Here is a 288358-nt window from a genome sequence, read left to right as displayed (position 1 = left end):
CTTCTTTGTATACCAGTTAGTCAGATCAAGCATATTTTGAGTTTATCCAAAAGCCAGGCTCTTTAAAAAACTGGGCTTAGAGGGCAAGAACTAATTCGACCCATCACAACAGAAGACGACAGAAAAAGAAGACAGGTCGCAGTGACGTCCGAAACTTAAATAGCAAAGACTCATTTTAAAGAATAAAAATGTCTAAATATTTGTAGATAATGCTGGATATGAATTCCTAGGGAGTTACTGAGATTGCAATTTGAAAATGTAATAGCTTAAACATAAATTTTATTCATATATTATTATAAAAACTATAAATTTTATTTTATTAGATTATTATTTTTTTATTATGTATAATTTATAAAGCGCAATTTTTGGTATATTATACCTCAAGGGCACTTTACAAAGTGTTTATCTAAAGAAATAAGTTTAATTTTACATTTTTTAATTTGTAATTTAGGCAAAACAATTTACTTTGTTATCACATGCTACGGATTTATTCAAATGATTTAGAGAACAAGTGGGTTTTAAGTTTTTTTCAAAACATCACTTCACTCACACAGTTTCGCACCTCTGCTGGGAGAGCATTTCGTGCCGTAGAGCCTGCGACCGCAAATGCGCGTTCGCCGAATTTAGTTGGCTATTTGCGTAGAGGTATAATAACCTTTCCTCTCGACGTAGATGTAGCTGATCTAAGCGTAAGACGTCTGTCAGCTAAAACATCTGGAAAAAAAAGTTCCCTTAGATATTTCAGAGCAGAATGGTGCAGTGATTTATACATAAGCCAAAAGAGTTTGGATTCCACTCTCTGTTGAAAACGTAGCCATTGTAATTCCCGAAGTAGTGGAGTGATATGACTGAACTTAGAAATTCTAAAAATAAATCTCGCTGCGGCATTCAATACAGACTGTAGGCGAGTCGTTTTATTCATTGGTAGACCTGCGTAGATACCATTACAATAATCGAATCTAGACACTACAAACTCATTTATTAATTGACGGGCGGCACCAACTGGCTAATTTTTGCGTATATATTTAATCTGTCTCAGTTGGTAAAAGCATGAACTTATCGTTCTACTAATTTAAGCGTCAAGAGAAAGGTCAGAATTAAGGAAGACTTCCGGTAGTTTAAAATTCAATACATTATGTAATATTTCATAAATGCTAAGATGTTTCCAGCTTTCTTAAGACTTTCTGAGCACTCGTCAAATATTTTAAAAGTTTAGGTAAACACTAATTAAATTTACCAAAAAATATATTAACGATATAAAATATTAAAATTAAAATTATATTATTTTAAAAATTAATTCATTTAATGTATACACATGTAAAAATTAATAAAATAAAATACAAATAAAATTGAGAATGAAATAATTAAAAATAAATCTTTGTAATAAATTCATTTGTTAATATAAAACTAATAAAAACAATAAATAAAATACCAATAAAATAAGCATCGAAATAAAACTAGCAATGTAAGTTATCAAAATTAAATAATTAAAAAAATATTTGCAATGCGTAAAACAGCTAATTAAACCAGCTAATGACCGGTCCATAGCCAGTAAATGCCTTTACATTCATATTCCCTTTCCAAAAATGTTTTCCTTCTCCGTTGTAAGAAATTAAAATTTTTTGAAGTATTTTATTTTTCTTTCTGTTTGTAAAATATCAAACTAAGGCCAGCCCCGAATAGGAAAAAGTAAACTGAAACACACATTTAGTTTTTTTCATAAAAAAAATAACTTAGACACGCTTTCAGTTATTTATATAATACACATTAATGATACACACTACAAGACATTTATATAATTAAAATATTTCAAACACACTTTGAATTATTTATTAAATAAAAAATTATAATTACACGTCCATTGATAAGTACAAGTACTTAGCATTACGTACGCTTATGCACTTTTAACGATAGATCAATATATTGAGTCTATTCCACTCAGATATAAAATTTATCGCCTTCATTTTGTATTGACTATGCAACTCCTTTTTCCCTCTCTTTTACTCTCAATAATAATTTCATCTGCAATATATGCTACCCACTCGCTCATTCCATTTCCCCCGTAAAGTGATGTTAGATCTGTTAATTAATCGATACATTCAATTTATTCGAAAATCGACTAATATTTTTTTTTTAGTGGCAATCAATCTGTCTGCGTCCGAGTGGATGAAGAATACAGTTGTGTGTGTGAAACAAAACCAGAATCCTGGACGAGTGTTTTCGAATCGATGACTACTTTCAGGTAAAAAATCTGAAAAAGGAAATAATAAGTTCACCTCGTGGTATAGTGGTTAGGGTCGGCCTACAGTGATTGAGATCTCGGGTTCGATTTCTAGCTAGGTAAGCACTAAATATATTTTTAAAGTGGTTAGGTATGTTTCACTTTCTAATTCAAGATTTTTTTAAATAATTAAATGGTTTATAATATCGGGACAAAATATATCTAAATACTTTGTTTTCTTTATAATGTATTAATATTGTAATAATATGTATATTTTATTGAATAAAGACTCCATAAAAAAAATTAAAAAAAATTAAAAAATAATAATAATAATTTATGGCGTTCCCTAAATCGAATTGAAGCATAATATTATTTAAGATCCATTAATTTCAGCTTATTAGGAATGCAATATGAAAAATAAAGATATTAGAAAACTGTTGTAGAAACCATATTTGTTCAGGAAAAGTTGTCAGAGAATAATCGATTATTTACTGCGTCGAATAAATATGCACTACCGTTTATGAAAATTGCTTGGTTGTCCATTTATTCGCATCACTACTTTCAGGAATACTTATTACATCTCTTAAGAAGTGTGGTCTTGATTTTGAATAATGTTAGCAAATGGTAATTAATTTCGGAATTGAATTTCAATGGTATTCTGCTTGAGCATTACGCATTGCTAACATTAATTGAGCATCCTTTATCGATGCATCCAGATTTATTGAGCGCATTATTATACAAATACTCTCATTGTCATTATTTTTCTATCCGCGTGCCTCTGTGGGTAGCTCCACATAAGAACCAAAATATGCATCTAATGCACTGGAACTCACAGAGGAACACCAAATCTAAGCGCAAATCTTGCAGTGTTATTTCTTTAGGTTGTACAATTTGTACAACTCATTGTACAATTTAAAGCCATTATTCAATGAGTTATGAGACTATTTTCCTCTTCACGTAGGGTGGGCTGATATATTTTTTTTCCGAATTTTGAAATGAAAAAGATCTAAAAAGTTGCCTTTTGGATTACTTGGAATGCTAAAAATACCAAAAAAAAATATTCGATACTACTTTTGGACCTCAACCAGAGCTTGAAGTTTTTGAAAAAGTCGATTTTTGCGGTAAACCGGCTGTCATTTCGTATTTAAGTAAGAAAATCATTCCAATTAAATTTAATAATGTGCATTAAGCCTTAATAAATAAGCACCAAAGGGTGTGAATGGCATTTTGTTTTGTAATAAATGGGTAGCATTGCTTAAACGAGGCATTGTTTTCGTCAATATTTTCCAGGCGCTCAACGGAATCAGTTCCGTGAAGTGTAAACTTTTTCCATTTCGGTAGTTTTAAAACGTGTTCGAATTTGTAATGTGATTAAGTTATATCTTTACTAACAAAAAATAATTTTATTAATATAGATAATTAACAAAACGTTCAGAAAGTGATAAACTTCAAACCTCGGTTGTCGGACAAAAGTAGTATGGAATATTGTTTTAAATAATTTTTACGATCATGATATGATCCAAAAGTCAACTTTTTAGACCCCTTTCACGTTGATGTCTAAAAAAATAAAAAAACTTCATACATCATCGGCCTACTCTAATAGGCAGTCCTATGTTTGGTGTTATAAATATTATTTATGGCATTGTTGGTAATTTTATTCATTTGATTTAACCCGTGAATTATTTTACAAATAAAAATTGCAACATAACATAATCAAGCTCCCATATAGTAAAAAAGCGAGTCACAAAATTAAATTTTATGTTGGGCAGTAAAAAAATATTATGATTTGGGAAAAAAAAATAAAAAACAAAAAAAAAACAGAGGGTTAAGAAGTATGTGTTTAACAACTTATAAATGAAACATGTGTACATTGTTGTTATTAGATTATACATATGCGTATATTTATATATGCCATATTTCAAGATTCAATATAAATAAAATAAGTTTAAAAAAAATTAAATTGTTTGTTGTTTTTCTGTGAAATATTCAGTTCATTAAGGCACTATGATCAGTCTTACACTTTAAGTCCAGGTAAATAAGTTTTAAGGTTTAATGAACGATTAATTACAATATTTTGACTGTGTCCAAATGTTTGTAGACACAATACTAGATCTCACTACAGAGAATTGTTAAGATTTACAAATTATAACAAAGATGGAGAACATTTTAGAGATGGAAATTCTACTCTATTATTTTACTAAAATCAACCAGATGGAAGAATTGAAGAAATATGGATATTCAAACATAAGCAAAATGGTGAATGTTACATGATGTGTTAAGTGGCCACTTAAACCAGCCAATGACAGGTCAAACTCCCTGTAAATGCCTAGACTTCCACATTTCCTTCTCTAAAGTGTTATTTATCTCTGTTGTAATTTGTAAATATTAATAACTCCCTAGACGGTGTAATCCAGTATTTTGTGTACTTCCATTAAAATGCACTGAAAATGTATTTAAATCAACTGCTGCAAGAAATTGTTTTCAGGTGTTGCCTAGTATGTGAAATAATTCAGTCGAGTTGAAATACGGAATTTTACCTGTCCCAGTAATGATGGTACATCGATTATACCATTTAGCATGCCGAACATATATATGGAGTCAATATTAGTTTTATGTTTTTGTAGACTAGAAATATTTAACATTGACTCTATATCAGCATAAGAATAATTCCCTCTCTCTAGTCCAAGCATCCACGCTACGTTTCAAAGCAAGCGATGTTGGACTGATTCAATGAGATTTATGCGATTTAGAAAGAGTGGAGACCAGACCACGGAGGCATATTCTAGAAGAGGGCGAACAGTTAAGCAATTAATAGTTTTGATAGTTCGGACATTAGTAAAATCAGAGGACATTCTGTTAACGAAGCCAAGTAACTTCAGTGATTTATTTGCTTTATTATCTATATGCTCGTTGTGTGTCAGTTTACAGTCCAAAACAACACCTAAATCTCTGATGGACTTAACTACATCAATTTTGGAGTTTTCCATTAGGTGCTCGAAGGAAATCGGTACATGAAAGTAAGATATAGTATTCTAGTGTGAAAACACTCTTTTAAGTAAATATTTCATATCAACCATATCGGGAATCAATCGTGAGACCTCTCGCATGATAGGCAAACGCGTTGACCACTACACCACGGGGCCGACGGTTTTAATATTCTGTCTGAGAACTTTTCAGTCAATCCAAATTATGTAGACTTATTATTTATGTAAATTGTAAAGATTTTGTATAAAATTTCAAATATTTGGCTATAGAAAAAAAACTGACAAACACGTGTTTCGTGATGAAATCATTTAAAAAATATTTTGTAACTATTTGAATCCATTAGTCTAATTTGTAAGTAGGGATAACTTCTATATCGATATTATACACAGGATGATCCTAAATTTAAATCAATGACATTTCGATTGAGTTTTTTATTTCATTATTCTCTTTCGGCACATATCGGTATAGGGCACTGCATTGTTACACAAACCGCAGCGTATTTTGATTATTTTCGTCACATGAGCGTAAGATGATCAGTCTTACGCTTCAGGTGCCAGTTCTGGGACTATGAAATAGCATAATGTAAAAACATATTTTTAAATAAATATTTATGTCAATCATGCCGGGAATGGAACTCGAAACCTCTTGCATGGTAGGGAAACGTGCTGATCATTAGATCACAACGTGAATCAAATTTTAAAAAAGGTGTAAATGACCAGACTTGGAATGACGCAGACAGAAATTTGGAAGCTGTTCGCGGACACCACACGCCATAAGCTCCAATTAGTGATCAGTGTGATAACGTGTAATGATGATGACGATTATAGGAAATGAATATTTTATGTTACTCAAATAAGATTAAAAACAGTGTTTGATCGACATTATTTTTTAATTATTGGTAATAATTATTTTTTCTTTTGCTTTAATTTTACCTGCTCCCAACGTAAAGGAAAAATGAATGTAGTTATGCAGGAAGCAGCCAGCCATAAAAAAAGTCAAACAGAGATAATAGCACCTTTGTGAAAAAAGTGAATAAGTTGTTGGATAAGAAGTTGGAATGCTTTTGACTTTAACAAATGATAAACAAGGAATATATTAGTTTTTTCTTTTCTTTACAAACAAGAATTTAATTATGTATTTGACCAGTTTTAATGGTTTTTAAATACCTTAAGATTTTCTAGTGATGTGGGTGTTTTCTGCAAATTGAGGAATACCGCTTTTGTGATGGATACCATTTTGGATACCATTTGTATGAAAGCGGTCTGGCTGTTTAGCAGAACAGAATTGACCTTACTGCGCCCGATAACATCAATATCTCATTTTTTCAAAACTTTTGACTGGCTGCTTTCTGCATAACTACGTTCAAATTAGACTTTCGCTTCAGATCTGGGACTAAGAAATATTGTAATTGAAAGAAACTCGATGTTTTGACGATCGTCAAGTTGAGACTATTGTCGATCGTCAATTGTCGCATGTAATTTTATCGTTTATTAATGTTTGTAAAGAATTTACAAATTGTCTAGTATCGTACATCCCTATACATTATAAAAATATATGTCTTCATGTAAATATTTGCGTTCTTATGATTTATGTCATGTAACACACATATAAAAACATTTTAAATTTCTCTACGCCAAAGTGGACAAATTTGAGTAACGCGATGATGGATTGCCGTCGACATAAGTAAACCCTGTTTTAAGACATAAAAATTATACTTTTTTCATCATCATCATTATCATTCCTTTTCTGCACCTAATGGCGCATAGAGCACTGCATTGCTACACCAATCGCAGCGTATCTTGATTTATTGTTACATGAAGGTGAAATGATCAGTCTGATATTCTGTATATTTCATATCAACCATGTCGCGAATCGAACCCAAAACCTCCCGCATGGTAGTCAAACGCGCTGACCATTACGCCACGAGACCGACAAATATTAGACTTTCACTTTGGATCTGGGACTAAGTTATATTGCAATTGAATAAAACTTGACGTTTTTACTATTTAACTAGCCAAAAACACAATACACGATAAAAAAAAAATGTTTTGGAAAAAAAGTGGTTACGTACTACAATTAAAAAGAACTTAATTTTTTTATTTTATTTAAAGAAATATTAGTGTTTTTATAATTTAACGAAATATTTCAATTTTGGTGGCCATTTTCAACGAGTTGTAATTGTAAAAAATCACTATAAGAATATGGAAATCAAGTTGGGGTAGAGTGGGGTTTGAACCTCGAACCTCTGGCCCATGAGTCTGCAACACTAGCCATGGGACCAGTATCAATCAACCTCTAAGACTCTTCGCGATCACAAAGTAAAGCAATCAGTATCCACTCAGGTTGAGGCTCTTATAACATTTCCACTGTTCTGCTGTTATATGATATATTTTTGTTCTATGAAAAAATATAGAAAATAATATATCCTAAAATTGGTTAATCTATTGTTTTCTAAGTATATTAAGTTAAAATACGAGCGTTTTCAAACACCCTTAACAAGGAATCGGTTGTTAGCCAAACAGTAGTCATTATTGACGTTAAGCCCCACTAGATCCCGCCTTTGTAAAGGTTTTGTATCGACACGACCCCACAGTACCGGAATCAATCGAACAATGGCATTATCAATGTATAATTAGACCGTCCAGACTATGCAAAACTGGCCCGAGGGTTTTATGTCTGTTGTTTTATCTACTGGGCCTAATGCCACACTGCAGAATGCCAAGGGAGCCAAAATATATACTGCGATATCCGATTCATTTGGTTTTAAGATTTAATTGAATGGCTGTTGGACTCACCCATAGATGCAGCATCTAGCTTTCGTAGAAGGAACTTATGAAACATAATATTATTTTTACATAAAAGGATGAAATTATTTCTCATAAAAATAAAACAATATAGGTAGTAGAATTTGAGAAAACTAACAAACATTATGGAAGCAAACTGTGTTTTTAAAACTTTTTAAAGTAATAGTTTACGTTCAGGTTGATTTGTTATTTCTAAATGGGCAAAAAATTCAGTGGTAATGGTATTAATATTTTTTTCGTGCGACGCCGACGTCGGATTTTTTTTTTACAAAGGTATGCATATTTTGAATTACCCGAAAACGAGACGTCTCGCATCCTGTGGGACAAACGGCACGTATGACGTTTTGGCGCCAAACTTGTACGCAATGTTTATTAGAAGCGCAGTTGACAGTCCATACCGCGTGACGTCAAAATGACGTGATGCTAACTGCGAACCGCATGTGCTCATTTTTAAATTCGAAAATTCTAAATGAAAACCTGTTTTGATTACATTGATAGTTATATCATTAGAATTGTAAAAATATGCTCTAAATAAACATTTTGTATTTAACGTTTTTGCCGAATTGAAAAAAACCCTATAACAGATTACCAGTAACACTTACATAGACATGCAAACCAAAATATAACTTGACTTGTCATCTTTTATTACTGTACAAGTTGACCATTTGCTCCCCGAAGGTACAAATTTGCACTGATGTAAAATAACTCGTATTTCACTTATATGATATAACTAATTAATACATAATCGTTTGCAAGCTTTAAATAACATTATTAAAAAAGAAATAGTTCAAAAACTCTACTCAATATTTGTTCGGGGTTCAAAGGATTAAAATAATTGTAAAAAATACGACTCATGAACAGGGTTGTCATATTTTGCTAGATTCTTATCGGAATGTTCTGGGGTTGGGAGGTGTAATAACAAAAATGCAGACTCATAATGAATAAAACAAAATATTATAGGAGCATATTTCTACATTTTATGTGTACTATGAAGTAGGTACTTACTGAGCACATTTTTCTGATGATTTTCCTTTTTTCAAAAGTTATTTTTGTTCTTTTACATATTTGTAGAACTCCATGCAAGTCATGTAAAAACTTACATTATAATGCAACACTGATTTTACGTACTTGGCAAGAGAGGATTTCCATCATCGGTCCACTGGGCTGACGTCAATTTTATTACTATTTTTACCGTGGCGTTTTGGGGAGTAATTCAAAATTGATAAAAACGTAAAGAATTAAACAGAAAAAAAAGAATTTAAAGAATTGCAAAAATAAATCTACCTTTCGTCCACAGAATCTGTTGACAATTAATCTATCGGGGCAGTTCAGCCTTTATGATTTTTGTAAGATACATACATTGCTGAAAGCATTTGCCACCCAATCTATCTTGCTCGTAGTCAGTAAAGCCTCCGCGGCGGCGTGCTGTATTGTGTAAGGTTTGTTTGGACACAGTGCTTAATAACGGTCACAGTGGTCACAGTATCGAGAGGGATGACAACCCTACTCATGAAATAAAAAGTAAATATAACATAAATAAAAAATAAAGCAAAATAACGAAATACGTTTCAAAAATATTTACACATCACTCTTAAATTTAAATGTCCTTCTGAATTGTAAGCATACAGCTCATGAGCAAGTTCTTATATGTTTATATATATGTATATATTGCTTCAATTGTAATATGCTTAACCTACATTAATAATAATTTTATTAAAAAAACATTTGAATAAATTGCATTAAATTAAAAATTGAGACGATAATTAAAATAAAAAACTTTTTTCCATTAGCCATAATTTGAGCATACGCCTAACTCCTGTATTTAACTAAATATTTTTGATATTGTTTGGTAACATGTTACGTATATTTTAGGTAAACTGTATTGCAGTGTCCTTTTGCCATATTAATTACAATATTTATCGCAGTTTTGTTTATAATTTATTATTTTTTTACGAACTGACAAATAAGATATTTTTTTATTTTTTCGTATGTTCTTTAGCGTTGCAGAAGCAAGTGCGAATAATCTGCATAAAGTGCTAATAGTACACCATACCTACTCAGAAGGATACAATCAGAAATTTGATAAGTATCTAAGATGTAAGTATTTCATCAAAAGAATTTAAAATATATTCCATGTGGTATTGCGACCAACACACATTTTCTTGATCGAGAGTGGGTCTTCCAGAATCACCACAATTATATGATTTTTGTAGACGTGAAATTTCTATCAATTTTTATATTTTGAAACTGAACAAAAAGAACATAAAACTTTGTAGCAAGATAAACAAGGGACGTAAAATAATGGTATACAATATATATATTCATAGACACGATAAACATATAAGATTTCAAGCTCAACCATGCCAATCTATCTCCATCCCACACTGCTTAAGTGGCGAAGAGATCTACGAAAAGCCGGAAGATCTATCCCAAAGAATTGACCAATCTACATACACGTTCTGGACATTGGGGCATAAAAACGAAAGTTTCTCTTAGAAGATTCAATTAATAGAAAATATTGATTTCTGGTGATATAAGAACGTGAAAAGAAATTGATTGAAACAGATATGGTTATAATGTAAGAACCTTAGAGTAAATACATCTGTAAGAACATTACTTATGTAATCAATTTGTTTCTTTTTTGGGTGATGCCGTGTGTGGGTTGGATTTGTTCTGACGTTTCGGCTACCATTGCAGGAGCGTAATGAATATTGACAGCATTATTATTGGAAGCAGCGAATTGACAATATTATTGAATTGGAGGCTACAAAGAAGAACAAGGAAGAATATATTACAAGAGGAACTGCATACCTACCATATGTACAAAATGTTACCGAGAGAATAGTCAAAGTGCTGAAAAAACATAACATTGGAACAACGTTTGGGACTGTGGGAAAAATAAAGAACCATTTATTAAACCCAAAAGATAAGAATCCCCTGGAAACGGAAGCTGTTTATAAACTCAATTGCCAAGGATGAGATAAAGTGTACATAGAACAAACAGGGCGCACAGTAAATAAAAGGATTGACGAACACAAAAGAGCACGTAAACTTGGGCATCTTGACAAATCTGCAATAGCGAAACACTTTAAAGACATCGGAAATTTTCAACACTCAATTTACTCTGAAGATGGCTCCTGCAATGATAGCCAAAACGTCGGAACAAATCCAACACACACGGAATCACCCAAAAAAGAAACAAATTGGTTACAGTGACCGTGAAAACCTTCGTACCTATTTTATTTATGTATTTTGTTAAAATTACCTTTTTAACAATATACATAAGAACTTTTATAGAACACATTTTTTTCCTAATCATTTAATTTGTAAAAAATAGGTACTATTAAGTAACATTCATGGCTAAGGTAGTCATTTCATCAGTTTTGTCTTTTTCTCATATTTTTCCTGGGAGTTGTATAACTTTCATTCTCTCCTTATATTTTTCTAAGGTATATCACGTTTATCTGTTTTTCATATTTATAATACGTACATCACCGTCTTCAAGATTGTTTTTTTTGTGTTTGCCATTTAATTTGGCATCGCATATTAAGACGCATTCCTCAGTGGTAGGTCCAAGGATCTTTAATTGGCTAGATCAGGCGACACGGCGGTCCAAATCATTTTAAAATTACACATCTAGTTTGAATAATTGGTTTTCATTAGGAACTGATCGCTAGGAGGATGAGGAATTACTGGTGAAAGTAATTTATTTATTTATTTATTAACGGACATTGTCCATGTATACAATTTATAAGGTTTAAATATTGCAATAAAAGAATAGTTTAAAACATTGTAAAAAAAAAAGAAAGAAGCATTGACAAACATAAGGGACATCGAGACAAGATCTGGACTATTTATTTAGTGCTCGTTTAAATTGTTGTAAACTTAAACCAAAAAAGTCCAGATCTTGTCTTGAGTTAACAATACGACAAAGGCGGGTCATTGGAGAATTTAGGCCATAGTTTGTTTTATGCTGATCGATGAACAGTACTTCATTGTTTCTCAATCTACGAGTCGGAATATTGAATTTTACTTGTCCCAGTAATGATGAAACATCGATTATACCATTTAGTATGCCGAACATATATATGGAGTCAATATTAGTTCTACGTTTTTGTAGACTAGAAATATTTAACATTTACTCTATTTCAGCATAAGAATATTTATCTCTCTCTAGTCCAAGCATCCACGCTATTTTTCGAAACAAGCGATGTTGGACTGATTCAATGTGATTTATGCGATTGACATAGAATGGAGACCAGACCACTGAGGCATTTTCAAGAAGAGGGCGAACAGTTGAGCAATAAAGAGTTTTGATTGTACGGACATTAGTAAAATCAGAGGATATTCTGTTAATGAAGCCAAGTAATTTCAGTGATTTATTTACTGTATTATCTATATGCTTGTTGTATGTCAGTTTATAGTCCAAAACAACTCCTAAATCTCTGATGGACTTGACTACATCAATTTTGGAGTTTTCTAATAGGTACTCGAAGAAAATTGGTTGTTTTGTTTTATGAAATGACATTATTTTGCATTTTTTAAGATTTAGTTCTAATTTATTGACTTTACACCATTGGTTAAAAGAGTTAATGTCTGATTGAAGAAGAAAGCAGTCTTGTAAAGTTATAAAGAGATGCCCAATTATATTTATAAATATGTATACTACGAAAATATGTTTATGTATGTATGAATTACAAATATAAATGTATATGTACGTAGATGTATATGTACAAGTATAAATGCATTACAGACGCCTTGACTCGGCGGATTTTCTAGTGAGTAGCGGCAAGTTCACAGATATGGTTCGTGTTCCTTTAAGCTGTGCCCTGTTCTTAAATCTATATACAGTAATTTCATTCATAATAAATATGAATACTCGTAAAATCATCAATGATTTGTATTTACGTTGTTATTCTGTTGTGGTTAATATCTCGCAGTAAACATGAATACTCATATGAATAAAAAGCGTTATTTTCATGCATAAACTGATGTAGGTACTAACCAAGATCATAGCTTTAGGCACAAAGGGTCATACATCGTTTTACATCTCAGTCATGTTCTCTTTAGCCAAAGGGATTCTCAACTTTTATTTTACATTTTAAATGTAAGTATTTTAACAACGCTGTTATATTGTTGTGAATGAAATACAAAATACGTGAAAATCAATTCATTATCAAAAAATAATTATGTCAAATATTTATTTTTAGAAAATTAATGGACATATTACCCAACATTACAAACATTGAATGAGGAATATTCAATGAAATCTTTTTATTTTGTCGTAAAATTCCATTAATCGTCAAAAAAAAATTATGCCAAAAGATATTTATAGAAAATTTCAATAAAATCCATGATACGGAAAATAAGATAAAAAAAATATTTTCTAACACGCGGTAAAACTTAGAGCATTTAATTGTGTGGCGAAGATTCTGAAGAAAATGAACGGAAAAATAAATGATTTTATTAAGAATTAACTACTTTGAACCACATCACAAGTTCTTGCGATTCAACCAATCAACTACAGTGTTGGATAGATTTTCGGTTTCCAGGAAACCAACTCCGCAGTCAAAATTACAAAACTTTAAACGATGATGAAAAGTAATAAAGGTCTATGAAATACTGTCCAGTAAAAAAAAATTTTTTGCTAAATATTGGTACCGTAAAAAATATTTTTAAATTTGTAATTTTGAATTACCGCGAAAACGGTCATTCCATTGGCCACGCCTCTAATACGTCACGATTCAAGTTTATTTGTTCCTGACCATTCAAATTTGTTAAGAACATTATCACAAATCTTGACGTCATAATAACCAAGGCCAAACACGGCGCGTTTTTCTAGCATCGTATTTTTATTATTTTTTAAATATCTTTATATGTGAAAACATTTGTCCACAATATCCATATTGATTTTGAAAATACATTTGATTTTTCTTGATACATTTCAAATATTTTTATTGGTATTTGTAATAATGTGACATTTCCTTATTTAGAAAAATCTTTCATTTAATAATGAACGCTTCAGCGTTTTTACTTTACAAAAAACAACAATCATCAATATAATTATTTGAGAAATATGCATGTTCAAACTGGCAGAATAGTAAATTCTTCATGGAATATAAATTTGTTAATTAGTGAGACGTTATAACTTCTGTAAATGCCTTGACTTCCACATTCTCTTCTCAAAAAAGTCTTGCATCTATGTTGAAATATGTCGATATCAAAACCGGTGGCTAAAAAAGAATTTTACTCGAAATTCTCGACATCAAAAAATGGTAATTCGAAGAGAATGATCACCCGAAGCCTTTGTTTTTTCAGTTTAGGCATTGTTTCTGTAAATAATATATTCTAGGCGGTCCCAGGACATATATGGAGAGGACTAGCTTCAAGTCATGACCCAAACATCCAAAAACAATCTACCCGCCTATTATCGATATTACACAGGCGGCCGCGTCCTTTGGGAACATCACAAGAATTTGAAATTTAAATTCAGAACGACCGCGACTTGCAAGGCTCAAAACTACTGACCGTTGAAAATCAAGGTAAGCATTTTGGCCTCACATCGAAAGGGAAACACGACAATGTTCTAATAAACGAATAAATTCGTTAAGACTTAAAAAAATAATATTAAGAGGATGTTGGTCGGTCTGACCTTTCTTCTTCTTCGCAGTCTCAATCCTGGGGATTGGTTTGCAGCAAAGTCCTGCATCTCGTCCTCCATTGGTCTCTATTTTCTGCAGCCCTCTTCAGCTCGACATATGAGGCGCAGTTTAAATCTTCGCACACTTGGATGTGTGGAAATGTCAATGTTCAAACATGGGCAGAATAGTAAATGTTACACAGTGTGTAAAGTAGCCACTTAAACCAGCCAATGACTGGTCATAAGCCTTGTAGTTGCCTAGACTTCTATATTACCTTCTCTTAAATGATCTTCATCTCTGTTGTAATATGTTAGTTTAATTTTTTTTCCAAAAAAATCTTTGTTGACTCGAATCTTTTCATTCGCGTATTTTTATTTTTGTGAATTTAAATTAACGGCTTTCAATGCCCCTATCGACGTTAGAGGAACCTTAGTACGTACAGTCAATTTGTCTGTCAACAGATAAAAGAGTTAGGGAAATGTGGATGTTTAAACCTTGGCAGAATGGTGAATGTTACTCAGTGTGTAAAGTGGCCCCTTAAACCAGTTAATGACAGGTCATGCTTAGATTTCCAAGTCCCTACTCAAAATTGTTTTTCCTCTCTTCTGCAACAAATTTAAATCTAAATAACTCCCTAGAGAGGAAATCCAGCCTGTCTACAAACATTTGGATGCACTCAAAACATTATTGAATACATTTTCATTTAAATTACTTATCTGGTCCATAGACACGTTTCGGAGGATCAAATGTATTACAATTTGATATTTGTGTAATCAATTAAAATAACAATTGGAGCCGGGTCGCGGACTCACAAATCAGAGGTCCGTAGTTCGAACTCTGCTCTGCCTCAACCTGATTCCTATTTTCTAATAGCGAGTTATATCCAACTCGTTAAAAATGACAGAAATTGGTTTTAGTGATAATAGCAATGGTTGATATCATACGTTTTAATGAAACATCATTATGATTTTTCTGCCTTGTGTTATAATGGTCAGTTTGTTTGCTTACCATACAAAAGGTTTAAGGTTTAATTACCCACCGGGTTGACATGAAACAAATATTTGTTTAAAAATGTGTTTTCACATCAGAATATTCCCTGGACTGGCACCTGAAACGAAAGACTAATCATCTTACCTTCAAGTAAAATAAAAAACAAGTGTAGTGCCCTATGCACCATTAGGAGAGAAATAGGAATAGCAAAAATAATAAATAAATGATTAAATTTATTTTTACTGACTAACAAACTAATGTATAAATTAAAGACGTGAGTAGATAAAGACGTTATGTTATTTTCTTGTTGCGTTCGATTTCACATAAATAAAGGTTGTATGTAAAAAAATTTATATATACACTAGTGTCTTCAATTCTTATAACATCACTTTAACTTTCAAAACTCTTTTATATTCCAATTCTATATGTTTTGATTGATGGGTAAAGGATCTTTTTTTGCATATTTTAGAATGAATTTATCTTTCAACATAATTTCATATTTTACTGCATCAATAGGGAAGCATTATGAATATTAATTTATTCCCACCGGTATATTTAGTTAGCCCCTTTGGTGAGTGGTTCATATTTTAGCTGTTGTTTTTCCAGTGCATGTTTCAGCGGAGTTCGCGATAAATGCACGCCGTTCAGTTTAAAATTGGAATACTGGAACATAGTCCCCGGGCGTATAAAAAGCTGAGTAGCTGATGCCAAGTCCAGTAGCTCGGCGCTTGTCGTCTGGCAGACACCCTTAGGGGGTGGTGCGGCTGGCACGCTATCCAGGAGTGCGTAAATACTCCTGCTAAGTCTTCTCATTTATCCGCAATAAAATATTCCAGAGAAAATAAAAGAGAAACGAAATGTTAATTACATTTAATACGGGCACCTTAAATAAAAAAAGACTCATATAATGCATACGAAAAATGACAATTTACTTAAATACAAGTAATTACGAGAATTAACTGCCATTTAAAGGAGACAAAAAAACTTTTTTAGAACATAATACGGATAAATAATATATGCAACATTAATGATTATTTAATTTTTTGTTTATTATTTCATGAGTATTTCATTAAAAATACATTCTTAAAAAAACCATGCAATTTGTAGATATCCGTCGATGCAAATCCAAATGCAAATACAAATATTTTTAGTAAAAAGTTATGTTTGTCGATCTTGCTATTTTGTAGTATATGTTATATTCCCGACACGTGCGGGCCAAATGTAAACGGTATGCAGCGTTGCTAACCCTACCAATTTTTTTATAAATCTACTAATTTTATGCGAAATCTACCAAATTTAATTAAAATTCTACCGAATTCATAGTTTTCATTTTTTGCATGGAAAAATTTATGCTACTTATTCGTCTCCAATAATGGTAAAATAAAAATTTAGGTTCCGTATGTTTGCGGCTGCAAATTTCGGAAAGTGATCAATGGATTGATTTTTTTTTTTACAAAACATTGCATTTTATTCGGAAGTTCCAACGGAAACGGAAAGTTTTATACGGTTTAAATTGACTCATAATTTGTGATAGTTAACAAGTACCTACTGAATGACAGTTCTACACAGTGCTGCTATTTTATCAATTTTAGCCAATGTGACAATACTTTATTTTTCCTACAATCTATATTTATATACATATGTATATAAATTAAAATTCCGTATGCTTGTGGCCGCAAATCTCGGAAAGTAATCGATGGATTGACTGAATTTTTTTATAGAAAATTGCATTTTCTTATATTCTACTAATTCAATTCTAGTCACAGCAAATTAAGATATTATTTAAGCAATCTGTTTTTATTTATTTATTAATTTTACATTTATGGCATAAATTGCCTTTAACAGATATTGAACATAAATGTGAAAAAAAAAACATATATAAAAACATAACCAAAAATTATAAAATTGCATAACTATAACTAACTTTTCTCAGTAAATGCATAGTTGCTAGACTATTTTTATTAACTTCACTAATAATTATTATCAGACAAAGCCACAGCGAAGCGTGGCCGGGTTTAACTAACAATCCCTTATAAATGAATAAACCAAAAAGTCACTTTTTTATGTTTGCTCGGAAAGCAAAGGTTTCTGCCTTCTGTTTAATTTTATAAATACTACTTAGCCTTCAGTCGTACATAATACAAACGTTGATTGGTTAGTATGGACAAATGGTTATTCCCGGACTTTAAAGTTGATTAATAAAATTTATGTAATTTCTCTTCATAATTTCAAAGTAAGGTGGAAATGGAAAGTCGGGGGATCAGTAGGTTTAATAGTATTGAAACGTTTTTGTTACATGTAACTATTTTCTGCTCAAATTCAGTTACATATTTCAGCAATTAGTAGTTATTATTTCACCATTGCATAAACTAACATAAGCTTAAACTTACGTTAAACGTAAAAATGTTCGTAAATTATTTTGACCTCACTGGAAATCAAATTCAGAACTCTCCAGTGTGTCAGGCAAGCGACAGCCATTTGGTGTTTATTAAAAAAAATCCACTTGCATGTCTAGCGAAATTTCGTACGCCGCTAGGACCATTCATCTACCGATTAATTTTCTGTATTTAACGATTTTCGCATGATGGATGTTGACAACACTGATGATGTGTAGCTCCTTGAAAATGAAGTCAGTTTGAATATATACCGATGGCTGAGTGTTCTCAATCAGCATTTTTTTAAAAAAAAAGAAATATTTGCGTTCTTATGATTTACCCAAATATTTAATTTTGAGGACCATTTTCAACGAGTTGTAAATAACTCACTATTAGAAAATGGGAATCAAGTTGGGGTAGAGTGGAATTCGAACCACAGACCTTTGGTCCGTGAGTCCGAGACACTAGCCACAGGACCACAACCCGATTAGTTCACATGTATTTTATTTATGATGTAGATAACGTTATTATTAGAGCATAAATAGGAATATATTAGTGTGTGCGCTATTTTAGGAATTAAAAAAATGAAAAATATGTACGTATTCTTGATAAACTGATATTGCTTACTGACAAATACAAAAAGAACATTCAGAGTTTTTTTTAAATATACTTTTTTTGTTAATTGACCATTAAACTTAAAATAAAAAATGGACATCGTATTATCAGCGCTGAGATTTTTTAAAGTTTTGTATTTCTAAAATTACTTCGCGTGTGAAGACTCAAGTTCTCTTCCGCTTCATCTCGGTCAGTTCTGCCGATTGGTCCGTTGTCTTATCGTAAAACGGAAATCTTTCACGACTCTCTTATCATCGGTTGATTCATATAAACGAGTGACGTCGTTTAAAGCAGATTTTAACTCATTTGTTTTTTTTCGAACATCTTCAAGAAACTTTGTCGCACAATTCAATGCTTTAATTTTTACCGCGTAATTTAAAATATTTTTTTAATCCAATTTACCGTAGAGCAGAAGTATGTTTTTGAATTTGGTTTTTTGAAAAGGAACACTTAGGTAAATGATGTTTTTATTGCAGTTTTCTTCATGTTATACGATAAAATAATTTTTAAAGACTAAGTCCAAATCTTTGAAGACGTTGATTTTCCTAAATATTACCAATAACGCACTAATTTATTCAATATATTTAACAATTTCTTTGATTCTGTTGCGATATTCTCAATAAGATTACGTACCTTGTATTGATAAATGTGGGTAAGTGTAACTTATATAATATTAGATTAAATAAAAAGCAAACTAGAAACGTGCTTTATCACATCTTAAATGCAAATACGTATATATGCATATTCCAACCTTGAAACATTTATGTTTTTTTTTTTAATCTTGCGTTTTTGATACTATCATCAAATGTTTCTCTGCGATTCTTCTCGATTGAATAGAAGCTTTTTTTTTGTATATCTAAGCTATATATTATATACTAGGTAGATAAATCCATAGATTGTATCGCGTTTAAAATGATGGAGAGTTTAGTTTTTTTTTTACTGAAATCATAAATACATAAGTCCAGGAACTATGCAATATTGACATGTCGGGAATCTAGTTCGAGATCTTTAGCTTGGTTAGCAAACATGCTTAACACCAATTCTGAAAAAATCAAACGTAGCGCAAAAAATGCAAAATATATATAATGGATTGTATTATTATTGCTCAGATTTTTTGAGGTTTTGTTATTTTGAAACTACTCCATCCGTGACGTCACGAGTTGTCGTCATTTGAGTTTTTTTTCGTCATGAGTTGTGCGGACATTTAAAAATAGCTGTCAAAATACTATAAACGTTAAAAAAAATAGCTTCCCGGAAAACTGAAATCTATCGTAACACAACAAAGCCATGATCGATTGATCTGTGATGGTTAATTTTTTTAATACATTAAAAAAAAATTCAAAGTAAAATGAAATGCTCTAAATTTTACCGCGTGTAAGAAAAAAAATTTGATAAGTTCCGTAAAAATGAACTTTCAAATTGAGTTTTTGTGACTGAATTGAATAAAACCAATGAAACTTTTACATGCAATCAAATCTGCTAAAATATTTCATGTCAACCATGTCGGAAATCGAACCCAAGACCTCTTGCGTGGCACGTAAACGCAGTGACCATTTCACCATGAAGCGGACCAAACCACTTTTTTTTTTTGTTTTGTTTTTATTTATTGGGGATATCAACAGTAATACATGTAACAAAAATACAACAAATAAAACATACAGAGAATAAAACCAATGACAGATATCCACAGAAATACATTAAATACACGTACAATACATACTAGTGTGTTTGTGTGAGTGTAAGTGAGTGAGAGGGTGGGTGAGTGGGTATTATATTGGAATGAGGGTGGAAATGTGTGTAAATATTGCACAAGTGTCAAGTGTCGAAAATAAAAATATACATAACATATTAAGAATTAAATTTACATAATAATTACCAATATTATTCATAATTTAGCCAGTACAAGCAGTAACATATCCTGCAAAAACTCAAGGTTTGTAACTACTTGCCAATACAGCCTTAAGTTCGATATAAACTTGATATTAAATTTGGAGCATTCCTTTCATGTACATTCTGATATTTCAGAATGGATATTGTACCGGCAGCCTTAGACGGTAACAAAAAACCAGTGGCAGTGATAAACAAGGTTCCCACACTTTTATAAACCCAAGCGTTACAAAATCGGAAAATATTAAACCTACTAATCGTTTTATCTAAATTAGTTGCAACATAGAGGGATAACATTTTGGAGAAGGAAATATCGAAATCTAGGCATTTACTTGTGACATGTCATTGGCTGGTTTTTTTTTTTATTCGATACATATTACAAAAATAATAACGCATCTCTAACTCTATGAGCCGTGTCTTGAGTTGGGATACAACATAATGGAAAGTGGAAACACGCATATTATTAAAGAATACTAAAAATAACAATTATTACATAATCAAAAATTTCAATAAACATCTGGAAAACACGCTTAATAGTATAAAAATCTATGCAATATATCGCTGCAGTCTCCTATAATGGTCTCTTCCCTTAGACACAATCCAAACTTCTACACTTTTCTTCAAATGGCTTTGGTTTTGAAAAACTTAACACGTTCATTCAGGACATTGATCACTTTTGGGGCCAAATTTTTTCAAGCGAAATTTTAAACGGCCATTTGTACAATGTGAAATATTTACTATTCTGCCAATGTTTAAACATCTATATTTCCTTAATTATTGTATCTGTTGACTTTTATGTAGTAAAAGAGATGAAACCATTATTGATGAGGGTGAGATTCATCTTGCTCAGTGTTTCTCACGGTGGGGCGCACTCCCCTCCGGTGGGGCATAACGCCTCAGAGGTGGGACACCACGCTTTAGAGATGAGACACGTCGGTATTCCACATATAAAGGAGAATACTCATCGGTCATATAAAAAATGCCTGAGATGTTCAACATTGAAATATAGGCCAAATTGTATTTAAAATAGAATGAAACTCGTTACAATTTCAATAATTATTTTAAAACACTGAAACTGCGCAGGATGTAGGAAAAATGGCATGGATTTGCAAAGAAACTTACACAAAATATCCGAATATTACTTTGCATGCCAGAAAATTATTATTACCCTTTCCCTCATCTTATTTGGTGGAATGTGGTTTTAGCGTCATAATCGATTTACTCATTAAAAAACTAAATCGATTGGATATAACTAATAGAGGCATAGAGGGGACCTAAAACTTAAATGAACTAAGCTAGATCCGGACATCAAATTTCTATGTTGCAAGCGTAGCTGAATTTAATGATAAATTAAGCGTCAAGATATGTGTTTGTTCTCAATTTCAATTGTCACTTTTGTTTTATTATTGTTTTCATTTTTATTTTATTCTACTTAATTACATTTTAAATTTGTGTTTTGTAATAATTTCTGTTATAATATATGTATTAAAATTGGTTTTATTTAATTCCATTAGGGGTTCATGTTTACAAACATATTACAATATGATTTGAAAATTTACCGGCTGTTTAATCAAAAAAGTTGCCGGTGGGGCATCTGACTTTTGAAAAGACTGCGGTGGGGCATCGTGTAAAGAAGGCTGGGAAATTATTTTACTTGCTAGGTAACGCCTGAAAACACATTTTTCAATTATAAAGTAAACTTTTTATACCAGTTAGTTAAATCGACAATATTTTGAGTATGTCCAAATGTTTGCTGACAGGCTGGATTTCTTCCCTATAGATTAATTCATTTTGGATGCGTATACACTTCAAATTGTTGTGCCATTCAATAAAGTAATCTCGTAAATTTTTTTGTTCTGTAAACATGGTTTTGTAAAAAAAGACACAGTTTGGAAAATCAGTTGCTTACTTTTATTAATTTTATTTTATTTTATTATGGAACATTTACTAGCAGCTGAACAAACATCAAAAGATTATTAATGTTATTGAATATTTGTATAAAGCCACTTACCGACTTTTCTGTATCTACCAGTTTCGAGACGTACCCGTACTTAATAATAAAGATGATAATAGTTTATAAAATAATTTAGGTGTTCGCCAATTAAAATAAAATTCTCGTCCTTCAGTTTACGTTGGAAGAACATTAAGAAATTTTGATATTCGTGTTAAAGAACACACGAGGAATCTTTACAATACCGATTTCTCTAAATTCGCAAATCATCAAATTAATTTTAATCATGACTTTAATAAAAACACAGGAGTTAAATTCTTGCATGCAACTGGGCGTTCGCAGCATTTTATAAAATTACATCCTCCAGCAAGATGTGACTCACTGCGACCCTACTGACAGTTCAAACCCCCACATTCGAGAAAAAAACATTTTTTTATTTAAAATTTCAGTGATAAACCCTTACGGGTTACATACATTTAACAAAATATTTTTACTTTTAAAATTCACACTCTGCTGTTTATAATAATATTTTTAACACCTTTTGTAAAAGTTGTCTGAGTCTTTTGTTTAGTTTTGTCTGGTAGTTTATTGTACAATTCAGTCTACGGTTTATTAGTCTCAATTGTCCCTTTTTCGTTTCAAAAGGTTGTATATGATATTTTTCTGATATTCTCGTATTGTGTTTATGTTTACTACAGTTTTTTTCAAGTTTTAATTCTTCGTCTACAATTACATCAGTGGCTTATTAATAAATAAACCTTAAGGATTTTAGTTTAAAGAGTTCAGTTACATTTAATTGTTTAGTTTGTTCTTTAGTTGCTGTTAGATAGGGAAGGTCATTTACCAACTTTAATATTTTATTTTGCTGTCTTTGTAGTCTGTTTATGTTATTTTGATTTCCTGTTCCCCATAGTAGTTGCATATAACATATTTTAGTTTTTACATAGGCTTCATACGTAAGGTCTTCGTTTCAGTCATTGTTTGTTAATACGTCTGTTTGATTTTTATAGAATAGTCCAATGTCGTCTCAACTTCATGAGCTGTCATTAAAGTATTGATATTATCTACAATAATGATATTGGTGTAGAAATAAATAAACGTGAAAGCGCTTACTTTAACCAGAGAAAAACGGTAAGTCCGAAACCAGCGTGAGGTGTCAACCCTGGCGGGCGATGCGGTGGTAGATCATCCGATGGCACCGGTACCGAGTGGCCGAGTTGAGGTCTGCGGTGGCGGTGACTGACAGCGGAGAGCGGAGTATCCCGGCTCGATGCCTATCTTCGCCTATATATCGAGTTACAGTGAAATAACACGAGTAACGTATATCGCGCATTGGACATTACCATTTTATTATGTGCCCGACAACGTTTACCATTCGCCGACGGACGAGATAAAGATTCTTCCAAGTCGCTCCGAATGCGGCTTATCGAGGCATCCGTTTCATGTTGATGGATTTTATGAGTCTTGTGATAATTAGTGAAGATGGTCTTATTAATTTCCGTCTATTGGAATCTGCTACTTCTTCCTGGACCATTTGTTTTCATTAAAAACCCTATCATTATCATATCTTATTTATGCAATTGACATAATTTATGTTTTAGTTTTTTTTAAACATCTGTGACTCGCGCCACTTAAAGCGGTCGTGCAGTATTTGTTTAAATAGGAATAAATACACGCTTTCTTATGTAGACAGTAATTTTTCATTGGTGAATTTGATATATATATATACGGGTGTAAAAAACACAAAAATACTAAGGAAAAGCTTGCAATCTCTTTAGGGAGTTTATCAAGATTGGTAAATCCACTGGTAGTGTAATCTAATTTAAAGCATGCAAGAGGTCTCAGGTTTAATTCCGGACATGGTTGATATGAAATATTTATTTTAAAGTTTTTTTTTAGAGTACAATATTTCAAAGTCCCTGGTCTGGCACCTGAAACGAAAGACTGATCATCTTACCTTCATGTAGCGAAAATGATCAAGATACGCTGCGGTTAGTATACCAATGCAATACTCTATGCACCATTAGTTTCGGAATGGGAATGAAGATGACGACAGCAAAATCAAAAAGGGTGAAATAATAAGTATACAGAGTGTTCATTAAACCCTGTCACATCCGAAACCACGATGATCAGTATGAGCAAGAAGACATATTGGCACATTAAAATAATATTTTAGAACGAATAAAATTTAAAAAAATAAAGTTTCAAAAAAGCAAATGGTTGCTTACTTCTGCCGGGGAGAAACGAGGAGGAGAGAGGGGGGAGTCTGATACTGCGCCGCGCTCCCCTCACTTCTCCCCTGCAGAAATAAACAACCATTTGTTTTTTTAAATATTTTATTTCAAAATTTTTCTTTGTTCTAATTTTTTTTCAAATATGCTAATATGTCTTCTTGCCCATACTGATCATCGTGGTTTCGGATGTGACAGGGTTTAAAGAGCACCGGTATATTGATATTATCTATGATCAACAAAAATACTACACAAACATCAACAGATAAAGGAATTTAAGAAATATAAATATATACATGCTCGTGCGAGATTTTCCTGAGTTAGGTTTTCCATAATGTTTGTCAAAATTCAATACCAAAAACACGTACGACTTTCAATCAGATTTTTGTTCAACAATTTAGTTCTGCAAAACGAAAGCCATTTTCAGGAGAAGTGAACAAGTTTGGGTTTTGTCTAAGGAAAGAGACCGTTGCAAGAGATTGCTGCGAGATCTCGCATAGATTTATATATAGTACTGCTAAGCGAGTTGTCCAGATGTTTATGTAATAATATTTTTTTTTTAGTATTATTTAATAATATGCATGCTTCTACTTTATATAATGTTGTATCCCAACTCAAGACAGGGCTCTTGGCCCCATGGAGAAAGAGATTTGTTATTATTTATTTTCTTATATGTATCTTTATATGAATAAATAAAATAAAAATAAATAACGCACGTAGGCATGCTCCTTAGCAAGTAATGCAAGGTTCGTACCTTCAGTCCAATCTAAAATAAAAATGGAATTTTGCTTCTGCATACAAACTCATTTCGTGATATTTGTTTTAACTGAATAGTTAATATTATACAGTATCATTTAAGCAAACCACTGACAGATCATATGCCCTCTAAATATTTAGACGTCCTGGTTCATATTCCCTAATAAAATATGTTCTTCATCTCTGTTTTTAAATGAAACATTTCGTATTAGATCGTTATAGATTACGATTTCGATGCATTTTTTTATATTTGAAAATCAACGGACTTCTTAGTACGAGTATATTCTCGTTATTTTTTATTGACGAAGAAGTTTGACAGTGAAAGGGGTATTGATATTGAATATCACGTCATTAGTATTTGATATAAACAATGCCAACTGAAAAACGAACGAGATAAATTAACATAGTTTTAGCTGCGTGCCTGAACTAACCGCATTGTTCAACCGCACATCCTATAGCTAACACCTGTATACTTCAGATTGATATAAAGATGAAATGATATGATTTTCTATTAAAATATCACGTGACCAATGGCCTGATGTTTTGTAGACGTCTTGTCGATGTGCTACCGGTTCATAGAGTTCGATTATCGCTTTCTGGATCAGTGATTAGGCGACCATTAGCTCAGATAAAAACCATCGGGAACCGATAACAAGATGACTGTTTTTTCGAAGAGGAGCAGAGATCCAATGGGACAAATCTTACTCTTTGTAAAAACAATTCACCCAAAGCAAAAATTTTATTAATGCAACCTTTTGACTTTCAAATGAAATAAATTTATCATTTATGTTCAAAACATCTTTCAAAGCTTTGTGGTCATACATTTTAATTGATGTTCTCGTAATTTTCGAAGTTTGGTAATTTTTTCATATACTTTGTATATTACGGTGATGGTAAATGTAAAAATGTATTTCAGTATTTTCATATTGGTGTAGTAAGTATCTTAACGAAAAGAGAAGTACGTCTCGAAACCGGTAGACATAAAAAGTCAGTAAATGGTTGTATATTTTATTTATTTATTTATTTACATACATAAGGTTATTGTACATTTTTTGAGACAATAAGTCCCAACTCCATGGGACTCAAAGTCCTGTGTTGAGATGGGACGAGCAATTATATGACACATACACATGAGTAATACATGTTTTGAGGTAGACAGCATTTCCTTTTTTTAATATTTAAAATACAGCATAATTTTTTTTTAAATATAGTTAATACCAAAATGAATAATACATAAAAATATGAAAGTCTTACAAAATTCATGGAATTAAAAAAATGTAGCTTGACGAGTTATGGACTTTTTTGGGTAGTGAACTGTGGTTTTAATACCAACTACACTAGTGTAATTGGTATAAACAGTAAAAGATACAGCGGAGTTATTTGTTTTAGCAAATACCTGGTCAATACAAGTGTCTACTTCCTGTGTAATTCTTGTTGGTACATTAATTAACGATACAAATCAATAGTGCATTAGAAGATAAGTGTATTCAATTACATCAGATATTCAAATAAGAATATTTATGTTGATATCTTCAGCTAAGACAATTTGTTTTGAATGTTTGTTTTCTTTCTAGGATCTGCTCGATAGATTGTAAAAGGAAACAGAGTTGTTTAAATGATCACCTGCTTCCCCTTCGCGAGATCTCCGAATGAAATAATAGGGCACGTCAGGAGTCAGATATGCTGAAGCATCTGAGCAACTGTCCATCACGAATTCTGTGGGTTTGTCGAACTAGATGATATTCGATACAGGCATTCGATTACGACCATTTTCGAAGCTTACGTCACTTGGGCTTTAGCTCGATCACCACTCAGATACCAAGTCAATTCCAACTGATATGAGTTTTACATTCCAAACATAACCGATAATTACAGGCTTGCTCAAATAAAATGAAAGATGCCAGCTTAGTTAAAGTATTTATATTAAAATTAATGTTGTGTATAATTTCAAACCCCCCTATAAACAAAAATGGAAAAGATGGTATGTTTTAATGTTATTTGAGAGCGAAAAAATAACTATGTTTATCTGAGAGAGCTCATCTAACTTCTTTCACAACACGGACTATCTCTTCGTTTTAGTAACGAGAGAACCCTTTTAATACCCTGTCATCGCTCTAATTTTCTTGCCTCCTCTTTCACAGTAGTAGCCGCTTGACTGTGGAATAATCCACCCACTAATGTTAAAGACAACCCCTTCTTTATTTACATTTAAGTCAAGATTGAAATGTCACTATCTAAATATTTAAATTGTTCCTTTATCCTTCTTATTTCCTTCCCATCTCCTCTCCTCTCTTCATAGTATAGGGATTTTTTAAATATATTTTTATTTCGTTAATCTTTGTTTTAAATTTTTGTATAAAATTGTAAGATTAAATATGTCCATTTATTTGTAATTTTTTCAAACTGAACGGTTTGGGTAGGTAAGAAGAAATTGCCTTAAGGCAATATGCCCGCCCTTATATGTTTATATATTGTTTATGTATATATTCTTTATGTACTTTTGTTTAATTTAATTTACTACGTACTCGTACTATTATTTGGCATATGATTTATTGCTCTTATTTCTTATATTTCTTACTATAGTATTGAGTGAGTTTCTAGAATACATATCTCAATTATCATTTCAATTGTTTTTTTACATATATATTCTTTTTCTGTTGATTTAAATGATACTTTTATTTGTTTCTTTTTTTAATACTAGTATATTTTACTATTATTTTATTGATTTTCATGATACCACTATTTTGTATATTTGATTATGTGTGATTCTTAATTTATATTTTAAAAACTATTTCTGATTATCTTTTTTTGCATTGTATTTTTTGGGATTTGATTATTTATTACATTTACCTTTTTTTCTAGATTGTTATTCTATGCCATAATAATTTGAAATATTTAATTTTACTATGTATTTTTATTGTTATTTATTGTGGCTTGACACGGGCATAGCCTAAAAAGCCTTAATAAATTCATAAATATTCAATTTTGTAATTTTGAATGAATAAATAAATAAAAAATAATAATTTCAATTTGTCTCGGTTATTTGTTTCAAACTTCACTATAAATTATAGATTAATATCAGCCATTCGTCGACCAATATGAAAATTAAAATGTTTCTAAAAACATACTTCTTCTTATCTTTCTTCTAACCCATCATGACCTACGGGATGAAAGCGAAAGCCACACCAACATCAGCAGCACAAAAAGCCTTCTCAGACTAGCGAAAGTGAGAACCCTACGCTCCATCGCAGGCAGAACTCTTTGAGATCGGATCAGAAATGAGACAATAAGGTTTGTCTGTGGTGATGAAGACATAGTAAGGGGTTAAGAAGCAGAAGGCGTTTTGGAAGAGACCATGTGAACCACATTGAAAATACCGAGGTTTTTGACAGCTACTAAGTCTGGAAACCTTAGCAGCAGAAGACTAACAGTGGTGCTATTCTGGATCTCCTCTACCCCCTAGGTCTGAAAAGTGATTGATTTGTGTATTTTTAATTTTGCATGCGCCTACACTTTTTGTCATTTTTCTTTGTTTATGGCCACGCTGATGGTTAAACGTCAAATGAATATAAACACGTGAAATCAAACATGATGATTTTAATTTAAAACATTATTGCAACCATAAGCATAAATCAGATTGAATTAATAAACAAAATAAATAAAATAAAAATTCTTAGAATGATAATGATATTATATCATATGATAAAAAATCTATAGTTAAAAAACATGTTTTAATATTTACGATATGAATGCAAATAAATTTGCAAACATGTAAAACACTAAATTTATCATAATCGTGTAAGAATCATTTAATAAATTATCCTGACGAAAGAATCTTCGCAATCCAACACGCGATTGTAAAGGATATCATTTTAAGGGTCCTTTTTACATTCGAAAGAAAAATCCTTTTGCCTCCAGGATTCGGTGTAAGTATAGATTAATGATCGCGTGCGTAATCGGGAAGCCGTCTCGGCTATTGTCAGGAAGCGTATAGAATTTTAAATTGCAATCGAATATTTTTTATTGAAAATAAAAATAAATAGCAATTTTCTGCAAAAACAACTTCCTGCAAGAAGGTGCGATTTATGTTTTTCTAAGAAAATGTTGTCAAACCTTATATTGGGTGTTTTTTTGTCAATTGAGGAAGACCTTACGTTAAAAAGTTTTTAAAAAAAGTTTATTTTAAATGTGTCATTTATATTTGTATTTTTATATATAAAAAAAGGAACATGTATTTGAGTTCTTATTATTTACTCAAATTTTTAAATTTCTGACCGTTTCTTGGGAGTTAAAGTGGGATTTAAACCTCAGTCTTTGTAAATATATTTTTTAATTTAACTGTTTGTGCATAATTTTAATGGTACATTGGCGGAATTATTGCCAATTGGAAAATTCTTCTAACCAACCAATTAAATACAGATCATTTGATTTCAAAGCGTTTGCTAAACATTTGTATGTGAATAACCTTAAATCACTACAATTACTTGATGGGAAAAAGGAATAAAAAGTGAAGAGGAAAGGAGGATAGATTAAGGAAGAGAAAAGAGATATTTCTTTAGACGTGGTTTGAATAAAGATATTTATCCGCGTGTCCACAAAACTATCACGGAACCACAATCCGGTCTTTAAATAGGATAATATTATTGTAATAGCATACAATTATATTTTTAACAATTCACATAAAAAACAATTATTACATCGTACACCGTAGTTTGAGTTAAGAATTAATAACATAGAAATGCATATACCTAACGGGTTTTCACTGTAAACAATATATACATTTAAAAAATTAAATTGGCAAATAAACTGTTTTGAAAAACAATTTTTTTTTTTTTAACATTATAGTATAATTTTAAGAAGTATTATAGCTTATTTTTAACATTTAAATATGTGAAACTTTTAGAACTCTATGCCCCCATTTTGCACCAAACTTTACAAATTTTACTACCGTTTTAAGGATTACCTACAAGCGTAGATAATAAAACACGCAAATATAAATGATTTTTATTTTGAAAAAACATATTATTATGTTCACTGTAATACACATAATTTTTTGCAAAAAGGGGGTGGCTCTAAATTTGCTTCCATATTGCACCATACATGCGGGGGCTTAGGATCCTAGAAAATTAACTATTAACATTGTGATTTAAGCAAACAAAAAAAGAACAAGGAGTGCGGATAAGAGTAGCAGGCACCACGTTCAACAGTATGAAGGCTGTCTGGAGGTTGGATATTTACTCAGTGAAAACCAAATGTCACCTATTTAACGCCAGCATAACACCTATTCTCCTCTGCGGATGCGAATTGTGGCACCTCACTAGGGCCTAAAACAGGCAAATTCTGAGTTTTGAAAAAAGAAAAATCTTAGGTGTGCGGTGGTGTTACTTTGTGGAAATGTAGTAATAAGATAACGGATGCAGCAAACTCGCGGAGACGATACTGTTGGCTAGGCCATATACTGCGGATGCCTCCTGTGAGTCTTGACCGCGCTTTCCTACTTTACAAGGCATCAGGTTCTCGACGTCCTGGACGTCCAATGTTGACTGTTCGTCGGCGGTTTATTTAAGAACTTCGGGACGAAAACCTGACTTGGGAGAACGCAAAGGAGTTGGCAGCCGATAGAGATGTATGGAAGCTCTTTGTGGATACCATATGCTCCAACTAGGGAGCGGCCATAATATAATAATGATGAGTTAAGCTTAGTTTCAGTTCGGCCATAATCATAATGAATTTTGAGTTTCGTCGGATCAAAATTCATATTTGCGTTTATCACAAAGCCATATTTGTAATACTAAACCCCAAAATATAAATATGGCATCACTGAAACTAAACTTAAATCACAGTTTGTATTTTTTGAGCTACCCCTCTGTGATCCTAAATCACAGCGTAATGACATATACAAATTTGGCAATATCTTGCTTGTTTTTTAATGGAATTGACTCTCTTGTAATTAAACGAAAGCATTTTTTCAAAACAAATATTAGATTAAAAAAAGTGTAATGGTGGAAAATTCGATCTGCATCCCTCTTTATGAAAGGTCTTCAAATGTATATCCAACGATTCATCAACTTATTTTTACTGGTTGGTAGAAATCAAATTTTTAAATCGTTTTTATAATGTGTTATTTGAAAACTGTGCCTTACTCCATTAATTCAGAACGTCATACCAACTAAAAGCACGAAACATGGGGGCGATCACATGTACTGTTGCGCCTCGAGGCTACAAAACCGAAGCGGTGGAATAAAAATTCGGTGGCTGCGTGATGGTACATCTCGTGTCAGCCAATTTGCATATCTCCAAAAGCTTCTGTGATTTTTTGCCCCGCATCCTCGGTTATTTTCCGTTTAAACATTCACACAGATAGATCCATAGTCGTGATGATAGAAAAATGATAATCTGCTGAGAGAATCGACGATTTCGCCGTCAGTGGTGTTAAAAAATCGTGGTGCACGAATCCACAAACTTCATCACTTCCAATAAATATCCTATTGCGAAATCATCGTCTGTTATTTTTTTTGCTTATAGTACGTGATAACAAGAAACATTATTGCAACCTTCTGATTGCTACTAACGTTCATATTCAAAACTAAATTACTTATGTTTCACGATGCTACCGTATTACCATATATAATAATACTGTTTGGACATTAATGCATTTACGTCAACCATGATGAAATAAGGCGATTGGCCATGATGTTTTACGATACTTATTAAATATATTATTTACTATCATTTCTATTCTCAGGGTAAACTGGAATAAAATCGAATTCTTAAACATGGCTCCGATTTCACTCCTATGGTATAATATGCAAGTGTTGAAAATAGGTAAAGGTTATTATTAACTCTCAAAAGACTGTGGTAATTAATCCCTTTGCGCGCGGTGATGTAACATCGCGTTACCACTAGAAAAAGACGGAATATTCGAAAGTTAAAACATTTGAAAAAAAAACATGGAGACATGGAGAGATGCTGTTTAATAATTCTTTTTCCATAATTTATGCAAATGAACATATAATTTAGTCTTGTTATAGCAAAATAAATTTGAAATCACAAATACGCCGTTCATGTTACGCGCGTGCGCCCCCCATTTCTTTACGATTAATGGCATATTTTGTAATTTGTTTTTATTATTCCATTTTTATTATTACCTGCATGTTTTCTAATTTAGATTTATATTGATTTTTACTAATGTTTTTTTATTATTCTTTTAATTTATTAAGCATCATTTAATGAAATAAAAAAAAAAACACGTGTAAAAGATAAAGTCCTTTCTAAACACAGGAATTTCCCAGCTAGTCGGGACCTGAAACAAAGAAACTCTGTACATTTTAAAACTGTGAAATATATAAATAAATAAATAAATAAATCACCGTCATCAACCAACTGCAGACAAAATCTGTTTTAGACAACAACCGCCCGAATAGCGTCTCTGTCTTCTTTGTTCTGACTTCTATCTTCGTGCTCTCTCTTGTATTAGGTATCTGTATGATGTGTTGCTGAATTAGTGGACATTTATTCTTTGCGTAGCAAGGATAAATATTTTTTTATTATTTATTATTATTATTTCCAAATCGGGTGTGTAAATGTCCATTTGAAGATTACAAAAAATACAAATTCATAATTTTAAAAAATAAAACAGAAATATTAAGGCTATAATACTTATGTCGACTAGTGTGACATCACAGCCACACAAGAGTTAAATTAAAAAGATGTAAATATATCAGTTTAGGCATCTACAGGGCTTATGACTTCTTATTGGCTGATTTAAGTGGCCACTTTACATATTGTGTAACATTCACCATTCTACCTATATTTGAACATCTGAATTTATTCAATTCATCCATCTGTTATTTTTTGTGAAGTTAAAGAGCTGAAACTTTTGTTGATGTGGGTGAGATTCATCTGATTATTTCACTCATTTACTGGCAACGCCGTCCTGGAAGGCCGTCGATGACGATCTTTCTGCTTTTTTCGGCGGAACTAAGGGGCGCTGGATTGACGTGGGAAGAGGCGAAAATGCTGGCTGGCGATATGGTCTCCTGGAGGCAACTGGTGATGTCCACATGCTCCACTGAGGAGCGGATGTGAAAAAGAAGAAGAAGAAAGACTAGGCAACACATGTAAATATTTTTTAATTTTTATACTCCTTAGACCACGTGGATTTATCAAAAATGTTTCAAGTTTCAACTCTGTTGTAGTATGTTAATATTAACAGCTCCCTAGGGGGTTGAATCCAGTTCATGTCTACATAAATTTGGACAAACTCGAGACATTGGTTAATAAATTTAAATTGAGTCAGTTCGTTCAAATGCTTGCTTACTGGCTGGATTTTCGTAATTTTTGCATTTGTTTTTACGTCACAATTTTTTGAAATTTTTATTACAAGCCTTCAAAATGGAATGTCAAATAAACGATGATGAGTAGTAGATTTTAGACAGCTTCTGTTTGCTTTTCACCAACGGAATAAAATAGAAAACAAATAAGGAGAATCTATTCTTGATTATTTTTTGTCTAAATTGTCCTTTTGTTCTCTTCATTTGGAAAAAACGGACAAAACTTATGTTACCAACCACACTTAAGATAAAAGTTTTGTCAACAATGTTTTGAGTATGTCCAAATGTTTGCGGACCGGCTGGATTTCCTCCCCAGGGAGTTATTCAGATTTAAATTTGCTTCAACAGAGAGGGAAAACCTTTAAAAAAAAGTAATATGGGAGTCTAGGCATTTACAGGGCTTGTGACCTGTAATTGGATGGTTTATGTGGCCACTTTACACACTGTTTAACATTCACCATTCTGCCTATGTTTGAACATCCACATTTCCTCAACTCGTTCATCTGTTGACTTTTGTAAAGTAAAAGAGCTGAAACCTTTATCATGTGGGTGAGATTCATTCGGCTGAACCAATTCACCTACTAGGCAACGCCTGAAAACAATTTTCCAATTTTTTATACTTCTTCTTTTACCAGGTAGTTAAAGTTTTGAGTATGTCCAAATGCTTACACACTGGCTGGATTTTCTCCCAAGGGAGTTGTTCATATTTAAATTTGTTGCAACAGAGGGAAAACATTTTTAAAAATGTTACACAGTGTGTAATGTGGCCACTTAAACCAGCCAATGACAGGTCATAAGCCATGTAAATACCTAGACTCGCATATTTCCTTCTCAAAAATGTTTTCCCTCTCTGTTTTTCATACTTAGTTTTTCGATATAAATAGAGTTGCTTAATTGTTATTGTATCTTAAGTTATTCATCATCATCATAATCCTTCTTTCCGCTCGGAGTGGAGCATAGAGCACTTAATTAGTAAACCAAATGCAGTGTGGTCCGATTATCTATCTCATGAAGGTAAAGTGATCAGTCTAACGCTTCAGGAGAAAAACGAAATACTGCAGTTTAAAAAACATTCTAAATCAAAATTTCAAGCACACGAGAATGTAAATCTGAATCAAGTATTATTGATAAGATTAAGAAAGGATCTCTGAGATGGTTTGGTCATGCAGAACGAATGGACGACAAAATAATGGTAAAACAAGTATGTATGGCGAAAATAAACGGCAACGTGAGACGAGGACGACCAAGGAAGACGTGGCATGATCAGATAAACCAAAATCTTATGTCTGGTCATGTCAAAAGCAGACAGAATCGAAGGGCATGTATGACAAGATGTATGAATGTGGAATAAGCTAGGAATGGATAGACGTGTGTGGCGGTCCATTCTCTATGCCTACCCCTACGGTAAATGGTGTGATGGTAGTAGTAGTAGTAATTTATATATATATATATATATATCAACGTTTCCTAACATTTGAAGTAAAAAATATGTGGAGTGACGACTCATATTTCTTTCTATTTTCGCTAAATAAAAGAATTATTTCTAAAATGACAAAAAACTGTATTGTTTTCAACGAGTCCGATGTTAAAAATAATAATAAATATACTCGTATTATTTTAACAGATTTATGAAATATTTTGTATTTCCGAAAGTACTTTTTGTGTACTTTACTCATTTCGTTAAATACAAATATCTCTCTGTAAGTATAATGATATTGTCCTGATGTTTTTAATTTTGGAATTCAGATATTTTCATTTCTTTTTTCTATTATGTAAGACATTTCGCGTCGCAGGAAACCGGGTTGTGGTCCCGTGGCTGGTGTTACGGATTCACGAATGGTCCAAAATTAATACCCACTCTATTACAACTTGATTTCATTTTCTTATAGTAAGTTATTAACAACAACAATTAATGGTCGCAAAAATTGAAATATTTGATAAAAAAACAGTATTGAATATGTGATCCCCTGGATTTTAATCCTTTCTGAATAAAGCAATAATTGTTGTAAACTGAGTATTATGGAGGGTTATAATATTTTAGTGTGATTATTTTCAGTGGGTTTTGAATTTTCCAATTAATCTTTTCCACGCAATATTCAAATAGCACACGTTATTAGGACCTGAAGAATAGCTTAGGGCTAAACTCATATCGTTTCTTGAACGTTTCATTTAATATTCATTTCTTTGGTGGAATTAACATAATTCCTGAACAAGGCGCGCCTTGAATAGCTCCCCATGTTACGCATATCGTATTTATATTTAATATTACTTGTTTGATTGATAGCAGCAATCGCCAATGGTTTTTATAATCGATTTGAAAATGATTGATAGATTTACGGAATAAAACAATCACTATCAAAACTTGGATTAATTAACATATTTTACCAAGGCATGGCAATTTATGTAAATAAGCATATACATTAGATACTATTCACTTCATAAAAAATGTATGAAAAACTCGAGAAAGCCAACAAAAATCACTGGAGCAAATTTTCAGAAACATATTTTTAGAGCAGTCCAATGTCACAAGGTCGCGTTTGTTCATTTAAAAGTAATATGAAATTGTTTTATTAACATTTCATTAGCCATATCGTGGGCATACAAGAGAAATTGACCAAGTGACAAAATCAATAATGTTAAGGGGAGGGATTTTAGTGTTTTTCTAGAGTTCAATTGCTTCTCAAAGATCAGATTTTTCAAGTAGGTGGTTGGTAATTTCACATTATATGTACGGTATTTTTATCTTTAATCTAAAGTAAAAAAGTATTAAAAAACCTTATTGTTTTTATATAAAATTAAAAATAAAAAAACTAACTCAATTTAACCTGTAAAATTTGTCATCAAATTTTGCAGATAATCATTTTTGTTTCGTTCATTGAGGGAGGTAGTTTAAACTATTAATGATGTTTTTGGGATTTTTTATTTCAATTATCCATTTTCAATTTTTATAAAGGTTAAATAAACACAGATATACAATAGAAACGAAAAAGAACAAATAATAAGAAGTGTTACGAAATAATCTAAATAATAAATTTGATTAATCAACTTTTTATTAAAAAAAACACATCTGTCAAATACAAAACGTATACCAACTTACTAAATACTAACTATTAACTCTAACTCTTTACTGCTAACATCAACCTACACGTTAAATTGATTAATTGTTACTTGGTCAATTCTTTGGATATTAAATTTTACAGTTTTAATTGTCAAAAATCTGTAAGCTTCAATCAAATGGTCACATATTTTAAAAACTAATTTTTTTTGGAGTTTCGGATCGACTTGGCATTTTTACCAGTCAAACATTATGCTAATACGATGTCAATAATCTAAATTTTGTCATTTTTGCAAATGGTCACTTTTACTTGTATAACCACGATATTATACATATTATAATATCACTTGGTATCAGATCATAAATACCATAGGCGTGTGGTGACAATTTCAAAAAAGGGAAGCAGACATTTGTTACTAGGTTTATAATGCGTAAAATATGTACCTTCAATTAACTCAGAAATTCGAGCCTAGTGCTTTGAAATAGACTGAAAATCAATTTTACGTCATAATTTCATCATAAAAAAAGTTTTTATCGTCTCAACAGATTTGACCGCTAAATTGGTTAAAAAAACAGCCATACTACGTGAAAAATAATATGGATTGATTTGTTCAAACTGCTTCCACAGAGCTTCTGAAGATCCCAGTTTGCGCATGCGTGGACTTTTGAATTCAGAACTTAATGACCGTCTTACTGAATTCAATAGACTTAAGTAGTTCCTTATTACAGAATTAGATGGAACACATTGAATTTGACTTTAGTTTGCACATAATTGCGAAGGCAAAAGGTTTTGTGTGGGCTTGTCGCAATTTTTTAGAAGTTATTGATGAATGAAAAACGATCGCATTTCAAATCGCTACATTTATAACAAACTAGTAAAAAATATCTGTTGTACTTACTAAAAATATAAGTGAACTTATTGCTTATTTTAAAACAATATATAAAAAATATTACAGATTGTTTAAGAGTTAAATTTTTAGGGATTTTCAATCTATGGACAAACCGCGTCATGATGTTTATCTACGTATATTTACAATTACAGAATTGAATAAATAAACGTATTATATACAAGCTACCTACAATAAAACATTTAGTGAAAATACAACAATTTGATAAGGTATATTAAAGACATTCTAATATTTTACATAACTTTTACCCTTTTAATTACACATAATGAATTGTTTAGAATTTTTAGTTATAAATTTAAATGTATATGGAAATAGATAGACAGGAGAGGAGTGTAGTTAGATTCATCATTTTTTATATCAACTAAGTGGCCCAGACCAGATAAAAACGACATCAAAACGGTTGCAGGTCCAAGGTGGCAAAAAATGGCTGACAGGGAATTGTGGAGGTCTAAACGGAAGGCCTTTGTCCAACACTGTACTGAAAAAGTAGCCTGAGTAAGTAATCGCCTCTATACCATGTTTTTTCCAATTCATTGTCTTTCTCTCTTCTCTGTATCCATAATAAACATAAACAATGTAAATTGTGTAGTTTGTCTATTTTTTAAAGTTGTAATATAAAAGTATTGGAATGTTAAAAAAATGATTTTTATCATGCATTAGGTTATGATACATCCAAGAATACTATAAATATATTTTATATAGGTACGTCTCGAAACCAGTAGACAAAGAACAGTGTTTAACCAACATTCAATTAAATGTTTGACCACAAAACAAATGCTTGAAATCTCAAAAATGTGTTATTTATTTAAATACTTTATAAACATGTTCAGTTTACATACATATGCATAAGGGCGGGCTTATTGCTTTAAGGTGATTTCTTCATACCTACTTAAACCGTTCAATTTGAGAAAATCAGTGCCATATGAAAATGTTGTTGTTTTTTTAATAATTTTATTATAGAACAAAATAATACGTTCATATTTTTTTTAAAGTAAAAATCGACTAAATATCTACACTACACTATAAAGAGAGGGGGGATAAAGATGGAAGGAAAGAGGGAGGAAAAAAAACTTAAATATTCAGGAAGTGACATTTCAAACGTGATTTGAATGTAAATAAAGAAGGGAGTGTCTCTGACATTAATGTGTTCGATTTGATAGCTGCTCGAGAAATATTTAAAAAAAAAGAACTGTTTGTTTATCGTGCAGCGAAGTAATTGGTGCTTTGCCTCCCAAGTTTCTAAGTAAACAAAAGTCATTTTTTGTATTCTCAGCTTTAACAAACTAAACAAAGATGTAACGTATGATTTTGCTCCCTAAATATGACACCATAGTTTTATTGAAATATTTTAGATCTTTCGCTTAATTTGTTTAGAATTCTTTTACCTCAGCACTAATACGAATTGCTGTCAGCTCAGCTTAACTTTACTCCTAAAGTCTACCTTTTTATCAGATGTTTCAAATCTTGTAATGTATCTAACCTAACTCAAACTAATAATTAAATTATTTTTATTTATATTTATATATTTTTACTCATATTATTTTATTTGAAATAAAACAACAAATATTTTATAATTAAAAATATAATTGAATTTATTTGCCATTTACAGTTTTCTTTGTATTAATAACAACTTCAACGTAAACAAATAAAATTAGTCTATTATTATAAATTTAAGATTGATTATTATAAATTTAATATTAATTATCACTAATGTATAAGTACCCAATGGCAAAGCATTGATAGTTTATAGGGACAAATTAGTATTGTTTGATATTATGTTTATCTGTATATGTACATGTTTTTAAAGACTCTTTATTCAAAAAAATACTGTTCAACGATTTCTTTAAATAGAAAATAAATTAATAGCATTTATTTTATATTTGGCTGATAAATGCGATGGCCTCTTGGTGTTGTGGTCAGTGTGTTGTTATTTTGCCTTCCACGAAAGAGGTCATGGGTTCGATTCCCGACATGGTTGATGTAAAATATTTATTTTAAAGGGTGTTTTCACACTAGAATATTTCATAGTCCCTGGACTGGTACCTGAAGCGCAAGACTGATCATCTTACCTTCAAGTAACAAATATGATCAAGATACGCTGTGATTGGTGTACAAATGCAGTACCCTATGCACCATTCGTTGCGGAAAGGGAATGATTATGATGATGATGACAAATGTGTACCGACGTATTCCACGAATGAGTTATGTGCATTGAAACTGTTTTTATTCCAATGTAGGTAGGGGAGACCGAGGTGAGTTGTAACAGAGGAGAGTTGAAACAATGGTGATTTCGAAAAATCTATGATTGATGGCGAACTGGCAACATCGCGCATTTATTTTTTTTGACATGCCACTTGATGGAGTGGAAGAGAGAAAAAAATACCAAAAGTAAGTTTTGGACCTGTATTTTGATGGCTTGTTACTCGGTAGGTATTACGTGAACGCTGACGTGATATTATTTCCAATATGCACTGACTATTCAAGTTTCAAAGCGTGATATTGTAAACAGCTTGTTTCAACTCTCCTCTTTTATTTATTTTATTACTATAATATTTTGTAGTGTGAATTTGGACACCGAATTTTTTATTGTTCTTGTTTCAGAATGCCCAATCAATATGTACGAAAGACTCTATTGCTAAAATTTATGATTGCTGCAAGATAAAGCCTAACTAATATATTTTCATTGATGAACATACCAACGGTTGATTACAGCAGTTAAATTTATTTTACGCATATCATAGTATCAAAAATAGTATTATTTTTTGTATTTCAAAATAAAATAATAATCTCCAAATACCGAACTGTTACAACTTACATTGCCCTCTGTTTCAACTTACCTCGGTACTAGGAGAGTTGTAACGCAGGGAGTTTTTTAAGTTTTAGCCGATTTTCTCATTGACCCCTATTATTTTTTCCTATTATTTTGTTAATTATATATATTGTATAAAATTGGCTACGTTAAAGTATACAGTTCATTGAGGTAGGTCTATTTTAGGCTTAGATATACTAGACAATGTAAAAACTGTTTCAACCTTCCTCGGTCTCCCCTACATATGTATCGAAGTACTACGACCTATATGTAATATCAACTTTTAACCTCTACATAATTTTTAATGCTTTATACTTTTTACGTGTATTGTAAACAATAAATTAATTAATAATAGCGGCAGGTAAAATAAACCATATTAAAATCGTATCATCATATTATTGTCACCTTTCTCAAACCAACTTTCTTTATCACTCACCTATACCGCGTATACACAGACTAGGAAATGAATGTACCTCTCTTTTCGACATTTTTAACTCGAGTCTTCGTGAATTCAAATCAACTCTTTATAAATATTTTATGATGTTCCATAGTAACGATTAATTTAAAAAGTTACTTATGCTAATGATCTGCTATTAACTCATTTTACGTTTGTGAAATATACTGATTTTTTAAATATCTTTTGTATGCTGACATACAATACATATATTTGATTTAATTATGTATATGCTTCCACTTTCCACTATTTTCTATCCCAACTCAACACAGGGCCCTTAGCCTCATAAAGTTTGGGATATGTTGTTATTTCATTTTTTTGTAATATGTATGTACTTAAATGAAATAATTAAAATTAAAAAATAAATAAATACAAATATGTAAAAATATTTTTTTATTGTTATTTTTCTTTTTATAAATCCATGTTTTATGACTGTTTTTTATTTTTGTGTTACTAAAATTATTATAATGTAATATTTTATATTGCAAAAGGCCGTATAATAAATAAATAAATAACGTTCGATATAGTTTCTACCCTTTCATTCGATACTAATGAATTATATAAACGTAGCCTTATGCGTCGATTAGGATTGCTAATAATCTTATGAACTTTCAAACATAATCGTTCTGATAAATGTTATAACAGTAAATCTTTGTACATGAGTATAATCATTTACTGACTTTTCCATGTCTACCGGTTTCGAGACGTACCGCCTATTCGTCAGGACACTAATTTTACATGGTGAAGTTCACTATGGTGAAGATGTATAGTGGGATTTGCACTATAGACCTTCACTTTACACTTACATACATATGTTTACTCACATTCATTGAAATGTTTGGCCGCATACTGAATTCTTTACATAATAATGATTCAGCTTTTACGTTTCTTTTTAGTAAGGAAGAGTTTATATTCCCAATATATTTTCTAAAACAAATAATACTTTGGTTATAAATATTTGGTTGAAGTATATTTTTATTTATTTTTAATGTTTACAAACTTTTTGCATTTAAAAATAAAAATTACACACACTTTAAAATATTTTATTAACGCCCTCCGTGGTACAATGCGAACTCAAGCTCGGAAGAGAGAGAGAGAATGAGGTTAGATTAATAATAATAATTATTATTCTTATGGATAACTTATACAGCGCCATTTTCGTAATATAATACCTCAAGGGCGCTTTACAAAGTGATTATATAAAGATATAAATTAAATTTAACTTTTTAGTTTAAGAAAAATAATGTACTTTTTCATATTACTTTTCCACCTCATGCTAAGAATTTATTCAAATAATTTAGAGAACAAGTGGGTTTTAAGTTTCTTCCGAAATGTCACTTCACTCTCACAGTTTCGGATTTCTGCTGGGAGAGCATTCCATGCCGTAGGGCCTGCGACCGCAAATGCACGTTCGCCGAATTTAGTGCGCTGTTTGCATAGAGGTATAATAACTTTTCCTTTCGACGTAGATGTAGCTGATCTAAGCGTAAGACCTCTGTCAGCTAGTTCATCTGGAATGCAGAGTTCCCTTAGATATTCTGGAGCAGAGTTGTGCAGTGACTTATACATAAGCCAGCAGAGTTTGTATTCCACCCTCTGTGGAAAACGTAGCCAGTGCAATTCCCGAAGTAGTAGAGTAGAGTATTTAGAGATTCCAAAAATAAGTCTCGCTGCGGCATTTAGTACAGCCTGTAGGCGAGTCATTTTATTCATTGGTAGACCTGCGTAGATACCATTACAATAATCGACTCTAGACACTACAAACGCATTTATTAATTGACGGGCGGCATCAACTAGCAAATTTTTGCGTATGCATTTAATCTGTCTCAGCTGGTAAAAGCATGAACTTATCGTTCTACTAATTTGAGCGTCAAGAGAAAGGTCAGAATTAAGGATGACTCCCAGTAGTTTAACGGTGGTTAAAGCGGTACTTCTTAGGTAGTGCCGTGTCCTGGATCAAATTCTGTCGTCTGGCTGAAGCAATCCATAGAAAATTAAATCTTATATTTCTCAAGCCTTGGTGTACTGCGCTGTAATGCACCACTGTAATTAGGCCTACTGGCCCATTTTGGTGCAAAAAAAGTTAATATAATGGTACCTACATTAGTTTTTTATAATTTATCCAAAAAATAAAGTACATTAAATATTTTACTGCATATTTTTCAGTATACAAATAACAAATACCTAGATAAGCAAAGAAAAAAAAAACGAATTTAAAAAATCCTTTGTATGAACACTAACAATTTATTTTATAGTAAAAATAAATAATAAATGTCCCTCTGTCTAAACAAAGTAATCATATTTTCATTTGATATTCGCTGAAATGATTACAAAACTTTTTAAAAGCTGAATGGCAATAATCATTTGAAATCTTCCCTTACCGGCTATATATATTATTTTTTCTCCTTTTCCAGAAGACGGTATATTAAATTCCATTTCAAGCATGCCGTCAAAGCAAGATCTATAAGATTTATAGATCTTGCTTTTGACGACCCGCTGCGTTTGCTTCCAGCATGCACTTGATTTCTTGATAATTATAATAATTAAAGTATATTGACTACTATTGAAAAAGAAAATTAAAAACGTCATCGTTGTCATATTAGAAGACGAATAAAATTAAAGTTCTGGGATGTCGCAAGACTATTTTAACTCGTAAAGGTGTCGCGCACTCAAAAAAGTTGAAAAATACCGCTATAGACCGTACTTGTAAGAAAAAAAATGCTGAGATGCTTTCATGTAAAAAGTGAGTCGCAAAGCAACGCTTTATTTGTGAATTGCTTGTATTAAAAATAAGAAACTATCTTCCCAAATTTAATCTAATAACTGTACAATTGAGTGGATAAAAATGATATGAGAGGAACAGAGTAAATTCTTGGCATTTAGATAAATTTGACCTGGTATGACCGATTGAAATAGTCATTTGGCAAATTATGTACCGTTAATAAAAACAATTTTTATAAAAACAATAAAGTAGGCAACGATTTTTTGAATGCATTTATGTGAGCTTGCATTTATTTTAAATAATAAATTATTTAAAAAAAATCCCTTCCTGTATTGCCTAACCCTGGTAATTTCCACTTGATTGAACTTGCTTTGCAGAACTGCTGACCGAATTCTAAGAAAATCTTTTCTGTCATCGAAAAAAGTTGCAGATATTTATAGTTGAAATTGGTATTTAATGTACTAATGCATTTAATGGGCACAAAATAATTATGAAAAATAGCAATAATTATGATTTTTGTAATACATTTACTATGACGCGGCACTAGAAAAAAACGTATTGCTACGAACCGTTGGGGTCTTAGTTATCTCTGTTAATTTTGTAATATTTTTTACATGAGAAAAAAAGTTATTTGAAATGCATTAGTTTATTCATAGGAAGAGGCATAAATTATTTCCACATTAATACGAAACATTGCTAAAAAATATCACTCTAAACAAATATTTTACGTAAACCTCATGTACGGTAACCAAACGTATTAACTATTATACCACAAGTTGGACATAAAATACCTTTTAACTCTTGTGTTACTGTGATGTCACACTAGTCAACAATGTCAACATAGGACAAAAGACTTGATATATCTCTCTATTTTTTTAAAATGATGAACTCGTATTTTTTGTAATCTTGAAATGGACATTTTACACCGGATTTGGAAAGTTAAATTTGTACAACTATGCTGGATGTTAATACAAAAAATATTTATCCTTACCACGCGAAGAATCAATGTCCGGTAATTCAACAACACATCTGTATAAGAGAGAGCACGAAAATAGAACTCATAACAAGGAAGACTGATACGCTGTTTTGTGGCGGGTGTTAGGTAAAACAGATTCAGTCTTCAGCCGGTTGATGACAGTGATGGGGGACGCATGCGCGTAATATGAGCGGCGTATTTATGATTTTAAATTTATTTAGCTACAACAGAGCTAAATTATATATTTATTTTCATAAATTATGGAAAAAGAATTATTAAACAGTATGTCTCCATTTTTTTTCAAATGTTTGAACTTTACAATATTCCGTCTTTTACTTTTACCGTATTTTACATAACACGATGTTACATCACCGCGCGCAAAGGAATTATTTACCACTTTCTTTAAAAAGTTAATGAAAATGAAATATTAACAAACATCTGTGTGTGTTTTGTGATGGCCTCAACTTAGGTTGCGTTACCTACACCTTTCTGCCTTTGTTTCAACACATTTGGGTTTCAAAAGAATAAAATTTAACACTAACATTGTGTTAAAACAAAGTTATTTTACTGTTATATATTATTTATATGTGTTCATGGTAATGGTGTCTTAAATAATGAAATATTTTTTTAATATAAAGGTTTTGTTGGCGCAGTGTCCAGTAAATTATTTTTAATAAATTCTCACATTTAAAACACGGTCACACAAATCCTATCAAAAACGACCATTGACTTAAATCACGAGAATGATATTAAGACCTGTCAGATTATATACGCCAGTTTTATTTCAACGCGTGGTATTACACTTTATACTTTGTGATATATTTTATATTTTGCTATATCCCCTTTTCCATTCGTAACTTATGGTAAAGAAATCAAAAAGGATTACGATGTGACGTAGATCTCCATGTTAAAGGATTTATTATTTTGGGTGGCATAATGGCCTCATTTGGCTTTTATTTTAATAACGTATTGAAAAATTCCTTTGAAGATTATTGAGAAAAGTAAAGCAACTTAAATGAAGCGTTATTTTTTTTTTGTTTTAAGAATTATTCAACTTCAACCTTAGTATATTTTTTTTACGATACATTACCACGGTTATTTTTTATAAACATCTTTTTCTCTCTCTTTTATTTTGTGTTCAAACGGATGAAAAATATAAGTTTGTGAGTAATATTTTTATTGAACCGAAACTCCGTGCAAAAATTTCAACGCTTATCAGTTTATGGTTCACCTCTTCCCAAAATGCAATACATAATTCTCCCTGGACTGGAACCTAAAGTATAAGACTGATCACTTTACATTCAATTAACAGGTAATCGAGGTACTCTGCATTTGGTGTTCCTTACCGAGTCTCATGTCCAGGTGGGGATAGAGGATGATGAATGTCAATCTTACCACTTTTCTTTGTACTTATATTGATTTGAAAATACATAATTACGTTTGGCTTTTAATGTCAATTCATGACTTTTTAATACTATCGTTAATAATGATTATTTTTGTTTTTTTTTTTAATTACGTTCTCGTGATTTAAATTAAAATTTTAATGTTTCTGGTCATTTTGAACGAATTGTAAATAAATAACTGTCACAAATTGGGAATCAAGTTGGTGGGATTTGAACCTCAGACCTCTGATCCGTGAGTTCGCATCACTATCCACGGGACCACAACCTGATTATAATTTAATTACTTATCCTATCTGGATATAACTATTTCAGTAACGTAAAATTTATGCACTAATGAAATACGGGTATTTTCTTTTCACTTAAATTTTTTTCAAAACATAAAATTAGAAATTAGATTTTGGTCAACTATTTTAAGTTATTCTGTAATTATTTTAAGTAAAAAGTAAGCCCAAAAGGTAAACCTAAGTACGTTGTAGTTAAAAATAAAGGTAATTTAATTAATAAAAATATATAAAAGCATATTTTGGCCAATGATAACGATATCACGATTAAAATATTTTCAAAAACTATTCAAAATATTAAATGTGATTCGCCAACAGATTCACGTAACGTCGCGTCGAGACATTTTTATAGCGTCTGCATTTTTTGTGGCCCTCCCGCCTAATTGAAGGGCTTTATTCAGGTTAAGTACTGCTTAGTCCTAGGTCCTAGGAACGACGGCGACATAAGACGATCTTCCCACAATCATAAAGCGCTCAAGGATTCCTCAAACGACCAGGTAAACCTTAAGTCGTAAATGACGACTTTCTGGAAATAACGAAATGATTGCAGGATAAAACCACATCTAAAAGGTTGTTAATTAAACGCCTGTAGTTGAATTATACCTTACAAAACTTTTTTTATGGGATAAGTGTTAGTATTAATGTGAAAATGATAGATCAAATACATAAGTATGTTACCTACCTGTTGACAATTCTCACACAAATAATTTAGTCTGGTTTTAGTTTAGCATTGCACAAACTAAACAATTTTTTTTTACCTGTTGCGTAGTTTTACCACGCTAACAAAAAAAATAATTCATACACCTTTTTTTTAACGATTTAATGCAAAAGACACTTTTTCGGAACTCTGGTATATTAGTTATTGTTTGCATTTTTTTGTAATCATAGCTTTATTCAGACCTGTAGCTCAATCACAAATAACTATCGACGTGCTAATAAGCGACATGATAATAATTTCTCACCATGGTTGTTCAATTTATTCGCGATCACAGTGGAACGTCTGTAAACACCTTATATTAAATGTCAAAATAATATTAGTTGTTCACGGTTTCGCGACGTATAATCCTGCTGCGCAATCAAATATTTGACTTTCACCGGTGTAAATATGGAAAGTATTCCAATACTGCTATTTTTATTTAATTATTTACTATTTATCATGCTATTTATTGTCGGCGGTTGGCAAGCCAAATGTTAAGAAAAGCAGTCGCCATAGTAATTGTAATTTAATTTTCACATTTTTGTGTTAGATACTCCTTGTTATTTTGCAAATGCAATAGATTGTATTATTATTTATAGTAAACGGTAATTTTTCGCAAATGAACTATATTTATTTATGAGAAAAACAAAAAACAAACCAACACGAGCGTTGACTTAGAGATTACACTCGCGTTGATTTATAACTGCGATAGCTTCAGCATGTTCATTTTTGTTCATTGTGATCGCTCAAATGCTTAGCATGTTTTTAAGCACGTCAATAGTTATTTGTGATTGAGCTACTGGCGGTGCATTATAGCTACGGCCGCCGTGGTGTAGTTGTCAAGACGCTTGACTCACGCACGGAAGGTTCCGGGTTCGATTCCCGGTGAGAACACAAAAATTAAAATGTGATTTTTCTCAAGCCTGGGTGCTCTGTGATGTAATTCACCACTGTAATTAGGCCTCCTGGCCTGTTGTGGTGCAAAAAAAAAAAAAAAAAAAAGTAAAAAAGTAATCTCAATCATCCTTAAGGGTGTGGTGCCTACACTGCCTACAGACAGTCTAATGTTTCGCAAATGCAAATAAAGCAAACGCGCTAACCAGTACTAAGCGATGTCGCATCTTTATTTCAATCAATCTCTTTTTATTATATTTGCTATTTATCAAATCTTCCAAGAGCAACTTTTGATTTTATTATTATGTTTGCTATCAAAAATGCTAATTCTTTTGAAAAACATCTAAACTCATTACATACTATGAATTAGCTTAGTTATTTCTTACAATTTCACATGCTTTAATTTAACAAAATGTAAAATAACCTAAACGTAAAATATTCGTATTTTAATGAGAATTTTTCATTCAAACGATGTTTGCACAAGTCAGTTGTACTATTACTACTACTACTACCATCACGCCATTTTCTCGTAGGGGTAGGCAGAGAGAATAGACCGCCACACACGTCTATCCTGGCATATATTCCTAGTTTCTTCCACATTCATACATCTTGTCATACATGTCCTCGGTTCTGTCTGCTTTTGACATGACCAGACTTAAGATTTTGGTTTATCTGATCATGCCACGTCTTCCTTGGTCGTCCGCGTCTCACGTTACCGTAATTTTCGCCATATATTCAGTTGTACATACACATATAATATGATATAATAATTTTGGACATTTATAATATAATCATTTGAATATTTTTTACGAATCTAAGGAAGATTATCGATACAAGGTAAGAAGATAATATGTACGCATGTGTTATTCTTACATATACTTATCTAATTTTATTGAATATTTTTATTTTATATTTGAATCATCATCATCATCATTCCCTTTTCCGCACCCAGTGATGCATAGGGCGCTGCATCAGTAAACCAAATGGAGCGTATTACATGAAGGTAAGATAATCAGTTCAACACTTTCCAGTCCATGAACAATGAAATAATGCAGTTAAAATAAACTTTAAAATCACTACTTCACGTCCAACTTGCCAAGAATCGAACCAAGGACCTTAAACATGGTAGACAAACGCGCCAGCTAATATACAACGAGACAGACTTATCTCCTCTCGATTTCCTTATTTTATGCAGGTTTATTTATTTATGCTTAATTAAGTTAGTTCATAACCTCTTAAGAACTAATATAAATTTTTAATAATATTATTATTTTTTTATCAAAGTTTCTCAACAACCTATTTTTTCTAATTAATTTTTTAAAATTATATTTTTTCTATTTTCTTTATTTCTTCAGGTAACTCATTGTACAACTTCAATCCCTTGTAAAATGGGTTTTGAGTTTCTGTTTTTCTCCTTATTGGCAATCTAATCTTTTTTTTACCCCTTGTTTCATATGATGACATTGTTGGTTAAATTTTATTATTGTTTTTATTTTATTCATCCCCTGAAATATTCTATTTTTACAAATTGCTAGATTTGTTGCTTTACTGTGAGCAAGCCCATTTCTTTGTGCATTCTTTCTACATTAGAATAGATATTTTTTTAGTATAATCCTCATCGCCTTATTTTGAAGAATTTGTATATTTTTAATTTCTCCTTCATTATATAAAAAAGGAATGGAAGAACAGTAATTAACGTGTGGTTGTTTACCTGAGATCTGCTGATCTTTCGAAATTCTTATTCTATTTTACACACAGAACTGTATTCTCCATCCGCTGGGTCACAAAGAAAAAAAAATAAATCCAAATTAAAAAAAATTCCAAGTGATGGCGGGAAATTTTCTGTCACTAATTTAGAATTTCTACACACCTGTCTAGCAGATTTGGTTAGGGGCGTAAATATAATTATACCACGTTAGCGAAATTAAAATACCTAATGCTCCATTAATTCGGATAGTAATGAGTTATGTTTTCTTATGCACACATATTGCTACTTAATGACACCTCGAGATATATTCTAAGCGTTTCGATTCCGAGTGAAATTGCCACCGCGTAAAACGTTCTGCATGAATCGCCTCAGGATTCGAAGACCAAGCCTCTTGTTCAAAATGAATCGTTTTTGCAGCTAGGTCGCTCGTAAAAAAAGAGCGAGCCATGCAAGTCAATAAAATAACAGTGGCAGTTTCAGTTTTGCCTTGTCTTCGATGAATCTTTGATTTAGGTGATATTTTCTGTTTTGTGGAGATGACGTCAAAACCCAACACAAAATTGAGGTTATTTTCGTCACGCAAGGCAAAATTTCGGTTTGGGTAAATTTGCCCCAAGGTGCGGTAGGTATGTAATAATGTCACGATCAAAAGTCTCGTGTTTCTTTTTGTCGTTGGTGTCTTTAAATGGAAATGAGACTGAATTCCTGCGGTTTCAGATTTTGGACCCTTACTGTACCGTAATTATATTATCATAAATGTAGCAACGTTATCCCCGGAGCGTGGATTTTGTTGTTTTACGGAATTTTCGGTATATGAAATAAACAATTATTATTTCATTCCACTAATTTATCGTGTAATTTAAAAAAGGAATATTCGTTTTTATAAAATCAATAATAAAATACATTACAAAGACGTTTAACCTTTCCGAGCCTGAAGGTAAAAAAATCCGCGAGTTCCTGGGGGCGGTACCAGAAATACCCCAGCAAAAATGCTATAAATACGACTTTAATAAAAAGTCAAGGTAGGGTTTATAAAACTGTTTCATAATATTTCGAGTTTTGTGCAAAATTTATACATTTCATGATGAAATAATTTTGCGAGAGGATGCTATATGACATCGCTCAGCTCTCACTGTGACATGTTAAACAGCACTGATCTAAATTTTTGCTACGCGTTGGTGAGGCGGTACAGCGAAGAGTTGGAAGGGAGAATGCATGTAAAATACGAAATCCGGTTTTGTTTGTTTATGGCTGAAAAAAAGCCACCAAATAGCAAAAAGCACACGTGGAAACTGACCAATATTTTAAATCTTGTTCAACTGTAGAGCGAAGAATTGTCATGTTTAATGTTTGAAAGAGTTTGGCAGAAAAATATTTAAAAATAATTTCGATACGTTCCTAATATTATAAGGTAAGATTATGGAAAAAATTAAATCAATATGATGTTAAACAAAAAATGTATTAAAATATTTTACCTAGGGGATCTTAGATAGGACCTTAGGCCCGGAAGGGTTAAAAATAAATATTTACAAAAATAATCTTCAAATTGAAAATACTACTTAATGAGGAAGTTCAGTGGTTTTTTTAAATTTTTTTATTTGTTAATAGACTGTTAAAATAAGTCAAATTTATTTTTTTTAAATTTTTATATATCGTATTATCGGCGCTACGATTTTTCAAAGTTTTGTATTTCTGAAATAACTCCGCGTGTAACGTCAGAGGTTCATTTCCGCTTATTCTCATTCAGTTCTTCCCATTGGTCCAGAAGCGACAAGCAGACCGGAAATCTTCCATAGCTCTTAGATTATAGGTTGATTCACATGAACCAGTGACGTCATTTAAAGTAGTGCGTTTTTATCAAAATATTTATTATTATTTTTTCTGTACATTTACAAGAAACTTTGCTGTACAATTTAATGCTCTAATTTTTACCCCGCGTAAGAAAAAAATTTTTGTATCCAATTCCCCGTAGGGCTGAAGTTCCTCATTGCAACCATGCAATTCGTCAGCTGACCCTTATGTATTTTTTTTTTGATATTACGTATATTAATAATTTTACTTGAGAACATAATATATATATGTTTTCAAGTAAAATACGTCAAGTTGTTCGAGGAATTCGATATATTAGATTTTTTATATCTAGAATAATTATTAACATATTACAACAGAGATGAAGAACATTTAAGCTAAGGTGGTATAGAAGTCTAGGCATCTACATGGCTTATGACCTGTCAATGGCTGGTTTGAGTGGCCACTTTATACACTCTGTAACATTCACCATTCTGCCCATATTTGAACATCAATATTCCTTCAATTCTTTCATCTGTTGATGTTTGTGAAGTTAAAGAGCAGAAACCTTTATTTATGCGGGTGATGAATCTCTCATCTAATTGAATTATTTCACCTACATACTAATGTAGATGTTCAAATATGGGCAGAATGGTGAATGTTACATAGTGTATAAAGTGGCCACTTAAACAAGCCATTGACAGGTCATAAGCCCTGTAGATGCCTAGACTTCTATATTACCTTCTCTTAAATGTTCTTCATCTCTGTTGTAACATGTTAATATAAACAGCTCCCCAGGGAGTTGAATCCAGTCCTTGTCTTCAAAAATTTGGGCAAACTCAAAATATTGTTGATAGAATAATTATGTTTGTGAAAGCAAATTATTCTACCAAATCCCAAAAGGAACACTCCTACACTACCAGAAGTCAAACCAAAGGATGGGTCATGGGGTCTACAAAAACAGACGCAACTTATATTAACACCCAATATTTTAAATACCTTGAGTTTTATGCCCAAATACGGATATATTTTTATAATTATAATTACTGGGTTTAGGTAGAGAAAAATTGGAAAATTTACTCAAAAACATTATTTAATAATAAATGGTATAAATTTATATTGTATAAATGTATAATAAATTAATAAGTTGGAAGTAATGTAGTAAAGTATGTAGTAGATAAAGTAATTGTTATTTTTGGTAATGAACTTTGATTATTCTTATTATTATTATTATTAATGTTATTGTTTATTTAACATAAAAATGTCTGCCTAAAAACAGGTTGTACCTAGTTAGGCAGACTAGACATAATCCAGAGAAATCTATTACATAAGTGTGTAAGTAGTATATAATTTTTTTTTTTTTTTGTTAATAAAACATTATTATTAATATTATTAAATATACCACCCATACTTTAATTATAATTATCATTAATACAAAAAAACTAACCGGTTACTTATTTACATATTTATGCATTAATGATAGGCGCTGAAATGTTGTCTCTCTGACGATATTAATCTTTATGAAGTATCAATTCGATCATTGAATTTTGTAAAGTTTTAATGAAATTAAGACTCTTTTTGCATTATACCCCCTGAAAGATATAATTTATCGTATAATTTATTCAAATGTTTTCAAAACATGCGTAAACGTTTTATATCGCATACAGGATTTTAACTTTAATCCAGAAAAATAATCGGGTTTGGTAAACTGAATAGGTCTGATAGAGAAAATATTATTACTTTTTTATGATATTTAAAACAGTTGTAATTATGTAATTATATAACAAGTGTGTTAAATAAACTTTGGAGCTGGCAGCCGATAGAGATGCATGGAGGCTCTTTGTGGTCATATGCTCCAACTAGGGAGCGGAGATGGAATGATGATGTTAAATAATCTAGGCTGAAATGATAACTGTTAACCAAGTTAAATGTTAACTCTGAACTATTGTTGAGAAATAATGTAAGAAAATATATACAAGAAGAGACCATTTTTTTTAATACACTAACATGCAAGTATTAGGATAGTTCAAATTGGAAATAAGTAAGTCATAAATACTGAATTAAAATATGCATCAATTGCTACAAAAACTCACTAGCTTGAGCATATAGAAAGCCAAAATATGTGTCCAAATTATTGTAATTTTTTAAAATAAAACAGAATATCTACGCTTCAAGCCTGATCCTTTTTTTCTCACCCTGTAACCATTATTTTATGGCTTAAATGTGGATATGGCGTGACGTTATGTGTTCTTGCTTAACGAGTTAATTTCTTGTCCTTCAAAAAGAAGAAATGATACATCCTGCTTTAAAACAATGGTAACAATTTTGATAAAGCTGACGAAAATGGTAAGATCTTCTGATATAACATCATTATAAAGATGACTAGAACATCATGTTAATATTTTAGAAACTTTAAGTTTCATTTGAAAATATAACCATTTTCATGACAACATTTTGCAGTTATGTTGAGTTAATTGAATCCGTGTATCGTAAATTTCTAAGACCAATAACCCATTGAAACAATTCAATCAATATTTCAGATAATTACTTCAATAGACTGGAATATTTTTATATTTTTAGCCTGGAACTCAGAAGAAAATTAGCTTCAATTATATTACATAAAATTATATCTCGTAAGACAGATGCTCAAGATATTATATCTACATCTACTCTTTATCTAAAATTAACATCAATATTCCAAATCATCGAAAAAGGAAGACGAGAAGAGGAAGAGAAGAAGAAACTTGTCATAAAATACATCTCAACTGAGATTGGTTACCCCTTTCAAAATGAAATATGGAATTCCAAGATTTGTTTGTCACTTTCAAAGGGTTCAATCTATTATATAAAGTGCTCAGTGCAGTTTTTTTTTAAATTCTCATTGAACAATGTCTTTCATTTTTGAAAAAAGATATTTTAAAAATAAGAAGAGTAACGGTGTCAGGTTTTTTTTTGTTGGTTGGTTGTTTTTTTCCGTATAGCACGTATTACGTTACCACACCATACTAGTTCGCTATGTTTGTTATAAGCGTGACGTGTGACGTCAAAATTATTTGATACTAATGTGGAAGTTCAGTGGTTTTTTTATATATTTTTTATATGTTTAGACTTTAGACTATTAAACAAAGCCAAAAAAAAATAAATTTAGGTATCGTATTATCAGAGCAATGATTTTAAAGTATTGTATTTCTGAAATTACTCCGCGTCTGACGTCTCAACTTCCCTTCCGCATTTTCTCGGTCAGTTATGCCGATTGGTTCGTTGACGGTAAGTAAACCGGAAATCTTCCCCAACTTTCTTATTTGATTCATACAAACTAGTGACGTAGTTCAAAGTAGTTCATTTTAATTAAAAAAAAAAAAAAAATAACAATTTTTTGTACGTAGAAATTATTGCTCTAATTTTTTCCGCACGTAAGAAAACAAAGTTGTATCCTTTTTACCGTAGGGCTGAAGTCTCTTGATGCAAGCCGTTTAGTGCGAACTTGTTTTTCAACCCAAAAATTATAAATGAAAGTTTGTTTCTTATACGTTGATACAAACTTCAGCTTCACAAAATTATGACAAGAATAGTTGACTATGCAGAACTACTTAGTTAAATAACAATACATGTGCCGGCCAGGATTTGTAGACGATACCACCTGTTTTATGTACCAATAAGTAAAACATCGTAAGTTAAAAATGCTTTCTTTCGTAGAACTTTTTCAGTGTACAATACAAAATTTAAAGGCATGGACTAACAAACATCACTCAGATTTAAAATTTACACTGGAAATGCATTATGTAACTTAGTAGACATTATAATTATAAATATGTACATATCCCTTCCCCTCCTTATCCTCTCTTCAGGTATCTTTGTCGTAATCCCGCCTTACAGCAATTTACTATCAAAATAATATTTTTATATTTAATAAACTTATATATATTTATAAAATATGTAATATATTTTCTTTACTAACCTTGTATACTTTGTGGAAATCTGTTATTGGTTCTGAGTTTATACACTATATCTGTTTGTTTACCATAAACATGTATGTAGAACTAGTGGTTTTTCAAATAAAATAAAGTAAAATAAAATAGTTTTACTATATCATTTGAATCATAAAAATCCGCTTTAAATTACAATACATTTTTAATCTATTTTCGATTTGTGAAAATACCCCATTGTTCTTTTATCTTTCGTTTAGTTTTATAGTTATTTCCCTTCAATAAATTCTCATTGCTATACCCTTTTTTGGAGTAAAAACACTTCCCCCACATACACGTAAACTGTTTAAAAAACAGAAGATCTTCTTGGTGGTTTCACTTATACTAAAAAACCTTGTTTTTTAATGTCAGTTTAGTAAACCACGATTTTAATTGAACTTAACTCTACTGCTTTTATTTCCCTTATACAATGAGGTTGGCAAATTGTAAAGAAGGGTTACTTCGGATATTGTCATTCTTCCTCCTGTATAGTAATGCATGCTGAATAATATATAAGCACCTGCATATTCGAAATAACTAATGTTTTTTTGTCTTTATCTATGATCGCCAACTTCCTCTGCACAGATGGGTACATTATTATTTGACGTATATTAAGATTAATGTAAAGATGTAACTGGTTCATTGACACGACTTGATGATGTTTCCAATTGGAGACGATAGAAACTCCATTCAGGTAGCATTTACTCATCTCATTCAGTCATTTTTTATGCCTCATTTGATGCCACTCATTAAACGGATGGAGGATAGCCATTTTACTCCGAAGTTAAACGATTTTACAATGTAATGCTCATTTGCATATTTATGGTGTCGGGTGAACCAAAAATATAAAAGCAAAAGATAATAATACAACAGCTATGGTAAAATGTTTTTTTTTTCCAACAACTCATCACGGCGTTTCCCCTTAGGAGTAGACAGGCAGAATGGAACGCCATATTACTCGGTCTTTGCATTCACACCTCGTTTCATCTACATTCATACATTATATCTTATGCTGTAAATATTAATAATATTATATTTTATATTTTTTTCCAAGACGTGTAGATATGAGTTTATTACAAGCTGGGTTGTAGTTCAGTGGTAGTATTGTAGACACACTAATCAGAGGTCTAAGGTTCAAACCTCTCTCTATCACAAATCAATTCCCATTTTTTATTACTCCCAGGTAGGTAATAACGACTACATGGTTGAAAGAAATCCTGATTTGAAATGGGAAATTTATCCCATCATCAAGTTTTGATGTAAGTACATTGATTTGTACTGACGGGTCTAGTACCCCTCGATACGCATATCTAAACATTAAAAATGTCAAAAATGACGAAAAAAGAAGAAGAAGAAAAACAAGTTACAACAGGGATGGAGAATACCCTAAAGAAGATAATTTGGAAGTCTAGGCATTTACAAGACTCCTGACCTGACATTGGCTGGTTTGAGTGGCCACTTTACACACTGTGAAACATTCACCACATTGCCTATGTTTGAACATCAATATTTCTTCAATTCTTCCATTTGTTGATTTTAGTGATGTTAAAGAGTTGAAACCTTTATTGTTGTGAAGACATTCATCTGACTGAATTATTTCACATACCTTCTAGGCAACGCCTAAAAACAATTTTCTAATTTTTCAACTTTTAAGACTAAAGAAGAAGAAGAAAAAATCACAAGGACTCCAATAGTTATTATTTTTAAAATATAGGGTAATTCATTTAGTTGGATAACGCAAACGGTGGTTGTTGAAAATATTGATTTTTAACTCATTTTTTGTCCATATATTATGCGAGTAGTAGACTTATTATAAGTATTATTTTCTTAATATTAAAAAAAAAACAAAAATGTACTGCCCATCGCTATGTCTTATCAGCAAACATTTGATTTCTGATATATTTCAACCGTATCTCTTCTACTGAATCGCGCAAAATAATTATTAAGAACACGTTTTTGCCACACCCAGTTGATATATTTTTTGATTTTAGGTAAGCATTCTGATGTCTTGTTATTTATTTTTTTATTTTTTATTTTACTAACAGAAACGGCAAATCTGCCTTTTACAAAAATTTATAATACTAACATATTTGGCTTAATATTTTTTTTCTCATAAATTTTCCTTTACCCAAGATTTATAAAAAAAATTCAACCTAAAAATTATACAACAAATTCTGTAGAAAGTTTAAGCAATTCAAGAATAAGTGTAAAAAACAAATTAAATAATAAAATATTCAAAAGTTATATGAATATTATATTGGGTAAATAAATGCTTTCATCATTTATATACACAGCACATTTTTTTATAAAACTGTACACTCAAAATAGTAAAGCAAGAAAAACAATTACGGAAACATGAAAACCAAAGTAAAAAAAGCGATTAACAGAATTTGTTCAAAAGAATAAACTTTTATTCTTCTTAACCGATTCTATTTTATTTATTTATTTTATTAACATAAACGGCAAATATGCCTTTTACAAACATTTATAATTCTAACATATTTGGCTTGATATATAAATATATTTTTTTTAAAACATAAATTTCCTTATACCTAAGATTTATTGAAAAAAAATAAACCTAAAAATTATACAGCATATTTAGTAGAAAGTTTAAATAATAAAACATTCTATAGTAATACAACTAGAAAATCATAAGTACTGTTTCATACAGCTGGGCAAAGTGAACAAAAATAGTATATATTATGAAATGCATAAATAAATCAATATAATTACCATTAACCATCTTTGAAAAAGTTCAAAAGGTTTGTTCTATAGGAACAATACCCAACACTAAATATATCGGATACGTAGGAATAACTTTTGCCGAGTTCAAGTCTATTTAATACGGCATTACAAGTATACACTGTCCGTGAATTGTTGCTACAAAACGGTGGCACCTATTTAGTCATTCTTTCAGGCACCCTGAAGAACTAAAAGACAGAATATTCATTATCTCTTGAAGAAAACGTGTGTTATGCTATGCGCATGTATACATTACATGACTGAGATAACGAGGGGGATGTTAAAAAAAAAACGTCAAAAGTCAGTATATTAACTAACACCAAATTCGAAATGTCACTTTTGCGGTATAAAAACATTATTTCATCAACGAATACAAACTCTATTTTAGAAGTACTATATTTTTGTGACAGAGAGGCAAAACATTTTTGAGAAGGGATATGGAAGTCTAGGCATTTATTGGGCTTATGACCTGTTGGCTCATTTAAGTGGCCACACTCAAAATCATAAGTACATGAAAATATTTACAAAAAATCGTTTTTCTTATTAGGAAAAATATTCTACATATAACTTTGTTGTAAAATATGTATTATCAAGGTGTTGGGTGTTTTTCTTAATAATGCATATTATTATTGCGATTTTCGTTTTATTTCTAAGTATTGTAATTTTAATTTTAAGATCTATTATGTTCTATGTATTTAAAAAATATTTAAATCTTGTCTGTAATATTGTTTTGCTCCCATTTAACATTTGTAAACAGTTTGTTTCTGGCTAGTATTAGGTACCAAGAATGGTAAAGGCCATAATAAAGGGAAAAAAATATTTAATACGGTAATTTTTTTTTATTCTTGCACTTTAAGATTCACTTGTATATTCGTTTTTAAAATCATTGGTCAATTAATAAGTTCTTTTTTTTTACGTGATATAAAACATGAAACATTGAAAATAATGTGACTTCACTTAAATAACCCCTGCCGAGAGCTTTTACCATAACCTTAACAAAACCTAACCTTACTTAACCTGACATCTCGATAGAAATTTGGGAACGATTGCAGAATAAATGTGTTCTGTGTCAGTTTACAGTTTGGCAATACGCTGCCGGATGACAAGTTTCGTGAATATCTGGATTTCTGAGAATCATGGCGAATTTAATAAATATCGTCGGATGGAAAACTTAATAAATATGGTTGTTAACAAAAATATTTTTTCTCGACGTAATGAGAAAAGTTAATATAAATATACAGTATCAAATTTACCAAAAAATTTGTACTTCGCTGTAATATAATAATGACAACAATGGTAAAAAAATATACATTGTGTGAAGTGATTACTAAAACCATCCCATGGCAGATCATAAACCCTGTAAATGACAATATTTATTTATTTATTTGACGGACTTATGAAGTCCATTCTAACGACGGTAAAAAAAATTTCTTTTAATAAATATAGGCACTTATAAAATAAATACGACTTAATAAAATTAAAGCTAAGACAAAAAAAATAATTACTACCCCAAGACAAGATCCGGTCTATCTTAGTGATTTTTTAAATCTATATTGACTTACACCAAAAAAGTCCAGATCTTGTCTCGAGTTTACAATACGACACAATCGGGACATTGGTGCATGCAAGCCATAGTTTGCGCTGTGTTGATCGAGGAACAGCACATTATTATTTCGAAACCGGCGGATTGGAACATTGAATGCCATTTGTTCCAGTAACGATGGTACATCAATTAAGCCATTCAGTAAATTAAACATAAATATGGATTAAAATTAAAATTAAAATTCTCAAAGAGACTCTACATCTCTCTTGAAATATTTATCAGTCTTGATTTTCTTGGAGATTAAATCCAGATTTGTTTATTAAAATTTAAACGTACACACAGAAAATAACTATTTTATAATTTTTTTTAATATATAGGTAGTAGATACTTTCTTTACTAAACATTTAGATACCGAGTTATTTTTATATTTAAAACTTATTTTTACACGTAACAAAAATTTTATCTTTCAGTAAATTCACTATCAAATTAAATAAACAATTCTGAATCATGTAAAAGTGCAAAAAAAATTCGTTTCAATTTGGAAGAATCATATTTCGTATCTTAAACTCCTAAAATAATATTGTTTGTAAAAAATAAACATGATACATCATTTTGCATTTTGCCGCTCAGATCAATATTGTCATGCGTTTAAAAAATGTTTGAAATTGGAACTTTTCCATAAGTTTCCACGAAGCGGCGCGGTGATTGGTTACGGAAGCTTTCGTGGGAGGTTTCGTGAGCTCTTATTGGCCGTCGGATCGAGACCACGCCCAGCGGCAGGTGTTGATAATGTGGAAGTGGCAGACTACTTTGCCGCGAAACTTTGACGTTTGTTGGAAGCTATGTTCTATATGAACGCGACTGTTTATATTCGTCGCGGGCAACCTTGAAGTGACGTCAAGTAAACGTTCCAAAAAAATGTAAACAAAAACATTTTTTCGTCCTTTTATATGTAAACATAATATGAAATATTTTTTATGTTGGTAAATTATTTTTAATAATATTTTTTATAAAAAAATTGTATTTGGTACGAAATACTGATTGATTTATTTGTTAACTCCATGCTGTTTAAACAATACAAATATAAAAGCAAGTTCTTTAAAGTTCTAAAAATAACCGGATTGTAGTCCGGTACTTTGTGATTCAGACGCGGACTCGCAGATCAGAGGTCTGTGGTTCAAACCCCACTTTACCACAACTTGATTCCCATTTTCTGATGATGAATTTAAAATGAAATTGGATAAATAATAATAATTAAAGGAATACATTTTATTCCAGAAAAATAGCTAAATAGTGCAGAGCCAAGATAAAATATATGATAAGAAACGATATAGGATAATATATAATAATAGATATTATATAGGTTAGGTATAATAAATCATAATATTATCTCAAATATTTATTTTAAAAATATGTATTCAGAAAAAGTTTATCATCATCATCATTCCCTTTCCGCACCTAATGGTGCATAGGGCACTGCATTGATACACCAATTGCAGCGTATCTCGATCATTTTTGTTACATGAAGGTAAGATGATCAGTCTTACGCTTCGGGTACCGGTTCAGGGACTATGAAATATTCCAGCGTGGAAACACCCCTTTTCAATAAATATTTCGTATCAACCATGTCAGGAATCGAACCCGAGACCTCTTGCGTGGTAGGCAAACGCGCTGACCATTACAACACGAGGCCGACAAAAAAGTTTAAAATAAATGTGAACTGTTAATTAATAAATATATTTTATATGTACATATTGCCTTCAACCTAATGTGAGAGTGGTTAGTTTTGTTTTTTGACGCTTTATCTCACAATTTGATAATTACAAAAGAGAGAGGAAGATTGCCGGGAGAAACTTGTTCCCAATTTGATCCAGCAAGTGCAACAGGTACGTCGTTTGTGACAGCTCTCAGAAATGCGAGATGTGGAGACGAGTGGAGGACTGCAGTCTCGAAAGTACGACTCGGTGATCACGATCCTTAGTCGCGAGGGACAGACTAGGAAGAATACAAAATACAGATTTAATTTAATCCAGGTCCCGACTAGCTAAGCATTTCTTGTATTTAGGCAGAATCCTTTTCGTAAGGGACGTGTTTTATCATTGGATGGTACCAAATAATTTGAAATCAATAAAAATTCAAATTAAAACATTAATATAAATTACATAATAAAAAAAAATTATGATTTATAATTCAAATTACAATTTAAACAGACAAAGTATTTTGTTAAAGAAACAATTTAAGAATATTAAAAGGTCTACATTTATCCATTAAAACCTGGGGCCCAATACCGTGAAATTTCTCTGAAAAATGTCAGTTCTACTTGCAGATACCCTGAACTCATTGTTTGTTGTACATCGTGTTTTAATATTTTGTTGGGTTCTATATGAACGCAAATTTTCCTATTACTTATGTTGAAAGCATTAATTTTGTGGTAAAACATTTAAATTGATAGTAGTAAATATAAGTGTTTAACCACTTACCGACTTTTTATGTCTACCGATTTCGAGACGTACCCTTCTCTCTGTCAGGACACTCACTACACCAACATGCAAACACTAAATTACACTTGAGATAGTTAGATAGATAGATTAGCAATATGTTGCAGAAGATGTGTGGGTGGGAGGTTCGGAAGGGGAGGCGCTAAGAGGTTGAACCCTACAAGATTTTTCATTCGGGGAATAGTATTTATTTAAGCATTTTAAATATGGAACACTTCCATGTTGTTTAATTCAAGTTCTTTTCTATGTTTTGAATGTAACATTTTAAATTCTGTATTCTTATAAAATTGCAATTTGAATGTATGAGATAATTGCTAAATATTATTAACCAAATTTGAGCGCATTTCTGAACATGATGGTGTTCGCATCTCCTTTAACTTTGCATGTAATGGATGTATTTTTTCGTAAATATTATGTTCTACGGTCACGGTAAATATGAGAGTGTATTTCAGTATTTTTTTGTTGGTGTAGTGAGTGTCCTGACGAAAAAAAGGGTACGTTTCGAAAACGGTAGACATAAAAAGTCGGTAAGTGTCCAAATCTAAATATTTCTTTTTATATAAAAAAAAATACATATGTATTTTTCAAGTAATAGTAAATAATTTGTCAAACAAAAAACAGTCTGAAAATGCATTGAAATCATCCCAAAGCAAACAAAATTGCATCGCTTAGGCCCTGGGATATTTGGGTTAGTTACTTGGCCTACCGGTTGCATGTTGCCTTGCATGCAAATTGGCGTTATATTCTGCATTTGTGATTTTATCATTTCACGTTAAACATGCACATACTGTATTTACCATAATTGAATTGTTCGATTATCTTCTATAAAATGGTATTAAAAAAGCTGGAAAATAAAATAAATAAGTCATACAAGCGTAAAATACATTAATCAAGTATCTAATGAAATACTTGCGTCTTATAAAATGAATAATTACGGCAAATTCCAATTGTTTTCCACGCATTTGCATTTCACATTAACATTATAAAAATCACAGCTCAGTGAAGCAAATTGCAATCAGGAAAAACGTTTTTCATACCTAACGTGTAGAAACTATTATTTCCTTGTTAATCAGGAGGATTCAGAAGCAATTAATATGCACAGATCGAGTGGTTTATTAAATATTGCAAAATACGGTCACGGAATATTGTATTTTATAAAATAATCCTTTGTTCGCGTTACAGTTGGCAATCGATCATGCATTTGTACAATTTTTTACACGCCTTTTTAACAATGGATGGCTATTTGCAAGATAATGTGACGCATGTTGAAGGTTGTGAGTACTTGACATTGAAAGTTGAAGAATTACAGTCAATATTGCGTGCGAGATAGATAAGCACGTGGTTGCGGCAGGAAATAATCGAGACAGTCTGTTATATTCTTCATCGACATCATGATTATGATCATGATCATGTGTGGGATGTAGGGGGTTTGACATGGCTGAACTCGAAGTCTTATGAAAAACATATTTAGTAGAGTTGGAGAACATTTTAGAGAAGAAATACAAACGCTTAGATACAGGAGCACACATTAAACTTTGTTCGTTTGCAATATGATCATGAGGATAAATGACAATATCCGACAAAGGTCGACTATATAATTCGCTAAAGTCACAGAAAAAGGGGCAGTGAACTATCAGTAGGAGAGTTAAATTTATTTAAAATCGCAATGATTGAAACTGATAGGAAGAACTACGGTCATTAAAATAGTTTTCGAGTATGTGGAGGAAGTACTTTCCATTAAGCAGTGTGTAAAGTGGCAATTTAAACCAACCAACGACAGGTCATAGTAAATGCCTAGAATTCCGTATTCACATCTCTAAAATGTTCTCCATTTCTATTGTAACAAATTAAGTTTAAAACCCTAGAAGATGAAAGCAAGTGCTTGTCTGCCAATATTTGAACAAATTCAAAATATCTTTGATGATCATATGATCAGTCTTACGCTTCAGGTGCCGGTCCAGAAATTATGAAATATGATATTGTAAAAAAGCATTTTTAAATAAAAATTCATTTCAACCATATCGGGAATCGAACTCGAGACCTCTTGCATATTACGCAAATTCTCTGAACATTGGACCGCAAGACAGACATTTTTTTTGTTTTTATTAGGATTTTGTAAATATGGATACAGTTTTATATCTAATAAATCATTTAGCCATTTTGAGAAAAGCACAATTATTTTTGTTATTTTATTTATGTCATTCCATTTCCATTCCGTTTATATTTTTTATATAGAATTTCATTTTGGAGTTTGAACTCTATGAATTTTTTAAAATGTAAAAACCCAGTAGAGCGTTCAAAAAGAAAAAAATAATATTTAAAAAATTTGAAAAAGATTAATGTTTTGAGTAAATTTTATTTATTTTTCAGAAACAAACAGTCAACAATGATGTAATAACATAAAATAAGATACGATTTAAAGACAGGCCAGGAAGTTTCTAAATAAAAATCATACATAATTGAGGACCGTTCTCACAAAATTGTAGTACAACAAAAGAGTGTGTTTGTGTGTGGGAGCAAGTGTTCAGGTTTGTGCAAGCGTGAGCATAATTCAAGTGGGAGCGTATCGCAGCCAGAAAGAATAAGTCTTAATTTATTTTTAAATAAATAAAGGGGCATGTTAAATATATAAATAGATGACAAAAACGATATTTTGAGCAAGAACGATAAAGGAAAGAGTTATGTACATAGTTAGTGCTACAGACTGGCAGATGGAATAAATACTTATTTCTTGTCACGCGATATAATAGTTTTGATATTTGGCATTAATACACAATCAATTGTGTGTATCCTCGGCATGGGTTACATCAGTAAAGGCACATTAAAAAAAAAGTATTTTATTAAAAAATAATAAATAGTCCATTCAAATTTAAATATCCCTTGCTAATATGTGGTAACAGAAAGTTTTGGTATAAAACATTCAAATGTGCGTATCTACACAAAAATATTAATTGTCTGTTTATGTACTGATAGACACTAGTTCACCTACATAGACTATTGATAATTTCCATAATTTTGTTATACTTCTTTTGTTTTTGGCAAATATATTTTTAATCTCTTTGTATAGTGTACATTTGTATTCATTTTAATTCAAGAACCTACTTCATTGTTCGTATTGGCTATGGCAGGAATGATTTGTAAATTAAATTACCGTTTTACGCTTTATTTATTATTTTTTGAATAAAGGCAAGGTGATCAATTTCACGCTTCGGGTGGAAATAATGCAGTATGTTGAATTCGTGAAGGCACAATATTTCTGTTGAAACTTATTGCAATGAAAAGGAAAAATATTTTTGAAGAGGTAATATGGAAGTGTAGGCATTTACAAGGGTCGTGAATAGCTGGTTAAAGCGTCCACTTTATACACCGTGTAATATTAACCATTTTGCCTACGTTTGAAAATCCACATTTCTCTACTCTTTCGTCTGTTGAATTTTGAAAAGTAAAACAGCTTAAATCTTTATTGATGCGGCTTATAATTTTAACTGGCTGAATTATTTCACCTACAAGGCAACACCCGAAAAAACAGAACAAAAAAAATCCAAACTACAAAAACTTACGCAAAATACAACAATGCTATTGAAAAAATACACATTACATAAAATACAGCTTAAAACTACAGCCAGAAAAACACAATTTGTAAAAAAAGCTCTCAAAAAATTCAAGGTATTATGAACGGAGGCTATGCTTTTTTTTATTACTTTTGTGAAATTATAGCAAAAACATACCACGTTGACACAAACCTACAGAGGGGTGAATTTATAAAGGGATATATGAGTTATTTTAGCTGATGAGCCAAATAAAAAGAATACAGAATAAATAGAAAACAAGAAAAACGAGAAAAAAAATCATACTCATCCTTACGACTCATAAATATACAAAAATACTTCTTTGTTGATTGCGATTTTCATTGAAATTGAAATATTAATAATTTCCTAGGGAGTAAATCGCATCCACGTCTACAAACATCTTGACATATTCAAAATATTGTTGGCAATCTACCACGTGTTTTTCAGGATTTTTATTTTACTTTGAAGAGTTGGATTCACCTCCTCTGTACGGAATAAAGTTTTTTTCCCACAATAAATTTAAAAAAATAATTCACTCGATAAGGTGATGAGCCTTACGCTTTAGATGTCTGCCTACTTTTTACGGTTTTTTGATAACCCATTGTTAACATGGTAGCATTTTATGGTTCATATGCAGCGGGTATTTTTTTGGCTCCGCAAAGGCTTTCCAGCGTGGCCCGCGCACCTGTTGTGAGCACTGCGCGGTAACAGGTAGCAAGCAGTGCGGGGCGCGCGCCAACAGGTGGAGAGGGGGGCGGAGCCACGCTGCCCCCGGAGTGGTGGGGCGAGGGCCGGAGGGAGGGGGGCGGGGATGGAAGGTCAATGTTAAGTCGCCGGCAGAGCCTCTATCAGTACCCGTACTGTAGCCGGTGGCGCCGCCGCAGCACCGACGCGAAACATGCTAACCGGAAAAGACTTTTGACAGTTGGCGCGACTTCAACGCTAGGTCAAGGAGAAAACCCGAAAAGTTAAATTAAAAACATTGATTAAATGACCGTTTGAACTGTGTTCGATATTATAATTGTGTTACTCACATTAAAGTGTAAACGTTGTGTGATTTACTGTTTTAAAAATACATTATTATAACGTTAAAGTATTTTCTGATAAGAACAATAGATATTATAATAATTTATTCTAGATTGTCGTAATTAATCATCGAGTTTGATCGTGCAGTAATTTCGTTATTATTCTTATGAAGTGCTAATAGACTCAAACTGTATCTCCTATTGTTAATGATAATCATACGTAAAATCGATTTTGAAATCGTAATTGATTGATTGGAACAATAACAGAAATATTAAACCGAGACTTGTTGTATAGAGGATAAATCCTTTGATAATACCGACAGAATGAATTAATTTGTTAAATGAGAACTTGTAATGCAGATTTATTATTCATATCTGATAAAACTGTCACGTGAAACAATCGAGACAAGACTTTCAAATAAGTTAAAATAATAATTAATAATATAATAATACAAACATCGAATGCTGATAAAAAGGTTTTATTTATTTTTCAATTCCCACGCATCAGTGATCGGTCGTAGGTGTTAATACGATATGACAATTTTTGCCTTTATAATTGGTCATTGATATTTCGTCCGACCGAGTAAAAAAAAGGAACCTGATTTATCTCACAACCCATAAGCGAGTGAATCGAGAACTGGATTGAACGGTTGTGTCATTTAATCCGACAGTGTTCCAGTTATAAACTTCGATATTTTTAATTGATACCCGAAGTGGTATGGCTTTATCTTACGAACTTGACACATCTAAGGGTTCATACAGCACGGCCGAGCTAGCCTCGTCCTTGGAGACACTTCTGATATGATATCAATTTATTAACGATGACATTCGACTCCGACGTACAACAAAACTAGTCTGGAATATCGAGACAAGATAAATTAACGAGTCGATGGGAGATAATGCAGGGCACAGCGACAAGCAATGATACAAGATTGACTCTAGAATTGTTAATGATAGACTTATGAATAAACAACAAAAGCCATTTGCGAACATTATAATATCTTCAAGGTTGATTGAAGTGTTATTAAACTCGTAAAAACTACATTTGAATTTGATTATTCAACATAAAAAGTAACGCTTTTTATAAAAAAGGTGATTCAATTAGGTTTTTTTAAGTGTACAAACTGATAAAATTGAACAATGGAAACTCTTGTATTGATTCCGCAAGAATTTGGGTTGGTGGTGTCACCTTCCCCGAGGCGTCCTGCTCATCTCCGCCACCCGAGATCCCCCCCAGAGTTGCCAGCATCTGTTTGGACTACTGCTTCTGTATCCAGAGGTGCTCTTTGCTACCCGTTTCAAGGAACCATCAGGATTGACAAATTGGAGGTCTATTCCTACGTGGGAGAAGACGATGTAAGTAAATTCGCAATACTTTTCTTGCATGTTATAAAATCATAAAAAATATGCAGGGATGAAGTCAACCTCGTAGTTCATTATTGTTTGCTTACACTTTTTGGCAATTGTACAGCTTTTATCTGAAAACGCATTATATTTTAAATTCATGGAGCTTTTGTCCTATTATGGGTATTAGCAATCAACACATTAAATTCACATGATAAAGTACTGGCATTTATGTATAATAATAACACATTTAAGGAATAACAATAATTTATAAACGAAGACAATGATATTTGAAATAGAAATAAATAAGAAAGTGATTTTGTACACTAAAATTATCATAAAAATTACGGTATGTTTTTACAAATTCTTTGAAAAAAAAGACTTGTATGTCAATTTCAACAAAAACGTTATTTTTTTCCAGTGACGATTTTGCATCTCTGTTGAGATATGAGTTTGTATGGTTAATCTCTTAATAGTTTTTTTTTTAAAAGAAATATTAACGTTCTTATAATCTACCCAAATATTTCAATTTTGGTGGCCATTTTCAACGAGTTGTAAATAATTCACCATTAGAAAATGGAAATCGAGTTGAGGTAGAGTGGGGTTCGAACCTTGGACCTCTGATTCGTGAGTCCGCAACACTAGCCGTGGCACCACAACCCGATTCGCCCTTGTACTATTGTATAAAATTAAGACGTAACATGAAAACTTTTAATTTTGTCCAATGCATTTTTTGCGTTCCTACCGAATGGAATATGCATTACCTAAAAGTATTTATGATAAATAATATACTAAGACTTATATCTCCAGGTGTTTTACAAACTTGATTTAGTATGAACTAATTTACATCACCTGTTTTTATTATTTTAATGGAACGTGTTCTTCAATCAAAATGCGGGATTTAAAAAAAAAGCCGAATCAATAAACCTTAGCGTATAAATAACAAATACACGTGACTATTTTAAAATTATTTGCCGTTGAATTTTTTAGTAGTGATCTCATTATGTAAAAAAATTATTACTATGATATAAATACATAATAAAAACTCCATGTAATATAAATCGATCTTGTTATTTAGCGAACTTAATTTGAGGTTACCTTTTGTACGTATCTTCGCAATAATATTGTAAACATATCAATTTTTTTTTTAAAAACACCAATGGAAACCTTTATCACTGTATGAAAAATCTAATTACAGAAATAATAAGACTCCTAGTAATCTGTTTTTAATCCGACGATTAAATTTTGTTACCGACGCAAACACTTTTATGATATCTGTATCATAAACTACTAGTAGGTAATACGGATAGAATGTGAAAAGGAAACAAGTTTTTTAAGCAATTGAATCATTAAAAAAACGCTGGTTCAAAAAGGTAAGAAACTTAATAATCACTGGTAAAAAAAAACTAGATTCTATGAAACCTAATAGAAAATAATAACTTTTTCTGTGACAAGTAAAAGTCTGGGGATTTCCAAGGCTTATGTTGACTTTAACTTGCTGGTTTAAGTGATGACTTTACCCAATGTGTAACATTCACCCTCTGATCACGCCATATTTATTTATCTGTTGCTTTTTATAAAGTAAAAGAGCAGAAACTTAAATGTCGCAGAAAGATTATTAAAACACATAATAATCAAAATTATTTCTGTACCTTAAAGAATAAACTATAGGAGTCACATTGAACGTCCAGGAAACAAGATATTTTGATTGTGCAATATCCAAATTGTGCAACTTTTAAAGCAAATTAGCTAACTTTAACCAATGAAAGAATTTAAATAAGAATAATTATTATTTTGATTATAGTAGTACATATTAATGCTTTTTGCATTAAAAATGATATCAGATTTTTATTTCCTCTTACTAAAAATTATTTTAAGGACGAAAATAGACTTCGGTGGTTTATTCACATATTAAAAAAGCGTATTGCGATAATTTCTGCGTTTTTAATTTTCAAAACGGCAAAAACTGGACTCCCGTGTTTTATCCCCAAAGGTACATATTTTATACACGAAATTAAAAATTAAAATTTAAGCTTAACATAAAAACTATTTTGCATTTAGAATCGCCCGATCTGTCTTCTTCCAAATAAAATGTCTGCCAATTTCTATTTAATCTCTGAGGTGTAAATTAAGTAAACTCATACGAAAAGATTTGTTTTTTCCCTAAATATTGTTTAAATATATCGAGTATTTTTTTAACCTTTTATACGAACCTAATTAGAGCCTCGGTATGTGCTCCTCACGTTTTTATATAATAGTATAAGAATACCTGCTTTAGTAAAATAGCACCTGTTGGATGGTGACCGTTACACTTAAATATTGAGGCGAATATCACCTGCACCTTAGAATAAGCCCTTTGTGGATGAAATTTGTAACCGCCATCAAATTACGTAAGGGAGACTTAAAGAAAATAAGCCAAGCGTAAAACGTAAACAAAGCAGCTCCCCTTTACTGGAAATTTGATCGAGAATTGATAAAAGTTAAACCACGATAAAATTGGGTTTTACCGTAATCCTGAAATTTTTAAGACTGAGTTGACTCATTTAAAATTCGGTCCTTACATAATATAATATAATCAGCGTTATCAAGCCATATTAATTTAAAAATGGTAAAGGTTCTCAATTGCTTAAAAATTTGTAACATCTTGAAGTAGTAATCATTCAAATATTTAAAAAATTTTCGACAGAGAGGGAAAACATTTTTAAGAAGGGAAAATGGAAGTTTTTTCCCTCTCTATTAAAATAAATTAAAATATAAATAACTCCCCAGGGAGGAAATCCAGCCAGTTTGCAAGCATTTGGACATACTCAAACATTGTTGAATTACTACCTGGTAAAAGAAGAAGTATAAAAATTGGAAAATTGTTTTCAGGCGTTGCCTAGTTAGTGATTTGCTTCAGCCGAATAAATCTCACCCACGTGATAAAGGTTTCAGCTGTTTTACTTCAAAGTCAACTGATGGAATAGTTGAGGAAATGTGGATGTTCAAACATGGGCAGAATGGTGAATGTTACACAGTGTGTAAAGTGGCCACTTAAACCAGCCAATGACTGTATTAAATTCCGCAGGGAGACTTGTTTTCGGAATCTCTAAGTTCAGTCATATCACTCCACTACTTCGGGAACTACACTGGCTACGTTTTCCACAGAGGGTCAAATACAAACTCTGTTGGCTTATATATAAGTCACTGCACAACTCTGTTCCAGAATATCTAAGTGAACTATGCATTCCAGATGAACTAGCTGACAGGCGTCTTACGCTTAGATCAGCTACGTTTACGGCGAGAGGAAAAGTTATTATACCGCTACGCAAACAGCGCACTAAGTTTAGTGAACGCGCATTTGCGGTCGCAGGCCCTATGGCTTGGAATACTCTCCCAGCAGAGGTGCGAGGCTGTAAAAGTGAAGTGATGTTTTAGAAAAAACTTAAAACCTACTTGTTCCCTAAATCATTTGAATAAATCCGTAGCATGTGACAACAAAATAAATTGTTTTAATTAAATTACAAATTTAAAAGCTTCAATTAAATTAATTTAACAATATCACTATGTAAAGCGCCCTTGAGGTATTTTATTACGAAACTGGCGCTCTATAAGTTATCCATAATACTAATAATAATAATAATGACAGTTCATAAGCCCTGTAAATGCCTAGACTTCCATATTTTCTTCTCAAAAATGTTTTCCCTCTCTGTTGAAATAAATTTAAATGTGAATAACTCCCTAGGGAGGAAATCCAGTCTGCAACCATTTGGACATACTCAAACATTATAACATTAAAATATTTTAATAAGAAAACTCGCTGTTTTATGCCTATCAGCTTACAAAAATTGAACAAAAGTAACCGTTCAGTAGAAGGTATCGTTTTAGGATTTTATAAAAATATACATTTAAAGCTCAAATTTTTAGATTTTAAATATACAATAATTTACCCACGTAACTTTTCTACTTAAAAAAAAATTCTATCACCGTTTTGCATCTCACTCAGTACCGAATTTAAAGGCATTGTTATTTTAAAAATAAAAAATGTAATCAACAGGATAAGCGAAAATGTGGGAAATGATAGTAAACATTAATTCTTAATATAATGCCAAATTTAATTTTCCGCACTCTCCGGATTCCGCGATAACCCGTGATTTCGTTTTCATTAGATGTAATTATAATTACCTTTGTTTTGAAAAGAGCACAATTAAAAGCGAAGTGACTGCTAAGTAATGCGCGTCTACACAATTCAATGATCTTAGAGCAAGTTTTTGCTATTGCTATTCACCCGCCTTTTACTTCGCACACTCTCTACTTTATGAGAAATACTTATATATTTTACCAAAACAAAACAGAGATAGCATAAGTTTATAAAAAAGTAATAGAATTAGCGCCTCAATAATTTACCAAGAGGGACAAAAAAGACCGGAAGTGGATCAATGCATTATCTAATCGCATTAGTTATTTTTTACGATCAAAATCGAGTCTATCATTTGCGTAGAGATAAAAGGTTTTTTAAGGTATTGATTTCTCTGAAAATTATTGCTGATAATTTTTGATCAAACGTATACCATCCGCTTAAAAATAGACTGAAATAATAAAATGGTCAAAAATTAATACCTTTACTCATTGTTAAATTGTTAATAAATTTATAGCCAGTGTAGTATTATAATTATCTCATAATATTAATATTTTTAAAACTAAAATGCGTTTTTATGTTACGTAAGGAAATACAGCGTTCGAGGTTTTTTGATCGGATTAATTCTACTTTTTTCAGATGTGACTTTGCTAAAAATGCCCATATAGGTACGAGGGTAATTATTTTTTTAATATATTTATCATGGTTTTTTTTTTATTCAACAAATCAATCAGTATTCAGTTTTTCATTGATAAAGTCTAATTTTCATGATACTAGTCATTCCAGTATTTACACATAACGGGAATCAAAAAAATGAAGATGAAAGTAGGTTGGATGCTGTCCAAATGCGATCCCTCAGGCGAATGTGTGGTAAAACGATGTATGATAGGTGCACAAATGTCGAGATCCGTGAAGTGTGTAAGGCTGAGACATGCATTATTGACAGAATCAAGAAAGGGGTGCTGCGTTGGTTTGGACATGTAGAACGAATGGACAGCGAAAGAACGGCTAAAAGGATCTACGATGCAAATGTTGATGGATGCAGAAAACGAGGAAGACCGAGAAAGACATGGCACGATCAAGTCTATCAAACACTTGAAGATGGACATGTCAAAAGTAGGAATAATCGGCGTGCATGCATGTGAAGATGTATGAATGTAGAGGAAGCGAGGTTTGTATGCCAAGATAGAGTGTTATGGCGTTCTATCCTCTCTGCCTACCCCTACAGGGAAAAGGCGTGATGGTTTGTTCGTTTGGGAATCAGAAAATTAAATATGTTCACCAATTGCAGTGTATTTATTTTTTTTTTTTATATTTTTATTTAAATTTTAAAGTAGGGCACACATATCATACATATTGTTATGTGTGTTCTAATAATAACATTGCAAATATATTTAATTTATAAATTGTTTATCACATATGTCTTGACCATTATTTTAAATTTTGATATGTTTTTTTTTTCATAAATATATTTTTTTTTTTTTTCCATTTCGTAATACTTTTTAATTGCTTTAAATAAAATCGAATTTTGTGACTTTGCCTTTTTCCTAAATGGAAGTCTAATTTTGTTCTTTTCTCTAGTATTGTGATCGTGTATTGTGATTTTTGATATCTTTATTTCGTGAAAGTAGAATTCGGGGATAGTAAATAAAACATTGTTATTGGCATTGATGATTTAATTTAAAAACAATGTTGCCGATAAGGTAAAGAAACCGAGTCGATACAGTTATAAGCCTAAGATTTCCCGGCATCTTATTAGCGAGATTATGGAGACCGATTACGTACTGGAAATGAGAGTGGCGAAGGAATTTAGCGGCGAGCCTTCATCTGGCTCTTGACATTGCGAAGCCGATATAATGAAATAGAAACTTGTACTATGAGTGTCGATGACTTTTTCCCAGTTGTCCGCATGCCTTCCATGGTTACGGCAAAACCTTGGGAGATTACAAGAACAATTGGTATAATACCATTTCTTCACGTGGTTACATTCTATATTACATCGACGATTGTGTTTTTGCTTCAGGTAAGCAACTGATGAACCAGACGCGCTTTCGCTCACATCGAAAATTCCCTCGTATAAACCATTATCACTTTTTACTGTTGGGTAATAGTAGATGCATTGTCCTCGTGCGATTTATCTTGTCGATTTCAATCAACACTGCTTTCCAATTTAAAATATGGATGAAACATGTATTATGAACTAGTGCTGCGATCTAACTTTTGATTTTAGAATCCAAAATATCAAATGATCTCAAAAACGTATGATTTACAAGTTTTAAAAAGTAAATTTACAGTAGGTACTTTGAAATTTTTCACTAAAGATCAGAAGATTAAAAAAAATCCAGAACGATCTTTTTGTTGAGTAAAAGAATACCAAGAAATGTTTTTGTTGTTTATTTCTTATTTTTTAGTGTTTAATTTAGTAAAATATATTTTTTATCTCAATCAAAATAAAATATGAATAAAACGGGCTTTTATTATGTGTTACCAGCTGCACAAAATAAAAATGCATTTAGTTTTATAAGGACACAAACTGTATCTTAATATTGTATTATATAAGTGTGTGGAATCATATAAATACGACATTTTCAGAAAAGATAAATGAAATGTTTATTGAAGGTTATGTTAATATAAAAAAATTCACTTTTAATTTCGTTGTATCCTAACTCATCACAACATTTTTGGCCTCATATAGTAAGGAATATTTTTTTTGTAAATGTGTCTTTACATGAATAAATAAATTTAAAAACATATTTTAAAAAACGATGATCGCAAATACCGACTGCTAATGTGCAAAAATGGGTGTGTTAAATTGTTTTTTTTATTTCCTGTGATTATGAACATTATTGGCTTACAATACTAAAAACGTGATTCAAGATTCTGGCATTCATTAGATTCAAGTAGATATTTATATGTTGGTACTACAAGCCTTCACTTTCAAATTTGCATTCATCCAAAAACAATTCAAGCTCTTAACAAATCACTGCTAATTATAATGATTAAGCGTGAGTAAAATGTATGAAGATAATAGTTCAGATTCAGTTTCATTGGTTCATTAAGAAGAGCAGTGAACTTGTACTAGGCATACATTACTATTGTGTAAAGAAAATTCTTACGAAGAGAAACTTATGCGTATACGTGAAGTGTAGTGCGTTGTACCTTGTCTTGCCATTATTGTTTATATGTAGGTGCGTAATGTTGACATGACTGATGAACGATGAAATCAGTCTAATTAAAAAAGTATAAATTTAATTATAAGAAACATCATAATCCTATTGTAAAAATTATAACAATGTAATAGTAGTATAATAGAAGCTTTACGAACAAACAAAAACTATGACTGATAAATGGCACCTTTATAAGTATAGTGACAGTTTATGTGTTGTTTTGAGTATTTTAGTTTATTTTATTTTATTCAGAAAACATAGTCATACATAATAAGTATTAAAAATAACAATAAAAAAACACCAATTAAGTTTTCATAAATTATGCAAAAGATATTAACATTAAATGTGGCAAAAAATAAATAAATAAGAATTTCAAGTGAAAAAATAATAATTGTTAACATTTGCGTTTTCCATGGAGGTAATAAATTAAAATAAATAAAAATACCAAATGCGCACTCCGAGACATCCACGCACACACACATGAACGCACATACAAAACATACACAAACGTATACATTACATGAGTAGTGTCACTTGTACTATTTTTTTTAATATAGGTACTTGTATTTCAAAATTCTCATTGACAGTCAATGATCCTTATTCAAAAACAAACTAGATAAAAAAATATTTTATGTGTGTTTTGATAATAACAATGTACAAATATTTCATTTATGAGTTATTTAACATATATTCCTTAACCGTTTGTTTCAATTATGTTTTTTTTTCTCTATTAATGTTTTTTTCTCATTTAATGAGCGTTTTATCACAAAAAATAATAATGCACAATTACCTTTTAATTTTTTTTCGCAAAATCGTACATTTTCTCTCTTTGCAGTAGCTAATGGTGCATAGCTACTGCATTTGTACAACAAGTGTAGCTTCAGATAAACATTTTTTTATGGTTATGAAATAAATATGGTCAGTTGAAATTACACACATAGATTTGGGTAAGATTCATCATCAGTGGCGCTACAGCCCGTTGTTGGCCCTGGCCTCCTCCAGAATTTGTCTCCATTCGTCCCTGCACCCCGCGGCTCTTCTCCAGCTCGTCGGGCCAATCGCTCTAATGTCACTTTCCACATTATCCAGCTATCTTAATTTTGGTCTGCCTCTGCTTCGTCTGCCTTCCGGAGTGGTATACATAATATTTTTTGGGGTGCGGTTATCATTCATTCTGTGCACATGGCAAAAGCATTGTAATCTTCTTATTTTGATGAATTGTGCAATGATGGGTTCGCCATACAGTGCCTCTAATTCATGATTAAACCGTCTCCACCACACTCTGTTTTGGTTGACAGCACCAGATATCTTCCTTCCTTTTCTTTCGAATACTAATACCATATTTTCATCTCTTTTGGTCATAACCCAGCATTCGGCACCACATGTAATGACCTATCTGAGGAGACTTTTGTAAATAATAGTCTGAGTTTTTCTTGTAAGCAATTTGAATCCTAGATGTTTAAACAAGCCATAATAACATCTGTTTGCTGCCAATAGCCGTGTTCTAATCTCGGTACTATAATTGTTATCATTAGTCGTTCCAGTACCTAAATATTTTAAGGTTGGGTGAGCTTAATCCATAAAAAAAAATAACAAAAAAAGAAAAATACGAAAAATATAGTATCTAATAATAAAAACGATGAATCTTAAATATCTTCATTTAGGAAAATAGATTTATATTCAAAGAGAAATTGATTTTAGAAAATAAAATGAAAGTGTTTAGATTTACAGGGTTTGTTTCCTTGACTGATTTAAATGATTGTTTGACACATTATATAAAATTCAATATTTATTAAATACTCCCGTGGTTTGTAATTGATTTGAGGTTTTATAACAAAGGTAGGTACTAAGTTAAATAAATTTAGAGACTTTTTCGTCAGGAATTTCAACGCTCTAACCACTTCATAATATATGCTAGACAGTAGAAATATAGGAGCCACTTTTTTATGTATCCACATGTAAGCATTAGATAGGTAGTCATAATATTATTAAAGATATGTACAACTTACGGACATGTATACTTATGTTGGCACAAGAAGTCATTAATCTTTCCTGGCAATTAGAGATATGTTTTTTAGAAGAATGCCAAGTAAATGTAAATATTTGTTTATACGTACTGTAGTTGCATATACGAACATCAGCCATGATGGAAATGAGTGACCCTAAAGGCTAATTTTGTTTGCGGAATGGAAGTCTACTTAAGTCGACAGGAGCATAGAACCTATTATATAAATTACATACCAGATCTCGTATGATTTCAAGCCATTTAGAAACGTATATTGTTTGATATAAGTATGCGGTAGGTATAACGTGTAAAATATTATACGTTCCAACGTTACTTTTACGGAAAATCTGATGTTTTTAAACATATATTTAAAAAAAAAAAAATTTAATGAGGGCTTATCATTATCATTAAACTCTCGTCTGTCATGATGGTACATAGGGCCCAGTACCGTCAAAGTAAATGTAGCATATCTTTGTATTTGGTAAAACGTACAAAACTTTATTTGACTTAAATTTTGGTTTATTTTTAAAGGTTGTATTTTTGTTGCAATAGCTGAAGTTTTTATGAAATAAATTGAAAGTAATAGACAGATATCTCGATTACCAAATGAGTTTTTTTTATAACTCCTGGGAATATAATATCTACTTTATGTATTATATGTTGAATTAAGAAAAATAAAAATTAACGTAGCGATTGTAATACGAGTAACAATTTATTTATTTTTTGGTATAGTTTGATAGTTCGTAAATATATTTTTTTTAAAACACTGAACTTCCTCATTGTATTATTTTGACATACTCAGTGGACGCCTTGATAGTCCGGCTCTTTTGTCAGAGTTATCATTAAATGTCCCCGGCTACCGCACCCGTCACACGTCGAGCTCTCTATTTCATGTGCCAGCAGTTCGTACGAACTATGCCCAGAACTCTCCACTCATACGTTTTGCTAGTGAATATAATTTGAACTTTCCCCTTATTGATCCATTTGATTGTAAAAAAATAACATTTAAAATGCGCATCTTAAAATATTCTTTTTTGTCTTATACTTAGTTTCAATAATAAAGTTTTATTTTATTTTATTAAATTTTATCTCTATTTCTTAATATTTTATATATATTTATATTTTCGATACCTGACACCCTCTTTCCAATATAACACCCACACACCCACCCTCTCACTCACTTACACTCACACAAACACACTAGTATGTATTGTACGTGTATTTAATGTATTTCTGTGGATATCTGTCATTGGTTTTATTCTCTGTATATGTTATTTGTTATATTTGTATTACATGTATTACTGTTGATATCCCCAATAAATAAAATAATAATAAAAAAAAAACATTGTATTATATTACATATAAAAGCCTCTCGGGCGTTATTATTGTTGAAAAAAAAATTATGTGGTAAAAAATCAAATTGATTGATTTACAAAAAAATATTCAAGTTATATTTATGCTTAAACGATTGGAATTGATCAGCGAGCAATAGGTTCTTACAATTCCATACGCAAATTTATTGATCACAGCGCAAGCTATTGACATAGTATTCCGTATTACAGGTGCATTGAGCCATTCAACAAACCAAAGGCCATAAAGATTATAAAACCATTGAGCATGTCGCTACAGAGACATGTATTCAACTTTTGAAAAAACCATCAAAGCTCCCATCATTTATCCTTGAAAATAAACAAGAGTTCGTGATTAACAAGCCAGATTCTATGTGGCTGAAGTCGGAATAATCATAAATAAGTTATGTAATGCGGGGGCATAAATATTTTTAGATTATTCGCCATATAAATAATGCATCCTGCGGGGAGTACGTGACTATGGGCTTTATTGAATCTTTTAACCCTTTTATTCCTATTCTCTTTTAACTCTTGTGTGGCTACGCTAATAGACAAATTTACATTGCATTTCAAGGGTTAATAAAATCTCTTATACAATATAACAAACCCTGATAAATATATTTTTTTCTTTATTTAATTCACATAAAAGCCCAGAGGGCTTTTACAAGTATGGTACAAAGATAAAATATATAAAGTAAGAAATAAAATACCGAATTTGGTACATTCAAATACGTATAACTAGTAAGAATGTACAGACGACACGATATACAAAAATATTGTATTAAATAAATCAATATTTAAATATTATAATTTAAGTAGAATTTGAATTAAGTCCATTTTAAACAAATGTAACAGAAAAAATATTATAGACATAAAACTGGAAACGAAACAATAAAAAGAAAAATCAAAAACCAAAAAACATTTATTTATAAATAAATGTAAAAAGAACTCTCTCTTTAAACACGAATTTTCATTCAATTAAAGAGTTAGAAACGTTATTATTAATAATGTTTGTCCCAATCATTTCACAATTTTACACTTATTTTGGCAAGAATTTTTTTCACTAAAAAAATATATAAATATATATTTCATTTATTTTTATTAGTTTATTGCTATACAAATACACATTACAAAAATGAATAAAGTATTCTTAACTCCATGAGGCTAAGAGCTCTGTGTTGAGTTAGGATACAATAGAAAGTGGAAGCATCCATATTATTATATTATTTATTATCAATGCAATGTCTCGCAGCAGTCTCCTGCAATAGTCTCTTCTCTTAGACGAAACCCAAACTTAAAAAAAAATTACGTTATAAGTTTAAAAAATAATATTTTTGTTTTCTTTTTAGTAAAAAAAATACAAGAAAATTTCTTATACTCCAATGAAAATACGTTTCTGGCTAGATATGCCCTTTTTATTTAGTGATTAAGTAAATGTCTTTCTTTCTTAGTGTTAGTATGCCAATAGATTCTACTCAACTAAATAAAAAAGACGTTACTGGCCATTTACTGATTTTCAAACTAGTAACGCCGACCTAATAATCATTCATTTCAGATGTTTTTAAAAACGAAATAGAAAAAAAAAAAGTATTTTATTAAGCTTTTTATAAATATATAAGTCAGAACCGCCTTTTATATTTAGTAATTTTCAAAACTTTTTGCAGTGAAGTCTAATTTATTAGTGAAAATAATAGTGTTGTGGTTATTTGAGGAAGATAATTCAAGTACCAGTAGATGCGTATTTTTTTCCTGATTCCGAATATGTATTTAACTTATTTTCAAAAAACATGTTAGATGCGTCCTTCTTTCTTATGACGGCAGAATAGTTGGGACATCATATAAACAACTGAATATTTTAACCATGAAAATTTAAACATTGGGATACTTTTTTTTTTCGACCGCTACGAAAATGAATACACGACGGCGTTTATTACGAGTGAGCTCAAGAAATTTTTAATTTATTTTAATATAGGAATTTTAAAAGAACGAACAAAATAACAAAAACGATTTTTTCTGTCTCCTTTTTCGGCAGAAAAAATGTGCGGCAGCGACACATTCACGTCGACAAATCTGTAATGCCACAAGGTCCCGTCCGTGCATGTTCACAAGAGAACAATGTCACTGGCGCCGCGCGCGGTTGTGAGGTAATCATTGTTCCGCGGAGATAGCCTGCCCGTCCATCTCAGTGGCGATGTCTCGGGACAATTTTTTATTCTACGAATCGCTGTTTACACGTGAACAATGGTCGAGTCAAGGATAACACAATACTGTATTGTCCACGTGTAAACGGCTTTTAATACACTATACAATTTACTTTACCTGACCGCTACAATGCAACTGTTAAAAAAATACACCAGTTTGACAGAAAACACTTGATGAAAATCCAGACGTTAAAAATTGTAGACAAAATTGCATTGAAGAACATATAATACGGTAACATAACATTAACTAGAAATCCTGACATAAATATAATACAAGGCAACAACAGCACTACCACATAAAAAAAGAAAGATAAGTGCAGGACAGTCGAAATACTATACAATGGACTTAAACTCTACAATAATTTATCTAAGGTAGGTAGGTACTACTTTAAAAAAATCGAGAATTTTTATGGAAAGATTTAAAAAAAAACATAGACGGTTATAAAGTACCTATTTGATATTTAAAATAAATAGTAAAAACGAAATGTCAAAAGTAAGTTTTTAGATAATGATTTTGTTTTGACAGAAAAGATCATTTAAAGTTATTTTACTTAAAGGGTTGAGTTAGCGTCTGATTCGTATTTCGTTTTTCAAGTATAGCGTAATTGTCATAATAACTCTTTAAAATGGTTATTGGACGTACACGATTGTTGTGCTAAAGTACCCAGAAGCGTGTCCGAAAACATCCAGTAATTGTACAAAATAACTCACACTATTTATTACCTAAGGCATTTAATTAAGCCAGTAGGCAAAACGAATATAGATAGAACGAATGGACAATCAAAGAATGGCTAAAATATGGCTACAGTAAATGGTAAAATTGGATTAGGATAAACTTTAAATCAGGTCATGTAACAAGACAACTCGAAAGAAGGCCATAGTAAGGGGATTATTGGACACAGTCCGATGTGTTCAAATATGATTCTACGCCTTTTCTGGACTATTTTTTATTATATGTGTAAGGCTTTTAAATAAATATTCGATGTCCTTGTTGAAAGGAGTCCAAGGAGACTTATGTCCTCAGATGCGGTATGTCGTGGGTAAGCTGTCCTTGTTGGAATCCAGAATCGAACCCAAGACCTTCTTTAATATAGGTAAACACGCTTTACACTAGACCACGAGACGGATAAAAATAAATACCGACATAAATAAACAGTTACTGGTAACTGGTCGCGGTAAATAAGTTCTCGCACTACAAGCCCAGATCTTTGAAAAGCCTAGCTACTGAGTGGTGGGCTAGTGTGCTAACAATGCCAAATCTCCCCTTTCAAGCCAGAATATTACAGACTCGGTATATTTCAAAATAAGTTTGTTGTAACTCCTGGGAGTACAAAAAAAAGTATGATTAAAAAAAAAATGTATTACAATATTTTTTTCTTTCCAATAATAAATTAATTTATAAACCTCTAAAGCCTTTCACATTTGGCGGTTATTGTGAGGTGTTTGGAAAAAAATAACAACATGAATGGGACTCAAATCTCACGCCGCCTAATCAGCTTTGGAAAGTTGGGACAGGACAGAACAGGTAAACATAAAAGGAAGAACAGGTGAATCTAGATCTATTCACCGTTCCTTATTAAAAATTGCGATCTAATTCGAGTGAAAAAGGTGTGGTTTTAGTACCCCTAAAATATTTCAAAAGGAAGCGCCTGAGTGCAACCTGAATACCTTATTCGATTATTAATAATAAAAAAACCTTCTTTTCATTAAAATTTTTGTTCAAATATTGATGTATTTAACATGTCTTTCTTGCTTACCGTAACACTTTATTTATTGTTTGCTTTACATAATTTATTTCATAAGCTTATATCTTTGCATTTTTAGTTTATATGCTTACTGTTTTTTCTTGCATACCTTTGTTATTATTGTTTTTTTTTTTACTTTGTAAAACTTTTTATCATATCCTTTTTAACTAATTTCACAATTTTTTTCTGTATATTCTGTTTATTATTTAGTATGTTAGCATGTATTTCATTTTTATTTTTTGTAAATGTTTTTTGGGCGTTAATGAACAAAATAAATAAATAAATAAATAACCCTCGATTTATTTAAAAATACATTAAGACTCGATCCATCCGGCTGCGATACACTCCTACTTGCTTTTTAATGATGCACACGCTTACATACAACTGAACACTTTCTCTCACATAAATACACAAAAAACACACCTGTACACTTACTCTCTTACAAATACACACCCTTTTACTTATATATAAACGTATATCGGATACGCACGCACACATTTTAAAATGTACCATAATTTAATATGCATGATTTTTATTTAGAAATTTCACTGGTTTGTCTTTCAACCTTATCTTTAATTTAATTATTTTTATTGTATTTTTTATTTCATTATTGCACCACAACAGGCCAGGAGGCCTAATAACAGTGGTGAATTACACCACAGAACACCCAGGCTTGAGAAAAATCACATTGTAATTTTTGTATTCTCACCGGGAATCGAACCCGGAACCTTCCGTGCGTAAGTCAAGCGTCTTGACCACTACACCACGGAGGCCGCCATTATTATTGTTGACTTTATCTTTTTTATAAAATAAATGAAAATGTTTTTTAAATTTTGTACAAAGTTATAAGATCGGTTGACATTCTACATTCGTGAGTGTTAAACTTTGTGTTTTAATTTATTGGATCTCTATTATCTAATTGACCCAGAGATGTGTACAGATATTTAATTGTGTTATTAAAATCATTTCCGGTTAATTTACATTTGTTAAATCACCTATCTGTTTGGTTGACTGTTCGTATCTGTCAGATTATTATCTGTTAATGATTTTTTAACCGACGTTTTCATTTCGGGGTGCTTTTTTTGACCACCATTCACAAAAAAAGAAGGGATGTGGCCCATTGAACCACGATCGGGAACAGTCCGAGAAAAAGGACCAATACTGGATATGAAAAAATCTTCCTAATGGGCACGCCATTAAAATAATACACTACAAAATACACACGGTAGTATTTATTGTATCCGGTATAATCTTTAAATTTATTTCAACAGAGAGGGAAAAATTTTCTGAGAAGGGAATATGGACGTCTAGGCATTTACAGGGCTCATGATCTGTCATTGGCTGGTTTAAGTGGCCACTTTACACACTGTGTAACATTCACCATTCTGCCCATGTTTGAACATCCACATTTCCTAAACTCTTCCATCTGTTGACTTTTGTGAATTGTTGAGTCTAGGCATTTACAGGGCTTGTCGTTGGCTGGTTTAAGTGGCCAATTTACACAGTGTGTAACATTTACCGTTCTGCCTATGTTTGAACATCCACATTTCCTCAACTCTTCCATCTGTTGACTTTTGTGAAGTAAAAGAGCTGAAACCTTTATCACGTGGGTAAGATTCATCCGGCTGAACCAAATCACCTACTAGGCAACGCCTGAAAACAATTTAAACCAGCCAATGACAGGTCATAAGCCCTGTAAATGCCTAGACTTCCATATTCCTTTCTCAGAAAATTTTTCCCCCTCTGTTGAAATAAATTTAATTATGAACAACTCCCTAGGGAGGAAATCCAGCCAGTCTGCAAGCATTTGGACATAATCAAACATTGTCGGTATAATCTTATTCCGTTTTATTTGAAATAAATATGAAGGAGGATAAAATAAAAATTGGAGAAGAAAGCGTAGTATTTTTCTGTTTTTTTGTGGTAAAGTGGCTTTAAATAATAATAATGATAATTTTTTTTTTTTTTTAAATCACGTGCTTTTTTATGCCTACCGACTTTTCTATGTCTACCGGTTCCAAGGCGTACTTATCTCTTCGTCAGGACACTAATCAACAATAAAAATGCAAATCCCACTTAACACCTTTACCACCGTAGTTTCACAAAAAAAATTAACGGATGTGCTGATAGGATACATGTTATAAGAAATTAACACTAATCAGTACTTATTTTTTTTAAAAAGTTTTACAAGGTAGGAGCAATATTTTTTTAAAAGAGAGGAAGGTAGGAGTGTGACCATTAGTATAACTATGTAACATCGCATCATTTCAGAATAGCCCATTGTTTGAAGTTCATAATAATGTATTATTTGTTACTTTGTGGTCAAATAGTTAGCGCATTTGCCTACCATGCGAAAGGTCAAGGTTTCGATTCCCGACTTAAAATATTAATATAAAAAAATAAATTTAACAAATCATTAATGAATTAATAATTAATTTCGAAATTTATTTTACTTATTCATATTTTTCTCTTACAAACTTAAATTAATAAAAAAAAATGTGCCCTCGCTGGGGGGTTATCCGTGCCAAAGACACTAAATAACATACTTTTTTGAAATGTTTCTACATTAGAGAATAAACAAAGAAGACTAACTTAATAAACACAGATAATTAACAAAATATTCACAGTTTTAAAAACAAGGTATACATGTACATCTTTATTATTTATATTACAAAACGCACAACGAAAATAACAAAAATCTAACATAAGCTATACACTTGTGAAGCGGTTGATTAAATTAATTAATTCATCGTTCCCCTTTCCGCACCTATTGGTGGATAAGGCACTGCATAAGTACACCAATCGCAGCGTATCTTGATCTCTTTTTTGTTACATAAAAGTAAGATGATGCCAGTCCGGGGAGTATAAAATATTTTAGTGTAAAAACACATATTTAAAAAAAATATTCCATGTCAAACATGTCAGGAATCGAACCCGAGTCCTCTTTTATGGTAGGCAAACGCGCTGACCACTATACTACGAGGCGTTTAATCAATAGATATTTGTAATTTTTGTCTCAAATTAACCGGGTATTTATTTTACGGGTGTAATCTGCTCCGTATATGGGCGCTGTAGTCTTGACAGTTGCACATTGCACGTGTCACGATGTTCACACACAACAGAGGTCACATTGAGGTCATGCAAGACGGAAAATGTTGAGGTTGTCACTGGAATGAGTTGGTACGATACGGTTCTTAAGCAGACTTGATTCCTTCGCTCTCCGAATCCATGCATGCAAAATTTTAAGTCAGGCTCGTAAGATAAGCAATGATAATATAAATAATCAATTTAACAGGTCTGGGCAAACTGCGGCCCGCGAGCTACGATCGTATATTAAGTGTATTTTTCCTGCCTTTTAAATATATTATAAATATATATATATACATTCAACACCCCATAGGGGATCTAGGAATCTCCTTGGCGATGCCCCCATTTACATGAAAAAAAATATCGTTGCCGAACGAGAAAAGCTGCCCGAAAGAGCTCTCTGTAACCTGGTAACCTTTTTTTTGCACAACAACAGGCCAAGAGGTCCAATTACTGTGGTGATTTACAGCAAAGAACACCCGTACTTAAGAAAAATCACGGACCCGGAACCTACCGTACGTGACTCAAGCATCTTGACAACTACACGACAGAAGCCACCATAGCCTTAGCATCTTTGTGCTGAAAGAAGGTTATCCAGAAGTACGTAGTATGCAATTCAATAGATTGTGGAAGAGGGAAGTGAATTCTTCAGTGACTTGGGTTAAATTGATTATAAAACCAAGAAAAACTTGGAATTATTTTTTTTAGCCACCAGATCTCTTTATCCGAGAAGACCTATAACAGATCTACCGATAGTAGTAATTTGATACAGCTTGCCTAACACATACCGCACACCGCATCTGAGGACATAAATTTCCTTGGCGGTGACCACATACACGGAATATTTGCTCATTGTCAACGAGAAAAGCTGCCCGAAGGAGCTCTCTGAAATCTGGTAGACTGGGATAAAATTGATTGGACATGATCAATTCCCCGAAATGATTAAAAACTTTTTAAAAGCCTTGAAATTCTTTTTGAAAAGCACCAGATCTGTATATCCGACAGGACCTAGGAGTAGCGAGAAGTTCCATTCGGTAATCATAGAGAAGGGGAAAGGGACAAGACCACAGGATGCATTTAGAAGATTAATTTGATACTGCAGAATTTATCGACTTTCAAACATAGAATCTATATCGAAAGCAGTAACAGGGAGGGAAGAATTTAGACTACGTAAAAAGATACACCACAGAGACAAATAAACAAGTTCCATTATTCTCATTAAATTATTGGTTATTAAAGAATGACTTCTTTTTAATGTTAAAATTCCTTTTTACGACGTCGGCGTCGTATAATGGTATTATACGAGCCGACTGCCTTTCATTTTTTATTCTTAATACAACCCTTCATTCGAAAAGTTTGGCCGGGCCTGAATTAAGACATAATTTCCTAAGGTTTATTCCTCATTTTTTTATATGTTATTTGCTTTGTTTTTGTTCTATGTAGTATATATGGTCATATTGATTTGTAAAAGTGTTATACATATATTCGTTCCAACTCAACACGGGACTTTGGTTCCATGGCGTTGGGACTTGTGTCTCAATAATTGTTAAATAAATATTTTGTGATAAACATAGATGTATAGTTTATTAAAATAGGCAAAATATAATTATCGCCAGTTATTACCTAAGAAAAAAAGAGAGATAAATAAACTCTTCTATCTATGTAAGACGTATGTGACATCATAGATAGCCACACAGTTAAAACAAAATTTCGTTTTTTATCCACAAATTAATCTAAATAATACAACAATATTCATTAAGCAATCTTTGGGAACCATTGAATGATATTATATCATACGATTATTAAATAAAACAGACGTCTTTTATTTGGCACCAGTTATCACTATAAATTCTTTATTTATACTTGAGTATGTGATATATAATATATAATGAGTCCACATACCTCAGTATATGATCATCGTAAAACGGGATGTAGGTATAAGAAATTTAGATCTGAGTTTAAGGATAATATAAACTTTATTGCAGCTTATGCACGTGAATTTACGAGTGATTATCGGTACCCAGACCACTATGTAGTCGGTTTAATAGACTTTGATAAAATTAATTTAATAAGTTTTTATTTGAATAAAAAATGATCCATAAGTTTTAATTATAAATAATTCTTAATAATACAATATTTGAGTTTGTCCAAATGTTCGTAGACAAAAGACTGGATTTCACCCCCTCGGGAGTCATTAAGATTAACAAATTACATCAGGGATGGAGAATACCTTAAGTAAGGGAATATGGAAATCAAGGCATATACAGGACTTATGACCTGTCATTGGCTGGTTTAAGTGGCCACTTTACACATTGTGTAACATTCACCATTTTGCCAATGTTTGAACATCCATATTTCTCCCTGTTGTAACTTCTGAACTAAAGAAATATCATATACCATGTCTCACAACCGTAAATCAATATGCTCCATACATATGTCTTGGCAAATTGCTTGCGGAGTTTTATATTGATATTATTCGACTCAAAAATCTTAGATTTTTTTGTCAAACGCAAGCCTCGCTCGGTGTATGGAACAATAAAACAACAAACAAACAAACAGGCGTTGCCTAGTAGGTGTATTGGTTCAACCGGATGAATCTTACCCGCATGATAAATTGGCGGCCTCCGTGGTGTAGTGGTCAAGACGCTTGACTCACGCACGGAAGGTTCCGGGTTCGATTCCCGGTGAGAACACAAAAATTAAAATGTGATTTTTCTCAAGCCTGGTTGTTCTGTAATGTAATTCACCACTGTAATTAGGCCTCCTGTCCTGTTGTGGTGCAAAAAAAAAGAAATGAAAAAAAGAAATAAAGGTTTCAGCTCTTTTACTACACAAAAGTCAACAGATGGAAGAGTTGAGGAAAAGTGGATATTAAAACATAGGCAGAATGGTGAATGTCACACAGTGTGTAAAGTGGCCACTTGAACCAGCCAATGACAGGTTATAAGCTTTGTAAATGCTTAGACTCCCACATTCCCTTCTTAAAATTGTTTTCTCTCTCTGTTGCAACAAATTTGAATTGATTTATATAAACTGAAGTTTTTATATGTGATGGTATTGCCGAGTGCATGGAGTCGTTTCTGTTTCTATTGGACCGATAGCAAAATAGCGAAATGAGTTGAGACTTAGTGTATATTTAGTGTATACTCTAAGATTGAAACATTTTTTTTCCTTCTGGATCCCACGGCCTTTGAGGTCAGCCAGGGAAAGAATGGCCGAAATTTCCCATACATCACTGCGAGTTCCCGGTCCAGTGATGACACTGACTTATGTTGGCTCAGCAATTCTAATAACCGGTTAATCGCTGTCAAACCCTGGAAATGTAACCGAGATATTTACTGCAAGAATGTAAACTCACAGCGCTACAAAATCCTACATGAATATCGAGTTTCTACTCATTCGTTATAGCATGGCGTGAAATAGTCTACGGCTACATATTTAACACAAGCTTAGATTGATCGATTCAGAAAGAAAAATAATGATTTTAAAATATTGCGAAATCATCTATTTCATCATCACACCCCTATCCACATTCAAGGGTGCATAGGGCACTGCAGCTGGACACCTAATGCAGCGTATCTCGTTCATCTTAAATATTTTTTATTTTGTTGATTTATTTTCAGTTCACAAATAGTAAAAGGTATCACAATATATTTACAATTCATAATATAAAAACATTTAACATAATTCACCAATAATCGCAGAACAATTATTAAAATTGTTAAATAAAGAAAAATGTAATAAATATTTTTTTTTTTATGTAATTCATTAAAATTTAGATTAATTAAAAAAAAAATCATTCGAAATAGATTTCATTTACACAATTTTATAAAATTTAACTGAAATATTGATAATTTTTACAACTATTTTGTATTAATAATAATCACAAGTTTTTTTTTATTACAATAATCACAAAAAAAGAAGTCACTATACAATTCAAAACAAATTTGTAAAATATTATTGTATAGGTGTATTTGTATGTGTGCACATGGTGTTAAGACGAACATTCATCATGGTAAACCTTTTAAAATTCTTAATCAATTATTTACAAATACTTTTTTTATGTTTTTTTTTGTAATTTGAAAATGAAGTAAATCTTGAACTTCCTACTAGCATCCCTTCTACAAGCCCTTGTCCTTCTCCAACCCAGCCGCGTCCCCTTGTCCGCGTCCGGTGCGTATCGTTTCGGTAATCAAATACGTTTTTTTTGTAAGGGAGGTGTATGGGTTTGTGGAAGGAAATTCAAAGGAATCCCGAGAAATTAAAGATTTACGCCACTTTTAAATTATATAAAAAAAAATCACCTTACCTTCACGTAACGTGATACGCTGAATTTGTTTTTCTTACGTAGAGCCCTATGGACCAGTGACTGCAGAATATGAAATGACGGTAGTAAATTTGTATTTAATTTTTATTTTTGATAAAGTTATTTTTTTTATATTTGCGTTCTTATGATTTACCCCAATATTCAACTTTGAGGGCCACTTTCAACGAGTCACTTTTAGAAAATAGGAATCAAGTTGGAGTAGAGTGGGATTCGAATCATGATCCCTTGAGCCGTGAGTCCAAGACACTAGCCACGGGACCCAATTTTAAATCTGTTTTATTGACCCCTTTTTTTTAAACCCTTCGTGTATCTATTGGTTTTCAAAATGTATTCTTACTTTCCTATCTAATACATGCTTATATCCTTAATCGATATGATCTAAATATTTCCTTTTAAAAAATGTTCTTCATCTCTGTTTAAATATTTGTTATTTTATTGCATTTAGATTTGAGTGTCTACAATAGCCGATTCTCCCTATTACTTGATTGTCATAACACAGTTGGTGGTCTGATACTCAAGATGAAACAGAAAATCAGAAATGTGTTAGTAGACTTGTACGATTTATAGGTTAGATTAGTATCCATTTTCCGCTAGTCAAGTTCGTGCTTCATATCGAAAACAAATAAACAACACAAAACAACAATAGCAAATATAATATAACAAAGCGGAGAAGATTCGTTTTGACACCGAACAAAGAAATATCAAATAGATAATAACGATAATGCAATATGCTTTCAACATGGTTAAATTTTGTGAAATAAGACGTACCAATAGGAAGATTTTACATAGTAAGAGCTGACATTTCTTTCAGTAGGAACAAAACTGCAAAACCTTAAAGTTACTGAGTGATCACCAATTTTATATTTCGTAAATCTATGCACACATGTTACCCGAAAACAAATTCAACAATATTTAGGGTCATAATGAAATTTTTTGGTATCCTACAAGGGGAGGTGAATGTTTAAGACTCACAAAAACAAGAATCAAGGCAACGCAGAACAATCTGAACTAAAAACGAGCGAAAATGTTTAATTCGCTCGTTTGTGTGACGTAACCGGCGTGGGGTTACAAATTGCACTTGACTAAAATTAATGACTCGGCAACCACTCTCATTATTACTGGGCATTTTCTTGTAATCTTCAGGTGAACCTTAACACATGAGAAATAAAATATATAACAAATAAAGGTATATTAATTAATTTTAAATGAAGTATTTTGTCCATCGCGATCTCCGAAAATGACAAAACATCGAGTACCCTGAGACAAATGTATAAAATAATAATTTGAGAAAAAGAAATATAATCTAAAGAGATATGACACGAATATAATTTTAATAAGACAAAAAGAGAGAGTGATTATCAGGTGATCATTTCCTAACCTCAAGTTGCCTAAGGTTAACCTAAAGTAACCTCAGGTTGATGAGTTGCAAATAGGGATTAGAGATGCTTGGTCTACCGCATCTTATTGTGGAATGGCGATGGTTTTTGTTAAAAAGTTAAAAACAAACATTCGTATAGATGTATAGTCATCAGAGAATGTCTGAATTAGTAAAAAAATTAATTAAGTTGGATATAAGGAAACGTATATAGTTAAGAAATAAATACTTGTTGTTTTTTTGTACAACTATCTGAATAAATACATTTAATTTTTATATTTTATAAATATTTACATTAACTTCTGTTTTTATATTTTTTTATATGCGAAATCGTTTAATTGAATTTGTTTAATATATTTAAATTTATAAAAACAGAGGGAAAACATTTTTGAGAAGGGAATATGGAAGTCTAGGCATTTACAAAGCTTATGACCTGTCATTGGCTGGTTTAAGTGGCCACTTTACACACTGTGCATCATTCACCATTCTGCTCATGTTTCAACATCCATATTTCCTCAACTCTTCCATCTGTTGACTTTTGTGAAGTAAAAGAGCTGAAACCTTTATCACGTGGGTGAGATTCGTCCGGCTGAACCAAATCACCTACTAGGCAACGCCCGAAAAGAATTTTCCAATTTTTATACTTCTTCGTCTACCAGGTAGTAATTCAACAATGTTTGAGTATGTCCAAATGCTTGCAGACTGGCTGGTCTTTTACTGTTTCAGTAAATACTAATACCAATAAAAAAATGTTTGATTTTTTCATGAACTAGACCAAAAATCAGTTTCATTAAAATAGATTAAGTTTAAAAACGATCAAAATATTTTTTTGTCCAAATTAGAAAAATAAGTTGGATGAAAAAATACCATGAAACCACTTTTTTTCACATTTTGTCAAACACGCAAATGCTACCTGTTAAAAATAATACGTTTTTATTTTAGGTTCACGTTATGCACTAATAAAATAGTTCAAACAATCCAACTTTTTTGCTCATCATCATTACCATTTACTCCTCAACTCTCCCTGATGGTGATAAATTTTTTTTTCAAATTGTATTACTTATTTTCATACACTACTTAACTAGTAATTCTTTTTTAAAATATTTTTAGCCCTTTACTAAGCAAGAAGTATATTTTATGTTATATTAATAATCAATTTCCAAATTGCCAGGGCAAATAACATGTTTAAATGAACAAGTGTACCAACTACAGCCTTGTTTAGGAATAATCCAGTTTGGTACTGAGAAGGATCGATTTGGGATTAATCTTAAATTTTGATATGTCTTAAAGCTACTCGGCCGTGTGTGAGAAAGAAGTATCGAATAACAGACTTGTTAGGTAGAACAGGTTAAATTAAAAACAAGATATACGTAATAAACACGACATATCTTAAATTCACCTTTACATACGCAATCATAATTTATAAGATATTAATTATCAAAAAAACTAATGCAGCGTTAGCCTACTTAATTGAGAGAAAATTGTAATTAGTGTCTCATTAATAAATTCGTCTTCTTAAAGCTCTCCATCAGAATTCGGTTAGTAAGTGGTGTTCATTATTTTAAATAGTTTTTAATAAATAAATCAAGTATCATTAACAAATAAATTATGTGGACGAGTACCTAAGTATCATGTTATTAAAACTAGTTATTGTTAATGAGTGTAAATTAGTTTCAGATGTGATTTTAGGAGAAATTCGTATTAAATTGACAGGATTTTACAGATGCTAATTAATTACACTCTTTGATGCGCCTAAACTACTGAGCTCAATAAAATTAAATATCCCAACTAGAAACCTCAGACAAAACTTACTCTTTCATACCGATAACCATAGAACTAACTATGGTTTTCATTCCCATATGCCCAGAATTCTTAGGCCTGCCAACAAACATACCAGTCTTGATTTCTTTGATAACAAGTTGTCTTCTTTCAAACGATCACTAAATCAATTTCAATTATAAACACCACTCTCTCGCTTCCACTCCCACAAAGTCTACTTTAAACCATTGAGTCTTTCTAATTTTTTTATAACAATTTTCTATGTATAAATGTGTCCATAAAAATGCCCACTAGGCGTATATATAAATAAATTACAGTCAGAATTGTTTAATTTGGGTGTAAAAAAGTGTGTTATAAATAAAGAAAGCTATTTTAATAATATTTTGATTTAGATTTATTTTCAAACCATCATCAATAAATAACATAAGTAACTAGCGGACCCGACAGACGTTGTCCTGCCCAAACGTTGGCTTGCCTGCTATTGGCTTGGAAAAATACTTTTCATTGATTAGTAGGTACCTAGGTACTTGTTTATAGTTGAATTCCAAGATATAAAATAATCATTTTTTAAAACATGGCATTCTTTTTACAAACGTCAAACTCCGGTCGTCTCACCAACAAAGGAGTGTTCTTATGTAGGAATACGATTTTAAAAAATGTAATGAATTTAATATTATTTAAGTGTTGAAAAATCCAATAAAAATAAATAAATGGGTTGAAATTATAAGGAATTTAGGGAAAAAATCTGATTGAGATCCACAAAAAAGAAATGCTATTTGTAATCATTCAAAAACAAACTTTTTTATACACATAAAAACAACATCTTTCCATTTTTTTGCAAATGCATTCTCCTCAAATGTAACCCTGGTAGAACGATGAATAAAACCTTAATGCTCCTAACTTCTTTTTTACATATTCGATTGTCGATTTTAATATTTACGAACACGCACAGCGCAAAGATCTATATTTCTCTGAAAACCGCACGTAAATCGGTTAAACCCTTTAGGAGGAGTACGGTGACATCACACGTACAGTGGAATTATATATATAAAGATAAAAACAGTTCATGTTTCTATATATGCAAAAGAAAATTTTAAAATATTTTTTCCGCCAACCCAACGTGAATTGAAACCATAAAATGCATTATTTATTCCAATAAATACTTTTTCTTTTAAATGATTTAATTGGGTAAAAAAATAGCATGTTGAAATTAAATTGTTATTTTTTCTTTGTGTAGGACACTACTGCACATAAATATAAGTGGATGTCAATCAATTTCGTTTTTGATATTGTATTTAAAAATCAAAACATTTACAATAAATAGAGAAAAGAAAGCGGATATATAAATTTAAATAATTTCAAAGATCAAAATACCCACATAGACAACTAACTATTATAATTGTTCAAATCAAATACGATTTTATTTAAATGGTCTGAACTGAGTAACTTTTATTGCAGTCTTTATAAGTTTCTTTGGTATTTTTGTTGGGTTATGATAAACTCAATCGTTTTAGCCCGAAGGCTGTTATTATGATCGCGGTATTAATTTTATTGAACCCTATATAGACCATAAATAGCCATAAGTCACTAGAAACTATATTCTAAGCGAGCTAAAGGCATATCGGATTATTGAAAGGCATAATTAGCTAAGACTTCATGTGAACACAATAATATGATTCAGAGTAGTCATAAAAAATATTGGAGAATTCCGTTGATTAGTATAATGTAGATTTAACGATTTATAAAGCTGTTTAAACAATAAACTGAAGTATGATTAAATAAGATCGTAGAAATAATCACGATTTAATATTGTTTTTTTAAGTACCTAACAGTTATACTTGTCGATCAAACTTATCATAGTATTTAATATATCAGAATTTCGACAACATCTATGAAATACTTGAAATAAAATACATACTCATTGCCTTCTGCATTAGTTAAAAAAAACAATAAACATTAATTAGTTAAACAATGACTCAAAACGTTTTCTTGTTTACCCTACCTACATTACAGAACCTACCAAAGTTCTGAACTTTAAATACTGAATAATGAGTGTTTTGAAGGTGCGCCGGTAGATTTGGAGTAAACACGTGCTGTGGATACCTTAGGAGAGCCTGAATTTAAGTTTCCTTTTTTTCTTCGGGCTCCCGCTATCCTCGAAGGCTGTTGATAACAATTTTTCAGTTGTATTCGAATAGAACTTGCGACGCGGTGTTGTCACGGGAGGAGGCGAGAGCGCTAGAAGACTTAGTTCTTAAACATATTTACTGAAAAAAAAGAGTTGATGGAAATTTGTATTCCAATGAACTCTTACTTTGCCTATCTTTAAGTAACATATCGTAACCAAGTACGACTTGAAAAAAGCTTCATCGTATTAGTCACATTACACACAAATAAATAAATAAAGAATGCATATTATTTATTAAAAACTCAAAACATTTTTTCATAAAAAAACATCATATTAAAAAAATTTAAGTCGATTAAATCAAGTACTAAATTGAAACGTTTTTTCGATGATATGATACTTCCTTAAAAATAATCGAATCATTCCATCTTCGTTAAATTTTACGTGTTCAAGATAACTTCAAAACCTTGTGTTGTAAATGTGAACCTATTCAAAATAATTTTACTTTTCTCAAATCTCTGTAAATGAAGACATCACCATTTTTGTTGAGATACCTATCATTCAATTGAATCTGTCTATGCATTTTTATACAATTCATGAAAAAATCTGAACGCCTTAAATTAATCTAGATTTAAAAAAATGGTCTGGCTAATGTTCGTACTTAGCTTAATACGTTCTTTGCTGGAATTGACACTTAGTTAATTCATGGCTTTAGGTTTATAGATCTGCCTCTTTAATGCATGTAGCACTTTTAGTTTTCCGTAAAGTAAATCGCTTTACAGCCTCCCGCAGCACGCTTGCGCAGTAAGGGCTAGAACAGTGCGGTTTATTGCTCAGGCTTGCAATTAAATGCAAATTACACTCGGCCTCGGTACAAAGTTCGTGCAGAATATCCTTGGCAGTAAAGCCAAGTTCACGTAAAGAATTCTATTGCAATCAAGGCGCACTTCGGTCAATTAAAACGCATCCGCGTTTCAATTATTAATGTTCTCGAATATTGCTTTACTTGACTATTATAACTATCGTGAAATATAATATACTCGATACATTCGTTGCAAAACTGTAGTTTACTCAGTAATTAATAACATTGTTTTTGCCGTAGAAATATAGAGACGAGAATAAAAATCCACGTAGCGCGTTGGTTAAAATAACTAGAAGGTTGAAAGAAAAATCAAGTATCAATTTTTTGGCCAAACATTTCAGCAAATAAATTATTGTTATTGATTAGTTATAGAACCCTATTTTTGTAACATGATATCTCAAAGGCACCGTATAAAGTTACTTTATGAATATTGACTTTCATCCTACTTAAAGTTTATACTTTAAGTAAAACAATATATTTTGTCATCACATGCTACAGATTTACCAAAATTATTTAGGAAACAGGTTATATATGTGTAAATACCGACTAAATTAAAATGAAATACATACCGGCTACTTGGCATTTTAATTATATTTTTTTCTCCATAATTTAGTTTTTATTATTTATTTTGATTTTTGAAATAGGGCACACAACAATATATTTTTATGTGTGCTCTAATAATAACAATGTACATACTATATTTTATTTATAAGGTTTTTAATACATATTTCTAAACCATCTGTTTGAATTTTGTTTTTTTTTCTTCGCAAACGTTTTTTCCCCATTTATTAATACTTTTTTACTGCCTTATTTAAAATTGAGTTTTGTGACTTTGCCTTTTTTTAAAATGGAAGTCTGATTTTTATCTGTTCTCTAGTATTGTGATCGTGTTCGTGTTGTTTTTTTTATTTTTTAAATAATATTATACCCAAAAATCATCGTATTGTAAAATATTTTTTGCTTATATGTTAGTACTTTCAATTCATTTAACATCAAATTTACCTTGTGTATGGCTTTTTTTTCAAAATGATTCTAAAAGCTTTGTTTTGAAGTATAGTTGGCTTCTTTGAAATGGCAAACTATCATTATAAATATGGTAAAGTTCATTATTTACATATTTAAGATTGACTGATTATTTTAACTATTTTGACTGATACAACAGAAAGGAGAAAAACTTCGTTTGAATTCTGAATACACAGAAAAATGATGAAGATTATTTGGAGAGACAATGTTCGAATTGAGATTATTCTACAACGCGTGAAAAAGGATCTAGAGTTACTTGGAAATGTAAAGAGTAGGAAGTTGCAATACTTTGGCCATGTAATGAGAGGAGAAATATATTAGCTTTTCAAATTATAAGTCAAGGAAGAATAAAAAGTGGAAGCCGGCTGTCGAAGGGTTTCATGGCTTCAAATTTTGAGACAATGGTGCGGAGAGAGTATCATGTAACTGTTTGGGACTGCAGTTAACAAAGTGGTGATGACTATGATGATCGCCAACCTCCGCAGAGGAGACGGCACTTGAAAAAGAAGTAGAATATATTAAATCTGTAATTAAACGTTAGTTGTATTCACTTTGAAGGTTATATGAAGGTATAACAACCATAAATTGTGTGAATCAGATGTTACCCTGTCAATATGATTTTAAAACGAACTGTTTTCGTCATTACGTGGATATACTTTAATGCCACCATTGGATCTACTGAAAAACAAGTCGAAATCCATTTTGTAGTCAGTGGAATACGTCTTAGATTCTGTATTACCTAACCACCGTTGTGCGATCAACGCTCAAACCGCAACATACTTTGTCGTAATATATGGTTTCAATCTAGTCAGTGCCATGGTTGAGTTCCGTAACACGAGGTTAATACAAACAGATTACAATTTCAAGCATTTTAAACTGTTTTAACGAAGGTGGAAGAAAATTATATGCTTACGGATGTAACAGTTTAGATTAAAGGTATTAACTCTTGATGACTTTTTTTCTAATCATTAATTATTCAATAATAATAAACAATCAGCTTTGTTTTTAACCAATTTTTTTCCAACGGCCGGTTTCAAAGCTAAACAAGCTTTTCTATGAAGGTACAATCTTACTCTATTTTATTTTAACAGTGTCTACTAATTATTAAATCAAGATAACTAAGATCGTCTCTACCTAACGACTTTATCTTTCCTGTTTACGCATGTGCTATTCGTCACCGCACATATATTGAAAAATACGATATGTGAAACCGAGGCTTGAGCGAGATAGAATGTGCTTTATATCGGAAAATCGTGCATTAGAGGGAGAATTCGCTTGTAACCTCATTTTGAATATGCCTAATGTCAGAATTTTGGTAAAACTGACAGGCATCGTGGCGCAGTTGGTTAGACGGTTGACTGTGAAACTGGCGTCTCGGGTTCGATTCCAGCCAGTTGCAAGAAACAAATCCATGAAATATTTATTCCCAATTGGTCTGGGTGTTGTGGTGTATTTTTCATTATCTTCTTCCATATCCCCTCTATCCCACCCGCTGACAAGCCTCTAAAATAGAGGCTTAGCGAGTTATTCCAAAACATTTGGATCTAATAAGTTAAGTCTTTTTGTCATATTGTTTTTGTGAAGTTAGAAGGTTTGGAGTGAGGGGGATTCTATCTTTAAAACTAGACTAGAGTGGATTAGAATTTCTACTCCACACACGAGTTGATTATAAATAAGACCACAGCACCTTTCCTTACCCTCCACCCACTTTTACTCCATATTCTTATTCTATCAGTATCCGAGTACAATTTTATATTAATTATTTTGGTCCATATACATCTGATGATAGGTATTATGAATAATCTAAACTTGCTGTGTTCTTTTTGATAATAAACTCGTGTATGGCATAAAAGAAAAACGTTTTTTTTGTACCACAACAAGTCAGGAGGCCAAATTACAGCGAAGAATTATATCGCAGAACTCCTAGGCTTGAGAAAAATCACTTTTTTTTTGTTAACACCGGGAATCGAACCCAGAACATTCCATGTGTATTTAACATTTTTTTTCAGCTATAAATGAACCCACAGGTAAAAAATTGCTTCGCTTTATTATATTTTCTAATCGATTTGTTTTAATATATTAAAATACTTTTATGAAAATGTTTTTATTTTTTCATAAAAACTTTCGCTATGTGCTGAAATACTATTTTTATATTATTATTGATCTTTTTCCAACCGCTTCTAAATAATTAAATTGAAAATAATAACTAATATGTGCAACATCGGAAGAAATCTCTGGAGGATCTAAACAAACGTTGATTATTTAAAGAATACGATCAATGTACTCATATAAAAAAAGTGCTAGTATTAGAACGCAAATGTTTGTAAATAACAAAATAAAAATTTTAGGTTTATTATAGTTATAATAAAAAAAATGCGTATGTAGTTTTATTCCACTTTTATGTATGTTTTTCACCAATGAACGGGTTTCGTCACGACTGTCATTGTCAGAAAATGCAGTTTGATCAAGAAATGTCAGTAGAAAAACTGAATCTATTAATGGGTAGGGATAAAGTGTTTATTAAAAAAAATAAGCAATTGAAATTTTAAATTTATATTCATAATTTCAACAATCTTCTAAAACGAAACAAATTCGAATGATTAATTTCTATCATATAATCCTAATAAAATGCATAGAACAGTTTCGGACCTTCGAAAAATGATTGTCTTTGGGAGAGTCTGAATTTACAATAAAGAATTTTAACAATACTATTTAATCTTTGGCTAGATTCATGAAATAATTAAGGAAATAAATGTTAGCGCATAAAAATTTCATAAATCATAATTCATTTCCTAGTTTTTATTCACCCCGTTCTACTGTACCTAATATCCTTTCAGTAGCGTCCATTCCACCGGCATTTCCAACAACTAGTAGCTGATATGGCATTAAAACCTCAGTATTCGGTTACAAATAATATAGCCAATGTTAGTCTTGACCATAAGATGCCGCCATTTTCAATCCGAGGCAGACCCGCGGTTTCAGACGCGAGTACTGCTCAGTGTCACCTTATAAATACGCACATTATAATTTTTCCCTACCTCGGTATATTTCTAGTTTGGCAGGCATGCTACAGAATTGCACGCTTGTCAGATGATTCGCTGTCCGGGTTGCGTGTCGGCTTGTGAAATTTTGGAAACCAGTATGTTTTACTTACATGCCAAGATTAAGTAATACATCCATCTTATTCACGTTTTATTTCGTGGTTGATATTGTTTTTCATATAACATGATACCCAATCTTGTAAGATCAGAGACGAAAAAATCGTTTCATTTTTGATTATAAAATATACAACCGACGTATTTGAAGCGTAGTTTAATTAAAACTTAAGTTTCGACATTATTCATCGGGGAGATTAAATTAAATCAAATCGTTTTGATTTTACAATGATACCAAGCTTCACAGTATTGTCGTAAGAACGTACGGCTACAATTTTCGTCCTGTGTGCAAATGATTAAAAAATTACCATACATTTTGTTTAATTTCATCGAAAACATTTATTTATTTATTAACGGACATTGTCCATGTATACAATTTATAAGGTTTAAATATTACAATAAAAGAGTAGTTTAAAACATTTAAAGAAAAAAGAAAGAAGCATTGACAAACATAAGGGACATCGAGACAAGATCTGGACTATTTATTTAGTGCTCGTTTAAATCGTTGTAAACTTAAACCAAAAAAGTCCAGATCCTGTCTTGAGTTAACAATACGACAAAGGCGGGTCATTGGAGAATTTAGGCCATAGTTTGTTCTATGCTGATCGATGAACAGTACTTCATTTATAAAATTGACTCGTTGTTTTTAAGACAAAAATTTGATTGTTTTAATTGAAAAAATCGGGGTTTGGTCCCGTGGCTGGTTTTGCGAAATTCCCGTGGTAAGGTCCAAAGTTTGAACACCCACTCTAGCCAACATGACTCAATTCCCATTTTCAAATAGTAAATTATTTTTAACTAGTTGAAAATGGCCCCAAAACTAAAATATTCTTGGTAATAAGAACGCAATTATTTATTTATAAAAAAATAAGTAACAAATATAAACTATATTACTTCATCAGTAAAAAATATAAAATATTACAAATCTATTATTAAGAATTTAAATTGATTTTTTAATCTTTTTTTATACTTTTTAAATTGTAATGAAATATAAATATATGCATGTGTAGTAATATTTCATTTTTATTTTTGCTATTATTTAATTATGTACGTGCTTCCACTTTCCATTATGTTGTATCCAGACTCAACACGGGCCCTTGGCCTCATAGAGTTTAGGATACGTTATTATTATATATTTTTTGTAATAATAAAAAATTTGTATGAATAAAAAAAAATAACAATCTGGTATTTACTCGAAACTGATACCCATTTGTTATTTTGTTCTACGTGCATTATATTCGTAAAATACATTTTTTACTTGATTTAATGCAACTAAATACTCAAAAAATTGAAACAACTTGTATTCTTTTTATTTGGTTTTATTTTATAAAGTGTGTTAAAAGAAGCTTCTAATAAAAACGATGGTTGCACTTTTCTTATTCGTGTATTATTTTTAATCGACTGTAGTTTTATTAAAAAAAAACATTATTAGGCTTGTAGCATGCAATTGCTTGACTTACCCGTACAAGTAAAATTATGTACATTATTTATAAGACCGTTCGTTGGCGGAGTTTTCTTTTTGGTCCATTCACAGATAAGTCATATGTGTGTAGAAACGGATGTTGTGTTACCTGGGGCGGATGTAGGCGTTTGTTAATTGATATGCAGTGCTTTATTAAGGAAAGGCTTCTTGAACATACCTCAGATGCCAATAGTTAATTGCTAAAGTTGTTTTAACATGTTTTAATCGCCATATTTAGAGCATGTAATCAGAATTTTGTTACATAACCATTTTAGCAATACCAAAATAGTTAAATCGAAAGCTAAATGCTATGAGCGATGGTTTTAGCATTTTGAATAAAAATTCTGGTTCACTGAAAAATGCCATTAGAAACATTGCAATATTTTAAAGTAAATGGAATTTTTCTCTTAAAATCCACTAAATAGTCAATAAACAGCACAATTTGCAATAAAAAATAAAAAAAATATTTGTCATTGACTACTTATTTTTTGTTAATAACCGGTTTCGAAGCTACCCAAGCTCCGCAATCAATGATTTGAAAATAAATATTTTCTTATTTTTTTATTATTTTAACAGTGTCTATTAAATACTTAATCAAATACATACGAAGGTCAAAAGCCAAGTCTTTATATCAAGTAGTATTTAGTGTTTGTGGAGAGAGGTATGGAGTAAGGGGCGTTAAAATTCCATAATTTGCACTTGCTCTAAAATTAAACAGGAGTACTTTTTGTGCTTAAATAATTTAAAAATTAATTTTATGACACTTCATGATCAATAAGTTTAAAATAGTACAAGTTTATTTTGTTAGCTGAATTTGTTATTCAAAAAAAATTACTACGATTGGAGGAGTACTCTTTCTATATCATAGTTGTGTTCTTTAATTAGAAATAAATACATTGGTTCAACAAACGTTTTTGGTCAAGCGATTGCGTTTTATTTCCTTTAAATTAAAAAATAAAATGTTATTTAATTGAATAAAAAAATAAATTCGATAGCACACTGAGAGCTTTCAACTCGACGTATTTATCTGACTGAAGTTTGTTTAAGAATGTGCACTTTATCAAGGGACTACAGTGTTGTTGCATATCAGGAAATTTGCTGTGTGAATTGGTTCCTGATTTACCTTTATCAAAATACTTAATGCACAATAAAGTTTCGAACAATCCGCTCATTGTTATCAAATTGGGGTTTCCACTTGAAAGATATTCTGCAAAACCAAAATGACGGACATGATAAATCACTTCAGAAAACGACGAATTTATTAACAAGGTTCGAGTTAAAGTCTGTTCATTATTTTTACTACAATATTTTAAGTTTGTCCAAATATTAATTAAAATACTGTATTTTCCCCCTAAGAAGTTATTAAAATGAACAAATCACAACAGAGATGGAGAACATTCTTAGAGATGGGAATATCGAAGTATATGCATTTTCAGTGCCGATGACCTGTCATTGGCTTTTTTTTTGTATTGAAAATACAGTATTATTTACCTCGCTCATGATGTCCGAGGTTTATACACCAAATTTTTTTTTTCTGGCTTTGTATATCTGAATAGTGTGAAGGAAAGGAGGGAATTTTGGCTGTGGACCTTTATAGGAACTTCTCTTGAAATAACTATTGCAAACTACCTTGGAATAAGTAACTATATTTTTGTACCCCAGCGGTCTTCAGTCGTCCTGGAAAGCCGTCGATGACGATCTTTCGGTTTTAATGGCGGAACTAAAGGACGCGGAATTGACGGAGGAGACGAGAGTGCTGGCTGGCGATTGGGGAGGCGTCTGGTGATGGCCACATGCTCCACTCAGAAGCGGATGTCAAAAAAGAATAGACCAAGGATTTTTTTTTTGATAAATAAAATATATTTTTGAGAAGGAAATACGAAACATCACTTTATTCACTATGTAACATTCTTAAATATGTATAAAACGTTTAAATCTAAATAAAAAAAAACATGTGACTCGTCTTTTCCTGGACTCTATGCTGTAGAAAATTATGTTTTTTTAACAATAAAATATATCTTATTCTAAGGAATCCGTTTCAGATGATTAAAATGAATGTAAAACGAACTCCCTCTTCAAACACGAGTTTTTTTCTCTATTAACGTACGTAGAAAACAATTGCAATTTTAAACGTATTCTGTGAATTTTTTTTTTCAATAAATCATAATTTTTTTTTCTTCAATCAAAAAAGTTTAAAAAAATCTAACGTTAGTTATCACTTTAAAAAAACCCGTACAGGGTGAAATCTATACACATTTAAGTGCACTAAAAATTTTGTAATTAGGAAAATTTTCATGAAATTTTAAGTTCAATATGATTGGAATTACATTTACGTAACGCAGTTAGAAATCACACTTAATATCTAATACATAATTGCGCCATTTGTTATCTACAAAACAGAAAAAAATAAAATTTATGTTCCATTATATTTTCTTAATTCAATAAGCTATTAATTTAGTTAAATCGCGTTCTTGGGGGCATTAACAGATTCCCTGGCAAATCTGACGTTTTCATCTGTGGGATTGTTCTAGTAATATTTAATAACGCGATAAAGAACAAGCCCATACATGGACTTTGACAGAATAGAAATTCTGCATACAATGGTAGCATCTTCACATTGAAAACATTTGCCTTAGTAAAGGAGGACTACTAAGGTATGAAAGGAAAATATTGTTTAATGTAGAAGTTTAGTTGTTTTTTTTTTATATTTGTGAACATCATATCAAACTAGTGTGTATTTATCGCATTATCAGCGCTACCATTTTTTTAAATGTTGAAATTACTCCGCCCGTGACGTTACAAGTTCTTGTCGGTGAGTTCTGCTGATTGGTGAGTTAGCTTCCTGGAAACCAGAATCTATCATAACATTCTATCAATGCTAAACTTCCTCATTCATCAGCAAAATAAAGTTTAAAATTAACCAGTAAAAAAAATATGAAATGATGACTTTATGTTTGAAAAGAAATTAATGATAGGCACACAACTTACGTTTATTGCCGTTTAACGTTGCAAAAGCTATATTGGGAGTAAATATTTAAAAAACAACAAAACCATACACGATTTAAATAATGGGTTGGGGTGTTTTTGTGTGTTCTTCGTAAATTTTTATTACAAAATAGGAAGAAACTTCGTCTTTTAAGTGATATAAATATCAACAATGTTTGAGTATGTCCAAATGCTTGCAGACTGGCTGGACTTCCTCCCTAGGGAGTTGTCAATATCCAAATTTATTTCAACAGAGAGAGAAAACGCTATTGAGAAGGGAATATGGACGTCTAGGCATTTACAGGGCTCATGATCTGTCATTGGCTGGTTTAAGTGGCCACTTTACACATTGTGTAACATTCACCATTCTGCCCATGTTTCAACATCCACATCTCCTCAACTCTTCCGTCTGTTGATTTTTGTGATTTAAATATCAATATTGTACCGATTAATTTGAAGATCATTTTTTTTCCTTGACCATAACGACAGGGATATTGTTTTCATAAAATATTACAAGTTATATCGTATATGCATATATGTAAATGTATTCTTTAGGTACCTAATATTTTTTTTATTCAAAGTAAATAATAATTAACACAAATAAAATGATATCCTAAATAAACACAATATGTAATATATCAAATAAAAAAAAATCCGTTGATCAAAAATGAAAACACCTAGAGATACATATTTCATGCAATTTTTTTAATAGTTTTTTTAATGTGGTAAAATAGTCCTAGTTATCATCATTTGACGATAGAAGTTTAGAGAGGCAATTTTTCAATTTTTGAGAGCCATTTCCAACGAGATCTAAAAAAAACTCATTTTTATGTATTGTAGGGAAGTTCCGACTTACTACGGACTTTTTCTAGCAAATCGGGAGATGAATATGAAAACAAAATAGTGTATTCATTTTAAATAACCGTAATTAAAAAATGTGTTTGGAGTGTGAGGTTCGTACGAAAAATAATTAAAAGTAAATAATGCACATCTTGAGTAGTCTTCTCTCTCGGTTATTTGATAGTTCCAACAGCCAACAGGTAGTAATGGACGCGCTTGGTAACTCGCCCCGTGAGATATTACCTGATATAGAGGAGCAATATGAGAAGCCTCAATGATACCTGACTTCATTCATGAACCACTGTTAACGCATACCAGCCATAATATTAAATTTAAATATCGGAATAACGCAGGTATATATCAGGCGCCTCCCGCGCGTACATACTGTGGATGCGGCGAATCCCCAGAATATTTGAAAACAATATTTACAGATATATTATATTACAGATATGAAAATAAAAATATTCCTAAAATGGTCGCAAAAAAAGTTCGAGCGCACGTGATTGACAAATTCAAACAATATTTTCAGCAAAAATTTCTACCTATGCATGCGTATTTCCAATATCTACGTACTGAATATCAAGGTACTTTGGCCTTTGAATCAGGATACTACTCTTTATTTTGAGTCCAGTCCTATTACAACTGTTTGAACGTCCGCGCACGCGTATTAAGATTCATAACGTTGTTGTATTGTTCTACGCAACTCGTAGAGATATGAGCATCTAACTAATGTAATGCCAAGAAAAAACGACTCTAACAACCAAAGATTCGCTGCAACGAACAAAATCACCTCTATGTGCACCACTGGGAGCGTAAGAAAATGATGATGATGATATTTTTGCGCGTTACCGGACACTTACGCCACGTGACAACTTTTTTAAAATTCAAAATTCTGATCTTGTTTTATGAAATAATGCCTTATCAAAGTAGTGTCAATCACTGTCAGTTTAGCGGGTTAGAGGAGATTATAATATTGGTACAAGATTCCAAACTAGCTGACGCTGACGCGCGACCACAAACTCCGTTAGCCCGATTAATAATAATATATAAATAATATATTGTAAGTCAATTATGCTAATATTTGTACCTTTGAATAAAACGATTTGAGAGCAGCTGATTAAGCGTCTAAAAACGTATATTCAAATATGTTCTAGGTACTTTACAAATAGATTATTATGTGCTAAGAAGTGAAGGTAGCTGAGCCCATTGATAAGACTAAAAGTGGTTGCTATTAAAAAGTAGCACAATTTTATGACTTTTTAATACTGGTATTCGTATTAGGTGTTATCGTTTTTAATGTTACCTTAATTACTCGCCTAATGATAGAAGTGCCATTGAATAATTTAATAAGGAACCAATTGTTAATTGAAACACTGGAGTATGATGAAACTATAGCCGCCAAACAGAGACTGAATAAGAAGAAAAATAATTACCCACAAATATCGATCAGAAAATGAACAATGCTTAGATACTAACCGCTCAGAATCAGTAATGTTGTGAGTGAACCTTTTCAGTCCTTGTGTTTATTCAAATATACACAAAATTTTAAAAAATTCTTACCTCCCGAAATGAACAATCGGCGAGTTTTTTAAAATAGTATCTGTACCCAATTTACCAGTAAGGAACTTAGACCCTAAGGAAAGTTAGATGCAAAAAATGTTTTCTTGCGCGCGGTTAACATTAGAGCATTAAATTGTACAACAAAGATTCTTAAAAATGTACGAAAAAAAAGCAAACAGTATTTTGTTGAATACGCACTACTTTGAACGACATCACTGGTTCATATGAACCAACCAATGAAATGAGAGCTATGAAGGATATCCGGTTAGCCTACCGTAAATGAACCGATCGGAAGAACTGACAGAAAACCTCTGACGTCACACGTGGAGTTATTTCAGAAATATAAAACTTGAAAAACTCATAGCGTTGATTATACGACATATAAAAGTAATAAAAAAAAAATTGGCTTAATTTAATAGTCTATCAACAAATAATAAAATATAAAAAAACACAACTTCCTCGTTTTATATGAACACCAATAATAACAATAAAAAATTGAAGTTTTATCATCATCATCATTCCCTTTCCGCAACTAATAATGCATAGGGCACTGCATTAGTACACCAATTGCAGCGTATCTCGATATTTTTTTTGGTACTGAAGGTAAGATGATCACATGGTCAGTCCGCTTCAGGTACCAATCCAGGAACGATGAAATATTCTACTGTAAATATATTTTTTTTAACAGATCAAAATTTTATTTATAATACGTGTAAATAAAATAATTTATTGAAATTTTAATAAAATTATATTTATAATATACGTAGTTTATACAATTTAACTCAAATATTCGTAATATATAAACTATCTTGTAATAATACCGATTTGAGTCAGGTTGTGCTCCCGTGGTAGTATTGTGGATTTACGGACCCAAGGTCCCAGGTTCAAATCTCACTCTACAAGAAATCGATTTCCGTTTTTACAGCACAAATTATACTCGATTTTTAGGAAATGGTCTAAATATTTAAATATTTAAGTAAATAATAAGAATTCAAGTGTTTCTCTTTAAAAAAAAAAACATTTAATCGGTATGTGTAAAAAAAGATTTTTTCGCTATATTTAGTTATAAAGGTGCTAAACTTGCTTTGTTTCTTTGTTGTTCTCGATATGTGTTATTTTTTTAATGTTAATATTATTAATGTCCCGAATTGAGTTGTAATAACTCCCGGGAATGTAATTCAACGTATTATACTTGTTAAATACTTTGTGTTATATAATTTATAAACACAAATATATATTTATATATATATATATTATTTTTTTATTAAAAGTTCTTTGCATATTGAAATTATTTCGCTTGGTTCAAAAGTTATGATGTTTTGGAAGACGCATAATCAAAACATCTTATTTCCTGAATATTTCGTGTAGTGTGATTCCGTTTTTTAATATTTAGACTAATAAAATGTTTTAAATTTTTCTTGCAATTAATTTCAATCTGTTTTGGCCTGAAAGGGTTTACAGCAGCGAATGAATAAATACCTGAACCGATTATAATTCTCTCCATACTGGGAAAACATATCGACTGTATTTTTGTTCTAACAACCGAGTTAATTGAAATAATCACCTAAGAAGTAAGCGGTAACGATTAAGCACTTTTTTGATTAGTTAACTCTGGGCTGATCATTTTTCACCCGAGCAAGTGATTGCTCATAACGTGAAACGTATAGTTTTTTGTGTCGAAGTGTTTATTTTTGTACCTCACAAATTACGTTGGATTTGAGTTGTATCAAGAAATAATTGCAGAGATAATCATTGAAATAAAAAATATATGATACCTTAGGTAGTAATTATAAATAGGAGAATTTCCTCATCAATATTGACCGTGAAAAATCGTTTGTCAAGTAATACAACGGTTAAACAAATTTTCTTCGACGGTAATAATACGTCATTATGATTAACAGAAATCTGATTAAAAACATTGAAATAACCTTATTTTTAAATGTCAAGTCGTTATACTCGAACGTTAAAACGCAAATAAAAATAAAAAAACACTCTGATTTAATTTGCTCTAGAAAACTCATCAAAATCGGTCTATTGTGTCTTTTGTATTAATTTGATTTTTTTTACACACAGTTTGGTTCAATTAAACGACCAAAAGGAAACGAAAAACTGTTTTAAATTCACTGCCGATTTTTTTAATTATTTCCATTCGTATATGTGAAAAATACAGCGCAGTTACTTGCGCGTGTATGGATTTTGGTCGGTCATTATTGTCGCATATTCATAAAAAATTATAACCCCCCTACTTGCCCTCCTATTCCACATCAGTCCTTGAACAATCGCCGCTGAATCTAGACCTGTATTTGTCGCTATAAGTGAGGATCCGATTCATAAGAAAGAGCTGAGGGAAGGAAAAAGAAACCAGTAACAAGTTAGTGGCCATCCCATCCTAGTCCATTTTCCCCAGTTAGATTTGTGAACGACAATTTACTCCGGTGTGGTTGATGTCACGATCTCTGCCACCGCAAATCACATCGAATTAATGAATTAAAGTCTTAAAAAACACAGTCTACTTGCAATTATCACATGAGCCGCTAGGCTCCCGGGAAATAATCGTATCCCCGTCAACAGTGTAATTAAATTTTACACTTTCTAGTAACATGACATGTTTGTGTAATTTATTTGTACAAACATGGTTCTTAAAATGATACAAAAATGAACAAATAAGAACAAGTTTTTACATAAATAAATGTTTGCTATAACAACTAAATAGTAGGTTTGAATATGAAATATAATTTCTCAGTATCATATATCACAGATTAACTGTAAAAACTAATTAATATTCCGCTTAAATTCTTTCCAGCACGATTTTCTTTCACTGTCAAAATAAATCAGTCATGAACTTCAAATAAAAACCATCGTAATGGAATCATGAACTGCTAAGAGATTTTGACAGTGGATCTGAACTCAGTACAAATACCACGCAAAACTTTTTTCCAAAACATACAAATGTTTTAAAATTTAATTAATGGGTCAATGTTTAAACTGAGTCACGAATGAACTCGCTATGGTCAAATATCCTTTCAAAATAATTACTTACGTTTTGACAGAGTGTCCGTAAACAATAAGATTATATAGTTTTAATTGAACAAAAGTTTCGTGTGAGATATATATTTATTTATTCATTAACGCCCAAAGGGCTTTTACGTATACAAAGGTTATAAACAATTTTTAAAAATAAAAAAAAGATTTAAAATTTAAAATATATATTTATATATTTAAACAACAAATGAAAATATGAGAAACTTAATTATTGTTCAAAAAACTTAGGAATAATTGGTTCTTGAAGTTTAATTAAGTTATAGAATGTACAAATATTTTTTGGTTTTCAGTTATACTGATAATACAGATACAAAGGTACTCTATGTAAATAGAATACAAACATACATTGGGCTTATTTTTGTAATTTTTATTATTAAACTTCTCTATGTAGGGCTGAATTAGTCATCATCATCATAAAACCCTTTTCCACACGTACTGCATTGGAGGATTTTTCCATCAGGGTTACCTTCCCTTAGCTGGTTGGTTCTGGTTAGAGGCGACAGAAACTCGCCTTTAATCCTCTCGTTATTTGCTGTGATCACACCGTTATGAATGTGATACCATTGCCCAGGGTTTGCGACGTGGACGCTAACAAGTTGGACTAGTCAGTAGTGTTGCCGGTGGAATGCAACTGGGCATTTGCAGCATTTAATAGAATCACACTCTCCAGCTAGATTTGACTCATTGCAACCCTACTGACAGTTCAATCCCCAAAGTAAACTGAACACAATTTATTTATAAAAAAATATTTTTTAAAAAAGATCAAAATAAACTCACATAGGTACCTATAGGTAAAATGCAACATATATGTATCAACTATACTCATATAGGTACCGATAGGCAAAATGCAACATGTAGGCATCAACATTTTTAGTGTTCAAACTGATCATTTTGACATGAGGTCAGTATTAATCTGTTCAAATCATTTTAAGTGAAGAGTAATAATTTAATAGAAAATTCTATACTTTGACAAAGATTCCTGTATTGTATTTGAACAAACGGAACAATGGAAGCAATATGGACCAAAATATGAAATATGAAAAACCAAAGTAATGAACGATACATTTTGTGAAAAACGATCACTCAAACCATCGAATGACAGGTCATAAGTTCTGCCAATGCCTAGACTTTGATAACATTTCTCTATCTTTTTAGTTATACCTATAAACCTGATAACTATTGCTTAATGTTGATATGAATTTCAAAGCGAGATATCTGTGGTACTAACGAGTTTGAAAAAGCCTTTCTATCTGTCTTGTTTTTTTTTAATGGAGTTTTGTGGCTTATTGGAAGGTGAGTAAAAAATCAGAAGCTTACAGAACTTGTTTTATGGGGCAATGACTCCCGCTTACCTTATGGGGAACAAAAAAACAATATCATATTTATAACAAAAATGCCAGCGCCTAATTTATCCCATAGGCGGTAAGAAAACACTACATCGACATGTCCATCATTCTTGTCTATGGAACATGATTCAAATTACGTAATAGAACGTGATTTGAAACACAAACCACAAAATAAAATAATTTATGGTTCCACGGTAGGAGTATTAAACTTACAAGTCATAGATGCAATATGGTAATTCATAAAATATCTTGGGTCATTGGATGTTAACAAAAGATATGTCAATTTTTTTTCTTCGGTGAGTGGTCGTGATTATTGGGATTGCTTTCCGGAAACCGAAAATCTATCACAAAACTCTAACATCGGTTGATTTAGAAGAACTTGTGACGTCATTCAAAGTTTTTTTTTTTTTTAAGTATGAATTTTAGCGATAATTTTAGCTGTACAATTAAATGATTTAATTTTTACCGCGGGTAAGAAAATATTTTTTTATATTTAATTTCTCATTTTTCGCATTATTAATATTATAATATGTATAAATAAATAAATTAATAAATGTTTATTTCATTGGCAACATTGAATTTGATTCTTTGATCAATTGTCATGATATCTAGAAGTTGAATCATTTTTAACTTTTGTTCGTCTCCCACATCTTAATATTATCCTCATCGCTTTGTTTTGTATTATTTGGAGTCTCTTTATGGAGTTATTTAGATCTAAATATACCTTTAACTTGTTCAGTTTTGCCAGTTGCTGTGCTCAATATTTGAAATATTTTCTTAAAAAAGCGAAACAAGTATCTATGTATGTGCTTACTGACATCAACGTTATTGTTCATTGGTTTTTCCAATAATTAATTAGGTATAAAAATATATGGTTTAAACTAGTGATTTCGGTAACCCGATCGTTGTGGTTTATCTTCTTGCATACCTAATTAGTTATTAGTTAGGGAGGTGAAATATCAAGATTGAGATAGACGCTTCGTACCTAACAATTATTCTGATTTCGATTAATAAGACGAACCCAAAACACTAGCTGTCAGTAGCAGTTGAGAAAATTATTAACAAGCGTTATTTCAGACATATTCAACTCATGGACTTAGTACCAATTATAAATACAAAGATAAGTTGGTAAATTAAATTAGTTAGACACTTTGTATTTTTGCACTGGGTAAAAAAAGGAAAGTGTAAATATGGCGAAAAAATCAAAAAGACTTTTGTGACCGTAAAATTAAAATGTTAACCAAATAATTCCGAAGGCATTTTGAACGATGCTAAAAAGACTTTTAATGAAATTATTTTATTAATTATTAAATGTATGTGAATTCAAATGTACTTAATGTATGAATATATATGTGTATATGTATATATGTGTGTATTTGCGTAAATGTGCAATTTTGTACATACATTTTTTTTTGTTTTTTTTTTTGCACCACAACAGACCAGGAGGCCTAATTACAGTGGTAAATTACATCACAGAGTACCCAGGCTTGAGAAAAATCACATTTTAATTTTAGTGTTCTCTCCGGGAATCGAACCCGGAACCTTCCGTTCGTGAATCAAGCGTCTTGACCACTACACCACGGAGGCCGCCACGTAATGCCACGTAAAACTGATAATAAGTGTATCTACGCACAGGCCATGGATATATAAGATTTTTTTCTTACCATTTTATTTTACTTTTTATATGATTTGTTCTGTAAAAAATGTACTTATATTTTATTTTTTTATGCATTTATATAGAAGATATGTTTCTTGTAATTGAACTAAAATCCTGAAAAAAAAGTACTGGATAAAAAAATCCTTTTTTTATTTATATTAACTATTTACATAATTATGTAAACCTCAAAGAATTAAAATTATGGTATTTTTTTAAATCTTTTTGTATTATGCATACAAATTTAGAGTTAAAGCTTATGCAAAGCAAATATGCATGGTGACGTTGAGTGCATGCGTGAGCTGACAATTAAAAAGATCATGTCCGCTAAAAACGATCGTGCTAAATCTCTTGAGGCTAGTATCAAATAAAATATACGTACATAATATAATGTTGCAGTGAATCCCCGTTTTTTAAATTTACTTATATTATTTATCAATTACGTATTTATACAAATATTTTTTCATAGTAGTGCACCGCATTTATCCACATATCTAGAAACCCTCTTTGGTAGCTACATACATAACATATTGTAATTGAAATTTAAAAGGTTGACGATCGATGGTAAGACTGTTTACTACGTCGTCAGGCGTAGATAACGAAATGATTGGGAAATTATTCTTAGATAAAGCGTTGATTACACTTGTATAATAACGACTTTAATCGACTGAGAGTAATTGGACCATTTTGGGGCATTTTGGACGGGTGTAAAATTATTTGAAATTGGCACGTTACCTGATGGAAATCGATCATCTAAATTGTATGTGCCGTGTGTATGTAGGTAGGAACTGTTAATTGAAACGAAATTTTGGCGTACGAGATGAAAGATTTATTTCCTATTAAAAGTAAACTATATCGTAAAGTTAATACGTTTCGAGTGGATTATTATTATCTTAACATCTCATTCTGAAATCGGAAAGAACCCGATGGTCTTCGTAACGATAGGTATACAATGTTTCTAGAACAAAAAAAAATACCTTTACCTTATGACGAAACGTAAAATTTTGAGATTTTCACGGCAGTTTCGATAGGTGTTGATGGTGTTTTTAGGTTGTCTGAAAAGATTTATAAAACGTATTTCATCAATCGTAAAATTCTAATCTGCTTTCGATGGTGCAAAAAGCACTGCATTGTTAAACGAAAGAAATCTAAATTTGTTGCAAAAGAGAGGGAAAACATTTTTGAGAAGGGAATATGGAAGTCTAGGTATTTACATGGCTTATGACCTGTGATTGGCTGGTTTAAGATAATCTCACCCACATGATAAAGGTTTCAGCACTTTAACTTCACAAAAGTCAACAGATGGAAGAGTTGAGGAAATGTGGATGTAAAAACATAGGCAGAATGGTGAATGTTACACAGTGTGTAAACTAGCTACTTAAACCGGCCAATAACAAGTAATAAGCCTTGTAGATGCCCAGACTTCCATATTCCCTTCTCAAAAATGTTTTCTTTTTCCGTTGCAATAAATTTAGATTTGAATAACTCCCTAGGGAGGAAATCCACCCAGTCTGCAAACATTTGGACATATTCAAAACACCGCTGAAAGAAATCTAGATCATTTATAATTTTTTTAAGTATTTTGTATTATGTATTTAATTTTACTTTATTTTTTTAATTGTTAATTATTATGACTTAACACTTTGAAGCTTAAAAAATGATACGTTCGTGAATAAGTAAACTGTTAGTGATTTTTTATCAATTTTTGATAAATAAACGAATATTTTTTTTCAGAAAGGTAAGATGATCGGTGCTTTGGTTATCAGTTCAAAGACAATAAAATATATCAGTGAAAAACCGCTGTTAAAAAAAAATAATCGTACAACCGTTTCCGAGAATGGAACCCGGAACCTCAAGCATTGGGGGAAAATGGGCCAACTTCTGCTCTGTAGGGCGGACTTTTCTCCACTCTAATTTCTTTTTCAGGATTTTACCCGAAAGCAGCAATCGAATCGAAAACACTCGTCCTAGTTCATTTTTACACACAGAAAAGTATTCTTGTTCCGTTCGGACACAAACAAAAACAAACGGAAATTAAAAAAACATAACAATTAAAACAACAATTTAAAAAAAATCTTGATCTTAGAACAGGCTGAGCCATGTTAGATGGAGACTATCCTAACCAGAGGACGCTCCGTAATAATTTTCTAATCCACTAGTTTTAAATACATACCCTGGTATGAAATGTGTATAGTTATTTATACAATAAATTTATAAAATAAATAAAAAAGAAATTAAATACGTTAAAAATCTCACGTTTTTAACAATAACACTTTAAAATTCAATGGGTTTATATAATGCAAGTGCAAGACCAACTCTCGAGTTAATAATTGTAAGAGATACGGCTGAAGTTCAAGGAAACATTTTAATTGCCTTGGAGAGACAGTCCACCAGCGCACTTTTATACCATAGCTTAGCATCCGATACCTAGTACATACTTCATGTTTAGGTTATTTATTTCAACAACCAACGAAACAATAGTAACCGAAATCGCTTTATTGTTGCAGGATAAATAATTAGATTAAAAACTATTTTGTGGACTTAAACAACCCTAAATAAATTGACCTCTAATTTTGGAAATGTCCCTAAGCATTGCCACCGAAACCGGAGTGTGACTTTCCCACTACCATTGTTCAGAAGAACCGCTGATGTCACTTTTGAGATAACATTTAAGCAAAAAGTGAACCACATAGCAACATGTGATTGATTATACATATTATTTATGTATATTTTATCTTTACGCACCTACCTACATTACATTAGACTAGTAAAACTTGAATTGATAGGAAGGTTCTTTAAATATTTAATTAAAATGTTTTAATACAAAGCAGATAAGAACTCGATTATCAAATACGAATTGATTAAGCTTTTAAAACTTTTAAAAGCATACAACATAAATTTTCGGTTAATTTGGAAAACAATTTTTTTCGTCGTATGTATAATTTTAATGTTAATCACAATAGCGGTAATAGAAATCTGGATAAAAAATTAAAATAGGCCTATTTTTACCTTTGATAATTATTATTTTAATTAATATTTATTCTGTCTAGAAGGCCATTGTAAATATTATTAGCCGTTCTTTCATTGTCCATTTGCTCTACATGTCCAAACCGACGCAGAGCTCCTTTATTGAGTTTTTCGATAATGCTGCCTTACATACTGTACGGATATCGACATTTGTGCATCTATCGTACATAGTTTTACCACAAATTTGCCTAACAGATCGCATTTCGACAGCATTTAGCCTACTTTAATCCCTATTTTTCCGAGTCTATATTTTGCTCTTATGTATCAGAGGCGGGACCAGGACCTCATTATAAACTGCTAAATTTGTTTCAAGCGACAAACATTCATTTTCCAAGGTTGATTAAAGTGCACCATTTACTCTGTTCCCGGCACTCACCCTTCTTTCAATTTCTTTCTCAATCATTCCATTCTAGAAAACATACTTCTTAGATACATAAATTCCTCCACCTGTTTTAGTATAACCCCATTCACAGTGATTTCACATCAAATCATACTTTTATTTCTTTCAAAAACCATCACATTCGATTTATCGACATTCATCAACAAATTGCTTCCCTTGCACACATCGTAGATTTTTGTTACCAAGAATTGCAGTTCACCTTTGTTGTTAGCAAGAAGCACGGCATCATCAGCATGCAAAAGACAATTCACAGTTAAATCACCCATTTTTGCTTCCAATCTTTAGTCTTTCAGTTATTTCATACGATTATCGATATATATGTTGAACAGCTTTGGTGACATCACACATCCTATTCTTAAGTATGTGTTTTTTATTTGAAAATCAAAAGAGCTCACGTAAATATGCAAGAAATTGAGTATTGGTTTACAAGATGTACGTACTCATATATAATTTGTTTTATTTTAAACCAATGAGACATTTTATTATTTAAAGGCATGCCTGGTCTAAGAGTAAAAAAAAATAAGAAAATTATGAAATGTCATATGTCCAGATTCAACAATAAATAAATAATACTGTTTTAAGGTAGGTCGTGGCGGCCTCCGTGGTGTAGTGGTCAAGACGCTTGACTCACACACGAAAGGTTCCGGGTTCGATTCCCGGTGAGAACACAAAAATTAAAAAAATGTGATTTTTCTCAAGCCTGGGTGTTCTGTGATGTAATTCACCACTGTAATTGGGCCTCCTGGCCTGTTGTGGTGCAAAAATAAATAAATAAATAATGAAAATTTCGAAGCTTCAATTATCCACGACAAGTCCCATTGACCAAAAATTATGTACGTTTTTTGCTTACTACGAGAAGGCGTGGACTTAAGTTTTTAAAACGAGGTGTCTATTAGCAGCCATTTCATTACTTTTAAACCTATCCATAGGCTTAGATCTGTATAAGTACCATCGGGAAATAATTAGGAGAAAGTATGGAGCCGTTTCTTCTTAGTAATTACTAGAGACTGATAATTGTGCGGTGCAAAAATCAAACAAGGTACGAATCTGATACTTGTAAATTTTGTATTGGAGTATACAAAAAGCATGTTTGACAATGGTGTGAACTTCTATCTAATAAACGATAACATATTTATAGCTTGAAAGAATGATCTCATAAATATCGACAAAAAATATCGTGCATACATTGACAGTTTTTTGTTAAGAAACAAATTAGCATTAAGACTGATTTACATATATATTGGTTCATTGCTGCTAAAGTTAAAAATAATATGTTATTTACAAATTGAAAATAAGTTTTTTTTCATGTCCGAACCTTTACGATTCAATTTATTGGGACAGTTTAAATAAACCAAGTTAGTTTTATCCCTATTAGAACCCAGTGGTGCATAAGGCACTGTGTTGTAACTCCAATCGTGGCAAATCTGTATAATTTTTAATACATTATTGAGGTACCAGTCAATAATATATAACGGTGCGAAAATTTAAATTAAAAATAAATATTTCACGCCCACCCATACAAAAATTTAATTCTTGTTAAACGTAATTTTAAAAAAATACCATGATAAAACTTGACCATTTTAATCAATTTACATTTATTCTTACTTTGTAAGACTTTGTTTAATTAATTAACCAATTTAAAAAATGATTCAACTCATTAATAAGGTATTGTTTTTTCATTAAAAAACACTGAAATTCTTAATTTATGTTTAATTTGTGTACAAATTTAAAATTATCATGCGTAAACTAAGGAAATAATTGATTTATTTCAATCGAATCAAAAGAAGCATTTTAGTTTCAGTTCTACCACAAATACAAAAACGCAAAAATAAATCAAATTAAATATAATAAATACATTTGAAAATTTCAATTGAAAGCGATAATTTTTGCATACGATAACAGAGATTCCGTAAAAATTTGATCACATCAACTTATTATATGTCTCGTACCCTTGCTAAAAATTACAACAATCAAATACAATGTGTTCAATTTCAATTAAAATTATGCATTAACATACTTGGACCACCTACGTTATTATAAGGCATTCACGCAAAGCAATTATAGATAATCTTCTCCTCAGCATCGATCATAAACATGAAAGCCTCATTATAAACAGGTCTCGGCTAATCAAAATAAGGCACCATTGAGGTGTAACTAGCTCGACATTATGAGAAACTTGAACCTGTCATACTTACGTATTCGTATCTGTATGGAAGTATCGAAGTGTGAGCTAATAATATGTCCTCTAAGGTAGTAACTACAATGCTAACTTTCTCTGCAAACTCTGGTCAGCCAGTGCATTCATAATGCAGCCATAAATGATCTGTGGAATGCAATCATTTCCCTTGAACTGTATTGAAAACATCACTGTGTACAGATAGAAATGATTTATTTATCATTTTATTGGTGTACATGGTATAAATTCCTTATTATAAATTAAATAAGTGGCATTATGCAAAAATGTGGCAGATCTGAGAATAAAAAAAGGAGTATCTGAATCATGATCTAACAGTAATATTCTTACTTTGAAATAACAGTTTGATGACTTATTGCTTTGAGATAGATAACAATATTGCAAAAATGTACTGACCCCCCAAAAGACGATTTCTTTGCCAAAATTTCTGACATGATTTGTTCATTACAAACGGCATCTAACTTTTTGTAATTTGGAAATTCACAATGGAAGTAAATCCTCAGGTCATTTTAACGTCTGGTTTAGAACATGAAGCTATTATTAAAAATATTTCTTTACTTGAAACTTTCTATCCCATTAAATATATGCTATTAATAATTTTACGTTTTTAAAGAAGTAAAAAATAATAGAATAAATTATTTGTTTTGAGAATTAACATTAATAAAAAAAAAAATGAGTTATTGTTATTTTAGAGAAAATACTTTTTAAGGTGTTCTGAAAAAATGTATTGTCCAACTTTTTTGTTTAATTTTGATTAATATTAATATTGATTAATATGTAATAATTTTATCATCTCTTTTTGTTCAATTAAGTGCTTTTTACTTATTAAGCTTAATAGCCAAGCATAGGTCGCTTTTAAGTAGTTTCAGCCATTTAAAAATAATTCCTTTCAAAAATGACTCCTGGGAATTAGTATTACGTAGAGCTTTCACCCGTTTTGTTTTGCAAAAACAAATACTCTTTTACAAACTTCAATATTATAATTATGACATTAAGTAAATTCGTTTTTTTTTAAAAAGACATTTTTGTAGTTTGATTATGTTAGTTTTTCATTTATTTTTGTAAATGTATTGTATTGGAAAAAAAACAGCATTATTTGTATAAATAGACCTGGTATAAATTTGTATCACGATTTTTTTTGTATGTGAAGTTTTTGAAAAAAAAACAAGAAAAATATTTTATCGTTTTCAAGCTAACATAATTCAAAAAGAAAAAGATCAAAAACTCTAGTAAATAAATGTTTACGGATCAAAGGGTTAACGTAAAAACACGCATTCCTAATAAAATTAAACATTACTCAAAAATAGTAGAACGGGAATATTTTAAGTACTTTGTTTATTCTTGTCTTGCATGTCAAATCGTAATTTAGAGATTAATATTGCTCCCAAGAAGTAGCTTAAGTAAAGAAGTTAAGTTACCGAAATCCTTCCTGGCGAAATCGTGGTAAGAAATCTTTTTATCATTCTCGAGTTAATAAAACAATTTGCCATATAAAATATTATAGCCCACAGCCATTAGCCGAACACGCATGTGTGTTGATGAACATAAAAGTATTCTCGTCGTATGAAAAAAATCTCCACGATGGGTGCGTATGAAAAAATGTGTGGTCTTTTTGCAGTGTGATAATTGGTTGAAAATTACAGGTTTTCTTTATGGGTTATCTGATGACCCCGGGTTTAGTACAGCGCGTGGCATGTTTAAACCATGATATCCCATCAAGGAAATGACTTGACAATTAACAATTACGTGTTTCCATTAGAAATTAGCTCTATTGTCGCAATTTCTAAAAAAATATTTTGTAATTCATTCAATATAAATTTATTATAAGCATCATTTAAAAATATATAAATATTAAAAATTCTTTTGGTGATTGAATAGTCCACATAAACGTATCGACGGTCTCTTCGTATACTATCGAATCTGTATTTAGTAAAATTTACAGTGAAACAAAAACATAGCCTAATTTTTTTTAAGAAGCTATCAGATACTGTAGAATTGCTAAACATGTGTCAATTGTTTTTTTTTTTACATTAGTAAATTCAATAATTTAGATAATATGTTTCACGACCCATCGGTGAATTATTGCCCTATTTTAGTAAAAATAATTATGCACATAAAATAGAATCCGGAGAATAAAAAAAAATACAATTATTTGTACCATAATAGGCAAGGAAGATCAATAACACAGTTGAATTACAGCGTAGAACACACTGGCTTGAGAAAAATCACATTTATTTTTTGTGTTCTCACCGAGAGTTGAACCCGTAACCTTTCATGTGTTAGTCAAGTGTCTTAAACATACACCACGCAGGATGTTATCCAATTCTGATTCAATCAGTTAACTTTCTCCTGTTAGGAACGTAAATGAAATAAACACAAAATTTAGTTTTTAATTTTAGTCATGTTGTTAATAAATACTTGGCAAAATTATAAGTAAACTTCTTGATATGTGGAGAAAAAACAATTTTTTTATGTACTACTAGTTTGAAGTGTCTCACTTGATACGGTACAAACTGCATTTTTTCGCTATAAAACACATATCTTACCCTGAAAATGGCTGCTACACGTAATCATCCAAAAAAGGCGATACATATTGAACACAGTGACCGTGAAATCTTCGAACCTATTGAGAAATTTCAAACTGAATAAACAAGCAAACATGACTAACTGGAAAATATACACAAAACACAAATTTAGGAAACTACACACACTGGTTGAAAATAACAGCATCAAACCCATGTATGGATTCATTAAAAATGTAATTAAAAACATGGTGTTTTTTTAAGGCATCGGTTACGATTTGAATTGGTTTATTAGTCGTTGTTTTGTCTCAATAAGACAAACGGCTCATGCTTCCATCTCCGATGCATTGTTAGCTTAGATTTGTGTCGGGTCATCATGTTGAAATGTCTTCGACTATAAAAATAATTTGGATTCGTCTCACTCACCTCGAGAAAGTAATTAAATGGTTTTCATCCATCACCAGGGGCGCATGCCACTGAATACTCTTATTTACGACTCTTCGGTTCATTGACTCCCCGCACCGCCTCAAAACTGTATCATTAAAAACGTGTTAGAGGCTATACCAGATCATTACTTCCTACGCTCGGCTGTACTAGACGAAATTGCAAACCTTTTCTTTACCCAATTATTGATTTTACATCCTAAAACATAAATGAAGAGAAACAGAGGCTAGAGGCAATTCATTGTAAAAATAAACAAGGCAAAAAAATGTATTTTGACTTAAATCGCGTTATTCCTAGATTGTTCAATAATCTCCGGAAAACTGTTATTTTGAAAGATATTAAAAAAAAATAACGGAATAAATACCTCCTTTGTATTTTAATTTTATTTTATTTATATTTTTACAATGTTTGTATTCTTTTTTTTAATACAGAATAATATTCTCTTACTGGGGTGTCCCATGCCGAGGGAAACATTTTACAATAAGTAAAACATGCCTTAAATTAGTTATTTAACAAAGTTCATAATAATAAAATAAAAACGTAATTAATCTAAATAACCTTATTATCATAAACACAATAAGCAATATAAACTAAAATCATCCTAAAAAAAAAACCAATTTATATAGACCTGTAGACCAAATTTCATAAACAGTACACAATTTTTTTACCTATTTGGCTTGATCCACTCATCGATCCGTGCGCAACCCACCTCCACTATCCATTTCTTAATAGCAATTTTATATTGTGAGTACTTATGAATCGCCCTTATGGATAATGGAAGTAGATTGTACACTATGACCGACTAGTAGGCCAATCCTTCTTGACCGAAAGTTGTATTAATTTTTATTTGTTTTTGCAGCATCAGGGTTGAGTATCTAGTAACTTTTGTATTTGTGGAAGGAGTAATGGAAGGTACAGAATATTTTTTGTGTGTGTACAGTAACAGAGCTTTTACATAAAGTTGTTTTACAGATTAACATCTGTAAAACAACTTTATGTAACCATTAAGATTTACGAATAAACCAAGGGAGCTAGTTCTGATTGGGACTCTTAAGATAATTTTTATTAAAGCTTTTTGTGAAATTATTATTTGTTTGATCATTGTGTCATTTGCACATCACCATCCAATTATTCCATATTCCAAAACTGATTGAGTTATTGCGTAATTTTGTAACTGTTAAAAATAGTATATGTTAAAAAGTAATTAATCAATGTAAATATGAATGTATGTGTGTAAAATAAACATGTATTAAAAAGATGTATCGCACCAAAGAGTCTCTGGACGTAATGTAGTCTCTTATGCTTCAGATGACCAGAAAAATATTTTAGAAGAAAATACAGTGAATACCGCTTTCGTGTAATTAATAAATTGAATATTTTTTTGGTAAATACTGATGGGAACTAACGCAGTAAAAATAAAATAATCGAACTGTCTTACGACTATTTTTTACTGATTTAATATAATTTTATATCAAACGTGACGTTCTTTAAATTTGAATACGATGCAAAATGTTTGAATGTATTTTTTTAAATTACCTACGCATCCTATTCAGATTTAATTTAATTAAAAATTGTTCTAGAACCAAGATTTCACTTCAGTTCTGGGTCGCATTTGTAATACAAAGCAATGTTTATTGCTATTAAAACCTTTCAATTATTAAAATGATTTATATGCCGAACAACTGATTGTAAGACATGTTGTAAGATGAGATAGGGTAATTAAGATAATGTGAATCGGTAGAATTCAGCTACCAGTTATACTGAAAAATAATGCCAGATAGCTTTAAAAACAAGTCAGCTTCTCTATTAGGAGCAAAAAGTCATGTTCGTACGTGTATAGTTATCATAATTAAAGTTTGACGGAATTAATTGTGTTTAAACACTATCGCAATGTGTATTTAAAAAAGAACAGGCCAAAAATCAAACCAGTTTTCTATTAAAATTTGTCGAGAACAGTTTTTTTATCGATTTCTTTTACATCTGTTTTGATTCCCATAATAATAACATTGAAAAAGGTGGGTGATTGAATTTGCACAAGAAAATTAAATATTTATACATTAAGTTTGCAGCCCGCTGAACTTTGATCTCAATTAAGTGCTCCTTAATACTGATGACATTAAAGGCAGGTATCTAGGATATAAAAATAAAGTTTAATACAGTTAGTTCTGGCGAGATTTCTGATCGTTTCTGTAAATAAATGTCCGTATTTCTTCGGCACGAGAGGATTGATGGTAACACACTGTTCAAATAATGTGCCGTATATGCCGATAAATTTACAATGACCGCGGCTTGATGGATTTTCTGTACTTTCATTCCCCGGTCAATAAATAAAAGGATAGACTTTAGTTCCTAAGATGGTTATTTACGACTTACAAAGATGTGTTAATCGTATATCGTTTCGATTTCGGTATTGTCAAAATGAAAAATGCGGCCTTATTATCTGTAATGTGGAAACGTGGGGAACTAATTTAAGTAGAGCGCCATATCACGATGTTTTGCCGTATCGCTTGTTATTTGCAGCTGCGCGAATTATAATGCGAAAAAACCCGCATCTGGTACAAATTTCTTCCTAGAAGGGTCAAACGAAAGAGCAACATCGCAATTCGTCAGAAAGATGGAACTTGCACAAGCACACCGGACGCAGACACCTGTAATGGAGATTCTCAAGCATCCATCTTTACTTACCGTTCCCGTTGCGCAAGGTCGTTACAATAATAATACTTTAAGTATAATTAGGACTTATTCAAATTATTATTTAATTGATTTATATCTTACCAAATTTTAGAATAATATTTCGTATGCAAATTTCTTCTACCCACATCTACAGGATATAGAATTTTTTATATCGTGTTTTAGTGTTACAGATTCATTTTAACGTTTATTAATGGGACATGTTGTTTTACGATAACTTCACACCGAGAAAATAAATAAAATTCATGTTGTACGGTGTTAGAAAAAAAAAACATATTAGTTCTCCTTCGTGCTCGGAATTAAAATATTACAAATGATCCGCAAACGAGAAATGTTAAGAATTTTTAGTCTCGTTACCAGTGAAGCAACTGATCATAGAATTAATAATTTTATTACGTCCAGATCCACAGGAAATGGATAATCACAGTTATTTTTCATGGAACTGAGTTCGGCTAGCATCATTTACTGTCGTAGAAGCGTTAGATGCAAAAAATAGCTACATGTACGTGAGTATTAATTTCTCACGAAATAAAATTACCATAATCTAAACTTCTGCACAGGTTGTTAACACGTTTCGGAGATAGTTCGTGAAGGAAATTTTCGTGATGGCGAATGACGAACCTTATTATAAAATTAATATAAACACAAACTTCGACATTAATTATTAAACTTTCGTTGTTATATATGTGCCTACATATTATAATTTAAACCTCCATCTACATCGCTATACCTACTTAATAATTTTCAGTCGTGAATACAAAAAGTTGTGATTAATTTTTACTAAATGGTTTTGGCGAGATTTATAGGTCAAGTTGCCTATAAAATAATTATTAGTTAACTGTTTATGATATCGGCATCACATCGTTATTAGTTATAAATTTATTGCTAGTAGGGCGAATAAAAAAACAAATAATATCAAATGAACGTCATAGCTTAGAAATTTCTTCTTTATAAAGCGAACCTGCTAAGCTTACATACTTAAAAAAATTACTTGTAGATTTATAATGGGTACTATAGTTTTTTTTTCTTAAATAAGTGATAAATACATAAAATTAGGATTTAAATCAATCAAGATCGGGTTGTGGTCCCGTGGCTAGTGTCTCGGACTCACGGACCTTTGGTTCGAATCCCACTCTACCCCAACTTGATTCCATTTTCTAATAGTGAGTTATTTACAACTCGTTGAAAATGGCCCTCAAAATTAAATATTTGGGTAAATCATAAGAACGCAAATATTTCTTTTTTTTAAAAAAAAAAAAAAAAGATAAAACAAAATATTTCTAAAAATAATGCAATAGTTACATATCTAGGAGTTAACTCAATTTGGGATAGAATAACAGACATATTAAAAACTTTTAACATAAAAAAGAGACAAAAAAATACGTATGCATTTTTATAAGGGTTGTTTTATTTTGTTGCATGTAAAAATAATTAGCATGCAATTTAGGCAGCCTCCGTGGTGTAGTGGTCAAGACGCTTGACTCACACACGGAAGGTTCCGGGTTCGATTCCTGGTGAGAACACAAAAACATAAATGTGAGTTTTCTCAAGCCTGGGTGTTCTGTGATGTAATTCACCACTGTAATTGGGCCTTCTGGCCTGTTGTGGTGCAGAAATAAATAAATAAAAAAATAAAAATAATTTACTCAAATATGGTTTTAAGATGCCTTACAACCATAAGTTGTATATTTAAAAAAAAAATATTTAACAAAGATACACACTTAAAAAATACGGTTTGTATATAAAGAACTTTACAGCATTTGACATTAAAAATAAAATTTTCGTTTATTTTTTATTTACCAATTACATTTATATATCTACTTTGAAAAATCTCTAGCCACACCCCTTCCTAAACGAATTTTATTTAGTCCGTTTATGATGTATGGTATTCCTTACACGGGCGCTGGCCGGGCGGTTAGACACAACGTTGCTCACCTCGGCCGGTGCAATATTTAGTAGCGTAATGGATTCCAAGTGTTACAGTGCAGGTGTTGTGGGTCTCTGCTTCCGATGGATGTTTTATTAGATTACCGTGACTGGTTTCGCTCAAGGGGTCGACCCGAGCAGCACGACGCGGTACCGAAACTCGACGAAGGAACATTTTGCCACACGCTCCATCTTGTTTGCCCAATCGCTTTATTTATTCCCGTTCAAGATACATAAAATCTAAAATCTGACTATCTATCTCGGACATTGATTTACGCCTTAAGTAGACAGATGAATTCACTCAGAGACTTAAATCTCAAATTGGTTCATATTTCACTCCTTATTTATGGGTTCGGCAATCAATGTTACAGTTCAAACATAAACTTAAAGTTATTTTATCTTTATTGGCCTCTTAAACTTACATACCTATGGTGAAAAAATACACAAAATAATTTATGTATTGTCTTTTTAAGTATTCTATGAAAAAAGTTATAAGCGTAATTAAATTAAGGGTCTTAAATTGTTGCGGAGATTATGTATCCTAACTAGACAATTAAATTGTTTGTACTGGAATGTTTTGTATTATGATTCGTGTTATAATAAAAGCTACATGTGTATTTAGATTGAGACATCAAGAAATGAATGAAAGATTCATTGCCCCCAGTTCAAACATGATTGTGCATTTAATTACGTAATAAAAATTTGTAATCTCGCTTGTGTAAAAGGAAGCTTAAATAATATGCTAAAAAAACAGTTATAAAAAATACTGTCGGTAGGTACGATGTATGCAAATATATATTTTTTTAGAAATATAATTAAATTATTCAAATTGGTAATTTAAAGTAAAAACTATATCCGTATGATAATGCTGTAGGAAAGAATTAAAAAAACTCCGTTTGTTTGAAAATAACCGCACTCTTTAAAACACAAGTTAATCATTTTTTTATCTCATCATGCCTTGTTCGTTCTATAATCTCACCATCCCACGAATCTGCGATTGACTCACCAATAATTTTGGCAGAAATGAAATAAAATGCTTTAAATTGAAACCATAATTTTTACTATTATGAATAACTTATATAGCTTCATTTTCGAAACATCATCATGGACGCTTTATAAAAGTGTTTCTATGTAATATTGAATTTTATTTGACATCAATTTTAAGGAAAACATTTTACTTTTGCGTATTGAAAAAACGAATTGTAGACATGAAATTTGGAATTAATTTTTATATTTTAATATTATCATTATCACCATACTCCTGTCCGCACCTAACGGTGCATAGGAAACTGCACTGGTACACCAAATGCAGCGTATACAGATCATCTGTTACATAGAGGTAAGGTGATCAACCTTACGCTCCATGCATTTGTCCAGGAACATGAAATATTGAAGTGTAACACCATCTTTTTATTAATGTTTTATGTAGACTTTAAGAATCGAACCCGGGATTTTGAGCATACTTCGAGGCGGACTTATCTCTACTCGATTTCCTTATTCAGGATTTTTTCTGAGAAGTCATGGAGCCGAATGCACTTGTTCAGGATTCTAGTTCTTTTCCACACACAAAACTGTATCCTTTATCTGCCTGGACACATAGTACAATTTATTTTAATATAGAAAAGTTACAAAACTGTAGAATTAGACAGTTAACTTATATAACTAAAGATCTTTTTTATAATCTGTGTTTAAGTAGGCGTGATCTTTTTACGAGTAGTCATCAAGTCACCGCGTGCCATACTGTTTACTGTATATATTAGACATGATTTGTAGGCGGTGATTTAGCATTAAGTTCCGCATTGTCAACTAAGCATGACTGAGGGGCGGCGCTGTGAACAATACCGTATAATTGTTACAGCAAACCATAATGCACAACTTGGCGTTAAATCGGCGTTAAACGTCGGTCGGGGGCGTTAGAGTGGAAAATAGAGGGGTGGCGATAACATGTGTACCCAGTATTTTATTAATTAATGTATGCTTATGTATGACTCGAAAGCAGGTAGTTATATCATTCACTGCACTTTGAGTAATGACTATTAATTTGACATTTGTCTAGTTGATGCACTTTGGAAAATACTAAATTGTTTATTAAAATGACTCATTTATGGTTCTTGAAATAGCGGAATGATGGAGTGATGCTAAAATACATGCCTCACATGTGGTAAAATCTTTTTTTATTCTTTTAGATGTAGGTTTAAGGCACTTTGGTCTGCTTTTAAAAAAAATAAATAACCCGCTAAGCTTCTCATTTAGAGGCTTGTCAGTAGGCGCAAAAGATAGAAAATGGAAGAAAGTTATTAAACATACTACACAATACCCAGAACAAAAGAGAAAAAAACCTTTCTTGGAGTTTTTTCTTGCAGCTGGGGGGAATCGAACCTGCGACATCAGTTTTACAGTTAGCCGTGTAACCAGCTGCGCCACGGCGCCTTGCGAAGCATATTCTCAGCTGTCGATCCATCTCTTTGGTGGTCTGCTTGGGAGTCGTCTATCTTAGTGTTGGCCTGAAACGGAATGTGAGGGAGTCTAAATGGCTCAATTTTTCTTGCATACCGATATCGTCTCCGCTGCTTTCCTTATTTGTTCATTGGGTTCCTTACTCCGTCTCGGAGACTCTTGCTAGATATGCTCCTGAGAGCCTTCATTTTTGACACTCTTAGCGCGTTTTTTGAAATCATGGAACACAAAATGAATTTTTATTTTATTTCAAGACTAGATGCTCTACAATCTACGAATGAAATTTGGTATTTTGGTCTACTGTGTTGCACATTATTGATAAATATATTAACCATTTGATCTTTAAGTTCTTGAATCAATTTCCGATCGAAACCATATAATGACTTCAAATAGTGTTTTTTCTGGCTAAAATTTTACTGTTTTTTTTTTAAGTATTGTATTTCATTGATTACTTTTCCAACAATATACTGTAATATACTTACTAACAGAGTGGAATGGAGACGTATTATTGACTTTATGGCCGGTTTTATTGATATATTATGGGCCAGTAATAGATATGACAATATTGTCTTGTCCCAGCTCCGTGAACAGCCTCGACCGCGCGGGATGGAATGCTGGGATAATACGGAAATTCGGCCGCAGTTCACAAGTGAATACATCGAAACTGATTATAAGACAGCGATTGTTGTCATGAAAAATAAAGTTTATTATATACCAAACAAACAAACCAACCAAACAATAATTAATTGATTTTTTGCCGCTATTTTACGGAGATTTTTTTTGTAACGTCCTGCGAATCACTATTGTCATAAATTCCGTCCATACGTATTACGCGCCGCGCGCGGTGGTGGCGAGGGGGGGGGGTAATCATTGTTCCGCGGAGATAGCCCGCCCGTCTATCTCGGTGGAGATGGCTCGGGAAAATCTTTGAACTTGCTTTTTACACCTGGACAATAGTCGAGTCCTGGGACAAAACAATATTGTGTTGTCTACATGTAAACGGCCTTTTAGTGCCTGATATTGCAACAGACCACGACGCTTTCTATTAGGTAATACGATAAAGAAGATACTTGCTAATTTTGAAACTTAAAATATTTGGATTTAAAAAATAAAACCTCTTTTGTGTAATAATTTTTAAAACCCATTGATTGCACAGATGATTATAAAATTCAAAGTGTATTTTCTTTCTTGGTATGTTATAATGTGTTTCCAACTTTTGTTGTAAACGAAAGTGATTGATTACAATCAAGTGTACCTATACGCACAAGAAAATAATTACATTTAGTTTGCATCAGTTGATTTTATATTGCGGAATGCATTTACCATAAAAAATCAAGCAAAAATTAAATACAAATAAGTTTTAAATTTTAAAACAACAATTTTTTTATGTTTATTGATTATGTTTTTAATCAATTGACGGTTCGATTTTTCTTCGCATAGACTTGTTAGATGAATATTATATTGGGTACTTAAATGCTTATATTATTTATATAAAAAACACATTTTTTTATAAAACTGTATACTCAAAATAGTAAAGCAAGAAAAACAGTTACAAAAACATGAAAACCAAAGTAAAAAAAGCGATTAACAGAATTTGTTTAAAAGAATAAACTTTTATTCTTCTTAATCAATTCTTTTTTTTGTGTAAATGTAGATACCTATGCTTCTTGATAAAATAAAATAATGAATCCAGTGCTAGTCCTCTCAGAACCGGTTAATATACCTACCTAGCTTGTAACTAGCAACTACAATAAAAAAATAAATTAGATAGAGCTTTATAGGGGTGCATTTTTTTTCAAGCGGGAGCGAATTATTACTCTTTGAATAATACATTTTAAAAAACGGAAAACCCCGCTAAGCCTCTATGTCAGAGGCTTGTCAGCAGGTGGGAAAGACATAATATGGAAAAAAAAATACGAAAAACAGACCACGACACCTAGACAAATTGAGAAAGTATTTTTTCTTAGATTTCTTTCTTGCAACTGGCAGGAATCGAACCCGCAACGCCAGTTTCACAGTTAGTCGGCTAACCAATTGCGCCCCGACGCCTGTCTTATAGTTTTGTTTTGTAATAACTTTTGTAAATAAAACACATTTTTAGATGGAATGAATACTGTTTTATCGGAATATGATTGTAATAATTAGTTCAAGAAAATATTGTGTTCAAGTGTATGGTTCCTAGTGCATAAGTAGTAAAATACTAGAACACTAGAGTAGGTTTGCTATCCGTCCCGATAAATTGGGACTGTCACCGTTATTGAGCCCTCTAACTCGACGTTCCAATGAAACCTATAATGTCTCGACTTAAACTTACACAGTGTAACGCTGTTGATCAACAAAAATCTTCCACGGTTGTACTGACAATGAATGTGGAAATAAGGTAGCAAATAGTTTCAGCAATCGATGAATCTAAAGAACTTCATAGTAGCTGAAATTGTCTCGATAGAGTGGAAGTCGATGGGTTCTGTGGAAGAAAAATTTGTTTTTTTTGTCAAATTTTTTAATTGAGCGTGTATTTTATTTCCATTCCGGCTCATAAAACCACAGTGGAAAAACTAATACCATCGATGTTGGCCCGGTTAAAAGGACCGATAAAAAATGTCGTCTGCTACTAGGGACTGTAGAGTCAATATTGCAGAAATATGTTAATTTTAAATCATAGAAAACATATGGCCAGCGGTACTCTTTCCGCAAGAAGCACCACGTAAAATCTAAGAAAAACATTTCGATTATATTTCTGAAAAACCGTTATAAAATTGCATTTTTTGTAACAACTAATTCCCATTCCAGAACTTCCCGACGAGGCCCTAGCTAAATATGGTAACCCTACACTAGAATTATTCATTATAAGAGACGTTTTTATTACGTGAAGCTGAATTTCTCTCTTTCTCCGGACCAGTGGCAAGTTGCTGCGCCAACAGCCGTGGCTACTGCGCGGACCTGGCGTGACGCTAATTACGATCTCCAGTCTCCGCGTACTCTCCCTCGGGCTATCTCTAAAGCGAACGGGTCGTATTCCTCCTTTTGGCGAATGGCGAAATGAACTCGAAATTTCAAACAAATATGAGCATGATACGTTTTATAAATCACCGCGGTCATTAGAAGTCGGATTACGGAATTGCATTTGAACTGGCATGAACTCTAGTGGCTGTCTAAACTGATTAATGCAAGATCTTTCTTACTGCTCGAATTGTTTATTGAAGCTAGTAAAACGTCTAATACGCAGTTTCTCAGCATGATTTTTATGACAATTATAATTTTCGTTTAATCTTGCAAATCTGAATAGTTCATCAGTGTATGTGCGATAGCATTAAAGAACAAAAAATAATTATATACATTTACTTGAAAAAAAACACTCAATATTAGGTACCTTTTTATCACTAATCAATCTGCAAGGGTAGAAAAAGAACATAAAATACCATCTCCATACATATTGACATATGTTCTTAGTTTTTTATATACAGCTAGCCATACATCCTGCTCGATTATGTAAACTGTCGACCATGGAAAGTCTAAATATTGTACCAAAATATTTTTTTTATTATCGCCATATTATAATGTTTATTTTATAACTCTTTTATCACCCTTTCATTCCATATGACAAAGTGTTATTAGGTTCTAAATTATTCTTATTAATCTACTTGTCACACAACATATATCGTGGGTAAACTGGCAAAAAACTGTCAAATCCCTGTTTTGAGCATTCAAGCTTTTAAGTTTTGTTCCAATTTTACTCTTTTATATCTAACTTAAATAAAATCAGATGTTAAGTGCTCATTTAAAAACATGTTTTTAATCTTTCCGTTTCTTAATTTTATATTAATTAAATATAAAGTCATTTAAAGCTTTTAACCTGAATAAAATACCCGGTATACGACTAAATCTTAAATTCATTTTTAAAACTACAGATAAATGAAATTTATTATGACTAAGTGTATTTTGCCAATTTGTAGAGCGCTAAAATTTACAAACTCGGATCACTAAGTCAATTCCGCATATTTTCGAGTTAACGTTTTTTGCTAGTAAACTAACGATATTATACTTAAAGGGTACCGACTTATGTAAGCACATGCTGAAATTCAACCAATTAATCAATTGAAAATTAAAAAAAAAATATTTCGTCACTATATACGTTTTGTACATTTTATTTTGTTAAGAAATTTAACAGTGAACGTAAAATATAACAATAAAAACGTTATATTTTGATATCAATTATTAAATGAAAATATTTTTAATAATTTAAACTTAAATTTAAACTAAAAATGTATTATGTAACTTAGTAGACATTATAATAATAAATATGTACATCTCCCCTCCCCCCCTCCTTATCCTCTCTTCAAGCATTTTTGTCCTTATCCCGCCCAATTTACAGTAACTTAATGTTCTTAAAATTATTATTTAAAAAATCTTTGATTATTGAGTACTTGAAAATAACATTTTTAAATGCATAAATTGTATGTATTTATTTGATATGTAATATATATATTCATTACTAACTTTGTATACTATGTGGAAATCTGTTATTGGTTCTGAGTTTATTCACTATATCTGTTTGTTTACTAAAAATATGTATGTAGAACTGTTGATTTCCCTAATAAAATAAAAATAAAAATAAAATAAAATAAAATAATGAAGTTGACATGTTTTTCGTTTCAAATTAGGTAAGATGGTCGAACAAAAATTTGATATCTGGGAAATCACAGTCATCTTTATTTTATACATAAAAAATATGAATTAAAACTCATTAAATATGTTTGACACTAAGGCACCTGTACTTCCAAGGCGGTCTTTTTTGACCGTGCGTGAGTGTACACAGTTCGTTCTAAATTAAAGCACGATTTTTTTATTTTGACAAATTTTAGAGTGTGCCATCCATGCGCCACAATTACTATGCTCGATTTCACATGCGATCTAAACAATGATTAAGTGTACAAAAAATAAGAGCAGTATTTTACCAGTAAACACGACACACGAACATTACCGTGAGTCATAATTCATGGTATAAATAAGCTAGATTTGTTTTTTGTAAGCCGAAGTTTATCGTTGTACAGCGCAATTTGTACTGCATGCTACTAATCTGTATCATTCCTTTATTTATAGCTAGTTGTTAGCACGTAATAAACATTTCTGGGTAATTTCGTGCAACTTAATTAAATTTTTGTGATAAATTATTATTATACATAACCATGAAAACTGTACCTGTAATTATAACTAAGTGATTATTAATTCCATTAATTTAATTTTGATATTCACATAATATTTTTTTAAATTAATATTCATTTTATCAATTTTATAAATTTATATGAATAAATGTGATCATAAATGATATACCACTTACTTATAAGATATTAATTTACTTTACACGTGATAGTTTGATTTTCTTCTGCATTTTACATAAACGAACTTTATGATGTTTTACAGTGAGTAAAAAAATTCATGTTATATTATTTTTCCTCCATTTACACGTTTTTCTTATCCACCGCCAAACTTTATGCTATGTGTTTTTTAATTTTTGCCCTTTAGAGAAAAACGTTATTATTGAAAAATAAATGTAATTTACAGGTCTTTTGTTCTATCAATGTATCGTTTAAGAGACCAATTACTCACCATATTGTTAATGTTTGAACATCAATAATTTTTAATTTTAAAATTAAATATTGATAGAGTAGATGCGTACTAAACGTTGATCGATATTTTTTATCTTTCATTTATTTCGTTGTAAAAAAACCTTTTTGCATTACATAAAATATAAAACATTTTAAATAATGAGTCCTCACAGCGGTTACCAGACACATTTTTTTAAATACGAAAATGAACATAAAAAACAAAATATACAAATAGAAAATTACAAAATATCAAAGCAGTATTACCCACGAATAAACGGGGAGATCTGTAGAAAAACGGTTAAAGTATTATTTTTGTAGCGTTCTACAACGCCAGTAAAAAAACAATATTTACTATAGAACTATGATAAAATCATTGATAGCTGGTAATAAAAATTAAGGTAAATGTATTAATGATCGCTTCGTACTCAATTATAGATTTCGTCTAATCAATGAACGTGATGTGACTAGTTCATAATTATTAATAATGGACCCTAAACGAGATATTGACACGCTTTCAAATTTTAAATTTATTTTACTACAGATAATAATACGTTGTCGATTGCATACGTGTTTCTAGTTAAAAGTTTTTACAATTTTATTGTTTTGATTGATAAAAACTAATTACTCAGAGTGGTCGGCCATATCAGTAAATTACAGTCTATGAATATCTGGCACCCAATGAACAATATGCAAAAGGATTTTTTGCATCGATTGCGTGTAAAAAAATTGATTGTGTAGATTTATTCCTTTTTACACGGATACGAACACATCACGCCATGAATATTAATACCTCTATAGAGTAATGTATTCATTCAGGTATTGCAATTTGGTTGAAATTTTTTAATATGTTTTTTGTGGGCTTCTTTTTTCGAGGAGTGTTTTCTTTTCAAGATAAGAACATTAATTTTATGATGCTCGTGAAGAAAATAATGCTTTAAATGAGATCCAATTATGTGTCATGATTTATTTTATTTTTAAATCTTAAATGAGTATGCACGAAAACATAGTTTTATGTGTGTTTTCATTAAAAAAATATTATGATTATTATAACATTTTATATTGTGTTTTAAATATGTTGTAACGTTATATTAAAATTCTGATTTTATTTTTTCTTTATTCATCTGTTTTTTTCTCTTTTCGTATTATTTTTTTACCACCTAGTATGGAAGTGAATTTTGTTAACTGACGATTGAGTTTTCTTTGTTTGGTATCCATATGTTTTTTTTAATGCATAAGCTTTCTAACATATGTTTAAGCGAGCTTCTTTTTGTACTTCTGAGTAATAAATGTTCACGAACTGTGTAAAGGGAATTGATAAAATCCCAGTCCAGGAACAATGTAATATTAAAATGTAAAACCACTTTTTAATGCAATATTTCACATCTACCCTGCAAGAATCTAACCCAGGGCCTCACGCATGGTATCTACCTCCACTTTGTTTATTAAAAGTAGTTCGAATCTGATTATAAATACAAGTTGACTATATTTTTGATTCGCTGGTCGACAAGCATTTCCAATTGAACGACAAAGCAGCATTTATAAATAGTTTCTCACTCATTTTTGACTACACAAAAAATTTTGTTTTTCTGAAATCAACTTAAAATATTACAAAAACGAAGGTATTAATGAGATAACATGAAGGCATAATTTTGATTGTATAAAGTTTCACTGCTTAATATCTTCGATTTAACGTTAGTTTTATATGAAATACTTCACAAGTATCTTTTTAATCTAGTTGTATGTTATTATTACTTTAGTTTTGAATAAGTTTGGCCATAAAATTAAATGATTCTGCAATGTTTGATTATGTCCAAATACTTGCAGACTGGCTGGATTTCCTCCCTAGGGAGTTGTGAACATGAACGTGCATATGAATGTGCATATGAACAACTCCCTAGGGAGGAAATCCAGCCAGCCTGCAAGCATTTGGACATAATCAAACATTGTTGAATTACTACCTGGTAAAAGAAGAAGTATAAAAATTGGAAAATTGTTTTCAGGCGTTAAGTAGGTGATTTGGTTCAGCCGGATGAATTTAACCCACGTGATAAAGGTTTCAGCTCTTGTACTTCACAAAAGTCAACAGATGGAAGAGTTGAGGAAATGTGGGTGTTCAAACATGGGCAGAATGGTGAATGTTACACAGTGTGTGTAAAGTGGCCACTTAAACCAGCCAATGACAGGTCATAAGCCGTGTAAATGCCTAGACTTCCATATTCCCTTCTCAAAATATTTTTTTCCCTCTCTGTTGAAATAAATTTAAATGATTCTGATTTATCTTTAGCAGGAATTAGTATAATTTCACAAGTGACACAAACTCTTACAATCAGACGAGAAATCTAATGGGCATTTGTATTAATAATGCAATTAAACGTAGTTATGCAGAAAGCAGCCAGCTATAGAAAAGTAAGACCGAGATAATACCATTTTTATGAAGAGAGTCAAAAACCGAATTTACACAACAGTTGAAATGTTTTTGACTGACAAATAATAAACAACGAATTCATGAGTTTTTAACTATATGACAAACAAGAATCATATTATTGATAGATTGATTTGGTGTTTATTTTGTAGAACTCCATATTTAAACTTATAATTAGAAATCAAACACTGATTTGAGTCTAGTGAACACTTTATGTTGAAGTTTTTATTTTTATATGTTTTTATTTGTAAAAATTAAAAAAAATAAAGTAGACTCAAATCAGTGTTTGATTTCTAATTATAAGAATCATATTATTAGTATTTGACCAGTTTAATTGATTTTTAAAGCACCGTAAGATTTTTTTAGTTCTTTGGGTGTTTTTTGCAAATTGAAGAATGCCGTTTTTGTAAAAGACACTATTTTAAGAAGGTGATTATTACAGTTTTTTTTATGAAAGCGGCCTGGCTGTTTTTAGCAGAACAAAAAATCGACATTACTGCACCCGATAACACCAATATCTCATTTTTCTAAATTGTGGACTGGCTGCTTTCTGCATAACTACATTCGATAGCGACCATTAGAAGGGCTACCTTGAATCGCCCTCCGGCTTTTGGCGCACCAAAGAAGGTACTTCACATTACTTATGGTCAAGAGCCGGGACCCATCTCACTCAGTAACTGTATGAAAGCTGCTAATTATTTTACCATTATGGTAGCAGATACCAAGGCAGAAAAATGTGCTGCACTTAACTGTGGCTGACTGGATTTTTCTGTATTTCATACTGTATCAAACACGAGGTTTAACAAAAGATAAAATCTAAGAAATAAGACAACTTGAATGCTCAACTTGAACTTTGAAAGAAAGTTTTTTTACTACTTAGAGATAGCTTGTCGTAAATAACCGGGTTAAAATAAAAAGATCAAAAACGTTAATGATTCAAGATAGGTTAAAAATGACAAATACATAATTCCTAAACTTAATCATTATTATGACGAACGACTATTACCCACAAGTTTCTGTCGATCTCTAGAATTTCCAATTTTCTATGTAGAAATACAATTATTTTTTTAAAAATTACAATAGGTCAGTAGGTCCAATTACAGTCGTGAATTATAATACAGAACACCCAGTCTTGAGAAAAATTACATAATTTTTTTGTGTTCTCACCGGAAATCGAACTTGGAGCCCCCGAGCGTGAGTCATCTTGTGAATCTTAGTCACTACACCACGCAGGCCATTGGTAATATAAATGTACAAAAAATATAAAAAATATTTTAAATCGTTTCGAATTAATTAAAAATTTTGTCCATAAAATTTGTTTGATGGTACTTATTCAACTTATCGAAATGTTATAAAGGTATTTTCTATGTATTATTTAAAAAAAATAACAGAATAGGATAAGAATAAGGTCATAAAAAAAAATCTCTAGCCTATTTGTGAGTGGGGTAAGGAGGCTTACTAATATTTAACCAACTGGTATATATATATATATATATATATATATATATATATATATATATATATATATATATACACATGCAGATATTTTTTTTAAAGCTATTTTGATTTTAGATTTCGGACACATCACAGTACATCATCTTTTCTATAGGCTATAATTAAATTAAAAACGTTCAACAGTAAGTCCGCGTCAGGATTTCAAGAAGCGTTTTATTTTAAATTACCTGAAACCCGGTAAGGTACACAAAATAAGCGATAAATTAAAATTTCATTCAGGTTTTCGTCTTGACCGACCATCGATCGCGCTATTTTAGCCGGGGGCGAATATTTCTACTTTTGAGGCATTCTAAAAGTTGTTACGTAACCCATTGGAGAATATAAATAATAAAATGTTAATAAATATATTAAAAACTATTTAAAAATCACAAATATTTTAAATTTAAAAAAAAATGCCTAATAAAAATTAAAACCAGTAGGTACGAAGCTAATTAATGAAATATTAATTATAAATATAAGTATGAGCGAGATATTTTTGTATTATATTTCTATGATAATTATTTATTTTGTAAACATATTTATTCCTTTATACCTACCCGGAATGCTTAAAGTTTGCTTACGGAATTAATTTTATGTCGTACATAGGATAATGAATGCAATTAAATTTAAAAAAATCATTATTATACAGAGATGTCTGCTTATTGTTGTAGTCTCGTGGGTAGTATCAAGGTTCGAATCCCGCTCTTCGCGTTTCTTGTTTTAAAACATGGTTATTTACAACTAAGAGAACTTGGCAAAAATGTCGATATATTTAAGTAATTCGTAAGACCGAAAGTCTTTCTTAAAAAAAAAGTAATTGTAAGTTGGTTTCTATAGAAAGTACTTCAATTTCTTATTTATTTTTGGAAACTACCAAAATATTAAAAATAAAATGTATGTGGAATATACCTACACATGAGCAACAAAAATTAAGAAAACAGTCTACCATATAAATTTATTTATCCATTTTCTACAGCAAATAACAGAAATATGGTTTAAATAAATTACAATAAGGCCAAATAATAAAGAGCCAAAGATAGAATTTGCAAGATGCCATAATTTTTTTAATTTATTTAAAGAGTCTTTATTATATCAAATACATTCATTTTTACATTTTTGAATTTGTTTTATAGTCTTTATTCAATAAAATATACATATTATTACAATATTAATACATTATAAAGAAAACAAAGTATTAAGATATATTTTGTCCCGATAAACTATTCAATAATAGTTTGTCATCGGGTGCTCAGACATTAGTTAGAAGAGTACAGACATAATACTGAATACGTATAAAATAATAAACATAAAAATAGTGTAAAGATTTTTATTTTTTTTAAATAAGAAAATAGAGTAAAATAATACAATTAAAATTAAAGAATAGTAATTTACTTAAATATATTTTAAATATAAGAAAAAAAAATAATAGACACATTTGTAAATAGTGTGTGCTCATAAATGTAATCAAAACAAGATAAAAAATAAATTAAACAAAGTAAAGTAAATCGAGAATTTAAATTCATATCTACAGAAAAATATAATAATAAGAAAATTAAAAGTACATATTTAAATTAAGATATAAAAAATGTAAATGAAATAAGAAAGTAAGAAAGTAATAAAAGAAAAGGTAAACCCAAGAAAATAACAAAAATGTATTCAATGAGGGATAAAAAAAAATATAAAAAAAATAAAATAATAATAATAATAAATAAAAAAATATAAAAAAAATGTATTAGATAAATAATGAATCGATATAGGAACGTTTTATCTACTAACCACTTACGTAATAGAAACTTCATTTTATTTTTACCGTGACATGTTTTCATGTTAAGTGGCAACAAATTAAATGCTTTTGGAACAATATAATCCAACGTACGTTGTCCATATTCATTTTTAAATTTTGGTACTACTAGGCCATCAACCGATGTAAATCTTGTTAGATAGCTGTGTTCTAATTTATTTTTATATATCGAGCTGAACATCCGTTGGATAATAATTTTGCTCCATAAAATACCCTTAACTGGTAAAATATTTAATTTATTATACATAAATGGGGTATTATTCCTCTGATTGTATACATAATTGGGTGCAATCAATTTGACAAGTGCATTTTGAACATTTAGTGTTACATTATAAAAAGAAAACAAATTATTAAAACATATTTTGTCTCGATAAACAATAAAATAATATAAAGAAAAAACCACTTGATTTATTGGGTCCTCTGTAGTATTTAGTGAACATAATAGAAATAAAATAAAAAGGAATCAATTCATTAGTTACGTAAACCTTGACAAAGAAGCTTGTTTGCTTTGAAACCGGTCGGTGAAAAATAAAAATTAGTGGTTAAAAACAAAGTTGTTTTATTTATTTTTTTATAATAAAATAATAGTTTGTCATCGGGTGCTGAGACATTAGTACAGACGTAATATTGTACACATATAAAATAATTAACTTATAATATTTTTTTTTTTTGCTTTAAAAAATAAAAAATATTATTAAGAAGAAAGAAAAGAAATAACTCAACAAAACCAGATATAATGGTTTGATTTTTTTTTAAAGTAGGAAAATGGAGAAAAATAATTAAACTAAATGGCCATTTATTTTAATATACTTTTAGCATACAAAAATATATTTAAACATATATAAATAGTGGGTGCTCATAAATGTAACCAAAACAGAGTTCATTGAAATTTTCAATTTATATCTACAGAAAAAATCAAAATCGAATTCTCCCTCTCTTCAATCCGTGCCTCATGTCTGAGGATGGTGATCAAGCCCGACTTCAAGCATGGTTCTCCTGTGGACAGTCTTCCTTCATCTGGAACGGTCTTGTGCTCTTCTGTAGGCATTCGTCAATGATAATTCTAATAATAACAAAAATAGTAATTAATACAATAATAATATTAGGTAGAAAAATTAAAAATTTTGTATGATAGTACAATATTGATACATGAATAAATAAAGAAGATCAATATTTAATATGTTTATATTTTGTTTAATTTTTAAAAATATTCATGATTATTTTGCACCATGGCTAGTTAATAAATTTATTTACTCGTATCAATGGGGTTAAATACGGCAAGGATGATTTATTTCCTGTTATTTCTTCCACACGGTAGATAATGTCCGTTGCCCGCGGCATAGTAGCCGAGAAATCGTGCCATATGGGTTCTTACATCAGGCTACTGGACATCTACTTGCTACTTTTTCATCGTAACGGTTCAAATGGGAAAATTATTTAATGAGATACTTATATACGGGGTCTACGTTCAGGCGCACGAAAGGAATGCGTTTGTTGTGACGCTGTCTGGTTGAGTTTCAATAAAATTTGACTCGATTGAAACTGAATTTATTATATTCGCGAATATCAAAAAGCCAATTTTTATTACTTAACACGTTCCTTCGTGCGCCTTAAACGTAGACCCCCACTACAGGTACTGCTATTTGTGTTTTATCCTGTTTATATTATTAAATATTTGTATATAAACACTTACAATAGTTGTTTTTAGTAGTGTTAGCTACATAAAACATGTAGTGTATCAGCACGCTGGTTTTATATTTTTGTGCAACCTCTATGGAGAAGGTGTCAAGTGGAATTCGCACGTTTATTTAATTGGTGTCCTGACGAAAAGACGAAAACGTCTCGAAATTGGTAGACATAGAAAAGTCGGTAAGTGGTTATATCAAATTATTAAATAACAACTTATACAATGTTTGACCCAAAAGTTAATGTTTTAAATATTAATAATAAATAAATATGCTTATCCATAGATAATATCTGTAATCACGAAGTCTGTCAATTTTAAATTAGTATTCTAAGGTTAAAGCACATTAAAAATATATTTTTAAGAAATGAAGTTGATTTTACATTTATAATTATAAATACAATATTTTAGTAAAGCAAATATTTTTTAAATGAAAATTTTTAAGATCTTAATTTGTTGCAACAGAGATGATAAACATTTTTTGAGAAAGGAATGTGGAAGTTTGGATATTTTGGAGCTTATGATCTGTCGTTGGCTTGTTTGAATAGCAACTTTACACACTGTATAACATGCACCATTTTGCCTATGTTTACACACCCACATTTCCTTAACTCTTCCATTTGCTGACTTTTGTGAAGTAAAAGAGCTGAAACCTTTTGGGTAAAATTCATACGGCTGAATCATTTTAGCTACTAGGCAACGCCTGAAAACATTTTTTTTATGCTGCTTCTGTTACCAGTTAGTTTAGTCAAGCCTAATTCAAATAATAAAACGCATGTAGCAATATATATTTTTCCTTTAACTTGAAATAAATATTTCGTCATCATCAATTCCTTTCCGCCCCCTAATGGTGCATTGGTACATCAATCACTGAGTATCTCGATCATTTTATTACATGAAGATAAAATGATCAGTCTTACGCTTCAGGCGTCAGTCCAGGGATTGTGAAATATTCTAGATTAAGAACACCCTTTTAAATAAATATTTCAATCCCGAAATCGGACCAGATACAACTATATTAAAACATGTCAATTCCTTAAAGCGTTTTGAATCTATTTCCGACTACATTTCGCAAAAATATGCGACGGCACAATGCAATACTTGTTTAATGAATACCAATACAAAGAATTCATGTAGGTACATCATTACAATAATGAGGAGCTTTTTATTTGAAATTCTCATCTAATTGCTTTATGTTAGTGGTTTATTATACGACTCAACAGCTATCGCTTCTGAATTTCAAAAAGTCCCAATATTTATTCTATTCACGCAGCTTCCGATTTCAAGCTTTTTCTAAAGCTTTGCGATTCGCGAAGTGCCAGAGGTACTTAATCAGTACGATTCAGGACCTACCTGAGATTTTTAATCTTACCACATTTTAGTTGCCATTTCAGAATAATCCACAGCTTGAATATATTATTTTAAAATAAGTTAATAAAATAAAAACAAAAATATGCTTGATCGTTCATGAGCGCTATTGGTGATCTACCCGAAAGCGCTGGCAAATAAAAGACGCTTGTAAATTAAGAGTGGCTAAGTTTTTGAAATAAAAAGTAAAGTTTTCAAAATAATAAGACATTGTTGTTTTTAAATATTGTAATTTGTCATGTTTTGTTGTACGTAAGTACTTAAAAAATAAAAGTAAAATATAATTAAAGTAAAGGATACATAATATCTGCACACAGTTCATTTAGTTTTAATGCGGGTATACGTGGTTTCATGAATATGTTCAATAACATATCTACATAAAAATACTAACCGTCTTTTTATAGATTACCGAAAAACTAATTTCTTTTTAGTACAATAGACTTATCAAGCCTTTGGAAGCTAAGATTAATAAATTAGTATATATTTTTTAGTGAAAATGAATTATATTACAAATATCAATTACGGGATATGTGTTGAAAAATTATTTTTTTAGTGGTGAGTTCAAAAGATCTGTCGAAACTAATTTCAAAATATAAAGAAAACAATTATAATTTTCTTACTTTTCTGCCATTCTTTATCGGAGGATAAAAAAAAACACGGTTGCAGACCAGATATTGTAGTCTCTTATTCGTGATATATGGGGAGCTGTCAGAAGATACGTTCCATCTGACGTTCCTTGACTCTTGGAGTATTTGACAATGGTGATTTAAAAACCTATTGTTATTTTTTTCATCGAAAAACGTATAATTTTTACATTGACTTTGAATTGTTTCAAAATATCTCATTCTTATAACGATATTTCTGGTTTTTTGCATAAATAATATTATTGTTAAACCACCCCTAATCTAAATGCTTAGAAAAAAAAACGTTTATGTTTAAATTTAACTAAAAATTAAACGAGAGAAACAACGGTTAATTCGATTCGAAATTCAGGGCGAGTCGAAATAAACAGTTAAATGGATAAAAAACAATGCGTTGCAGCGAATAAGACTCATTTTGGTTGCAACAATCAAACATACAATCAAGAATCTTCATGGCACTTAAAAAACAAATGTTTTTAATGTGTATTGTATTTGAGGGATAATATAGGTACGTTAACACTGCGAAGTTGTCGATGTTTAGATAGGTGTATATAAATTTTCATTTTCTTAATCGATAAATCTTACCATTAAAAATATTCAATAAATCAAGTGAACTGATGCCTCCAACGTCGCAGTAAGGCATTGCTTCTGTCTCGCAGTGAGCGTGCCTTGAGAGTAAATAAATCGCCGAAAATGTAATTTTAGGAAGAAACAATATCCAAAAAATAGGAATCAATCAGCGCGCAAAGTCTTCGGGACTGTTTGCCATAACGAGGTGCCCACAATCACACGCCGGCATTCCGAGCAGACGAGTTGCGAAGAACTAGGCTCGCCGCTGGCAAAAAACCTTCAAATTCATTCGATTCCATTGTAACAAAAACAGCGGAGAAATGCGCCGAAGTCCGGATTTGGAAACGTTTCGCGTTCATTTCTTCCCCTCATTATTTGTGGAAATGCGGCCGACAGGGAGCGACTGTACCGGGAGAGGCTTACGTCTTCATAAATGTTCAAATATTTGGGATTTTTGTTGATGCCCAATTGATGACAGAAGAATTAGATATTACAAAATAAATACGTCTTTAATCGGTCGTCTAAACGTGTTGTCAATTTACGATCAAAGAATACAATGCAAAAAGCTGAAAACAAAATATTATTTATAAAAAATAAAATAAATAAAACAACTTTGTTTTTAGCCACTAAAATTTTGTTTTTTTTTTCCACCGACCGGTTTCAAAGCAAACAAGCTTTTTCGTCAAGGTTTACGTAACTAATGAATTGCTTATAATAATGGATATAATGAGAACTTAATTGATAAAATATTAAATCAAAAACAAAAACGCAAACTTATAAATAAATATTTATATTCTACTCCGACAGTAAATAAAGCAAACCCACCTAAACAATGGAGGCGGGTTCTTTTTATAAATGGCATTTTTTAAAAACAATTATCTAATTCCCTACCGTCAAGCATTAAACCTGCTTTCTACATCACTAATAATATGGCAACATTGTTAAAAAATCACAAAGACAAAATCCATCATAATCCATTATAATAAATCTGGGATATACGAATTAAATTGTAATGATTGCGATTCAATCTACATCAGAAAAACTAAAAGAAACTTTAATATTAGAGTAAAAGAACACTTAAGATGCTTAAATAATAATAATTTTTCTGAATTTGCAAATTTGATAGAAAATAATCATAACTTAAATAAAGACACTAGATTAAAAGTACTTCATGTTGAAAATAAAATATTAAAATTATCAACTTGGAAATTAAAAAAGCGAAATAAGAAAAAAATAATTAATAACCAAATAAACAATATTTCTATTAGTCCTCTCCTGTCTAGCTTCGAAGATATTGTAGTATTTGTACACGTGTAGTATTTAGTAAACATGATAAATATAAAATATGAATTAATTCATTAGTTACGTTAACCTTCACGAAGAAGCTTGTTTGCTTTGAAACCGGTCGGTGGAAAAAAAAAGAAGTTAGTGGTTAAAAAAATAGTTTTTTTTATTTTTATTTATTTTTTTTTTTTAAAAGAAATATTTGCGTTCTTATGATTTACCCAAATATTTAATTTTGAGGGCCATTTTCAACGAGTTGTAAATAACTCACTATTAGAAAATGGAATCAAGTTGGGGTAGAGTGGGATTCGAACCACAGACCTTTGGTCCGTGAGTCCGAGACACTAGCCACAGGACCACAACCCGATCAAATTTAAAATTGTTTTATTTATTTTATTATAATGAATAACCACAAAGTTAGTGCATCAAATATAAACTTATTTTTCTTTTCATGACGGGAATAAATGTAATGAAGTAATGAAATTATTGTATTCATTTAAGTTATTTAAATTTTTATATTTCTTGAGTCCATTATTCTGGAAATAACATTTAATAATTCATCCCGGGGCTTTCGCTTCTTCTCCCGCGAAAAAAATGCTTTTCGCGCTTCAAGTCCTTGCGCTCGTATATCGGTTGTCTTTCAGCGGTATTGTTTCGGTCCATTGTCGGACTGTGCCGCCTAAACTGCAGCTGTCGGCACTCCACAAAGGAAAGCAATCTCATTGTCCCACGGGAGCAAGGCGATGGACATCACAAGTCTGCCAAAATTATAAAGTTCGACTGGACCAGTCGTTTCTCAAGCGGTTGGGTAGAAAAACTATTCAAATTTACTATTCAATTCAACTAAATGATGGAACATATCATATTGTTACATAACAAAATTCATTATGTTCTTAATTTTTGGAAACTGAATATATATTTGAAATATTTAAAAAAAAGGCAATTGTATATATCTAGAATAATTATGTTTGCGAAAGCAAATTATTATCCCTAAAGGAACACTCCCACACTACTAGAAGTCTGACTAAAGGATGGGTCATGGAGTCTACCACAAATTCTGAATTCGGGCAAAGAAGTTTCAGGTTTCTGGGCCCCAAAATATTCAATATGTTACCCAAAAATTACAAAATCATGACCCGAATTCTATTGAACAAATTTGTGATAAAATGGTTTCTGAATTGAGGTAGAAAAAATCGGAAAACTTACTAAAAAACATTATAAAATAATAAATGGTATACATATTGTATAACTTTATAATAAATTATCTAGTAGGTTGTCATGATAAAATTGTTTATTTTTTCATAAAAATGTCTGCTTTAAAACAGGTTGTACCTAGTTAGGCAGACTAGACATGATCCAGAGAAATCTATTACCTAAGTGTGTATGTAGTAGATCATTATTATTATTATTATTATTATTATTATTATTATTATCATTATTATTATTATTATTATTATTATTATTATTATTATTATTATTATTATTATTATTATTATTATTATTATTATTATTATTATTATTATTATTATTATTATTATTATTATTATTATTATTATTATTATTATTATTATTATTATCATTATTATTATTATTATTATTATTTTTATTATTATTATTATTACTTTTATTATTATTATAATTACTATTATTTTTTTAATATTTTTTTTATTATTATTATTACTATTATTATTTTTATTATGATTTATTTTTATATTTCTCTATTACTTTTACTCCAATTCACATGTCTATAATATTAATTTTCATTCTTCTATATATTTATGTGTTATTACAGAAAACATGAGGTATTTTTTTATACTTTTGCGAATTTTATTAATATTTTTTAAGGCCCTAGTAGTTTGTCGGCCTCGTGATGTAAGGGTCAGCGCGTTAGCTTGCCATGCAAGAGGCCTCGGGTTCAATTCCCGACATGGTTGATAAGAAATATTTATTTAAAAGGGTGTTTTCACCATAGAATATTTCATAGTCCCTGGACTGGTACCTGAAGCGTAAAACTGATCATCTTACCTTCATGTAACAAAAACATGATCAAGATACGCTGCGATTGGTGTACCAATGCTGTGTCCTATGCACCATTAGGTGCGGAAAGGGAATGTTGATGGTGATGAAAATACCTATATGAGATTTTGTAGTTTTGTTAAAAAATGTATAATTCGTAATTTTTAAAAATTATTTTTTGCACCGGTATTTTTTTGCGATATGTTTAGCGCACATACGCATTTATTCGAATCTGTAAACAAAACGAATCGTAATTAACATTTTTAATTTTGAGCTCTTTTTACCGTTGTATTTTTGCACAAATTACAAACATGTACTAATGTTTTGTCCTTTCTTAGAGTCCCGCAATGAACTCCTCAATTCCCATTAGCATTTTTCTTTCGCTGTCGGGTGAACTTTAATGGACATTTTACTCGAAGAATGTAAGTTGCTTACCGCCGCCCATACCAGAGACACATTTACTGTGGTATACCGGCGAACCTGAGCTGGCTCACTGCGCTAAGTGCAACATTGTTCGTACTTTATGACACGACTGGAGACGATCTTGTGTGAGAAGATGTTTTAAATGTCTTCAATACTTATTTTGTACAGACAAGCTTCACTCATAAGCTTTAAAAAGAGGTTTTGCAAACAAGGAAAATAATTAACTACAAAGTAGTCAAATAAGTATTTAACACTCTAGTTATTGGGTCGTAGATTAATTTAATTAAGAATTAAATTTGAAATAATTATAGCCTTCTATAATTAGTATATTATGTGTTTCGTTTTATGTTTTTATATAAATGAAAATGATAATTATTTAAGATGTTAACATATTACAACAGAAATGAAGATTAATTTTGAGAAGGTAATAAAGAATTCTAGACATCTACAGGGCTTATAACCTGCCATTAGCCACTTTACACACTGTGTAACATTCACCATTCTGCCCGTATTTGAACATCTATATTCCTTCAATTCTTCCATCTGTTTATGTTTTTGAAGTTAAAGAGCTGAAACCTTTATTAATGCGGTTAAGATTCATCTGATTGAATTATATCACGTACATACTAGGCAACGCCTGAAATTTTTATTTTTCAATTTTAGAAGAAATCCAATGACAGGTCATAAGCCCTGTAGATGTCTAGAATTCTATATTACCTTCTCTAAAATGTTCTTCATCTCTGTTGTAATATGTTAATATTAACGGCTCTCCAGGGAGTTGAATCCACTCCTTGTCTACAAAAATTTGGACAAACTCAAAATATTGTTCATTTAAGACGTGTTGTTATTTTTTTCAGCTACTTGATAGCTCTTCCAATTAGTAAAAAATGCATATACTCGGTTTTAACATTCCTCATGGTAAGCTTTAAAAAAATCCCATTAAAATTTTTCCCAAAGTCATTTTCAAAAGAAATAAAAATATTTTTATGATCTCAAAATGTAGTACATCCTTAACTTCTCGGACAAGCAGTCCCTTCACAAACCCCTACCTCTCTCCTACCTAGCCGCTTCATTTGTCCGCATCTGGTGCGTATCTCTTCGTTGGTCAAATACGGTTTTATCTAATTTTCTGTTAAGGAGGGGCAAAGGCTTATGGAACGGATGCTAGTCCAAGAAATTTAAGATTTACTCCATTTTGAGATCATACATACATTTTTTTAATGACTTTTTGGAAAAAAAAAAAAAAAGATTTTTTTAAAAGCTTTTCGTGAGGAATGTTCCTCTGAAGATTAACAGTCTGCCCCTAAAAATCTGTGTACATATATATTTTAATGCAATAATTGTATAGTGCAAGTGTTTGTGTAATTAACATGTTAATTTGAAATACATATATATTTTTTAACTTTTTTTTAAATCCGCAATTGATTTTATCAATTATAAATGTGCTTTCATTTGACTATTTTAATTGAAGAAATTAATGAATTTTATGTTATCAATCTATGATGTACCGATTAAATCTAAATTCTGATATTTAGTTTTAAGGTACAAGTTTAGATACCTCCAAAATTACTTCTTGTCGAAATGGTATCTTGCTAAAAATAACCCGGTATTTTATCTTTCTGAAATTTCACAGAATTACCGCTTGGTATTGTATCTTGCTAAAATATCACGAAAGTACTGTCGGGTATCGTGTTTATTTATTTCATTTATTATGGTTCACAAACAATAAACAATGTCTACGACATTGGTATAATAATCACATATGTTTATGTTTAGATATTGTTCATCAATTATGTGTGAACACAACATGCACAAATAAACAATAAAAAATGTTTTTGATTGACTTTTTTCAAATTGGCTAGCTTAATTGAATTCTATGGTTGTTATGAAAGCTATTATAATAAATTATTACTAACAGGTTATTACAAATTATTTTAACTAACTAACATAATTGACTATTTTATTTTATAAATTGCGTTACAGTTTTTATATAATTATTGAATGTATCGTTAAAAATATCAACATCAGCATTACTTTCTCCATAACTATATAATCTTAACATACGTGATAATGCATTAAAATACTCCATATTATTATTGAAGGTTGAAAGTCTTGCTGAAATACCACGAAATTACTGCTCAGTATTGTATTTTGCTGAACTATCACGAAATTATTGCCTTGTTTTGAATTTCAATGAAATGCCATGAAATTATTGCTTTATCAAGTCTAATATCGACCTTAAACACAATAATAGTTGACTGATATTACTTAGCTGAAGCATTACAACTATTTATAGTGAGTTTATTATACAATAACGAGTGTGATTTTTTCTAATATTGATTGATAACGGTATCTCGATGCAAGTAGTTTGGGTGTGCTTCTTTATCGGCCACAATCCGCGTCCGCGATACCGCCAGAGCCATCGGCGACCGCGGCCGGCGACCGCGGTACGCGCGGGTCGCGCCCTTATTTGTAGCGCGGGGTAATTGGCGGTGCGCGGTATGCGCCCTTTGTGGCGCGCCGCCCCGTCAACCGTTTGCCGAATAGCGCGCAGAAAAAACGCGACCGCTCGACCTGGAAATCTAGTATCGCGATCGGCCGCGGCCGTCCGCATTCGCGAGACATTGTGATATATGAGCCATGCGATCGCTCCATGTGCCACCTGATTTCGTTAGCATCCTAAAGAGTAACTGTTTTTATCTTTCCCGTGGTGCAAAGGAAACTATTTAGTCAACCAAATGCAATTTAATAATAATAATAATAATGATAATCCTGTAAATCTACACTGCCATCAGAGTTTACTCCAATGAGAGAAAGGTGACCTCACTTATTTCGGCCAGTTGGAGAAAAGTGACCTAATTACAACCAACGTGCGATGAGCCCATTATGGACAAGTAACCGCTGTCTTCCGACTTATATATTTTTAAAAATTTGCAAATTTTTAAAGACTCACTGTGGGCTTCATTGGACTGTAGCACACATTTTAGTACTAAAAAACAGTAGAGCGTCACTAGAAACACTTGTGAAAACACTTCAATACTTCTCAAGATGTCATTAGAGCAAATATATAATTGTGTTTGAAGTATGTCTGTCTCATTCAGATAGTATTTCAAAAGACTTTTTCAATCTTTATTAACAATAATAAAAATAACGAAACAAAGATATACGTGACTAAAAGGCGGACTTATGGCCAATTAGGACTAGGGCCGTAGGACTTTTTCAGTGTACAATACAACATTTAAAAATATAGATTACACAAACATCACTCTGTCAGATTTAAAATTTACACTAAAAATGCATTATGTAAACTTAGTAGACATTATAATAATAAATATGTACATCTCCCTTCCCCTCCTTATCCTCTCTTCAAGCATTCTTGTCCTAATCCCGCCCAATTTACAGTAACTTAATGATCTTAAAATAAATTCTTTGATTATTGAAAAATATTTACGAGTACACGAAAATAACATTTTTATGTATATAAACATACATGTATTTATTTGACATGTAATATATTTTCTTTACTAACTTTGTATACTTTGTGGAAATCTGTTTTTGTGGAAGTTCTGAGTTTATGCATTAAATCTGTTTGTTTACTATAAATATATAATATGTAGAACTGTGGATTTCCCAAATAAAATAAATAAATAGTAATTAAATACAGTCAAACCAATTTAAAAAATTACTAATTAATAACGAAAAAATAACGGTAAGTGTACTTAAGTGTGCTTACATTATTTGCATGAAATAAATTTAAATTTACTATGTTTTAACTTCCAAATATTCATTCCTTCTATAATAACATTTATCTTTCAAGAAAACTTTTACACTACAAAAAAAAATATCCAATTGATTTTTCAAAAAGTTTTTCAAACATTTTTAGGGTAATACACGTAGGCTCTCATCAAATAAACGATTTTCTCACCGATGAAATTTTCAATTTATTTTTATTTCTAGTGTTGTGAAAGTGACTATTTTCCTGTTTGAAAAGATATTCTAGTTATAAGAAAAAGTTCCTTGATATTAATACCCGGTAGTGTTAATAAATTTAGTCACGTACATAAACACCCTATCATACCCTATCCGTTACATGAAGGCATGATGATATGTCCAGCACTTTAGAGGACTTTTGATTTTGGCAAAAATCTTTCTTGTATCATGTCATGTATAAATAACAGAAGTGGGTAAATAACGATCGTAACATAGTACAAATCCTAATGACACGATGTTAAAAAATGTAAAATCATCGCCCTAACTTGTAAAACCAATAAATTCACAAATGGTCAAAACAAATATTTTGTGGTTTTCTGTTAGGACTTCAATTAATCTAAATGTTTATAAAGCTTGTGTATTCAAACGTTGTTAAAAATTAATAAAAAACACGCCGGAAAAGTAATTCACTACAACTTGTTACTGAAGTAAGAACGTTTTTTTTTTGTGGGATTTACGTTTTTACAAGTTAGGCTGACGATATTCGCAAGTAAAAAGAGAGCTACTAATTTATGGCTTTTCCTAGTATTTTTAATGTGTATTTGCGTATGTTTAATAAGCATGTAATTTATACGTAGGCACTCAGTTCTAAAATACTAACATTTAAATACATAATTCAATACTAATACTTACATAGGTAAAGGTATGTTTATGGTTAGCGATATGAAAATAAACTCATAATAATTACTCTCTACGTAAAATATACTCACGCATTTCAAAACGAATTCTACTTCAGTTCAAAAACAATCAGAGTTGTGAGTTAAGCATCTAGAACATAAACAATCTACGAAATGAGAAATGGTCTAGCCATTGAGCAATACTCGTTCCCTGGGCTTTCGGCCAGTACCGACAAAACGATTACAGATTCAACACGAAGATATTGACACCGATACCCGCGAGTAATTATGAGAATTCACCAAACGTCTTCCCCTTTGTTATTAGCCAGATATTATAAATATCGGATTAATTAACGTTCCCCGCGCAGGCGCAGTGAGCAGCGTCAGTCGGTACGAGGGGCGGGCCATGCGGCCCGGGGCTGTATCGATAGGCGATGCCCCTAAAACCAATTTTATCCCACCGACTTTATAGCTTCCCATTTTTCCTCGCCAGCCGCTACCTATTTTTAATTCTTCATATAATAACAAAGAAGCGGTCGTTAAGTCGTGGCTACTGAAAAAAGTTTCTTTGATTTATGTATCGAAGAATAGAAGCTTAAACCGTGAGCGAGTAACACGTGGGGCGCTCCCGAGCGTGTGAAAAGTTAATTTCTTTTAATTGATGAATTAACATTTTCCGATCTATAAAATGCCAATGCAAATGAATACAAACTCGATCACTAAAATCCCTCGTAAAGAATGACCAATCTGCCGGATAATTAATTTTAAATGCTTAATAATACCACTAACAGCCACCCAAAATGCTAAGATATTATTAAATGCCGATATTTTTTACGAAAGCAATTAAACGAACTGAAAATTAGCTATTGGAATTTCAATTTTATTTGAACGTTGCCGTGATGTATTTAATTGTAGTTCCAATAAAAAATCCGTCAACTGTAGTCTGTTTTATTTCATGTAGGAGAAATCTAAATCATCTGATCTTTCTCCTTTAAAGACAAAATCATCCTCTCCGAGAAAACAGAACCAAACATGGATGATAATTTTAGAACTGAAAGATCTAGTGTCCACGCCGACATAGAAAAAAGTCAACTGCTAAACCTTAACTCGCAGTGCACGTAAAAGGATATTCCACTTGTCAGAAAGCTTGGCTTAAATTTCTATACGGTGAGGTCCAAAGCTAACCGATGCAGAAATCAAATTGTTGTTTGTGCTTTCTGTTTTTTGTTAGACTCAAAACAAAAACGTTTTCATTGTTTCTGATTGAAGAACTATAGCATACATAATACAAACGTCATTATAAAGCTGAAAGATCAGAAAAAAACCAAAAAAGTGTATCTCCCGTTGTATGGGCAATAAAATATAATGGTATTTATTTACAGAAATATGCTATGTGACATGTGAATAATAAATGAATAATCTTTTTTTTCCTTCCATATACTTCCACAAATAAATGTTGCAAAAAAACTGAACAAAAACCTAGTTCATCGATGAAATGCTATTGCTAAAAATAAACTCATTATTTTTTTTGTGTTGAGTCAAACAAAAATTAAATAGGCACTAAACCTTCATAATAATAACTGCCGGTAAAGCTTTTCTATTTAGGTTTACTATGGCAGTGGAAAGACTACCATAAAACTATGATAGGAAAATCGGACGTCCACTTAATTACTCGATAAGATATACGACTCACCCTCAAGGTCCGTAAGGGATACGGTAGCATAATTAACATCTTGAAATCATTTTTATTTTGATATTAACATACCGAGCTCATCGAGTAAATTTCAATATCTGGCCTTTGTAAGCCTAAGGCTAGGGACACGGCAAAGACTGTTTAACGAACGGTTAGAATTATTATGACCGAACAATTAAAAAACGAATTAACATATTTTAAGTCGACTCGATAGCATTGAATTTAAATCAGTTGTGTGAACTAACAATTCAGCACATTTAATAAATGTTCTTTTAAAATAAATACGGGAATACAAAGCATTCGCACGTGTTCTTGTAAGAATGTTTTCATCCTCGATATATTCAATCTATTTCATTTAAAGACATAATTTGTCAAATGGAATAAACATGGCGCGTTGATTTTTTTATTTGACAAAACTTATTAAAGTAGATGTCATACGGCGCACGTTGCGCTCAAACAGCAAGGAGCACTTCTCTCTCGGCTCAGGTGGAGTGACCCGCTGGGTATACATTTTGTTTTAACTGAAGTCAAACGTATCAACCTATATTTCGAACGGGAAACCAACCGAATAATATCTTGAACACCGCATTTGATAAAGTATCTCGCGATGACAAAGTGCCGGCGTTTTGTTTAGTTTGTAAAACACGAGTCCCGCGATCTTTTTGCTGACAAAATTAATGTTTGTCCAGTTTGCTAAAATTCCGCGACATGCGCGATGTTCAGACTTAGCGGCAAAAAGACTGGATGGTGTTTATCAGTTTATCTGCGCGCATCGGGTAGGCTGAGAAGCAAAAAGTGGACCGAACCCCCGCTGAAGAGTTCCTCCGAAAAGGAAAGTCTCGGCCGAAAGATCGAGTGGTTACTAATGTATTTTGCATTAGGCTTGATTTATTCAATATATCGCAAAACGTTTTGGACACAAATGATGATATTTAGACGTTGTCTCCGTCAAAATTTTTCTCTCTCTTTTTGGTGGAAACGGCTGCATAAGTTGGAGAATTAGGCACATTTCTGATTTAAATTTATTGAGACGATACATACTTTTTGCGCCTTTTGTACACGTTTAACAGTAAAAAGCTTTAAATAAGACGCATTTTCAAGTATGGAATTTATCAACAACTATTCGTTCTCTCGGTAAGAAAAATACCACTATGAATACCAGTGAAGTTATGTTAAAAGCAATACACATCTTATCGCGCTTCAGTCGGCTTGTAAGACGTATTTCCATCGGGGATGAGTACAGTACGTTGGCTCACCTCCTCCATACATGTAAGGTAGAACAAGTAGTTCAACCATCCTTCAACTACATATATTCCCATTTTTGATTTATTCCAACCATCAACTACGAGACTGACAGTAAAAATTCACCAATTCACCGTTTACCGACACTTACATGCAAAAGTTATATAATTTAATCAACCCGTTTGTTTTATTTGAAAGTTTTCAATGAATTTTTTAAAACATTAAATTTTTTTTTCAAGGTGCGGCATAGATTTGGACTTTACGATGAAATCTCGACATCCGGAGGAGTTCAAGTGAGGCACTGTAATTGGATTCGTTTCCTGAAAGTATCGGATCAGTATGGACCCCAAGTAAACCTCGTGTGCACGAAAGTCAAGGGAGAGCCTATTTATGAAGCTGTTAAACCAATTGCACCACATACAGAACTCGTGGTTTACTACCTTCCAGAAAGGCCTGAAGAGCTGTTCTTCGTCAGAATGAGGAATACCTTGTATAGACAAACTATGGATTCCATATTAGAAGGTAAGTGCATCCAATGTATTGATTTTCTGTAATGACATTTCTTGGTCGAACTTCATTTTAGTTAATAAAAGAAAAAATCAGGTTTTAGTTTATAATTGTTCACCATTTGCAAACTGCGGGTGTTTGAAAAATTGAGTAACAGTTAGATTGTTTTGAAATGATTTTTTTTGTCTTATGTTCCACTCCTAATTTTGAAAATAAAACTTTTTCCAGATTCTTCTAACACTGCGTTTTCCTTCAATGATAAATGTCTATTAATTTACTTAGACGTCTTGTAGGCTTTTATGTGTTTTTAAATACATCTATACAAACAGGGTGTTCTTTAAACCCTGTGACACCCGAAACCACGATGATCAGTATGAGCAAGAAGTCGTATTGGCACATTAAAATAAATTTTTAGAACGACTAAAATCTTAAAAAATAAAAGATAAATAAAAAACAAACGGTTGCTAACTTCTGCAGGCAAGAAACGTGGAGGGGGGAGGAGGGAGTCTGATACACCGTCAACCGCACGGCCGCGCCCCCTTGGCTTCTCCTCTGCAGAAGTAACCAACCATTTGTTTTTTTTAAATATAAAAAAAACAAATGGTTAATTTTCTTCGTTCTAAATATTTTTGTAAATACGCTTATATGTCTTCTTGCCCATACTTATCATCGTTTAAAAAACACCCTATATAGAGACAGATTTGTATTTTACACAAAAGCAGAAAAAATAATATTTAAAGAAGAATAAGAAAAATTAAAAATATGAAAAAAATCATCTTAACATTATTGTTATAATAAAATATATGGGTATACTATACATATACCACATATGTATATTGCAGTAGAAAGAACATGTTCACATATTGAAAAACAAAATTGAACGAGTTTCCGTTTAACATTGAACGACAATTTGTATGGCGGGACTTTTGCTTCCATTGGTCGAATAAAATACTTGAAATCATTGAAGCATTTAATTATTTTCACCATAGGATAAAATATCTACGAATGTCTCGGAACCCATTTGCAATCATCTCTTACATTATCCGTAACGAAAGGCACAATAGAAATAAGATAGATTCTAGCTGTTCGATTGTATGAACAGTTCTTTGAGATATCAAAATATGCCGACTTTTAGACGAACTCAAAATTTTATTCATGATTTCTACCCCTTAATTTTAATGTCATCTAATGATTCTCAAAACATTTTTAGTTAAGTAACTTACATGGAGACAGATAAACAAAAAGTTAAAAGTATTGGTGAAAAGATAATATGGAAGTAGGAATAGATGTATGACTTGTTGATCACGTGTTTAAATAAGTAGGTACACGTGTAAATCCATCATGCTGCCTAGGCTCGATCAAAAAGAATATCTTAATTAAAAGTAAATTTGTAAATGATTGACATAAAAATAAATATAACAAATATACTGTTCGGCTGATAAGTTGTGTAGGGGTTGACGCGTTCGCCTACCATTCTTGAGGTTTTGGGTTTGATTCCTGGTAGAGAAGACGTGAAATATCGATTTGAAAGGTTTTTTAAATACTTTATTTTATTACAAAAATATATTTAAATATTTCAAATACATAACATCAAGTGTAAAAATGAGTTGTATCGGTTAATTGACAAATTTAAAAAAGAGCACCAATAGTAAAACAAATTAGTGATTGTTATACGTCATTCGCAAGAAAATTTTCTGTTCCATAAGATATTGCATTGGCTTTTAAGTTTATTTGATTATAAGTCTTCGAAATGGAATGTCAAGTAGACGAAAGTGAGCACTTTCGGCACCTCAACTCGCATATATTTGCGTTCAATTGAGGGAATAAAGTTACCAAAGCTGCTTGATATTTGCGCAGTTTATGGCGAAGATGCAGTGAATTTTGACTAATTTGTTGTTATATAATAACAGAGATTAGAATATTTTCTTTTGAATGACTTATAACCTTTACCATTTTTTAAAAATCATCCCATGTATCGACAACATTGACCCTGAAAAATCTACGCACCATAAGTTTTTGTTTATGGCGTTCTCGAAGTTTAATTTATCTTCTGTAATGAGTAACGGAAATGTGGATGTTTAAACATAAGCAGAATGGTAAATGTTACACCGTGTGTAAAATGGCCACCTAAACCAGCCAATGAGAGGTCATAAGCCCTGTAAATGTCTAGACTTCTATATTACCTTCTCAATAATGTTTTCCCTCTCTGTTGCAGCAAATTTAAATCTAAATAACTCCCAAGGGAGGAAATCCAACCGGTCTACAAACATTAAGACATACTAAAAACACTGTTGATTAAACTAACTGGTAAAAGAAATATAAAAAAATAAATTATTTCCAAGCGTCGCCTCATAGGTGGTGAAATGGTTCAGCCAGTTGAATCTCACCCCCATGACAAACGTTTCAGCTCTTTTACTTCACAAAGGTTAAAAGATGAAAGGGTTAGCGAAATTAGGATGTTTAAACACAGGCAGAATAATGAATGTTACACAGTTCGTCAAGTGGCAATTGCAAGTCATAGTCATAAGCCCTGTAAATGCCTAGACTTCTAAATTCCCTTCTCAAAGGTGTTTTTCCTCTCCGTTAAAACAAATTTCAATACTGTAGTGAAATTGAAAAACCCGCGGTTGTTTTAAACAGAGCAATGGATCGTTAATAATGCCCGTTCACCGTTCAGCATTAGGTGCTTTATCTAAAATAGGAACCTTGTTTGGTTTAATTACTTTTATTTCTTAATTACAAGAAGCACTCGGCGATGTCGTTCTGGCCTTTGTCAAATTACCCATCCAATCCGGTCGCCCGACGGCTGTTAGCGCGACATAAAAAGACACTTAACAATATAAAAGTTCAGAATTCTTTCCAAGTATCCCACTCGCGCTGTGTTCCTTTGGAACTTAACCGTTTCTTAATACGGGCAACGATAATTTGATGCACGCTTGTATGTATTTAACTTAATCGATTTAGAGATGTACGCGTTACCGTGGCCGACATCTTGTAGGACGATGGTTCACGATTGTGATCAAATTTTATATTCAAGTCCAAAAGCTTCTTGGTTACCCGCCTCTGAGTAAATTAGTAAGTTATCTAAAATCATCACTAAACGTTTGAAGAAATAATACATTTTTACAACCAATTTGATTTTCAATATTATTAAGTAGTCCAATGGTTAGCTTAGTTAGCTCAATTTTCAACGTGGTTTTTTTTAAAAACGTGTTATTACATAGTTCCTGTACACTCGAACCCGCAAACAATTTTATTTATTTTCTTTTTTCTAGATTTAACGGTACAAGTACTATTTACAAACTTGCATATTTAATATTTATATATAGATTGGTATTTCGCACATAAAGATTATTATATAGTAAATGATACAAACTCAATAACTGAACACTAGATAATGTAAAATAAACTCAATTTACAAAATAACGGTTCCTTTTTTTTCATGCTGGAAGTTTGGTTTGGTTTAACTTGTTTGGTGTACTTACAAAAAATGGAACAATTTTGTAAGAAATTTTAATAAAACATTGTACATTATCAATTTTGCATTAATAATACCACATGCTTTTGGTTAATATTATAGTATTAAACTAGGAGCACATAAGTTAATAATGTTTGTTTTATGCTCTTGTAAAAACTTGTACGAGTACATACTTATACTAAAAAGCAAGACTTACACACGTTTTCGTGACGTTTTTCGTGACGAAAGAACGAACGCTTTTTCAGCATAATTATTCGAAATTTAAGGTTGTCACCTATAATAGGGCGTGATAATGGGGTCTATGTTTTTACATGGCCACGGTGTCTGACGACGGGAATCTTTTTGTCACTATCACGTCCGCAATTTCCAGGAATAAGTCACCAAAAGCTGTTGGAAATCTTTTGTCGAGATCACCGCTGATTGGATTTACTCATTGTGGCGAGTGGCCGAGAAAAGTGTAACGCCCTAGGGAGAAAACGACACTGTTGAGAGGACAATCATATCTTTAGTGCCGCATCCGTATGGGGCTACGGACAAAGCGCCGATACCAGATCAATCGATAAGTACAGCGGAGACGGCCAAGAAGTACTCTTTAGCTGAGAGCGGTGATTTGTAGATCTATAGATCCCGATGACGCCACAGAAGGTATCAATAGTCGAACCCTGGTAGTCACGGGCTGCCAATAATCACCCGCTGGGAGCTTGTCAATACACCGGCTATTGTCAGGTGATTCTTTTGTTCTTTGATCCTCACTTCAAGCGATGTCAATCACGTTTTCAGGCACAAGTCACTAATCAACCCAAAAAAACTAATTATTGAATTCAAAACACTTTAACCCTTTGTTCTCTGAATATAGATTTAGTTGAGTTTTTGAAATTTTTCTTTTTGTGTAATGTTATTGCTTGAATACGATTATATATATATATTTCTTTTTTTAGTTTCTAAACTCTATATATATAAAAAAGAAAAAATATACAGACTTTAATGCCCAGAGAATTGCAATATGCAAAGTTGTTTTTTTTTTAGTACGACATATTTTAAAAAGAAAATGAAAAACCGAAAAAAAATTTTTTTTTTTTTTAGAGAACTCAGTATTTTAGTAGTCAGATGGCAAAAGGGATCTCTAATTTCTTCATTTTCAACAAGTAAAATAAATATTTTAGTAAATAAAAATATAAAACAAAAAAAAATTGGACGAATAAAAAGGTAATTAATAATTTAAAAGTAGCAATAAAATTACATATTAGGGTTTGTAAAGTAATAGTAATTTTACACAACCAAACGGATGTAACTCTACGCAAAACTGATCCCTTTGAGTAATTTGTTAGAATTTATTACTTCAAAATAAGTTCCAAAAAATGTGGGAAAAACAGCACGAATGACGTTTTAGCGTCAAATTTGTACGCACTGTTAATGGAAGCGCAGTCGGCGGTCATAACGCGTGACGTCAAAATAACGTGTTACCAACTGCAAACCATTCTGTATATGTTCATTTTCAAACCCAAAAATTATAAATGAAAGCATGTTTTGTATGCATTGATGGTTATATTATTAGAATCGTAAAAATCTGCTTCAAATTTATACTGTTATTTTTACGTTATTCCCGACTTGTGAAAATACCCAATATACGACTCTTCTTGATAAATAAAAAAAGAGACGAGTTTTTAAATAGGGCCGCATTTTAATATCTTGCCAGATCCTCAAAAAAGAAGAGCAGTTCAAAAAATCAAATTTATTTTATTAAATATATGGCTTATGCATAATAAGTAACGCTTAAAATATAGTTACCTCTATCTGAGAGTTACGAATCGTTTTTTCAGTCATCGTTTTATTTTTTCAGATTCTCCGTTAGACCTCTCTATGTCCCTTCTCTCGAGGGTGCTTCTTCCAATATCCCCGCCCAGTGGAACAGAAGACGAGCACAAGTCTGTATCCGGAGACTCTTTAGCATCTTCAGCAGCCAGCTCTTCTGGAGACATTCTGGAGACAGCCATGACCGTCCACAGGTCACCCAAAGCCCGACCACTCAGAGGAGAGCGAGCCTTATTACCTTGTGAAGTCTGCGGAAAGGCGTTTGATAGACCATCATTACTGAAAAGGCACATGAGAACACACACCGGTAAGTAATACGCCTTAATTAAGTAAAATTAATTAAAAACTTAATTCTCAACATGACAAAGGCAGGCAAGAAAAAAAAAAGTTTTTTTTCTTCAATTAATTAATATACCGATTCTGAAATGTTGGATGATCTGTAGAATAGAACTTTTTTTACAATCTTGCCCATAAATTTCTGAATTATTACACATGTCGGTTTTATAAACATATTCAGTATATTAATTAAATTGGGATACGTTGCTTTGTGATACGTTTGTTTGCGTTGTTGCGTTGCGTTGTGGGTATTGTCAAACTCCGGACAAGGGATTCCCTAGTTTTAAACTCCGCTCCATCACAACTTGTTTCCTATTTTTAAGGCTGTATTCTGATAAAAAGTAAGAAAAATGCACGATTCTGCCATCATATAACGCCGTTTCTTGCGAAAATTTTAGTTTTACTTTTGAAAACTTTTTTTTTTCAACTCTTTATCTTCAAATCATTAAAAACAATTTACTTAAATACTTTGTCTTTATATGAGTCTCAATGTACCCAAGTTTGTTCTAAACTTCAAAATAGGCATATTCTGCAGGTCAAAAGTAATTATATTTTAGGTTCATTCAATTTTTGAGTTGATTTTTCTATCAGAAATAGGTATCTTTGAAAATATTTATAATTATTTTTTTTATTTTTTCAATGGCGCGAGTTTGTAAGAATTACGTTTTAAAATGGCAAAATCATATGATTTTCTACTTAATAAGGTTATTAACAAAAAAAATAAAATTGCACTAAAATTGATATGAAGTTTATTTTTTATATCAAAAATGTTAACACATAAAAATATTAAACGTTATGGGTTTTATTGCTGTCAAATTAGAGAATTTTTGTTTGTAAAAAATCAACTTAATTTTTCATACTCAATGCGTAATCTAAACTTTTATTTTTGCTTTACGAAATTATGATAATTTGTTTCTTATCTTCAGGCGAAAAACCACACGTATGTATGGTATGCAGTAAAGGATTTAGCACCTCCAGCAGCCTCAACACTCATCGCAGGATCCACTCGGGAGAGAAACCTCATCAGTGCCAACATTGTGGTAAAAGATTCACAGCCAGCTCAAATCTCTACTATCATAGGATGACGCACATAAAGGTAAATGCAACTCAAGTTATTTTTTGCTAAAATTAAAATTAACCGTTATCCAAGGATTTTATAAACTAAATTATAAAATAAGAAAATCGAATTTCATTTCATTGTTAATTAATAAATGGAAAAAAACTTGATAAATTGACATGATCTGTTAGCGGCGGTCTTTAACCTTGCACTAGATTTGAAATTAGTTCCAGAAAAGTATACGGCATTCAAAATTAATTTTATTTTTAAGAGAGTTCTACAAATATATTTGTAATCCTGCAAGTAATATCAGCTTTAAAAATAATGTACGTAAAGTGGTAAATATAAATGCATTTTTTTCACTTTGGAATAGCAAAAGCTTAAGTTTACTGCTAATGATACTATTGTGGATGGAATTTTTCTTCTTTACAATTTTTCTGAGACAATAATTATTTTTAGGTTGCTAAATGCTCTCTCGCTAGGCTACTGTTAAATCTTATGTGTAAACTACTAGATGATAATTCTAAATACGCTTACTGTGATTGTTATATTAGCACACTTTCCACTTCTTATGGTGTATAGGATACTGAATCCGTACATCAAAAGCAGCTTATGTCGATTGATAATTTATTACTTAAAATAGAGCAGTTGTATGCCTCAGATGCAAATTCAAGGATATTAAAAAAAATTCTTTGTGTTTTGTATAATTTTGTTTATCATTGGTGAGCTTATTCCTAAATATATTTTTTTATAAATCGGTAAATCGTGTAAATAGATTCACCTTTGCGTTTTGGAAATAAATTTTGAATTAATTTCTCTAAACCGACAATGTGAGCTGACAATGCAGCTAACAATTTATTAAATTTATTAATTTATCACAGAAAACCAACATGTAATGACACTGACTAAGGTGGTGGTGAGTCTTCTTATTTGTAAAGTTTGTGATCCGGAACACTGCAGGCACACACATTTCGTCTGGAGGCGGTGGATGATGATAAACGGCGATGGATGATAAAATGCTTGCGGTGTTGTGTGAGTTTAGGCGAAGTTATAATAACTTTCACGGCTAAAATAGCGAAATACTTTTGTCAATTCAAAGAGGCGTGCTTAACTTTCCGTCGAAAAAGCGAAGAGAGCGCGCGCCAAAAAGTCTAGCCAAACCAAAATGTCCCATCAGGCGTAGCGACCTTACAAAACCAAAATTAGCCAGAATCTACTCACATATGATTCTTCTGGATAAAATACATCGAAACAAATTATCGGCTCAACCACAACCAACAAATCAAATGATTAATTTTAGTTTCTATACGTATCTACCCATGGGAAAAAAAAAGAATAGCATTTGCAATAAGTGTATGTTTACAAATAAATTAATTTGTAACTAGCCTTCAAAAGGAAACAGGAAGTTAAAGGAGAGGAGTGTGTAAGGAAAAGAAAAAAAATGATTTTTAAGGCGCGATTTAAAGACACATACACAGTTACTGTAAAAATATTTGTGGAGATGATTCCACATATAAGTAGGTATACGAGTTTTAAAAGAAGGAGAAAAAAACATATTTGATAGTGGATTGAAGATGATTTCAGTCAAGCCACATAAATAAAATAAATGTACATATTTATATATTTAATTATATTGATGTTCTAAAAGATCAACACGGTACAAAAAAATGTGTTTAGACCTTTTAACGCCAAATGTATTAAATGAGCATGTCGCATTTGCACGTACTAAAACACAAATTTTTCATCTCTTCCTAAATCGCAGTATAAAAAAAATAATTTAATATAGTTACATAAAATGAAACATATTTTTTTTCCCGTATAAGCTTCATATTTTATTACATTATATTAATCTTAAAACTGTAACTTTTCAAAAAAAAGACAAACTCTTGTGCTCGGAGAGTGGCATATTTATTATAAGTGACATGAAAACAAAGACAAAAAAGCAGCTTGTCAAACTATAAACTGTTCTCATGAGTTAGCGTGTTTGTCTTCTATACCATCGATATGTGAGTTCATAAAACAGGAAATATTCTAGTCTAAAACTATATTTAAATAAATTTTTCATACACACCTTCCCAGAAATCGAACCCGAGAAATCTTATGATTGGAAAATTCACAATGTAAATATCCATAATATTTTATTTAAAATTTGTAATGCTCATTATTAATTTATGCAATCACTAACGTTCAAAAATACAATATCAAGCTAGTTCACCCGCATTCATCTAACACCATTCGGAGGATCGATGTATTGAAAAATACGCGTGTTGCTCTCAAAGAGCATTCCATTTAGAATGTACTCTACATGTAATCGGATTTAATTATTGAATATTAATAGCATTACTTAGAGGTTTCCTTACATACTTTATCGCATCTACTAAGATGTTGTTACCGCCACCGGGCTAATTAGACGGGTTCTGACTTGTACGAATAAACGACTTCAGTTTTATACTGCATCTGTCGGAAAATCAATCTAAATGGTGTACTCGAAAGAAAATATCTTACTCATTAGTGTAATCTTGATAATTCAATGTAGTTGCTACCGTTATTTACTAAGTAATATAAAATATATGAAGCCATCAAAAGATGTAACTTTTTTATTGCAATGATAAATTGGGAAGAACTCTCATTCCCTATAGAGTAAAGTGTGTGAAAAACTAAATATGGATTACTTTTATTCAAGGCAGACATTTTGACTTACACAAGACAAATATGACTTTGGTGAATAGATTTTGCATTAGCTTAATCAATTCGGACTCCCAGAGATACACTATTATAAGTCTCGATTTGGGTGTTTTAAGTTATGAAACTTTTTTATCTAAATTACATATGAAAATTATACAACTTTTTTATCTCTTTCTTCCGGAGAAGCCTTTGTATTATTCATTATATTATTTTTAATATATGGTGTAAAATATTGTAAAGTAATTAGAGTAAATTAAACAAAGAGTGTGCGCTCAACTAACTTTTTGTTTTAAAAAACAAATTATTTAAAAACCTACTAACATTTTTGACCATATGAAACACAACATAGTCGGATTTAAAATAATGCATTAGTAAAAGGTGAACGATACCAAAAGTATAAAAAATATACATGAAAAATAACATTTGTTACGTACTCTTTCCTACTGTATTAGGTAAGAGTGCACACAACCGTTTCTTGGTACAAGGTAAGAGTACGCATATAACACAATGTTAATTTTTCATGCACATTTACCTTTTAAATGCTCCAAAACCAATGTAATTAGGGCACTCATCATATCACTATGCTTCACATCTTCCGGTGGCTCAACGTAAACCTCTTTGCAAAGAGTTTTACGGAGGACTTACTGGCTTATTTGATCATCTGAACTATCAGGTGCTCACCGGTTTTTAATTTCTTTCCTGCTTTCTTTGATTTTGCACGTAATTTTTATTACCTTTCCTCCGTTTTCTTCTATTAATTCATGTTTGTAAATTTTTACATACACCTCATAAAAAATTCGTAGTCTTTATGGGCACCCATTTGCCGACAAAACCAAAATTATTCATAAAATGACATCTAGTAAAAAAAAAGGAGTTCACTTTAAAAAATCAAATGACCATTGAACGAAATAAAATAATACTCACACTTGCCAGAGTAGTTCTAGTCTTGTAACAGATTATTTATTTTTATCGATTTTTAGATCAAAACCACCAAAAAACATAAGTCGCTTTTATAAAAATAAATAAATGAAAATATAATTTTTATATGTTAAAACTTATATGTGTTTATATAATATGTATTATATTTTATTTACTAACTTTATACAATTTGTGGAAATCTGTTATTGGTTCTGAGTTTATACACTATATCTGTTTGTTTACTTTGAATATGTTTGTAGAACTGTTGGTTGGAAATGAAATAAAATAAAAAAATAAAAAAAATAAAAAAACGCAAATAAAATAAAAGAAAAGCAATCTAACAAGCATTTTTTTTATTTGAAAATTTATTTATAAACCCTTACGGATTATTACATTCATTTAACATAAAATAATATTTACATTTTTCATTTATACTCTGTTGTTCAAAATAATACTTTTTACATCTTTTGAAAAGTTTGTCTGAGTCTTTTGTTTAGTTTTGTCTGGTAGTTTATTGTATAATTTCAGTCCTTGGTTCATTAGTCTTGATTGTCCTTGTCTACGACATGTAAACGACATGCCAATTGATAGTTTAGACTATAGATAACCGATTATAATTGCAGTGTAAAACAGATTTCAAACGTGTTTTGAATAAATCGCCATGTGAACTCTTTGATGGTGCGCACTCTTTGCTCGCTTTACCCTCCATCTCATATTTTTACATTCAAATGAGCACGCACCTTAAAAGATATTTGGAAGTATAATGTCAATATACAAATAGTTACGAGCATTCACAAATTTGTATTTCGTTTGTATTGAAAAGTTTGTATTTCGCTCTCCTGAAAAATGGTCGATTCAGACATACCACAGTGTACATCTGGGAGTGCGAATTCTCGATAAATAAATATAATATTTGGCGATTATTTAATCAAGAGATGAAGATTAATTTTTCATTTCATTATTTTAGTCTGAAAATAGTACAAACATGAACGAATTGTTAAAAAAAATTAACGTTGAGTGCAAAAAGTTGGAAGTTTCACATATCAATAATAATTATTGAATAGTTATTAAAATATATATGTACTTAAAAAGACATTCTGAGCGTTTGATGGGTTACTTCTACAATAACATCAAAAGATACATAAATTAATGATTGAAACACCTGTAGTGACCATAACAAGAAGTTCCTAAGAATTCCGGTTAAAAAAGTATTGTATTTTAATGATTATCCTCACAAAGGACTCTAGGAACCCATATGTCGCGGAAACAAAACGTGATGACGGCCAAATTACGTTTTTTGTAGCAACAGACCAGGATACCTTTCATTTTGAATTCTGAATACGAATCGATGTTAGTTATGTAGGTATACAAGATCATTAAAACAAATGTTAAAAGGGAACTAAAAAAAAATATAACAAGTCTGTAAAAAGGTATGTTTTGTTATAGAAACTATGTAGATATGTTTTTATATTTTTTAAAAATTCTATGGTAATGATTCTTATTTTTATTCTTAGAGGTGGGGGTAGTGCTATCCTGACGTCACTATGACCTGTAAAGATCTATTGTGACGCATTCTTGTGAATAGTACTCACCCTCCAAGCCCAGGTCTTTGAAGTGCCTGGCTGCTATGTGAAAGGCGATAGTTCTCAATTTAATAAATAGCCCAATGTAATTACTATTAGGTAATTTAATAAACTACCTAATGGTCTGTCCTGACTTCCACATTCCCTTTTTAAAAATTTCCTCCGTCTCTGTTTTAATATGATAATCTCAATAACTTCTTAGGGGGCAAAATCCAGTCTATGTCTACAAATATTTAGAATAAACTAAAAATATTAAACCAATAAGCTCAATCGATAGTTTTTATTCAAATTCCTATGCAGTTTTATATTTTAAAAAAACATTTTAAGCATGTACATTGCACATACATAAGAATTATTTAAAAAAATATTAATTTAAAAAAAGAAAATACTAAATGAATAAAAATGTTTTATGAAGTAATAAATAATATTTCTGATAAAAATATCTGTAAAAATATATATTAACTATCTGAATAGGGAAGCTAACTCTTTAGATGATTCGCTAGCAAAAAATAAATTGTTTGCATATATTTATAACAAAATGTAAATTGAAATAGTAAATATGTAAATAATATATGTACCCATTAATCAATTAAATTTAAATATTTTTTATTCATTGAAAACATTCACATAAAAATATTTTTTTATAAAAATATTTTAACAATAATATTTATTTTCAGTAGCATCTAATGGTGCATTAGAAACTCAATTGCATATCTTAATCAAAATTATTTATCCTTACAATGCACTTTTGAAAGGATGTTGCTTTCGGTTGACCGTTGGTAATATAAAATCATCGCAACGTGTTCTCGCACCTGCACCACTGTTTTTTTCTGTATGCCACGACACGTGTTGAGGAATAACGATACCTGTATAAAGTATAGAGAAACATCTGCAGCTAAGACACAATGAAATAATAATATTACAAACTAAAGACATAAGTCGTACGGTGGTCATTTTAATGGACGTGAAATCGAAAACAATTAATTCCAAATGTAATAAAAAAAAAACAATTTCTCTAACGTAACGATGTTAATATTATTGATTTTTGATTCTTTAAAAAAAAGACATTAATAATTTGTAGCCCTCACCAAAGAAAATGGCTTAATAAAACTTCAGTATAAGTCGTGAATATTCTATCCTATTGAGCTCTGAAGATAGATTCAGTAGATTTATTGAATTTTTTCTCTTTGAAGTTTGTAAAGGAGTAGTAATTTTACACAGCCGCCCTTTGTGACCGCCTTTGGAAAAACTGATTCCCAGTAGTCATTTTTTAATGGGAATTAATTACTTCAAAACAGCCAAAACTATTTGAAAACGTCCAAATATGTACCAACAGTGATTAGTTACATCAAATTCTTTATTAAGTAAGAGAAGTGCCTTTGGTGCCTGGAAGAATGACTAGACAGGTGCCACCGTTTTGTAGCAACAATTCACGGACAGTGTATACTTGTAATGCCGTATTAAATAGACTTCATGAACTCGGCAATAGTTATTCCCACGTATCTGATATATTTAGTGTAGGGTATTGTTCCTATAGAACGAAACTTTTGAACTTTTTCAAAGACGGTGAATGGTAATTATATTTATTTATTCATGCATTTCATATCCAGTTTTTTGTTCACTTTGCCTAGCTGTGTGAAACAGTACTTATGATTTTCTTGTTGTTTTACTGTAGAGTGTTTTATTACTTAAATTTTCTACTGAATATGCTGTTTAATTTTTAGATTATTTTTTAAAATATGAATATTGTATAATTTGTTGTTTAATTTTTTTAAATTTTTTTATCTTGTTTTTAAAACTCATGTTTTTAAAAGAAAAAATATATTTGGCCAAATATGTTAATATTATAAATGATTGTTCAAGGCAGATTTGCCGTTTATGTTAATAAAATGAAATAAAATATATGAGTTATTTTGCACCTGGACAATTTTTTAACAACTTTTTGCAAAAGGTATTTAAAACGAGAAAAGTATCAACGATACACATTTTTTTTAGTTTATTTTGTGAGATTCCTTTTTGGAACAGCCTTTAATTTATAATACAAATCCGTTTTTCAGTTTTCACCATTTTTAATTATGAATTATGACCGGGTTTCGTCAAGACCGACATCGTCATAATTGGTGACTGTTAATTTTAAGTATACAGGACATAAGATTTTGGTCAGTCACCCAGCAGTATGACGATGCCAGTCACGATGAAACCCGGTCATTGGTAAACAGTTTTATATTAAAAGTGGTCAAAAATGAAAAACTTATTTGTATTATAAGATGATTTTATGCAAAAACTCATGTTGTGTCTTCAAGAAGAAAATATAAAGGATAATCCTTATGGATCGTAATTTTCGTATCTTCATAAAATTCAGTGGTTCCTGACATTGTTGTAAACATTCGCGTTTCTCGTTTTTTTATTAACAGAGCTTGCCTGTAAGTACCCGGTATTTTCTACCGCACCTGCTTTTTATTGCCCGCATGGATACAAGTCAGGTTGCATTTTAGTTCTGGGTAGACTTATGGTAAGTTAATGCATTCACATTTAGTCATAAAATAAGCTTACTTATTGCATCTCGAAGGCGCAGAAAACGTTGCAAAAGTTATAAAAATATAAATAAATGCATGAAGAAGATGCTTATCGAAAATTTAGATAAGTGTCCTCGATTCTCTCCTGAAGTAGCTTTACGCAAACACATAACAACGCTGTAATTGATTGGTTGTTCACACATACCTGTGACGTTTCGAAGTAGTATTTTTTTTTCAAACGTTTTTGCCGTACAACGTAAGATGTTAACGAAAACTTTTTTTTTCAAGAAATATTAGCGTTTTTATAATTTCCCAAATATTTAAATTTTGGTGACCATTTTTAACGAGTTGTGAGTAACTCACTATTAAAAAATGGAAATCAAGTTGGGTTAGAGTGGAATTCGAACCTCGGATCTCTGATCCGTGAGTCCGCAACACTAGCCACGGGACCATAACCCGACTTCGCCGTACAATTGAACGTAGTTATGCAGAAAGCAGCCAGCCATAGAAAAAATAAACTGAGATAATAGCACTTTTATAAAATGATAGAATAATTCAATCTACCCAACAGTTGGAATGTTTTTGACTTTGACCAATGATAACCAATAGATACATTAGTTTTTTTAAATTACAAACAAGAATCTCATTAAAAATTTGACCAGTTTTATTGATTTTTAAAATATAGTCAGATTTTCCTAGTGTTGTGGGGTTTTCTGCAAATTGAGAAATGCCGTTTTTGTGAGCGACACTATTTTCAAAAGTGATCATTACCGGTTTTTTGTATGAAAACAGTCTAGCCGTTTTTAAAAGAACATAAAATTGACCTAACTGCACCCGATAACACCAATATATCATCTTTTTAAATTGTAGACTGGCCGCTTTCTGCATAACTACGTTCAATTGCTCCAATTTTTACCGCGTGCACTAAACTTCCGCATTTCGGAATGGAAATATTGACCTGATCAAAATAATATTTTCTTATCAAGTACCATTGTCTATAAAAAAAATGGCAGTTAATTTGAGGCGTTCGGCATAATTTCAAAAATATAGTTTCGCAATCTTGCCGCCCATAGTGTCTCGCGGCCGACCATTTCCGCCCCCAGATGTCTCCCGCTTGTGGTGGGGGAAGAGTTATGGCATCCGATGTTATGGGCGGCTGTGACTTATTCTGTCCTCAACACCGGCAGCTGTCTCGTGCGTCTACCGAGATGGGGCCGGATTTTAAACTGCTGAGTTATGCGTGTGGTACCCAAGTTTGCAACACTCGACTATACTGGCAAACGAGAACCATTTGACGTACTCCTACATGTTATACTAAAATGATTAATTCAATTTTGATGAATTAAAAGTTATAAATTCAACATTTTGAATATTTAAAAATTAATGCTATTTAATAATATTTTAAAATTTTAAAATCAGGATAATATTTTTACTGAAAACACTCGGTGAAAATCAGCACACAATTGACAATAATGACCGGCCGAACCAAGTATTTTAACCTAAACTGAAACTTATTTAAATAAGTTAAAAGTCACTTCAAAACGCCCAAAAACAGGAGTTTTTATTGTTAAACCTTATAAGTTAATTGTAATAAGTGTTTAATAAAATTCACAGTGAAATAAAAGGCATATTCAATGGTTCGTTGTTATGTTATACTAGTACACACAACTTATATCACGTCACGAGCCATAACATGCACCCGAGTACAGCCGAACGTAATCCGACACATCCCGACCGCAGGTTTCGGATGAGTTGATGTTTCGGCCAATTTTTGACCGAAACAGTAGCCGAAACTCGTTTTATTGGCTGAAATTTGCCGAAACCGAAACCAAAACTTCAGTCGCCTAATAATCAAGAATAATGATTTGTTAATTTAAGAGGAAAATAATTTTGTAATTCGAAATTATTGTGCAATGCATTTTTCATTTTATTTTTAATGATTTGTGTTCGCTTTTGGAAAATACTTTACGTCTACGAATAAATGCAAGTGATTTCAGGTGAATAATTGTAAACAACAGGTAAAAATAGTATTACATATGATGCATTAAAATTTACTAATTAATTGTCATAGTCTATGGAAGGATTTATGTTTATTTAGACCATCCCAATGCAATTTTTTTTCTACCATGCAAGACCACGTTTTCTTAAATTGCAAGAGTCCTCGGGTTCGATTCCCGACGATAGTAAAATATTTAATTTAAAATGAAGTTCTTACCCTAGACTATTTCTATATTCCTGGACTGGCACCTGAAGCGTAAGACTGATCAGCTTACCTCCATGTAACAAAAATGATCAAGATACGCTGCGATTGATGAACTTATGCAGTGCCCTATGCACCATTAGTTGCGGAAAGAGAATGGTGATAATAAAAATACTGACTTTAGCAGAAATTAGTTAAACTTAGGGTGTGTATATTTTATTCGAAATACGCTACATATTTAAAATCGAAGATTTGGTAAATATATATTATTTTTAAAACACTTTAAATAGTACTACGTAACTGAATGCCAAAGTAGATAAATCTTCAAGCTGTGTAATAATATTCTGAATTTTCGGTTGTTGACTGGGTAGTTAGTATATCAACAATGATGGAGTGAAAATATCGCTAGCAGTAATTGAATAAACCACCCCCATAAAACGAGTCTTGTAAAGTAATATTCAATGCCGACTTGTCCACTCCATAACTAGTTCCTCAACACCTCGGAATGTTATTGATAGTTGACCATTGTCATAATTATTTCCTCGCTTCACCTGCTTGCACTTCGAGAAAAAACGTCTTTGAAAACCGGTAGCCGCTCGCATTTTGCATTTGAATAATTGTAAATTAAAATAGTTTATCTCAAATGTGCGCGAACATGTCGGATGATTTATTGCTCTTTGGTTTATTCTGTGAATGGTGATGTGTTGTCGTCTCTAATTTACAGCACAACATTGACTTAAGTTTGCTTGATCGATTGAGCTTAATTTAATAGTGATATTTTATCACGGCTTGTATATTTTTCATTAAATTTAATGGGATAGCGAGACTTTCACATTAGAGTTTTTGCGGAGAGAGATAATTGGTATTCAATATTCAATAATAAAAATTGATCTCTGTCATAAAACATTTCCAAACACGAGCGAGTCAGTTTGTTCTCGTGTAAGTGGAGTCCTTAAATTAAAGCCGATATACCTAAAGACGGAAAACAGCGTTCGCGTCGGTAATAAACACACCACCGCCATTGGAAAAGTGTCAGTTATCCATTATCAGGATACTATGAATCTCCGAGAGGTCGTAGGAAATCCACGAGAAACTCGAGAGTGATGCGCGTCTGTCAAGCAACAGGGGTATTGTCTCATCTTGAGCGGCTGACAGCTTCGGATGGACGCGAACGGGAGGTGAAGGCGAATATCCATTCCACGGCGGTACTCTCGATACCGGGAGCACAGAGACTCGGAGATGTGCGGTCACATTATTTGTATAACGTCATGTACACTGTCTAGTACAGTGAGCATTGATAGCGAAGAGGTCGCCGAGAAGCATGACTATTAGACTGGCGGCGACTGATCCCCGATAGAATTATACGTCCGGTGCTGGATTATGTATGGCCTGTTACTTGTGGTGTATTGAGGGTCTCTTACAGCAAGTATCAACACGTGCTCTGCATATCTTCAATACCATAAACTAACTTTTCTCATATTTGCATTAAACTAACTGTAATAAATGATTGATTGCGTACATTTTTTTCATAGTCACGTGCGAGATTGGTAAAGTTCAAAAGTTATTTATTGATGATACGTTATTTATTCAAACAGTAGAGTAGTGGTATCTCAATATAATATGTTATTCGATTGTTAAGAAATCAATATATCTATGAGAGTGTTCAATCTTTTCAAGCGAGAAATGAAAAATAGTTAGTGTACAGGCAAAAAACTCGTCCATGATATAAATCCGGCGTTCAAACAGTAACCACGAACAGAAGCCGACAGAAGTTACATTATAATATAGACATGAAAATATGCGTCACTATTGGGATGCTGTGGAGACCAGAAATGATGTTGATAAGAAATGAATAATCGAGTGTCAAGATGGGGTATACCTTTTCTTTAAATGATTATCATCGCGGTTGTGTTTCAGCTCTCCGTCATTTCATTTCAGTAGCTGAGCGTTTATGAATAATATTAATATATTTGAAATAAAATAGAGCAAAAAGGCGCCCATAGAGCGTGGCATGTTGATACAGTTCTTGATTAAACAGCAGCGTATTTTATTTTGTTGCATCTCGGAAACCATTACATCAGAATGCAACCCAACTAATTTTAAGGCTGATTTACTAGAGTTGAAAATGCGGTAATGTGGAATAAAATCAACGTCATTGTAAAAAATCTTAACCTTATACGTACTTTTATAGTAAATTGATAAAAAATAATACGACGGTATTTTCGTATACGAGAGCAGAATCTTCCGTAATTCCAACAACAACAATTCCAATTATTTTTTATTATTTTTAAAACCTGTAAAATCTGAACCCAGAGACCATTTCTTTCGTTCAACTCATATTTTATTTACTTACGCTCTGATACTTCATTTTCGATACAAGACAGTAATATTTTCTCACACGGTAATGTCCTTTTGTTGCAGAGGACAATGGCCAAAACGCCTTTGATACAAAGGCGGTCAGTATAAATTAACCAGTTAGTTACATGTGTGGTATAAGTACGGGCGACAGTAGGCAGTATGCAGTAGGAAACGCACAAGAGCCAGGTGCCTCCTACCCCTAGCTCGCCGTCTGAGCTCACCGAAGCGTGTTTTCTCACGATACACAATAAGAAGGAAAAAAGGCATTAAACAAATTACGCGTCTTATGGGTTTAAGGTCACAATACAGCCAACCCGTGTAGGTGCCCCCGCACTCGAGTGTGACATCATAGTAGTTTATTATTTATTAATAAGTACGGGTAATATATGTTCGATTAAATATATATATGCCTATTATATTCCCATGAGTTACGAAATTTCAATTTCAATCAATTTTACTTGCCGCAACCAGCATTAAAAACCAATAATATTTATTTATGTATTAGAAAAATCACATAAGCCAAATTACAAACAAATATTCTACTTAAACACTAAGGATAAATCAACCACGCGAAGGAGTGCGGTATAGCGGAACAATTGAGAGGATCTATCAGTTGCTATATAGGCAATATATTATATTGGGTGTTAACGTGACTTGTGTCTGTTTTTTTCAAATTCAATTTTTTCAATTTTTTCAATTTTATCATTTTTTTCAATTTTTTTCAGTTTATTTATTCATATAAATGTAGATTACAGAATGGAATATCTTAATTCGTACATATATAAATAATAAAAACAATAACGTAAATTTAGGGATTTAAAAAAATAACACATAAGTATACATTATATAGAGAATAATATGTTACAAAAGTTAGAGAATCTTGGAACGAAAAACTCCCTCAGAGACGTGAAAAATGTCAATGTCCAAAGTAATATTGTTCAACATAGAGATAGCCTTTCCAACAGGCATAACCATTGGCAGGTTGGTCCTGTATATCGGAATGTGAAACAGTCTATGCTGACGCTGTCTGAGGTAATGAAGAGGGCACAATTAAAATACAACAAATTAGCCAATAATGCATCATCCAATATTATTTTTTTAACAAATTAGTCAAGAATTCATAGTATTTTCATCGTACACTGCACGAATACCGCGAGCAGCTTTGGCAGTTTTATTCCCTCGATTGAAAGCGAACGGAAGGAGGCGTCGAAAATGTTCACTTTCGTCTACCTGACATTACATTTTAAAAGATTGTAATCAAACAAAATAATATGTGTAACATAAAGACAAATGCAACATCTTGTAGAACGGACAGTTTTCTTTGGAATGACCTTTAAACTTTACCATTTACCTTAAACACCTAATAATACTTACAGTTATGTTTTATTTTGCACTAGCTTTTGAGTTTCAAACAGTAAATTTTTATATTAAAATACTACAATTATTATCATCAAACACTTATCCACACCCGATGATGCATAGGGCAATGTATTGGTAAAATAAATGCAGCGTATCTCGATCATAATATAGTCGAGGTACATAAAACATTATAGTTTTTTTTTTTTTTTTTAAAGAAATATTTACGTTTTTATGATTTACCCAAATATTTCATTTTGAGGGACATTTTCAAAGAGTTGTAAATAACTCACTATTAGAAAATGGAATCAAGTTGGGGTAGAGTGAGATTTGAACCACGGACCTTCGGTCCGTGAGTCCGAGACACTAGCCACAGGACCTCAACCCGATTTATTTTAGTGAACATAGTAGGTTTCAGGAAGGTAGAGTGACTACTTACGCTTCAAGCGCCTGTCCAGAGTCAGTGAAATATTGCAGTGAACAATACAACACCCAACAGAAATAAAATGCTGTTACTTTTTAAATTAAACTAAACAAATTTGGTTTAAAATATGAGCCACCCGCTGATCGAAATTGAAACAAGTTTTTTTTTATATTCACACGTGATTGATTAATTATTTAAATACGCTTGAACTATTGAGCTTCGTCAGTTCACATGACCGTAATGTGATTATGATTCCTTCCCTCATGTCAGGAGTTGGGGGCAGAGTCAGCCAGCCATCCGTGAACACCTTAAGAATTATATCTTACGCAATAAAGGTGAACCTTAGACCCCAGTCCGTGAAAACACACATGCTCATTTCCCATAACGCCCCACCTATCGTGTTAACGATCGCATTAATGTCGGAATTTATGAAAACATTATAACCATCTTCAGATAGTAAATTGCAGATTTATTAATTACAGGGACTGAAATATTTTTAATTATGAAAACTGTATTGTTGTTTGGTGAATTGAATAAATAAAATAATGCGCATACTGCTCTTTACTCGATAATAACAAATACCTGCATACCACCTATTCTCCTCAGTTAATCATACTGCGGAGAGACCATAATACCCTCGGATTTCTGTTGGCTGAACTTCATAGTCCTAACGCTCTTTTATGCCTCAGTGAAAAAATTCTTAAAAAAATATCATTTTATCTATATACGAGTACTAGGCAACGCCTGATAATATTTTTCAATGTTTATCCTTTGTTTACAAAAATATTTTAAGTTTGTCTAAATTTTGTAAACAAAATGGAATTTATCTATTTTTACTATTTATTTAACCTTTTGTACATAATGTTACTTAAACATTGGCAGGCTTATTTCCAAATGGCTATTTCTTCCAACCAACCAATAAAATAATAGTTTTATTTTTATAATTCAAGTTACAGAACATATTCACTAGAAAAAAAAGATTAAAAAGCTAAAGATATATAAAAATAGAAATAAACGTATTTGTTTATAAATTACCTTAAATCAAAACTATTACTCAATGGGAAAAAAGGAAAAAATAGGAAAGGGGATAGAGAAAAAAGGAAAGGAGGAGAGATTAAGGAAGAGAAAGGAGATGTTTCTTCAGACGTGATTTAAACAGAGATAATGTAGTAAAATCTTTGATTTATCTATTGGTCTATGTATTGAAACAAAAAAAATGAGTAGGTACCAGCATAAGTTACATTGCAGTGAAGTTTAATAAATGACTGTATTTTGATCTTAGCTCTCTATAAAACGGTCTAATAAAGTTTTATTTTTATGATTTTTCTATTCGAGCACTTCTAAGAAATAGGGCCTAAGAAGGACCCTAAGTTCACACGAGAGTCAAGTACCGTTTACTACACTTGTAATGGGGAAGCACATAAGAATAATAACTTAGCCGCTTCAGTGACCCGATCCTAATAATTACAGCGAACTCATGAGGTGAAGGTAAGGAAAGTAGACCGAGACCAAAGAACGTGTGAAAATATCCTTATGAACTTTCATGGAATCATTCGCAGTAAAGTGCTCTCAAATAATTACCATTTGAAATCCGCTTTTTCAACAACGATTACCATAGTGAATTAAAAAATAGTTAATGGACTAACGTATCCGAATAAAAGAAATAATACGTATGCGTCAAATAGATCTAGAACACTGAATAAACAATTTTAACTTGATGTTTGCACTAAGTAAAAAACCTGAAAAATGAATTCAGGTGCAGATTAGTCCACCCAGTGGTTTATTGAATAGTGCATTTGCCTGTATCTGAGGTCTTGAGTTAGATTTTTAGTTAGACCTATGTAAAATATTTATGTATATGGTGTTTTTTTTGTAGAAAAAGAATGAGAAATACTAAATACAACTAAGAAAATAAAGCTAGAATACTTTACATATTTTATGCGAATAGAGGCTTGAAATAGTCTTCGTGGTTTTTGTAACTGCACGAAATATTATCACAATCCAATAGAGTAACAGAACAAGACGTATTTAAAACATCAAATCACAGTATATGAAGAAAAACTATCAAAAATATTCATGTATTTTTTAAGTTTAGTAATATTTTGAGTGCGTAGATTTTCTCAGTTACCGTTATCAATATGTATCTTTCTTGGGTGATCTTGTGTAAATTGAATTCGTTCCGACGTTTCTGCTCCCATTGTATGAGCCATATTCAGGGTAAACTGTATGTTTTGTAGAAAAAGTATCTGTTTAGTCATTTTTACAGCGTCGCGGTCGGCAGTAGACTTTATAGACACAGGACATCTTTTCGCCTTCAATCCAAAGGTTTGGCATAATCCTAAAAATTTCAGTGGCGAATAATAACTGTAATTGTTATAAAAATGTCATGGAATGCGCCCACTGCTCACTGTGGGACGGAGAAAATTACAAGTACAAAAATACATATTTTTTAAACAAAACACACAGTTTACATTGAAGATGGTTCCTGCAATGGTAGCTGAACGAATCTAACATGCAAGGGATCACCCAAAATACAGGCATATTAATATTTTGACATTTACGTGACTTTTCGTTTTTATTTATTTATTTCAAAGAAACAAACAGTCGACAGTGATATAATAACAACAAAAATACAGTTTAAAGACAGACCAGCGAAGTTTCTAAATAAGAATTATACATATTATTAAATTGTGTTAAAACAAAACGGTGTGTTTATGTGTATTTGTATGAAAGTAACTGTAGATGTGTGTGTAAGTGCAGATGGAGCAAGTGTTCAGGTTTTAGGTTCATTAGGCGATTAGTTTTAAGTTTACCCCTCTGTACATTTAAAAGCGAATTAAAAACGGGACATTTCCTTAAAACCTTCAGTACATGTTTAAAATAGTAGTAAAATATATATTAAGCTCTGAATATTTTTGAAATATTGTATCATTATGAGAAAACAAACTTTCTCCAAATATAGTTTCTTGTATATTTTAATTGCATAATACATCTTTCTCACACTATGCGGGGTTTATTGTGAAGCCTTAATTCACTTGGAATTCACAAAGTGAGACAACGTCATTATCAAAGCACTTTAATTTCTGTTTCATTTAAGTTCCCAAGACGTCGGCTATTGTTTCCGTATGTTTATTAGTTCCCAAAATTTGTATCGTCTTAATTTTTCCAAGTCAGTAATTAAATATTTTCAAATGGTATTTTGTTATTGAAGTTAAAAATATTTTATTTAAAAATCTCGAAAAACATACCTCGATTGAATTAAAACTGAATTTTTGGATGAGGTCCTAAAACATATGGATTTTTTAGTGAAAATAGAGAATGACCTGTTTTGATCCAGGCGTGCTTGGCGAGGCAGGTAATTATTTGAAAAACTAAATCATGTCAAAGATAACTATTCCATTCAAGTTTATCACTAGCATTTCACTAGCTTTTAACTATTTTATAAATACGATTTGATATTACCGATATACTACATTATTATACATTTCCTAAAGTCTTGAGTTGGATATAAATGTTCTTATCTAAATGTTTTTATTTTTACATTATATTATTATGTTTCAGTGCGAATAAATGAAATGAAATTATTAACATATAAACAAAGAATATTTTACAATACAATGATATTTGTTCATAAAACTATAAACTCTAATAATAAAAAAAGGATTTTTGAAAAAAATTGATCGGAACCAGCATGAACACAATCACAATACTAGAGAAAAGAACAAAATTAGACTTCCATTTAGGAAAAAGGCAAAGTCACAAAATTCAATTTTATTTAAAGCAATGAAAAAGTATTACGAAATGGAAAAAAATATTTATGAAGAAAAAAACATTTCAAAATTTAAAATAATGGTCAAGACATATGTGATAAACAATTTATAAATTAAATATATTTGCAATGTTATTATTAGAACACACATAACAATATGTATGATATGTGTGCCCTATTTTAAGATTTAAATAAAAAAAATAAAAAAATAAGATTTAAAAAAAAAAAAAAAAATCAAAAGAATAAAAAAATATTTTTTGTGTTAATTTTGTAACAGGAAATACATAAGTTAAGAAGCAATTCAGCTGTGGTGATTTAAACTCGTGGGAAAAAGTGGAATATTAAAAAAGATTGTGCAATGTTTATGGATAAATTTGGATAATTTTCGTACTCGACCGGTCTACGACACGAATATTATGAATCTTATATAAATAAATTATGACGGCTCATTATACATGCTTAGAGTTTAAACGCGGTAACTCTTTTATGGACTATGTTTTTGTACGTTTAAAATTACTACGAAAACTAGTCAAAACACCATGTGAAGGGCAGTGATTTGACTCCAAATTACATCTCTAATTTATAAACAATTATCTCTCGTTATATTGATTTGACTTATGTTGTTGAAATAAGCTCGCCTTGTGTGTAATTAAACCGACTTGATTATTGCAGCTACCACAAATTTATAACCTACCAAAAGCGAAAAGTAACTTTAACGCGCGTCGAATAACTCTCGAAAGTAGTACTTAAAATACCTTCGGTAATAACTGAAGAACACGATTTACGATTTTACTAGAAACACTCACCCGAAATGATTTAGATTCGAGATTATACACCTGCTTCGCTGTTTGAGAGAAGATATGCAAATGATGTTACCGTATATTAGGCAACCTGTCGATTGATTGATCCAAACCCGTTTGTCGATCATTTCGAATCAATCACCTTTCTTTACGAGCCATCTCACTCGGCACGTTCATGTTATCATAAGGAGAGCTCATTTAGACTATGTAACCGGAAAGACGATATAAAACACACAAGTCTGCCTCGTAAAAAACTGTCTCAACACAACATACTAATCAATCTTGAGCAGTTGATTGAACTTGTAAAATAATTCTCTTTTATATTTCACGTATTCGAATAATGTTGATTTACGCGTTTTCAGCTCGTTTCGTATAATAAATGTATGTTTTAGTCATCATTTTTGACAAAACTTTGAAATAACAGAGTAACAGTTGTTAGAATAGTGTAATAAAATCAAGTGGTAAGACGTGTTTTATACCTTTTAATAGACATGTTTAGCTGTTAAATTGTGACAAATCCCACGTTTAGAATTAAACACAATAAAATTAAGAAAAAAATATTAAATCTCAATCTGAAACCAGCACAGAGGCACACCTCGTAAAAATGGTTTACACGGTCGTTAATTTTAACTGAACGATCAGGACTCCCGATAAAAGACATTCGGTTCTAAATCAAATAATGAACTAAAAGTCATTTTACTGTAAGGAAATCATTAAGATTAGTACTTTTAAATAATTAAATAATTAACGTTATTTATTCGCATCATTTTCAAACCACGATAATAGCAATGGAGGTATAGAAAATTAATGTTGTATTGGAAGGCTTTCAGAATTCAGAATTAAAGAACCATTTACAGGAATTTAGCCATTTCCAACCATATCATTATAAAGCACACAGAAAGCCTCGGGGTGGAGTTAGTAAAGTACGGGAGCGCGCCATTGAGCGGAAGACTATTAATCATGGCTCCATCTTGAGATCAGATTGAAATGCGGCTATTACCAGTTGCCATCGTCGGCCTGAACCACTTCTGCATATCGGATCAGGACAATAAAGAAGTTCTATTCAATTTGTCCGCTATTCGCGATTTCTACTGAACAGTTCAACTATTTATTTTCCAGAAATAATTGGCCTCGTTAAAACATTGAACGAATCCGAGGCGTAATATTGTTTATTTAGGAACTGCGTACAAGCTGTAGAACGTTGAGGATTATCTACGCGTTCTGTGGATCCGAATAGATACCAATTTGTCCCGGCCCATAAACATTACAAATTGCTTTCTCAGATTAATAATAGGCTCCTCGTCTCATCACCTTCGCGGGGTCGGCGCACAATCGACTGCTAAATAATCCAACGTTATCAGAACAATGCAGGCAGCATTATGCGGCCACATCACTTCATAGGGATAAATGACCGAATTCTGAGAAAAAAGGATGTTTGACACTCGATCCAAACAGCGATCGGTTCCGGCGCCTATAGAAGTAATCGAAAATTTTCGGTCCTTTTGGGCGCAGTACGCGAAGTAATGTGGCGGTAAAAACACGATATAGATCGTCAAATAATCCAAATACCCCTTCAGCGCATACCAGTTACAAAAAAAGGTAGTCTGAATCCACGCATCTCCCAAACCATCATATAAATGAATGAGCTCTTTTGAGTACGGTAATCAGAATCGGTAGCTACTGTCGGGGCCAAAAGACGAGAATGGGATGTTTTGTGTTCAAAGGATGATGTTTGATAGCTGTTAAGATTGAGAAAAAAAACAAATCACACAGTGGAACACTGGTTAAGGTCTTCTATAATGACTCAGGTAAACTGAGCCAGCTTGTGTAGTCTACTACTAGATGTTTACCCAAGGAAATACACAATACGGCCATTGTAAAGACACGAGTCGTCTGGTAGATAAAAAACGGATAAATAATAAACAGTTTCCTCTCAAATAAATGCATTTTAAATTTAATTGGGACACTAAATTATATCAATAAATTCAATTTTGCTTCGATATGCCCATTCTAAAATTAAAGACTTCCCACTAAACCAGAAAGTTCTCCCGTGTTATTTATTATAGGTATCATTAATAAAATGTTTATCTTAGCTTCTGTTCAAACGTGTTGCCAATATTAATATCTTATTCAGTGACAGATGTTTGGTCCACGATGACTTTTTGCATAAATGAATATTTAATATCTCCATGCGACTAAAATTGTCGAGTAGGTACACTACGTAAACGTGGTAAAAATGGAAATAAATATCACCGAATGCAATCTAACAGTTTTACTTATGTATGCACTGTTACTATTTTTTTCTGCTAATTGTTCTTGTATAAAAAAAATCAGAAGCTGAGTAATTATTTAGAAGCTCAAAGCGGCAATTTTATGTAATAAAATTTATGCTTTCATCGTTTCATAAATATTTTCTTAATTCTTTGTAAATCTTATAGAAGATATCGCTTTACAATGCAAATGAGTTTTTTAAAATTCACTTGACATCGATAAATTAGATGATAGCATTTAATAAAAAGTTAGATAATAACAAAATGACGTTAATTACCATGTCTTCTGATAAACTTTAATTTATGTTTTGGTCATTTTTTCGGATATGGAATAAATAATTACGTGACTTCAAGAAAAAGGTAAGAATTCCCACAGTTAGGATATAATTTGATACTTACAAATGAGCGTAGCAAACTTGAATGTCGGAATGTCTTCATTTGAATGCTCGTCCTATAAATAATCGGCGTTTCTGGAACTCCGGTGATATATTATTTCATTTTGGTAGCATTCCTTACATGCTGTTTATGAAACGTTATTTCAGTAACGTTCAAGCGAGGAAACAGGTAGTTAATTGCTCCCGGCAATAATTTAACCGAATCGGAGCATTATTTTGATCGAGCGATTACTCTGTCGTCTACCGTTTTAATTTCACATTTGACTTTGGCGTTATAAAATGGTCTGGACACTTAAACTAAATCGTTAATGCGACTTTGATGATAATACGAACTACTTGGAAAGATCCATTGGTTTTGTTACTGAATATGGACTGAAAATTTGCATTTCATTAGCATACGAACCGATCGCAGGATGAGATGTACCAAATGTTGTATCATGTTTGGTTTTATTTCCGTTCACTCGCTTGTACGGTGTACTGGTAATGATCGCGTAGGATTAGTGCAATTTATATCATTCTTCACGCTTTTATTTGACAGAATCTTAATAACAGAGAAGTGGTATCGCCTGCTACAGGTCGCTTGATTTATTATTGTTTGTACGATTAGTAACAACATACGCGATAGATTAGAAAACGGAATATATAACCTATACCGTGCATAATGTGTTTCAATGGGCGGTTCGGTAACGGAAAGGGGCGTGATATAAAAAAAAATGCTTTCCTTATATTTTTTTTTGTTTCAGGAAAAACCTCACAAATGCACCCTCTGCGCCAAGTCCTTCCCCACTCCGGGAGATCTCAAGTCACACATGTATGTACACAGCGGATCTTGGCCTCACAAATGTCATATATGTTCAAGAGGATTTTCAAAACACACCAACTTAAAGAACCACCTCTTTTTACACACGGGTAAGTCAACTATCTATTTGTAGTCACTTTGAGTAATTAATTAGTATTAAAATAGTATATTGAAGCGAATCATTCATAACTCAGATTCTACAGATATGCAAAAAAACAGATTGTAACGGTGTTTAGATTAAGGAATAATAAGTAGGTCTGTTTTAATATATTATGCCTTCGGTGTTTTGAAATAAAGATAGCGAGCGGCAGATAAAATTTTAAAATATAATAACTCTTACTCGATAACCCACGCCGATAAAACAAGAACTACAAGCTATTAATTTTGGAAGCTTCAGTAAACACGAGGTATGTTATCTAGAAGCTGGTCACCGTAATCTCGGAGAATTTGGCATCGGTGGAGACAATTATACATTACGAGAGCGAATGAGCGGCAGTACTGACAATTTATTCAATCAAAGTACGGCTCATATGGGGTGGACGGGTAACCGAATGAGATCAGCCAGTTCCGCCCTTTACGGGAGCTTTCAAGCGCCAACAATCGGTCGCGTTTCAAAAACGGCATTTGCCGCACATAATTGGCATTAATAAAGAGCGAAGCCGCGTTCTCCCTTGACACGATCTACTGCCTAATCAATAAACTGCTAAACAAAACAATGAATTTAAAGAAGTGTATCATACCAAGAAAGGAATGAAGCGTATTGCTGTCAATAATGCCAATCGTAGTAAATTTAAAACAACTTATTGAGACATTCCATAAAATCTCTGATAGCTGTATTTATAAATGCCTAAAATTACATTACTCATGATAATTAATTTGTTATCACGTGTATGCATAGTTTTTAAAAATTTATTATACACAATCATGATTACGAATTTCAACACTTTAACACAAATATTGCGTGCAAGAAAATATTATGTTTAACAATGATAATATCTAACAAACGTACGCGGATATTGGATGGAATATAATAAAAAAAACATAACATCATATCAATAAAACGTTAAGGCAATTAATCGACAATTATTTCGGTATTTTTATACCTACTTAGCAGTAAAATTTTTAATTGTTATATCGCATTTGATATTTGTGTGTCACCAACGCTAACGTTTTGATCACTTTATAATATTAATTTATACGCCGTGTTTCCATACTGAACTAGTTTTAAAACGCTCGGTAGCTTCAACTGCAGCGTAATTAATAAATGTTCTCTTCGATGTCTGTTTTGATCAATGTGCAATAAATAACCTTGAACGAGACCAATATAACGTAAAAAAAGACACAATAATCTATTCAAACTACTAGATTAATAAAATCAATAAAACATGGACAATTTGCGTACTTAATTCATTGCAATTATACGAAAATAAAATTAGATGTCGGTGCATTTATGGATACGTTAAATGATATACAATTAATAATACTAATATCTTGATAAAAAAACCCATGTATGAAAATATAAGACCACCTACATATTGTCAAGACTCCTGATATTAATTCAATTTTATTTATTTAAATAACTCCTTGATGATTTTCTGAATATTTCAGTTTACTGTTTACCATATTAATGTGCCATATATATATTTATAATAAATGAAAAATTATGTTTCTGATCCTATATTTGTGGTGATATACTCATGTGTGTCAACTAATTGCTAGTCCTATCTCAACACAGGACTTTTAGTCCTATGGAGTTGGGACTTACATATATCTCAAATAATGTACAGTAAACTTTGGTATGTAAATAAATAAATGTTCATATTGATATCCTTATCTATCTATAAACGTAATAATTTTATAACAATCCGTTTATCACGCGGTATTTTTATAAATAAATTACAGTTTTTTGTCCAAATCCAACAAGCTTTTAAAATTATCCAATAGGTATTTGAATGGACCAAAATTAAGAATTTGTCAATTGTATATTTAACTAATATTTAAGAAATTACTGCTTCTGCAAAAATGCTGTAGTATTAAATACAATAAACTACTGTATTTTTTACATCTTTAATTTTTTCTACTTACCGGTTTCAAAGCTACACAAGCTTGTTTATTTATTTATTTATTTATTTATTAACGGACATAGTCCATGTATACAATTTATAAGGTTTAAATATTACAATAAAAGAGTAGTTTAAAACATTTAAAGAAAAAAGAAAGAAGCATTGACAAACATAAGGGACATCGAGACAAGATCTGGACTATTTATTTAGTGCTCGTTTAAATCGTTGTAAACTTAAACCAAAAAAGTCCAGATCCTGTCTTGAGTTAACAATACGACAAAGGCGGGTCATTGGAGAATTTAGGCCATAGTTTGTTCTATGCTGATCGATGAACAGTACTTCACTGTTTCTCAATCTACGAGTCGGAATATTGAATTTTACTTGTCCCAGTAATGATGGAACATCGATTATACCATTTAGTATGCCGAACATATATATGGAGTCAATATTAGTTCTACGTTTTTGTAGACTAGAAATATTTAACATTGACTCTATTTCAGCATAAGAATAATTATCTCTCTCTAGTCCAAGCATCCACGCTATTTTTCGAAGCAAGCGATGTTGGACTGATTCAATGTGATTTATGCGATTGACATAGAATGGAGACCAGACCACTGAGGCATATTCAAGAAGAGGGCGAACAGTTGAGCAATAAAGAGTTTTGATTGTACGGACATTAGTAAAATCAGAGGATATTCTGTTTATGAAGCCAAGTAATTTCAGTGATTTATTTACTGTATTATCTATATGCTCGTTGTATGTCAGTTTATAGTCCAAAACAACTCCTAAATCTCTGATGGACTTGACTACATCAATTTTGGAGTTTTCTAATAGGTACTCGAAGGAAATTGGTTGCTTTGTTCAAGGTATAATTAACTAATTAATCTTACTCTATTTTAATTTAATGGAGTTAATAAGTCAAGTACTTTTGTCATGTTCTTCTTGTAAAGATGGAAGGTGTGGGGTGAGGGGTATCTATCTTTAAAACTAAACAGTAGTAGACTCAAGGAAATATTGTTTATTTGGTTATTTTTTATTTTTTTTTAACTATCGTTCATCGCTTTAAAAATTTCTAATAATTCTAAGTTGTCTAGTTTTAATATTTTATTTTTCACATGAAAATTTTTCAATACATTGTGTTTTTTAAAATTATGATCATGCCATAGTCTGTTTAATTAAGAATAAAAATCCTTCAAAACGGGTCAGACAATTTGAATGAAAAGTTTTTTACATTCGTTAAGTATTCTGGGTGCATTAAATTAAGAAAGAAAATAATCAACCTGTAAATTAATTCACAATTAAGACGTCGTTGTCGACTAGGCAGTCACGCAAACCAATACAACAAAACAAGAGTATAAATAAATGAAAAAAAAACGGAATTTATACAATGTACACGTGTAGGTCGAAAAAAGAAACCCTCGCTAAAAACACAATCAAGCCGGTATTCCGAATTCCAGTGTACCTTCGTAAAAAATTATCGAATAACACCTCCGGCTTTTTTTGCAGTGTTGATAAACTTTATTCCCTTTTCTACGGTGTCACTTGATTTGTCTCTGATTTTCATTCTTCAGCTACCTCTACTGACTGTCGTGTTGTCTTTTTTCTGGTAATTAACTCATTGAGACTATCTGGATCAAGCTGGTAATGAACGGGAGGACATGAGACTTAATATTTTTGTTTCCATTTGCTGAAATGCTTGTGGCCAGCACACGGATTTCTTTGAAGTTTTCGCATTATTATTATTATTATGGAATACTAATATAGCGCCATTTTCGGAATATAATACCTCAAGGGCGCTTTACAAAGTGATTACGCATGTATGTGTATTGTATTTAGTGAATACAATATTTTGGTATTCTTAATATTGTTAATTTTATTACAAATTTCATAAAAAATACTGTTTATTTGTTTTTTCCCAAGATTTGTTGGAAAACGTAACTAATTACCGAACCCTTTTCGAAAAGAATGTCAAATTGCAATTATAATTGTTTTTTTGCAAATTAAAATTCAATTGCAACTCAAACATCAAAATACCCCAAGATAGGGGGAAAAGAAAATAATTTTAAAAAAAAATATGTTTTTGTTAATATTTTAACAGGCAATATTTTATCGGTATCTGGTCGGCGTCGTGGTGTCATGTTCAGCGCATTTGCCTACCATGCGAGAGGTCTTGGGTTTGATTCTCGACATGGTTGAAATGAAACATTTATTTTTTGTTTTTTTTTGACAATATACATAAAAGGTTAAACAGAGTATTAAAAAAAGGATAATTACATAGCAATAAAATATAAATTAACAGTAAAAATAGTAAACTAAAAATCCCACAAAGGCGGGGCCTGTTCGTATTTAAGAGGGTGTTTCACACCAATATATTTTTTAGTCCCTGGAATAGTACCTGAAGCGTAAGACTGATTATCTTACCTTCATGTAATAAAAATGATCAAGATACCCTGCGATTAGTGTACAAATACAGTGCCCTATTCACCATTAGGTGTGGAAAGGGAATGATGATGATGATGACGAATATATTTTAGTTTTTGATGATGACGAATATATTTTTAAAAAAGCTTTGTGTAACAAAAGGCAATATTTACATAATAAGGAAAACAAGAAGTCGTATTTTTTATAAATTTTCTCTTCCCTGTCTTGTATAATTTATACTTTGCTCCAACATAATTGTAAACAATTCAATAAAACCAATTAAATTAAACATAAATGTTTAATTTTCAAATAAAAAAAAATAAATAAAAAAAAAATATTTTGAGTGTATTCGAATGATTCACAAAGCTGGATTTCATCGCTTAGGGAGTTATTTGGATTGAGATTTATTGCCTCCCTGTCTCGCAATGAATACGAATTTTTTATTAAAATCTATTCAACAAATCCATGGTAACATTAAAATTTATTTTTTTGTACTTTCTTTACTGTCACCATGGAGAAGGTCGCCGTGTCTGACCGGTAGCATCAGCTACCGCGTTTCCAGTTTTAATTATTATCTTCTGTCTGGTTCTGTGTATCTCCTCATTCCTTAATCACCTCTGTTAATCAACGGTACCGTCCCTGGCTTCCCTCGTCAGGCGGCGCTGGCGCTGAGAGGATGCATACTACAGACTATAGAGCGACAAAAAGACAATGAAGAATGATAGGATAAGAAAAGAAAGACGGCTGATTGAAATGAAAGAGTAAAAATAACTCGTTAAAATTAAATTGAGTTGCGCCTGCGTAATATATTCATCGTTATACTTCTATCCGCACAAACGCCAACAGCAGCGTATCCTGATCGTCTATTACATAAATATAAGGTGTTTAATATTAAACTTTTAGTGCTATTCCAGGAACAATGTTATGTACATTGCAGCGTTGAATCAACTTTAAAAATAATATTTTACGTCGGCCCTGCCAGGAATCGAATCCGGAACTCCAAGCATTATAGGCGAACGGGCGAACCACTACTTTATGAATCTGATTTATTCTCAATGAATTGGTTTTTTTACAATATGATTTTTATCTGAGAGTAGCCGTCGAGTTGAAAATACTCGTCCAGGGTTTTGGATCTATTTCACAAGTAGATCTGTATTTTTTATTCGCCTAGACAGACAAAATCTGTTGAGTCTCAGAAAAACAGCGTTGCTTTTGTTGGATTTTTTCATGCACTTTTTTTATCAATTATAAAAAAATATTCAAAAATAATGTATTATAAAATCAAAACTATTCATAACTGTTACTAATTTTAAAAAGTTATCTTCTTACATATTAAAAATGAATTGTTACGAAGTGAGTGACGATGCAATCATTTATATCCAACTACAGATAATCAAAGATAAATGAATATATAATTGATTTGTTTGTTTTCAAAATAAATAGGAATTTACGTAGAAAGCTTTCTTACGTTAATAGAAATATTTCTATTAAGATCTAAATTTAGTTGCAACAGAGGGAAAAAAAATTTAAGAAGGAAATATGGAAGTTTAGGCATTTACATGGCTTATGACAATAGTAATATATATTTACATTTTGTATATACTTTTATAATACCAACGACTTGATTATGACGTAAAAAAAGTTTGGTGTTTTGACTGAACTAACGCTTTAAAAAAAATTGTGTAAACAAAAAAGTTTAACATTTTTTTAAACATTTTTATATACAAATATATATTACAGTAATTATATTAAACGTTTTGTAATCTCAAATGGAGCAAGATGCTTGTGTTTAGAGGGGGAGTTTGTTTTACAATTGTACACTTTTTTGTAATAACTCTCAAAAACCTCTCAAATATCGCAAGTGATTTTCCATGACTTATTTATCTATGGTTATTTTTTTTTAATTGTCCAAATCTAAGGGCGAAAACAAAATATAAAGTTCTTTGAAACGATTTCTTGAACTCTCAAATTTCACAATTTTTTTCGATAAATTATCATTGATTTTTATATTTGAATTAAAATTAAATACACTAGGTAATTCGTTATAAAGCGCTTTAAATGAATATAATTATTTATAAAGTTATTAAATTTTATAAGTTAGCTATAATAATAAATAAAATGCGTTATTTAGAACATACTATTTTATTCTAATCCAATTAAATGTTTATCTCATTGCGAGTAAAGAGTAGGTACATGGGTACCTCTAGTATTTAATAGCTATTTTACATACCAAGAGAACAGGATGTTAAGATAGCTACTGTATTTCACAATAATATATCGTTGGAGCTGTAGGACTGATTCCAGTAATAAAGATGTATCTCGTTTATCGAAGGGTCGTGTTAACTAGCGCGGTGAGTTGGGATATCGACCGCACTCGACAATCTGTGATATAAATACGTCGATAAGACAAAAATAAAGGGATCGAAAATTTCAGTATCATCGCGTAGGTTGTGCTAAAAGTAGTAATAATTAAGTCTTAAATGCAATGTTGGTTTGTATGTTTGTACTAGCGATAAATCTTGTTGTAGTTAATCCGAATAGCAAAAAAAAGATACGGATTCTTTTGAATTTCTTTCGTTAAAGCATATTCAGTACCTACCTATGAAATGTATTATTTTTAAATGTAAAAATGCAATTTGCACAAATTTTTGTATTTCCAAAATAACAGAATGGATTACGCAAGTTTTTCAAAAAAAGTATATTTTCGTCATTTTTTTATTTTTAACCAAAAGGTTAAAAAATGCGTGATTATCGAATAATTGCCGAATATATGTTAGATCTTTTGTGAATATCTTTACAAAGTACTCGATAAAAGTAGCATTGCATTTATTTGTCATGTTTTAGGCGTCCATACATATGATTATATTTTTTCTTTCGTTGAATTATCAGCCGTTCTCTTGTTGGAGTTTGCCGCCCTAAGGTAGAAGCTCGCTTCAGATGATAGATGGCCGTGGTAGCCGCTGTGGGCGTGGTAAACGTGATATATTACTTCTTGCAATTAATGTTTTTTAATATACAAAATACGTTTTTTTCGCTAGTGCTACTAGTGGAATTTTAATCAAAATCCAATCCCCTTCCCGAGGATCACGCAGGATTCTGTACCCAATGAACTTTGGTCGATATGGATCGAATCCATTCATCAAATTCTCCTTTATTTTTATTTCTCAGTAAATTACATTATGGCGTCTTAATAAAAAATGATAAAATGTTCATGCTTTTAATAATATTATTTGCATTGGTTAAACTGTTGATACTTCTAACTATATAACTGTTTCTTTGTTTTTTCCATTAAATTTTTGTCTTGTAAAGGAATAGAATAATATTTTTTCAAGCATTTACTAAATACTTAAATACTATAAATTATTTTACCGAACGTAAATTTGAAATTTTTTTTTCATACGAACGCAAACCCTATTACTGTCTCATTTACCTAAATAAAATTACTTAATTAAGGCTATAGTCAGATACAAAGTAAGAAAATGAAATGATTTTGCCATTTAAAAACGCCGCGCCCTTTTTCAAAATCACGCTTTTAAAAAAAAAAGTAAGTAAACGTGAAATAAATGAAAAAATTCCAGAGTATTCTTGATAAAACAAATAAACTATATTTTTACGTTTAATGTAGCTAAAATGTAGTTAATTTTCTCTCCTCTCGAAATTTATACTTAACTTAGGTACATTTATACAAAGACAAATCATTTTTTGTAGAAATTTTGTCTAATAATTTAAAGTTAATCGAACAGGGCTGTTATAATAGATAAAAACTTACATTTTGGTTCATAAAAACAAATAAAAGCATTTTACAGAACAGATATTTAGAGATATTTTTCTAAAATTTTAAGTTAAATTATGGCTTCAACGACCATTGAAATAATCACGTAGTTAAAATATTTCGCTTCAAATATTTATTTATGGAATTACGGTTTTATATATTTTTAAGAATAATATTTTGGTTGTGAACATTTAATATCTGAAGTATATTTTGAGCTTAATTTTAATATTTATATAGGCAATTCGACCGATCTTTACAGGTCGCAGTGACGTCAGGAGCTTGCCTAGCAGTGACGCCCACCTCTAAGAAGGCTATTCGACGGCATTTGTTATCTTTTTTTTACAATGATCTCAGTCGTTAAGTGTAACACCTTATTTATTAATAATATAAATAAAAAAATATTAATGCTTTAATACACGAATTTGGAACAAGCCAAACCAGTTTCATCGCTCTCGCAATATTACTTCTTATTGTATAATAAATTACAATGAATTTACACCAAAAATTTTACTAACAAACAAAAATCCTATTTAAATTTGAATAACAAATATCTAAGGATCTTTAGAAAACGAAATAAGTGTTTTAAAAACACATCAGAAAATGGCGCTTGTTTTCGTATTGTATAACATGGTGAAGAATGTCCCTCGAGTACTGCAAATTACGTCCTCTATTCAAATTTAAATTTTATTGCATTCGTCGGACGCGTTTTTCGAAATTCACATCCATTAAAATAAGACGTAATTTCATATTACACCGACACACGCAGCTCCTGGAAGCAGTTGGCCGTTTGCCACTCGCTATTTTGTCCACGCAGCCTCGCGTGGTACTTTTCTCCCTTTCTCAATCAGCCTCCCAGTCACGCGATGGGCCGAGGATATAGAAGCTTCATGCCTTGCTGGGTATTCTACATACGGTGACAATTTACAGACCAAGTTGCATGGGTATGTAACATTTGCGGTTAATGACGGGTAAATGCCACCGATTTATTATATTGCAACAAGAAATTGTGGGGTAAAAATAAAAGATATGCTAAATCTTTTCAATTTAAGCGCTGAGCACACAATACTAGTATGCGTGGTTGATTAATTATTTATTTGCTATGATTTTTGATATTTCGGTAAACTGATCGATGACGCGTATCACCGCATACGTTTTTATGATTTTACACTTTAGATAGCCGTTGCTAAGTTTACGATTTTTATACTTAGGTTATTCATTTACCTAATAATTTATTGTTAATTTTGACTCAATCGACCTACAATTTATTTTAATAAAAAATAAAATAATTAAAGACACCAATATCTTAACAGACCCGGATGAAACAGTTCTTTGATAGATATATAGAAAAATATAAAAGAGTTATTATGGAATGTGAAAATCTAAATATTTACAGAACTAATTTATTGATTTATTGTATATAATATGGCCTAAGCCAATAACAACAGTTATAGGAAGAAACTAATTTACCAGGAACTGGACAAAAAGTAATGATATTTAAAATATAAGACTAATAGCTAAACCATACCAATCCTTCTTCATCCCATACTGTGTTTATGGCGAAGAGATCTACGAAAAACGGAAAGATCTAACTCAAAAAATTCCACGGTGTGCGACGAATTGAAAAATCTACATATTCTGGACATTGGGGTATAAAAATAATTGTTTATGATCTAACAGTGACCAAATGGAGCTTCTCACTAGTATACGTGGTCCTGTCAGATACACAGATTTGGTGAACTCCAAAAAAATTGTAATTGGTCATGTCTAATCAATTTGATCCCAGTCAGTGAAGTTTACTTCCCTCTTTTCCTCAATCCAATGAAGTAAATATTACTTACTCTTGGATTTCCTTCCTTCAGTACAAACATTCCAAGACTACTAGACTACAGAGATTTCTATTTCGGCAACGAGAAAATTTTCCTTGCTATGAGAGGACTGCCAGCGAGACAGTCTTAAGCTGCTTCGTGGAATATATAGTGAGCAGGCTGTATCGTTGACAGGTTTAAGTGATCACTTAACGCACTTTGTATCATTCAACAGTTGGCCTCAGGGTGTAGTCGTCAGCGCGTTTGTCTACCATGAAAGAGGACTTGGGTTAGGTTCCCGACATAGTTGACATGAAATATTTTTTTAAAAAGGTGTTTTTACAATATGATAATTCACAGTCTGTAACTGATCATTTTATCTTCATGTAACAAAAAATATCAATATACACTGCAATTGGTGTACCAATGAAGTGCTCTATGCATCATTAGGCGAGGAAGGGGAATGATGAAGATAATGATGAAAAGTCAACTGATGATGCCTACGAGAAAAACTAGATATCGCTACTTAAATTCAAAAAGGCCACAAATCGAAAACCCCGAAATTTCGTTTTGTTGCAAAAATAGAATTATAACTGCTCATATTTTTCGATAAGAAAAAGGCTAATGGATTTCGCATTATAAATGACACAAATCGCACAACAGCCTTTTTGGCATTTTGTCTTTTGGTGGCTAACTTCAGAGCTTTATGGGCTATAGTTGGCACAAAACTCCATAATTAGATGTATACAACTTTGAAAAACGCATCTAATGATATTTAGAAGGAAAATATAGAAAGTCAGATTAGAATCGGGTTGTGGTCCCGTGGCTAGTGTTGCGGACTCACGGGCTAGAGACCCGAGGTGCATACCCCACTCTACCCCAACTTGATTTCCATTTTCTAATAGTGAATTATTTAAAACTCGTTGAAAACGGCCACCAAAATTGAAATATTTGGATAAATTATAAGAACGCTAATATTTTTTTAATATATATAAAAAAAAAATAAGTAAAATCTCATGATTGGCTCAACTGAAAAATGACCAATTTCGATTTGTGGCCCTTTTCAATTTAAGCAGCGATATATTCAAACAAACAGTATACCTTAAATATTTAACATGTCACTAAAAAATATTAAAAATACTGAGTTAAATACAGAAGTGAGACATTTGCTCAAATTATGGCTGGTAGAAAAAAGTTTTTTGTATTAGTGATAGTTATTAATTTTTGACAATATAATATGTAATATTTTTCAAGTAAAATTATTATAAATGTAGGTTAAGTGTGAATAATCGATGCAATTTATAAGAACCTTCTGACGAGTTGTATGTATGCAACTCAGCAGCACTTTAATTTAAGACGATTTTATAAAAAAAAAAGAAAAAAAATATTTAAAAAAAACTTTTGAAAACTATGTAGGTAGATGTGGAAATACTGTAAATCACAAAAATTTGCATTTTTAGCACTTCTAGCATTTTTATGAGTTACATGAAAATAACTCCTTTGTTAATTGCAGGATTCATTATTTGAACTGATTAAAAAAAAAGTTAAATAATTCGAAAAAATGTTTCATTAGTTTTCCATGTTGACGAGTCCTGCAGCGTATCAGCAATAATTAAGACTTAATGCCGGAGGAATTACACAGTTGTTCTATGTAAATCAGTCCAGCGCAGCCCTCGTTTATTTTCTCATCTCGACTCCCACTCCTGTTACTCTAGATAGGTGCAAACTACCTACCGAGATTGTAAAGGAATGGGTAGGTGCACGGTGCATGCTGCACACAGAACACAAAGCAGGCATCTCATGGGCCTACTCATCACGCGCAGACTTATAAAAATACCAATAAAAGAATTATAATAATAATTATAACCATCATCATTCCCCTTTCCACACCCAGTGGTGTATGGGGCGCTGCATTGGTACCTAAACCAAATTCATCGATTGTTGAAGATATTCCCGAGTATTTAAACTACTTTGTTATTTATTTATTTATTCATTCAAAATTACACTAATTTAAATATAAGTGAACTTAATAAGACTTTTTAGGCTATGCCCGTGTCAAGCCATAATAAATAACAATAAAAAATACATTGTAAAATTAATTAGATTTAAATATGATATGAAATATTATTAAAATACAGAAAAAAGGGTATAAGTAATAAATAATAAAATACCAAAGAATACGATTTAAAAAGGATAATCGGACATAAATATTAAAATTTAAAATATAAATTTTAAAAATTTAGATTAATGCATAATCAAATATATTAAATAACAGTATCATTGAAATTGATTGAAAAAAAAAACAGAAAAATAGTATCATTAAAATCAATAGAAAAAGAATATAAATATATAAAAACATGATTGAAATGATAATTGAGATATGGTTTCTATAAACTCATTATACACTGTAGTAAGAAACAAGAGTAATAAATAATATTCCGAATAAGAATGAGTGCTTAATTAAATAATTCAAAAATACATAATGAAAAAAACCTTAATAATACACAATTAAAAAACATAAAAATACATTATGAAAGAAACATAAAAATACGTAATGAAAAAAAACTTTTAAAAAAAAGAATGTATTTTTTATTCTTTTATTTTTATTTATTGGGGATATCAACAGTAATACATTTAAAAAATATAACGAACGAACGAAGAGATGGGGATTTTTAATCTTGAACAATTGGTATCATTGACATAAAAAAATACTGCTTCGCCTCAAGAAACTAGGTTGATTCCTGTTAATTTAACCGAGAAATTCTTCCACACACGCGTTCCGATTTCATCTTAATCAGCGGCCGAATAGGTGATAGTTCTGGTTCGTTGCTTTATCCGCGTGATGAATCGGTTCTCTCGATATCCTTGACAAGCGCAATAAAATGTCCACGAGGTATCTACCAGCAACTAACAATACTTCTCGTGTCTACTTCTCCACGTCCGCGTCCGCAGAGGGAAGTGTGAACATTATTGCCCGCCTTCGGCAGAAACACCCAAGACCAATTACCTCGTACCGAGAACTGATCCACAAATGCAAAACATCGCAGAACCAATGAAAAAGAACAGAAATACCATTATTTAAATGTACTGTGAAATGTTTGTAGAAATATGTTGGCTTTGAATATGTTTTCAATAATTGAAAACAAATTCATGAAAGTGCTTATATATATGGATTTAATTTTGATTTTAATGGAACCTGTAATATCTACGACAATGAAAGCTTTTTTTATTAAACTTGTTCCAGCATACTTTTATTTCCGTTGAAGTCTATTCGATATTCTTGGTAAAGTAATTATTAGTAAAATGATTCATTTGCATGCGCCTAAAAAAAATGTTTATCTAGTTTTAAAAATATTATTATCGTAGGTATTTATCAAAAAAACACACGGAGAAAAAACTATATTTGAAATGCCTATCGCCCAATTCTTTTAATGCTTTCTATTTGGCGATGAGTTTCCATTTTCATTTAAGTAACTTTAATTATCACATATGGTGCATTTAAGCCATATTGCAAAAAGGTCGTCAAAAATCCTACGAAACCCATGTTACATTATTTACCAAGTAGCTTCGAGCGTCTTGTTTTCCGAGACTGAGCTGACAGACCTAAAATAATATGAAATACCGTTCCACGTATAGTTGGTCAGGATCGGCAATCACACGCCGACCACGGAGGGCTGTCCTCATAATTCAGAGGACTCCCAATGCTCAAAGTTATTGCGTTTTCTGTCTGAAACAGAGCATCCGCTCAAGTTCCGCAATTCACGAACGGCCGAAAGGTTCGAGTTATATGGAGACACATCCGTAAAAGGAATTTCGAATTTCCGCATCGGAATTCTCACTCAGTATCGTGGGTTTTCCCTTTAACTTTCTGGACAACTGGAAGAAAGTGGGAGGCGGAGGCATGCTCAGAACATATTTGCGATGGGGGAGTATTGTAAATCGCGAAGATACCCTGACGCCGATAGCACCGAGGCATAAACTATGAAAGGCTGCTTATTTTAAAATCGCTATGCAAATTGTGAAGGAATCGCTGAAAGTCACTTGCATATCTGGCATTGCATCTCGAGCAACCTTATTGTGTGCATTGCACGCAGGCGAGATAAGCAGTTGTACTTGCCGTGAGAAGTATTGATTAGACTTTAGGTGATAGTTTATCTATCCAGAAATGTACAAATTTACGATAGTGCTAAATTATCCGACCAATAATTGCTATTAACTCTCGGCCAGTGGTACATAAATAAAAATAACCGACCTAGAAATAAACATAACTGATAATTTTATTTTCATCTATCGAGAAACCGATAACTAGAGTTCTCATAAGAACAAAGTGACCTCATCAAGTACGTGATGATAGGTTTATTCAGTCACAGTTATGTTATCAGAATTGTACCGAGACGATGGACAATTCAAATTTGTCGAGCAAACAATGTAATATACCCGATATTTGCTTCGTCATGGTTGAATTCGTAACCTCAAATATTTGGTTTCACAGAAAAAATAGGCTTACTTTCATAAGACCGTATCGGTATTTTACAAGTATCACTGAATGATTGAACGCCGTATTATGTTACCTTCGTTAATCAAAAATGAATGTTTGGAATTCGATTCAGCATATTCGCTTTGTGGTCATGATTAATGGTATTTTAATGAATTAAAAGGTAAAACAGTCAACAACAATGTAAATGGGACGGAGCGATCTCCACCAAATCCCGTTGAACGATGCGGTGTTTCCGCCCGTGTATTTTATTCGCGACGAGACTCCGCCGCGCCGTAGTCGCTCAAGACGTCGATAAGACTTCTACCTTCATTAATTGGTCGATCACTTTAGTAGACGCTCCGATATCTCTCGCCTCGTGTATGGGATTCTTTTAATTACTACTTCTGGTCAAGGTTACGAGACTATAATTTGAGTTCTCAGCAGTGGCGAGGGGCGATTCGGCGATAGACCGGGCGTTATGGGAGATGGGCATTCGCCCAAAGTGCATTGTCATAGCCGATAATCGAAACGGGGTCGGTCTGCCTTTGTGCGAGCAACGAGCCTTCTTACGAGGCGTGCTTTCGTTCAAATTTTAATTACATATTTTCATAGAATCCATAACGCCGACCGTTATATAGCGAAAGACTTTACAGGGACACGACTTAGTTCAACTGTATAGTATCGAACACTATGGGCTATAATAATTATCATTTGAGATGATGATACACACTATCGTTCAACACATTATTTAAGTTCGCGTTTAAATTTGCGGCCGCTATTTGTTAACTTGTAAACTTCTGGAAATCAGAAGATAAAATAAGATCACAACAAAATATACAGACACGATCGGGTGAAGAATAAATTACATTGGTCCGACGCGACGGCTCACTCAAATCTGGCACAAAGGAGCTTTACCTTCCTAGCTTCCAAATTCTTTAATCATATTCCGACAGTCATAAAAAAACTCCACAAGTAGAGACGCGATTGAGAGAAATGTTTACAATAGGCTGCTGCACATTGATGAAGACTAGGTTAATAAGTCGTTCAATTTAAAGGGATAGTACAATTTTGCTTACACGCTTTAATTCATTAAATGAAATAATTGATTGCATCTCTTTTTACTTTTGTTCTTTAACTTTATTTTCTCTTTACATATTTCGATGTTACGTTTTGTCATTCAATATATTTCAAACTATAATTTCGTTTCATTATGGATTACTTTAATTTAAACGTTATAGACCATATTTCAATTATTATTACAACTATGTTTTTGAACTAAATTAAATGAATTTTAATGATATTATTATCTGTCTACTGATTTATACTTATAATTAAATATGTGTAAAAATTATTTATTTTATTTAGTTTGTTATTTTTAATATTGCATCGTGTGTAATTATTATATTTCTTCTATTTGGATTGTTATTGTGTAATTAAAATATTTTATCATATGTAATTATTATTTATTTTAAGTTATTTATATTTCGCTATTTTAATTATTATAACTTAACACAATCACAGCCCAAAAAGCCTTGAAAGGTTAGTTGATAGGTATGTTGACAAATATAACTTGAAATAAATAAATTTGTCGTATGTTTGGAATATAGATAAGCAATACCGTGCTCTCACAATACCAACGTGTTAAATTTCTTACAATTATCGAATTATTGAGGCGAGAGCTTCCATTGAGTAAGGAGCCACCGAAGATCGCTTTGTATTGATGTCCGATAATTGGTTTCAAAGATCGTCTCTTAGTTCCCGACCGAAGGTCTCCGGACCACCCATCTATGCAAGATCAGTAATGTTATTTAAAGCTTATTTGAGTTACACCGTTATTCGTTACACGGCAACCGATTGATTGATGAAAGCACCGGCCAGGAATAAACCATTTACTTTTTTCGTTGCTGAATGAAATTACTCGAGTTGATTATTGGAAGCTGAGCTCATTATCTCGAGAAGTATGGACAGGCGGAATATAGAGCCAAGGGAACACTGGTCTATCATCTAATAAGTGCTTATTTCCTGAATTAAACAGTAGTTTAATACGAAGAATAGATAATAACTCTAATGATTACACGCTCCTTCGAATTATTATTCATGAATAACTGATTTAAATATTTTGAAATGTTTAAGCGTCTAATACGCATTTAAGACAAGATGTTCGGCGGAAAAAATGTAATTTCGATCCAGCGTAGACGGTGTTAATAACTATGTAGATACTATTATTAACTTTTATAACCACCTTCTAAGATTCAATTTCAATAGGTAATGTGACACATAAATTCGGCACGTCGTAACAAAAATTATTCAAAACATACAACGTTTTTTACGCCAAGTAAAAAAAGCATCTGTTTACAAGCAACAAATAAACAGCGATTCTCCGTAACTAGTTATGAAGTATGCGAAAAAGTTTGTTCGATTTTTGCATATCAATTCTTCTATAATTCTCTTTATGCACTTCATATCGTGATTATTCATATTTAAACCCCAAGTATTTCGGCTATAAAATTCATTGTATCATCTTCTTTGCGCGTATAATGAATTCAATCAAATGCTTCATTGATAACGAATTGCATTTTTCAACCAAATGGAAAAATTAGAGACGCTTAGTACAAGGTACTTTCTATTTGGTTGTTTTCCAGGAAATATGTCGTTGTAATAAATTCCAATTACCAATACGTAAATAAAAACCGAACGAAATTTATTTCGCCACAGTTTTTATCAACGCCAAAAATAAATCGTCGACACGTTATTGATCTTCTACAGTTATTATCTCCTTTAGACTTCAGTGTGAAACTTTTCAATCGCATGAAGTATTTATTTGTTAAATATATTGTGTAAATGGTGCCTCATACCGATAATTGTAAAAATACTGTGCAGTGTCATTTTTTAATATTTTTTTTTATTAATAACAAATAAAAATACAATGATACAACTAAATACAATTTTTTACATTAGTCCAATACATATATTTACATTAACGTTTCCCATTAAGTAAAATAAATAAACAATTCGTGTGTACATAATGGGGAGTGACGTCTTACAATAGTTTATTTTATTTAACTAATAATATTTTTAGGCTAACATAAACAAATTACAAAAAAAAATATACACGGTGTTTTTCATCAGTGTTATATAAAGAATAATTATAGATGTAACTTTTCACTTCTTTCTTAAATATATTGTATTCCTGACTGTACTTTTTATTATCTTTGTTCATTTCATTTAAGAAAAATATTCCTCTGTAATATAAACCTCAAATGACTAGTTGTACATGAAGTGTTATTAAATATGTGTATAAAACCACTTACCGACTTCTCCAAGTCTACCGGTTTCGAGACGTATCCGCCTCTTCGTCAGGACACCAATTAAACCAACACGTAAAACCCACAAAACACCTTCACCATAGTTGTTGCAGAAAAATACAAAACCAAAACGAGATATATTTAAATATGCAACCCTTACATGCACTGATAAGGTTATAAAAATATATTATGTTGTGGGATAATAGTTATGTACGTTTCAAAACCGGTAGACATAGGAAAGTCAGTAAGTGACTATACCCAAATATTTAATAACATTTAGTAAAATGTTTGACCCCAAAATAAATGCTTTATATATCAAGAATAGTTATTTATGAATTCAAATGTTTCCTAAAGTAATATTTTTATGAAACCTTTTTTAAAATCTGAATTTAGTTCTCTGTTTGTAAAAAATAACAGAATTGAGGATACTTTTTCACTGCATAAACACCAATACCAAAAAGGAATGGCCCAAGCTCAGACGCAGAAGTCTTTCTGGGCATTTTTTCCTATTTATGTTGAAGCTTAATTTTAAGATGCATTTTTCTAAAGTGTATTTTTGTAATAATTTTTCTATGTAAACAATATATGTATGGAAAAAAACAAATAAAAAAATCTACATTTTTCGTTTATAGCACATAAATATAACGTTATAATTGTGAAAAAAATCTTAATATCATAATTTTGACATGGTTATGATTTATTTTATAAAGTCTTTATTCAATAAAATATACACATTATTACAATATTCATACATTTGAAAGAAAACAAAGTATTAAAATATATTTTGTTAAATGAGTTTTAATTAATAATCAAATAAAAGAGTACAGACATAATACTTTATACGTATAAAATAATAAACACAAATTATTTTGATTTTGATGCTTTGAAAAATATAATTAAGAAGAAAAAAAACTCAATAAAACCAGATAATAATGTTTTATAGATTTTTTTTTCGAAAGTAAGAAAATAGTTTAATTTCTATTAAAGTGTAGCCATTTACTCAAATACATTTTAAACGTAGAAAAAAATGTAAACACACATTTAAATAGTGTGCTCATAAATTAATGTAATCGAAACAAGATAAAAAATAAAACAAAGTAAATGGAAATTTTTAATTCATATCTACATAAAAAATAAAAATAATAAGAAAATTTAAAGTACCTTCCTTTTAAAATTAAGATCTAAAAACTGTCAATAAAACAAGAAAGGAGTAAGAGAAACGGTTAACCTAAGAAAAACTTAATTTTTAAAAAATCTTTGATTATTGAGTACTTGAAAATAACATTTTTATATGCATAAATTGTATGTATTTATTTGATATGTAATATATATTTTCTTTACTAACTTTGTATACTATGTGGAAATCTGTTATTAGTTCTGAGTTTATACACTATATCTGTTTGTTTACTAAAAATATGTATGTAGAACTGTTGATTTCCCTAATAAAATAAAATAAAATAAAATATAATAAAATAAAATAAAATAAAATAAAATAAAATAAAATAAAATAAAATAAAATAAAATAAAATAAAATAAAATAAAATAAAATAAAATAAAATAAAATAAAATAAAATAAAATAAAATAAAATAAAATAAAATAAAATAAAATAAAATAAAATAAAATAAAATAAAATAAAATAAAATAAAATAAAATAAAATAAAATAAAATAAAATAAAATAAAATAAAATAAAATAAAATAAAATAAAATAAAATAAAATAAAATAAAATAAAATAAAATAAAATAAAATAAAATAAAATAAAATAAAATAAAATAAAATAAAATAAAATAAAACGCAAAAATTTATTCAATGAGAGATAAAAAATGTTTTACATAAATAATAAATCAATATAGGAACGTTCTGTCTACTAACCACTTTCGTAATAAAATGTATTGTTGATGTAAGACGATCGCGTGGTAGTTAAGGACCACGTCACTCATCGGTAGTTACCATCAACAAAATTATCGCTTCCAACCATCAAATATAATATATAATTGAGAAAAAGAAATATAAAAGGAATCCCAGACAACTGAAGAGTTGTCTTCTAATGGACTAAAAAAATAGAAAAGTAATCGTTTAAGCTTGTTTTATTTTAAGACATCAATCATATTCATACCTATGCAATAAGGATGGCAAATTAATTTTTATCTCGAGTCCTTATTACAAATGACATTAAAACGTCGTCCATTATGTGTGGTTAGAATTTAATCACGAGGATCCAACACTTCCTTTTTGGCCATAAATTAAGAGGCGAGAATTCGCTTCTGTAGCCCTCCCCCCGGCGCTTGCCCAGCTTTCCTTCTCGAAGGATCTTAAGAACGCAATTTATTTATGATTCAATAACATCCCGGCAAATGGCGTGCTAAAAGGTCGTGAAACGAAATGATTTAGGTCGTTTCGGAAATGAGTACTGCTACCAAGGGAAATTAATCGGCCATACAATATCGAATATCCAAACGATTCTGTTTCTATATTTTCTCTAAGGTCGGAACTAATATAATAAAGATGGATGACCGGTTTTGTTTCGTGTCGTTAGAACTACGCTACACATGTTTAACCCTGCCACGGTGTAAGTGAACATAATGGAAATACAAGAATGACACTTAAAACCATTCGTAAAAATTCAATTTACAATATTTATTTAATTTATTTTTTATCATATTATAAACGTTAAATTAAAAATTTATGCAAAGTTGCTTTGACTATCTGACTAGGGTTATTTTTCCCGTTTTAAGCCAGTCAAAAAATAATATAAAAAACAGTAATCAATACATGGAAAAAATTAATAGAGATAGTAGAGATATCAACAATATTTTGAGTTTGTCCACAAAACATCAACAGATGAAAGAATTGAAGGAATATAGATGTTCAAATATGGGCAGAATGGTGAATATTACACAGTGTGTAAAGTGGCCACTTAAACCAGCCATTGACAGGTCATAAGCCCTGTAAATGCCTAGATTTCTAAATTACCTTCTCTTAAATGTTCTTCATTTCTGTTGTAATATGTTAATAGTAGTAGAGATAGTGAAAATATAGTGAAAAACATAAACAGTAAAAATGTAGTGAAAACATATAAAAAAATAGTAAAATACGTAGTAAAAACAAAATACACGGTAGGAAACATAGTAAAAGACAGCAAAAACACATTTCAAACCCAGAAAAATACTCAGTGAAAATAAAATACATAGTACGCAACATATAAAAAGACGTACTAAAATAAATATATGTATTGCAAAAAACATAGTAATATACGTAAAAAAAGAAAAGAAAACACCGTTAAAGATGTGTTAAAAAAATGTATGCATTATAAATTACATTTTCTTTATCAAAGAAGATTTTACTTTAAATTTTTTCCACATACTTTTTAAGACAATATTTTGAATTTGTCTAAATTTTTGTAGACAAGGACTGGGTTCAACTCCCTGGGGAGCTGTTTTTATTAACATATTACAACAGAGATGAAGAACATTTAAGATAAGGTAATATAGAAGTCTAGGCATCTACAGGGCTTATGACCTGTCAATGGCTGGTTTAAATGGCCACTTTACACACTGTGTAACATTCACCATTCTGCCTATATTTGAACATCCATATTCCTTCAATTCTTTCATCTGTTGATGTTTGTGAAGTTAAAGAGCTGAAACCTTTATTTATGCGGGTGAGATTCATCTAATATAATTATTTCACCTACATACTAGGCAACACCCGAAAATATGATTTTTTCAATTTCTATACTTCTTCATGAACCAGGTAATTTATCAACAATATTTTGAATTTGTCCAGGTCATAAGCCCTGTAGATGCCTAGACTTCTATATTACCTTCTTATAAATGTTCTTCATCTCTGTTGTAATACTTTTTAAGAGTTTTTAGAGTATGTGCTTGCTTATAATATTAAGTGTGAGGTGGTTCGATTTCCTATCTAACATTGAAGTCCAAGAACGGACGCAGCAGCCGTCTAAAACGAGCGTTTTAAGGATGCGGCGGTGGACGTGGCACGGACACGTGCTGCGCGTTCCCCAAGTTACCTCTTTTTCACACCCACGGGCTAACACCGTCTTGGAAGACCGTCGATGACGATATTTCGGCTCCATTCGGCGGAACTAAGGGACGCGGGATAGACGTGGGAGGAGGCGAGAGTGCTGACTAGCGATAGGGTCTCCTGGAGGCGTCTGTCTGGTGATGTCCACATGCCAAATAAAATATTATTTTTTTTCCCAATGTAATCTTCAAAGGAAAATTACAGTAGCGAAAAAATCATAAACATAAATGATATGTGTAATAATACAATGTCAACAACTGTTTTTTTACACATCTGAAAATCTTGTTTCTAATATTGCCTTAAAATTTTGTGAATTACCAATTCAGGGTTAAAAAATAACCGGGAACGTGTTACGTACTGCTAGCGTGAGAATTCTGTAAAATTTTACATGCTGATCTGCTGCGTGTATCCACAAAAGATTTTCAACAGAGGATGTAAACGAAGAAAATAAATACCCGTAGACTCGCAAGTATAGCCAGTTTTAAAACGGCAGGCCTACAATATTCAAATAATTTTATTCATAAAATATACCGAATTTTACAATGCAAACAAGGCACCATGTTATTAAAGAAACATATCCATTTTATTTAAGCCAAATTTCAATTATTTCGTACTGTTAGTCTTAAAACCCTCCTACTAAATAACTTTTCAATTGATTTTATATTCAAATAAATAATTATGTAGTACCTACATAATCTACCCACACTCTGCAAATACAACTTGAATATGGTTGTCAGAATATTTAATTGATATCGATTATTGAATTAAATAATTATAACATGCAATCTTGGCTTTGGATATGGCTTGAACAAATAAACATTTTCCGTTTTGGAATGATTTATAAAACAATTAATTGTTAGAAAGAAATTAAAACAAATATAACGTTAGCAAATTTATTCCAACAGAAAGGGAACAAATTTTTGAGAGGGGAGTATGAAAGTCTGGGCATTGGTTGGTTTAAGTAACCACTTTGCACACTGCGTAATATTACCTTTCTGCCATTGTTTGAACATTCATAATTACTTAACTTATCTATCTTATCTATCTCTATTTCTATCTACTTTTGTGAAATAAATCATCGGGTTTCTGGCACAAGTTTGTAATTATATTTTACTAGTTGTAAGATATTGCACTTTTAAAATAAAAAGCTCATCCCAAATCAACAATTGAAATAAAACTGCAAGCTGATTATTTAAAAAAAAATGGATTTACAAAATAATAAATATATTTACTGACAAATACTTTTTTATGCCTTTTGTGAGGACACTTTTTTTCTGGAATTTGTAGTTACCAACTTGTGCCAGAAACCCTACGAAATAAGCCACTTCAACCAGTCAACGCCAGGTCATGAGTTTTATACCTGAAATGCCTAGTCTTGCATATTCCCTCCTAAAAAATGTTTTACCTCTCCGGGAAGTAAAATCCAGCGATGTCTTCAAAAATTTTGAAATACTCAAAATAAATTGTTTATTTATAACCAAAAGTTAAAAATTTTCAGAAACTATCAAAAATTTTTTTAATCTTTTATTTTATATTTTATGTTTTTACTAAATAAGTCTAAAATTATAAATGCTTTATGCACAAATAATTGATAATAATGTTTCTACCTCTCTAATAGAGTAACAACTCATGTTAATAATATGTTAAAAATAATCTCAAACTAACAAGTTTTTGAAGAAAGAGAAATCGCTACACCTCAATGTTCCAAATAATTTTTCATTTAAGTATATATGCAAAACAATTATTGAACAAAACCACTATTCTTTTACAGGTTAAAAGAAATACCGCTCAAAATTTACATAAAATAGATCATTATTATTATTTTTAAATAAAGCAAACACTGTTTCGATAGGTACCTTTCTGATAGTAATAAATTTGATCCATCGCGTGATTTCAGTAATCTTCATTATTTTGAAATAGAAATCCTAATGATTGACGTACGCATCCTTTCATGGGATCTTATTCTACGATCATTATATTTCACAACCCCTTTAAGATCCATGGGAAACTGGATTTGAATTTTAAATAAGACCGGAAGCTTTAAACATTTTGGAGAATTTATTTTGATGTTCGTTGTTTCACATAATCGCAGACCACATGCAGCTTTGAACCGGTCAGTATTAATAATCTTTTAGGGCCATATTTTACAGAGGCTGGCCTTATACAATGAGTAAAGAAACACTACGCAAAGATGATCAGCGCTTAGAAATAATAACTAAACATTAATAATATATTCTAATGTTTTTGGATGAAAACAGTAAGTGGTCCCCAGTTTACACCCATATATTTACTGAGTCAAGAAATGTTTCACAAGGTTATTAAATATGTAGATATAGCATCTAGTATTTTAGTGTGGGAAATGAGGATTTAATAATATTTAATAATTTATTTTTAATTTATTAAATATTATTAAATAATTTATTTTTATAAATTTAATAATTTATTTATTTTAATAATTTAAATTTAATAATTTAAACGAATAAATTATCATTGAAATTCTCGTAAAAGTGGTACATGATTAGTTTTATATTCACTTCAAAGTATCGTTGCGATACGTTGCAAAATTTTAATAAACCATTCTTAATAGACTTAAGTCCAGACAGGGGTATCTAGGTGCAAATACAATAAACGGAGGTGGAGTTTTTTGGAGGGAGATGACATGAACTACGATTGTGGAGAGGTGCACGACGATCCTCATCTGCTGCGGGGTCCACAAATGCAGTTTACTTGTGATGTTTTCTCCGTTATCTTTTATGGACAAAAAACTAATGTGTGTGAAGGAAACTGTTTGGTAAGATTTATTACTTATGTAAAACGTACCCTTTTTCTACTGCCTACCCTAGTTAAAAACTCTGTGCACACGATGATGGGTTATTATTATTTATTTATAATCAATGGCTTATTATTTTTTATTTTTATGTATTAAATAAAATATTTGTAAAAAAATGCTAAAATACCTTTCTTAAATATATGAATAGCGTAAAAAACATAAAATTCAAACTTGGATGTATGTATATTACTTTAATATGAACAAAATATTAAATTTTATTTCCTCAATATTGAAAAAGTAACATTGTATGAATACTTTGATAATACGTATAGATATCCTGTAAATTATAGTACTATGGAGTTCAGTTGTATTTTTACTTAAATAGATATTTTTATATCACCATTTCATAGATTTAACGAAAACGGGAATGCAATCGTGTTCTTTTTTAATATAAATAAATAATGCGAACTTTATCGAAAATTCCGGAAGCGTAGTAAATAAATTACGAATTGACCAAATAAGTATTAAAAAACCGTTTCAAGATTTAATAGCTATTGAGATTTTTAACCCTTTGTACCACTTCAGTGAAAGACATGTACAATACTGTTTAAAAAAATAACATATGCTAACGAACCTTTTAATATTTGTCGGTATTCATTATTTAAGACTAAATAAGGTTAAATATATATTAGCACGAACTCGTAAATTAACTTATAATATTAAAATTTGCAAAGCCTTTATAATCAAAATTATTTAGGGCGTAAAGATTAAATACATTTTTGAAAAAAAATCTTCAATTTACTTATAATATTTAAATTGGAAACGCCTTTATAATCATGACTGCGCAGTGCCCTCCTAAAAATGTAAAAAAAACGTATTGTGCTTGATTTCCCACTCAAATCCAATCCATATAAGGGATAAATGAATACTGTATTATGATCTCCCATCAATATAAGTTTTGAATTAAAGTATTTACTTTTTGATAAGCTGATATTTATTAACATATGTATTCTTTGAAATTTCATGCGATTCGTAAATAATCATTTAGATAAATAAATATATGCGCTTCGTGAGTTTTTTATTATTATTATTTAACTACATTAAGTATTTTGTATGCAAAGTAAAATTAGTTATTTATTTACTTATTTGACTGTTTTATTTTACAATTCACTTTGTCAAAAGTGTTTTGGACGTACTCAAATATTGTTGAAAGATTCATAAAAAAGAATATGTAAATTGTGAAGGGTTAGTTACGATAATATTCATTAGCATAAAGGCGTTATCTTTCTTTCAAGTAGTGTGATATTGAGAAACAGGTATTTATTGTTTATGGAAACACGATGATATTGAGAAATAATCGTGAAATCATTAGAGATGTGAGGTAATGATGCCAAGAGTCTGAGGCGGATGCTATAAAGTCTGTTATGAGCCCTTAATAAATTATTATATCGGGATTTTTTATGACAGTCGTTCGCCATTTTTTATTACTCGGAAATACACTAATCGCTTTCAATTCAAAATAAACCCGATTTCACGTTTTTTTTTATTTTCAATATTATAATTGACATTATTAATTTGTAACAGAAAAAAAACACAAATATTTTGAATAAATAAAATTTTCAAAGCAATGGATTACTTTAATAAATTTTAAGAATATTATTTAAGCACAGTGAAAAGACAAAAAAAAACATTTGTCCAAAAATATAGAGTATAAATATATAAAATGAAAAATTTGTTGATATAATCGTTATTTTAATATCATCTCAACCTAAACAGCTTAGCTATATTTTGCGAGTGACAAAGAATTAAAAAATTATCGCTACTTTGAAATTGATGTACACACCTTTGGTAAGGAGCCAGTTGGAATACAACTCAACAATATGGACTCCGTATAATAGTTCTCACCAATATACTCTAGAAAAAGTTCCAGATTTTTTTTTACCATACGTTAACTTTAAACTTGGAATCAGATATGAACTTATTAACTATGACTTCTTATTAAATACTTTGATCTTGTTAAAACTTACTGAGAGAAGAAAAATAAAAGATTTAATGATTTTATTTAAGATTGTAAACTTTACATGGAACTGCTCAAATCTATTAGCACTCATTAACTTCAAGGTACCTGGACGAAGGAATCGTCAAGTACCTCCGTTTAATTGCAATAATTCGCGAACAGTATGCTCATATAATGCTATTCTGAATCGACTCCATGTACTCGGCAATAACTATTCTGACGTTGCTGATATTTTTAACATAAAGTATAGTTTATATAAATAAATTCTATTTAATCATTTCAAAGATGGTGAACGGTAATTTACATTTTTTAGATTAAAGTGCTTTCTATGTTTACTTTCGTGTACCATATTTGCGTGTATGATTATATTTTAAATGACTTTAATTGTTATTATAATTACTATTTATTTAATTGTTTTATGGGACAAAAAAAAAAGTAGTTTATAAACTTATATTTTGTACCTCTTAAAGAAAAAAATATATAATACCTTTTCTTTTCAAAACTCTATCAGCACTTATTGTTTAATTATTTTTTTTATATCTAAATATGCTCTTTATAACATAATACTTTTCAATTTGATTTTTATGCTTTTCACACAAAATTGAAGTGTTTATATTCATTTTAATATAAAATGTATCTTTGTAACGTAAAAGGCACTGCGTGCCGTGTATATTAATAAATAAATAAATAAAAAGTGAAAAGGTACATATGTTAAAAAAAATACCGTTTCATAAATATACTTTTAAAAACTTTCTTGCTTTATATGAGGAAATTTCAGAAATGTTTTTAAAAAAATAAAATAAATTTATTTATTTCATAATTAAGTAGCTTTTGCTGGCTATTGCAGGTCATAAAATTGTCATTTGTTCCTACGAATTTACTCTTGTCAAAAGCAATTTAAGATAAGGCAGCAATTGTGTATTTTATGGTTCTAAAATTATAGTAATAAATTCTGCACTCCTATACGATATTCTAGAGCATAAAAACATTTTCAACGCCACTTCCAATATTCCGATATGAAAGTTGTATCGTTAAGATATAAGTTCAAAACATATTCAACAGATATCTGATGTAATTTACAGACGATAAAGTGGGTATAATAATATTTATTTAAGGTATTATTGTAAAATATAATAACACTTGTAAGAACAGGGTAATAATTGACTAATATAGGATTAAGAGTACGTACAAAAAAACATTAAAATGAAAATGATATTATAAAACAATTACGTAATAATTAATAAAAACTTACATCTAATAGTTAGTAGTAGAAGCACCGTGGGGCAGTTGCTTAGACGGCCAACTGTAAAACTAGTGTCACAAGATAAAAAATCAAGAAATATTTTTTTCCAATTAGGCTAGGTGCTGTGGGGTATTTTTTATAATTTATTTCCATATTCTCTCTTTTCCATCTGCTGACAAACGTATACACTATAATCTAAACGTGTTATTCCCATAATAAAAAATAGCGTTTATTTATTCAATTAAATATTAAAATGAGCATTTGAAATATTTATTCTTCATATTTATTTATTTTTAATATTAAACACTAAAATACAAATTTACAATCAGAACATAATACCTGTATAGCATATTTTTTTTAAAAACGAAATCCCACAAAGCCACTTTTTGCGAATTGTTGGAGGAAATTTGCATTAAAATAATTACGGTTGATATTGTTTTCTAAATTTTTAATCTGCTTATTTTGGCTTCTGTTTTAATTTCGGCTTGAACCGAAACTTATTTAAATAAGTTTAAAGTCACTTCAAAAATTTTAGATGTTTATTTATTTTATTTATTTATTGACACTTTATATACATATACAATAAATATACATATAAGGGCGGGCATATTGCCTTAAGGCAATTTCTTCCTACCTACCCAAACCGTTCAGTTTGAGAAAATTATAAATACATGGACATATTGAATCTTACAATTTTATTCAAAAATTAAAAGCAAAGATTAACAAAAATAAATATATGTATAAAAAAAATAACACTTTACTATGAAGAGAGGGAGGGGATGGGAAGGAAAGAAGAAGGATAAAGGAACAATTTAAATATTTAGATAGTGACATTTCAATCTTGACTTAAATGTAAATAAAGAAGGGGCGTCTCTAACATTAGTGGGTAGATTATTCCACAATCGAGCGGCTACTACTGTGAAAGAGGAGGCAAAAAAATTAGAGCGATGACAGGGTATTAAAAGGGTTCTCTCGTTACTAGAACGAAGAGATAGTCCGTGTTGTGAAAGAGGTTGGATGAGCTCTCTCAGATAAACAGGCGAAGTGGGATTATTTAAAATATTGTGAAGAAGTGATAGAATGTGAATGTTTCTTCTATGCCTGATACTGAGCCAGTGTAGTTGCGTGCGATACTCGGTTATGATGTTAATTCTTACGAGTTCTTTTAAATAAGCGTCAAATAGTAAATTTGTTTATTTTGACTGCTTTTTAGTTGGTTGTTAATAAATTATATGTTACAGTTCATTACTTAACTAAAAAAAATAAAATTAAAGGTCGCCGGTCACAGGTCACGCAGCCGAACCATGAGCCATAAGATGCACCCAAATACAGCCGAATGTAATCCGCCACATCTCAACCGTAGGTTTTTGCCAAGCCGAAATTTCGGCCCGTTTTATCGGCTGAAACTGGCCAACACCGGAAACCAAAACTTCAGTTGGTCACAATAAAGGTTTCAGCTCTTTTATTTCACTAAAATCAACAGATGAAACAAATAAAGGCGAAATAGTGAAAGTGGCCACTTAAATCAGCTAATGACAGGTTATAAGCCCAGAAAATGTCTGGAATTCCATATATCATTTTGTAAAATGTCATCTTTTCTTATTTATTTATTAGCAAAAAAAACGACTCTTTTAAGTTTGAATAGTAAGGTACCTGACAAAAATTCGTATGTTTTTTTATCGTTTTCGCTATTGTTAATAAGGAAGTTATATACGAGGATATTAAAGTACATAATGTGCCAATAAAAGTAAGTGGGGATCATTGTATGTAATAATAAAGACAGTATTCCCCTTCGTTCAAGATACAGTAACAGGTGATTCCTACACCTGTCGAATGTTCTTTGGGCACACTTACTGTTATTGCTTTAGACTTATCTGCCTTTCATATCGAGAAAAAAATGCCTACAGTTGGCCCATAAAGGATGTGCAATAATGAACGTATTTTTAAAGTATAAGTATGTATTTAAAATCAAACAAAAATCAAAATAAGAAAAATTGACAATATTTAGGTAGGTAACAAAATGTATTTTTGAGGTACAAGATAAATATTTTTATACTCATATTAAAAAAATATTTTTTTTAAATTATTACATATTTGAATTACATTTCCAGGAGTTACTTCAACTCAATTTGGGACTTTGATTTTAAAAAAAAAAACATACTGATAACAACAAAGAAACAAAGCACACTTACTGTTATTGCTTTAGACTTATCTGCCTTTCATATCGAGAAAAAAATGCCTACAGTTGGCCCACAAAGGATGTGCAATAATGAACGTACTTTTAAAGTATAAGTATGTATTTAAAATCAAACAAAAATCAAAATAAGAAAAATTGACAATATTTAGGTAGGTAACAAAATGTATTTTTGAGGTACAAGATAAATATTTTTATACTCATATTAAAAAAATATTTTTTTAAAATTATTACATATTTGAATTACATTTCCAGGAGTTACTTCAACTCAATTTGGGACTTTGATTTTTAAAAAAAAAACATACTGATAACAACAAAGAAACAAAGCAAGTTTAGCACCTTTATAACTAAATATAACACAACAATATATAAACCAAAAACATTTTCTTATACAAGCAGAATGAAGGAAGTGGTAAATACACTAAGGGAGATAAGGTCGTTAACATCACATGCCACGCAGACGATGCGGCCATAGTGGCGGTAGTGATGATTAGAACAAATCTATTTCAGTTAGTAAAACATCCGGATGCCTAAGAAATGTCATATGGTACGATGAACACATGTGAATTGGAAACAAGATTTGGATGTACAGAAAAGTGTGTCAGATCAATTATGGTGTATGCAATTAAAGCGAAGATAGATAGACAGAGAAAAAAAGACAAAAAACCAAGTAGAAAAACTAAATAGAAAAACTAAATAACTGCTCAGAATATCAGAGACAAAAGTACGGGAAAACCCTAAGGGGCAGAATCCGGAGTAAAGAAGTTAGACGGAATTGTGATACTCAAGGTATAGTAAATAGATTATGGAGAGATTACGTCACTAATTTTATTGATGGACAGCTCTAGAATTTCCTATACTATGGCTCACGAAATCCCAGCCGTTCGCTGTCTGCCGGAAGACCACCAATGAAAGAAAAGAACAACTAGACATCAAAGTTTCAGGAGTTAACTTCTAGCTGATAACAGATTAACTGATCTTAACCAAGAAAATAAGAATTTTTCAGAAAAATAAGAACTCTGATCATCCAAAAAATAGTTAATGTAGAATTCAATTGATTTAATTTACAATATATTTATGTTACATTGATTTGAGACACAAATCCCAACTCCATGGAACCAAAGTCGTGTGTTGAGTTGGGACGAATATATGAATAGCACTTTAACAATCAGTATCACGTTAATATATTGTACAGAAAAAAAACATGATCAAAAATTACATGGAATTTTATAAAGACAATGTTAGCTTATTTATATCATTAAAAAATATTATATTTTTAATTTTTATTCTACTTGATAATATACTAAAAGACGTTTTGTATTCGCCCTGTAAAGACTACGTTAACCCTCTTCCTATAAAACTCGCCCATCTACCATACGAAATACTTTTTTTATGCAATCCCCTTTAGTAGATCAAGGGCAGTTCTACTAGGCTAATGGGTGACTAAAAAAACATTGCACCTTTCTTGGGATGAGATTAAATTGAGTGAAATGATGCGTTAAAATTGCATTGTCCCTTGTTATAATAAAAAAATCATATTAAGTTTTTTACAATTTTCGCAATTTCTTTCAACCCACCTAAACCGTTGAGTTTGAGAAAATTACAAGTGTATGGACGTATTCTAGGTGATCATGCTGAATCTCAAAAAATGTTTATCATCGTCATCATTACTTTCTCGTAAATGTTGCATAGGGTAATGCAATGGTATACTAATCGCATAGTATCTTAATTTTTTTTTGTAACTTGAAAGTAATATGATTAGTATTATGCTTCAAGGACTTGAAGTATAATACTATTAATATATAAAAAATATTTCATAGTTCCAGGACTGAAACTATGGAATATTTTTGTTTAAAAAATAAAATCAGTTGGTTATTGATAATAAATTAAACCATCAAATATATATATTCTTGGTAATCTAAAATACGTACGGCCTTAAGTTAAAATCCAGGAAGTGTTAGAAAATATTTTTGATTAACGAATATTTTAACAAGGATTGGTAATTCTTTTGAACAGAAATACAGAAGTCAAGTTAAAGGTCAACAAGAATTTTTAAATTTAAATTAATTTTTAAAAACTCTTATTGCTTTACTTTTTTACGGTGTTAAATATTCTGCTAGTTTTTTATGTTATATACATATACTTTACTACTTTTACTTTATGTTATATCAAATACTTTTTACTATATTTGTAGTTAATATAATAAATTTGAAACAAATTAGGCAAGTTAAATTTTAATATATTTTTTTCCGTTCTTATCTGAATACTTCAGTTCTGTTACTCTTTTTTTTAGTCGCAAATAAATTGCTTAAAAATATCGGAAAATAAGGAAGGGTAAATGCATATCAGCCAAATATTGTCTTATAAAGAAATTTACTCGAGTGGACCATTTACAGGACTAACATTTTTCATAAAGCTAGGTGCAATACCAGATTTGATTTGAGTGGTGTGGTCGTCGACACGTAAAAAATAGAACCACTAGGCTGTTAATGATTTTTTTTTTTAAAGATTGGGAGGTACAGTATTATTGACTTAGCTTAAAATGTACGAGGTTTATATTTCAGAAGTCGATTTTGTTTCTTGGCTATGTATATCTAAGAAGTGTTAGGAAAAGAAGAGAATTTTGGCTGAGGACCTTTATGGGAATTTTTCCGCATTTGCTTAATGAAGAGAAAAACACAGAAACTTATTCAAGAGAATCAGACTATTTAGCAAGCCTTCCGTTTCACTTGAAGAGATCACGTTATTTTGTGCCCTGTTATACTTTATTGTCGTTATAGCCTCTACTATCCTTACCAAAAAAGATACAACCTTTTGTATTCATTCATTGTCATTTATTACGGAATGGATGTGCCTTAGATCCTCACCAATGCTTCTGCATCGCGCTTCTAGGTTATGTCTTTCAACGCTAAAAAGGAGGCAATGCATCAACAGGTAGGGATCGTCTTGAGGGGTTTCATCATCACATGACAGCAGTTGATCTCTGAAAGTTTAAAACGGTGAAGGTAGCTCATAAACCCGTCATTGCCCGTGAGGATTTGAGATAGTTTGAAGTTCATACGTAGCTTTTTCCTGAACTTAAAGACATCAAAAATAGAAGAAACTAATATTTTAGTTATCTGTCTGGTGGTTTTGTTCAAATAACGTTGATTCTAGAGTTGCAGAGTCCTACTTCTAATTGTTTTTTTAGGCAAACTTAGAGAAAACTCGGCAAAATCGGTAGCTGTCTTTTTAAGCGTAGCTTCCCGAACCTTTTCATCTGCTCTTTTGTTACATACATTTTGCTATGACCTCTTACCCATCTAATATATACATTTTGAGATCTAATTCGTAATTTATGGACTTCGGAATGGATGTCCATCACTATAGTGTTAACCGAATTTCGATCAGTTATTGCATGCACGTTAAACATACAATTTGCGAGGACAGTTATTTGTTTCCGTCGATTCGGCGGCTTCTTCATGACATAGATCGGTCTTTTTTTGTTGCAAAGAGCTCCGCCAGAAACACTAAACAGAAGTCGTCTAGTTTTAGCTTTCTAGATGGCAGCTCTCTAACGCCATCAGAGGATACAAACGCTGCACCGACCTTTCCGTCCAAAAAACTGCCATCAGTGAAAATTCTTAATTTATTCTGTACCATCTCAGTTAGAGTCTGATCATTGTAGTCGTGATCTATTCGATATCTTTCCGCGTGGTGCGGGAGAGAGAAGTCTCCGACTGCCTGAAAGTGTCTGTCACATTGAACCTCTTTAGAAGTGTTACGCTTTTGATGATGCATAGGTATAACTGCATTTTCAATAAAATACAGTAAAACTTAATTATCATTTACATAAAATAAACGATTAAGGACCCAGTCCAGGGACAGTCAAATATTACAGTAGAAAACCACCTTTAAAATCAATGTGTCGTTTCGACCTTGCCAGGAATTTAACCTGGGACCTCGAACATACCAACTACTACACAAAGAGACGGAATCATTTCTTCTCAAACTTTTTTTCAGGATAACTATAAATATTTCAATATTAATTGCTTTTCTTTTATTATTACTGTAGAAGGCTTCAAATAAAGGTTCTGTTCTTTAGTAACCATATTGCGTTCGGTACTTAATGAGTAGGTTCATAAATAATATGCCAGAATAACAGAAAAACGGTTACCGAAGACAGGTCACGTGTGTTGTGTGCTGGCGAAGCATATGTTCCACCCCATTAGACGTGAACGATGAATAAATAAATATGCAGACTTTGATAATAAACAGGTATCAGTAGAACAGGAAGGATGTGTACAGGTGCCATTTGGGTGTAGTTTAACACGTCAAGTTTAACGCAAGTCGTAAAAACAATTAAATACAGTTTATCGTTTCGTTAAAACAAAAAATACGCATTACTCTGTAATCAATCAATGCTTCCAAAGAAACTGCAGTATTTGTGTGTTCTTTAAATTTAAACATATATACATACACATACATACACGTATTTAAATTATAAAACACGTATAAATATATGCATATTTACAATATAAATTTTTGTACACGCAAACATACATTTGGTTTCACAAACACATATATTCTTATGCGTTTAAATACAAAAATACACAGTATAAATATTTTAGCCGAAAAAACCATAAAAAAACTGAACAGCAATTAAGCTGAAATAATGATTTTCGATACGTAGAAAATAAATGAGATTTATTAAAATTTAGTTTTGAGGTAATCGATAAACTTTTAGTATTTATTTATGAACATCTCCATGTTTGGGCGAATAAATAATTTAGTTATGTGTGTATAATAGAACCAGAACCGTAAACGAGTGATTTTGACTCGATAATGAACTCTCCTCTCTCTCTCTCTCTGGTTTCAATCCTCTAAGATGGATTGGTTTGCAGCAAAGCTTTGCATCTCCTCTGCTACTCCGGTCTGTCCCTGAAGTAATCTCGGCGAAAGCGCCCCCTGTAGTTGGTCTTCGAAGACATCCGCTCTATTACCTCGTGTAGAAAAGATAAATGTATTCAAATGATATTTATTTCATTATTAGTATTTTTTTTGGTAAAATTATAAACAAATTGTTTCAAGGGTACTTATAACTAACATAAATGTTGTAAAATAAAAATATTATGCATCGTAATGAATTTAAAATATTTTCTATAAATCAAAATCCAACGGTGTACGGTCATTTTTATCAACCCAAAACATTTGTCCAGGGTGTTGGTTCTATTTTACATGCAGAACTGCATAATTTATGTGGCCGGAAACGGACAAATACTATCTACTAACTAAAAAAATAATAATTGCCAAGTAATCTTAGCTCACAATTAAAAAACTGTGCCTCCATAGCAAACTCTGGCCACAAGTGGCCGTTACACATAAATGAACATTTGGCCAATACGATGGGCGCCACTTTTTCTATCTTATCCCTTTGTACTGCCTTTTGAGTCACGATTATTTTATTCCGCATTGTGTTATGATGTAAAAGATATAAAACTAAATTATGGCTAAATAACAGCACAGCAAGGAATATTTGCAGTACACCATGAGTTATAAAGATCAACGGGTGGTGATAATCCTTAATTCGTATTATTCATAAGTTCATATTTTATCATTTCATCATTCTCCCATCTGCACCCGATGGTACACAGGACACTACATCGGTAAACTAAATGAGATGTTTCTTGATCATATGTCAGTCTTACGCTTCAGATGCTAGTCTATAAAAGAAGAACAGAAAAACAAAAAAATCAAATGAAAAAAAAAAATATTTATAAAATGGAATAAAATTAGTTTTTGCTTATCAATTATCAAGTATATACTTCTTATTTTATAGTTTTTTCCGTGTTTTTCATCATTAAAAAAAAAAAAATTATTAATTTTCGCTCTCTAGTTCTAATTTTTTTCAAATATTTAATCAAAAACGTTTTACGATTAAATTTTAAAAAAAATGTAAATACATATAATATTTTTGCGTTTTATCATTTTATACTTAACGTTTCTATCTCTCAAATGAGGCAGGATACTCGTGTTTAGAGAGAGAGTTCTCGTATAGTTTGTATTAGAGATTTATTTGTTGAATATACATAAAACATTCATAAAAAACATATATTTTGTCACAAAAATCAACGGATACAGCATGTAAGTCAGGATGGAGTAGGTTTCATATTTAATATTATTATTTTTTGAATATTGCAGATACTCATATGGGTATAGTATACAATATACAAATATTAATTACCAAAGAATGTTTAGTATATAACACTGTAGGATTTGAACATAAAATAGAGTATCCTCTGATTAGGTTAGTCTCCATCTAACATAGCTCACCTGTTCTAAGATGGAGAGTAATTATGATTTTTTAATTTGTATTTTAATACTTTTGTATTTTCAGTGATTTTTATTATGGAAAGTACCTAATCCATTAACATTATTTTTTCTGAGAGATAATAATCATTTTGCCGATTTACGCTTCAATCGAAAGAAATTATCGGTTTTAGGTAATTTGTGTAATATGGATATTTTTCTCTCTAAGTACTTAAAAATAAATGTTTTTAACTTAACTTATTATCATTTATGAAATATTTCCCTTTTGGGGCATTTTTTTATGAATCGTAAGTAACTGGACCTAATTATACTTTAAAATAAGATGTGTTACACATTACAAGAATCTCTGTAAAACACATTATATCTTAAAACTATTTGCACCGCAAATTTACTAAAATAATAAATATATATTACATTGGTATGAATCTCGAATGATGTCTATAAATTAAAAACAAACGATTATATGTTGCAGTGTACCGTGTTAATGAAGTGTTCTAATGTATTATTTGGACGCGTAGTTAAAAAACAGGTTGAGTAAATTTATTTTGCACCCAATCTACGGTTATTACGATTTTGAACTTAAAAAACTGGATCAAAATTTTGATGGAATTTTAAGTGCCGGAGAATGTCACGATGTATCCAGAAATATTTGATAAAAAATATCAATTTTATTTACATCCTTGTTTAAGTGGAATGGTTTGACTGCTTTCTCCTAGTTGTGATAATTATTATTGTTGATAGTCTAGAAGCGCTATTAAATATAATATTTATTTCTATAACCGTTTGGATTTATTGATAAATAACTTTTACGATCAAAATAAACATGACATGGAATGGTGTTATTATTAATAAATGATAATGATACGCTATTTAGTTTTTTGTGTTGGTAATTAATGAGTAAAATTAGTTTGGTTTCGTCTTATTATCTTTTAATAATGTGTCTGCATGATGAAAATCCTAACAAATTATAAAATTAAAAAATACGTTTTTCAAATCCAGTCATTTATTTAGATTCCGAGTTTTTAAAATTAAAAAGTTTTTTTTTTCTTTTTAGATATTATTCGTCTCCTATTCTAGAGTTAAGCGCATTTTTGCGCATCTTGCAATAAGTCTCAGGTTCGTATCCTGATATAATTATATAAATTACTTTTTAAATACGTAATAAAATCTTTTTCTACAAGAATATTTCGCTAATATGGCACTGGCAGAATGCATTATTTGATTAAAAATTCAATTTTTCATATTCAATGAATGTAGAAAATTAAATATGCATGTTCTTTTTAACAATAATAATAATACTTATTTGGGACGAGAAAGATGTTTAAAATCAACATTTTTTTTTCCTATTTCTTGTTTCAACGTAAAAGATTTCCCTTAAATACATACTGTCTACTTTACTAGGTGAAATTTGTTTTAAAGTAAACATTTTTTTGCAAGAATTAATAATTTACCAAACAAGACCAATAATAGTATCAACAAACTAATGCCTTGTGAATAATAAATTAATAGTACTGTGCTTTCTTACTTATAAATATGTTTGTTAAAACAATTTTTACAATATTATCTTTAAAATCGCAACAGCCAAATTCTTACAAATTTCCCAAGATCTATTTAATTTAAGAAATTGCATATATCGGAAAACATATTAAATATTTTGTTACCTAAAAATTCGAAGACTTATTGGCCAAATAATTCATAATCTGTTTTTAAGCATTTAGTATTTGGAAATTGTAATTGTTACGTAGGCTTGTAAAAATATGTTTGTTTTTACGACATTAACATAATACACGGCTTTAAGTAATGCTCAGTGATAATTCGATTAGATATATGAATATCGCATATGCAATTCACAGTGGAACTATCAATTATCTTAATAAATCACAGCTCCTTGTGCTTGCACTGGGGCGTAGCGAAAAGGCTTTGTTAGGCTGGCACCCCATGTAAATTCTGATATCATACTTAAGGGGAAAAGGTTGTGTTCTACATACATAGTAGTAAGTAGAACCTCGTAATACGCGAGTAAATGTTCGGCTCTCTTTGAACGCCTTGTCGCTACCAGAAACCTATAAATCACTATCGGTACCTTGTGGTGTCTTGATATGGTGATTTTAAATCTACCTACAAATAATGCACGTACATGCAGACCATACTACTTAACTCCGTGATTTCTACTACACCACAAAATCTACGGCTAAATATATACTTACATATAAACAAATGCAATAGTTAAACGCAATAAACATTAAGTTGAATAAAATGTCGTGTCAAATCTATATTACAACTGAACCTGTCCTTATTTAGATATTGCTTCATAGGTACCTTTCTTGTGTGCGTTTTTCTATCAAATGTGTATCAGAATGCTAGTATTTGTATTTACAAGTTCCTATGGTATAATAAATAGTTTGATAAATGCATTAAAATTACAATTAAGCAAAAAGCAAACGATTTAAATAATTTTATATATATAATTAACACATTATTTTTACATTTGAGAATAAACAAAGAAGATTATCTTAATAAATACAGATAATTAACAAAATGTGCAGGCAGTTTTAAACACTACGTATTTATGTTTCTAATTAATGTACGTACATCTTTATTATTGATATGACAAAATTGTGTCATAAATAATAAATGTTGATGAAAATGACATAAGCTATACACTTTTGGAGCAGTTGATTGAATATTGGTTTGATCGAATGAAACAATCTATTTTACTTCTACCTAGCTCCACTATCCATTTTTTATAGCCTTTTTGAACATTTTCTCGGTACTAATTGTTTTCATAAATAGTGGAAGTATGTTATAGATTTTAATTGAATAATACTCAATATCCCTTTGTCCGAAAGTGGTATTAGTTTGTATTTGTTTAAATTACGAGTATCTTTGTGTTAAGGATCTAGTGATTATATTATTTGTATGTGATGTATTGTAGGGGTTATGTCTTTCATTTGAGTAAGAGTAAGTAAGTCAGTCGGGTTGTGGTCTCGTGTCTAGCGTTGCGGACTCACGGATCAGAGGTCCGAGGTTCGAGCCCCACTCTACCCCAACTTGATTTCCATGTTCTAATAGTGAGTTATTTACAACTCGTTGAAAATGGCCACCGAAATCGAAATATTCGGGCAAATTATAAGAGCGCTAATATTTCTTATTTAAAAAAAAAAAAGAATAGTTTTTCAATTTGTTAGTGAGTATTGTTTTAGCGTTTAATTGTTTTGGTGTCATAAGTTGTGATTTGTGGAATATTTCTTCAGTAGATGTCTGCATCGGGACTCTGAGTAGTAGTATTTACGTAGTATCTGCATTTGCAGTTCAAATTTACTACACTGTACCTAAAATACTGACATTTTAAGTGTTATTATAACTGTTTAAATCAAAAATACTTTTATTTGTTGTGTTACCGAGTAGTTGAAAGGTGTCTTTTTATTGCCTAACACGTTATTTATAATAATGAGTAGTTTTGAACTGTTTGATTTAAGTTTGGGTGTGTGTAAATAAGTATAGGCATGAAACTAGTACGCCAGTAAAAGTACAGAATACCAAAGAAGCCTTTCTAATCCTCGCATAATATTAGTGTTTATAGCACATCCCAGCAGCGTTATAAATTTTATCTGCCGATCGGATCGCCATTGAATAAAATCTTTCGATAAATGTGGCCACTGATCAGCGTACGTTGATAAATTAAGACGACGAACTCATTATTATTTTATAGCAGCTGCACAATAAACAACACTTCAAGATGTAATTTAATCAACGCTACCTGTTATACTTCGAAAATTAATTGGTTTAGTTTGTTCAGATAATGCTGTTGGAATTCGAAAGATACCTTATCGATTAGAACGTTGATTATATTTTTTATGTCTAAAAAACAGAGCACTTATGTTGAATCGCGAGGAATCCAAAACACGAAACATAATTAAATTGACTTCGTTCAATGTTTAGCGAGTCTATTAAAATATTAAAATAGTAGGTACAGGTGTTTCCTACACACCCAGTAATCGATTACAGTACGTACGTTCTTGTCCATTTTTTTCTGGATGAAAATAGTATAAAATTTAATATCCTACCTATTTTAAATTGCTACCAAATGTTATCTTGGACTCAGCACCTACTCTGTTCGATCAAAATCCATTAACCACGGTAAGTATGAGAGCCGAGCGCGCGTATGTATGTTCACGTAATGTAAATGGGTGAAGCCTGCTGTACGTCGGATGCGTATAACACGGCTGTATAAATTATTCCATGAATATCTATGAGGGTCTGTAGCGATTGAACCAATAATTATGATTGGATACATCGACTGGAGGGTTTCCATCATCGGTGTTTACAATAACCTTAATCGATAGGTCATGTTGGGCCAGACAATATGCTCCGAGTATCAAGATGTCCGAATTCATCGCTGAATGAGAACATGACGGACAGGAATAAACGGTTACATTCTATGCTCGCACGGTTGGCTACAATGGCTACCAGTCGCTAGCCGGTAGCGATGATTGGAAAAATCACTATTGATTTAGCGTCACATCAGTCAAGCACCATAATCCGTAAGATTGTAACAATGCGGCCGGTGATTGCCTATCAAAACATAATACATACAGTCGTAAAGCATGCCGAGTCAAATATGCGATGTAATAAGCTTACTTCGCACAGTCAATAAATTACTCAACTTTTTATCACCATCTTAAAACATTACACTATCGAAAATTATTTGTTTGTCGTGTGTTGAATCCGCGCCGTATTTTTTGTTTTAAAACACTTTAACCGTTTGAGAGGAATATTTTGTTATTTTTTTAATCGAATATGATTATTTCTTAATCGTTTAATAAAGAGAGAGCGTGGGCAGGCCACCTCTTCTCCAGGGGCACGTAATAAAGATAAAACAAAGGCATTAAAAATGATCAGATTCCCATATGAAGGATGATTTATGGCCCATTCTAACACAGCTAACGTTCCGCAAGCCGATATCTAGTGCTCTTGTTTTGAACTTGTATTCATTGAAACAGTTTTTCGAAGTACATAATCTGGCCACGGCAAACTTAAAGATTTGTATCCAATACTTTACCGATCCATTTTTATAATATTATCGCCTCGGGCACCTTCTGTTCTTATGCAAATACTAATATTGTAAATAAATCGAAACATGTTAAAAATATTTTGAGATATGCGCATACTTCTGGCTATTGATAACTAAAGCAGGTGTATTCTTGAAACGATTATGAAAACAGATAAATTGTAAGAATTGTTTTTTTTATTTTTATTGAAACTAGGAACACGAAAAATACCTATAAAGAGTCGATATCTAGTTAGAAAGGTAGATAATCAACAGACAACTCGAATTATTGGAAAAATCCTAAAATGATTTCAAATTATAAAACTTTTTCATAAATAATATTCATTACAAAATAAATGTGAAAAGGGCTGGAAAATGTCTAAAGCCTGAAAGCATGTAAGCAGACGATGTATTTAAGTTATCTACTAATTGTTATTTTGTAAGATTTAAAATATTTAGTCTGAGTTTGTTTTTAAGCTTTGATAAAGAAACAGTCATGTTCTGAAAGTGATGGATTTCGAATTGTTTTTTCGTGATTTTTACACAAACTTTATATGTAAATTACAAAATTAGTGCTTCAAATATTAATTTGAAATGATTTCAGATAATATCATAAATTTCTTTGTTAAACGTGTATCTGTCTATGAAAAGTCTATGACTGCAGTATAATAGTTTAATTCTTAAAAAACAAACAGTATCGATTCTGTGTGTTAGAAGATGAAATTTTAAAAAAAGACTGCCTGTATTGAATCAGAGAAAACCAATAAGTTTACTAAAAAACGGAGCTTCGGTAAAAGTCGCCGCTCTTCCCTAAACACCGAATTGATATACGAGCTACTATTAGGGTTTCCATGTTGCTTCAAACAATGGACAAAGACGCCGACTATTTACATATATCGAAATGGTAGGATCCGAATCATTGCTAAACATATGATTAGGTATATTTCCCTGAGTTTTTTGTGATCCCCTGAAATCGATTCTTGAGGTTTGCCGTAATGTATATCTACGATACTTAAATTCACAAAAATATACGATATGAGTATGCCATATATTGCTTGTGGCTATGGTGCTACGTGAATCTATTATGTTAGTTCGGCAATTTCAATTTTTTCGGCAGATTGGATCGTGTTTTACTGCGTAGGTACATATAATAGACGAACATTACCTTGTTTTGATGTGTACTTACAACATTAAATGCATGTTTACATTGGCTATGTTTTAGTTTTGTTTGATTTTACAACATAATTTTTAATTTTTCTTGGTTTTTATTGTAATAATTCGACTGGAATAAAAAGATAAAAAAACTTCCGCGATTTCTAGTGGTGTTTATTGATTTAAACACGTACCTGTCCATAGTTCTGAAATTGAGCAACCTTATTTAAAAATATTTTGTAATCTTTATTATCGTATAAAATTTAATATAATAAAATGAGAAGATAAACGAGGAGTAAGAACTTTTCTTACTTTCTCTTATTTCATTCCTTATATTTTAGATTAAGAGTTCTTCTTCTTCTTCTTATCAGCCCGTTTCTCTCCACTGCTGGATATAGGCCTCTTCCATTTTTTTTTCATGTTTTTCTGTCCTGGGCACTCTGTTTCCATCCATGGCCACGAGTTCGACGACGTCGTCAGTCCATCTCCTTTGTGATCTCCCTACTTTCCTTTTATTTTCGTAGGGTCTCTAACTTAGTATTTTGGGGGTCCAAGTGGACCCCCAAAATACTATAGGTATCGATTTCTTGTCTCGCCATTAAGATTAAGAGTATTTAAGTTTAAAGATAAGAATTATTGTTGTCAAATAAAATAATAAAATAAAATAATCATCAGAATAATACAAAAGCAAAATTTATATATGAATCTGATATTTTGACTGTTTCAATAAAAATAAATCTGAAAAATTTTAAGTGGTATCACAAGGTTTTGTTTTGGATTTATTTCTTTTTTGATAAATGAATACATATTCCTATCGTAACACCTTGATATTTTCTCTTCTTCTCTTCCTCTATTCCCTTTTTCACATTGATGTATTGATATGAATAAATTTAAATACACATATTGCTAGTTCTATTTTTTTTTCTCTTATATGTTTTTACACTAAAATAATACATATAACACACTTAAATTTATGGTTAGTTGGCAGGAAATGAGCATAACTTTGGCAAAAGTTTGGCAATAATCTCTCTAATGTACAGATACGTGTGTATAAAATGTTAAATAAATAAATCTTTAGAAAGCATGTTTTCACTCAGTTCCAATTTCATTATTTATTTACAGACTCATTCAGTCCATTTAGTTACAATAACTACATTTAGTTTTTCATAAACGGATTCAATAATGAAGTTTAGATGTTTCGTTTTTTATTCGTTAATAGACTATCAAAGTAAGCCCAAAGTTTTGTGTTTTTTTTATTACTCCGCGCGTGGCATCACTAGTTCTCTTCGGTGAGTTGTTCTAATTGGTGAGTCGGCTTCCCGGAAACCGGAAACCTATCGCGACACTCTTTAGTTGGATGATTAAGAAGAACTTGTGACGTCATTTAAACTAGCTGATTCTGATTATTTTTCATACGTTTTAGAGAAACTTCGCAGTACAATTTAATGCTCTATTTTTTACCGCATTAAAAAAAACAGTTTCCCGTAGCACTTAACTTCTTTATTTAAATAAAATTTAAGTAAGGCAAAAAAACAAAATGATAATAACCATGTATTTTATGAAATATTCGCATTGATAATTTCGTCCCAGTAAAAATAAATTAATATTTTCTCTTTAAACTGCTTTGTTAATTTTTACCATAGCTAAATATTATTCTACATAAGATTATATTAAACTTTGACGTGTGCAAGATATTGCCTATCATGTTTATTCACGCAATAATTTCAATTGCATCCTTGTAATATAACATGTTCAGGTGACCCCCGTAACTTTGCGGATATTCTCTAACCCGTGAAATTGATTGAACCAGGTAGTTATTAATAATGAAATGAACGAAATGTGATCAGGTATACAGCAGGAGTGTCGGGCGCTCCGTGATTCTGAGCGGCACGATTTAACAGCCACGTGACTGTGTAGCCTATCCAACGTGAACAAGGGATGCATAGACTGCACCGGTGTTTGCTAAAAATCGATGCTTTTTAAATTAAAATAAAGGAGTTCATAAAACCAAACTGGTCCGAGAAGAATAATAATGTAGTAAGATGAATAATACCTGCATCAATAAAGGTTTCAACTCTTTAATTTCACAAACACTAACAGATGGACGAATTTAAGGAATAAATCAGATCTGTATCTTAGAAAATAAAAGACAGGAGTTCACTTTTTGCTGTTTTGAAATTAAAAATGCAGAAATTATCGCCATATGCAATTTCATACGTCAACAGAACATCAAAGGCCACTTTCGTCATAAAAAAATGATGTCCACTACTTTGCTTTAATGCAAAAAACACCAGTAGTCACAAATATGCTATTTTAATATGTAGGAGTATTATTATCATCCTTTAAGATACAGATAATATGTTTAAACACAGGCAAAATGGCGAATGCTACACAATGTGTAAAGTCGCCACTAAAACCAGCCAATGACAGGTCATAAGCCCTGTAAATGCCTAAAACTCTTCTCCAAAATATTTTTTTCATTTCTGTTGTAATGTAATAAGTAGGTATATGAATAATAATATGTAACAAAAAAAAAACTTCATGTATTGTTTCACTCTGCAAATTTTTAAGTTGTATTATTTTATTGTGTGAGTAAATACATAAACTTATGTTTAGTCAATACAAGCGGTGATATATTCATCACGCGTTGTTTTCGAAATACAATTGCTCGATGCATCGATGTTTCTGCAGAAAATGTTACATCCCTAACTTGAACACTTTGATTCATAAATTTCAATGCCAACATGCTACGCGGGCTAATAGATTTATTTCACGATTATCTTAAGCCCCCGTACCGACAGTACACTGCACACCCGGGATGCTGCGGTCTATTAACTCGGTACCTATTTCATTTTTTTATCCAACGCCCGAGATAGGGGTCGAGTTAGATTGTGAGGATATATTTTACAGAACGTAATCATAAACAAGAAAAAGATTTGATAACATAATTCGTCCAAGAGAAATGTAACAGTGAAACTTCATAAATTAAAATTTTTGTTATGTAAAGTAACAAAACGCAAGAGATATGTTCTATCTATTAACAACTAATGCTTATATCACGCCATTTCTCTCGGAGTAAGCAAACAGGATAAAATTTCATATTATGTGTCTATCCTGATATTTATTCTTCTTATACATCTTTTCATATATTATGTCCTTAGAGCTGTTTATAACTTTGTTTTTTTAAGAATTAGGCTATGAGTTTTTGAAATATCCAAATACTTCTGATTGACTATTTAAAATTTTTTTTAAATGCACTAGGCATTTTATTGAAAATGGATGAATTAAATAGGAAAACTTGGAAACGAGTTATTTCTTATAATTAAGGATCAGTTTTTCAACAAAAAGTAAAGTTAAAACATTTCTTTTATCTTACGTTTTTTATGCATAAAATTTTGTCCGTTTTGACGAAAACGCAGCGTTAATTATTTAAATTAAAACAGTGTTTAACTAAACTCCTTCTTGTGCAACTGGCTTTTGATCAGAGTAAGAACGTAAACCGACCCATTTTTATTTAAACACAACAGTTTTAAAATTATTAAACTGTAAGTAACATGTCTGCACAGACTTGTTTTTCAGTTAATCCCTCATACTAAAATCTCATCAAGAATGCTGTTTCAACTTTCAGTACTGCTTTTCATATGGTACGGAGTTTTTGTGATTCTTAATTAGCTGCACGCATTTTAACAGGTGATTCCAGCCAGCCAATCATGTAGGTACTTCCAAACACGACTAAAAATTTCACGAAATGTTTGCTATTATCGCCTCCAAAGTGTAACGAGGAAATTGGTATTATTACAATAAATTGGATGCTTTGGTCGAACACACTTACTGAAACTTGTACTGTAATCAGTGTACTTGCATATTTTGTATTGTACGTTACTCGTGCGGCCGGCCTTCGGAACTATTTCATTCGTGCAATTGACGGCACGCTTTACTCATCCGTAAGTATGATTTATAAGCGGCTCGCGCTCGGATATTGTGGAAAGCAAAATTATTATTCCGCGGTAATTGTAAACAATTTCCCGTTAACTAGCGTTAGCAAATCATCGCTTAAACACCTCGCGCTGCATTTAAAACAACGGATTAACAAGCGATCGTCGAATCGCAATATGGAACCCTATGGACTGCGAGTAGCTTCCGTGTTTGGAATCACAATCACCCTGAACATGATTTCAGCCGCCTGCACCGGACAATTGCGAGCGAAATGTATGTAATACTGATTGTACGTGTCTAACTGCTAGATGAGAGTTGCGGTTAGGAAATAAACGCTAGCTGCTTGTTTCCTTACTAGAAGTGAGCTTCTAGAAATACGTGACTTCGTTCCGCACGCGGGAATCTGATTGTTTTAACATTTCGATATCTTGTTGGAATACGATAGATGTTCATTCTTCTTACCTCCATCATTGCATCCTAGATTTTCGTGGATGTTAAATATATAGGGTTATTATAATACAAAAACTCCGGCTACTGTTTATGGAGCGTTCGAGTAAATTAACAAACACGCTACCGTAAGCTTCCCGCTTCGAATAAAATTTCCCGAAACCGGCTTTTCGACGGATAAGAACCTATTGTTAATCGATGCCTACACGGAGTATGATTATGTTTCTTTTTATCTACTCCTATCTGAAGATTTAATTTACTTTACCCACCCAATCATGTGTAATCATAACATGAATAATTAATGAGAGCCGATGCTTGCCTCACTTTTACGGAAGCGACCGACGCATTTTGGTCTCTTAGAAAAAAATATTGCTTCGAAATTGTACGATATTTTCGATTTAGGAGTACACCTACATACTAATCATTCATTTTGTCCGATATCGTGGACACGAGTTATTCGGCTCGGGTCCAGCCTATGATCCGGTAAATATACGGACCGAGACGATGCCTGTAATAATAGTCGATACGACTCGAGACATATGTTTAATAATTGAGCATGATTACACATCTCGGACAGTATACGGAGTATGGCAGAGCGCAGTGTGTAGTGAGAGGCGAACCGTGATGTACTTCTCGGGGGGCGTTATTAGACAGTCGTTATACACCCATAAAATCGGACTTCTTGTATTTTCATCTTTGAATTGAACCGAACGTGTCAATGACGGTTGTCGCAATTAGCGGCACAACCGGTAATCCAGAAGTCTGTTATTGTACAGATTCAATTTAAACCGAACCCTTCTTTTTAATTGTACCGTAAAATGGGAATTTAGATGAACGTGTATTGAATTCGTAACAACCAATAATTCATCGCGGGATTGTTAGTTGTGGCCATTTGCATTTAATTTTATGTTGAGTAATTATCAGCCTCCGTTCGCAGAATAAAACATAAATCAAAGATTATTATTTAACCATAAATATTGTTTCAACCAAATTGGATTAAATTTCACTTGAAAACAGAAATAAAAGGTCATTAACATATTTATTTTATTTACATAAAATCGAAGCTTTAAGCTATTTTTAAAAAAATAATGAAGAATGTTAAAATTATTAGAGGTTATTTATGAAAAAAAAAAAGGATTAAATTCCAAATTATATACCAGGGCAAAAGTAAAAATAATATACCAAATGTACATTAAATACTTATAAACAAGAATATGACGTCAAAAATAATAAGAAATGGACATTCGGTAATCATTACTTCCAAGTGTAAAAACAGCATTGGTATGATAATCGAAGCTAACACAGTTTTTTCATTGGTACGAATCGTTTAACACAATCAATCATTAGAATTTAAATACACAGACGAGGTTCGATAAAGACGGTTAAAATTGATTTGAACCGAATGAATGAATATGTATGTAAAATTTAGCGCAGCCCACGAAGAAATTTCAATAATTATTAACGGCTAATTTTATTGCCAACGAAAAAGGCTAGTTCTGAATTTATGAGTTCCTTTTGGGAATATTCGACTAATCCATAGATAACGCGAACGTGTATTAAGAACCATCTTAATAAATCATTGCAATCTTGAAGTGTGAAAATTAAAGTAGTCACATGAAATAGGCAATTAAATGCTTCCGAAACAAAATACCCACAGGCACATATGTAAAATACGCTGTCAATTTTGATAGGATGGAATATTCTTGTTAATAACTGTTGAAAAAATAAACCAATACGACTTTGGTATTTGATGTGAGATAACAATGTTGAAAATGCATAAAATTCATTTTTTTAATATTAAATAGAACAATGAGATTTTGGTAGTTTCAACCTCATTGCATTAGTTATTCATTAAATAAGTGATTAACTCAAAAATTTTCGTCGTAAAATATAAAATTAAAAATCATGCTTCAAATGGTTAGAAACATTGTTAAAAGTACAAACCATAATCAAAGATTTTGGAAACGGTCATATTTAAGTGTTTTAAAAAACTTATAAGTTCAACTTTTATACAAACCTTGAATGATTGCTATAATTTGGCGATAGAGAATTCCCTGAGATTGAATCAAAGTAAAAACTGACAAAATATAAACTTAAAGGATAAATATGTTGAAACGAATTTTTTGTGTAAAAAAACTGGGTGTTTTTTTGTAATGCAAAAGTATTTGTTTATTTAAACTAGAATACTTGTATGTTTTCCATTTAACGCTGATGGTAAGATGTTGGCTGATTTGTTTAAATAATTATTTATGCCTCCGGGTACAAAGAACCAACGGATACTGACCCATGTTACTAGGGAAGTATACCTTAAGGAGGATAATAAAATCATATCTTCATATTCATTAGTAAGAGGGGATATATGGATTTATGGATCCTGTTATAAACCCGTTTATAAATTGAATAGATAAACTTTATATCCGACTTTGTTATGGAATATATTTTAATTACAATTTTTACAGTATATCATATTGGTCTGGTCAATAATGAGAGTAACTATTTTGTTTTCTCTAGAAATTCATTCCTACCGAACTTATTGGATTCTCGCTTAAATATTTTTCATAAAGAATTCCGATTAATAAACGGACGCCCGCTTCACGCTAGGAGAGTTCCAGGTTCGATTTCCGGTAAGATCACTAAAATTGGATGTGATTTTTTTAAGCCTGGGTGTACCTTTTTTATATTTCACTACAGTAACTAGGCGTCCTGGCATGTTGCAGTACTAAAAAAGTATTGCCGCTCACGTATAAATATAAAATATTAAAAAAAAAAAATGAATCAGAATTTTATTTTTAGATCGCATATTAACCTTTTTGATTGACACCAATGATGTAAAGTGACATTAATGTAAAGAAAATAGATTACACCTGCGCTGCTCACAGAATTCCTGCAAAGCATCGCAAATTGCAATCGCTTTATTTGGATTTAGGTGGGAATCAAACTCGGAGCTTCATACGTGGTTACTTTACACGCTAACCACCACACATAAATATTCTCATTTCTCGCATTTCTTGTACATAGGGCATAAAACTGATACACCAAATTCTCGATCAATTGTTACAAGAAGGCCAGATGATACATTTCACATTTTAGGGATCACAATTTATTTCAATGAAAGGATATTTTGTTAACTGTGCGTTTTGTAGGAATTGAACTCAAAATCTGACGAATAATGCGCTAACAAAAAAGATGCACAGTTTACATAATCCACACAAGGAGATTTCTTGCAATGCGTCGGACTTCCTTTTTATCTCGATATTGCCTGGGATCGAACCCGGTGCCTTATGCAAGGTAGACAAACACGCTTACCACTACATAAAGAATCGATATATTTAATAGCCTTACATTAATGGAAAGGCAAAATAAAAAAAAGGGTTAAACTTATTTCCTCGGAGCATATTATCGGGTTATGAAAAATTCTTTCACGAGCCTTCAACTAATCAGCGCAGCACATCGGCAATTTGTTTGCCCTGGACTGAAGATACGGTAGAGAATAGTGGGGGTGGCGGTAGAGGAGGGAAAGTACATCCCTCCATCTCCGGACATCTCGTTTGAAAAGTTGCATACACCCTATCCAGGCATCAAGGACGGCGCGAATTTGTGAATCAAATTTTAATACTATTATTTTATAAATTAGCATCAGAATAAAATATTTTATTTGTAAAGTACAATAAAACATTAACATTTATTTTTGAGTAAATTTTCTCGACTTGTAAAAATGAAGAAAATATAGTAGATAATAAATATTTTAATGATTTCATTGATAACTTATTTTTAAACAGTTTTTCTAAAAAAAAATAGTACAGGCTGCTTTTGAATAAAAACTGAAGAATATTTTAGAACATGCGAAATAACGAATTGTTTTTTTTTACTCAAAAAAATGCTTTCATTAAACCTACCATAAAAAATAAAATAATTAATCGCAAATACTAAGCTCAAATGTATTTTAAAACAAGAAACTTGGCACGATAGGTACTTTCTGTAAAAACCTTGAATTCCGTATTACCTTATTTAATTTGTAATAATAATAATGTGTTAAAAAATCTATCAATATCGGAAAACTCCCTTGCAGATGAAATTCAATTTTTATGTATAAAGATTTAAATATATCTGCTGATAGTATTGTACGTTGAACTAAAAAAAAAAAGCATTTTTATAAATTCTACGTCACTGTTTCTCATCTCCCATAAGTGAAATAATAATGAATGTCTAATGATACCCTGTGCTCCCATGAAACAGCTACTGCTGGTAAAATTACCTCCGCTGGAACAACTCCTGACAACTGAGGTTTATTTTCCACTTGTCCCAAGTCAATCTCGAAAGCTTTTTGGTTAAAAATAAATTTGATACCATCTGTAATTAGTTGGTTTATATGGATTAAATATACGCTGCCCGCTCGGTTCTCAGATCGTAGGAAGTTTAATATTAAAGCTTCGTATGGGGGTAATTTAAGGCTACTGAATTTATTTACTTGCTACTATACATCATTAAAGAAAATAAGACAAATTCGATATTTTATCACGTCCGGAAAATTTGGTACATTATTAAACATGGTTACATATCATACTCTGGGTACCATATTCTTGAATATTGTGAAGTCAACCATATCTTTATATATCTGTTTGTCCAAAGAGATAAACAATGCAATAAGGAAGTTCAGTAGTTTTTTTAAATACATTTTTATTCGTAAATAGACTTTCAAACTAAGCCAAAATTTTTGGTTTTTATTTGTATGTATCGTTTGATCATAGCAAATAATATTTCAAGTTATATATTTTTCCGCGCGTGACTTTACAAGTTCCCTTCAATGAGTGGTCCTGATTAGTGGGTTGGTTTTTCGACTCGATGGCTGCTCTCGGGTAAAAGTTCCAAACCAGAAAATTGATTAGAAAGATTCACTTCGTTGTATAGTGGTTAACGTATTCAATAACATATAATAAATCCTGGCACAATAGAGTGAAATATTGATTTAAAAGGTTTTTCACCTGCAATATTTCATTATTCTCGTACCGGCCCCTGAAACGCAAGACTGATCGCCTTACCTTCATATAACAGGTGATTAAACTACGCTGCATTTGGTTAAATGCTGCGTAGTTAATCATCTGCAGTGCCTATGCAGCGCCTATGCAGCGCCTATGCAGTGCCTATGCAGTGCCTTGTGCACTACTGGGTGAGGAAAGAGAGATGACAATGTTTTTGTTTTTATTTCGTATTTTTACATAATTTAAGTACAATAAGTACAATATGAAATGTACTAAATATTAATCTATAGATATAAAAGGTAATGTTCGTATGTGTGTCTTCGATATACCAAATTACCGGACCGATTTACGTGCGGTTTTCAGAAAAATGATGAACTTTGCCATAGGCGTGTTTAAAACTTCTTCAATACCTTTAGTAGAAAAAAAGATAGGAGCGTAAATGTTTTATTGATCGTTAGCAGGGCTGAATTCAACGAGAATGCATTTACTTAAACATTTGGAAGGATGTTGTTTTTTTGTAGATAAACAAAGTTTGTTATTGAACGTTTGATAACTCAATTCGTTTTTTATAGCACTCAATCAGATTTTTTCCTTAAACGCCTTATAATATCTACCCATTTATTTCTGTTTTTGTGTATTTTAGTTTGTGTTTTCGTGTATGTATTTGGATTTTCGGTAATTCAAAAATATTAATAATTTAATAATTTTTCGAAAATCGTATTCCTACATAAAGTGCACCCCTGTTGGTAAGATAGGCAGATTTTGGTATTCGCAAAAAAGATTCTATGTTTGAGAAATTATTATTTCAAGTTTTAGAATTCAATCATAATTCAAATTCAAACCCAGGCACCTAATTACCATTGAATTGTAACACCACCTTTTTTCGTTTATCCGAACGGAACAAATTAATCAGGTTGCGTAAATTAAGGTTTAACGTTAACTTAACTTAAAAACATAACTTAAACTTAATATAAAAAAAAATATTTTTAACATTTAATCTTTAAACGAGTAAATACTAAAATCTAGCAATAGCTAAGCATTTCCGGGTTTAGCTCGTAATTTCATAAAATAAATAAACCACTAAAAATGATAAAATATCTCCAAACTCTTTCGTGCCTAAAAGTTTTGTAAATTTTGTAATTTTGTAATTTAAATATTTTTAACGTATTTTGGTTAGAAAACGACATTTATTTTTAACGCTTCTCTGTATTTATCACCGTATTTATTTTATTAATTTATTTGTCAACAGTCTTTTAGTAGTCAATTCATCGTCATCATTCCAATGCCCTCTCCCTAGATCGAGCATGATGTCCAGAAAGTTCTTTTAGGCATCTCTGTCAGCTGCAAGCTCCTGTGCATCCTCCAAAGTCAGGTTTGTGTCCCGTAGTTCTGACGTGAACTCCAACGAACAGTCAGCAACGGACGTCCAGGATGTAGAGAATCAGTAAATTATAATTTATTGAGAATATTTTGAGTCTTTTGGGTATAAGTGTTGAGCAGTTTTTTTCGTGCAGTAAATATCGATTGGCCATTTAATATTTCTTGTTAACATCCTTAAAAGGACCAAATTATTTAAATGATTTCCACTTGCTCGATTTTAATTCTAATTTAAGTGATTAAAATCAAATTATACAGCGTATTGCGCTGTTCATTCGGTATGTTACAAATTACTTTCCGTAGGTGTAAAAAACATCAAAATAAATACGATTCATTACAAAGCTCATATACGACCAACAACAATTATTATAAAAGCTTTTGAGAGATGAGGAAATGCTTTATAACTCCATATGAATCATCCTAAGGCAAATGAAATGACCAGTGGCAGAAGAAAAAATACAAATCTGTCAACTCATCCAGAGCTATAAGAGAGGCCTTATACACTGTAATATTAAGAATCATGATTACGTTCTACTATATCATTATTATTTTGAATGTTTTGTTGTGGCCGGCATAAATATCTTTGTGATATGTTACGAGGTACTTTACGGCAGGCAATATGTGTCTGAATATTTAAAGACTTGAACATTGAGACACACTTATGTTATACTTTTTTATTTGTTATCCTTAAACATATTGCAGTTTTATTGTAAGTAGGTACAAATCGTTTAGGTCGGCTTTTAAAATCCACTTTAATAATTAGTGATTTTTTATTTTTTGTGCAAGTACCACTGTCATTAAAAGTGCTTGATTAATATCCCTCTCTTTGTAATAAAACAACCAAAATTGTACTTTCTCGTGTTGTACATATTTTTTTAAACAACATTTTTTCACTTGACTGTGCGAATCAAAAAGACCCAACAAATTTGTTAAAAAGCGTTTAAATTATCCATACCATAAATTTATGATTAAATTTTTTACACGGTGAAATGCAATAAAATCATTTTTACAAGAATCTTTTTTTGTATTTGGTACTGAAAATCGAAATATAATAAATCGGCTCATGAACAATTTTGCAAAAAGCATTCAGGGCATTGCATAAGTTTAAAATTAAAAATATGTCACATTGGCCCATTGTTAATTATCATGTAAAACATTAAGTATATCCCCAAAAGCATCCCTCAGTTTAGATAATTTTTTTGGCTGCTTATTATTTACAATTTTCAATAAAGTGAAAGCACTCCCTGTACAACTTTACATACCCGTAAACTGTTTTAAAGACCAAGGGTCTTTCAATCGGTTTCGTTGGAATAAAAATAGTTTTTTTTAACAAAAATGTAATTTAACTCTATTTTTTCGATTGCCTCTTTCACAAGGAGTTTTTCAACTTGTATGGAAGGATATTGTTATTCCTGCGGTGCTATTTTGAACCGCTTTTGCGGCCGTAGAAAACACTTTTACTTGTCGTATTTACATACAGAATAGTGTAAAATTACTCCCTTTACATACCCGTAAACCGTTTTAAAGGCCAAGGGTCTTCCTATCAGTTTCTTTGATTCAAAAAACATTTTTTTGACAAAAACATGATTAAACTCCATTGCTTCCATTGCCTCTTTCACTGTGAGTTTTGCAACTCGTATGGAAGGATATTGTAATTTTTGCGATGCTATTACAATACTTTTATTTCGCGTATTTTGTATGTAAATACTAGAGATAAAGGCTTTTTCTACGGCCGCGAGAGCGTTTGGAATATCATCCCTGCTCATGACCATATTGAAAATTCACGAACGGTATAAAAACCTGTGTTTACTCACATGTATTTTTCGGTATACCGTAACTACTTAAAACAAGTAAAAAAAACGGTATAATGTAATTGGTACCTGTGTAAAATTATAGGACATACCCACAAAGTTCGCCAAAAGAAAAAAACATTCCAGCGTTCATACATACAGTACCTACGGAGGAATTCGTTAAATTACCAGTTTGTTGGCCGCAATTTTCCTATTGGTGCAGTATTGAGATCAATGAGCCCCTTAGGACCCGAAGGAACAACCACAAAAACATATTGATAAATAACTCCACGGCTCATAATAGTCTCACTGTAGGGAGATCATCGAGCTATATTTCGAGTATGGTTACCCTATCCAGTTTGTCTTAGCAGTGTACACTGGAACCTCGTTTTACGCGGTTTCAAAATAACACGCTGCTAAAATTAAATAATAAAAAAATGACATTAATTTATCAGTAGTCGTGGTTACCGTGGTGTAGTGGTCAAGACGCTTGACTCACGCATGGAAGGTTCCGGGTTTGATTCCCGGTGAGAACACAAAAGTTAAAATGAAACTTTTCTCAAGCCTGGGTGTTCTGTGATGTAATTCGCCACCGTAATTGGGCCTTCTGGCTCGTTGTGGAGCAAAAATAAATAAATAAAAAAATGATTAAAAATAAAATATAGTAAATAATAACAAAATATAAAAAAATAAAAATAATTTTAATAATAAATATAAATAAAATACATGTATAAATGATAAATAAGTACATTTATAAATTTGTTTTTTTTTTAAAGAAATAAAAATATTAAAAAAGTAAAAATATGAACATTAATATACAGTTTTAATGACATACTCATATAATTAAACAGGCGTTTTGTCAACGCTTGTAAGTGATCTTTTAAATTTAGTATAGGAAAGATGAAAAATGTCCGCGGGACCGGAGAGAACGGTATTGTAATAATGACATGCTCTATAAAAAAAATCATTATTTCTTGAATTCGTTCTAATTCGTAATTATTAACCACGAACTTAGCTACACATTACAGCAACAACGGGCCGTAGGTACTTGCGTTAAGAATTGCGTTGCGTCCATCACGTTGTTAACTAAAAACCAAACCAAATATTTGAAATGCTTTTATTTTATGCCGTCGAGCTTAAGGGCTTCTCTAGATAATTATTACTTTTAGGGTACAAATAAAAAGCAGAAGATTTGATTGTGATTTTTTAATTCAAGAAAACCTACCCAGCATTGTACTTTTTTTACCCGGTACTATGTGGAACGTATTTCCGTGTAAAAAGAGGTTCAAGTGTAATATCATTTTTCCTAGAATGATTGTTATTAGACCGTGGGCCGGTACTTAGCAGAGCCGGTGCCAGTATAATAATTAGGGGCCGGTAGCGGTGCAGTGGGTCCCTACTCGCTACTGACCATTTTATTATATGACTACGTGATGTGGGTATAGGTCCTCCCCCGGCCGCGGCCCCGTGGCAATCTCGTGTGTTTCGATGCAGTGCTTTTTTTCTGCGCGATGCAGATGTCCTCAAAAGATTTGCGCAAATATTTTTCTTTCACGAATTTCGTTTAAACAAAAAACAATTTCACGTATCACTGAACTTCCTAATCACAATTTATTTGTATTGCTTACTAATTTTTTGTAAAAACACTTTCGATTCTTTCAGATTTATCAATAAAAAATCTGTCGTTATGCTTACATTTATTATTAATTCTCGTAGTGTGATTTTCGAAAGATTCCTGCCTCACGCCCGTGGCTTCTTGGTTAGTGGCCGACCGAAAAAGATTTTTATCCGAAACCAAAACCTAAATCGAATTTCAGCTTCTATTCTAGTTTCGACTTTGGATTTTAAAAAGTTAAAAGTCACTTTAAAACGCCAAAAATTAGGCGTTTTTATTAGTTAAGTTAACAGAAAACCATGATAAATAACACAAAAAAATTACAATTTAAGGACAAACCAGCGTAGTTTCAAAATAAAAATCATTTATTTATTTATTTATTAATGAAATCATACAGTCTTTATATAAAAAACAAGGTACAAAAGAACAATTTTAAAAAGTAAGACCAATTACAGATTTCACACTAATGAATGCAGGAGGAGAGGGGAAACATAATTTAATTCTAAAAAAGTAAAAATAAAAATATTACATAAAAAGTTCATATAAAGGAGAAGACATTGTAAAGCTACTCTACTTTCCTCCCTCTCTCTCTGCTTCCATGAACATTTCAATTTAATTGTAAAAAAAATCACAACTAACAATAAATTATTCGATGCAGGTAGTAGATGTAGGTAAGTATAAATTAAGAGTTGAAATCAAATTATTAAAATTAAAAGTAAAAGTTAAAATGAAAAGTTTAAATTAAAATTAAGTTAAAAGTTTAAATTAAAGTTAAAATTAAGAATTAAAATTAAAAAGTTAAAATTGAAAGACAAAATTAAGAATCAAATTAAAAGTTATAAGTCAAGCAGGAGATAATATCATACGTATAACATTGTGGTACAACAAAATAGTGTGTTTGTGTGTATTTGTATGAGAGTAAGTGTAAAGTTGTGAGGGTGTGTATTTGTGTGGGAGTAAGTGTTCAGGTGTGTGTAAGCGTAAGCTTCATTAAATAGAATGTGGGAGCGTACCGCAGTCAGCAGGAATGAGTCTAAATTTATTTTTAAATAAATTCAGAGGCATTTTAAATATACTAATAGAGGAAAAAAAGAATTATGTTTTGAGCATGAACGATTGAGAAAAGAGTATTGTGAATAGTTAGGGCTACAGACTGGCAGATGGAATAAATACTTGTTTATTGTCACGCGAAAGTGGACATTAAAATTAATTTTGGAGAGTAGGTTAAAAGAGTCTACTTTATAATTTAAAAATTTATTTAAATAGGCTAATTAAGATAACGTGCGTCTATTTTAAAGCGTCAAAAATCCATTGTTAAAACTTGCAAGTGAATTTATTAAGTGTTTTATAAAATACACAATTAAATAAAAGGCATAAATTAAATGAGCAAATTTGTTTATTTTTAGCGTTTTTTGGTTTGTTATGTTATACACATAAATAATATGAAACAGTTTTCCTATGTTCAAGTCCGCTATAGAAACTTTAACTTATTAATAAATAAATATGTGAGATCTTATAACTCATGAAAACTTAGAGTCTCGAGCTATAAGATGCACCCGAGTACAGCAGAACGTAATCCAACACATCCTGACCGCAGGTTCAAAAATGTTTTCTCTCTGTTGCAACAAATTTAAATATGAACAACTCCTTAGGGAGAAAATCTAGCCCGTCTGCAAGCATTTGGGCATACTCAAAATTTTTTTGAATTTATTTGAACATTGAGTGCCCATGTTTGAAAGCCTCTGGTCCGCGTAAGAGTAAGTCGGTCCCGGCGCGAGGCGGCAATTGGTTCCCGACGATACGCCTAGTAATTACTAAGTTACGCAGCAACCTTCCACCAAAGCACCCGGGAGCTTCATTCAAGGGCAAAGCTCCGAGATACCGAACTGCCCTGAATGGATTATTAAAATCACGCTGGATGCTGCGTACGGCTTCCACCGAATAATTATCCGCTGTCAATTATCGGGGTATTTCGATTCTGTTTACAGCAAAATTATAATCGATAGATGGCCGTAAGTTCTTAAAAAGAATTAAAATTTCGACAATACGGTCATTCCAGATTTAAGTGTTATTTTTTTATATAAGCAAAAAATTACGATGGCGAAGTATCGTTTACATGTCGATAATACAGTAGCTATGACAATATTGCCTTGCCTTAGCTCCTTGATCATCCTCGACCACGCAGGACAGAACCCTGGGATAATACAAAAATTCGACCGCAGTTTACACGTGAGCGCTGCGAAAATAAATACTCGACGGCGTTTATTACGAGCGATTTCATGACAAATACTTTTTATTTTATACCAAGATGTATTGGAATTGAATAGAACGAACAAAAAATAAAAATGTGTGGGAGCGACACGTTCACGTCGAGCAAATCGCTATTGTCACAATATCCTGTCCGTGCGAATTCACACGAGGATAATGCGGCCGCGCGCTGTGGTGGTAGTAATTATTGTTCCGCGGAGATAGCCTGCCTGTCTATCTCCATGGCACTGTCTTGAAACTATGTTTGGTCTTAAAAATTGCTATTGGCACGTGGACAATGGTCGAGTCGTGGGACGAAACAATATTGTATTTTCAACATGTAACGGCCTGTAATAGTAATATTTTTTCTTGCGACGTCGGACGAAATTTTCTAATAAGGTTTAAAATATGTAAATTTAAAATTTGGTAAAAATGTGACGATGTACGCCCTTTGTTACAACGGCATGTATTATGATATTGCGCCATATTTGTACCGATTTTTCGTTAGAAACGCCAAAATGATGTGAATCGTTTTTAAACCCGAAAATTATAAATGTCAACTTGTTTTTTACACATCGATAAAAATCGTAAAAATCCGCTCAATTTATTTTTCAACGTTATTCTACATTATTTAAAAAGATAATATGATTTAAGATTGAATTGATGATTTACAGCGAAAAATTGCGGAAAACCTTTTTCTTCCGCCATTTAATTTAATTAGCAATATTTGTTAGGTGATTCATCAATTTTTTTATTTGTACAATGACATTATTTGCTAAATACCTAAAAAATAATCACAATACGCAAAATGTAAATATATTTTTTCGCAATTAAACGGCTATATCTTTCTTGAGGGATATAATATTATTCTATTATTTTATTTTATTATTATTATTCTGTCTTAATATTACTTGTAGCATGAAAAGTGAAATATTCTGAAGCATTTTATTTGTCTTTAATCAAGCAATCCAATAAAAAAGTGAATAAAAATTAAAAAGCTTATAATTTTTTTATATCAATGCTGTCTTTAGTATTTTATCGAATCTGTATTTTGCGTGGTTTACAGGAGAGTGAACACAAACCTTTATATATTTTTAAGAAGCTATCAGATACTGTAGAATTGCCCAACATGTATCCAATGTATCCATAGGATGTCAATAGATATATGTTATTCTACAGTATAAGATAGCTTCTTAAAACAATATCGAGCATTGTTTTTGCTCTCCTGTTAACCTTACAAAATGCAGATTCAATAGTATTTGTGGGGACCGTCAAAATGGCATCTTGTGAGTGAATAATGAATGTAATAAAATAAACATATTCGTAATCTCATTATAAATGCAAGGGTTGTAATCGTTATTTAACCTATATATAAGGATCTCTGATGCAATGGCCAGTGAGGATGTTCCGGTCTTTTCTGGTGCCGCAGAATGTGAATAATTTCGTTTCTCATTAGCAATATCGATGGAAATTCAAAGGTTTTAGGAGAACGCAAGACCAGCAATTGTGGGATAGCAATAGTGCTCCGTAATGGAAGAAAAGGCGGCGACTGTATTGAAACACAGAGTTATTACTCCTGTACAAAATATCGGATTGTCTTAGCGTGGTATTTATATCCAATTAAGATAAAACCGCAATTATTTGCCAGTAATATCTATAATGCTGTTCTTAACAGATTTCTATTGTGCATTGATACTTCAACGAATAAATACTTCAAATAGACGGAGTACATGGCGTTTTAGCACCTGGTAAATTGAAAATTTACCTTTAACTTGATTACTAGATTGAAATATTGTAACGCAGGGTAATAACTGCTATTTTGCAAATAAAATAACTATTTTTAAATTCGATAACGTTTTGAATAATTCCTTTACCGTCCAACTTCCTTAAACAGTTTTTCGAAATTTTGTTGTTCTTCAAGCAACATTAATTAGTGTAATTATTTTATTTAATTTTTAAACTCATAAGGCTTTTACAAACATATAAATCATATAAAAACTTAAAAATATTAACAACATTATAAGAAATAAATAAAAAGTTAAGTAATTAAAATAAGTGCAGTGCCTATTTAGAAATACAGAAATAAATTATATAATATACTGTATTAGAAGAGAGGAAATGCTGTTTGATATATAAATTTTTAAAATATGTCATTTGAACAAAACATAATTTTAAAAAATGCAAAATTTGAATCAAATATGCAAATAAAATAAACAATGTTAATATTAATTTCTATTTGATAGAGAAAAATGCTCTTTAAAATAAACATGGTTTATCATTATAGTTATTACCTACTGTATTTTTTTTTCAGTTTATTTAACTATTTTTTTAATTTCTTTCATATCAGTTTATTTTGTCACAATTTTTGTTGGAGTATTCTCGTATACTTTTAGAATTAACAGAAAACTTACATAAGTGCACTATTGAAAATGAGATAGTGAAAATTATGATTAAACTAAAAAAATCCCAGAAAATATATCAAATTGCAAGTAGTAAAGTCTACCGACTTAATGATTAAGATAGCCATCTGAAAATGCTTTTAATTTAGAATTGATGAAACAAATGAGTGGTTTTAGTTTAAAGTCCAGAGAAGTAGTTGCTTCGCGATTACATCAGTAATTACCAAGAGGACTCCGTAGGGCGGAGCCTGTCATGATGAAAAGTTTTCCTGACTTGTGCAAATATATGATACATAGTAATAATAATGACTCTATACATCAACCAGACAGCGGGAATATGGTTCCTAAGTGTCTAAGATAATTGAGGTGCTTTTTACTGGTGTTAATTTAATTTTTGTCATTAGTTAATAATTGTTTTGGAGCATTGGCACGATAAATTCACGAAGCTATTAGGTAAAACAAAACATTTTAGAAAGTGAAAGATGGGTTCTATTAACTCACTACAAAAATAAACTTAACTCTCCCCGAAGAAACGCCTTTTTTATATTTTTTCATAAATGTATCCGGATGTAAGCATTCAACAAATTATTTTGCAATAATCCAAACAAAAGTTTAATTGACACATAATATCATTAATGATCATTACAACTTAAAACGAGTATCTCAAATCGATCTTGAATATATGATGCTCAAATTTCTTAGTTTTATTTTTGTTTAATGCAAAATTAACGATGCAAAGCACAAAACGAGGATTTGTCTAATAGGGAAATACCACCTGTTTTTAAACAATAATTGTGAATTAATAATGGTCTTTAAAGTACAATCGAGTAAAAATAATATTTTTTGTTTTAATTAATAAATACTTTTTAATTTACACGAAAACGCTTCATTAAATTTACCGCGTCCTTAATTGGTAACGATTCGGTTGATTTTTTACAGTCGTTTGTGACCGATTAAATGGGCAGTCCTATATTTCATTAATCTTGACGTCGCGATTGTCAAAGCCGTCGCGTTTTTGAAGAGGCGTTTTTTTTTAAATTTTATTTTGAAAATTATGAATGAAAACATTTTTCGACAATATCCATATTGATTTTAAAAATACAATTTTTTTTTCTAAATCCGCATTTAATATTTTTATCGGTATTCGTTAGATGTAATATTTTCCTAAAACCCCCTGTTCACGATTGAATACATAATATTTGTAATTTTCCACTCCAATAATATGATGTGCTTCGTTTTGCAAGGAAATCATCAAATCTACATACATTAATATTATTAGCATAGTATTCCATTAACTTTTTCCACGTTTTCATCGGTTGTTGATGTGCTAGGGCGTCTGGGCCGTTCGTCATCTTCAACGTCTTCACGGCCATTTTGGAAACGCTTATACCGCTCGTAAACTTTTGTTATACCCATAACAGACTCGCCATAGGCTTTTGTTTACATTTCGCATTTTTTTTTTACTTTGTTTCATTTTTTACACAAAATTTGATAAATACTCTTCGATACATCTTTTTAAACAAACGAAAATCGCCGAGCCCATAAAAACACGTCTTACCTTAGCAGCTGCCACAAACATAATAAACATTGAATACAGCTGAAAAATTTAGCATACTTCAGGAGCATGTAAACCAACATATTACAATAAAAAAATTGACAATCAGATTCTCCAAGCCCGCGAAATTTAAAAATTCCCGTTATTTTCTGAACACACCCTAGGTACTCGAACTATGCTAATGAGAATCTCTTGACGTGTACACGGGATGCTGTTGGTTATTTCTTGAATGAATTTCCAATACCATCCCTATCTCATCTCTATGGCTCCAGAACATAAAACGATTCATTCGTTAACATGTTTCATTCATTGGGAATACGATTTCTTAATTAAACTTCAATCAGTTAAATGAACTGCCTCTTCATTCCATTCGTTACTACCGGTACTGTCTAATGATCATTTATTATTTTATTTTATTTATTTATTTAGTTCTATGTAACATAGTCTTTATATATATTTACAACACAATATTTACATCTATACTTATTCTAACATTATTTATCACTAATATACACTTAGTATCCTAATTTATAATATTAACTGTTTCATATGTACATTTTCATTAATTAAATTCACTATTTACACTATAACTATATACTACCTAATATTTTTCACATATATACTTTTTACATTTAATTTTAAATACATTTACATTAATTTCATTTTTTATGCTTTCTGGCATTTCTTCAAATGGTTTTATTCCCTTGTACATAATGCAGTTCTGGGACATTGCTTTTGATTTCTTTTCCAGTCTTATATTTTTAGATCCTCTTGTTACATAGTTATGAAAGAACTCATTATAAGTGAATTCACGAGCGTATTTTTAAGAAAATTAAATATAATAACTAACTAAATATTATCGAATATTTGTATATAATCACTAATCGACTATTCTATGTCTACTGGTTTTGAGACGTACCCGTCGCTTCGTCAGGACACTAATTAAACCAACGTACAAAATCCACTATATACGTTCACCGTAGTAGCTGTTGCACAAAAACATAAAACCATTTTATGCATTTTAATAACCGTCCCTCAATTATGTTTTGTATAGTTTTATGTTGTGGGAGAAAAATTTGAAAAAAGAGGGAGGGGATGAAGGGGAGAACGTGAGTTTAATAAATATAGTGTTATCATTATAATCGAACACCGTATTTTTTTTAATTTAAAGGAATAACTCGCTAAGCCTCTATTTAGAGGCTTGCCAGCAGGTGGGATAGAAGGGATATGGAAGGAGGTAATGAAAAATAGAGAAAAAATCTTTCTTGGATTTTTTTTCTTGCAACTGGCGGGAATCGAACCCACGAATCCAGTTTCACAGTTGGCCGTCTTATCAACTGGGATATATTGAAGAGTTATTTGATTATTGATTTAACTTACTTGAGTTTGATGAATTTGATTGAGTAAGATTTGTGTCCTGATGAGAAATGGGTTCGTCTCGAAACTGGTAGACATAGAAAAGTCGGTTAGTGGTTACATAAAAAGTTTTATAACAATAAGTCAAATGTTTGACCACACAGTTAATGCTTTAAAAATATTTTTATTTCCTGATTATTAGTGGTATATTTTCTAATTTAAATTTATTTTAAATTTTTGAAATTATTATTACTGCTTGGATGTTTTAAGCACCATTCAATGAAAAAAAAAAACACATGTATTAAAGAAGATCTTGCATAAACACAAGAATTTCCTAGCTGGTTGGGATCTGAAACAATGAACCTCTGTACATTTTAAAACTGTGATTTAAATAAAGTTTATTAAGGATGTCTGATGAAAATAAGTAAATTAAACAATTTGGGCATTTAAAAAAGCCATTCTTTCAAACCGCGCTGTTAAAAAGACATATGAAATAAATATTATAAAAAAATATTATTCTATAAGGCATTTCTGGTAAAAAATATATACTTAAAAGATATTTACTTAATTTACTATTTAACTTAAGACGAAAATTAAGTATATTTGAATACATAAAAATCACAGTATCCAATTGTTTGGTTGATTAAAAGATAATATTTTAAACAATAAACCTAATAAATCAATATGAAAACCTCTCAAATTCGCTTAAAAATCAATCATAAAAATAATTTTAAAAAAGCCCTTCAGGTGGTACCCTATCGTCAAGTTGTTTGAGGCATTCGGTATCTTGGATAAAAGGCAATTATTTTTATATCTTTAGAATAATAATGTTCGTGAAAGCAAATTATTTTACCAAATTCCAAAAGGAACACTTCCACACTACCAGAAATCGAATGAGAGGATGGGTCATTGGGTCTACTACAAACTCTGAATTCGGGCAAAGAAATTTAAGTTTTCTTGGCCTCAAAATATTCAACATGTTATCTGAACGTTGCAAAACAATGACCCTGATTCAAATAAATAATTTTAAAAAAAGTTGTTACAGGGTTAAGGTAGAGAAAAAAAATTTACTAAAAATCATTCTTAAGTAATAAATAGTATGATTAAATATTGTGTAATAAATTAACTGGTAGGTCGTCTTGCTATTGTTTATTTTCCTTAAAAATGCCTGCCTTAAAATAGATTGTACCTAGTTAGGCAGACTAGACATAAAAAGATAAATTTATTGCCTTAAACATGTACCAGATAAAGAAACTGTAACTTTTGTAAACACAGAGGTTTTTATAATTATACTTTTTATATTTTTTAAAAGACGTGATTTTGAAAGAACGACGTTTTAAAATGACAAAATTTTATGCTTTCGTAGCTCTGTATTAGAATACAGTCTTCAGCTATCATAATAGGTATGCCATATTATTTTAACAACATATTGAACGTTTATCGGTGAATAAAAATATTTTAAATCATTAATTGTAGTGCTTTCAATAAGCTTAGACGATACCCTGCCAAAAAGTATTTTATATTACGTTTCAAGACCAATGACGTTTTTTTAATCGGAAAAACCTGGAAATTTTGATAAACAAAAATATTGAAATAAAAACCGTTAATTTTGTAATTTTTTCAAATTAGGCTTCTTATGAATTTGGCGTTTGACCTTACGTTATCCGAACCCTCAATTTCGTTTTGCATTAGCTGTTTATTATTTTAATTTTTTGACATGACATCCCACATCCATTGACGGATGTCTCCGATGAGCCGTAGGAACAATGCAACGGCCGCGGCCGCGGGCAAACCAAATATGTCCACAGAGCAGATATAATATGAACAATCGTCTTAGGCATGAGGTTTTTTTTTGTAAAAACAAAATATTAGCGTTCTTCGAATTTACCCAAATATTCAAATTTTGGTGCCCATTTTCAACGAGTTGTAAACAACTCACTATGAGAAAATGGAAATCATGAGTGGGATTGAGGTAGAGAGAGGTTCGAACCTCATCGAGAATTGTAATCGAGATACTGAAATTTGCTTATATTACCTTATAATATGTATTTAATTTCGAATTGATGCTTACTGGAGTAAAAAAGTGGACATCTTAACTCAAATATTTAGAACCCAATTGTATTTATTGAATCACTCTATTGTTTTTAATTCCTTATATCTTATATGCCTTTAGTCATCGTGTGAGTATTAGCTTACGTAAACAAAAGTCAGTACCGTTCATTCAAAGATTTATAAATGCAAAAAACTACATGATGTATAGTTACTCGCAATCTTTGTCAAGTCATCGAATTTAAAAATCAGTATAAACAGTATCAAGTTTTAGAGTCTCTTTGTTCAATACATTTGCCGCCTGTTAAATTCTCAAATGTATTACTGCATCTTTTCAATATTCTGCGCTTCCGGTCTTTTTGTGCATGTATTTTCAAACAAGAATTTTTCATTCATTCAATTCCAAAACCGTTACCATTATTTTGTCACCCAATGTAAAATCTTTTTGTTTGCTTCAATTTTATAATTGCGCATTGAAAGCCAAACGGAAATGGAATAACATTAGCGATAAATTAAATGACAAACGAATTGTAAATATTCATTCAGGTTCAGTTATCTCGCTAATGCTTAGGGTGGAGGCTGTATTTGGATCAAAAGAGAGCAATTTGTAATCTCACTTCCTAGCATTGTCCAAGGAAAAGAAAATCTTCCGTAGGACGATATTTCCATTCCATGCGAGAAGACTCCTCGCCACACGATAATCTCATTGTTCGTACGGGGCGCGGCGTGACGAAACAAAGCGAAAATATCAGCAACCGAAGTAATATTATGGGGAAAATAAACATAATCGGGTGTCGTATATTGCGCGGACTCCGGTGCGGTGGTCGCATCGCTACCGAAGTATAATAGATTTATGAAATTTATATGGCAGCCGTCCGAGATCACGATTCGCGGACTTGTTTGATTCGGTCGTATCGATTGTATCTCGCTAATCCCTCGGAGTGCGCCTATCGCATTTCTTAGAGATAGTCTTCTGCTTACAAGTTTTGCTACTTGGTTTCAAAGGGAAAAAAGCGAACGAAAAAAATTGCGGTTTTCGTATGGGTAACCTATGGTAATCCAAATTTACTGTATGATTTATATGTGAGCTAAAGTGTGTTTTTATTGTTTCAGGTGACAAGCCACACGCCTGCGAACTTTGCAACAAGAAATTTGCCCTTGCTTGTAATTTAAGGGCGCACATGAAAACACACGAAGGTACGTTTGAAATAAATAAAATAAATATAATTTAAACGTTTAATTCACAACGTTAAATAAATAAAATAAATATAATTCACAACGTTTCTAAAGATTCTCACAAAGTTTAGTATCGAATCTATAAAAAGTGTTATTTAGTCACAGTATTTGTCACCCATTAAATAAACCGGAGATTAATCTGTATTTCCTCGAACAGATGAGGATTTCCACATTTAGGCATCTATAAATAATACTGCGTTACCCGGCGTTCAAAAGATTTATGACGAGTTTTTCGTTGCATTTTAAAACCATCGCGTATCTTTTCTGAGAAATGATAGTTTAATTTACAAATCGTGATTAAATGTTTAAAATGAAACCACGAATGAACTCAATCCGCAAACCCATGTAATTTATTTATGGAAAAACACAGTTTACTAAATATTATAAAATATTTGTAAATAACTACTTACCGACTTTTACTATGTCTACCGGTTTCTCGACGTACCCGTCTATTCGCCAGGAAACCAATTGAACCAACATGCAAAACCCACTATACACCTTCACCATAGTTGTCGCACGAAAATATAAAACCAACATGACATGCATTTTAATAAGCTCATGCACTGATTAGGCCAAACATGCACTGTTTAGATTATGAAAATATATTATGTTGTTTAAGAAATAGTCGAAAAAAAGGAGAGGGAATGGAAGAAGGAACTTGAGTTCAATCGGTTTAAGGTGACCATTACAATGGAACTTTTAAAGTGCAATGCATGTTGGTTTTATTGTTGTCTTGACGAAGAGACGGATACGTCTCGAAACCGGTAGATATAGAAAAATCAGTTAGTGGTTATATACAGAAATTTTGTAAAATGTTTGACCACAAAGTTAATGCTTCATATACTATACCCTTCATATAATATACACTGTTTAGTTTACACGATTTTAATATACATGTTTTTATGATTTAATCGCCCCGTTTTGGGATGACTTCTTTGATCTTTCACTATAACATTAACATTTGGATGCTATTTGTTACAGTTTAGTTTGAGGTCTGCGATTCAGTAAATACTTTTTAAAAATCGATTTCAGGAAGATTACAATACTTAGTGTCCTGTGCTAAAAATGATTTAACGCACGGTATTACGTAAATGATAAACATTTTCATTATTAGTTTTAACTAAAACTATTGAAATGAAGAATTGTAGTAGTTTTATATTTAAAAATGCATTAATAAAAGCAGAAACAACTGTCTTATAAAACATTTTTATATTATTAAAAAAAGTACATTTTATTTTTATTTTTTATTTTATTCAGAAAACATACAGTCATACATAATAAGTATTAAAAACAAAAAAAAATTAACATAAAAAGAACAATAAAGTTTTTTTAAATTATGCAAAAGATATAGATTAAATGTAACAAAAAAAGCATACACAAACATATACCTTACATGCGGCACATATACATAGCATAAACCACTCAAGATGGCCATTCAGCGACATGTAAGTAAATCATTAAATTTTGTATGCTCATTTAAGTGTAATGAGTTATCACACAAAATTAAAAAAAAAACAACTCAAGGAATCCGAATATAAGGAATAACCCATCTGCACTTTTTATAATCAAATTTAAAGTTCATATGTCATATTACACGATGACCATTATTCGCCTTACCAACGCTAATTTTTGAATGAACCTTTCAGAGCCATTATTCGATTATACAACCTTAATTTTTTCGGGGTAAACCGATTTGGGTGATTTTTTAAGAGGGTCCCGAAATTATTCCCTCCAGGACATCAAACTAATGATGATCGCATCCAGTTGATGGGACAATAGACGAAATTCGTCTCAAATGATTTTGAAGAGAGCAATTTATGTTTGGGGGAGGTCATTTGTACCGTAATCTCAATCAAACTCGTTTAACACTTACGAATCGCCACACTTTTAATTAAAATTTAAAATATTCCTCCTCGTCCATTAGTTGTCCATTTGGTTTGAAATAGGATATTACCAACACCCGTGAGATGAAATTTAGAAATTAAACGTATTCAATCGATTATTTGAACGATTTAACAAGTCATTATTACAATAATCGTTGCGGTATGGTTGAACACCAATTTTAATAACTTTTATTAAATATATCTATCCCTTTCCGGTGATGTGTAGCTAGTACACATTGCATCTAATAACTTTAATATCTCCAAAAATCTAATTAATTATGGGTCGAGATTTTCAATTGTGGTTGAGCATATAAAATTTTGCTCGTTAGCTTGCCATGCAAGAGGTCTCGGATTTGATTCCCGACATAATTGATATGAAATATTTATTTGGAAAGGTGTTTTTACACTAGAATATTTCATATTCCGTGGACTGGTACCTAGCGTTTGACTGATAATCTTACCTTCATGTAAAAAAAAAATTATCAAGATACGCTGCTATTGGTGTACCAATGCAATGTCGTATGCACAGGGAATGATGATAATGATTTTCGGTACCTATTCTTTCATTACATTTACGTATCAGTTTTTTTTTATTAAATAATTGATGCTTATTAGAAACAGAAAAAGCCATTTATCAGAAATCGGAAAAACATTACCGATACAATAGAATGTTTACCAATGTGTCGCATATTGCGTACGTAGAAGAAGAATAATCCTAATATATAATTGTCTCACACACTTTTTTCGTCTCACTCTCAATAATACAGCCTTTAAAGAAATGTGAAATCAAAATTTTTAGTACGTAATATAGTATGTATTCATGTAGTTAAAAAAATTAAAATCAAAAATTTTTTAACATCAAAGCATCATTAAATGTTTATCTGACCATTTTCGATAAATGCTAATCGAATAAACACAAGTTTTAAATAAAACTATTGTTCTTTCTCGTTATTATGATATGTTTATAACTGATTTTATAAAAAATGCCGTCATTCCTTTGATAAATAAGAGATAGCTGAATGCATATATCTGTCTTCATTCTCTGGCGGTCCGTTGATGTTTCTACAGTTTGACAAATATTTTTATCTGCAATTGCCATTGGCGATTGATGTATCGAATGACAGAGTCCCGCGTACCATTGAGGGAAGATAAGGGGTCAATAACGATAATTGCAGTTTTAGAAAATATTGTCATTATATATGTATTTTAAAACTGCTCAATAAATACATAACAAACATGGAAAGGAATGAAAATGTTCAACGAATTTTTTTAAATACCTAGATGACACAATAAAACGCTTTGTACTTACAGCCAATATGCCTAACGAAATGGATTTTTTACCTTTGAAAATAAACGCACTGTATCTGAATTATGCTATTTACATAAATGATTAAATAATAAAGTAGACTCTTTTAACCTACTCTCCAAAATTAATTTTAATGTCCCCTTTCGCGTGACAAGAAATAAGTATTTGTTCCATCTGCCAGTCTGTAGCACTAACTGCACAACACTCTTTCCTCTATCGTTCTTGCTCTAACTCAAATGCTTTTTTTCATCTTTTAATATATTGATATATTTTACATGCCCCTTAATTGATTTAAAAACAGGACTCATTATTTCTTGCTGCGATACGATCCCACTTACTATTTAATGGTGCCCACACTTACACACACCTGAACACTTACTCCTACACTAATACACATAAACACACATCTAAACTTACTCTCATACAAATACACATAAACACACCCTTTTGTTGTAACACAATTTAATAATATGTATGATTCTTATTTAGAAACTTTGCTGGTCTGTCTTTAAACTGTATTTTTTTAAATGTTACATATCATTGTCGACTGTTTGTTTCTTTAAACTATATAAATAAAAACTCTACTTTTATGATCAACAAATAATTTTGATCCATGGTTGATAGATGATATTAACGGTTCCAAGTTTATATACTGATCTTTTCATCTAAACGTTTTTATCTCTGATTTTCTCGCATACAACAATAAGTTACCGATCCTGTTTGTGTATTTTAAATTGATAGTCAGTAACCCGTGGGTACTAGATTCGTGTGTAATGTTATAATGTCGGTTCATGTTCAACATAAGCAGCCCCTTTGTAAAAGCGGAATCTCCCCAGGCCGTCTGATTTTATTGAAGGAATGGTATCAACAATAGCCTACCAACTCAGCAGGCGTTGCCCAGATAACTTTAATGGTTTCAACACATTTACAGAGATAGAAAACGTGAATAAAATTTAGGTTTTTCATTGTTTTTTGATAAATTACATTATGTTTTCACGAGAGGTAGCAGCAACTTTGCAGAAATCTTTGAAAAAATAAACTACATTATTTGAATATTTTTGGAGATTTTGTATAACACATTATCATCTTTCAAAAAGGCGTATCTCGAATTTGTTGATTGTTAAGAGAACTTTTTAAGAATTTGCTTGTAAATTTTTGCCTTTAAAAATAATTTAAAATATTCTTAACGTATTTTGGTGGGTTTTTTAAAAATTATTTTAAGACCGTATGATGCCCATTTATTCCATAAATATAAATTATTTTTTATGAAAATATTCATAACTCAATTTCGACAGAAGATAAAATACGTTTTATTGAAAGATGGACGATGATTTTATCTAAGTCGTGAAATAAAGAAGGCGATAAAAAATACTTTTTCAAATATTTAGGAAAATGTATCAGCATTTAAGCCAGGTTTACAAGAGGACAATACAATAGATATGACAAAATTGTCGCAGCTCTGTTTATTTAATTCAATTTATTTATTTAAAGTTTTACGTATATTACAAACTAAGATTCAAGACGTACATATTATATAAAGACAAAAGAATACATAAAAACACTCTTGACAAAATAGAAGGAGAATTCTGCTCCGGAAAAGCAGAAACATGGAATTTAATATCAACATTCAAGGCGATGTTGCAGCGTTGCAATAGCCCTTCCAACAGGCATAACCATCGGCAGGTTGGTCCTGTATATCGGAATCTGAAACAATCTATGCTGACGTTGTCTTAGGTAATTATCAGGAACGTATAAATCAATGCTCATCATAATATCAGAATTATCGACCTCGTGTACACGTGTACAGTCTCTACGTAGCAGGACAGGACTCTGGGGCAATACAAAAAAAATAGCCGCAGTTCTCAGGTGAACGCCGCGGATACTGGAACAGAACTATATTGTATTGTCCTAGTGTAAACGCTACTTTAGTTACGGAGTTGCTATTGTCTGGTTTTACTTACTTACCATTTTATGCGTTGTGTAATATTCACTGGTCTGACCATAATTATAAAATTCATATTGTATTTATTATTAGTTTTAAAGCTATTATGTATTATTTCATCCTATCAAAAAGTTTTTGTTTGTAAGTTTATATGTATGTTTATATGAAAACATTTTTTGATTTTTGTAAAATACTCGTATACTATTCTACGACATATTTTATTGATAATTTTATATTTAATTGTTTTTTTTTATTAATCCGTGCAAACTGGTGATTGTTTCAATGTTTATCGTGTACATTTTGAAATTTTAACTTGAAACATAACAAATATCTTATGAAGCTGGAACGCAGTATATTTTACAAAAAAAAAGGATTGAATAGACCTAAAAAATTTTTACTTGGAAGGCAAATTGTTTGTACATTCTTGTAAATAATTAATTTTATCGGCCTTTAAACTCCACAAAGGATTGTACAATTTTTAGAAATTTATTGCGCTTTAAAAAGGTTCGCCGTTACTGGGAGGCTCGGATCGCGATGGATGTCTGGGAGCTATATTGGAGTGTATAATAATCAAGGACTGTTTGGGTCGGCGACACAAAATAACGACAAAAACCACGCATTTTTTACAATGGCTCGCTATGAAATTGAGACCGCGGCGCGCTTTAAAGGCAGCATTTTTTGGAAAGTTTCATTTCTTCGAACCGCACAGGGCTTTGTACGGTCGTAAAGAAATCCTATGATTCAATTTAACGTTTATTAGAACGCAAACACCAAGCACGGTGGTAGGCTTTTTGTGTAATCGTGCTCATGAACTTTTATTATGTACTTACTAAAGATCTTAGGAAAAAACGAAAATCCAACGAAAATGCTTCTACAAATCAAGAAAAGCTTTACAAAATTGTCTCTTGGTACTGAATTATTAAAAATTTGGACATTTTAATCGTTCAAAATGAAAAAAAAAACAGCCACATGTAACAATATTGATAATTATAACACAATTTGTATTTTAAGATTGGAACTTCTATGTAAAAATATAATGGATCAGTGTAAAAAATTTACAAGTTTACCTTTGAATAATCGAACAATTGAACAGCCTTTTGTGAGAAACTTAAATTTGTTTTTTAATTTGACCCATTTGACATGTAAGTTGAAATCTGAAACAAGGTAAAAGCTAATCCCATTAAAAATATAGTATATGATTTTTATTTTAAGAAAATAAATATAAATTATTTTATTTGTGATAATTTATATTAAACTCAAAACTTTACTTTAAAACAACTTTACCCAAGTTTCCTTTGGACTCTTTACTGGTTTTTAGTTCAATTTTTATTTTAATACGTAAAATACAACAAAATTATAAAAATCCCATTATCTTAAATATGATGGCATTTTTTAAGACCGCGAAAGTAAAAATTTCCATCAAATTGCTGTAAAAACATTTAAACGACAAAATAATCGAGTCTGGATAATCTTTAGAGCGCTTAAGGACAATTACGTCGAGAATATAAAAATGCAAAGTGCTTATTAGACAAAATCAATCTAGTCCACACTGTGTCGGCTCTGAATAGATTATGTGATGGTCCTTTACTGTCTCATGGAGTAGCCTGCGGCCCTAACAAGGATCCGAGGCATAAAGGAAGGCCAATTTAACTTGCATTATGGACGACCGCGGTGAGGGACTTTATTTTTTAATGATTCCCCTATTCAGCCGTTGCGATGTCTACAGCAAAAAATAAACGTTAAAGACACGATGACAAATTGTACCCTATTGACTAATTTATAAAAAAGATCCTAATGTGCTTATAATCAATTTTATTCGCATATTGTGTTGCTAGTTCCGAGGGTCGGGTGCTAATAATGCCATACTAATAAGGGGAAATCGTTATACTTTAATCTTGTTTTTTGCGTTATGTATATAGTTATTTGTCACATGTTTTAAAATGCCATATCTTGGTACATCCTCTCGCATCCAGTGGTGCTTAGGGCAACATTTTAATTCACTAATTGCAGCGTATCTATACCATTTTCGTACAAGATCATCAGTAATACACTTTAGGCTAGTGACTGTAAAATGTTTTAGTGGTAACAGAACACCCTTTTTACCACATAAAATATGTGGAATGTTTTACAGAGATGCTGTTTTTTTATTTTATTTTATTTATTAGTTTATACATACATTGTTACAAAAATGGCCTAAAAAACACTCAGGCAAATACTGCTTGTACTAGGAGTAGGCTCAGTATATGAAGGGTCGGCAAGCCAGAAATATTACTATACCTAATGTTGCAATCGGTTCCTATATGGGCAAATGCCTGTTCTAAGAAACCGATTTGTTGCGGCAAATATGGTTTTCGAATATGTTTCCAATAAATAAAAATAATATTGAAGAAATAGAAAAACAGTTATAGCCCAAAAGAGAAGAAAAGAAAAAAAAGTACAGTTTACATTAAATGAAAAAATACAATTAAATATATAAATATAAAGCATACATACTACATACATACATATACACATACATACATATAAACACACATACATACATATAAACACACATATACATACATATACATATATATACACACATGCATACACAATATATATGCACATGCAAAAATACAATAAATTTATAAATAATTCAATGGGATAGCATAATATTAAGATTACTATCCTCAATAAATTCTCAGATTCCTTACTTCCAATGTCTGTCAACCAAATTTTTAATTTTTTTTTCAGTACTGATGGTTTATCAGATTTCCAAAAATTTGTAAATATTTAAATTAAGAAATCGCAGCCCTGGAAATTGTTCTTATATGGTTTATATATTTTTTATTTATCTTTTTCATTGGTAAACCCTTACGGGTTACATACATTTAAAAAAATATTTTTATTTTTAAAATTCACATTCTACTGTTAATAATAATATTTTTAACATCTTTTGTAAAGGTTGTCTGAGTCTTTTGTTTAGTTTTGTCTGGTAGTTTATTGTATAATTTCAGTCCACGGTTTATTAGTCTCGATTGTCCTTTTCTCGTTTTAGAATGTTGTATATGCTATTTTTTTGATATTTTCGTATTGTGTTCATGTTAACTACAGTTTTTTTCATGTTTTAATTCTTCGTCTACAATTACATCAGTGACTAATTTATGAATACATTTTAAGGATTCTAGTTTAAAGAGTTCAGTTTCATTTAATTATTTAGTTTGTTTAAAAAGTTCTTTAGTTGCTGTTAGATAGGGTAGGTCATATACCAGTGGCGAGCCGTGATTTATTTTATAGGTAATCTATTTAAAATGTTCATTAATTTGTACTACATATAAGTACTTACATAACATGTAAGTAATGTAATTATAAATGACTATTTTTTTTGAGGTTCTGTGAAAATCAACTCAAACAACAATTATTACTAACCACGCGATATTCGTAGCTTTATTCTACACTATTTTAATAGAATACTAAACTTGTACAAAAGTTTATTAACACATACCACAATGACATTCAGCAGATATTTTCATTATGATCTGTCATTGACAGTACTGTCAAGAATTGAGCAATGGCCGATTTCTTTTAAAATGAATAATGCCTAAAACGGCCACTGCGAACGCCACCTGTCCTATGTGATACATAATATGTCAACGGTATCCCATCAATGAAAAATAGTCCTTCTGAAATAATGTTCGAAATACTAGTTTCCAAATAGAGAATCTTCTAAAAATATTTGTAATCTGCAAGTTTGTTTTAGTACTAAAAAAGCCGACTTGGGTTAAAGACGAAAAATACAGTGTACTTTTTTGTATGGAAGAATAAGCTGAGGTAATCGGCTAGTTTCATCGTTCAGTAAGAGTGGGCTGAGCACTGGCGCTGGGCGCACTTTGTGCTATAGATATTTTTTTGTAGAAATATATAAACGGTGATTTATAATAAATAACAATTACTTTATTTATTTTCCCATAAACATGGTTACTATAAATTATTATAATTATAAGTCAAATATAATGGTAAGCTATGCATAATCGCTTACTTTGACGATTCGCCCCTGTCATATACTAATATTAATATTTTATTTTGCTGTCTTCGTAGTCTGTTTATGTCATTTTGGTTATTTTTATTACCTTCAGATAACATATTATACGGTAAAAACATTTATCATTAGACTGTTTATACGAATAAAATAAGTACATGAATTCTCTTAACTCAATATTATCAACGTTTCCTGGAAATACTCATTTGTGATATTACACAAAGTAGTCTGTATACTATACTTTATTTTTTAACTTCACAAACATCAACAGACGAATGAATTGAAGAAATATGGATGTTTATATATGTGCAGAATGGTGAATGTTACACAGTGTGTAAAGTGGCAACTTAAACTAGCCAATGACATGTTATAAGCCATGTAGATGCCTAGACTTCTAAATTAACTTCTCTTTAATGTTCCTTATTTCTGTTGTAATATTTTAATACCATACTATAACCAAATATAATAATATCTTAAATTTACTATTTATTCGACAAAAAAATTATAAATTCTTAATTTAAAATTCGTTGCCTAATTTTGTTTCGTCTACCTAAATAAAAAATTCTACAGGTCTATTGATTTAACAGTACAACTGACTATGTTTTGCGTATTTAAAGTTTTTTTTAACTTTTCCACAGATTCTGATAGTTTTTCTCTTTTGTTTCAGGAGATCCGCAGGAGGAGTGTGTCCGTTGTGGAAAGGTTTTCCTCGCTTCGAACCCTGACCACAGTCCTGGATTGTGCACATCCTGCATAATGAAACCTCCAAAAGGACCCTTCAGCGAGTCAGGAACAGAGGACGATTCAAGGGGCGCTACGGAGTAACCAAAAACAATAATTTTACAAAAATTTCGCCACAGAAAATATATACGTACTTTGTGATATGAGAATTTTGTGTATTACGCAACTCTCTAGATAAGAAAATTATTTATTACTTTATCACTGATTAGAATTAATAAAAAATACAGGATGTATAAAATGAAATATTTATGTTCAGTTTATTAAATTAGGAAACGCGTTTGGTCCATGCAATTATTATATGTTAAACTTCGGAACACCATTAAAATTTTCATTTTTTTACAATATTTTGATATAAAAAAATACCGGATTTTAATCTTCGAAAGATTGTCATATTTAAAAGTTTTATCAAAATACTGTAATTACTGATTTTTTAAACTCATATGAGTTATATTACTCCGGTTGAAAGATGACAAAACGTAATATGGCACTCTTTAAATTAAAATAAATTTAAAAGACAGTTTGAAGGGCTTTGAAAAATCATAATTAATGGTTTCAAGCCTAATTATTATGTCAATCGATGCATGACACATTTGTTTGAACAGTTTTTTTTATTATAGTGAATATGCTATGGTTTTTTAACTAAACGAATTTATATGCTTAAAATGTCTAAAAAATTGGGTGTATATATAACTCAATTTGACCAAAAACCGTAATATCATGAAACATTTAAGTTTGTTAGTGAAAATTCTTTATTAAGGAGATCAATGTATTCATACAGATATTGAGTCAATGAAAATATAGCTAAGTATGATATTATGGTTTTTTATTATAAACATAAAAGACGAGTGATACTTTAATCCACAAATTTGGAATATCCAGTGACCGGTTTCATTGCTTTTGCGACATCTTCGAGACTGGTATCTTTATAAAGGAGTTCAATGTATTCATACATTGTATTTCATCGACACAATACCCTCGTGATTATTTTTTTTACATACAAGACAAATATAATTTTATTTTTAAAACATTTATCCCTTGTTATATTGTATTAAACGTATTAATACGAAGGTTTTGTTTAACGTGTGTATATAATATTCGATTATTGTAAAAATATATTTAAATTAGAAAACCCAATTTCTCAAAACATTCTGGGCCAACTGGAAAATTACACTTAACATTTCTCTGCTTAGTAAGCATATAATGATTGTTGAAAAAATAACGTGGTCTCCTTACATTTTATTATAATTTCACGAAAACATAGTATCGATATATTTGATCAAAAATCATATTTTATGTAAACCCGTACGATGAAAAAATACATTTTATATTTACACATATATTTGTAAATAATATTGTACATATTTGCTTATTTTTTGTTACCTAACGACTACTATTGTATTGAAAATTGTACAAAAACAAAAACATGAAGAAAAGTGATGAGAAGTGCCAACCTTTTTTGTTTTGTATTTCCTGTTTGTAAATACGAATAATATTTAAATAGTTTTAAGATGTTAAATATATACCATTAAAAGTTTTATATTTTTAGACATTATTATTTTTAATTATTACATAGGCCTTTATCTATCCGTCCAAAACATCAATGCTTGCATAGAGGGTCCATAAATATTAAAAAATATAAGTTAATCATTATGACTATTGAATTTAAGTTTGTAAATAAACATATTTATATACATCATAAGTTAAATAGTTTGTCATTCTTTAAATTATATTTACAAAATACGAATTTAATTTTATGAAAATGTGTCAAAACAAAATAAATATAATCAAATACAAAACGTTCTTTTATTTTATCAATTAATCATTATTTTAATGTACAAACCTTACGAAATAATTTATTTTTAAATACAAGACTTAAAATTATTTATTTTACACTTTATATGTATTTATAATTTAAAAATGTTTTTTTATATTCAAATACAATTAATATAAATTGTATTAATTGTATAAAAATGAATATACATATAAAAGCGAGCATATTGCCTTAAGGCAATTTCTTCCTACCTACCCAAACCGATCAGTTTGAGAAAATTACAAGTACATGGACATATTTTAACAGAATCTTATAATTTTATACAACAATTTGGAACAAAATTTACCCCGTTCTATGAAGAGAGGAGAGAAGAGGTAATAAAATGGAAAAAAGAAGGAAAAAGGAACAACTCAAACATTAAGATACATAGTAACATTTCAATCTTGATTTAAATGTAAATAAAGAAGGAGCATCTCTAACATTGGTGGGTAGATTATTCCACAATCAAGCTGCTACTACTGTGAAAGAGGAAGCGAGAAAGTTAGAGCGGTGAAGGGGTATTAAAAGGGTTGTCTAGTTACTAGAGCTATGAGATAATCCATGTTGTGATAGAGGTTGGAAGAGCTCTCTCAGATAAACCAACGAAGTTAAATTGTTCAAAATTTTGTGAAGAGGTGATAGAAGTGAAATAAAAAAGTGATATAAGTGATATCGGCGGCCTCCGTGGTGTAGTGGTCAAGACGCTTGACTCATGCACGGAAGGTTCCGGGTTCGATTCCCGGTAAGAACATAAAAATTGAAAATGTGATTTTTCTCAAGCCTGGGTGTTCTGTGATGTAATTCACCACTGTAATTGGGTCTCCTGGCCTGTTGTGGTGCAAAAATAAATATAAAATATCAATAATGTAAATTTTTCTTCTATGTCTGATACTGAGCCAGTGTAGTTGCGTGCGGTAAAATAAAAAGGAGAACTAAATATATGTATTATTCATAATTACGGTAGAACATTATTTTGTTTAGCTCGAAAAACTCAAAAATACCATTTTATGGTTGAATCAAGAAATGTATTCCTTACTGGAAAAACCCGTACCAATATCTATTAATCATCTTCTGATGGAGATTATTTTCAAAATGAAAACATGAATGCCCAAGATTTGTCATTAAATGTTTTATATGCAGCCTTCTGCATTATTCTATACATGATTTTACATTGATATATGAATGAATTTTTAATATTTATGTCAACAAACTTTTTTTGTGAAACTCAAGAGCGTTGTAAAATGAATATCCCATCACATCTTGTACGTACAAAGCGCATTGGAAGTTGGGATTCTGAGAAGCTAGATTACAATTTGTCTTGCAGCTACAAAACATATAGACTGATGGAAATCCAGCTCCATTTTTTTGAATGACTAAGAAGTGTTTTGATTTAGAAAAAATATCGTTTACATAAAGCCTAGATTACTATACGTCCTGCAGCTACAAAGCGTATGGGCGATTAGAAATATGGACCCCATTGACAGATGAAATATTTTATAATTATTAATTAATGTTTTAACATGGATGCCTCTTTTGTGGACTAACATTAAGTGAGCATAAATCTGTACTGATTTTAATAGGTTAGTTTATCAGTTCAGTCGACAAGGGTTAAATGACTTATACCCGTATGCAGAGACAAAACTTAAGGTGAGAAAAGTACATTCTAATTTCAAATGCAGAGAATAACCCGAAGGTGAAGACAATAGAATGTACTGTCCTCACCTTAAGGTTTGTCTCTGCATACGGGTATTAGAGTCTACTGATCAAATTATTGATGGAATTAAAGAGCTTCCTTAATAAAACACAGAAAATCTAAAAAGGGAAATTGCAATGACATGAATGTGATCGAGCGGATGAATTAGAGAAAAAAGTCAACAAAATAAGAATTTTTCTTACCTGAGGACATATTCCCACATTTATTAGAGGCGAATTCTCCTAATAACCAAATATTTGCAGCTTACCATATTTTTTTGACATCAAAAGTAATGATTCATGTTCCATCATTGTTTCATGTTCCATTATCGATTCCTTATTAGGAAAAAATAAAGTCATGAGCCATTATCCTTTGCAAAAGTAAAAAACCTTCAAACGATCGTGTAGATTCGATTAATGCCCTCATCTCTAGTTTTTGAAACTTTTTGAATGTTCTGAAAAAAAGGTAAAATTATTTGATCATTGAAAATATTGACGAGTACATGAAAATAACATTTTTATGTGCATAAACTTATATGTATTTATTTAATATGTAATATATTTTCTTTTGCTAACTTTGTATACTTTGTGAAAATCTGTTATTAGTCTGAGTTTATACACTATATCTTTTTGTTAACTGTAAATATGTATGTAGAACTGTTGATTTCCCAAAATAAAATAAAAATAAAATAAAACTTCAGTTTTTACTTTTCTATGGCTGGCTGCTTTCTGCATATTAACGTTCAATTATTATGTGTTATTTCAATAGAATGAATTCAGTAGTTCGAGATTTAATCAAGTTTTTGAACATTATCGACATGTTAAATAATTAAGTTGTCGATCTAAAAAAAGTTTTATGTGGATCCAAGTCATTTGTGCTCTGAAGCAATAAAAAAAACACTTAAGATCTGAACCCGATGTGTCTTAATGGTAATTTCAATTAAATTTCAAATCGATAATGCTAATCAATCGGTGAAGCGAGAGACGTGTTTTAATAGCTCACTGGACTCGAACCTGTGACATATCAGTAAAGGGATCTTCGAATTACAGACTAGTACACTAACCCAGCACAACATTTTTCAATCCTATTCAAAGGGGCCTAAAACATGCACTGCTAGTATAGGTATTATTTAAAAAAATATTACAACAAAACTTGAAAACTGCATTAATAAATAATAACAAACTTTGAAATCATAATATTGTTTCATTACCAAAGAGGAACTTCAGCCTTACGGGAAATTGGATACAAAAAATGTTTTCTTAGGAGCGGTAAAAATTAAAGCATTCAATTGGGCGGCAAAGTTTCTTGAAAATGTCCGAAAAAAATATTTTTTTTTTTTTAAAACGCACAACTTTGAATGACTTCACTTGTGAACCTACCAATGATATGAGAGCTGTGAAGGATATCCAGTTTGCTAACGGTTAACTAACCAATCGATAGAACTGACAGAGAGGAGTTTCTGACGTCACACGCGGAGTTATTTTAGACATACAAAACTTTAAATTATCATAGCGCTGATAATACGGTACATGAAAAAAACATGAAGGTAAGATGATCAGTCCAGGCACTCTTCAGGTGCCAGTCCAGAATCAATGAAGCATTGTAACTTATAAAACCTTTAAAATCAATATTTCACGTTCAACCAGTCAGGTATCGAGCCCAGAACCTAAATCAACCACTAAATAATGAGTCACTTATCTTTACTCGATATTCTTATCCAGGATTATTAACTAAGAGCAGCTATCAAGTAAAAAAAAAATTGTCCAGGGTTCTGGTTCTATTTCACACCCAGAACTGTATTATTTATCCGCTTGGAGATAATTTTTTTAATTACTCAATTGCAACTTAAGCGTAGGCCTGCCAACACATATTATCAGAGTGGTAACCATTTTCGAAATATTCCAATATTTTTTTTTTCTCTTTAGGGATGACTCCTGCTGATTGCTCCTCTTTAGGGATGACTTTTTAGCTCGAATTTGTATGGAGTGTTATCTTTATGTATTATACCTCAATGCTTCCAGTTGTTTCTTTCATGAAGCACTTATCTTTTGCTATTTGCACGGATAACGATATCGTGTCGATGATGATGAGATGTTTATTTAAGGTTGTTTATGTAACACTGATTGCACTTTGTAAAAGTATGCTGATGCAGGATATGACAAGGATTTATCGGAGAAACACTTTTCACAATGTGACTTGCTCACAGGACGGAAAAACAGAAATTTAAATAAGGAACGATAAGGTGCGAACGTAATATTTACAGTCTTATGTGCGTTGCCAGTGTAAAAAAATATAGTTTAGTAATTAACAGCAATGTTTAATTGATCCTGAATAGTGTCTGAAGGGTAAAAACTCTTTACATTACCTTCAACGTAACAAAAACCATTAAGATACGCTGCAATAGCAGTATTAAGTATTGCCCAATAGATCACCGGGTGTGGAAAACAAAATTATAGTGTTGAATTAAGATAATAAAATTATACCTACTCATTAGGTATAATATTAATTAAAGCTAACTAAACGGGAAGTAATTATATAATTGTTAACATATTACAAAAGAGACGAAGAACATTTTAAGGAGAGGATGTCTAGGCATCTACAGGGTTTATGACCTATTTTTTGCCACTTTACACACTGTGTAACATTCACCATTTTGCTACATTTGAAAACCCATATTCCTTCAATTCTTTCATCTGTTGATGTTTGTGAAGTTTAAGAGCTGAAACCTTTATTGATGGGTGTGAGATTTATCTAATTAAATTATTTCAAAATTCATCTAATTGATCTATTCTACAAAAATTTCGAACACACAAAATATTGTTGATAAATAATCAACCTGGTCCAAGAATAAGTATGAAAATTAAAAAATATTTACAGGCGTTGCCTAGTATCTGGGTAAATTAATTAAATCAGTCAAATCTCACCAAATCCATAAAGGTTCCAGCTCTTTGACTTTACAAACGTCAAAAGATGGAAGAATTTGAGGTATAAAGCTATTCAAATTTGGGCAGAATGGTAAATATTACACCGTGTGTAAAGTGACCACTTAAACCAGCCAATGACAAGTCATAAGTCTTGTAGATGTCTAGACATCTGTATTCCACTCTCTAAAATTTTCTCCATCTCTTTTGAAATATGTTAATATTAACAGCTCCCTACGAGGTTGAATCCAGTTTTGTCTACAAAATTAGGATAAACTCAAAACATCGCTGGTTATTATAGTATATATGTGTATGTGTGTCAGTGGCGAACGGTGGTTTTATTTACAAGTAAGCTATAAAAAAATCTTTTATATTTAACCTACATATTAGGTACATAATATAATACAAGTAATACATCTTTAAATTGCATTTTTTTTCTATGGTTCTATGTGATGTAATAACTTTTATCTATGAAATCAACCTAAACGACGTAACTTCGTGATATATTATATTATGTAGCTATAGTATCTATTATTTTAATACACAACTTATTTAAAAGTTTATAAAAAAAGCACAATGAATTCAGTCGGTATTATGTATTCTTATTTCGATTAAAATGTCAACTAGCCGATTCGTTCTAGAAATGATTAACACCAAAAACGGCCGCGTCGAGCCCCACATGCCCTGTAAAATGGCGCATGAAAGTAATTATGGTCATATTTCAAAAGCAACATCTCAAAGAAAAAATAGCCCTTTAAAAATAATGTTTGAAATACTGATTTCCAAATCAAGTGTAATATGCAAGTTCACTCTAGGAGAAAAAAACCGGCGCTGGGTTTAAGATGTTTAAAATAAAGTACACTTGTTTGTATTAAGAAATAAGCCGAAATAATCGGCTAGTTTCTTGGCTCACTGCTGGCGCTGGGCGCGCTTTATATTTTTATTTTGAGAAAAATACAAACGGTGGAAATGATTTATAAGAAATAGCGATTATTTGTTTGTTTTTCTGTAAAAAAAGTTACCGTAAAAAAATATTATGAATAGTCAAATATAATGGTAAGCAGCGCATAATCACTTTTATACACGATTTGCTCTCGGTGTGTGTGTGTGTATTTATAGTCCTTAGACTGGCACTTGAATCGCAAGACTGATCATTTTGCCTTCATGCAATCAAAAATATCAAGATACCCTGCGGTCGGTTTACAAATGCAGTGCTTTATGCATCATTGGGTGCGGAAAATTAATGATGAACATGACAAATTGTCATTTCATATAATTAATTTAATTTGATATTTGCGTTTACCGTCTTCAATTCTGAGAAGGCTTTTTTCTAATTTCCGATTCAACAGACACGATGTTCCACATTATAGGTTTAGGTGTTTTTGACATTATCACACTACTGATCGTAGCGATCAATTAAATATTTTTAATTGGTCGTGAAATGTTTGAAATGCGGGTAGGAATCAAAACTGTATTTATTTTAACTGAAGGGGTGTTGTTAAATAATATTATTGCGGTCTCAGAAAAATAACGCACTACCGCTTATAGCTCTGCACATGCTCAAAAATTAATCCAAGATTTTTAATTACGAAGTTAGATACAGTTTGTAGAAAAACAATGGGTCGCCGGTACTTAGGTCGAGAATTGCCAAATTAGCATTGATTTGCATTGTAATAATTGGATGAGGGGGAACTTACAACAATCATATTAAACCGTTAGAAACTGTTCAAAAATTTATATTAAAAATAATGCTTCACAAAAATTGCACTTTTCCCTCTTTCCAATTGTTCCAAGAAGCAAAACTTTTAGATCTAAGACAAATACACTGTGTTCAATGTTTAAAATATATATTTAAGAACCAAAATGTATTTACAAGTAATTCAAATAGATCAAGTCAAAGAAGGAATCGTGTGTTAGAAATACCACATTTTTAAACGAGGCTCGCACAGAGATATGCATATTTTATAGGCCTGAAATTTTTAATTCTTTTTTACTGATAATATTTCATTGATTCCAAACTTTCAAAATTTTCCTTCTCTTAAAAAACATATCTTGGATTCAAACTAAAGATATAAACTTCTTTTTTCTATGATTTATTTTGTTGCCCTTTAATAATAAGGAATATTTTTGTGTTTTTTTTAAATATTTTTAATTTCAGGATAATTCCAATTCTTCTTTTATTATAATAATAAGTAAATTTCAAAAAGTTAAACATAGTTACGAAAGCGTTCGTTACACAACTATTGTTAACCTTTCCGAGTCTAAGCGTAAACAAATCCGTGAGTTCTTGGGAATGTACCACGAATATTTAAACTAAAATACCAAAAATACGATGAAAAAAATGACATTTCGATTTTGGTGGTAGTGTTTATTTCATAATATTTTGTGTTTTCTGCGAAATTCATACATTTTTTCGTAAAATACTATTGCAAAAGGATACTACATGACATCGCGCTCCTGTCACTGTTACACTTTTTTTTTATTTTAAAAGAAATATTTGTGTTCTTATGATTTACCTAAATATTTAACTTGAACGCCATTTTCAACGAGTTGTAAATAACACACTATTAGAAAATGGGAATCAAGTTGGGGTAGAGTGGGATTCGACCAAAGGACTATATTGGAAGTTTGTTTGATTATTGATTAAAAGTAAATAATATGGAAATATTGTACATTAGGAAAGCATTACAAAATAATGTTCCTTTGATCAATAATCAAACAAGCTTCCAATATAGTCCTTGATACGATGTTCCACTGTAATGGTCCCCCTATAAAAGAAATTAAGCTTACCCCCTTCCTCCATCCCCTCTACTTTTTTCATTAATTCTCAAACAAAATAATATTTTCACAATTTAATCAGTGCATGTTTGTCCTAATCAGTGCATGTGCTTATTAAAATGAATGTCGTGTTGGTTTTATATTTTTGTGCAACAACTACGGTGAAGGTGTATAGTGGGTTTTGCATATTGGTTTAGTTGGTGTCCTGACGAAGAGACGGGTACGTCTCGAAACCGGTGACAGAAAAGTCGGTAAGTGGTTATATACAAATATTTAATAACATTTATTGAAATGTTTGACCCCAAAGTGAATGCTTTAAATATTAATTATACATTAACAATATTTGAAAATGATTACTTTAAGATATGTTACACATTTGCATACGAAATTATTATGTAGAAGCAAGATACTCATAGTCAATAATTGAGTTAACTAGTATTATTGATATCTTTGACTATGTTCCATACAGGTATAAAAAAATTATCTCATCCCAATTAAGTAAATATTCAGTTGAAATTTCCTCTGTCGCCTAGCCGCAGGGTATAAGGAGATCAAAGCCGTGTAAAAAATGTTATCTCTATTTTTTTACCTCTTCTTGTATTTACATTCAGATCTACGATTCAAACGGGTATAATTATGCGGTCTTTTTGACATCCTACAGTATCAAATCAATAATTAGACTGAATGTTTATAATAAGCGCCATTTTTAATAGCATTTACTACCTAAACCATAGGCAAAAAAATAAATTAAACATCTTTTTTCTCATTTTAGTTTTGTCAGTCAAATATAAAAATAAACAAACAAATGGAAAACACAAATTAATACGTTAGTTAAGCGAATAAGAAAGTGTATATATATTTTTATAAGACTTAGAAATATCTTTAAAATAGAACAATTGAAAGCCGTGTATTATTCCATTAAACAATCTTAACTACAATATGGTATAATTGATTGAAAAGGTTCCTACACAAGTATTATAAACTCAGTAAAAATAGTACAAAGATTAATAACTAAAGTGACTTTAAAAAAGCCATTAACATTCCCAACAAAAGAATTATTTTAAATTGTTAATGTTCCATCAATTGACAGAATACAAAAAAAAAACAAATTTACAAATCTATATAGAGAATTTTCAAAAATCTATAGAATAAGTTATTCCTGTAGACGCCAATATTATATTAATAGGCCAAAATTTAAAACTAAGCATTTTAAAAAAAGTTATGAATATCGGGAAACAAATTTCTATAACAATTTTCCCGACGAAATAAAACATATTGATGTCTTCACAAAATTCAAACTAAAGGTAAATTGTTTATCAACCTCCTTAATTAAATGTTGCTTTTTAACATTTAAATCATATTTAAGTTTTTTATTTTAAAATTGAGCAAATATGTTTTTTTTGTTTTTTTTTCAATGTATTTTTTTTTGCAGTACTTGAAGTTCTTCTGTTAAGTAACTTGAAAACTTTATTTTATAATTTTCTTCACCATGCTATAGTATGTATGTAGGTGTATGTGTATGTGCGTGTGAGAGAGTTTGCGTGTGCGTGTATATGTGTGGATATTGATACACGCGTGCGCACGCATGCGCGTTTGCAGGCATATGTACGAGTAAATGCACTTATTTATAAAAAAATGATTTATATACCTGCTTTTATTTTTTGAAATACATGTATATTTGATATTTATTTTATTTTCATTTTATTTTATTTCATTGGAAAGCCAACAGACATTTATAAGAATCAATTATACCATAAATACATATCATAAAGTCCAATTAGAGGCTTCCTCATAATATTGTTATTGTAAATGTTCACATAAAAATTATACATACCATAAAATAACTAATCATACAAAACTTATAATATTACTAGAAATGTAAATGTAAATGTAATACATATTATTCAAAATATATCAACTTATGAATATTGGTCACAGTTGCACATTATAATATATAGTAGTTGACCATAGTGTTCATTTATTATGTGCCTACATACAGAACTGCACATAACCTGCATAATATAGGCTGCGGATTCAAGGCGCAACATCATAATTTGAATTATTTTTGGAAATTTCACTTTTAAAGGAAGTTAAAGATATGTTATTAATATGAATACAATTTAATTTATGATAAAACATTTGGCAGGTTCTATTTACAAATGAATTTTGAAAAGATTTAGTGGAACATTTAGAAATTTTAAAAAGAGATTGGTTTCTGGTCTGCGTTACTGGGACTCTAAAATTAAAAAGTGATAGAATCTTAGGGCAACATATCACGTTATTCAAAGTTTTATACATAAAAATGGCGTCAGCCGTGTTCCTTCGAGTTTGGGGAGTTTGGAGTTTAGGTAAGTTTATAGATTTATCTGGACCTGTATTCTGAGTCAACCGTCTAAAATTGCATTACGATAAAAATTTTGATTGTATAGATTCAATTCGATTAATGTATTTTTTGGATTGAAATTATTAATATTGTAATCCCACAGCAAGCACAAGAGGAAGAGGTTGCTTCTTTTTTGGTGTGGTATTTCATTTTCTTTTTTGTTTCTGTACTTTTCCTTTATTATGTATTTCTTTTTGTTAATATGTTGTAACATTTTTTATTAAATTAAATAAATAAAAATATTTTTTTTTAAATCACAACTGACATACTAGCTATTTTTCCGTAGGATAATGGAAGATAGGATAAACCTGCAATATATATCATGGAGCCAATAGGAACGTCCAAAAAGCTCCAACAACACGTTTCTCCAAGCCGCTGCAGGGTGGATCTATTTATCCCTGTTCGAACAATAGCTGAAATGCTGAGAACATCATAAGGACATAATGTAAGATAATTTATATTATTTTATTTCACTTATGCAAAAAAGCATTAGATTATTATTTTATTTTTATCTTTTTTTCCTTTCTCTCCTTACAAGCTCATTATTTTTATTATTTGTGTTTCGTACTTGTGTTCTTCTTTTTCAGGAGAGATTTTTTTGTGTCGCAAACATTGCGGGAATTAAATCTAACACTGAAAAAATGTCCCTTTTTTCTCCACACTTATATCAATGGGATTATTGCTAATAATCGGGAATACATAACAAGGTGATAACTCTTCAATGATACGTCGTTTAAGGCATAAAGTTAGAAAATGTTATTTTTTTAGAAAACTTTTTTTGTAGCCGGTAAATAATACCTAATAAAAGTACATTGGTGATAATATCCTTAATAACGTAGTTTATCTAATTTATTTAAGAATATGTGTGAACATAGTTGCAAATTACAAGATGACAAATTAAAAACAAAACAAAAGTTGACTTTTGTGATTGTTTCCCCGTCCATAGATATGTATATTATAAAACGTTTAATTTAAATCTCCATCTCGGAGCTTTTGACGTGATGCATTTTAATTCTGCAACTCGTCGATACTATAAAGTACAATCGTTCAGTTGATTCCGATGGAGATATTAAGAATCAGGTATGAAAATATCCCCTGATTCATTTAAATACCAAAAGGTGCTTCGCAATACTTACCTACTGCAATCTACCCACGCGAACATTAACCATAACGTTTCTTATATCATAATATAACATATCAAATAATATTTATTTACCCGGTCTTCAAAACAGTGTTACTACAACTGAGAATTCAAAAAACAATCGATATAAAAAGCGGTGCTCTAGATTAAAAAAAAAATCTATGAGTTTTCTGATAGTGTTCAAGTGGTAAATAATAACAATGTTTGAGTATGTCCAAATGCTTGCAGACTGGCTGGATTTTCTCCAAAAACAAAAAACAAAACAAAAACCAGCCAATGACAGGTCATAAGCCCTGTAAATGCCTAGACTTCCATATTCCCTTCTCAAAAACGTTTTCCCTCTCTGTTAAAATAAATTTAAAGGTAAATAATAACTTTGTTTTATAAAAACTTTCAAAAGTATCATATTTTCTATCTATGATTTATCAAATGGTTTTATATCCAATTCATAATTTTGAAAACCAAGCATTACGTACGTACCAAATTGTATTTAATTTCCAATAAGTATTTGGTGATAATGTTTATAGGTAGTTTTTTTTAAGAAGTAATATTCTTTTCATTCGATTGTTATTAAATAACGTCATGAATCATAAGAAATAACGCACGTACCTCAATTTTTTAAACAAAAAACTTTTTAATAAATAAAATCACAGGTTGTATTTTTTTGAACGTTTTCTGTTTTAGATGTATTTACAAGAAATTTTACCTTTTAATTTTTGATATCAAAAACTATTTTTTTTTTATTTTATGTGTAAAATTTAATCTGATAAAAATGATGAGTTATAATAATTGTCACCTTTCCAGTAATTACTTTAAAATTGAAAGACGTAGACGTTTTAATTTATAAGATGCTCTTATTTCGTATTTTAATTTTCTACATAGTGAAATCAAATAAAATAAACCATGAATAAAAATATGAGTACCGTATTTTTCGGAAGATAAGACGCATCGGACCATAAGACGCATCTTAATTATTGGTTAAACTTTCAGAGTAAAAAAGTGCAAATTATGGTCCGAGAAACGCGTTGTAAAATAATAACGCACTGAAGATGACAAACATCTGTATTGTTGATACAAAACACATTTTTTTAAAGTAAGCGCACAGGAAAAGTGGAAATATTTTTGCTTTTGAAGCCTACTTTTTTCTAAAATAAATCACAATTTATCTAAACTTTTAATTATTTTAAACAAGCTGTTCATACACACATGAGTATAACGACTTGTGTGGTATCACAAAAACTTAAAGAGGAAACCAAAAAAATACCAAAAGAAAGCAAGATAAGCTTTTAGATTAAAAGTGACATTAAGTAATGGATGCTTATGATAGCAAAAAATGTACACAACGTTAAATAAAACGTTATAAAAACGAAATTAATTACAATAAACTACAGATTTGTTATTGAAAGTGGCTGCTAATTAAATTTAAAATTAGAGATTAATGTTTTAAAGGAACATATTAAATTCCAAAGAATTTTTAGCGTAGATTCTTCTAACTGTTATTTATTTATGACCCATGAAGCTGATTTTTAGTTTTTTCATGCGATTTTTATCTTGTTTTATCAACTCACTTATACATACATTTAACAAACAAAAGATTTTTATTTTGTTAAAAATGTAAGACAAAATGTAGTAAAAATAACAGTGAAATAGTATTGGAATGGTGTTGTTAATATGTCAAAATTTCTAAAACAAATACTGAATTTAACCATTAAAAAATTGATAAAATATGAGAAAAAAGATTAAAAGAAGTTTATTGAGGAATTAAAAAATCTTTGGAATTTCCAAGACATCTATGTATATATACTGTGGCTGAATTAATTGTTCATATTAAACTCATTACACTATGTTTTCGAATGAAACAATAAATAATTAACTGTTTTATATTTTTTTAGTTTTGTAGGAAAGAGCTTTGTGGATCTTTGGACCGCTAAAACCGTAGAATAATGAAGAGAAACATAATATTATTCATTTATTTAAACCATTAAACATACATGAGTTGATTAAAGAGGCACAATGTAGTGTGTAGATACACATTTTGTAGTGTGTTTGAAGCTTATTTATCATTTAAACAGTTTACCGTAAACTTTTTGCGGCTTAGTAATAAATATGATTTTCTGCCATAATTACGCAGGTACCCACATACGTCATTTTCTCCTGACTTTTTAAATTTTTGTTAATTTAAGTTCGGACGGTTTAAAACTTTGTAACTTTAAGAAAAAGTACACAAAACAACCCATATAGATACTCGTACATATCGTCAGCATTATTTTCCGATCGGCGTACAGGGCACTGCATTGACAATTCAATAGGGTCTTTAAAAGTTTTTTTTGTTGTTATTTTTGAATAAGAAAAAAATACATTGGTAATGATGCTAACATTTTTTTGTGCGACGCCGCATAAATTTTTTGTAAAGGTGTAAAATATCCATATTTGAATTACCCGAAAACGAGACGTTTCGCGCCCTGTGGGAAAAACGACACGAATGACGTTTTAGCGCCAAACTTATAACGCAATGTTTACTGGAAGCTTAGTCGTCGGTCATAACGCGTGACGTCAAAATGACATAATGCCAACTGCGAGTTGTTTTGTATGTGCTCATTTTCAAACCTGAAAATTATAAATGAAAACCAGTTTTATATGCATGAATTATTATATCATTAGAATCGTGAAAATCCGCTTTAAATTTATATTGTATTTCTGACGTTCTTCCTGACTTGTGAAAATACCCTATTGCAGCGTATCTGAATCATTTTCGTTACATGGAAGGCAAAGTGATCAATTTTACCTTTCAGGTGCCAGTCCAGGCACAATGAAATATCACAGTGTAGACCCACTTTTATAATAAAATTTCGCGTCGATTACACGAGGGATCGATCACGGGACCTTAATCACAGTAGACAAGTGTTCCAAACACTATACAACTTAGCGGACTTTGGTACTTATATCCATTTGATTTCTTTTTTAAGAATTTTAAGCTAAGAAGAGCAGCCATCGAGTCAAATTCACTCGTCTAGGGTTTTGGCTGTATTATTCTGTATTTAATTATAACAGGTTAGGAAAAAAATACAACCAAAACAAAAATATGTTTGGCAAAATTTAAATACAAAAACCTGTTCTTTGTCTAAAACCATAAAAAATGAAAATAAAAAAAACTCATCTTAGTCAAAAAACATGCAATATGATTTTAGCAAATTTTGTTTACCGAATCTCATAGTATATTTATTAATTTAAAAAACATGTTATTTTTCAAAAAAACATTTAAATTATGAAAAATACGTTTTATGTTATGAGTTTTATAGTATACATATTTGTAAAATTCAAAAAAGGTTTTTTGTTAAAGTAAAAAAAATAGTTATTTGTCAAAGATCATGTAAAATATATTTAATAATTTTAATCGTATTAAATAGTTCTTTGCCAAAAAAAAATTATTGAATAAATATGTTTTGCTGAATTCTGTATTATCTATAAATGTATTGAATAAAAAAAAAGTTCTTGATCAAAAAAACTTGTACAATGTATTCTTAGACATAAGATTTTCCAGTGAATACATTTTAACTAAATCAGATTTATTTTTTATCAGTTAAAAACTTAATAAATAAATAAAGGAAAAACAACAAGAATATGTCTTTTCACAAGAATTCAAAAGTAAATTACTTTAAGTAAAATTAATTATTAAAGTTGAAAGTGATTTAAATAATCACTAAGCTATACCAGGGCCCCGATTACAATGGGAAGTTAACATTTGTCTTCAATTTTATCCACAAAGTAAAATTAAGTATCCTGTATGAAAATCAAAATACGCATACAATTTTTTCTTCTAAATATGTTTTATCATAGGTTACCGACGAAGATACTCTAAATGTTCATGCAAATATACTTATTTTCGTACACAAATATTAGGTTTTCTTTAAAGACAGTCAAAGATAACTCTATTAGCTTCTCATTGTAATCGGGACCCAGTCTTGAGGAAGTAATTATTATTTCATTTTTGTCCTAGCTTTAATTCTCTTCAGTTGTATTTTATTTCATTGTACCTGTATATATTATAAACAAATGTATTTACCATTGTTAAATGGACATAATTCGTCCTTAAATAAATTCTCCTAAATAAATAAGTGGTGATTTTTTAAGGTGAGGATATTCTTTGAATGATTTCACTATAAGATTTAAAGAATCCAGTGGCTGATACAGCGTCATCGGGTAATAAAAATAATTCATTCGGAATAAATAATTTAAATCATTTCGATTACAGAGGCCAGTAAGCGTATGTGTTGTAGTTCTATATGATATGTTCGTATGTCCATACAACTGGCAACTGGGTTGTGGCAATTAACTTGTATGGACATTCAAACCACTTCATTCCCGGCTGACAGGACGACTATACCCAATATTCAAATTGCAGTCCTGAGCAGATGAAGTGGAAGTGCTGAGAGATTGCTGAGAAGATAATAAGTAAGAAGGAATTGTTGAGATAAAAGTGTAGAAGTAGAACGGATATTTGATCTTATTAATTCTAAATAGATTTTGGGCGATGAGTTTTAGCTCTTGTTAGGCTATTGTGTAACTCGAGTATACATACATGGAATACAAGACTTGATATATCTCTCTTATTAATTTAAATGTTGAAGTTGTATTTTTTGTAATCTTTAAATTGATATTTTTACATCGGATTTGGAAAGTGAAATTCGTATAAATATGCTAAATTTTAATACGAAAATATTAATCTTTACTACGCGAAGAATAACTTTACGAATGAAAGTAATGTCAATACTTCAATATATCTATAAAAAAAATATATTTATATTTATTGAACACATTATATAGATATAGGAACGTGTGTGCCGGGAACGGAGTGAACGGTGCGCTTAAATCAACCTATATAATACGCAGTTCACAATGAAGTTCTGGTACTGACTTACATGTATGTGAGAAAATTATGGAATTCGGAAAACAAGGATGAAAGTAGGCTGAATACAGTCGAAATGTGATCTATTACACGAATGTGTGGTAAAAATATGTACGAAAGGTGCACAAATATAAAAATCTGTACGTTATATGAGGCTGATATAAGCATATGATAATAGTACGTACCAACATGTTGATGAAAATGCCAAAGTCAATCTCTTCCGAGTTCCAAGTCGGTTCATATCTTTTGCCTCATCCCTTCGTGCGTCGGCCAACTTGTGATTCACCGTGATATTTTGTGTTGTTTCAAAAAGAAAACGCGTTCTGACTTTCTTTCATTTAAATGTATTCCGAATTCTCTCCCTGAATTATGGCACTAAAGCAGTGATTTTCTTTTCACACTAGATATTTACCATTGACGTGTCTTAATCGTTTGTTTTTTTGAGAGCTTTTTTTATGAAAGCTAAGACTATTCAAAAATACTTAAAAGTGCCTAGTTTTGTCTGCTGACTTCAGATGTTTCTACGGTAAACAAATATGATAACCATCTTTATATATATATATAATTCTTCTGTACGTTTGATGTTCCTGAACTCCTAAACGGCTAAACTGATTAACGTGCAGTTTTCAGCGAAATGTAGATCTTTGCACTGCGCGTGTTCATAGATATTGAAATTTTCAATCGAATCTGTAAAAAAAAGTTAGAAGCATTAATTTTTTTTCATCGACCGACCCGGGTTATATTCAACGAGAATGCATTTACCAAAAAAATGATCTTTTTTTTTGTGTTAAAACTTGTTTTTTAAAAAATATTTACAAGCAACATTCACTTTTTATAGATCTCAATCAGATTCCTTCCTTATAATTTCTTTCTTCTTATTTATTTTTACTGGATTTTTAATAATACTTAAACAATATTAACTGACATTCAATACCTTTTTGAAAATCACATTCATTAATAAAGTGCACCCCTGTTGGTGAGAAGAACCGAGTTCAACATATGCAAAAAGAATTCCATATTTGAAAATTAATTATTTTTTGTTTTGGTATTCAACCATAAGCAAGTACCTAGGTGCCTAATTAAATTCAGTATTAGAATATTGATAATTTTAGGATTTGGAATTCAATCATAAACAAGTACCTAAGTACCTACTTATCAATGAAAAGTCTTTTTCCAAGGTAATATCAGGCAAGCCAACGTTCGAGCAGGACAACGTTTGTTGTGTCCGCTTATTTTTTATAAAAAAACCAAGATTCAAAAACTTTCTTTCCAATACTCTTTCTTAAAAAAAAAACCTCAATTACATTCAGTTTAAGGGTATGGAAAACGGAACTGCGAGACCTTGATTTTGTCAGTTTTAGCAAGGCATGATCAGACGTGCAGCTGACGAATTAGGAGGTAAACAGAGAAGACAGAATTTCAAACCAATGTGGACTCTCCTCATATTTGCGTCTTTTCGGGTTGATTTAATTGACAAAAATATTTTAATTGATAAGTATTTTGTGATCGAAAATAATACGCATGTATACATAATATGGACATATATTATATATCTTAATTCCATAGATGAATACTTATTACTTATCTCATGCGTCGATGAATTTTCTCTGGTAGATTTCTTCGAAAGATTATACGATCTGGAATAACAGGTACTGATCTGGACTATTTAAATCCTCTGAACCAAGCTACTTTGATGATAAATAAACTGACAAGAGTCCCAGAGTCAACTTGCGTGAAATACTTTAAGTGATCCGCAATATAAGTATGTTTAATCATTTAAATAGAAAAACGTGGCCTTCGAAAGGCGTCACCGTTCATTTAAATCTTCACAGATATTTTTAGTACGAATAGGAATATTCGTAAATATTCATGACCATTCCTAACTTCTTCTCGATCTATCCTCATGATACCTAGCTGTAAATTAAGAAAGAATGACACTTCCAAAATTGACACAAAACGATGGAAATCAAAATTGTACAATTCACTCAAATAAATAACGTAAATCACTATTATGCAAGGACGGTCCATTATTGTTCTTTTATTCGCTTCTCAAATACTTTTAATTTAGCAAATAAAATCTTATCGCCATCACCATTATCATTATTTTTCTATCCGCACCCAGTGATGCATAGGGCACTGATTGGTACTCCCATTGCAGCGGTCATTTTTGTTACATCAAATGTAAGGTAATCAGTATTATACCTACTTATTACTTGTTACACAGTGTGTGAAGTGGCCACTTAAACCAGCTAATGACAAGTCATAGGCCCTGTAAATGCCTAGACTTCCATATTCCCTTCTCAAAAATGTTTTCCCTTCTGTTGCAACTGTTGGACCATGTCTTAACATTGACAAATAATTGACATTAATTAGAAAGGCGGCGACATTATCGAGTGTTTTTTTTTAATCAAAAACTTTGTTCCAAAAACGGAAAAGATTCTAATGTACGAAGCCTAAGTAAATACTAAAATATGTTGTATGCAACTACTATGGGGAACAGCAAATCAAAATGACATAAACAGACTACAAAGACAGCAAAATAAAATATTAAAGTTAGTGTATGACCTACCCCATCTAACAGCAACTAAAGAACTTTTTAAACAAACTAAACAATTAAATGTAACTGAACTCTTTCAACTAGAACCCTTAAAATGTATTCATAAATTAGCTACTGATGTAATTGTAGACGAAGAATTATACCTTGAAAAAAACTGTAGTAAACATGAACACAATACGAAAATATCAAAAAAATAGCATATACAACCTTCTAAAACGAGAAAAGGACAATCGAGACTAATAAACCGTGGACTGAAATTATACAATAAACAACCAAACAAAACTAAACAAATGACTCAGACAACCTTTAAAAAAGATGAAAATAATATTATTATTTACAGTAGAATGTGAATTTTAAAAGTAAAAATATTTTGTTAGATACAAAAAAAAAAACAAAGATACTCGTACATTATGATTTCTCTTCAACTGAATTATATTCATATTATGATCATCTTTTGAGCCACTTACATTTTCAGTTCAGTTCAGATAATCCGAGTTTTTTTGGTCCAGAGAAATAAGACAGGGATGTGATAAGCACAGAGATAATATTTTTGTTACGTCCTTAATATATTGTAATAGGTACTTTTAAATATATCGTTATTTATTCATATATTGAACGTAATAACTTTGTAGTCAAACATTTTTTCTAATGTCAGTAAATATTAGTAGATGACCACTTACCGTATTTTTAATGTTTACCGGTATCGAGACTTCCGTCTTTTTGTCAGAACTAACTTTATTTATACGTAAGAACTTCAATACACATTAACCTTTACCATCACTACAGTATACATAGCATTGTATATGTATATAAAATCAATATATTGCTGCTCTTACTATAATTTGTCATTAATTTTGAAGACGTTTTTTAAATTGACTTAAATGTATTGTCTTGTATTATTTCATTTAAAGATTCTTCTCGTCGATTCTTTGAATCCCAAATATGTATATGTATATTTATGTTTTTCCTTTTTAAAAAGGTTTTTTATTTTTTTATATTTGATCATGTTTTTTACAATTTTTTTCAATTCTTACCTTTTAATTACTTTTACAAAAAAAATATCTTCATTTTGAATATTATTTCTATTTGTAAATACTAACAATAAACTTTTATCTAACATTTTTTTCTATAATTTTAATTTTTAAAAAACTTCCATTTATGTTTTTTTTCCTTCTCTTTTTTGTACGTTTATTGATAACCATATATATAATTATTATTTAATATGGAAACTTCACTGGTCCATTAGAATAAAGTCTAACTGTGTAAAATATAAAACTATGTAACCGTACTGTTTGTTTTCTGAATAAAAGTTTTTTAAATGAATTTAAAATAAATAATTTAATAAAATATCAATATCGGAAGTAATTTAGAAAAACCTTTTAACATAGTCTCCTTTTGAACAGAACTTTTTTGAATGAATCATCTTGGATACAATCTTTCATTCAGTACCCAGACAAAACTGCATTTACCTTGCACTAGGCGACAAGCGTCAAGCGATATTTTTATTTATTTTATCGTCACCTCGCATGCTAGCAAGCTTGTTGCTTTCTACCCTACACCAGCTACCAGCTAGCTTGTCTGGTACCAATAGATACATTTGCGCAGATGCAGATCAACTGATTGCCGAGGTGTAATAAAACCCAGCAACGTGGCAGATGGACCAAATGATTTACAACGTGTTTTCCATGTTTTTGGTGTTACGTTGAAGTCATTTAAATCAAACGAATTGAATATACAGTGTCTTGGCATATTTTTTACATTCAATTTTGGTAGTTATGTTGATAAGAAAATTTTTCACTTAAAACATCCTTTGTCGGCCTCGTGGTGTAATGGTCAGCGCGTTTGCTTACCATGCAAAAGGCCTCGGGTTCGATTCCTGACATGGTTGATATGAAATATTTATTCAAAAGGGTGTTTTCTCACTAGAATATTTCACATCTTACCTTCATGAAATAAAAAATATCAAGATATGCTGCAATTGGTGTACCAATGCAGTGTCATATGCAGCATTAGGTGCGGAAAGGGAGTTATGATAATGATTGCCATTTTTATGCATGGTTAATTAAAAAAAAAAAAAAAAAACAGCAAACTATTGAATAAAATAACAGCATCACATAAATAAAAACGTAGATGTCTATCAATTAAAAAAAAAAAATTAAATTTAATATTCGTACATGGTCAAAAGTAAGCCTTTTAACATCGTTAAATAAGTGAAGTTGTCTTGTATATTAGAGAACTTACAAATTCTAATTTCTCAAATAAATATTTATTAAGATATGCAAATAGATACATATAATAAAATCAACATTTTTCCAAGTGATTTTCTTTTGGCGAAATATATAAATTTCAACTTTTAGTTGTCTCGAAACTAGTCTAATAATGTGACCGTTAACTGTACTATCTAACGGTTTCACAGCGTGGTGGATCCGAATTTATGAACACATTTGAGTCATAATAATTTTTTAATTTGAATTCAACCGCTTATACTAAAAATATAAAATTATGCCTTCAATTTAGTACTAAACACTAATAACACAACAAATTCGTTTTTTGGGGATCGGCAATTATTTTTATTGGTTTTAAAAAAAAGTTATTGCCTGGTCGTTACATTAATAATTAGCCAATGGTTTCGTAAACTGATAGTATAAAGTATTTATTATATTAATGTTAATAATATGAGTTAAATTAGCGAGCAAATTTTTTTGGTCATTGTAATAAATAAAATAAATTCTTACATAAATCAAAGGTTTCCTCTTTAATCCACTAAGTTTGATCGAACTTACGTTGGACCATTTACACTTATCGGCCATTGCTTTTTTCGTTTTTCTAACTATAATTTTATGTTAAAAATGCTCTATTTGTTTAGTTTTTTACTGTTTTCTTTTTGTGTCGATGTATCATGTATGTATGTTCAATTGCCAAACTTAAAGTGTTTGATGATGTATTTTATTTTTTATTTATGGTACACAAAAAATCATTTTTAGCTGCAAGAATTTAATCCATCCATGCGCTTTGTAGCTGCAAGATGTTGGTAAATATACTTCAGCCATAAAAAAAGTTTATGTATTTAACCGTTCATACGCTCTCTAGCTGCAGGATATGTTGTAATCTAGAATCTATCTGAAAACGTTTAATTTTGTTGAAAACACTTTTTAGTCACTTTTTTGTGAAATATAATTTCTAGCTATGCATGCGATCTGTAGCTACAAGACGTGCTGAAATATTGCTACTGAGTGTTACTAAAATTGAACATAATTGGAAACAGGAAACTATAATCCCGACCGCTTATGTGCTATGCATGCGCTCTGTAGCTACAAGACGTGCTGAAATATTGCTACTGAGTGTTACTAAAATTAAACAGAATTGGAAATAAGAAACTATAATCCCGACCGCCTATATGCTCTGTAACTACAGGACGTGTTAGAATGTTTTATGTACAGTGCCCTTGAGGTGATTTACACTAAAATGACGCTATAAAATACTATCCATAAGAATAATTATTAAGACTGACAGGCGCCATGGCGCAGTTGGTTAGACGGCTATCTGTGAAACTAACTGGCGTCGCGGGTTCGATTCCCGCCAGTTACAAGAAAAAAATCCAAGAAAGATTTTTTTCTCAATTGGTCTGGGTGTTGTGGTGTATTTTTCATTACCTTCTTCCATATCCCCTCTATCCCATCTGCTGACAAGCCTCAAAATAGAGGCTTAGCGGGTTATTCCTTAAAAAAAAAAAAAGACTGAAAACCGAATTCTTCGCTTTCGTGACATCTTCAGACTGTTTTGGATTTTTTGAAGTTATATAAAAAATATTATATGGGCTGTTAAATTTAAAATTGAAATAAAATACAAATATTCACATACCGGCATATACAAAACATTTACTTTTTCTCTTTTTTTAATGTTATTTAGGTGCCTTATATTTTCTTATATGGAACCACTAACTGGCTTTTTGATTATGAAATTATATTTTTATTACGCTTCCATATTTTACATTTTTTAAACTGGGCAGAAGGCCCAATTTCCATGGTGAAGAACACCCAGCTTCAGAAAAATATATTTGAAATTTCTATTTTTAACGACAATCGAACCCGAAACGCCGTGTCAAGCGTCTAAACCACTACACCACAAAAACCACTGTATAACGCTATAGCACTTATATATAAAATAAATAATGTACTACCACTGCTAGTACCATCACGCCATTTCCCCGTAATGGGTAAGCAGTAGGCAGAGATATCTTCCCCTCCAAATCAGATCACCACATTCACATATAATGTGTACAGGTGTTTCCTCATCTGCACTGCAGAACCTACATCTTGATGTTTCGGGAAGGTTCATTCCAGCAAGGTGTTTGCCCAGTGCCCTATAAGGGCTTTAGTGATAATCCTTACTTGATTTCATACTTCCCCTATCTGATTTTACTCTTCATTCTCTATTTTTCCCATGAATCTATTTATCTTTTCTCTGGTTAAATGCATACTTTCTCAAGTTTTTTATTTGAAATCCGTAGAGATAAAAAAATAATCATGATGACAATTGAATTTTCGATCATAAAAAATAATAATCATGATCATTCTTGTATAATAATCATGTTTATTGTTTTATTGTTTTAATATTTATCTTAATTAATTAAACTCCGCAATTTTAAAAGATTTACATCAATGCATTTTTAAATATTTTAACCGGATATACATACATAGATTGAGACGTAAAAATCAATTCGTTCTTGCTCTCTGACACTCCCATAATGTGTTACATATTCATTTAATTAAGTAAATCAAATATCTCGTACTTTATTCTCTACATAACCTTCATTATAAATCCATTCACTATCAATAAACCGAGTAGGTGTAACTAACGACGGAAGGTTAACAATTTCGCCACCTTTTATTTAGTTTTGCCCAAAAATATTTAAGGTTGTACATCCAGATACATTTATAAAAAAATCAGAAGGCTTAGCTTAAAGTGAGTTTACTTTATTTTTATCTTTCTTTTTCTTAAATGTTTTATTTGAAAGCAGCGATCGAGTCAAAAACACTCGTCAAGATTTACAATTTAAAATTTTAAGCTTACTTAATGCCAAGATTTCCATGTTAAAAGATTTTAAAAAATGTTGAAATGTCTTTTAATCGAAATAAAAATGTTAATATCCTTTTTGTAAACAGTGAAGTCATAGAAATAATAAATTATTTATAGACTTAAAAATAAAGTAGCTTACATATTTTTTTTTACAATTTTAAGGCAGGTTTATTAAAAAACAACACTTTCTTTCAATGAACCAATAATGTGCTGTTTTTTCTGAATATACTTTTTTAGATAAAGACAAATAAAAAAGTTCCTCTCCATATTAAAAATCAGCTTTAAACTAAACATTTTTTTTTCCAGGTAGTCTTGTCTAAAATCTCACATAATTACCGGTTGGAATCTATTCTTGCTAAATCATGGTTTTATAATAATACGTTTCAGGTGCGTATTCATAATGCCCGTATGCAGAGACAAAACTTAAGGTGAGGAAAGTAC

General features: G+C 31.1%; 1 protein-coding gene across 1 annotated transcript; it reads left to right on the top strand.

Annotated features, from left to right (window-relative positions):
• The first annotated feature begins 67357 nt into the window (after positions 1-67357).
• Positions 67358-264445, top strand: LOC148282896 (uncharacterized). Its single transcript, XM_088224317.1, has 7 exons — positions 67358-68182; positions 156128-156410; positions 161714-161992; positions 162948-163117; positions 185096-185261; positions 252637-252720; positions 262576-264445. Exons 1-7 carry the CDS (start codon positions 67967-67969, stop codon positions 262731-262733), a joined length of 1356 nt encoding a protein of 451 aa, XP_088080443.1. The 5' UTR covers positions 67358-67966; the 3' UTR covers positions 262734-264445.
• Positions 264446-288358: the final 23913 nt, after the last annotated feature.

Source organism: Micrasema longulum, unplaced genomic scaffold (assembly GCF_059751315.1).
Source record: "Micrasema longulum isolate JH-2025_06_02 unplaced genomic scaffold, ASM5975131v1 h1tg000279l, whole genome shotgun sequence".
Lineage (NCBI taxonomy): Eukaryota > Metazoa > Arthropoda > Insecta > Trichoptera > Brachycentridae > Micrasema > Micrasema longulum.
This window is presented reverse-complemented; position numbering and strand designations above follow the sequence as displayed.

Excerpts from the sequence above, each read along its gene's own strand:
- LOC148282896 (XM_088224317.1), top strand. The coding sequence starts at position 67,967 with ATGGAAACTCTTGTATTGATTCCGCAAGAATTTGGGTTGGTGGTGTCA. Across the intron at positions 163,118-185,095 it reads ATAGGATGACGCACATAAAG|GAAAAACCTCACAAATGCAC; the intron begins GTAAATGCAACT and ends TTTTTGTTTCAG. Across the intron at positions 252,721-262,575 it reads GCACATGAAAACACACGAAG|GAGATCCGCAGGAGGAGTGT; the intron begins GTACGTTTGAAA and ends CTTTTGTTTCAG.